At 32.9% G+C, this 235,665-nt stretch overlaps 6 protein-coding genes and 5 long non-coding RNA genes across 24 annotated transcripts; 6 read left to right on the top strand and 5 right to left on the bottom strand.

Moving 5' to 3' along the window:
• The first annotated feature begins 211 nt into the window (after positions 1-211).
• On the top strand, positions 212-34,879 carry LOC126745979 (ras-related GTP-binding protein C). The gene is made up of 8 exons (XM_050454044.1): positions 212-394; positions 468-616; positions 16,213-16,441; positions 16,498-16,675; positions 16,733-16,872; positions 16,926-17,068; positions 17,126-17,274; positions 34,393-34,879. Exons 1-8 carry the CDS (start codon positions 392-394, stop codon positions 34,566-34,568), a joined length of 1,167 nt encoding a protein of 388 aa, XP_050310001.1. The 5' UTR covers positions 212-391; the 3' UTR covers positions 34,569-34,879.
• On the bottom strand, positions 34,878-76,167 carry LOC126745967 (glycerol kinase-like). Of its 2 annotated transcripts, XM_050454025.1 has the most exons (11): positions 75,939-76,167; positions 75,602-75,860; positions 75,330-75,544; positions 70,012-70,227; positions 69,845-69,955; positions 69,690-69,789; positions 69,445-69,601; positions 55,504-55,847; positions 37,012-37,104; positions 36,895-36,933; positions 34,878-35,140 (listed from the first exon to the last, which is right to left on the bottom strand). In XM_050454025.1, exons 1-11 carry the CDS (start codon positions 76,011-76,013, stop codon positions 35,043-35,045), a joined length of 1,707 nt encoding a protein of 568 aa, XP_050309982.1. In that variant the 5' UTR covers positions 76,014-76,167; the 3' UTR covers positions 34,878-35,042. The 2 variants fall into 2 exon arrangements, with proteins under 2 accessions (XP_050309982.1, XP_050309988.1); XM_050454031.1 differs by lacking the exon at positions 36,895-36,933.
• On the top strand, positions 59,645-66,208 carry LOC126745981 (uncharacterized). 3 transcript variants are annotated; one of them, XR_007663765.1, is made up of 5 exons: positions 59,645-63,424; positions 63,493-64,248; positions 64,324-65,426; positions 65,506-65,563; positions 65,782-66,208. It is a non-coding gene; the product is annotated as an uncharacterized LOC126745981 (long non-coding RNA). The 3 variants fall into 3 exon arrangements; XR_007663764.1 differs by having other exon boundaries at positions 59,645-64,248; positions 64,324-64,472; positions 64,539-65,426; XR_007663763.1 differs by having other exon boundaries at positions 59,645-64,248.
• A 280-nt stretch (positions 76,168-76,447) lies between the features above and the next one.
• On the top strand, positions 76,448-136,628 carry LOC126750559 (small subunit processome component 20 homolog). Its single transcript, XM_050460206.1, has 15 exons — positions 76,448-76,623; positions 79,221-79,507; positions 79,561-79,894; positions 79,944-81,125; positions 82,862-83,457; positions 83,521-83,685; positions 91,380-92,061; positions 102,452-104,308; positions 113,660-113,850; positions 113,908-114,163; positions 127,001-127,603; positions 127,659-127,829; positions 134,570-134,962; positions 135,018-135,200; positions 135,459-136,628. Exons 1-15 carry the CDS (start codon positions 76,579-76,581, stop codon positions 136,554-136,556), a joined length of 8,043 nt encoding a protein of 2,680 aa, XP_050316163.1. The 5' UTR covers positions 76,448-76,578; the 3' UTR covers positions 136,557-136,628.
• LOC126750583 (uncharacterized) lies at positions 116,645-118,299 on the bottom strand. 2 transcript variants are annotated; one of them, XR_007665763.1, is made up of 5 exons: positions 118,144-118,299; positions 117,846-118,068; positions 117,637-117,777; positions 117,059-117,576; positions 116,645-116,995 (listed from the first exon to the last, which is right to left on the bottom strand). It is a non-coding gene; the product is annotated as an uncharacterized LOC126750583 (long non-coding RNA). The 2 variants fall into 2 exon arrangements; XR_007665764.1 differs by having other exon boundaries at positions 117,637-117,762.
• On the bottom strand, positions 119,619-125,556 carry LOC126750574 (uncharacterized). Of its 2 annotated transcripts, none has more exons than XR_007665761.1 (5): positions 120,939-125,556; positions 120,518-120,648; positions 120,354-120,455; positions 120,001-120,287; positions 119,619-119,934 (listed from the first exon to the last, which is right to left on the bottom strand). XR_007665761.1 is itself a non-coding variant. In XM_050460224.1 (5 exons), exons 1-4 carry the CDS (start codon positions 120,950-120,952, stop codon positions 120,052-120,054), a joined length of 711 nt encoding a protein of 236 aa, XP_050316181.1. In that variant the 5' UTR covers positions 120,953-121,104; the 3' UTR covers positions 119,619-119,934; positions 120,001-120,051. The 2 variants fall into 2 exon arrangements, 1 of the variants encoding a protein (XP_050316181.1); XM_050460224.1 differs by having other exon boundaries at positions 120,518-120,876; positions 120,939-121,104.
• Positions 136,629-137,002: 374 nt separating the features above from the next.
• On the bottom strand, positions 137,003-139,213 carry LOC126750566 (piggyBac transposable element-derived protein 3-like). The gene is made up of 2 exons (XM_050460218.1): positions 139,091-139,213; positions 137,003-138,964 (listed from the first exon to the last, which is right to left on the bottom strand). Exon 2 carries the CDS (start codon positions 138,211-138,213, stop codon positions 137,272-137,274), a length of 942 nt encoding a protein of 313 aa, XP_050316175.1. The 5' UTR covers positions 138,214-138,964; positions 139,091-139,213; the 3' UTR covers positions 137,003-137,271.
• Positions 139,214-144,648: 5,435 nt separating this feature from the next.
• LOC126738638 (uncharacterized) lies at positions 144,649-161,618 on the top strand. 5 transcript variants are annotated; one of them, XR_007661405.1, is made up of 6 exons: positions 144,658-144,770; positions 145,411-145,968; positions 151,733-151,911; positions 155,296-155,569; positions 155,629-160,170; positions 160,240-161,616. It is a non-coding gene; the product is annotated as an uncharacterized LOC126738638 (long non-coding RNA). The 5 variants fall into 5 exon arrangements; XR_007661410.1 differs by lacking the exon at positions 145,411-145,968 and having other exon boundaries at positions 144,649-144,770; positions 151,736-151,911; positions 160,240-161,618; XR_007661407.1 differs by lacking the exon at positions 145,411-145,968 and having other exon boundaries at positions 160,240-161,618.
• A 208-nt stretch (positions 161,619-161,826) lies between these two features.
• Positions 161,827-172,045, top strand: LOC126737427 (uncharacterized). The gene is made up of 2 exons (XR_007661026.1): positions 161,827-162,932; positions 163,035-172,045. It is a non-coding gene; the product is annotated as an uncharacterized LOC126737427 (long non-coding RNA).
• On the bottom strand, positions 167,325-211,223 carry LOC126737131 (glutamine--fructose-6-phosphate aminotransferase [isomerizing] 2-like). 4 transcript variants are annotated; one of them, XM_050441911.1, is made up of 15 exons: positions 211,075-211,223; positions 200,646-200,753; positions 200,232-200,321; positions 194,915-195,023; positions 194,655-194,859; positions 194,456-194,597; positions 187,980-188,003; positions 187,698-187,715; positions 187,159-187,310; positions 182,404-182,622; positions 182,074-182,296; positions 181,775-182,019; positions 173,279-173,434; positions 173,064-173,216; positions 167,325-167,969 (listed from the first exon to the last, which is right to left on the bottom strand). In XM_050441911.1, the coding sequence occupies exons 1-15, from the start codon at positions 211,079-211,081 to the stop codon at positions 167,748-167,750; spliced, it is 2,073 nt and encodes a 690-aa protein (XP_050297868.1). In that variant the 5' UTR covers positions 211,082-211,223; the 3' UTR covers positions 167,325-167,747. The 4 variants fall into 4 exon arrangements, with proteins under 4 accessions (XP_050297868.1, XP_050297929.1, XP_050298013.1 ...); XM_050441972.1 differs by lacking the exon at positions 187,698-187,715; XM_050442056.1 differs by lacking the exon at positions 187,980-188,003.
• On the top strand, positions 173,976-181,781 carry LOC126737350 (uncharacterized). Of its 2 annotated transcripts, XR_007661011.1 has the most exons (4): positions 173,976-174,981; positions 175,413-180,091; positions 180,149-180,569; positions 180,649-181,781. It is a non-coding gene; the product is annotated as an uncharacterized LOC126737350 (long non-coding RNA). The 2 variants fall into 2 exon arrangements; XR_007661008.1 differs by having other exon boundaries at positions 175,413-180,569.
• Positions 211,224-235,665: the final 24,442 nt, after the last annotated feature.

The following is a 235,665-nucleotide window of genomic DNA, read 5'->3' as shown; positions in this document are numbered from 1 at the left end:
TTATCTTTACCCACACCTAATGGATAACATTAATATATGCTGTATACTAAGAAAATTGTTGTTTAACATTGTGTTGTTTTTTAACTTATTTAACGTGTTTTTTTATATAGTGTGGACCCGGCTTTAAAGTAGTGAAAATAATGCAATTGGAGAAACTATTTTATTTATTTGGCAACAGTGCTCCAGCTGATCTCTTGGCAGACTTTGACGTTACGTCAAATAAATAGTTGAAAATAAAAAAAGTGTGACCCAAACACAATCAACGTTATTAATTGAATATAAAGCCCAAAACAATCTAGATAAGAGCCATTTTTTTCCATATTAAAAAAATACACTTTTTAATGCCAAATCCCGTATTCTTTTTGTGTGTCAAAACTATTTGGTGACAATAATGGTGTGTAGGTTAACAAAAGTTTGGTGTAACAAGCAAGGAAACAATCAATTACTAGGATATTTGTTCTTTTCAGTCCTCTTATCAGGACGACGAGGGAGACGTAACGTTCGATGGGCAGCCCGGATCATTTCCAAAAGATTTTGGTTATGGGGCTTTCGATGGCGACCAAGACCCCAACTCTGCTGACCATAAACCTAGAATATTACTTATGGGCTTACGCAGGTACTACTTTGTCTTAATTTATTTATTTACAGAATCCATTTATAAGTTACATAGCATACCTAGACAAACATACATATACAGATACAAAACTATCTATAAATCAATGAAACATGTAGATGAATTAATTAATTAAAGACCCTGAAATAATATTTTTTAGCTGCCCCTTAAAAGATGTAATTTTAGAGTCGAAAAAGGTTATCTGTCTTGACATATTATTAAGACTCTGAACCATTCCTGTAATTGGCTCATTAATACCATGATTGGTGTGGTGGAATGGGTCTGAAAATATTTCTGATTGCCTATTCAATCTGGAAGGCACCCTAACTTTAAAAAGAGACAATAACTCAGGGCAATCTATAATAGCATTTAAAACCTTATGCATAAAACATAAGTCGAGTAATGTTCTCTGTGACTCCAATGTGGGTAAGTTTAAGTTATCACTGACCCACTAAAAGCAGCCACCCTTAAAAATTTAGTTAGTTAGTGAGTTTTTTCAATCTGCCCAATGAATATGAAGGGGACTGCACAATTGAGCCATACTCGCAGATGGGCCTAACAAGAGTGCAATAAAGTAGTTTAAAAGTAAACAAAGAAATCAGTTGCCAATGCTAGATAAAACCCAGCATTTTATTGCCCTACTGGTCACCTGATTAATGTGACTTTTAAAAGACAACCTGGTCAGAAACCTCTGTTTGGACATCAATTGCTACATTGTGTATTTTATAAAGAAAAGTACTAATTGGGTTTGTTTGCTTAGAAAAAGTAATTGTATGACACTTATTGATATTAAGAGAGATTTTATTCAAGTGACACCAGTCAAAAAACAAATTAAGGACTTGGTGCAGGAGCATAGCATCCCTTTATATGTGATAAGCCTAAGCAGCTTTACATCATCAGCAAACATTAGCACATGTGACAATTTTCAAGTTTCCAAACTAAATCAATCATAAAGAGGCAAAACAAAACAGGGCCTGAGTTGTAGCCTCTGGTACCTCAGATTACAATGATTAATAATCTATTTTAAATTCCAAAAACTATATGTTAATTTGTTAACATAACATTTCTTGATATTGGACAGACTTTAAATATTTTATTCTTTAATTATTTAATATGCGTAAAATTAAAGATACTGTAAACTCAGTAGAACTTTTTTTTTCATTTCATTAGCAGATTTCGTTCCCATTTTTCTCATGCATTTTTTTTAAGCTTTTATAGTTCTCATATGTCCAGTCTCTCCTGGCATATGCACTTCAATAATATCGTCCCTACAATGTCCAAATGTTGAATGTGAAAATGCCTACTTTTCAGGAGAGCTAAAAAACATATTTAATTGTCATTTAAAAATTATTGCATAAAAAATCCTTTATTAAATCCATAAAACATATAGTTACAACAATACACATTTTTTATTACCTATGTGAGGTGTGGATTTTGTCAGTAAAAAAATTCTAACTTAATTAAGTATACAATTAAAATATTTATAAAATTTAAAGCATTCAGTCACTTATCCATTCATACATCCATTCATGTCATGATTTATCAAAAAATTAAATAACAAGAAAATATAACATTCATTCACAAATTAACTCATGCACTAATACACAATACTAGATGATAGTTTCATTTAAATTTTCAGCCATATACTCATGAAAAGAATAAAAGGCCTTTTCTTGCAGATATATTTTTAGATCTTTCTTTATCTCTTTATCTGATTTTTCTCTGAAGTTTATTGGGAGTTTATTCCAGACATCTAAAATACTATGTACCACATTTTTCTTAACAAATGTAAAATTTGGTTTACAAGTCTTGAAATTGTTTTTGAACCTAGTATTATGCGGATGTTGCCCTTTCAGATTCTCAAAAAAGATTTTATTGTCAAGGATAAACAAAACACAGTCATAGATATAAATACAATAAAATGTTAGGATGCTATGATTAATAAAATATGGTTTACAGGATTCCTGATACGGTAAATTGAATATAGTTCTCAAGCACCTTTTTTGCAAGATAAGAACTCTTTCAGAGTCCCCCGAATTCCCCCATGAATTATACCATATCTGACATGATATGCTGAAAGGGAAGCCACTGTACCCACCTCCTGTGTTATTAGTCTCAAAGCGAAGTAATATCTGGACATATTTGCTGCCACCAACTCAACATGGGCACCCCAATCCAATCTTTCATCCATCATTACCCCAAGGAAGTTAGCTGACTGCTGTGTTCTTATCTCTGTCTTTCCAATTTGCACTAGAGAGCTTTCACTAGGCCGTTGTTTAAAGTTTAATATTTGCGTTTTGTTGACATTCAGCAGAAGATTATTCATGCTAAACCAGTCTTCTAGCAATCCAACAGTTTGGGTCACTTGATTTGCACACTCCTGATCTGTATTTTTGCTGCATATAAGACTTGTGTCATCAGCAAACATAACCATATCACCATAGATATTGGTGACATCATTGGTGTAGATTATATATAGCAATGGTCCCAGAACGGACCCCTGAGGCACACCTTTTTTTATTTCTTTGTAACCAGACTTGAACTGTCTACCATCACTCATTCTGTCAACTACATACTGCTTACGGTTTGACAAATAGGACTCTAGAATTTTGAGGGCAACTCCTCTGATTCCATAGGCTTCTAGTTTTTTAAGCAGTATTGAATGGTCAACACTGTCAAAAGCCTTGGATAGGTCAAGAAAAATTGCCATTGTAGCTTTTCAATCATTCATTGATTTAATAATTTTCTGCAGTGCTTGATATATAGCCCTCTAACTGTTGATCTGCCGTTTCTAAACCGTTCTGTAATTCTGTCAGTATTTGATGTTTCTTAAGATAAGTTTCAAGCCTAGTAGCCTTTCAAGTGATGTATATAATTTTTTCAAAAACCTTGTTTATATTGGGGAGCAGTGATATTGGACGGTAGTTTTTAGGTTCAGAGGGATTGTCTTTTCTGAAGACCGGTTTAACTAGAGCAATTTTGAGAAGTGCTGGATAGGTACCCTGTTGAATTGATAAGTTTATGACATGAGCTAGTGGCCTTGCCAATTGCCCTGAAATCTGCTTTAAAAATGAAATAGGAATGTCATCATGACCTGTTGATCTCTTATTTTTTAGTTGTTTTATTGTGTTCTCTACTTAAAACAACTAAAAAATAAGAGATCAACAGGTCATGATGACATTCCTATTTCATTTTTCATTCATATGCCAACTTGTTTTTTTATATTACTGCTATGCTTTTTCATTCATTTGTGATAGTGCTAACACTTATAGTTTTTTTTCTTATTATAGGCTAAAAATCTATATTCGTCACTTTGCATCTTATTAAAAATGTGGTACAATTTACAGCTTTGTCAAAAATTTTACTTCAAAGAATTGAATGTGACATATTCGATTGTTTGTGTTATAAAAATTTAATTTTTTTGTTTTTAATAAAAGTCAAGTAATGAAACAAAAATTGACATACAAATTATTTATTATAAGCACTAAACACATTAGAAAACAAAACCAAGAACAAAATAAAAATATGGTTAAGTGGAATTAAATGATAGAAGAATCATCATTCTCACGGAAATTTAAACATGAAATTAAATTACAATTAGAAATATTTTTTAAATCTCTTTGGGCTCATCTTCATCTTCATTAGCATCTGGCTCTGGTAGACAGTCCCTTACTTCGCTTGATGTTGGTAGGGAGTAGTAGTATTGGTGGTAGGGTTTTGGAATCAAATTTTGTGAGCACATTGACAAAAGATCTCTTTTTTTTACATCGGTTATGGGAAGTCTATTATTATAAGGAGTAGGAGGAGTTGTTTGATAATATCCTCTTTTTTTGTAGCCACTAATTTCAAAAAGTCCTCGTTATAGTTTCATTTCATTAAAATGTGTTTGTTTTCATTCTTTTTATATTGAAACCGTACACCATCAATGAAAGTAAAATGATCGTCAATAACTGGTTCCATTTCATTTACTTCATTTTTTTGTTTTTCCATTTCAAATTTAATATGATTTTTATTAAACTCCAAGAAATCATCATGGAGTAGCTGAGTAACTTCAAATGGAGTTGGGTTTTTGCGCGCTAGCCTTATGATTTGAGCCCATCCTTCCAGGGTGTAAACAAGACAATTTTTGATTTAACTTCGTTCTTTGAATGTACAGAGTCACACTCCATGTGACTGTGTCCTAGCTCAAAGTATACATGATCTATTGTTTTTAAATTTGGGTGAGTGTTAACAAGATATTGACACATAGCTGAAAAAATGAAGTTTTTCTGCTGTCCACCGCAGCTGTCCGACATCATTTTAAGATGCTCAATATGTGGAAACGACATAATGTATTTATAAATACACGTAGAAATTTCGGTGCGTTCCCGTTTTCCCTCCGTTTCATCCCACAACAAACAATGTACACTTGAGTCTCCCAAGTTATATATTGTTAAATTGTAAATAGCAAGTTTTCTTACGTAAAAAAAAGGTCCTGCGGCTCCTTTAGGAGTTGATAAAACTGACTGCAAATGAAAGTTAAATGCCAATATATTTTTATTAACTTGAGCCAACTCTTTGTCTTCATTTTGTTTTGCTCTGACTGCTTCTTTTCTTTCCTGGTGCTTGGCATATGATTCAGCCTTTTTATTTTTGTCTGCCTCTGAGCATTCTTTAAATGCAATGCAGAATTTCCACAAATCTTTTTTGGGCGTATGAAATTTCAATTTATAAGATTTAAATATTTTCCTGTAGGTTTAATAACAATTTACTTTTATGCCTTGAACTTGGCATTCTGTCTTATACATCTCATACATGGATTTTATGTTTAGATTTGAATCCATATATTTATAGTCAGACTTTTTTCGTATATATATTTCCTATATATATACGAAATTCTCTTTTTCATATATATATATATATATATATATATGAAATAGAGAATATATGTTTGGAATAAATATATGCTTTGTATTAATTGCAAACCCTACATGATTTTTCGCAAATTCAACTATCGAATATGGCACATTCAATACTATGATATTCAAGACTTTGAAGATTTTTTGATATTTGCAGTGTCTAACTAACAAATGTGTCATATTCGATAGTGTGTAGATTTACAAATATAACAAGTTTTATGTAATCTCGGTACAAAAAAACGAATGTGAATATTCGATACTTTGATTCTGTAAAATATAGAAATACGTATATATTCGCTACTTCTAAAGGAGCTACGGATTCAATAATTTGCCACAAGACGTATTACGTCTAGTATAACAGCAATGTATCGAATTTGAAAAATCCTTTTTTTCACATTCGATAGTTGGACATTGTAGGGACGATTATGAGGAAGGCCTTGTAAACTATACAGGTGGGGCAACTATAGCATTAGTTTTCATCACCTGTATACAGAACAGTGCAAATAAAGGATTATACAGGGTGTTTGGAAGGTGAGTAGCCAAACGGAAATGGTGAATAGGTGAGGTTACTAACTATTTAAAATGCATAGTATTTTTTTGTTTTTCCTCAAATTTAAGGAGTAATATATTTTTTCCTTTTTTTATTAGATTTTTCCCGTTTTTTTACTTTAACCTTCAATTTTTTTTTTTAATTTTTGGCTAAAATGGCGCACAATTAATTTTATTTTAAAGACTGAATTTGTTGACTATGTTGTCTCATTCAGATTTAGGTAATAACTGAGAAAAATATTTTAAAAAAAACTAATAGTGGAGTAACAAACTTCCTCAAATCAATAGAAAAAAAATGTTATGTCAACTGTACAATGGAAAAAATAATAAAAAAATTTGTGTGGTTTTAAAATGTGTTAAAACACTTCTCTAGTTAATGGTATTTCTATTGATGTGCCACATGTCACAAAAATAATTAGGTAACTTACGAAAAACAAATAAGTTTGTCTTCAAGGACGCATGAACCAATTTCTTGAAAGCAACCTAATTGAGAGAGCGGGGTACTTCGGACGACTCCTCAAAATTCCTAAAACCGCAAACAAAATCTCGTACTGATCCCAAACACTCCAAACCTCGACCTGGGAACTGGCAAAGCGCCACCCCAGAGGGCGGAACAAAGGCAAAGTGTGGAACGTGTACGCAAACTCGAGGAGAAAATTCGAGAAAGAGATTTGCTAATAGAGAGAAATGTAAAAGAGATGCACGAGGTTAAACTTATAAACTCTGAGCTCACCGAGAGAATAAAACTATTCTAACATAAGATAAATAAGTTGATCTCAGAAAACCATTCTCTTAACAAGCTCATCTCGGACTTGAATCGTAAACTCGAGGGAGAGACGAATAATATGAAAGCCCTAACTAACCAAAACACCAACCTCAAAGAGCGCCTACGGCGCTAGGGGGGCTGGCTAGTAACAAAAATCAAAACGAACAGAAAAAGAAAAAACCCAGGGAAGACGCGGGCATGTCTCCGCCTTTACAAGACGGAGACAGTCCGGCCTCGGAACCGGTTAACCCTGAAAAAACAACAAACAGGGAGCCAATCGCCTCAACATCGTCAGCCCCAAACCGCACTCCAATCCCCACTGAAAATCCCACTCTTAAATAGGACCCACTTTACATGCCCCTAAACAACCTTTCCTTAGCGGGAAAGGGGAAGAGTGCTGATATTAACAAAGTCTCAAAGGTAGTGTTAAGAGACACGAAAAACTGGGCCACAAAATATAAACTATTTTGTGAAAATAAAATTAACATAGTGAAAGTTCAGAAAGATAGATTGGGATTAGCGTTCTTCCCCAAAACACCCAAAGATCATAGCGCACTTACAGAACTACTCAAGGAAGAGGGAATGGAATTCCATTCCTTCTTCCTTCAAGAGGACAGGAAACTGAATGTGATACTGAGAGGACTGGATCAAAACTTCAAACTGGAAGAAGTGGAGGAGGAACTTAGAATGATGGGGTTCAAGCCTGAGGAACTGGGTTGGTTTAAAACCGGCCCAGGTCGCAGAAGGCCAACGGACCTCATCAGGTTCCTCGTCCCTAAAGAGCAAGAGGCCGTGTTTGCGATTGAAGACATATTTAACATTAGGGTCTGTGTTGAGCGCTTAAGGACTCATACTATAAATAACAGGTAGCAAATTGGGCAGTGTCATCGCTGCCAAGAATACGGACACGTCATGAGCAATTGCAACGCAAAGCCGCGTTGCTACAAATGCAAGGGCGAACACGTCTATTCAGATTGTGAAAAAACAGACGAGCAACACCGGCAGAATGTTGCAATTGCGGTGGCGACCATCCGGCGAGTTATTGGCGCTGCCAAAAAAACCCGAACATAAAAAACATAAATAAACAAAAAAGCTTCGCCGAAACCTTGAGAACGACCAGCACGGACTCTAATACCAGGAGGGCGGATGGCACCTCGAAATCGCATATGAAAGGTCCCGAGTTTTTTATCAATAACACGAGCCTCTTAAATCTTCTTAGTTTGCCTGAAGGGATGTTGGAAAAAAAATCGCTATCCTGATGGCAAAACTTGAAAAATTAAACTCAAACCCGGCGTTCAAACTATTGCTAGGAGCCGAGGTCTAAGTCCCCACAGTGTTTATTCATTTCCTTCTTGGGTGCTCAAATCCTAAATCCGATCCGTACTAACCACAAAACCCCACATAAAACCCAATCCAAACGTCAAAAACCCAAACATCATCATCCAAAACACCGTAAAAGACCGATACGTTCACACCTCCGCCCGACCTTTTCTCATCAGCCAAAAGTTCCGTAGTCTGAGGGGGCGTGGTCTGCTCCGCAGGCTCGCGTCCAATAATACCACACCCAGACCTTATAAATACAAGTAACCAAACCTCATCTCGACCAGTCGGTTCCTATTCTCCGAGCGAGTCAAAAGTCCAAGCACCTAGATGCGACCCAGAATTATAAAAAAATGGCGCCTAATCTCGACGAAAGGATTATTCAAAAGACCGGCAAGAGCCATTGTAGCTAGACCGGAATATCAGTTCAAAACAACAACAGATTATAGCCAAACAGGTTTAGCTGTGTTAGAAAGAGGCATAAGTTTATACCTGCTCAATTAGGTTGCTTTCAAGAAATTGGTTATTACCTAAATCTGAATGAGACAACATTAGTCTTTAAAATAAAATTAATTGTGCGCCATTTTGGCCAAAAATTAAAAAAAAATGGAAGGTTAAAGTAAAAAAACGGGGAAAATCTAATAAAAAAAGGAAAAAATTTATTACTCGTTAAATTTGAGGAAAAACAAAACAATACTATGCGTTTCAAATAGCCAGTAACCTCACCTATTCACCATTTCCGTTTGGCTACTCACCTTCCAAACATCCTGTATAGTATCCAATTACTTGATATAATCGAAATGTTTTACAAATCATGAGTTAGGTAAATAAATAATGAGTAGCCACAAAAGTCAAATAACCCATTAAACTCAAATTAAGCAAGAAGGAGTTATATGATATTTGCGCCGCATATACAATAACGTTCTCTTGTCAGAATCATCCGTATTTTCATACCAGGCTGGTAAAATGATTATTTTCTCAGAATTTGCCTTTTGAAGGTTATTTTTGCACCAGCAGACTACCAGTCTTATAATAAACATTCCAAAGGAAAAAAAATATATGAACATCATGAAATGATGTTTGAATATATGAACATTATTTCATGATGTTCATATATTTTTTAGGAAATCTCTCTTACAAAATAACAAAAAATTAATATACATAATAAATGCATTAAAATAACCAAAAATTAAAAAAAATTTCATCACAGCAACAGATAAATTCAACTATTCTTAGTAGAATACCTTTAAAGAATCAAAACGAATTAATAAAAACATCCAAGCTCCTTTTTCTACTTAAAAAAATCCAGAACTCTGTCCATAAAAGAATCTACCATAATTTCTTTTGTGAAAACTAAGGAAAAATAAATAATTTCAAGAGCATTGAGCTTATTGCTCCATTTCTGGCAAGGGTGTGCAATTTATCTCTACACAAAGGGGAATTTCCACAAATATGGAAAACTTCTATTATCAAGCCCCTACCGAAGCAAAATAGAATTGAAAATCTTTCAGAGTTAAGACTAATTTTTCTTTTACCCATCTTTGCCAAAATGTTTGAATTAATAGTGTTGGATATGCTGCTTCAATTTGTAAATATGCATGAAATTATACCCTCAGTACAGTCTGGTTTTCGGAAAAATCATGGAACAGCTACAGTCCTGACAAAAGTAGCTTCTGAGATATCAACCAATATAGACTGTGTTTCTTGCCTGGTACTGTTAGATTTCAGTAAGGCCTTTGACCTCATAAATCATGAGATGCTGTTGGCTAAAATGAGCTTCTTCGGTTTTTCAGTGTGTGTTTGCCAATGATTCCAAAATTATCTTCAACTGAGGACACAGATTGTGGAACTGGATAGAGAAAGATCTGAACCTGTTGTCACTGGTTATGGAGTGCCCCAGGGTAGTATCCTCGGATCTTTATTATTTAGCATCTACACTAGAAATCTTCCAGAGCAGATTCGGTTTTGTTCTGTAAATCGTTATGCAGATAACACACAACTGCTATCCGGCTTTCGTCCTCATAATGCATGTCAATGTATGAAGCAAATTAATGAGGACTTGAAACTCAATATTTAAACGGTCAAGTCAGCATGGGATGATTTTTAATGCTAACAAGAGCACATACTTACTCATAGGTTCTAATACATTAAAAAACAATTTCTTCAATCTAATTTCACTACTTTGCTTCTAAATAACAGTGGCCTTCCTTGTTCAGCATCAGCAAAAAATCTTGGTGTCATTTTTGATGAGATCCTAAACTTTCAGGTACATGGTAATAAAAAATTATTGTGCATGTATGCTTTACTTAAAAGTTTGTATCAATTTAAATATTATTTGTCCAAAAATATCAAATTAATGCTTGTGGAGGCTCGTGTTTGGTCACAGCTAGATTACTGAGATGTTTTTTTTTACAATTACCTCACTGTTGAAATGAAGAACAAAATTCAGTTAGCTCAAAACGCCTCTATGAAATTTGTTTTCAACATACAAAAATTTGATCACATAACGCCACATATGTTGACAATAAAATACTAAAATTTGAAAGGAGAGCAGCTTTACATTTTGGTCAGTTTGTTTATAGAATTTACAAGTCGAGTTACCCTAAATATCTTTCAGATTATTTCACAGCAAGACAAGATTTACATAGTCACCGCCTAAGAAACATTATAAGATTTCAAATACCGGTGCATAGAACTGAAGGTTTTGAAAACTCATTTGCCTACTAGGGTGTATTTTTGTTAAACTCTGAAGTATACAACTTAATAAGATCATGCTCACTTTTCACTTTCAAGAAGAAATGAGCTCTCAAAAAGGCATTTCTGTTAGATTCACATATACCTTTATTGTAATGTTAAGTAATTTTAAGAAACGAGTTTAGTATAAAGGAGTATTCTATTGAAACTGCCCACTAATACTTTATTTTTCAGGTAGCATGGAAGAACACATTATGTGAATGTTACCTTTTATGTAATATTTTGTTGTTGCATAATAAACGTTTATTTATTATTATTTTTCACTTAAGTGTTCTCTGAGGAATTGAAAAACTTATATCAGATAGTAAGAATGAACAAGGTAGATATAATTACCATTTAAAATTTTATAAATTAATGGAATATCATATATATTCCATCTTTTATTTAGGGTAATCAAATCTAATTCAAAAGAATAATCTTGTTCTGATATGAGATTCAAATTAAACCTGTAATTAGAATACCTCAACATTTTGTTTTGTATTGTTTCAAGTAATGACTGGAAACTAAATATTATAATGTCAAGTCTAAATAATTGACCATACCAAGTTGTGATCTTGATTGTGAAAATTGACTTGACTCCTTTGACTATCTAAGGCATGTATTGTTATTATTTTTGTTCCTGTTGACATTTCAGTGTTTATGTTAACATTTTCGTTTACTGTAGAGTTTTATTAGTGTATCACATTATAATTAAGATTTAGGGAAATTCAGGTTTCAGCAGCACATTTAAATTATTACAAGTATTAGTTTTATAAGATGAATCGTAGCTTTAGGTGCTGTAAAAATAAGGATTTTTTAAATGACTGTTGCATAGCCTGCAACTCAATCTTTCACCCTAGTTGCCTCAAATGACAATCTGAGGTTATAAGGTTGGGAGGCTATAAAATGTTATGTACGGAAACATGTCAGAGAACTTTTAATGAAGAAAAAAATCAAACTAGGGCCTATGAACAGAAAATTGAGAGTATGATGGAGGAACTTAGGGAAAAGGATAGACACTTAGAGAGAATTCGTAGAAATAGTCTGGTTTTTGAGGATGAAGTGATTGAAGCAGAAAAAAGTTTTCATTGACACTTGATATTCTCAATAAAAACAATTACGAACTTAGTTACGAGATTGACAATTTTAAAACTAGGGAACATGATCTGAATTTGTTGGTAAAGTCTCTGGAACAGGAAAAAATGGATCTTTCTCTTAAAATGGACAAATTAACGGATTTAAATAAGGATCTAATTACCAGCATTCACGCTATAGAAAAGAAGAGTCTTGCATATAAACATCAAATTTCTTTGCTACAAAGAGATGTACATGAGTATTCTTCTATTAATGAAGAGATGGTGACTTCTTAAGAGTTTTAAAAGCAGAAAAAGAAAGCCACGTTGTGGAAATTTGGCTCTTGAAAACTCAGCAGGTGGTATCAACAGTCACTGACTCTAGGAATGTGCGTACTGAGATCAATAAACATGATGATTTTCGTAAATTGTTTAATATGTACGTTATTTGTATATACCGCCCGCCCATGTTTCTTGTCTTCTGTCCCAGCTCCCTATTCACTCGCGTGTTATCTTAGCTGGCGATTTTAATATTAATTATTCAGACGTTTCCTTACCGCAAATAATTTCTCTTGATGGAATCTTTAAATCATTTGCACTCACCATGCATGTTAATGCACCCACTCGTATTTCGTCCTCTTCATCGACCACTATTGATTATTTCTGCAGTAATTTGGATGGTGTTACCTGTTCAGTGCACTCAGTGTGTATATCGGATTATGAGGGTATGTATGTCCAATTTCCTGGTGACTTTAAAAACAAATCTGGCCGCCGCATTGGGAGAGTATTTATCGGGAACAATTTGAATTTGTTTTCTCAATCCATTTCGTCTGTTAACTGGAATACAATTCAGACCGCTCCACAACCATTTTCTTCTTTTTATTATACATTGCGTGATAAAATAAATATCTGCTTTCCCTTGGTTAGATTTAAATCCAAGAGACGAAAACCATGGATCACCGCGGGACTGGAAATATCTGCCCAAAATTTGCGATTCTTAGCAAGACTTCGCAAATCTATTGTCTTATTTTCAGGATTATCGGAAAATTTATAGGCGTCTGATAAAAGTCAGAAAGGAACTGTATTGCAATGAGCGTTTAGATTCGGTCAGTAACAGACAGAAGGAAAGTTGGCCAATTTTTTAACGAATGTAGGCAGTCTTCTCGTCGGCGGTTGGTTAAACCGGACTTGGGGCCCGATGATTTCAATGACAATTTTTCTAATATTGCTAAAAAGTTACTGGAAGCAGTTCCCAGTGACGGCGATCCATTGCAGTATCTTAATCCTATCAACCAATCATTCTTCTTCCACCCTGTAGATGCCACCGAGGTCCTTGACACAATTCAGTGCTTAGGTCTTTGGGTTCCGATGGTATCTCTTCACGTCTGCTGTCACTTCTGCCTGCGAGCGCTTTAGGTGCTTTGGTTTGGGCAATAAATCAGTCATTGCTTCAGGGCGAGTTCTCATCCGGTTTAAAGGAAGCTATGATTATCCCTCTTCATAAATTCAGCTTGGACCGCCCCTTCAACTTCCGTCTTATATCAATTTTGTCATTTTCAGATTCTTGGAAAGTGTCTATCTATCTATAAACTCCAAGGAGGCTGCAGTAGCAGTGTTCTGTGATATGTCCAAGGCCTTTGATTGTGTGGATCATGGAATACTGCTGTCAAAGCTTGATTTTTACGGATTTAGGGGAGTGGCTTTGAGGTGGTTGAAGTCATACCTGGTCGCACCCAGAGGGTGGTTGTATCTGGATTTTCTTCAGGGATAGCACACCTTAAATGTAGTGTACCTCAAGGGTCAGTGTTGAGTCCTATTTTATTTTTATTATACTCAAATGGACTCTCTCACAGACTTTTATATTCTACATATTAGACTATTATACTCTCTCATAGACTTAGGCTCTCTACCACTGCATGAATTAGTGGTTCAGTTTGCAGCTGATACTACAATTCTGTGGCATAACAAAGATCAAAAAGTAGTTAGATCTGTCATAGTAGAGGACCTTCACAAAATTAAAGAGTGGTGCATCTGCAATCAGCTTGTATTCAATGTTGATAAGACTTTTGTTCTGGGCTTTAAGTGTAATATGGAGGGTTTTTTGTTTGATGCGCAGATGCCACTACATGGTGGTGATTATTGTCGATTTCCCGGCCTCTTCATTGATGAGAGTTTAAGGTTTGACAACCATGTTTTGGGCTTCACTGCTAAATTTTCTTCTGGTTGTTTTGCAGTGAGGGTTGCCAGGCATGAGTTGGGGGGATTGTTTGCTCGTTCAGTTTATTTCGCTTAAATAGACACTCATATCCATTATGGGTTGCCATCATTTTTACTATTCAGAAAAAAGCATTAAGGTATCCGTGTGGTGTTGGTCTGAGAGTCTCTTAGAGTAAACTTTTTTTGTAGCTGAAAGAATTTTAACAGTTTTCTCACTCTTTATATTGGAAACTTCTACACTCATACATAAGTCCGTTACTCCACTATCCTGCACCAGTCATAATATTTGTCAAGAAATCATATATCTCTTCCAATCCCCACCTCCTCACTTACGAGAAACTCTCTTATATTTGGTTGAATAGAAGTCCATATTTTGTAGGAGAATGTGTATATAAAGATTACAAATAGGGGGAGTCTTTATCTCCAAGAAAAATGCATGTAGGTCACTTAGGTAAATGTATTATGCATTTCGGCTGTGTAAACAGCCATCATCAGATACAGAACATTACAAAAAACATATACGTTCACCAAATAAAACAAAAATTTTTCTTGGAGATAAAGACTCCCCCTATTTGTAATCTCTCTTATATTTATTAGTCGTAAAGTATTTAATCATGTTCCTTCGTCGATAGGAATAATAGAGACCTTAAAAACTTTAGAAGGGAACTAAAGAAATTAATCTTACCAAGAGCTTACTACATTAGATTTTATTATTCTTGTTTTTTGTTAGTTTTTGCCTTTTCTTTTCTTCTTTTTTAGTTTTTTCTTTGATTATATAAAATATGCTCCTATGTACAATCAAAATCGATTCTGTATCCTGTATAACCAAATAACTACTAGTATTATAAATTCTAGATTAGGAAGCTTTTAGCACAAGCCTGTAAACTTAGCAAATAAAGTATATTTTGATTTTGACTTTGATGATGCTTTATTAGCGAAACATGTAACCTTCGTGACATATAAAAAGATGTTTTGAGACCGAGACTTGGAGTTTTTTTATTTTTTCTCTATGTTCATTAAAATTTAATTGAGAATCAAAAAGTATTCCTAAATCCTTGGCTTGTTCTTTACTTTGCAGAACCTGACCATCTATATTTCTAATCTAATCTATCTTTAGAAATGCTACAATATTTCTAATCTATTTCTATAAAGGCATTGTGAAATGTAATAAAACATGACCATTTCAAAGGATTTTCTCCCCAACTTGTGAAGACCCATTGATAATATTTTGTGAACATACCTTTTTCAGGAGCATTTACCTATGATTGCAATATTTCCGATCACCTGACAAAAAGAGCTTTTAAATTTTGTGTATGAGTTAGCTAAACAAACAGATTGCAATTACCAACCATTTTATTACCAACTTAAAAAAAAAGAACTAAGTTTCTTTCATTCTTATCACAATAACTTAAAGAAAGCTAAATAACTAAAAACATCTCGGATGCAGTTCGTACAAATTCCAGTATTTTAAAAGGTGAATATGTGAATTTAGAATATAAAATAAATAGTTTACCACCTTCTCCGGGCACTGCAAAGATTATGTAGAAATAATACACGGCTAATCTACACTTTCCAGGTAATAAATTCACAATTAGGGAAATATCTATTGTTCCTAATCAAATCATTAAAAAACAAAAACAGTCGTAATTTTTATGGAATGAATACTAAGTTGATTAAATCGTATTGTAAATATCATTAGATATCCATTAGTAAAACCTCCTAATTCTTGTATAAGTGACTCTGTTTTTCTCATTCTTCTTAAATTCTCTAGAGTTACACCTATTTATAAATATATTATAAAAAAAGCCTCTGCAATAACCTAAACTTTAGACCTACAGTAATATTAAATCTTTGAAAAGTGAATCTTTATAAACCCTGGGAAGTGAGCAAATTGAGTACTTTACGCACAAAAGTAGAAAATATATATTATTGTATAGCACATTTTTTTCTAATAAAGTTTATTCTATTCTATTACTGGTCTATTTATTATAAAATATCAATGCCTTGAGTAAATAAATATTCAATTCAATCTTGTTTTCTTAGATCTGGAAAATCGTCAATCCAAAAGGTAGTTTTCCACAAAATGTCTCCGAACGAAACCCTCTTTCTAGAAAGCACCAACAAAATCGTCAAAGACGACATAAACAACTCCAGCTTTGTGCAATTTCAAATCTGGGATTTCCCTGGTCAGATAGACTTTTTCGATACTTGCTTCGATTTTGACAATATCTTTGGGGGATGTGGTGCCCTTGTATTCGTTATTGATGCTCAGGTAAATTATTTAAATAAACATAAAGTCCGTTATACAAAAATTTTAATAAATTTTAGGACGATTACTTAGAGGCACTAAACAAACTAAACCTGTTTGTCACAAAAGCTTACAAAATAAACTCAAACATAAAGTTTGAGGTATTTATTCATAAAGTTGATGGACTGGCTGATGACTCCAAAATGGAATGCCAAAGGGATATTCATCAGAGGGCTATGGACGATTTGAGTGATTCTGGTGAGCATCAATAGAGCATCATAGATCATATTCCTTATTATTATTGGATTGTTACAGGTTATGATCAAAGGATCCATCTTAGTTTCCATTTAACCTCAATATATGATCACTCAATATTCGAAGCTTTTTCAAAAGTGGTACAAAAATTGATCATGCAATTGCCTGCCCTGGAAAATCTTTTAAATATTTTAAATACAGTAAGAAAGTCTTTTCATGAGTCTTCTAATCATCTACATAGTTTTCCTTTTAGAATTCTGCAATAGAAAAATCATTTTTGTTTGATGTGGTATCGAAAATTTACATCGCAACCGATTCGACACCGGTGGACATGCAAAGCTATGAACTATGCTGTGATATGATCGATGTTGTTATTGATCTTTCGACTATTTATGGGTAAATACTTATTAAAAAAAACCTTAGTATGGATTAAGTTAATTGAATTTTTTACAGAATAAAGGAGGAGCAAGAACCGGCAGCTTTTGACGAGCAAAGTTCCAGCTTAATAAAGTTAAATAACGGTACCGTACTCTACCTTAGGGAAGTTAATAAGTTTCTAGCACTAGTCTGTATATTAAGGGAAGACAATTTTGATCATAAAGGTATAGTAAAGTGTGGTTTTGTTGGTAAATTGATCAAGTGCCAAAGGGAAAACGGTTTAAATTATCTTCAGTGTGTGTGCTCAATAAGTCTAGATAAACATGATTGACTTTTAAGAATAGTATAGTTAGTCCAAGGCTTCTTTAATTTTTTGTAGAACTTTTAATCTAAGCGCAGTTTCGTCAATCACTTGTTCGTGCTGCAATTTTTTATCTATGAAGGACTTTGAGATTTGCGAGAAGTCAGTAGTCACTACCCTTTTCAAGGTACTCCGCGATCATCCAAAATTATGGAGTCTTCTTCACTTTTTAAAAATATTTTTCAGAAAAGTAATAAAATACTCATCCTGTACAGATGCAGATGATTGAAACTTATAATCTACATCAAAAAATTGCTAATATCTAGACAAAAACTACTTTAATTCTTAAAATCATCCCCTTAATACGACTAGCATGTTTTTCTGAAACAGCCTGCATCTACATATACAGTGCTTTCATTTCAAAACGATCCACCCTTAATAACTTTCTTAAAAAAAAAAAAAAAAAAAAAAAAAAAAAAAAAAAAAAAAAAAAAAAAACGTCAAATTAGATATACAGGGGGACGTTTAATTATGCATTTACTGAAGTTCTGTCCATCACCTCCTCACTTCCAGCTAACCTCACTTTAATATGTTAAATGGGAACCCCCATCGTATAATACATCATAGTAAGCAGCGTAAAATTCTCTATTCAACGGTACCAAAAAAAAAATGAAATCGGTAAATGTGTAAGCAAACAGTTAGCGAAAATGTCTAGAAATAATGAATATTTTATTTACGCCAAACTTTGGTATGTCAAATGGCTACCCCATGGTGTAATACATTATTTTAAAGGGCATTCATTATGCTATCAATGGTTGTAAAATTGTAAAAAAAAATAAAATTGATTGACCAAGAAGCAATTAAAGTGTAAATCGGTAGGGTAGAAAAGCAAACTTAATTAGTTTAACAAATTTATTTTATTAAATGTTCAAAATGCGCGCCGTTATTAGCAAGACAATAAAAAAGCCTATTTTCAAACTCCTTACGAATATTGGCAAGGGTCTGCCCGCTAATTTCTCTGCATTCTTGAAATATTCTATTTTTTACATTCTCAATACTCTCAGGTGGGGTTTTATAAACTTTGCTTTTTAAGTAGCCCCAAAGAAAAAAGTCTAGTGGGGTTAGGTCCGGAGACCGCGCAGGCCATTCGATTGCATCACGTCTGCCAATCCACTTTTCTCGAAAATTTTCATCAAGCCACTCTCGAACTACCAAAGTGTAGTGCGCGGGGGCTCCATCCTGCTGAAAATGTATATTATTTTCATTCAATAATATAGCACCATGTTGATCTACTTGATTTTCCATAGACTGGATGATGGAAGGGTATATTGCATTTTCTAAAAGGTTTAAATAAATTTCGCCAGTCAAATTTTCTTTCAAAAAAAATGGCCCGATTATTTAATTCCCATAAATTCCTGCCCAAACATTAATTTTTTGGGGATATTGGGTATGGCCTTTCCCGAAAAACATGCGGATTTTCATTATCCCAGTATCTGCAGTTATGTCTGTTCACCAGGCCATTTAAAAAAAAGGTCGATTCGTCACTGAAGCAAATGTTCTTCAATAAATGGGGATCGTCGTCAATTCGCTGGCACATTACTTCACAAAATTGAATTCTCCTATCAAAATCATCTTCTCCGAGTTCATGAAGAATATGAACTTTATAAGGAAAGAACTTTTTTTAAGGAAAGATTTTTTTTTTAAACTTTATGTACGGAACCAGTGGAAATATTTGTTAGTTTTGCGGCCTTTGGTATAGACAAAGTTGGATCCATAGCAAATTGTCCTAGTACTTCAACTTGGCATGCTTCATCGACAACTCTATTTTCATATTTTTTCTTATTGCAAATCGATCCCGTCTCTTCAAATTTTCGTATCAATTCTAATACGTATTTATGGCTCACGTTTTTATCTTTACCTTTGTTTTTAACGATACCTTTCATTAAATGCTCTCGCGGTTCTGCGAGCACACCGATCTTGAGCTCCATAAAGGAAAAGTATTTCTATTCTTTCGGCTAGCGTATACACCATTTTATTAACTTACTGTTTTAACTAAAATTGAAAAATTGCACGCGTCAAACTGACAGTTTTAACAATAATAATAAATCGCCTGCTTTTTAAACGCCTTAAAAATGTAAGGCAATGCAGTGTTTTTTTTTGTACCTATTAGGTAGGTTTCACAAAAAATATAAGTGAAATAAATACGCATACAAAGTTATAAGACTGCAAAGATTTTTGCAAAAAATTTGAAGACACTCTTTTTTCTCGCAAATAACGGTACACATTCTTTACTTAAAAAAATAAATAATTTGCTTGAACTAAATGTACTGTTTGTTACCACACATTTTAACTTCTAAATTGCTTGTATTTTTTTTTGTGATAATCTATTATAAAAAATGTAAGAATTTTAAAATGATGTAGGTACCACACTAAAAGTATTCATTTAAAATACCAAAGTTTGGCGTAAATAAAATATTCATTATTTCTAGACATTTTCGCTAACTATTTGCTTACACATTTACCAATTTCATTTTTTTTGGTACCGTTGAATAGAGAATTTTACGCTGCTTACTATGATGTATTATACGATGGGGGTTCCCATTTGACATATTTGAGGTAAGCTGGAGGTGAGGAGGTGATTGACAGAACTTCAGTAAATGCATAATTAAACGTCCCCCTGTATATCTAATTTCACGTGTTTTTTTTTTTTTTTAAGAAAGTTATTAAGGGTGGATCGTTTTGAAATGAAAGCACTGTATATTAAAATAATATACTTTTTTATACAGTCAAGGAAAAAATCAGAAGTTGATTTAACTCACCTGGAATATGGCACTAGACTTTCCAAGAACTATTTCAGTTGTAAGAGAAATACATTTATCTAAGTGTTAAAGAATACATTTTTTCACAAACATTTCAAATGTTTGCTTCCTGAAAGAAGAGGACATTAAGAGAAATAAACTTAAGAAAACATCAGAAAATATACTCGTTTGAAGACAAATATTTATTAATTGTGTGAACAGTATAACAATATATAATTCTATTGAATTCAATTATCAGAGAATATATAATTCTATTAACAAAGTAATAACTTAAATTACAAGTCCAAAAATAAACGTCAGACAGATTGGATAACAAACAACCATAATTATTAAACTATAAATTGTGACTATAAAAAAAAAATATAAAAATTTTTAATAATATGTACATATGTTTAAAGTAGTAAAGGGTAAAAGACAAATACATAGCAGGGTGTTCATTTGAAAACTTCCCACCACGGATTTATCGAAAACCACTGTTTAAAAAAAACGCCGAAATACGTCAAAAGGTGTTTGTCAAGGGGGACAACTTACTTAACCCCCTTTCACCCATTGCCCCCCAGGGTCATCCCCTTAAAATTTTTAAATGGCAAGGGGTATTGAGTAATAGATTGTTTCAAAGGTCTTTTGGAGTCTTTTATTTTGACGTTTGATTTTTTTAAATCGGTCGATTCGTTTTCGAGAAAATTAGAAAAATCTTTGTTTATCTTAATTTGTTCGGATAGAAAACAAAAACATGAAAACATCAGTTTTTATTTTAATAAGTGGTCAAAATGTTGCCCGTTTTTGGCTAAACAATGATATAGGCGATGTTCAAATTCCTGACGGACATTTTCAAAAACATGTTGTGGGATATCATGGCTGCTGTCGATGATGCGTTGACGAAGTTCATCCAAACTTTCAGGTTGGGGAGTAAACACAATAGATTTCAAATGACCCCATAGAAAAAAGTCTAACGGCGTTATATCAGGAGATCTAGCAGGCCATTCTATAGGCTCCCTTCGCCCTATCTATTGCCATAGCCGTTGCCGAACGGGAAGAACATAGTGAGGAGGAGCGACGTCTTGCTGGAAATATATTTCAGCCTCATCAAGTATAGGGTTTCCATCATCATCGATTTGGTTTCCAATGGATTTAGTGATAAGCGGATTGATGGTATTTTCCAACATATCCAAATAAATGTCTCCATTTAAATTTCCGTTAATAAATACTGACCCAATCACTTTATTTCCTAAAATGCCTGCCCATACATTAGTTTTTTGAGGGTACTGGGTATGTCCTTCTACAAATGCATGAGGATTTTCAATGCTCCAATATATACAGTTATGCTTATTAACAAATCCATTCAGATAAAATGTGCATTCATCGCTGAAGCAGATATTCTTTACATGAATAGTATTATCATTAATCGCTTCAGTTATTTTTTCACAAAACTCAACTCGCGTATCGAAATCGTCTTTGGTTAACTCTTGCAATATTTTCATTTTGAATGGATGAAATTTGGTAACTGTGTGAACAGAGCCTAATGAAATACCAGTGGCAGCAACAATTTTGCGTAATGAAGTATTAGGATTTATTCTAAAATGACCCAAAACTTCAACTTGAGCGGCTTCATCCAAAATTCGCCGATGATCACGTTTTTTATTTGCAACAGACCCAGTTTCAGTAAACTTAGTAACAAGGTCCAAAACATACCTATGCCACAGCATAAAGAAACCAGCAGTCGCACTTCAATAAAAATACATTGGCTTGAATAAGCGAGTTCGGTGCATGTGTACTAACGCAGGCGAGGCATTTTTGCTTATAGTAGGGATGCCGCTGACACTCGCTACGGTCCACGCGCCGTTTGCCTTGGCTAGAGCCGGACTTAAACATTTTTTTAGATGTTATTATCTTGTAAAATAAAAATACCTACCTAGTACAAATATTGATTTTTTAATATAAATAATCCGTGCAGGAAGTTAATTAGGTATGTACTATAAATTTAAGAGACCATTCTTTGAGTAATTTTAAACCAAAAAGGTTATATAAATATATGTCCAGAAATTCTTCGTTCTCAATATACAGGGTGTTAAAATTTAACAACTAAAATATATGCCACTGACTTTTGTGCAATTTTTATTATGTTCTGTGGATTATACAAATAAAACTTTTCTGTCTCTTGAATTTTTTTCGTATCTTGCTTAGTTAATAATAAATTCCAAATGAAACTTTTCCCCAAATTCCTTGTGTGATCCAGGGACATGCAATTAATTTAATCATGTTAGGGGTAAATTAGCTCCTTAATGTTATAAATAACATCGCCAGAGAACTTGCGGACCTATGTTCATATGAACTTTTTGTCTTAAAATTACTCAAACAATCGCCTGTTAAATAATTTATGGTACATACTTAATTAACACCCTGTATAGTAACGCTTTTAGATTAACACCTGACTACATAGTAGTTTAAGGATAACTAATTATACAAATAAAGTAATATATCAAAACAAATAGAAACTCTTAGACCAATAAATAAAGACAAATAGTTGGCAACAATTCTAACATCTGCGAATTTTTGTTATATTATTAAGTACCAACTAAAGTAAAAGTATACAATTTTGCAACTCTTTTAAATATGGCAACACTGTTAAAATGGCAGAAATATAAATAATGTCCTTAAAAATCCAAAAAAAAAAAAAATTACATTGCTGCAACTTTAATTGATGCTTAATTATGTTATTTAAGCCATACAGCCAAATTTGCAGCTATTAAAAACTTTGGCAAAGTCAATTATTTTGCTTCATTAATAATTTTTGACATACCCCTCTTTTAATACAAAAGTTTTTATAAAAAACGCTACGCTTTGTAAAAATGCTATTAAAATAGTCACTAAGTACGGCGCTGAACTAGGCGATACACCTATGAACACAGTTCGATAAACAGTAAGCTCGGCATCCGGAGAACATGGCTGCGGCATGGCTAAGGATGCTATTAGTTCGCTTACATTTTCGAGCGGAGTGAGACTGCTGGTTTCTTTATGCTGTGCCTATGCGAAGTTATCTTCTCCGGATGTCTGGCGTTAAACGTGACGGCAGTTTGCCGAGCACATTGATTTTGGGCACCATAAATTAGAATAGTTTCCACTCTTTCGGCTAGTGTGTATTTTGGAAGTAAAATCTTCAATTCAACAAATAAATTTTCACTATTCCAAGACTGTCACAAATGTAACTAACGGCAAAATAAATTGTTTATTTGCCTTAGCAACTATAAATAACTAATAATAATAATAATAATACTTCTTTATTTGCTCATATACATCCAACAGCTTAGCATCGTCAAAAAGTATAGACTGTTAAACGCCAATAATACAGTGCATAAAGGGAGACATTAATCTATCAGAGTTTTACCTACATAACATAGCAAATAAAAAAAAATTATATTTTGTTCACAATATAAAACAAAATACAATTTTGGTTCGCATCAGAAATGCTCACAAGTATGTATGAAACATTTGTTATACAGGTATGAAAGTATAATATTCGATGCATTTTGATAGACTAGGTTAAAGACTATTGTAGAATTCGTCCAAAGAGTATGGACAGATCTCCAAAATCAGGTTTTTCGTTACTTGCTTAAATCTATTTAAATGTAGTTGTTTTGTGGTTTCGGGTATTGCATTAAAAAGTTTTATGGCATTAGTCATATAGCTCTTATGGGTCAGACTAAGCCGGTGTTGTGGAAGTAAGAGATTTCCCCCATGTCTGGTGTCATATAAGTGCCTACTATTTACTGTGCTAAATCTAAAAAAGTGTGTTCTAGCAAACATCAGACATTGGTGAATGTATATTTATTTATTTATTTATTTCAATATACGGCAGAGCCAGTTTACAAAAACAAAATAGATAATACGAAATACTAAACAATATAGCAATATAAATACAATACAAGAATTACAAAAAAAATATATATATACCAAGATAAAACCTCTGAAAAAACAGTCATCAACAGGGCTAAAAACTTAGCACTATCCAAGGAACGTAGGTTAAAGTGTAAGATTATTTATTTTTCATTTGAATGACCGTAAGCCGCCGGAAAATGGATCCAAACTATTTTCATTAAAGAAACGCAAAGTCCTAGTCAGTGGAGAAAAAAACCCATAGTTGGCCGAAGGAAAGGGTAAACGAAACATAGAAGAGTTGATCCTTCTTTGACAGGTGTTAAAAGGAATTGCTTCCAAGATGGTAGGACAATGATTAATAAACCATTTAAGATCTTATAAAACGTTAAAGCATCAGAATAATGCCGTCTGACTTCAAGATTAGGGATATTAAATTGGACACTGATAGCATTATAGTTGATATAATAATTACGAAAAATATTAACTTCAGCTCTAGCTCTATAAGCAAGGGATCTTAAGAATCTTCTTTGTACAGCCTCAAGGTGTTCAATATGAGAATCATAATAAGGGGACCAAATTACAGACGCATACTCAAGCAAGGAACGTACCAAAGAGTAATAAAGTAATTTGAAACAATAAGGTGAAAGATGTACACTATTTCTAGTGATAAAACCAAGACTACGCATACTCCTGTTAATAATATCCAAAATGTGCGGCAAAAAAGTTAGCTTGGTATCAAAAAGAACACCTAAATCTTTAACTGTATCAACTGACTTGAGTTCGTTATCGTTGATTGTGTATTGATAATTAATAATTTTATTAGAACGACCAAACGAAATACATACACACTTCTTTACATTCAGTTCCAGACTATTGCTATTACACCACTCAGCAACACTATTTAAATCCAATTGAAGTAGCTCAGCATCAAGATATGACTCAATGGCTTTATACAGTTTAAAATCATCAGCAAAAGCAAGATGTTTTGAATGAACAATGACATCACTCAAATCTCTTATGAACAAGTTAAAAAAGACCGGTCCAATATGGCTAGGCCAGTATAGGCCAGGCATTGTCATGATTTTTAAATTTTTGAATAAAGGTCTACAACTATCTATTGGTTTTTTGTTTTCTAGAATTCTGAGTGCCGATTTTTGCAATTTAAATGCTCTCTGCCAGTCAGCCGAGTTACCCCAAAATAACCGTCCATATCACAACTTTGATTGAAAAAGTCCCATATACGCCGTTCTACATACTACTGGAGGCGCCAATTGAACAATTCTGCGCAACAGAAAAGAACCGACGAGAGTTTTATTGCCAGATCTATTATATGGCTCTTCCATGATAATTTATTATCTAGATAAACACCCAGAAATTTGATCGCGTCTATTCTCTGATGTCTTTCCCTTAAAGAGAAATTAACCACCTGTGTTTTATTTAGATTCAAGCATAGATTATTGTCAGCAAACCATACTTTTAACTTGTGAAGAGTTGCACTAGTTCCATTCTGTAGGGAAATCAGATCTGAATGCCGACTGAGAAGAGTTGTGTCATCCGCATATTGTACAGATATGACCTCTGAGAAGTGGACGGGTAATTTATGCGAGACACAGTCGAACGCTTTTGAGAGGTCGCAGAAAATTGCACCAACTGTCTTGCCCCCTTCAAATGCATCAACCAGTCAGGGTAATGTTAGACTACCTACCATTACCCTGAGTGCATCAGCAGTGGATCTTCCTTTTCGAAAGCCAAACTGCGCTGGTGAAAGTAAATTATGTTTATCAAAAAAAGATATGAGACGTTGGTTTAGACAGAGCTCAATGGGCTTGGATAATATCGGTATTCTTGATATGGGTCGATGATTTCCTGGATCATCCATATTACCCTTTTTAAATATAAGAACAACTTTATACCCTTTGCCATTTAAAATTTTTAAGGGGATGACCCTGGGGGGCAGAGGGTGAAAGGGGGTGAAGTAATTTTAGGTTAGAAACTTGTCCCCCTTGACAAACACCTTTTGACGTATTTCGGCGTTTTTTTTTTAAACAGTGGTTTTCGATAAATCCGTGGTGGGAAGTTTTCAAATGAACACCCTGTATAATAGACGTTAATAATTGATCGTAAGTTAACATACAGGTGTCGATTATGTCAAGTTGACATGTGCAGTAAAATTTTTGTTTACATAATATGCCCATAATATGCCTACATAGAATTTCAAGTGCGTTAATCAAGTTAAGTTAATATACTTTGAACTGACAAGATTAAGAGTTATTAGTATCAAAAAGCTAAGGTAATGTGACACCCGCCGTGCTTTTATGCAGTGTATAGTTATATATACAGGGTGTTTGAAATTCAACCCTCAACATAGGGATCTCGGAATTTATGAGAGATTTCTAAGAGAATCTTTTATAAGAGAGTCTTTTTTTTTGTTATAAAGGTTTCACCGAAAACGATATTAAGAATGCCATTAAAAACTTACATTAAAAGTTTTTTGAAATTATATTATATGATTTGATTATACGATGAAGTAAAGTACAGTATACCCGAATATCAAGATGGGTTCTTACCAAAGAAATCAACATTAACTAACTTAATAACATTTTGTCAGTATGTACACAATGCTTTTAACAAAAGAAAACACAAGGTGATATAGTTTATACTTATATAAGAGAAAGCGTAGTCAGATAGTAAATTCTCTCTATAAAAGTAATGTGACAAATATTTTAACTAAATTACTTATCTCCCATTTAAATGATAGGTAGCAATATGTTGAAGTCAAGGGTGCTAAATCTAACGTTTATATTAGCACCACTGGGGTTCTCCAAGGCTCCAATTTGGATCCTCTGCTGTTTCTAATTGCTATAAATGCCGTGTTAAGTTCTGTAGGTAATTCAAAGACCATAATTATGTTTTGCTGATGATTTTAAAATTTACATGGCAATAAGTTCAATGGAGGATTGTCATAGTTTATTAAGAAATTTGGAAAGAGTTGTAAACTGGTGTAATTTGAATGATTTTAGTTTTAATGAAAAAAAGTGCTGCTCTGTGTTTTTAATTCTTAATAAAAATGTAATTAAATATACTTACAGTATTAATGGTGCACACTTACAGCATTGTAATAAGCACGAGAAAGACTTGGGTGTTATAGTAGACTGTAAACTGGCATTTAGAGATAACATTATTGAGTTGGTTAATAAGGTATATAAAAAATTGGATTTATTGTCAGATCACTAAGGGTTTTAGCGTTGAGTGTTGTTTAAGATTGTTTGATAGTCTGGTGTATGGTTGCATTGTATGGTCTCCACAATATGAAAAATGGGATAAAACTATAGAACGCCACATAAATTCTTGAAATATATTTTTCAAAAAGGATGGTTATTATTCGAATCAAGGCTATAGTTACTTATTATTATTGCAGGTGTTTAATAGGCTCTCTGTGGAAAATCGTCACCCCAAGATTTGTCTTTCAAATACATATGTACAGGATTTTAACCAATAAAATTAATTCTTCAGAAATACTTTCAATGCGTCCATTCTTTGTCAATACTGGTAGCACTAGACAAAGAAATGCTTTTAACTTGGACTTTCTTAAGACAAACATATTCAAGGGTTCACCAATCTATAAAATATACAACTTTTTTAACATTTATGCAAGTGAATTTAATTTCATGGATTCACAAAACTTGTAAATGACAGATTTTTTTATTTTCTTAGATGCTGGGTTTGGAACTATAGTTTGCATTCTTTATTTGTATTTTTTTGCCAGATGGTTGGGTCATTTTGGCGGTGTAGGTGTGTTTATGACTTGTATGTATATGATTTGCTTTCAATAGTATTTATTTCTACTTAATTTTTAGTATTATTAGAATTTTAATATTATTTAGTAAATTGTAACTGCAATTCCTTTTCGCTGTTAATACATTATAATTATGCGATTTAAAAAAATTCAAAATTCCTAATGGTTCCGAAGATATTCGAAAAAATACGAAATTTTGAATAACCGATTTTATTTTTTTCTGAGTTTATTTCTTATCCGATTTTAAAATAATTTGCACTTTTGCGTTGCCACTTTTTTCGTGCTACACGATGGTGTTCTTAAATACGACGTTTCGTCTTTTGCCAACTTTCCATTTGCCACATTTGGTTTTTGCATTTTTTAAATCTTGCAAAAATGCAAAATTTCCTTTTTAATAATTGTATCACAACTAATACTTTTTTATTTTTAAAAACCTGAATTTTTGAAAAAAAAACTAAATTTGCCGCAGTAGACTGTCATATATATCATAAGTTTTAAATATTTGTGTGTTTTGTTAGTATTGTAGTACAAAGTGACAGATATTTTTATTAATAATTAATAAAGTTTAGTTCCAATTTAAGTTTCTTGCAGAAGATGCGCACTACTTAAAGAAAAATATTACTAAAGACAAGATGTATCATATTCATGATCCTAAGACAGAAACTCATAATTTACTGTCAAAAACGATTGATTCATTGATAAATTCCATCCATTGGAAAAGTGCACAAGCAAAAACGGTTGAATATCCGAATGATTATTAATATAATTTTACTGAAGCCTGCTGAATTATGAAGATTTCCTGAATATGTAGGAATCAAGTCTATTCAAAGGCCAAAATCGTCTGTAAAAAAAAGAAAACTGAAGTTTAAGCACTCCTATGACTAAAAGGCGACACATAAGATCATGACAAATTAATTGGAATTTTTCCCGAAAGTTTTTAGAGGCCAAAGGAAAAGCCAATGAAGTGTCCTTGTCTCATGGATTCTATGTCCTTGAGCAAGCTGTAAAACGTAAATAGATTTTAGATAAGGATCCTAACTAATACCTGATCCTCACCCAGAGTTATCAGAGGCCAAAGACCTTGGAAATGGCACTAAGTCATCTTGATTTTACGTCTTGGAACAGGTCTAAAGAGCTTGAGCTAGTGATGGGATAATTCAGATTTAAAATCATATAATTCGATTATGAAATTATTCGGTAGCATGTGATTATGAAAAAATAATTCGATTTTATTGGATGAGTGATCGAAACATTAAAAAATGATAATCATGATCAGTCGTCATACGTCGTTCGCAATAACTCACAAGTCGGTAGTCAGCGTTTGGGTTTTCGGTTCGGATCTTTTTATTGGTCAATTGAGCTTTGTTATGAGAGTATGGACTAAAGCGGCAGAAGCAAGGTTTTTCAGCTTCATTGCCATTTCTTTTCATATTTTTAATGATTAATAGTAAAAGATTTTTATTTCAGTTTCTATAAACATTAAATGTCAAAAAATAATAAATATAATACTGGTTTAGTTTTTTGTTATTAATTACTGTAGGCTGTAGGACGGAACGTATGCGATTTTAAATACAATATAAGATTTTAATTTAACTAAAAGTAAATATGAAATAATTAATTCTTTTAGTTTCTTTTGTCTTTTTTTTTAATAGAAATAAAATATTTTATTGTGCAAATCATGTTATTATATAATCATTTATATAATGTAAAAAAGTACTTACAAAAATATCAAAAAAATAATTTTTTTAAATAAAAAAAAACAAGTAAATAAAATATAATTAAAATAACAAATATCTCTAACATACGTGTAAAGCAAAATATATTTTAATTCATAATAAAAATAGTTAAAGACATGCATTTAGAAAAGTTATGTTATCTAAATTTTTGGGTAATAGTCTATTTCTTCTTTGATTAGTTATCTGTCCGCTATAGATAAAATAAATTAAAAATAGTGGAGAAATAGTCCATACTTGCAGTGGAGTCGTAGATTAAGGCAAAATAAAAATCCCATAGTCTTATTTATTCTCACAGTCTGATTTAGAATTCCTAACATGTTTCGGATATAGCGGTGTCCATCATCAGGGGATACTAAAAGGAATTCGGCTTGGAAAAAGAAACAAAAAGACACAGAACAGACTTTAAAATTAATATAAGTCACACTTACAAAAGTTTAAGTTGCCACAAAGACTTTGAGTTTAAGTCAATAAAAATCTTTTATTTATTTTTTTATTTATATTAAAGATGAAAAAAGACGTCAAATTGGACTGAATAGTGTATTAAAGAAATTACTAAATTCAAACTTAGGTGACATCTATGTAAGTCCGAAAAGCGTCAGGGTACCTGATGGTGTTTTACAAAAATTTCTGATTAAACCAAGAGGAAAGTAGAAGGTTCACGGAGAACATAATAAATGGCGCGATTAACATAATGATTAGTGCGTTGTGAAAGAAAGCAATGAGTACCATATGAAAAGAAGTTGTAAAGGGCAAGACCGATGTATTAAACAGTATGAAGAGTTAAAACACAATGATTTAAAAATGATAGAAGAATGATGTACTTGATCAATGACACAGTAATGGTAGCTGTTTTGTGTAGCTTTATTTATTTCTAGTATTTCCAACATATCAAGTTTATTGCTTTTGTGCCAGAAATGTAAAAACTTTTGAGTCAGTAGCTGGGTTAAAACTGTGGTTGTTAGTAGAAATATCTCTCAAGTTAGATTTGATGCTTTTAGGGCAAATATTTCCGTTCTTATTCTTCTCAATACATGTAGAAAATCTTCTGCCGGTCTGTCCAATGTAATTCTTACTCGAGCACTTATCTGATAGACTCCAGAGTTTTGTTCTGAGGGGGATTTTGTCCTGTATGTAAATTATGTAAATTATAGACAAGTGGATGGAGACTGGGATTATCCTTTTACCATAAATTAAAAATATATTTTTTTTAAGAAACCGTAACAGCGTAATGATCAAGGAACAAAAAAAAATACAAAACTAATTATTTGCCACAAATTGATCAGCTGATACAAGATGTTACATGTCTTGAAGTTGCGATGTTACAATATACAGGGTGTTCCGTTGATCATGTTACAAATTTCTAGGGCAGATCGAAAACGTCAAAAGAAAAACAAAAGTTCATATAAACATGGGTCCGGAAAAGCTTCCTCAGGGAGCTAGAGCTCTTTGAAAATAACCTTTAAAAACTAGTTTTTTTTAATAGCTCCGGAACTACTTTAGCTACCGCAACCAATTTTGGGAGGTAAATTATTCTTAGTACGTTTATTCTTTTGAACCTACTAAATAAAAAAAATATTTATCAGGGGCTTCAGAATCAGGGGGGTATTTGGTAAATTTAGGCCCATTTCTTTAAGACTTTAATTTCTGCCCGTTTGGGCATTAGATTATGATGTTCCTATGCTTTTTACATAAAAAGGTGCTCTTAGTAAAAGTCGGTAAATATCACCGTTTTTGTGGAAATTGACTAAAACCAAACTAAGATACAGCACCTAAATTAATTATTTTATCTCAATATCTAAGTAATGGAAGTAATCCAAACCACGCCTGATATTTTTAACCACGTCAACATAACACGCACTTTATATGGTGCGTTTTTACAATAAATGTATCGATCGTGGCGGCCGGCATTTTGAGCAATTAATATTTTAAGTTTATTTTTGCAATACCAATCTTTAATAAAATTTGTCTACGTTTCTAAAATTGTTAATTTGTTGGTTTTTTATTACACTTAAAATCATTTAATAATTTTATGCCTCAAGGTAATTAAAGTGACAGTTAATTAATTTGAGTACCAATTTAATAAAGTGGCTACCTTAACTTTTTTTAAACATTTATTTTTTATTTAGGCCAGATTTTTTTTTAATTGTTTATTAATAATAATAGGTCATTCATTTTTGTATCTCATAACTTGCTTTTTGTCAATTTCCACAAAAACGGTGGTTTTCTATCTGCCCTAGAAGTTTGTAACATGATGAACAGAACACCCTGTATATACACACGAGGGATTTTTAATTCGAATTATAACTCGATATTTGAGATCATTCATAACTTAATAATCCAATTATCGATATAATGCGATTTTTCTCGTCTTATCCTTTCCTGAATGAAATGAAGTTTTCTTATAGAATATCCAAGCTTCTCAAAGGAAATTCTAACTGGGCATGGATGAGATCCTGAAAGGCAATCTAGGAAACTCAGGGTTCTTTCTCGAAAAACGATTGATTAATGAATGGATTCCATTGATTGGGACTATTGACAGGGGCAGAAGTCCACATAAGGGTCCACTGATGGATTTCTAAAGGCTTATTTAAAGTTGTCAGAGGCCAAATAACTTAAAATGCTAATGAGTCACCTTGGTTACCTTATAACATTATTGTCACATTTTGCACTAGGTACAAAGAGCTTGGGCTTGTTTCATACTTCTCTGAAGAAAATGAAGTATTTCCATATACAGATCGTGTTTTCGTTCGTTACTTATAGGAAACCGCATAGAGGCGAAATTTTGCAACGTCGCGCGTGTACGAGTCCCTGCGACAGAGCAACGCCCTGGCCGGCCCGAGGACGGGATTAGTAAACATCTGAGTTTCGTGGGAGCTGCGTCATTTAGCGACAAAATGTCCCAAAATATTACGCGAGAATCCAGGCATTTTTTAAATATTTATTCTAATGCGGGTTTTACAGACATGACAATGTGTAAAACCCGGATAGAATTGTAATCTTAAAATGTTTAATATGCTGTGTTTTGCATAATGAACATGAAAGCGTTATTCTAATAAAAAATAAAATAATCAACTCTGATAAAAATATAATAAAAAATCAGAAATAAAACTCTAATAAACAAACTTAACAACATATTATTTTTTAAATAAAAGGCTCAACTAAACCGCCTTCTTTCGCTAAACAAAAACTTAACCTATCGTAAAAGCTATTTCGCACCTCCAAAAAAGTTTCAGGTAAAATGGAATTGGCACCTTCAATAATTTTATTTCGCAACTCCTCTAAATTTGTTGGCCTACTAAATTCATGCTTGTAAATGGTCTGCTTAAGGTAACCCCACAGATAAAAGTCATTTGGAGGCAAATCTGGAGATCTAGGAGGCCATTTAATATCGCCAGTCCCACTTATAAGGCGGTTAGGAAAAGTATTTGTTAAAAATTCTTTTACCCTAGCTGCGTTATGAGCAGGACAGCCATCTTGCTGAAAATAAACCGATCCCAGGTCTACATCAGGTAGGATTTGAATGGCAGAAAGAACTTTGTTTTGCAGCAACTCAAGGTACTTTTGGGCGTTTAAAGTGCCACCAATAAAAAATGGCCCTATTACATTGTCGCCCAAAATACCTGCCCAAACATTCAATTTCTGAGGATACTGGGTACGAAACTGAAAACTTCTGTGCTCGTTTTCCTGAGACCAATAACGAACAATGGAAGGATTGTGTTTGCTATGTAATGGAAAAGAAGATTCATCAAAAAACAAAATATTTTTAAAAAAATATTCGTTTTCATTTGCCTTTTCCATCATGGTTTCACAAAATTCCATTCTTCGCCACTGGTCTTCAGGATATTTCCTGAGTTTTTTAATACTTGAAACATTTGTACCCATATTTTTTCCAGATACGAGCAACAGTTTTATTGCTCATTCCCAGTTCCTCTCCAACACTTCTAGTGGACCGTATTGAATCAAGTTCTAGGGTACTGCAAACCATTTCTTCCCGCCGTTCTATATCCTGGACCACTTCAACAGGTGGTTCTTGACGTTTTGTGTCGCATTTTTTACAATCTTGAATACAAGATGTCTCAAAATTTGTAACCACATCTAAAACCGTTTTTGCACAAGGAATCGGTCTATTCTCAAATGTCACTGAAAACAAATCTCTACATTGTACTGCCGAATTGCCTCCATAAAACCATTTAATTAGTTGAACTCTTTCGGAAGGGCTATAAACAGCCATAGTGAAAAAACACGAAAATAACGCTCAAAAATTATTAATGCAACGCGCAGTAACACAGCAAAGTAAGGTCTGCTGACTCCCGGTTCAAAAAATAAAAACGAAAAATTCCGCCGCCTGCAAGCCGCAACCAAGCGGTGTTGCCATTATTTTGGGTAATACGTAGCTCACGATAACACGATCTGTATAACAAGGTTTTTCGTTTTGGCGTACCATTTTTGTACCACACTGTTAAGGTTTGGATACTACAATTTCGGACACCTTGTATATTCCAATCTACGTCTATGTAGTCCACCTACAAAAAATACTTAATTATCTATGAGGGCATCTTTATGTATCATCAACTGTAAATCTGTTTTTTTTTTTGCTTCGTTTATAACTCAGTGTTAAAAAACAAAGTATATTTTGATTTGAGACTAATCAGTTGACAACTAATTTTCTACATTGTCAAATAATTTTCTCTGTCTATCAGTTTTAGAATGGTGTACATAAATCTTAAACATATTTCTAAACGTTGACTAATTTACCCACAAAACCTTCAACGCCTAATTTACAATTCTTGCTTACTAATTATTTTTTTTTACAGGTATAATAGACTATAATTTTATTTGTTTCCGAAACGCGATTCAGCAAGTGTTTGAGTTGAGGAACAAAAGCCAATCTCCAATAACAAATTCCACAGGCAGCCCAGTAACGAATGGAGGAAACATGATTGAAGATGGTGGCTATTTAAGTCCCACCGAAGAGCAGCCTTTGGGTTAACTCTCTTTTTTTATAGTTTCTGATTTCACCGAATCACAAATTCCCTTTCTCTAAATACTCGCGCCCGAGTGCCATTTTTGTAAATAATACTACGTCTTATAATTATCTTTTTTTGGTAATTAACTGTATATTTGTGAAAAAATAGTTTATAGTAGTGATTTATTATATTATACGTCAAAGTCCTCTTTATTTTTGTTAAGTACAAACTTTATAGTTTATAATATCTACTTTTAAGTTTTAATAGTGTTTTTAATTGCAATGAAATCCATTTTTCGTGTTATATAAATTATACAAATATATTTTCAATCATATGTTGCATCATTTCTTTATTGCGAAACTTTTCACTAAACAAAAGCTACAGCCGCAAAACAACGTACAATATTTATAATTTATCTTCATATTCATTCTCTATAAAAGAAGGTCAAAGCGAAACTGTTAACTGACTAATATATTAAACCCTTAACAAAAGCGTTATTAAGTCCTTCCGTTTAACACTTCAGCCAGTACCAGAATGACTGCAGTACCAAACAAAAATAGGGTGCCAGGTAAGGAACGTGAAATCATTTTTTCGGCTGTAAAAGAAAATTATAGTTATATAAATATAATGAAAATAATATTAAAGCTAGAATGACATGCTTTGTTGTGAAAATGATTTGCAAACAAATGTTAGTAGCCTACAGGATGATCTAGAAAATGATTTAAAACTTTCAGGCCGGATTTAGTGAATTTGATAAATTAAAAAAAAAAGGATGAATTCCAATTTTCATTATTTTCTCATCTCAGTCTTAACGTATCAAAACAAATTATACAATCTCTAAATTTTTCGACTTTTTCCTAAATATTTCTATTACGAGTACTATATAGTGCGAGAGTGGCTCAATGAACGTTTTCCAGGGACTTGGATTCGCAGACATTGTGCAACTGACTGGTCCGCACGGTCCCCAGATTTAACTCCATTACATTTTTTCCTTTTAAAGTATTTAAGAAGCATTAAAGTTTACAAAACCACAGCTGAGAATATAGTTGATTTAAAGATCGAATTTCTCGGGAACCCAAAGGTTTACAAGAAAACCCTTGACAATGTTCGTCAGGAATTTTTAAATAGGATAATATTGTCTCCTTAATACCAGTATACATTTTAAGCATTTAATAGAATAAACTCTTTGAACTGAATAAATTGTTTATTTGGAACATACCTTTTTACTCCCTAATTGCTTATAAATTTAATTAGCTTAAATTTTTTTCTATCGATGGCCTTTTGAAATTATTTATTACATTACAGGGTAGTTATTTGACATAATTATCAAAGTTTGAGGTCAATAAGATATCCATTATTGTAAAAATATTTTGGCTTAGTATTCAGTTGTACGTTAACCGAATTATTGGTACAGTTAAATAGACAATTTTATACTGCTTATAATAACGTGTCACACGAAGGAGGTTTCCATATCAAAGTGAGGTTACATAAAAAAGTTGGCTCAATAAAAAATTGAGTATGAATTTTACATTGCATTACAATTTTTGTTTAAGTGATTTGTCAATTCAACAAAAATTTAAAAGTAACACGTTTCAAGGAAAAAGTTTTTATAAACAATTTCACGTTTTTGTCAACTACTCGATTGTATTTGATATTTTTGCAAAATAATGATATTTTAAAGTACATTGAATTCCGGTTGATTTGACGCATTTATAATTTATATTTAATTTTATTATTTTTTTTCTTATGTACTTCATTTAAAAATATCCAGGGGCTTGTTTAAGTAATAGGCATGCCTTTGCTTTTAATGTTATAGATTAGGTTATCTTTCTAAGTATATATTAAGTTATATATAATACATAAAGAAATACAAATTTATTGTGGTAGCGGTCATAATCACCGACCGAATAAGTTTGTATTTCTTCAAATAGTACCGTCAATATCCAACTTTATTTTATTTATTATTTATTTTATTAATATAATATTATATATTAAGATTTAATATCCCATGTGTTAAAAAAGTCCCGGACTCCCTTAATTATTATTATAGACCAATAGAGCAAAATAAAAATTATACATCTGTTTCAGATCTACATTAAGAAGATAACTTTGCATATGCAAGAGCATCACAACAGTAGTAGAAACCAAAATTACTTTTTTTTTTAAACGGAATGCTTTTTTTTATGCATTTTCCGATTCTGCACAAAATTTTAACACAACTTTATATCAAATAACCTAAAGCTTTATTTCATGTAAAATTTTATACAGACAGTAATTTAGAAATGAAATGATAATCCTATGATGGCATGCAAAACATCAAGCAACAAACAAAATAAATGGCACCCAAACCTTCATAACATTCCGAATCGTCTGTTAGACAGAAACGATCTGATAAAATGAAAAAAAAGTCAAAATTAAATATGCAGTAAACTACTAAAAGCCTTATAAATTTAACTTAATACTTACAAGAATTTTTGTTGTCTTTTTTCTCATCGTCCACTGCCCAACCCAAGCTGCGTTCAATACCCATTTTCCAGCGAGTGTATTTCATATCTCTTACTAAAATACAATTTTTTAAGGCTAAATAAAAAAATCTAATCTCTCTGTATGTGTATAGGGAGACTCGAATTTTTTCTTTCAACTCATCTTACAACTGTTCAACAAATATACAGGATGCCTGCGAAGATTTTGGCATAAAACTCGATATAGGAAGGTTTTCTAGTATGAGAAACAAGAGTCCGTTATTTTTTATCACCAGTTCTAGAGGGCGCACACATGAAAATAACTTATCATAACTTTTTTGTGCTACAACAACTTCAACGTTCACACTTGTTTAGAAGTGTCTAAACTTCATAAAAACTTCATTTTCTGTATGTTTGTTTTTAAAAATTCCGATACATTATTTGTACTATGATGATAAAACATATGTATAATATAATAATCAACCTGCTTCGGATAATATCCGAGTAGTGTTGCTTTGGTTTCCAATGTTTGTCATAATTTAGGATAATAATATGGTAATGTATGGAGTATATGTTGTTGAATATTCTGATATGCACTTAATGTAGGGATTGGCAAGATGTAATATTTAAAAGGTAACCCAGTAACTCTTCCCTTGAATCAGTCGGAAAGTTTTATGATGCTATTTTGAGGAATTGTCTTTGCAAATATAAATTAAATAATTTAAATTTATTTACAAAATTTTATTATTTGAGTATATTCACAGCCAGATTGTGAGTTTATATTTAGCAACCGGTTTAATAAAATGATGACTTTAATAGGAATTAGTTTGTGTTAATTTTTTCATCCATTTTTTTGTTCTCGAGAATTTCCAGCTTATTTGTGTTGTGGTTTGGGTATAACGTGTCTACGTTTTTTTAGCAGAACTCTGTAGATTTAATAAGGTATAGAAAAACATTTTAAGACAAAAAGTCCACATGAACATATATGTACTAATCAATCAATTCTTTGTTTGCTTAAATACATTAATGATGTTTAGCATTGTCAAAACACATCTACAGAATCTTCTAACCCCTACAGAATAATAACTATATTATGCGATATTTTACATAAAATTCGTCTAAACTATAGACACAAAAAGGGAGTTTTTTCATAAAGAGTAAGAAGCAACCCTTTTATCTGATGATTTAGGTAACTGTATAGTTTTAAGCTGTTGGTTATGTATGTTTTGTGGGTTAATGATAGTCGGTGTTGGTGAATCACGAAGTTATCACCATGCCCAGTTAGGTAGTTGTGCTATTAACGGTTATTAAATCAGATTTGTATGTACCAATTGATTAGTTATTGAGCTGGCAATAATGACTTAAAATGTTTTATCTTAAATAATCACGCAAGAAAATAGTTTTGTTTTTATTTGTTAAAATAATACAAGATATTGAAACAAAGTTAATGTATGTATACAAAATGCAGTAATGTACCAGTTTTTTCTCAAATTTTATGTATTGCGACGCCACTGAAATACATATGGCAAATGTACTTTTATTAAAAAGTGTGTATTATTATTTATTATTATTATATTGTGTGTATAAACAAACAGTGGTTTCAGTTTTTAAGATGAAAAGTACCTAGAAATGGTTTTAACTTCTCGACTTAAGATCAGTTTTTCTATAACCTATTAGATTCCTGGTTCAAAAAAACTTGAACCCTCTATACTAAGTCGTCATGAATCAGCAGATCCTAAGGAATCTTAAAATCAAGTTCAAATTTCGCGGGCAATTTTTGTCAAAATGTCACTGGCGCCATTTGCGTTCGCCTTTGATGACGCTAAAAGAGGATAGATGTATGGCTAATAATACTGCTGACTTGCTCTTGTTGTTTGCCTTTATTTTTAGTCAAGTTTTGAGTAGTAAAGACGATTTGGATTTTTGGTAGTTTTGCTCCAAATATAGGCCGATATACTAGAGAACTAGGAATGTAGCTTGCGAATTATAAGTTTCCAAATGAACAGTAAAGACCATTTTTCAAGAGCAACTGTTCCATCCATATCACCTGCAAAAAGTATACAGTTTAAACTCAAATGATTACCTCGCAAGGGCAGAATTTTTTTATATGGTTTTTAAGGAAAGTTAACCATGACAATGGATTTACTTCGGTAATATTATTTTGGGACGAAACAGAATCTTAACATTCATGTAGACGAAAATCCTCTTGGAAAAAGACAAACCTGGGGCCGTATTTTTGAAACCATTCGACTTTGATTCGCATACGAAATTAGAGGATTTCGCACGAAAAATCGATATTCGTATTTTCGACCGCTTCGTATGCGAACTTTTTCGCATGCGGTGTCTCGAATGGGTATATACCATTCGAATTTCAAGTTCGTGTGCGATTCTGCCACTTGTCTTGTTTTGATTTTAAACTAGCTTTGTTTTTTTTTAAATTTGTGAGTTGGTTAAGTATTTTCGTAGTGTTTTTTTATTGTTTATTGAAAAAAAAATAGCAATAATCATAGATTAAACAATCTTGTGCAAAGAAACGTGGTCGATGCACTGGAAGAGACTAAAACTCTGGCAGATAGAAGGAATAGGATGTACTCTTCATTTCTTGACCCATTTGAAATGTATGCAGATGCTTAATTTAATAAATTATATAAATTAAGCAAGCCTATGACGATAGAATGATTAAGCATATTACGATGATGTGATCTTTATGTGCTCCTGAGACTGTGTAATCTATCCACTAGTTTTATATAAGGCTTGTGCAGTTTTAGCCGAAAAATTTTGGGTGAAATTGCCCGACTTTAATTCCGGGTGCTCTTCCATAAATGAAATTAGTTCTTTCTTTCGCTCACTCGACACAAAACCGCAATATTTTTTATTTTTTAAATTCATTAAAAAAAAAGTCAATTCGCAAAAACCCAAGAAACGCCATGAAAAAACCTCAAAATTCCTTGAAGTTTTTAAACTTAAATTTTAGGTTAGGTTAAAAAATCGTTATCGTCTTCATCCCAGTTGATACGGCCTCCAATAGCACTCGACTTTGCTACGTTGCCACTACATTTCATGTTCGCATGCGAATGAAATATCGAATGCTGTTCAAAAATGCACTTTTTAATTCGTGTGCGAATTTTGCCGCTCGACTTTGTTCGCATTCGAAGATTCTCGCATGGTTTCGAAAATACGGCCCCTGCAGTTACCTGTTATTTACCTGCATCAAGTACTGCTCATAAATTAATTTCAAAATAATAATTCGATAAGACTCGTTGGATTACTACATAGACTTAATAAGGGTATTTACAATTTCTTGAAGAACAACTGACCATTTTACTGAGAGATCTTCCATTACAACCACGCATGAACATGGTGGTTTATGCCTGACGCCGCTCCATTTCATTTTAGTTTATTAGTCAGAGAGCATCTAAATAAAGTTTATTTAGACCAGTGGATAGGCTGATCGCGACCTGTATCGTCGACGGCTAGATCACCAGATTTAAATCCCATGGATTTTTTCTTCTGGGTGATTTAAAACGACGCGTTTACCATACGCCAGTGGATACTGAAGGTGATTTTCAATAAATAGAAAATACCAAATGCTTTGGAGAGTGCAGAAAGGATTAGTTCGTCGAGCTAGAGCTACAGGCAAGATGTTGCTCAGTTTCATATTTTTTTTGTTTGTAGAAACCGCAGCAACACTACTCAGATATTTTTTTAAATTTATTTATTTACACTCCTTTAAAACACAAAATAAATTCGTAGTTACATTCAGAGTGCTTACTATATCTAATAACCATACCTATAACCTGTATATCTAATAACCATTACACCTATAACTAAAAAACTAGACTTGTTGGAGACAATGGAAATTAGTAAAGCTTTTAAAAACCCAGATCTGACTGTGTTAATGAAAGGTTTGATTTTGATGGCCACATAGTTTTTAATAACCTTAAATAGTTCTAGACTCTTAAATGATGGTTAGATTTCTAAAATGTATAAAGTGTATGATTGTTTAGTTGAGTTCTTTGTACATAGATAGTGCCACTTTATTGTAAGCTTTGTTTACTTATATGTCAGGTGTTTTGTGTATGTTATGGTAAGTTTTTGGTGAATTTTCCTTTTTTCGGGTTACATCATTTTAATTGTTGTTTAGGTCTGATGATGCTCTAGTCGAGCGAAACATGTAACCTTTGTAATTTTATTAAATGTATTTGTGATGCTGTAAATTTTGTGTTTTTACCTTTTATAAAAGTAAAACACCTATGCCTACAATTAAAATAAATTATTATTAAAAGGGAAAATAATCAATATCTAAACTAAAATAAAAGAATTAAAAAAGCAAAAGGAGGAAAGTAACAATTTACCAGTTAAGACTACACAATTAAGCAAGTAAAAATATTAAAATAAAACAACAAATGTTATTAAAAGAGTGGAAGTTTTCCTTTCCTGACCTTTCAAAATTTAATATATTTCGTTTCAAAGAGGAATTAAAAAAGCTTATATACATTATTACACTCTTCTAACATTCTGTTGATTAGCGAACAATCAGTTTTATTGGTGGAGTGTCATAGTTATTTATTCTTAAGCGTCTCTTTGTAACATGAAGTATTATATTATTTATGAAAAAGCAGTCTTTATCCTTAATGTGATTTCTAATATAATATATAAAAAAAGAGCTAAATGCTGAAACTCAAAATGACTTAACATAGTATTATAGGATATTAAATATAGATAAACTTTAAGCATCTTAACGTAAAGGAATATATTTAAAACTTTCCCTGTAAGATTAATATTGGATTCAGCTTTTGGAGCCCATAATACAGACGCATATTCTAAGTGGAGGCTTACTAATAAAATTTCTCTTTCAACTAATTGTAAAAGAATGGCATACATACCGAGTCTAAATCAGATTGCAGCTTTCGTGAATCTTGCAATGATAATACTGTTGTAATTCTACAACGGATAAAAACTGTAAAATCTAAAATTGAACACAATTTAAAATAAGTTAATCCGCGGCAACGTCGCTTTTCTACCATGCCGCTACCAGCCTTTTGATGTTCTATAAATAACCGCCACCAGCGCGGCGTCTTTGAGTCAGTCGCTCGTCACCTCGCAGCGAGTCGCATTTGAACCGTCTCGCGGTATCGTCTCCGTTTCAGTTGTAAGATGGAAGACACGCTCGCAGCAAATCAAAATTGAACTTTGTTGTTTTCTCTTGAATTAAATTAACTTTACAACAAAAAACCGCTGCAGAAATTGAAGGCGGTTGAGTGAAGCAGTAATCGGCCTCCATGGTGGAGCAGTTCTTCTTAAATCCTTAAATTTGTAAGTAAGGTCTCTCCTTACATAGGAGAGCGCTACAAGTGATTGGGGCAGTAAAAAACCTCCCCACATTTGTTGGTCCTACGAGCTCGGATATATTCATCGACTTCACTCAGTTTATGTTGTAAAGATTGCTGCTGTTTCCTGTTTAAAGTTCCTGATTCCTCCTAATGTTCTGGGTCTCTCCTAGAGTGGATTGGTAACCAAATCTCCTAGTACACAGTACTCTCTCATTTAACTTAAGTTTTCCAAGTGGACAAAAAATTGTATGGAAAATCGCAAATCGCTAGTTAATGCGTAGTGCTCGGTTAGTGCTCGCGTTCTCAAGGACTTATTGGTAAGTTCGTTCCAAACTCTTTGTAAATACTCTTTTGGATTCATAAGGATAATAACTTTGCTATAAACTATTGTGTTAAATTTGTGCATGTGCAAAAAATAAGGTTTTAATCTCAGTTTAATAAGGTGCTCTAAATAAATCTCTTAGCTAAGTATAGCTTAAAGTAGCTCTGACTCAATCTAAAACTGTAAATTGGTTTACAATAACTACTCATGTAAACAAAAACCACTCGGTTCTCATAATTTGTAAAGTTTAACTAGGTTTTAACCTAATTATATGTTTTATTTACCGTTTTATCTTATCTCAGTTCTCTATATTTAATATTAGTATATCAAATTCACAATGACAGAACCTATGGAAAGTGCAGAAGCACCAGACTTGACAGTGGGTGCAAACAAAAGACTGGCTAGTTTAAAGGCTAGAATCACTCGTACTTATAACTGGGTGCTGCAAAACCCAGACTGTGACTCGATCAGTACTCTTGAAATAAAAAAGGAGCAATTAATCTCTTATTTTAATGATTATGAACAAATTCAACAAGAACTTGAGCAATTTGACAGTACTTTAATTTCCACAGAAGTAGACGAGTGGGAGGCAAGGTATGTCACAACCCTTACTTTAATAAAAGATAAAATTTATGCACACACCTCTTCAAGATCTGGTTCTTCTACTACTATAGTGAATAATTCTAGTAGAAACACTGAAATTGGTAATTCACCAGCCTCATCAAGTGTCAAACTACCTCAACTGTCAATAAACCCATTTACTGGGAATTTTTCTGAATGGAACCTACTGTATGAATCCTACCTCAAGGGTGAACCGTTAAATCTTATTCAAAACATTGAGGTTGTTGATACTAATTTTCAAATAGCATTAGACACATTAAAGGATAGGTATGAAAATAAGTCTCGTGTTATTAGCCTTTTAATTAAACGCCTGCTGAAGGCTCCCTCTTTAGTCAAGACAAACTCTCAGACCTTAAGAGATTTTTTAACTCTGTCTAAACAAACACTGCAAGCCCTCAGAAATATGAATGTACCAGTGCAACACTGGGATTTAATTCTCATTGAAATATTTTTAGAAAAAGTTGATCATTCTACTCATAGAGCCTTCGAATATGAAATAGGTCCTAAGTCAATTCCCACTCTTGCTCAGTTTCATGAATTTCTGGAAAAAAGATGTGAAATATTAGAAAAGCTCAGCTTTAATGAATTTAAACAAGAATCTAAGCCATCTAAGGCAAGGGTTACCCTACATAATGCTGAAAACTTTAGGTCAACTGGCCCTTCGACTGGCCCATATTTAAAATGCTTGTTTTGTTCAGCGACAAATCACAAGTTATATCATTGTGATAAATTTAAACAAATTTCTCCACAGGATAGATTTAATTTCACTAAAACTCAACAGTTGTGCAGAAATTGTCTAGGCACAAAACATATGGTTGGGACCTGCAGCTCCCAGGTCTCGTGCAGCATCTGCAATGGTCGATACCATTCCCTTTTACACATAAGTTACCCAGCAACAAGAAATATTACAAGTACTCCCTCAAATGCTTCTCAGACAAATAGAAATCAGATTTCATCTCTCTCTTACAACCCCTCCAATAGCGCCCAAGTCTCTGGTCATCATTCATCGCAAAACCCTGCTAAAACAGCAAGTTTTTCGAGTCCAAGACCTCAAACATTACACATAACTACACAACAGGAGGAAGATACTCCCGTGGTTATTCCTAATTCCTCCAGTTTTTCGACACAAGATATAACAGATCCCTTAGAATGTTTTCAGCCTGAAAATCAAACCTCATGCCTCTCAGCTATTGCTCAGACAGGCCAAAAAAGTCATATACTTTTATCCACAACACTTGTTACACTGTATACTAAGGATGGAACTCCGGTAACAGCAAGGGCACTTCTAGACAATGGAAGTCAGACTTCCTTTATAACCCAAGATTTATGTAATAAATTAAAGCTTACCTCATATTCAAGAAAACTTGAAATTTCCACTCTTTCTGAGAAGTGTTCAATGTCAGATTTGATGGTGGACATAAAGATATTTCCACATAACAGCACTACCATCAATTTTGATGTCTCTTGTGCAATATTGCCAAAAATAACGTCAAAATTGCCCCAAGTAAATATAAATAGAAGCTCACTAAGCTTACCTCAGAATATTAAGCTTGCTGATCCGACATATTCTGTGCCTGGTCCAATTAATATACTTCTCAGTTGTGATGTTTACAATGAAATATTAATTGATGGACTCATTAAGTTAGGAAAGGGATTACCCACCCTACAAAATACTTACTTTGGATATATTATATCTGGATCTCTTCCTGAAAGTTCCTTGAATTATAAGAGGAACCTGAAATACAATACTCAACCTGAGGAAAATGCTTCAGATATGTCAAACTTCTCATTTTTTGTTCAGACTAGCCCAATATGTGATCCTAAACAAAATTCAATAGAATCTCTTATGCAAAAATTCTGGGAGGTTGAAGAAATAGAAAGACCTGCACTCGCTTTAGAAAATAAGGCCGAAGAGATTTTTAAGGCTACCACTACTTTCTTGCCAAATGGACGATTTCAAGTCGATTTACCTTTAAAAACTCCGAATGAATTTCAAAAGTTAGGTGACTCTTTTTATAGAGCAAAACAAAGATTTTTGAATCTTGAATCGAAACTTAGTAAAAATAAGAAGCTCTACTCTGACTATAAATCCTTTATCGAGGAATACATTTCCTTGCAGCATGCTAAAGTTATTCCTCTTACCCTTACGAATGAATTGTCTCACAAAAAGTTCTTTTTGCCACATCATTGTGTGTTACGAGAGGATAATCTCACAACTAAACTCCGGGTAGTGTTTGATGGTTCCATGAAAACCACCAGCGGAGTCTCCCTTAATGACATTATGCTTAAAGGCTATTCAATTCAGCCAGAACTCTATGATGTCCTTTTAAATTTTAGACTCTTTAAGTTTGCCTTCACTGCAGACATTCAAAAAATGTTCAGGCAGATCAGAATTAACCCTAAGCATACGTTTTTGCTGAATATACTGTGGCGTGATTCTCCTTGTGAACAATTGCAATGTCTAGAACTTCAGACAGTGACATATGGCACAAATTGTGCACCATTCTTAAGTATACGTTGTTTAGTTGAGTTGGCAAATTTAAATAAAAATAAATTTCCTCTAGGAAGTATGGCACTCCTAAAAACATGTTACGTGGATGATATTCTCTATTCAACCCATGACCTTGATACATTAAAAAAGACTTATTCTGAAGTGACTCAACTTCTTAACATGGCTGGTATTCATTTACACAAATGGTGCTCCAACTCCACTTTATTTCTCAAGGATATTTCCAACTCATCACAAGAGCAAAATTATATAATTGCTCCAGAAAATGGTTCGAACAAGGTGCTAGGACTCTATTGGGATCCAAAGGGTGACTATTTTTCAGTGTCCTTACCCAATCTCCAAATAAAGAATAGCTATACGAAGAGAGAAGTCCTCTCTATAATAGCCCAAATTTTTGATCCAATTGGTCTCATCAACCCAATCACAGTAATTGGAAAAATAATTATGCAAAAGGTATGGATCGCTAAATTAGACTGGGATGATTGTTTAAGTCCAGATATTCACAAGGAATGGTTAAAGTTTATAACAGAATTTCCCGCTCTCAAGGGTCTAAATGTACCGCGACCATTACTGACTGAAACCAATATCTTAAAACTAGAGTTTCATTCCTTTTCGGATGCCAGCATAAAGGCATATGGCTCCTGTGTTTACATGCGTGTTGTTTACTTAAATAAATGTACATCTTGCATACTTATCTCCCCAAAAAGCAGAGTGTCTCCAATAAAAAATATTACACTGCCTAGATTGGAGCTTCTGGGTGCTCTTTTGTGTAGTAAATTGACTAGAAGAGTAGTAACTATTCTACAGGAGCAAATTCCTTGTTCATTTACGGTAAACCTGTGGACAGATTCTGAGATTGTATTAGCATGGATTCGTGCTTCTCCCTCTCGATGGACTCAGTTTGTGTCTAATAAAGTAGCAAAAATACAAGAAGTTGCCTCTAATTATACCTTTAGATACGTGAAATCGAAGGATAATCCAGCGGACATTCTCTCTCGAGGAATGACACCTTCAAATTTGATAAAATCAGATCTCTGGTGGCACGGCCCACCTTTTTTGCAAGATACTAATTTTGATTTAGAAACCTATAATGTACAAATCAATGTTCCAAATCCACCCGAAGAAAGGGTATGTAGTCATCTGAGTAAAGTTTCATCGGAACACTTTTGTGATTACTTATCTAGCAGATTTTCAAATTTTACAAGGCTACAACGTAGCTTTGCGTACTGTTTAAAATTCATTAATAAATGTAGGAAATTAGCTCAGGAACAAGACACATCTCTTACACTAGAGGAGCTTAAAAACTCTGAGAACAAATTAATTGCTTTGGTTCAAAATCAATATTTTTTCTACGAAATTAAACAACTCTTGAATGAGAAACCCCTGAAAAATAAACCATTTTTAAAGTTAAACCCATTCATTGGCAAGGATGGAATGCTGCATGTTGGTGGTAGACTCAGCAACTCAGAAGTTCCTATTGAACAGAAATTTCCTTTATTATTACCTTCAAGATCTCATATTGTGCAACTTCTTTTGAGAAGGGAACACATAAGATTGTGTCATGCCGGACCCCAAAATACTCTATCCAATGTTCGACTTAGATACTGGCCTCTTGATGGGCTTAGAGAAATTAAAAGAATCATTCACTCTTGCTTAACTTGTTTTAGATTTAAGGCCCAAGCAGCTGCCCAACTTATGGCTGACTTGCCAAGAGAACGTGTGTGTATCTCTCACCCCTTTTCAAATGTAGGTATTGATTTTGGAGGCCCATTTTTTATTAAGAGCTCTAATCTTCGAAGGGCACCAATAACTAAATGTTATATGGCTGTTTTTGTATGTATGGTTACTCGTGCAGTCCATATCGAATTGGTGTCTAGCCTTTCAACTGAAGCCTTTTTACTCACCCTGAAACGTTTTGTTAGCCGACGAGGAAACCCAAAGATAATTTTTAGTGACAATGCAACAAATTTTTTAGGTTCCAGTAACCATCTTAAGGAGGTTCATGATTTTCTCTCTAAACATAGTATCTCTCAGGCTATCCAAACCTTTCTGGCAACTTCTGAGATTCAATGGAAGTTCATACCCCCTCGATCTCCACACCATGGAGGTATTTGGGAAGCCGCTGTTAAAAGCGCAAAACACCACCTCATTCGACTAGTAGGGAATACAAAATTTACATTTGAAGAACTTAGCACCGTTATGGCCCAAATTGAGGCAGTGTTAAATTCACGGCCACTCTGTGCCATATCAAATGATCCCTCAGACTTGACATTCCTTACTCCTGGACACTTCCTAATAGGTAGATCTCTTACCTCATTTGCTGAACATGATGTGACAAACGTCCCCGAAAATCGACTAGATTTATGGCAAAAAATTACTAACGTTCGGCAAATTTTTTGGAAAAGGTGGTCTGTAGATTACCTTAACAGACTTCAAAATCGCCCGAAGTGGTTATATCCTTGTCCCAACCTTAAGGTTAACGACTTAGTACTCCTAAAGGAGGATAATACCCCTGTTTTACATTGGCCTATGGCTAGAATAATTGAACTTTTACCAGGCAAGGACAAAAGAGTCAGAGTGGTTAAGGTATTAACTAGAGATGGAACCTTCACCAGGCCAATTACCAAATTATGTCCTTTGCCTAATGGCGCTAACCAAGACTGTTAAGTGTTTTAAAGAATAGATAATGTGTTAGCCTAATTTATATTGTTGTTAGCATAATTTTAAGTTCCTGAAATGTTTAGTTAAAGATGTAGAATTAAGTGTTTTAAGTTCTAAGTGACTTTAATTTGTAACCAAGTTTTGACCTAATGTTTAGAATTGATTTAATTTAAAGGCTACCTCTGTAATCTTAAATCTAGATAATATGTATCTTTCTTGTGCTTGCAAACTTAATCAGTTACTTTCTTTGTTTGAAGTAGTTACTTCAAGGGGGGGGAATATGTTGTAATTCTACAACGGATAAAAACTGTAAAATCTAAAATTGAACACAATTTAAAATAAGTTAATCCGCGGCAACGTCGCTTTTCTACCATGCCACTACCAGCCTTTTGATGTTCTATAAATAACCGCCACCAGCGCGGCGTCTTTGAGTCAGTCGCTCGTCACCTCGCAGCGAGTCGCATTTGAACCGTCTCGCGGTATCGTCTCCGTTTCAGTTGTAAGATGGAAGACACGCTCGCAGCAAATCAAAATTGAACTTTGTTGTTTTCTCTTGAATTAAATTAACTTTACAACAAAAAACCGCTGCAGAAATTGAAGGCGGTTGAGTGAAGCAGTAATCGGCCCCCATGGTGGAGCAGTTCTTCTTAAAAATACTTCTAGAATTAACTTAAAATCATCAGCATATAACAAACTTTTTGCATACTGGACACAATTAGGTAAATCATTAATAATTATAGTAAAGAGAAGAAGGCCCGAATAACCTCCTTGTTGTGCCTCTTCTGTTGATGTGAAAATTTAAGACAAACTGTTCCCGACTCTAACTTAATTTAACCTATCAAAGAGATATGATTTTAGGAACACCCGCAGTCTATCAAAATATCATCTAATCGAGTTTTGTTATTAACGGACTCTGCTGCATAGCTTGTAAAAACACATAGATTAGATATCGTAGACTTTCCAGGTAGAAATCCATGCTGCTCAGGACAGAACGAAATGCAGAACGGCATTATAAAGCACATTTGCAAAAATACAGATATTGGTCTATAATTCTCTACCTAAGCGGCATTTTCAGACTTAAACACAGGAGTAATAATTCCATATTGCAAATTATCTGGAAACATTTCCTCCTCAAGAGATAGGTTGAAAATTAGACTGAAAGGCATTGCAAGAGCTTGTGGTACCTGTAAATAATAGGACACAGTATAATGTTTTAACCTACTTAGGAATATTACTTGTTTTGTATTTGTATACCAATACCCCACGTGTTCTACTTTACATGGAGACCATCACCTACTAAAATGTTTATTGGTACCAGGCTTTGTCAGCACATTATGATATTGGTCAATTTGTTTAATTTGTTAGAGTATTAATTATACCGAAGATAAAAACCAGTTTTAATAAAGCAATGATGTAGTATTAAAACGATGAGTTAACCATAAAATTATACAGTGTGTATACAGTGAAGCATGGCGTACAATAACAAAAGTCTATAGTCTGTGACTTTGGAATCATCTTAAAATGGGTACGACCAACTCCAAGCATGCCGAAGTAATGGACACAGATGCGGAAAATTCCAATTTTATCGTGGAAGAGCAGAACATACATGTCCCAACCGATATACGTGTGTTACTTTATATAATTGTTGGGGCACTAGTAATAATAGTGTTTCTTAAACTCAGAAAGGCTTATCGTCGAGTGATGAAGAAAGACTTAACCAGAAGAATTATGCTAAAAGCTCCAATCGTCGATGTTTAATTAAGTTGAAGTTTAAGACACTTAGTAGTGTTTGCGGGCGTAGTAAACGGGAATTAGTGAGAAAAATGTAATATATGGACTGACGCATGAAGGAGCTGAAGCTATCTAACACAGGTTGCAAAATATTTATTTTAGTTGGTATGTAATTTTAACGTTATAATTCTACAGGTAGTCTGATTGTTTATTTATTTATGGTTAATTATTTATTTTTATTTGACATTTAACTATGGTATATACATATTTTTGGTTTTAAATAGTATAAAATCAACTATTTGCATCAAGCAATTTATATTAATTATATTATAATACATATATTATTTATTTTTGGTTATGAGTTTTTACAGGAATCGTATACATAATATAATATATATTAATTTAATGTTAAATTTAAATATTTATGTCGTTAAATTGGGAAGAACTTTATACCAAGTTATTAAACTTAAGGCAATTAATTTCAAATGAATCAAAACGGGTTTTAAAGAAAAAAGTCCCTAAAAGTGAGTCAGTTAAAAAACGAAGTTATAGATAATTTACTTAAATATTATAATCAATTTATTAAGTTATATTTATATAGTTATAAAAATTTAGATGAAAAACAATATCATTTAATTAAAAAACAATTTTCTGCTTTGCGAGATAGAGAACTTAGGTCATATCAAATACTTAATGTTCCATATAAAATACCTACATCGTGCACTGAACTAATAAATCCAGAAATAATAGATGAGGACATAGCAATCATTCAAGACTCTGATAATAGCTCAAACAACACAGATATTTCAGACACTGAAAAACAACAGGTTAAAATTAAAGTTGAAAAAATGGCAGTGAGTAAAATGGTTTTTTTTAAATTTTGCAAGTAAAATATTGAATTTTACAACGAATTTGATGGATCAGCGGAAAAGCTGAAATCATTTCTTGATGCTTTAAACTTAGTTCGAGAAAATTGTGTAGGCAACGAAGCAAACGCAGCGGCTCTTGTTAAAACAAAATTATCCTGGAAAGCAAGAGATCTGATTGCAGATAACGATACTTTGGAAGTTATAATTGATAAACTCGAAATAACATTAAGGGCGAGAGTTCGCAATCAGTTTCAGCGAAGTTGTTGGCCTTAAACCAAGGTCACAACGACACATCAAAATATACCACAGATATTGAAGCTCTAGCAACCAGCCTCAAAAGGGCATATATTAATGAAGGCGTACCAGCAGCCGTGGCGTAGCACATACAACTAATGTAGCGGTTAAAGCTCTAAAATCAAATTCAACTTCAGAAAAGGTAAAGTTAATTATGGAGGCAGGCACTTTCAATGCCACCCAAGAGGCACTGATCAAATTCGTAAGTGTCGACTCTGAACCTAAAACTTCTGCAGTATTTGTTGCCCAAAACAGATTCTATAATAACAGAGGAAATTTTTATCAAGGTAGGGGTAATAACCATCGGACACCATGGAGGAAAAATGGCTTCGATAGGTATCAAGAATCGACCCGTAATCAAAACGAACATTTTACATGGCCAAGTAATCAAAATAATCACTATGTTCGAGGTAATGATAGAAACAGAGGCTACAGAGGACGCTATCAAAGGAGCCGAGGAGGCTTTTCGGTACATACTTACGATACAGAGCCTTCGGGAAACGATTTAGTACCTCATCAGAGTCCAATGGGGGAACTATAAATATTTTTAATTTGGACCTGTCACTTACAAATTTTATTATCGTGAATACCCAAATGACAGGAAACAATTCTATAACCTTGATAGTAGACACTGGAGCCGATATTACTCTGATTAAGAGAACAAAAATAAATCGAAACCAACTAGTCAATAGATCAGACGCTAGTAGGATTAAGGGTGTAATAGACGGTTATATCAATTCTTTAGGTAGCACAAAAACTCAAATATTATTTGGCAATTATGCAATAGACCATAATTTTCACAAAGCCGAAGAGGATTTTCCAATTCTGGCAGATGGAATTCTCGGAAGAGTTTTTATAACGCAATACCAATGTTAATTAGATTACGCTAATTGGATTATGAACATAATACATTATAATAAACAAATCTCTACACCAATTTACGACTGCCCTGAAAAAGACTTTTAAACTATTTCTCCGAGATGAAATTATCAGAAAAAGTAAACAGCTAGAACATTTGACAGAGGACTCTGTTGTTTTAAATAACGAAATATCATCACGCATTTTTATTGCATCAACAATCGTTTCTAGGTCAAGTCCAATAGTTAAAATTCTAAATACAACATGTCGAGTCATCACAATAAAAAATCCTAATATTGCAACTGAGCCTTTAAAAAACTATTCGTGTTACCAAATGCATTGTAATAAAAATAATCGGCTAAGTCATCTATTACGGGAATTACATAAAAATATACAGGGGTGTGCAAAAAAGGAGACTACTGATTTATGCATTTTTCTTGCATCCTTTAAAAATGTATGCAGGCATATTGTCTCTACCAGCGACCTTTTTGGGCTTTAGTTTTTAATACCCTGAAAAATATCTTCAAACCCTTGTTTTTGAAAAAGAAAAATCCTCATAACAGTCATTAAGTAAATCTATTTAACTACTATTTGATTTTTGAAAAACATCGCCAAAGTATTGCGCAAATGTATTCTATTCTAAATGTATTTATTATATAAATTACAATAGCCTGACAACCGGTTATATTTTCGTTTTTATAAGATACTTCTAATGTAATGTCATTATTTACCTACCTTTAGAGATTTAATAAAAAAACAGAAATTATTTGGTTGTCTACATATTTTTTTTAAATATTTTCACTGTAAGGTCTAAATGCTTTCTTACTAACCAATTTTACCTCTTCTTATATTCATCTACAACTGCTTGCTTATGAAGATGATTTTTACGTGTGATATTTGCTATGAGCTCAGGAGTTAAGAAATTAGGATATCTCTTTGACATTCTGAATGTTTTTAGGGTATTGTATCATCAATACAGACAAATAGTTTTTCATAAAATAGCTCCTCCAAAATAGATCAGCCTAGTCCTCCAACTTATTCCAGTCAATGTTATTTACGAGTCCGTATAATAAGTAGAAATCGCCCTTTGCATAGTCATACACTACACATATAAACTTTAAATGCTGTTCTCGGTTTTATTTAAAAGCTAATTATTATGTCGTATATCCCGAAAACTACCAACCACTTTTACCACATCCACTTTTTAGAGGTGTCTAAAACCTCTAAAAAGTGGATGTTTTTTTGTTTGTTGCGGAAATACGAGAAAATCAGATTTTTTGGTCAGTTGTATACAGGCTAGCATAAAAAAATTATGGTAAATTATTCGCCACTTACAGCACCGAAATAGTGCTGTAAGTGGCGTCCTTTAGAAGTTTGGATATAAAAAGTAACAGAGCCTTGTTTCTCATCCTAGAAAACCTTCCTCATCGAGTAATCTGAGATGCTTCTGAAGCAATAAGGCAAAAATAAAAAATAAAATTGTAATTTTGTCAGCCTGTATCTCGCAAACTATCAAATTTTGGACAAAGGTATGTTTGAATCAAGTCACACTTATTTTGGTCTGTAGTACCTATCTCCAGTTTCAAGTCTTAACTTTTCGCAGACACCCATGTATACAAGGTGAGTCATTAATATTGCACGAAAATTTAAGGGCTTATTCCTTGGGTCAAGATACTGAAAAAACTTCCTATAAACCCATGTCCGAAAATGCTTCCCTGCGAAGATACAGGGGTTGGAAATTTAATTTATTTTTTTAAAATAATTTGAAGGTAAACGAGAAGTTTTTGATAATATTATGTCAAAATGATCCTCACTAATAGAGGGCGCGACGTATTCCATTTCGAATTTTTAAATGCATCCATTAAAACAGGCATTTTATTTATTCGATTTCATTCTTATAAAATCATAAAATCAAAGGTTTCTACAAAAAGGAAAAGTGATTAACATGACGTAAAACACAAACTAGGAGTAGAGGTTATAAAAATTGTTGAAAATGTTGCCCTCCAACTTCAATGCAAGCACCTACCCTACGAACCACTGATTGTCGCACTCGTTCGTTCAAAAATGCCTCCTGTGTTTAGAATCGTTGCGCAACTTGCCACTATCCTATTTTTTAACTCTTCAACATTTTCAATTGGAGTAGTATAAACTAATTGTTTTAGGTAGCCCCAGAGGAATAAGTTTAATGAGTTTAAATCGGGAGATCGCGGAGCCCACGGTTGTAGATCCCCGCGGCCTATCCAGCGTTTGGGATATTCTCTATCTAAATATTCTCGGGCAATTTAGCAAGTGCGATGGACGACCATCGTGCATAAAATACATTGGATATCTTAGATCAAGGGGGACTTCTTCTAATAATGCAGCTAGTTCATTTTCGAGAAAACGCCGATAAACATCTCCAGGTAATCGTTCTGGCAATAAAATGGATCATTCAAGGTATCTCCATGAATTCCCACCCATACATTAACCGAAAATTGTTGCCCGTGCACCAGGAACTGAGGATTTCCTCTTATTTTTGTTGTAACCATCGACAAAATGCGAGTCTTTGAAAAAAATCACCTGCTAAAAGTGCGTGCACTCCCTGTAAATGGTACGAATATAAGAGTTCTTTCTTCACTTTTCTGAAGACTGTCGAGTGTTGATCGACTAATATTTAGTATTGTAGCAATCTTTCTTGTACTTGTTGTACGAAGCAGGTCGTTCATTGCTAGCGGGCAATTCCTTGAAATTGACATTTTCACCGAGTCACTGATGGAGGCGAATAAACATTTGACTATGTGGAAATGGCCCGATTCAGGAATCTTTCTTCGTAAATATGCATATCACACATTTCTCTGTTACTGTAATTCATTTGAAATGAAAATTTAAAAAACTGTTTAGTACAGAAAAGTCACTGTGAACTTCAATACAGGTACGGGTCACTTACTAGCATTTAACAAACCAATATTTTATTTACTGTAAACGATTACAAAAAAATCAATAACAAAATCTTGAAGGTAGAGTGTGTTTAAATTTTGACCAATAGACTTTTTTTCTTGCATTCTTTGTGACGTACGAGCGATGCATAGATATGTTTTTCTTTGACAACAAAAATTCAATGAAAGTTCCCATATTTTTTTGAAGTTTACTTTTTATTTTTGTTTATTATTTTAGGCATTTTATAAGCATTGTCGGCCATAGGTTAATAGGAAAGTCTTTTCAATATTTTGACCCAAAAAATACGCCTTTAAATTTTCGTGCAATATTAATGACTCATTCTGTGTAAACATACTTTTTTTTTAAATAAGCAAAAACTAACCGTCAGGACTTAGCGAAGGCATAAACAAATCATTGGGGGTCGCTTGTATCTTAGCGGCGTTCCAAACTTCCACCCCCCGTGCACTACCGGCGGCGATTGCCGCCCCCAGTGCGGTCGTTTCCAACATAGTCGGTCTTACCACCGGGATCCCACAATAATCGGCTTGCATCTGCATCAGATAGTCGTTCACCGTCATTCCGCCATCCACCAACAGTTTTTTCAATGGAATGCCACAGTCCAGGGACATCGCTTTCAATACGTCGGTCACTTGGTAGCACACACCTTCTAGGGCCGCTTTTACTAGGTGTCCCGGTTTGGTTTCTTCAGTTAAGCCACAGATTACACTAAATAAAACAAAAAAAAAATAGAAAAATAATTAAAAATACAGGCAATTGTGCCCAACACAACATTAGGGATCAAGTTGGCATATGGGAACAGATCTGCATGCCATATAGTAACAGGTTGGTAAATACATCAATGGAGGTTGTAACAGCCTTTACCGAATATTTTGAGAGTGTATACCACTAGTTCGAAAGGAAATTAATTAAATTTTGATTTGCGGACAGGAAGCAATAGTATTATCACTCTCCCGATATTAGGCAAGGAACAAATCATTAGTGTCACTAACAGGCTAAAATCAAAAATGTCTAAATCACATATTTGCGTAAAAACTAACTTTATTATTAATAAAATTCTCAATACATTAATATCGCATATAAAAAAAGAAATAAGGTTACAGAGCAAATATTAAAATAGTTCGCTTATTCCAAGAAATAGTCCATCTTTTCTCAAAAAGACCAGCTTACATTAAATAGTAATGAAATAAACTCTAAGTCACAGGTCTGAAATTTATTAAATTAAAGTCAAAGGATTACACGTGTTTCGCCAATACTAGGCATCATCAGATCCACTTGTGCATTCACTAATAAAAAGAACGAAAAAACGAGCAGAGAACAACACTACATGATAGAAGAGTAGAAATTAAGTTAAAATAGGTAAAATCGGATGGAGACTAATTACTACATATTAAAATGATATAAACAAACAAATGAGGTTTAAACCTCATGAAACACATGTAATCCTTTGACTTTAATTTAATAAATTTGAGACCTGTGATTTAGAGTTTATTCCATTACTCTTTAGTTCCCTTATACTTATACACAGCATTCACGGTGACAGGAACATATTCATTTAGCAAGTATTCACACATACAGTGTGACCCATTTGTTTTCGGGTCACCCTGATAAAAAGTTTATTTTTGGTGCGATTTTGCTCGGATTTTTTTTTAATGTTAGGTCCAGAAAAACTGCTAAAAGTTTCTGTTGTTTAAATATTCTCCCTGAAGCCAATAGCAAAACTCTAATCTTCTTGCCTGGTCACCATTTTCTAAGGTTTGCAAAAATGTTGGCTTACATGCTTTTATGTTATTTTTTTGCAAACATCTTCTTATACTTTCTCTGGGGATGTTAAGGACCAAACTAGCCGTTCTAACACTACTTCGAGGATTGCCGTTAAAATATTCCAAAATGTAATTTTCATTTCTTCTGAGCCCACGCCGTCCATTATGTCTATTTTTAAGTAGATTTTTCGAAACAGATCCTGTTTCATTGAAAATTTTATTAACACGTTGCACAGTACTTAGACTTACTGGTCTATCAGGATGCCTAATATTAAATTCTCTGGCAGCTTCTCTTATCGAACGCGTGTTACCACCAACAAGACGAACAATTTAAATTTTATCTCTTAAATTTAAATTTTCCATGATTACTAATACTATCTAAACACGTTCTATTACCACTTTTGACAGTTAGATGTCAAATGTGACAATTCAATATTTCAATAATTTTTAGACACAATAGAGTTCAATATTTCAATAATTTTTAGAGACAATTTAGAAGTAAAGCGCATTTCTTTTTTTTTATCATAAAATTGTTACTACTTAATATTTTTTGGTGAAATTTGGTATAAGGCCGTTTTGGGGGATGCCGAATCCAGTGGTGTACACAATTTTTTGCTAAAAAAATGCCTAGCATGGTTTCTTAAAATTTGGCCCTTAAAAACTGACATTAGTAGGCCTTGGAATTTGCATGACAGAATTTTTTTTGTTATAATGATGCAGTTTTTCTGGACCTAACATTTAAAAAAAACCCGAGCAAAATCGCACCAAAAATAAACTTTTTATCAGGGTGACCCGAAAACAAATGGGTCGCACTGTATATAGTACGTATAGACACGTCGATTAGCATAGTCGCTTGCACGTTTTTTGCAATAAAAATTTTCTATACGAGGTACCTCAGGTAGAAACTATGGCATCAACATAATGTTTTGAAATGACACCCTATATGTCATGACATTTTACAATTCTACGATATACTCTGAATACTTTTTGTATAGCGTACCATATACTTAAAATATGATTAGTCCAATTTGATGTAATAGACTAACGAATTAAAAAATTATGGCATTAAAACGGCATTAAAAAATAAAAATTATACAATATTTACTGCAACTGTTCAACTTATCTATTTACTTCAATGCATTTTTTGAAGTCAGTAAGTAACTTCAAAGTTAATTGCACATTTTCAATCACCTGCGGATCGTTTAGAGTAGTTTAAATTAATTTCTTGTCGAATTCTTTGCTTTAACTCATCAACATTATTTGGTCTATTCACAAAAACTTTGGACTTCAAATAGCCCCATCAGAAAAATATAATAGGGTTATATCCGGTGACCTTAGTGGCCACTCAATCCGTGTTCTTCGTCTAATCTATCTGTTAGGAAAAGTTGCATCAAGAAATTGTCCAACGAAGATAGCAAAGAGAGGAGTACCCATCCGGTCTCCAAAACCAAACATCATGAGTATTTCAATTCGTTCTTTCTCAGATAAATGCATTATATAAAAAAAAGTGCGTGAAATGACAATTATATTCATATGTTCAAAAATTAGAAATCGTTCGAAAATACTAATGTTTAGTTACTTTCTAAGAAATTACATAAAAAATTAATGTTGGCGTCATATTTTTTACTTGAGACCCTCTGTAACCAAAATTCTGACTGCAAACGACGTATTGAATCAAATATTAAACATTAGCTGCAATAAATCTAGAATAAATTTTTATGTTTTAATTTCATATGTTTCGTTGGTCTGTTACGTCATATTTCACAAACCATTGACTTTAGGCATGTATATGGTTTGCTATACAAAAAGTATTCATATTATATCATGGAATTGTAAAACGTCATAATATACAAGGTGTCTATTTGAAAAAATAAATGTTAACGCCATAGTTTCTACTTGACGCACCCAGTACAGAATTTTTTAATTGCAAAAAATAGTAATCCATGTGTCCGAAAAATAAAAGAAGAAAAAACTCCTGAATTTTAAATTAAGTTGTTCCTTTAATCGCGAATGCACTTTATATTATGATGACTCTTGGTTCCGTTTAGGCATCGTTTCCTTTTTTTGGTTAATTTCAATTTTAAGATTTTTAACGTTTAATAAAATATGTTTTATTTTAGATCTCCACTGAACCATGGAAGAAGAAACTACACGAGTTTCCTATTTTCTTTTCCTATTCATATGACTCACATACATAACTTATATAAATCAGAGGTTACTAATCCAGTGAGCCTATCGACTTATAAAAAAATATTTTACATAAAATTTAACATTATCAGGAAAAAGGTAAAGAAGATCGATGGATATAACGAACAGAATTGGATTTTGAATATCAAGAGAAATAAAAATAGAGCCGTTTTTATAAGCTCCATAAGGATGCCAAATAAGTGTTCTGTGTTTATATGTAAGTTCAGTTAATGAGCATTTTATCGATTTTTCAAAAAAAGCTTGTTACGTATTTTCTCGTTTTTAAAAAAAGGAACCATTCTATGTTTTATGTACATTGAAAAATTAAATCAAAGAAATTCAGAAATATTGTATAGTTAAATAAGCAAGAATCAAATATTTACAGTCTTTTTATTACTAACAATAATATTTAACACTGTCCAGATGTAAAATTGATTAGTTTTTCTACAAAAACCATTGAATCCTATCAGTTATATATTTTTATCAAGAGATGTCGCCGTTATCTATAATCCACCACGTGTCTCTGTAGTGATTACTTAAAGTTTTTAGAAAAAACTGTGATAAGATTGTCTTCAGTAGGGTCTTAACTGATCCAAACTGTAGCGAATGATGAGTCTGGGATATGATCTTTTGATTATAATCCGCTTACTCTCGAGGGATCGCAACCCCTCGTTTGTAAATGTTTGACGCTATATGAAGACCATTTTTAATACAATTGAAAAATTTGATCAAAGAAGTGATCTTCAAAAGTTTCCCCGAATATTACAAGAAGCTCATTAGCCACAATGCACTTTTGCTTTCGCATACGTAGTACGTATACGAACCTAACCTCAGTTTGTCTTTTGTGTATTGCGGTTGTTTAATAATTGTTTACGTTTCGCTTATGTATATGAATTATTCGTTTTTGCAAGTATAAATAAAGTATTACGAATAACATTATTCCAAATGTTCTAATTTGCAAGGTCATGTAAAAAAAAATCATCCTGGTAAGTAGAAATGTTTCGTTAATTTTATTTCTATTTAATGTTACTTGCAAGTCAGTTTCAGGCGAGGCGGTTCATCGTTCAAATTTACTAAAGTTTATTTTATTTTTGCCTACATTCTAAGTTATTACTGATGTAAAGAAGTAACACAAATTAACATTACATTTCATAAATCGGGACTCATTTTTTAAATTCTTCACTATAAAGAAGTTGAAGAATATGAAGTTGGCGTCTTCTCTATTCGCCGTGAATGATAGCTTGCGTTATCCATAACCACCACCGAATTAGCCGGAAGAAATTTTATCATTTCACCAAAATAGTCCTCGAAAACGTCTGAGTTCATGTTTTCATGGTAATTTCCTGTGCGAGTCGACTCAAAGGTAAGTCTTTTTCCTTTTCCCGAAGGTACTTTAATACCCGTAGACAGGCCTTCTATGAAAGCTTGGCGAGCACTGGTTATATTTTTGTCTTGCCACATTTTTTGGACTATATAACCTTCGTTAATCCACGTCTCATCAAGATAAAAAACTTTCTTTTGCTCCCTGCGGTACTGCTTGATACTTCTCAAGTATTGTCGTCTCCAACAAACAATTTCGTCGCTCTCCAGTAAAAGTGCTTTGCGGTTATGCTTTTCCCAGGCAAAATCCATATTTTTTAAAGTTTTCCATAAAAGTTTTCTACTTATCAACGGAATACTGTCATCTCGGCCAAGCTCCATTAAAATTTTGTCTAGGGTGGGTATTTCCTTTTTAAAATAAAAAGAGTGAACTTTTCTTCGAATTATACATTTAGCATTTTCATCAAGGAATTTTGTAGGTCGTCCTGGCTTTTGCTTGGGAGATTCCACTTGACCTGCTACTTTTCTTTCCCGCAACAATTTGAAAATGGTGGACTTTCCAATTCCCCTTATTCGAGAACATTTTTCAACAATTTCTTGCACAGTAAAACTAGGGTAATCGTGTTTTATGCAATCATGTACATTTAAAATAATAACTTTTTCACTCAGCGATGGTGGAGAATTTTTAGTACATCTTTTCGTTGGACTGAATACCTCCATTTTTTAAATATTGGGATAATAATATTGTGATTACACTACAGCGTAGCAGTGACTACTAACGTTTGAAATATGATTTAAAAGTATTTATAGTCTGTATATATTACCTGACCCCATTTTTGCATGTTACAAAGCGTTAAAAGATAGGTACCTATACAAAAGGATTAAAAGTATTTATTTAGTATTTAATCTCTTTCAAAATAAAGGCATTTAATCCGTGAAAATTAAATTCATAAATATTATAAGTACCTGCGCCTATGAACTACCACGAAATGTAGCCAAACAGAACGGAATTCCCCAGTTTATTGCTCTATACACTTCTGAAATAGAGTATAGCAATGATTACTTTGTAGTTATTTGATTATTTTACATCACTAGTTTGGTATACAGGGTGTTTTTTAGATATTGCGACAAAATTCAGGAACGTGTTTTTTGGACAAAAATAAGAAAAAAAGTTCCTATAAACATAGGTCCTAAACAAAAAAAAAATAAATTTACATTAAATTATAGCGATCAGTCAAAGTAGAAAAATGTTTTTTAATTTTTTGTGCGAAAACCGTGCATCTAACGGACAAAGTCCAAGGGATCAAAAATGTTGCAAATAAAACGGGGAATTTAAAAATATTTTTTAATACAAGAAAAACCAGTGGCGTACCATTTTTCTTTATAAAAGTATTCAGCGAAAAACCCGCACACACGCCACTGGAGAACATAAAAATGTTAAAAGTATGTTGGTAAATGGCTCTGGATACACAGACCCTTGAATCCAAACAATGCTTGAATCTTTTGTTCAATCATTATTATCTACAGAAAGTACCATAGAATTCGGAATATATTTTAAAACATATTATATCAATAATATGGAGTCTTGGGCTTACTGTTTTCGGCTTAATGCTGGACTCAATACAAATATGCATTTGGAGCGAATGCACCGAACTATAAAATACTTATACTAGGGGCATCTCAATATTAAAATGAAACTTATTTCATTTTAGCAAATTTTTATTTTAAAAACGTTTTAAATGTTATCTATAATAAAAAAATAACCGTTTTCCTTCTGTCTAATAAATTGGCCAAAAATTTGGTTCTTATCCAAATAAGTTACTCGAACTTTGCTAATAACATTTAAAATGATTTTCTAACGAAAGTAATTTAATACATTATTAAATAAATAAAATTCTCCTCGGCAGACACACAGAATAAACTATATAAAATCAGCCTGTTCTTCTTCACGCGTGCGCAAGCAAAAGTGCATTGTGGCTCCCGAGCTTCTAGTCAAATATTGAGTGAGTTGAGAATGTTGGGATTAATTCCAAGTAAGTCTGAGATCTCAAACTGCCAAAATGCAAGTCTAAACAAGATTGCATTGCATCAGTTTGCATCCCTCAGAGAAATATTTGGGATTGGGACCTTACTTCACCTAAATTATATTTACACTTTTGAAATGAAATATTTTCTGAATAAGCGAAAAATGAGCAAAAAAAGAATGGCTCATTCAAACGATCTGCTCAAATCGTTCTAGGCGGAGTGGGAACTTGATCCCGAATGTGGATCGGGTCCGAATGAAGTTACGACATACGATACGTGCCGTGCGTTTACTGCCTTCTGTTATTTATGTTCTGTGCTTCCTAACCTCAAATTAAAATGTAAAATAAAAAAAAAAGAGAACCTAAACTTTTTATTGACTAATATTACGTTTTCTGCTGATTGTAAACCAAAATGAATCAAAATGAGTGTGTACGATGTGAAAGAACTTATAGTTCCGTATCAAATTTAAGAAAACACTTAAAAAAATTTCATTCGAAAGAAGAATCTCAAAAAAAACCTCGTTAACTCCTTTAAAGTATAATAAAAATTCTGATTTTTCCAATATAAGATGTAGTGTGTGTAAAAAAACTTTTACTCATAAAAAAAGTTTAAGGAGGCATGTCAAAATACAACATGAGCAAAAGGAGAATAACATATTACAAAAAAAAACCTAAAAGACCCAAAAAAATGTTCCTTATGCCATTATACTGTGAATGTGATTATTTCTAGTGAAAATCGAAACTGAAACAAATACAAAATATATTAAAAAGACGCAAGCAGAATCATTTCAGTCTCATACCTCTATTTGTTATGTTTGTCATCGCTCTGGAAACTATTTTCCTAAAGGAAAAGGAAAGCGAACCCTTAAGACACAAGGATCCAATAAAATAAATGCTTATTGGCCTTCACACATCCAGTTAATTATTAAAAGTGAAGGAGATGTAAAAGTAAAGTACCTTGATAGTCATGTTGGACATAAGCTTGATATATGTAGGTATAATTTGATATAGTCGGATTTATTTATTTGATATAAAAATGATTAAAAAATTACATTATAGGTACAAATTTGCCACTATCAATTAAAAAAATACTTAAATTTTTTGAAATACCTACTAATTATGTAACCTCAAAGTTTAAATTTAGACATATCTGCCTACATAAATTAAAAAAAAAATTAAGGTCACCTACAGCTAACTCAATTGGAAAGAAAAAATATTGCATCTAAGATTGCTGCAAAAATACCGTTTGATAGTATATTGGATGAAATTTGAGATTCAATTACTGACGAAAAATTAAAAAGAGTGAATCTTACAACAAAAAAGACTTATTTAACATTGAAGCAGCATTTAATTTGTCTTCTTCATCAGTTCGACATCCGAATGATGCCATTAGTGTCGAATCTTGGGTCTTGGAGATGCAGCGTACAGGAAATTCTATTTTGTTTTATAAGCCACAGGGAATAATTTTGGAAGAACTACCTCAGTTAAAAAATGAAGATTTTGTCCTTATTATAATGACACCAGCCCAGTCTGAAATATTTAAAAAAAATTGGATCTGACTGCATATGTTTAGATGGAACACATGGAATGAATGCTTACAACTTTGAATTGCACACATTACTTATAGTTGATGATCTCAGAGAAGGATTTCCTTGTGCTTTCCTCTTATCAAATCGGGCTGACATAGTTGTGACTACCTTATTCTTTAATGAGATATTAAAACGAGTTGGAATAATAACACCAAACATTTTTATGTCTGACCTAACTGACATATACCTATGCTTGGCTTCAAGTGATGGGCATTCCAAAGAAAAGGTATATCTATATTATATGTATTTTTTTATTTATCCATAATATTTGTATTAATTAAATTTTGAAACTTATTTTTAGATTATTTTGCACTTGGCACCTTGATCGTGTAAAATTACTATCGTATTTCTGAAGGGGTTGGAAATAATCAAGTTGCTTGTTACTATACGACTGACTTTTATTACGTTCAAATCAACCAAATCATATACAGCAACGTTTGCAATAATTAAGTAGGTAACAATAATGGGGTTCCTAATAGGTTCAAATAAGTTTATAGTTATATAAATAATTTAAAGGAAAGCATTTTTCACCACAATCGTGCATGAAGGAAGAATCTCTCCAAAATTAAGAATCAGGAAAAAAAAGTAAGTGAATGCACAGTGAGCCTCAAAAAATGGGATTAATGGTAGAAAAAGAGAGATTTAGCTCACAAAATTTTAATGGCCAAAAACCTCTAACCCTTTATTTTTCTAAGATAAAGTTATCTATTCCTTTCTAGTGGAAAAAAATTTCTTTAACAGCTAATTAATATTCTTTGTGGCAGGTTTTAATATACAAAGAACTAAGAACATTACTTCAGGAAAGAGATTCCGTAGCATTTGAAAGAATGTTACAAAATTATTGCAATAACATGTCTGATCCAGAAACAGTGGATTTTAAAAGCTATTTCAAAGAAAACTATCAAAATAATACCAAATACTGGGCTTAGTGCTATAGATTACATTCGGGCTTGAATACGAACATACATTTAGAAAGAATGCATAAAACCATTAAATATATTTATCTTGGAACAAAAAAAGTGAAAAGATTTGATAAAGGAATTGGAGCTCTCATGAGATTTGTAAGAGATAAACTTATTGATAGACTAACAGTTGCAAACAAAGGAAAAATTTCTAGCAAGTTAAAAACTATTCGAGACCGACATGATAAAAGTACAAAAATGGACCACAATGTGGTTGTTTCCACAGAGCATGGATGGGACATCCCATCAGAACATAGAAGGGAAATCTACTTCATTCAAGAAATTAACATCTCTTGTAAATGTCAGCTTTTATGTTCAAAATGCAATGTATGTCTTCATAGATATTATTGTAGTTGCCAAGACTCCGCAATACAGTTGAATATGTGTAAGCATATCCACCTACTTGCCACATTTAGAAGTTCCAATGAAATAGTAGATAACGGTATGTTTTTAATATGTATTTCTTTCTAAAATGCTCTTAATTTATATTTAATATTTTATAATGCCTTTTTTTCTTTCAGTACATCAGATAACTTTGATACAGACTACTGATATTTACTGTTAATTAAAATTAATATTGTAAGTTTTATATGTGTAAAGGATTAATGTTCTTTGGGTTTTGGTAAAATTTGATTATTATTTAGTGCCTGTCAATTTTGGATGATAATAAATAATTTGTTTGGGTTAATGGTTTTGGTCTCAATTTTATCTTGGTTGGTTTTGGTTATCTTTTGTCACTACAATTTTCTGACACACTGTTGACGAAATTTTTCCTAAAATAATATGTATATTTTTAGATGTACACGAATCTCCACCTAAATTATGTATTGACAACTCTGATGGAAATGAGAAATCGGATGTAATTCTTCAACAGTTATCCACGAAACCAAAACGACAAAAGTGTGTCAGTGCACGAAAGGCAACAAAAACTGGCAATGCAGTTTCAAGATATTTTAAATTCTGCTAATACTGACCAAAAGTTGGATGTTGTTGAAAGAGTTCTCAATTCTCTCCTGCCCACCCTAGAAGCTTTAGACCACAACACCATGGCTTTTCCATCAACTAAACACATTGTGCATAATGAAAAAATCACACCACAGTGAAGATTTTCGTCCACAAAGAAAAAACAAAAAAAAAAGTCTGCAATAAAGGGATCTCTTTACAGGAATCAGATACTATTGCGGTTGAATTATTATTGGATGTAAAGAAATAAAACTGTTTTTTCCTAAAGTCTGCTTTTTAGTATACTTACCTTACCTATCTCTGAATAATATTTTTTATTGCCTACCTGCTTATTTAACCGTGAGCTTTATTTTCTACTTCGACTTTGTTATGCAATTAAGTGTAATTATATCACCAATTATAAAAAACATTTTCAAAAAACATCAAATCATTAAAATTTTATTTAAAAAATAAACCTATAAATTTTGAAAATGCAACCCACTAATAACGTCAGCATAGAATACAATATAGGAGGGTGTAACTTAAGAAAAATCTGTTAAATTAAAGACCTTTTTTCTCAAAAACATTTTTGGACACTTAAATTAGACTTTTCATTTGCACTGAATTTTTTTTTAGTTATTAATTAATTAATTACAGGAGTTAGCTATAAATTTGGATAATATAATAAATGAATCGACTGGCATTTATAATAAGCTATTTCCAAAAATCTGCCCCACTTAATTATCCTTAAAATTATACCCCATACCTTTAAATCTACGGTACCTTTTTTTCTTTAAAAAAAACTCGGCCGCAAATCTAACCGACGAACGCGTACGCGAGTCTTTTTTTTTAAAGAAAAACAAAGCTATTTAATTTACTAAATTTATTCTTGAGATAAGTGATACAATAGATACAGTATTAAATTAATACCTATTGGTTTAAAATTGACATTACCCTCATATGAGAATCATCAATTTAGTAAAGTAAAAAGCATTTTAAACCTCCCTAGACGTTGGTTGTTTTTTACCCTTAATTGATCCTCAAAACCTTTAAATTATTCTGAAGAAATTATGAAAATATTTTTAGTTCCCGAGTTATACCCAAAAATGAAGAAAGAATAATGAATAAAAATATTCGTGGGTTACAAAAAACCTCAAATTCAGTTGCACTTGAACCTTACTTCATAAAATCTACTGTGACTCAAAAAGTTTTTGAGGTAGAACAATTGTTCATATATCAAATTATTGGAAAAGAAACGCCCGTTCTTTTCCCAACGCCTTTTTTAAGAATATTTTTAAAGTTCCTGGAAATATCGGTAGTCTACAAAAAGCCGTACTGTCTTTCAGAAAGTAGAAGTACTTTATTTTTCGAAAAGAAGCTAAACAATCTCGTTTTTAGTGCTTTCTCAAATATATTTGACACATTTAACATTAAACTGGTGTACAGTTTTCCAATTTTTGGTTTATCATCTTTTTCGTAAAATGGCTTAATGACAGTCATTTTAAAGCAGGAAGGACACCTCATTTAAAAGTTTTGTCGATTAGAGAAGAAATGGGTTTAGATATATAATTTACAAAAGTTTTAACACTGATTCTGACATATGGTATAAAAAATAGAATTTGATTTTTTGGAGTAAATACTTGTTACTTTTGTTGTTCAACAAACTACAGAGTAATTATGGCTGAAAATGTTTCAGATTTTTTTTCCTCCGTCCTTTATTTCCACTTATTCATTGCTTTTTACATTTTTTCTATTTGTATACTCCTCCATTGTTTCCCATTTTTTACTGTTATTTTGGCAAATTTCTATTAAAATAAATGATCGACTACCTGGACAAACCGTTTTTCTTATTTTTCCAGACATTTTACGTCATTTATTATTTCTTTTAGGCAGATTTAAAAAAGATTCTCAACAACCTGGACAAACTTAGTTTTTAAATTTTAAACCCTTTATAAGAATGACATTTCGTGAAAATATTGTCTGAAAAAAATATGAAAGTGTTTTGAGTAGTTTATAAATTATGACCAAAATTGTCTTGAATCTCGAAATTTTTGGGATACAAGAAACAAGATACATTTATATATGAAACTTTTCAGCAAGAAATTCCCTTTAAGAACATTTCAATAATTTGATTTTTATGAAATTTTTATTCACAAAACTAAAATACGAGGCATGTGCAGAAAATAAGTGTACTAAATTTTTAAAGGTTATAAATTTTTTTATTTGAACAAAAAAAATATCTGTTTACATTAGTACATATCTAAACTATTTTTCGACATAGTCACCATTCCTCTCAATGCAGGTGGTGTACCGGGGTATCAGTTTTTTGATGCCCTCCTCGAAGTAGTTTCTCGCCAATCCCTTCGTCCACTTCTCCACCTCCTCCTTCACCTCCTGGTCGGTTGAAAACTTTTTTCCACCCATGTGCAGCTTCAGGGAGGTAAAGAGGTAGTAATCTGACGGTGCTAGGTCAGAGGAATGCGCAGGATGGTCCAGGACATCCCATTTAAACGAGGCGAGCAGGTTTTTCGTGGCGTTAGCTATGTGTGGTCTGGCATTGTCGTGCAGCAGGCAGACTCCCTTTGTCAACATGCCTCTCCTCTTGTTCTGAATTGCCCTCCGTAATTTTCTTAGGGTCTGACAGTATCTTGCAGCGTTGATGGTCTCCCCTTGAGGCAAATATTCAATAAGAATTATGCCTTGACAGTCCCAAAACACGGATGCCATGATTTCCTTGGATGAAATTGTCGTTTTGAACTTTTTGGCAGAGGGTGAAGAGGTGTGACGCCATTGTTGAGACTGCCTTTTGGTTTCTGGTGTGTAGTGGGCAACCCAAGTTTCATCTCCAGTAACGATGGAGCGGAGAAATTCATCGCCATGCAGTGTGTAGCGTCTCAAAAACTCTTGCCCGGCCTCAACTCTATTCAATTTGTGTTGGTCTGTCAGCTGTTTTGGGACCCACCTCGCCGACAGTTTCCGATATCCGAGGGTTTCTGTGATGATTTCGTGTACCAGAGATCTCGAAATTTGTGGAAACATTGCAGAAAATTCATCCACGGTCAATCTGCGATCGTCACGGATCGCATTTTCGATTTTTTCCAAAATTTCTTCAGTCACAATTGAAGGCCTTCCGCTCCTCTGATCATCATGCACAGATGTACGACCATTTTTAAACTCGCGACACCACTTGAACACACTTGTACGATTCATAGCTTTATCACCATATGCAGTTTGTACCTCATTACAAACCTCAACCGGAGTTAATCCCTTCCAAACGAGATAACGGATAACGCCGCGTATTTCACACTTGGCGGGAGATTGGATTGACATTTCTCACTAAACGTGTTGCTGCGTCTATAGTTCTCAACGTACTGACCTCGAAGCGGTCTTGTTGTGGAGGGGAGAAATCACGCTATGCGGCAGTGCAGCCAACATGTGGAAAAACAATTCCCTACCGCCGTGACAGGCTCAGTACACTTACTTTCTGGACCTGCCTCGTAAGTAAAAAACGTATTTACCTTCTAGCATCTTTCCTCCAATAAGGAGCATACAGTCCCGAAAAGGCAGGAACAAAGACCACTTCTCCAGGTTCTGTAACACCGTGAGCAACATCAGCGGCTTCACTGGCACTCTTTATAATCTGCAAATTGTCCTTGAGCCACCTTAAAGATATTCCTAAAACACCCCCCATTAAATTAATATCCCTTTCTTAGCATAAATAAACACAAACTCTAAACTAAAATATACCTAATTAACAAATAACCTGCTATAGCCACAGATCCTTCCAGAGCGTAAACTGTATTGGCATGGGGCCCCAGTTTGTATCCGACAGTCGTTAAAAGACCATGGGAGGAATACACCATCTAAATATTAATAAGTCCATCAGTAATATATAAAATAATTTTTGAAATTGCTTACACCGGTTCCAGTATTGTATAAAATAAAACATCCCGTACCATAAGTGCTTTTAGCTTGGCCAACTTTAAAGCAGAGCTGACCTACTAGAGCCGCTTGTTGGTCTCCTAAAATCTTTTTTTTACCCGTAAATAATCACCCATTTAATAATTCAATAAAATGAGTTTTACCCCTGATATGGGCACCCCAGACAACTTAAGTCCATCAGCAATATAACCGTAAATTTCTGAACAAGATCTTATTTCTGGCAAAATGTTCATTGGTATACCAAATACTTTACATAACTGTGGATCCCATTGTAAAGTTTCAATACTCATAAGCATAGTTCTTGAGGCATTTGTACAGTCTGTTATATGTAGTCCTCCTTTGGTACCACCAGTTAAATTCTAAAATATGTCATTAAACAGTATTATTAAGATTCTATTCCATTGTGGTAAATGTTGTTTTGAGGACTGGAGTTTTTCCAGAAATATTAAAAACTGCCACAATAACCTCAGCGCATAAACACGGTGACAAAAAATTAACAAATAACTACAAGCTTATAGCATTGTCTAGCACCATTAAAATGATACAGAAATGCCTCAGAAAAACAAGTACACTTGTTTTTAGACTGCTGCGGGGTTTAAAATAATAGTTTTTGTGAGAAAGCTTTCGTTATTTTTGTACTAAATTTGTTGTTTTGCTTTTGATAGTTAACATTAAATTCGTGTTTTGTTCTAAATTTGTAGTTTTATTTCAATAAGTTAACATCAGAAGTGGAATAGAAACTTAGCGCCTGTTGTAAAAGTGTTATACTGAAACCAAACAATAGCAATAATGCATCGTCTATAAGTGATAGGCGGGATCGGTCGGTACCTAATGCTCGTAGCCGCTCGCGAAGTGGTTTTCGCGATGTGCATGAAAACAAACGACGGCGACATGGGATGATTGACCAAGGCAGGAGTTCCACCCCTCCTTTAGCGATTGCATCTACAAGTTCACAGAGTTCTCAGCTGGAGGGTAGTGAGTCTATTTTATCGTTAAGTCAAGCTTTACAAGATGGTATTGAGGGAATTACAAATACATCAAATAATTCGGGGGTAGTTAACAGTAACATAATAGATGAATTTAACCCTGTTAATGACGACATTGTGGAATGGTTAAATGCCGTAGATAAGTATGCGTTTATTAACAACTGGAATGACCGAATTACTTGCCATCTGGCCCTCAGTAAATTGCGCGGTTCCGCTGAGACTTGGTATCGCGGTTTGCCGACGCGCATATTTACTTGGACCGAATGGAAAGAATTGTTGAGCGAACAGTTTATATCAAAAAGAAATCTGCATGCAGACATGACTAAAATGTTAAAGTGCGTTCCAAAAGTTAATCAAGGCCTGTACGAATATTGTTTCGAAAAATTGGCTTTAATTAACAAAATGAAGTTATTTATTACTGATGAGGATAAAGTAAATCTGATAATGGGGAGAATTAAAAATCAACAAATTAAATTTTCAGTAGAAACCTCTGAAATAACTAACCCTGCTAAATTAGCGAGATACTTAAAGACCTTTGATGAAAAATCGGATATACCAGAAATAACTAATACCAACACTCTTACACCGCGAAATTCAAATATAAACAATCCAACTAAACAAACTTCGGCACAGGTTTTATTAACTTGTCATAATTGTAGGCAAAAGGGACATATCAGACGTAACTGTCCAAATAAAGGTCAGTCTAGCAAGGCGTTTGTTGCCTATCACAATTCATTATGACAAACAAACTCAGCAATCAACAAACCCATTCACAAATATATTAAAAATATATATCTCGAAAACAAACCTGTTAAATGTTTTATTGATTTTGGTAGTGAATGTTCAATAATTAACCAAGCTATCATTTTGTCTTTTAATTTAAATCGAAAACCGCTTCAAACAAATATTTTTATTAAGACCCTCTTAAACACATCTCTAAGCGTTTCTCATTATGTTCACGCCAACGTAAAAGTTTATTCCATTGAAAAACGCAAACATTTTATATAATAAATAAAGAAATCTTAGACGTGGATATCCTAATAGGCCAAAATTTCCCCGAACTTCATGATATCACATATTTAAAATGGCTCAACACTTCAATTCAGTATTCGAGTTACCAGCCTTGTCTTAGACAAAACGAACGTAAAAATTGGTATCGATGATCCAGTAGTGGAGCACTCCCTTTTAAAATTGTTAAATCGATTTAAAGAATCATTTGCACTTAATAGCTTTGATGTTGGTACTTGTACTGAAGAAATGCGCATAGATTTAACAACAAATGTTCCGATTATTCATAGGCCGCGAAGATATCCCGAAAAACAACGCGAAGTAATACGTAATATGGTTGAAGAACTTTTAAAACATAACATTATTCGGGAATCAGATTCTTCTTACGTTAGTCTGGTTTTATTGGTTAAAAAGAAAGATGGCGGTACAAGATTATGTGTGGACTATAAAATCTTTTCATGTTTTTGTTTTCTATCTAAACAAATTAAGATAAACAAAGATTTTTCTAATTTTCTCGAAAACGAATCGACCTATTTAAAAAAATCAAACGTCAAAATAAAAGACGAAGTTCGAAAGACCTTTTAAACAAGCCATTACTCGATACCCCTTGCCATTTAAAATTTTTAAGAGGATGACCCTGGGGGGCAATGAGTGAAAGGGGGCGAAGTAATTTTAGGTTAGAAAGTTGTCCCTCTTGACAAACCTTTTGATGTATTTCGGCGTTTTTTTTTAAACAGTGGTTTTCGATAAATCCGTGGTGGGAAGTTTTCAAATGAATATGAATAGCATATTATCAATTTGAAAAGAGGAGGGAGTGGTATTTTGCTTTGCTGATGACTCTAAGACTATTATATGGGGTGAAGACTGAGAAAATACCAAAAAATCAGCAGAAGCTGCACAATAGTTTATTAACATTAAATGCAGACAACACAAAATTTCTTGCATTCTCTCTTACCACAAGTTCACTACCTGATTATGATGATATGTGTCCTCTAAATAGTAGGTGTGAATGCTTTAATGCAATTGGAAGAAATTCAACATTAAAATATCTAGGAGTATACTTAGATTAAACTTTTTATTGGAAAGATCATGTAAATTATGTTATAAAGTAAGGAAATTGATTTTAAATTCTATGAGCTTAAGAATATTTTATCAATAAATTCCTTAAAAACACTATATTATTTACTGGTATTGTCAATAATAAATTATGGGATAGTGGTGTAAGAGAGTGCTGGGGTGACAGTCCCAATAAATTGAAGAATCTTCCAAGAATGAAAGTGGATTTTTAGACATTGGACAAATATAGACAGGTAGAAATTAAACAAGAAATTAGTAATTACAACAAACTCTATAAAGAAGCTATAAAAAAAGCTAAAATAAGAACAAATGATAACCTTATCCGCTCCTCTAAAAATCCACCAAAAACTATGTAGTAAATAATAAACAGGGACTGAGGTAAAAGTGATAAGTCATTAAATCATAAAAATATATCAATTACACCAAATGACTTTAATAATTTTTTCTTCATGCATCATGCGAGATATCCCAATTTCAAATAATAATCCACTTGATTATCTTACAGAGAGAGCATTACCTCCATTTTCATTTTCTGAGGTAACTTTTAATGAAGTAAGGGATGTAATTAATAACCTAAAAAATAAACCAAGCTGTGATATATATGGGTTAAACACTAAAATGTTAAAGACTATTAAAAACTGCCTAATAATTCCTTTGACTAAGCTAATAAATCTTTGTTTTAAACATAATACTTTTTCTAAAGTTCTCAAAGTAGCAATTGTGTACCAATTTTTAAAAAGGGTGACCCTTTATTGCCAGAAAATTACAGGCCAATATCACTCTTGCCTATAATATTAAAAATAGTGGAAAAGTGCATGGCCATTAAAATTGTTGGGTTTTTTTGAGATCAATCATGTCTTCTCCCGGTGCCAGTTTGGGTTTAGAGAGCATATAAATACTGTCGAGGGCATCCTACATCTTGCGTCTGATATAATAGACATAATAGAGGCGTTTCAGTACAATTCAGTCTTGCTGTGTGATCTGAGCAAGGTCTTTGACTGTGTCGATCATGGCATCCTTCTTCAAAAACTTGAATACTATAAATTCCATCATAATAGTATAAAATTCGTCGAGTCATATCTTCAATATAGATCTCAGGTGGTGGGGGTTGCGGGTGTGACGTCAGCAAGGAGGGTTATGAGCATTGGAGTGCCACAAGGATCAGTTCTGGGGCCCATCCTTTTCTTAATATATATAAATGACCTTTCTGAAGGGGAAACTCTTGCAAAATTCGCTCTCTTTGCTAATGACACAACTGCTTCTTATGCTGCAGATTCATATGAGGAATCACTACTTGGATCTATGGCGGCACAGGCGAGGGCTAAAGATTGGTTTTGCGCAAAGAGATTGCTTTTAAATAGTGATAAGACACATCAGGTTACATTCTCTATGAGAGATCTGTCAAATATAGAGAATGCATCAGAGGTGAGTTTTCTGGGAGTAGGAGTCATTTTGGACCCAAAGCTCAAAGAACAGCATATTTTGCCATTTATCATTCCCATCTTTAATATGCAATTCTTCAGTTTCAAGCTCACAGGGATGTCCATGACTACAACACACACGCAAGGAACAATTTGCTACCTGCTTATTGGCATCTGGGGAGGTGTCAGGATGGTCCAAGGTACTGGGCTATTAAGTTTTTTAATGTATTACCAAATATGACTAGGGTTTTACCAATTAAAGATTTTAAGCAAAGGGTAAAGCATTATCTAATAAAGAATGCATTCTATTCTTTTGACGAGTATCTTAATTCAGATTTCAACATGTTGTAAGTGACATTATTCTTAATCTTTTCTTTTCTTTAGTTTTTAGTCCTTTTGTTTTAGTATGTATCTTATGTGAAAAATATTGTTTGTAATTTTTTTAATGAACCCTTTTAAGTAGTTTCTTTTCAATTAATATTATTTCATTTTTTTTGACATTATGTAAACTGTATATGTGATAACATGAATAAATTATTCAGAATTAAGTATTGAACACATTGATTATCTTGGTCAAAAAATTTACAATAACCTCCAGAATAATTCTAAATGTAAAAAGCAACTAAATGAATAAATATTAAGTAAAAACTTTTATGGGTATTTTTTATACAATAGGATGGGAATATTGTTTTATTTTGCTGATTGTGGGAATATTATTTTTTTATTTCTGCTCTTTCACTAAAGAATACTGTCATGAATATTAATGCATACTGTTGCACCTACAGTACAATTGTGTACTAAAGTAATTTAGTCTATAAATGTATAAAGTGTATTTTGAAAATTTTATTTATGTTACTAATTATAAATATATGTATATATAAATATCTTTTAGTTCTTGTTATAGTTGTAGAGAAGCTGTGTATTATTTTTTGTAAAACTAATTACTGAATAAATAATATTTGCACCAACCCATATAAGCCAGCTATCAATGTTTCCAAAGCAGCATCTCCCTTCTCTCATTGCTTCTTTTACACCCTTAATATTGTCCATCATCCATTTTATTTTCAAGGCACTAAAGTAGGTACTAACTGGCAAGCCACAAGCATATTGCAAGAAATTTTTGTCCTTTTTGCCATATTGTAAGATTTCATCCACTGTGCTTGAAGTCCTCATATCCATCCACACTTAAAAAATTTATTCTTTTTATCTCAATTTTGGTTAAAGCAATTAAGAACACATACCTAAGGCATTACATAAAGGTTTCCCAGTGATTTTATCCCATAAAACAGTTGTTTCCCTTTGGTTAGTGATCCCGATAGCCACAATATCCTCATATTCTATATCAAGCTTTTTTAAATTATCACAAGTGACATCAATGGTTTGTTTAACCGCTTGAAGTATGAGCAAGGGATCTTGTTCGAACCATCCTTCTTGGGGACAAATGTGAGGAACCTCTTTTTGGTGGTATGTGAGAACTTCTGCTGTTTTTGAGGCAAAAACCTACATAAAATACTGTCTTTTAATAGACTTAGAAAGGCGGCCTTTGTATAAATAAATGAACTAAGAATTTTCTTTTACCAAGAATCTTGTACTGGAGGTCCCTTCATCAATAGACCCTATAAGGGGCCCATACTTTTCCCTTGTAGAAACCATGACTAATATGAATTACATCTGAACAAAATACATAACGAGGGTCTACTCGATCAAAGTTCGATTTTTCTGGTCCAGAATAATATTTTCGGTATTATTCCCCTATAAATTTTAAATTATACAGAAATTTTAATTTGTTTGACACTTAGACATCTGACATAACCTCACTTTTGGATTGATTGCAGTGTTGCCGGATTAACAACATTTCCCTAAAAGAATGCCCTATATTTAAAAAGTAAAGCGAATATTGACACACACGTCTACAATATTATAGTAAATGAGTATTAAAATAAGTGAAATTTCATCAATCTATTTCTCGATATCTTAAAAAAATTTCAGGCATTTTTTGAATATACTTAGGGGAACTTTAATGTGTCTAATTTGGCAATATAGACGAATTTCACACGTGCTCCTTGACATCTGTCAACTTTTAAGGTTATGTTTTGTATTTTTCGTTCCGATTAATGGGGACTCCAAAAGAGTCTTTATAAAACCTTTATATTTTATTTACCTATAAAAGTGATATTACATGTGTTCAACTAGAGTGAAAAGAAAATAAAAAAACAAAATGAAGAATAAATCTACCAGGCATAAAGATGACAACACTTTTAAGGTTTGTGCTTACTAAGTCTCTTTTTTTCCAATGTAATAATAATAATTCTTGTAAAGTTCCAAATATAATATTAAAACTAACAAAAATAGTCATTTTTTTTATACTTCTCACTTATTATACTAAGTTTAAATGTTAAAAGACTCTTACCTATTATATTATGTGTGAAGAAAACTCATCTAAGGTGTAATAATTCTTTAGCCTTTTCTTCAAAATAAATCTATTTGGAGAGTCTATAACATGACTACTTAAATCGTCAAAAATTTTACAGGCATTATAAATAAGTTTGTTTTTGATAAAAGGCTATGCAATGAGCACTTGGCTAGTGTTGTAAAATGCTCGAGAATTTATTTTTCGAGAACGTTCCTCGAGCATGAACGAGCACGAACGAGAATTTTCAGCACATATAAGCATAAATGAAAAAAATGCAAAGGAAACATATTAGGAAAATATCTGAAATTAAAAATGTTTGTTTATTTATGTTCTATTTATTAAGTTAAACTTTCAAACAACCTATTTAGGAACTCTTCTCCAAACTATCCTCTCCCTCCTCGCACTCTCTTAATTTTAAATCACTCCGAATTTCCGTTAAATCAAATTCAGACTCAGAAGAATCATCTTCAATCAATCATCAGATTTGGTAGTGAGTTTTATTTTTTTTTATTTCGGTTCCATTAACTTGGTAGAGGTGTTTGGCTGGCCGGTATTTGAGCTTATACTTTGATTCTTTAATTTTGTTACTAAATTAATATTTGAAGCAACAAATGCCAATTTTCCCGCCCTCTCAGTGGTTAATTGATTTCTTTTTTTTGTGTGCAGGAAAGAATACTTGCTGAAAGTTCTTTCAGTGGCAGCCGAAGACGGTGGCAAAGTTTGCTCAAATGTTCATTCATGCTCTTGAGAATAAATGTCACGAAAAAAGTTGTGAACGTTCGCGAACGTTCTTCGAGAATAAACGGGAACGTTCCATTGCTCACAACACTACACTTGGCAAAAGAAGTTCATATCAACATGTATATTGTATACATGCAGAGGCCTATTTGCTTGAAAAATGAAATATTTAATTTTATAAGCATGCTTAGTACTGCTTCATAAATATACACTTCAATCTTTTCTTTAAAACACTCCCTACATGAGTCTCTATGTCCAATGCATCTGGAAGCCATCACTTACACCTCAGTTGACAATACCATATTGCAACAATTAATAAAAGTTATCATAGTACAATGTTAAAAATATCTGGTTATTACAATAATGTAAAATATATTTCAAAACATAACAAGTACCTTTCAATTTGTTACATAGATTTTCAGTAGAAGACTGCCATTTCAATTCTTGATCAAAATAATGCCTAATAGTTTCAACAATAATTCATTTATTTGTTTGTTATTTGTATCAATATTGATAAAGCCACTTATTAATAGCCTTGTAAATTAAAATGTACTTAGCTAAATAATAAAAGAAATGCAAAAGAAAATAAACACATAATATAAAACCCAGCAGCTTAAACTATAATTATTTACTTTGTTTTTGACGATAAAACATGCACATCCTCCTCTTTGTTGTAAAGGATCTGCTCTATATCTAGACTTGCAGATTAGCTAGAAGCATGATTATTATTATGATTAAGTTTTTTTCAGTCTTTTCTACAATTTTTGGCATTCTATTGATATGTCTGTGACAAGATCAATTCAATTTTATTGTATAATGAATTAATTTTTTCTTGATCATTTTTTAATTTGTCTGCTTGCTCTGATTAAAAAAAATTCCAAAGAAGATAATATTGTTATATTATTGTTGATAACACATCTTTCCCGTTCTTTCATTTCATACTAATATATTTCGACATTTGGTTCTTATTACTTGTCTGCTTCGGCTTGATATTTTATTGTTTCAACTATTTCCTCTAATTTTTTTTTAATGCATCAGCATAGCTATGTTTTTCCGCAATTTTTTGATCTACTTGTTTAACTACTTTTTTTATGTTTGTAATCTCTCACTTTAATGACTCATTTTCCCTGCATCTTCTTTCTATAGATCCTCTTAAGCTATCCACCTCTTCCTTCAGTTTGGCCAATTTTTTTGCTGACTTTATTACTGGGTTTTATTTATGTGGTTTTGAATCTCTGATATCTTCTTAATTCAGTTCTTAACCCACATAGAGTTGATTCTTGATGGTCTCAAAATTATGTGTATTTCTCCTACAAGTGTTCCTCTACATTCACCATATATGATACCTTCACACAAATCACAAGGAAAACTAAATAGTTTTCCTTTTTCTTTTCTTTACACTATTATTTCATCACACTACTCTTATGTAGGTACATTTTAATCTACTATTTATTTACTTTTTAAGTGTTAAATATTTTATCTAGTAGGACACTTTGTCCAGTGACTTTATATTTTTTGATAATAAAATATGATTTTAAAACTTATTGTTCTATAGTTACTATATTCATTACTGTTATGAATAACTTTAGTCACTTTTAACTTGTCATGAAAAACTGCTCTCTCTAGTAGCTCTCAATAGTAGCATGAGATATTAATGCTACAGCATTCAATATGTACCTAATCTTAAAAGCTCTCTTATTATTTTATAGTTCCAACCATTTTCTGAACGTGTGGCAAATATTGACATCAACATATTTCATAAAGTTGGCCATGAATATGAGACCCAGACTGAGGAAGGAGAGAGTTATTTTTATCAGGCAATTCAAAAATGGAATGTTTTAAACTTAACAGAAGGATATGAGAAGTTTAAGAAGGAAATAAAGGCTGACAATTACATTACTTTGCCACAAGTCTTGTTGGGCAAGGAGCACATTATTCATGTACTGCTAAATTATTTAAATGAAAGGAACCCCTTATATCTTCAGCCTATATTGGAGTAAGTCCTTGTTTTAATTTGAGTATTAGTTGTATTAATATGTGGTGTTGTAGAATTGTTATTGCTGTTGCCCAAGATCTCCAAAAAGAATTTTACCCCTTTTACCAGCAATTTTTAGAAACCATTATTGGCCTCTTAAACACAAAGAATACAGAGCAATTGGAGTGGACCTTTACCTGTTTAGCTTATTTATTAAAAATACTATGGAGACCTATTATCAAAAATATTAATGAAGTATTCAACTCCCTTCTGCCATTATTATCAGACAGCAAACCTGAGTATATAAACTCATTTGCTGCTGAAAGTTTTGCTTTTATTGCCAGGAAAGTGAAAGATAAGCAAGCATTTTTGGGACTGCTACTTAAAGCTGTAAATAAACATAAAGACGTAAGTATTAAAAATATTAATAAAAAACAAATATTAAACCATTTTGCAGGGCATTTCAGGTTGTGGTAAGCTCCTATTTGAGGTCATTAATGGAGTCAACAACCAGTTTCACAGTTGTGCCGAACAATTTCTGCCATTTTACTTTGAGTCCTTATGGAACTCTCAGTACCCTCAAGACACCCTTTTTGAAATCCTTGAGTGTATTGTTGCCAATATTGCAGCCGATATACACCCTCAAAAAAATAAACTGGTTTGGGATGTTTTGTTTAAAAATGTTTCACATCTGGAAGAGCAACCTAAAGAAAAAGATTTCGAGCTTATTTTAAGACTGGTTGGGCAAATGGTGGAATATAAAAGTGGAAAACTTGTGCAAGAGCCATCTGCTTTGATACAGCTTTTAATAAAGTTATTTGCTAGGGAGATGTGTTCAGAAGAAATTTTGATTATTTTAGTGCAAATCTCCATATCTGTACTGCTGTCAAGGAATATTAGGTTGCCACAGGAGCAAGCTTCACAGTTAATTAGAAAAATATTGTCCTTGGATCAGAAGAACGTTTTGCTCTATTTTGTTAATAATGTTAGCAGTAGTTCCTCTTTTGAAACCCTTATTTTACCAGCATTTTTAAGAAAGTGTGGCTTATATGAGTTTGACAAGGAATGTTTGTATACTTTGACAAAGTTGGTGCTGAAAAAGACCCCACTGTGTGGCTCTGGCATCAGTTTATTACAGTGGGCTAAGTATTCCTTGGATTTTAAAGACTTTAGTACAATGATTTTCAATAAGCTTGCTGCAGCATTGGACTTACATAGTTATGAAGATATTGAGGCAAATAAGGAGAGTTACTTTTGCAGTTTAATATGTTTGCCCCATATGGAGTTGAGAGGAAATGACAAGAATGTTTTGACAAAGAAACTTATTGGGAACTTAGACTTTTTGTTGAACAGAGCCAAAGAAGTTTTAGAACCAATATTAGTAAAAACGGTGTTATTCTGGATAAATTTGGTTTTGGAAAGTTTAATTCATTTAGAAGGCAGCACTGCTATAGAAGGAAGTTTTCAAGAAATTTTAAGTGTTTTGTTAAAATTTGCCTCGAGTTTTTCATATTTGGCAGCGCTGAAGTCTCTAAGTCTTCTGTTTACCGTCTTAAAGGAGCCAAAGGCTATAAATACGGATATTTTGATGGAATTACACAAAGTTTGTGAGAACAACTTTAGCAGTCCCTATCATGAGGTAAGTTTTTGTAAATTACTTATTACATTTTTAGAGTCTAGAGTTTGACTGATATATGTCAGGCAATTGATAGTTTTTGTTATTTTCCAAGCATCTTACATCTGTCATTGATTTCTTCAGGAAGTTACAAAAATAATTATGATTCTCAAAAACAGTCTTTTTAAGTAACAGTCGAAGACTACATGACAGAGTTTTGTGTTAAAGACATTGTGGGTATTGGAAATTTTATAATAAATGATGATCATGTGGATTTTTTTTAAATAACTGTCTTATTAGAACCATAATAATTCATACAGAGGTGAAAAATAAAAATTTTAGGTGTAGAAGACTGATGCAGTCTAGCTAATAGTTACTCTACTGAACCAATCAGCACACCTTAATTGGAACCAGTCAATATAATGACAGATAATACATATGATGAAAAACAAATAGTTAGATACAGCATGTTATTAAAAAATAAATATACTTCTTTGAGCCTGCACCACGCAGAATACATTGTTCTCAGACTGAGTACTCAAATTCAAGTAAAATAAACAAAAAACGAATTAAAAATTAACCCTATTAAATTGCGACGTTAGCAGATACTTCTTAAATTTTTTAGTCATTAATTAGTAAATTTAACAGATTTACTGGTAATTTATTGTATACTCCTGAGGCATTATATAAAAAAGTTCTTTCAAATGTAGCTCTCCAATGGAGTTGCACCGTTAACCTGTGAGGAAATCTAACATTTAAATTACGCAATTATAATAAAGCAACCCTTAACTCATTGAAAGTAACCCCCTATTTTGAACCTCCAAATTGCAAAGTAGAGAAATTAAAATTTTTTAAAATAAAAAATTTTAAGAAAATGCATATCCAATCGTCAAAAGAAAACAAACGTTCCTACAATAATAATTATAATGCAAAATGGCAAAAAAATAAAAGAGCATGCTCTTAAAATAAATAAAACTGTACATACCTCCAAGTCATACAAACTAAATAACAACAAACACTAAATCTAGTACTATATTTACATTTCCCATCTAAAAACCAAAAATCAAAAGTTCTAAGATTAAGTTTTTCCTATTTTCCTAAGCAGAGAAAAAGAAAAATTCTAAAATACCGAAAAACCTATCAACTGTCTAGGATATAACAGAACTTTTGCATAAGTTTTTTAATTCTTCTAGGCAGTTGCGGCCATTTGTTTTTAATTAATGCAGGATTAATTATTGCAGGATTATCTCTAGGATCAAAATGTCAGTTAAATGGAGTTTATTAGTTCAGAGGAAGAGTTATAGGACATAACTTCTAAATCTTTAAAAGTGTTATTGTTGTTTATGAATATAACAAAAAATAAACTAATTTTTTTTTTAAGGATTATGCTTGTCCTTCTCTTCCTATTCTACCTTATTTTTGTGTACAAAAATAAAAACCTTTTAAGTTCCAATAAAATGTCAAAATTGTCATTTTGATACTTCAAAATGGGTCCTAGGTGTTTACACCGAAAAAATAGGATTTGGATCAAATGACGTCATTTGATCCAAGTTTTAAATATTTGGTACCCGCGTTGTAAATGTAGCTAGTTTGTTTTATATTCTAAAAGATAATCCTTATAATTTTTAGATAATATTTAACATTTTTCTATTTTTTTTACCTTAACTGCTTATACAAACTAATAAATAAAAAAAAAACAAAAAAATTCTCACATATATAAGACCTAAAAACTTACTATCTATCGTATCTATTAATTCTAGGTACGTCTTCTAACTGCTCACATCTACACCAATTTCGAATCCCTTCCGCAATTCAATCTAAAACACTCAAACGATCCAGAGGTACGTTCGGAACCCTTCAAAGTGTTTTCTCTCATCTACGAAGTAGAATCCATTGAACCGTTAGTGGAAACCTACCGAGACCAGTTGCAAAGACTTGAAAAATTAACTTTTGATAAACCTCAAATGATTATGTGCAATAAGACAGAATTTAAGCTGATACCTTTGAGATACCTCTGTGGGGTCCTTTATATGAATTTTAAACTACTATGGAACCCAGTTTCGAAAATCATTGAAAGCCACGCTCATGGGTTGGATTCTAACGATTTCTGGAAGGTGTTTGGTCCTCAGTTGAAAGGAGTTGTTGAAAATATCATGACTGAACCTGTAATTAGTGTGGATACATTTGAGACTGATTTAGAGGCTTTAGGGGATACATTTCAAGAGGGCCAAAGGAGTGCTTATAAGGTAGATTTTATAAATTATAGGGTTCTTTTGTGGAGGGCTTTAGCGATGTTTCCTAATGTAGCAGAGGCCAAAACCAGAGATACTTCTCAGTTATTATTGAGTTTTATAGAGTAAGTGTAAGATTTATATTGTTTAAGGCAAAAAAAGGATTTTTATTTTAAATTTAATTTTAGAAATGAATATACAAACACCAATTCAGAGATGGCTACCTTGTGTAATGTTAAAATATTTGCTGATTCTGCTGCTGAAGACAAGGAAAATTGTCCTGAAGAGGAGGAGGATGATGAGGAAGTTAGTAGTCTTGAGGTTAGGAAACTGGGCAGAAAAATTTTAACCAAGTAAGTTTCGACCCAGATTAGATTAGATTAGATTAAAAAATAAGGGTGAAGTTTCACTGCGACCTAAAAGATCTATTGTGTGCCCCTTTCTAATTACTGCTTGATGTTATTCTCAAGTCAAATTACTTCGTACAATCCTATGGCTTTAATAAAGGCTAATAGTTGTGACGGTTCCAGTAATGAGATATTTCCTTCTGGAATTTCATAATTACCGAGGTGCATGGCACGACTTTCGGCAACTGTTTCGCATGCAGTTACTAGGTGTTCTGGGGTCTCTTCCTCTTCCCCACAGAATCTGCATTCACCTGTCTGTTCTAGTTTTAGTTTCCTGCGGTGTTCTCGAAGGTGACAGTGCCCTGTTAGGAATCCTGTTACAATCCGTAGTTTAGTTTTAGTTAAACTTACTAGAGCTTTAGATTTTTTTGGGTCGAGGGTTCCAAGGAACATCTTGGAGTGTCTCAACCCTGGATGATCATCCCAGAGGCTTTCTCTGAGTTGATCCTCCATTTTTGTAAGCTCATATAGGTAAGTATTCTTTCCTATGCCGCAGAAAGGTTCCGGTCCTACAAATTGAGAACCAGATCCCTTTTTTGCCAGAATATTGGCTTCTTCGTTACCTTGCACGCCTGTATGTCCAGGTACCCACAATATTGTGACTTTGTTTCTCTTTCCTACCTCATTAAGTTTGCCCAAACAGTCTCTTACCATTTTAGAACTGATGACATGTGAACTCAGTGCTGCTATGGCTGCTTGACTGTCGGTGAAGATTGCGATGTCCTGCTTGAGGTAGTCTTTGTTCAGGATTAATTGAGCGCATCTTTCTATAGCGTGTATTTCCGCTTGAAAGACACTGGTGTATTTTCCCAGTGGCTCTGAGTATTTGGTGCCAGGCCCAAATACTCCAGCTCCTGTTCCTTTTTCGGTTTTAGAACCATCTGTGTACCATTTGATAGTATTCTGCTTAAGTGAGCGGGCGACAGATCCATTTTCCCAGTCACTTTTGCTGTCAATTTTTGTACTGAAATTCCTAACAAAGTGATATTCCCGAGTTATATCGTCCTTGGGAAGATCGAACAGGGGAATGGATCTTGTTTGAGATACCCAGGCTCTCTGATCAATGTCCCTACTGTTCGTTCTATCCCTTGCTAATCTGAACATGGCCCTTTTAGCAGCTCCCTCTACTGCCAGGTGAAGAGGTGCCAGGTCAACTATGACCTCCAGTGCTGCTGTGGGGCATGTTTTCATAGCTCCTGTAATGCATACGCATGCAAGTCTTTGAACCTTGTCAAGTTTACGCCTTACTGTACTTAACTTTGTAGTGTCATGCCACACCACTGCCCCATATGTGATTATGGGTTTAACCATCATGGTGTACATCCATTGCAGTATTTTTGGGGAGCATCCCCAGTTTTTACCCGCTAGGTTCCTACAGATCATAATGGCTTTAGTGGCCTTGTTTACTGTGAATTCTAGATGCTTGTTCCAACTAAGCTTACTATCCAGTGTCACTCCTAGATATTTTACTTCATCCGATGTATGTACAACTTGTCCGCCCAGGTGGATGTCCCTGGTGGGTTGCATTTTCCTTTTACGAGTGAATGGTACGATAGTAGTTTTCGCTGAATTTATGCTCAGCCCCACTGATGTGCACCATTCTTCCGTGATGCTTAGGCTTCTTTGTATGAGGTCGTATAAAGTGCCCTTATACCTGCCTTTGACTATAATAACGATATCATCAGCATATCCTATGCAGGTGAAACCGAGATTTGTCAATATCTCAAGTAGTTCATCGACTACTAGACTCCATAGTAAGGGTGAAGTTACCCCTCCTTGAGGCGTGCCACGAGTAGTTTTGATGCCTGTGGTCTGTTCGCCCACAGTAGTCTCAGCCGTACGCGTGGCAAGCATTTGACAAATCCATCGGATTATGGTTTTGTTCAAATTTCTTTTTTCCAGGGCATTTTTTACCGCTACATGTGACGTGTTATCAAATGCCCCAGATATATCTAGAAAGGCGCAGATGGCTGTTTATTTCTCATTCAGGCTTTTCTGGATGATTTGTGTCAGTTGATATAGTGCGGTTTCTGTGGATCTGCCCGCTCTATAAGCATGTTGACACTGATGTAGAGGTGCTCTCTCCAGAATGTCATTCCTGATATGGTTGTCTACAATTTTTTCTATTGTTTTCAGAATGAAAGACGTAAGGCTGATAGGTCTGAAAGATTTGGGGTCAGTCCCATCTTTTTTTCCTATTTTCGGTATGAAGGTGACTTTTGCCCTTCGCCAGCTACTGGGAATGTATCCCGACGCTAAGCTCGTCCTTGCTATTCTACTCAGGTGAGGAAGGATTTTCTCTTGTCCGTTTTGTAGGAGAGCAGGAAAAATTCCATCCACTCCCGGTGACTTGTACGGTCGAAAGGTGTTTATTGCCCATTTCAACCTTTCTGTCGTAAAGACGGTCCTTGCAACTTCCCAGTCCTCTTTTTTAGGATTGGTGTACTTTATTGGGACCGTTTCTATAGGTTCGCACCCTGGAAAGTGTGTTTGAAGTAATAGGATGGCTTGCTCCTCTTCTCCCTTCGTGTAGGTGCCATCTGGCTTTTTGAGGGCCATTATTGGGTATGTGCCTCCCTTAGCCATTGCTTTGTGCAGTCTAGCCGCAGTCGGAGTTTTAGCGATTTCCGCACAGAAAGTTCTGAAGTGCTGTCTTTTGGTTTTTCTTATCTCTTTGTTATAAAGAGTAAGCACTTCGGCATATACCTGCCAGTTACCGTCTCTTTTCGCTCTATTGAAAAGATGACGCACTTTTGACCTTAGTTTTGACAGGTGTGTATTCCACCACGGGGCGTCTTTAACGGGTCTCTCACTGGTCACTGGGCAACTTGAGTCGAACGCCTCATTTATTGCACGTGTGACAGCTTGTGAGTCCTGCTCTAAGTCTAGATGGTGCGGTTTCCCATTTAAGCTTAGATAATTTAAGTTGTTTTCCAGATTGGTGTTGTATAATTCCCAGTCTGTTTTTCCTGGGACCCTCCTTTCGGGTCGATTGTATTTAATGCTGTCCAGCTTGAATTCGATAATCCTGTGGTCGGACAGTGATGGTTCAGCTGATACTCTCCATTCCTTGATGTGGTCTCTGAGACTGGAGCTGACTAAAGTAATATCTAATACTTCCGATCTCGATTTAGTTACGAATGTTGGTGTAGTTCCCACATTCAGAACCTCGAGATCGGTTGTCGTTAGATATTCAAGCAGACACTCACCTCTAAAGTTAATATCTGTGCTTCCCCATGTGATATGGTGAGCATTTGCGTCGCAGCCTAGGAGGAGTGGTAGACGCAATCTGCTACAGTATTGAATCAGCTCTTGCACTTCTGCTGGTGGTGTCATAGGCCCATCTCCAGCAAAATATGCTGACGCAATTACTATGGTCCTGTTTGTGTCCCCAATGTCGAGATTTACGACAATAGGTGTTAGGTCCCGTGTCATGAGTTCTGAAATACATATGTAATTGATGTTATTTCTTATAAGAATGCAGGCTCTGGGTGATTCCTGCCTGGTATCATATATTACTTTTGACGTTTTGCTTGACAGACCCTTGATCTGCCCCCGATTGATCCAGGGTTCTTGGATCAAGACTAGTCCCAGATCTTGCTTGACAAACATCCGTGCAATCACATCGGAGGATGCTCGTTTGTGTTGCAGGTTTATTTGTGCTAATTTGCTGAATTTAAAGGCTTCCGGTTTGGCAGAGTGAAGTCCTCTTATGATTTGTCAGGGCCATCCGGTCCGTCCCCCTGATGGTCTACATTAGGTCCCAGAAGCCTATCTTCTTCTTCGCTGCTGATGACATTCTCCTCAGCGGAAGTGGCCGGGTTGACATTAAGATCGAGGTCCATGCCCTCGGTCTCTTGTGTTTCAGTCGCCGTAGAGGTGTTCTCATTGGCGACTGGCTCGGAGGAGGTAGAGGCTGAAGTGGATGGATCAAGCTCCATCTTTTCGTTCTTTGCCTTCTCCTGCTTTCTGAGGCCAGATACGGGGATTTGCCCAAACCTGTAGTGGATAGTGTATCCCTTTGCCTGGATGCTATCCGCAGATTTGGTGTCGATTCCAACAGAAAGCACTTGACCGTGGCCATTTCCTTTGGCGCTTATTACTTTCCAGGTCTCGGTGGAGATCTCTGGATTCTGTACTCCAATGAGTTTCAAGAGAGCTGTGGTGTCTTGCCCTTTGCTCCGTGGAAGAAAAAGGCTGATGGTATGCGCTTTTGGGATGTCCTCTCCTCTTTTCGCTACCAGCGCTGGCCCTTTCCATTCCTTCAACCTAGGTGCCATCTGAGCCAGCCATTCTGCTGTCTGCTCCGACTCGCAGTCCACAAGTATCATTCCCGAGCGAAAATGAATACCTGAGAACTGCAGGCCCTTTGTTGTGCTGTTGATCATTTCTGATACGATTGCTTCCTCCACATCTGTGAGTTGTTCGGAGGTTAGAGTTGCCTCAGGGTAGTCCTCCGGCAATACTCCGATTCTGATGAGCTTTGCCGCTTTTGCATAGCTGGTGGCTTGCCCTGCTATGTTTGCAGACTTGCTCGTCTTCATTACCCGGGGATCGTCACCGGTTCTTTGCTTCTTTTCCCCCTTTTTTTGTTGGGGTGAGATGAAGTCACTTCCCCTCTTACCTTGGGGGTTTTTCTTAGGCGATGCCTTGGAAGTTTGAGGAGGTTGTTCTTCCTTTCTTTTTTCCTTGTCGTCTAGGACTTTTTTCCTCGCTTCTTCGGGTGACATGCCCTCGTGAAGAAAGCGTAGGTATTTCCTGACGCCTGCACCACTAAGTCCACGCCTTAGTGGATCGTCCCTTCCCCCAGGCTTTCCCAGTTCTGGAAGAGAAAAGGAAAATCTCCTTTGAGATTTTGAAGCAGTTTCTTTTCCCGCTTGCTTTGTGGTGGAGGGTGTTGCTCCTGCCATCTGAGAGGAGGAGGTTGTTGCTCCTGCCACTTGCTTTGAGGAGGAGGATGTTTCTCCTGCCTTACTGTTATGTTCGGAGGATTGTCTCCGTTCTTTTGTTTTTTTTGTTTTCTTGCTCATGTTTTTTGCAAAGTTTCGACCCAAAAAAACGAAGATTTAGTATTATTTTGTGTCACATTTATATTCAGTGTTTTAGATGGGTTTTCATGTTAAAAATCGATGTTTTTTTATAAAGCTGCCAATGGGTACACTCCATGTTCAATTTTCTGTAATGATAAGACATTCAAGATATTTCTATTGGCTTAATTTTTTTCACACTGAGTCATTTATTTTTATTATAAGATTTATTTGTTTTTTACCAACTTGCTTTACAATAATAAATTAATAATAATAAAAATAAATGACTCAGTATTAAAAAAATTAAACCAATAGAAATATCTTTAATGTCTTATCATCACCAAAAATTTAACATGGAGTGTACTCAGGGACAGCTTTATAAAAAATATCTATTTTTAACATCTTCAGAGGCATTTAACAAATATTACCTCCTACATCCAAATTAGCTTTTTTACTTATCTTCCATTTACATCTGTTTGTTGCTTTTTTTCAAGTAGAGTATATTCGTAAGAGGTTTCTTACGGCCTTCACCTCAAAATGCCATTTTTCACTGAATCAATGCAGGTCAACAGACACAGTTATTATATGCCTGTTTTTATCTATCTCACTGGGTATGTGATTTAGTAGATGTGTGGCTCTCAAAGTGCTGTGTTTCTTTTAATATCTGTACTGATTTTTGTCAAATTTGAAGGTATTGCCTATATGAACTATATGGTGAACGACAAAAATATGGCACAAATTCAGTAAAAAAACAAATAAAAGCGTGCTCGAAAAAACGCTCGCACACGTCGGTTAATTTTTTGGTTACGCATTTTTTTTCAACAAAAATCTTGTATACTCATGTAGCCATGGTCAATACCAACTTTCTTATTTTAAATGGAATACCCTGTCTATGACTACATTTTTTCTTACTTATTCTACTAAAACTAGAAAAAAATTATATATAATGATATATAAAAAATATGATACAAATGCACTTCAAATTGTTTTAAGTATCTAATAAAAAAAACAAGTTAAGGTATATTGTCATAATAAGTAAATTGTCAAATATAACTTGTGTCACTGCGTATTTAATATAAATATGATTCTTTTAAATGAAACTCGACGAATTGAAAATTTAATTTGATACAGAGATTAACAAAGAACTCGAGAAGTTTGTAATTATAGTTTAATGCATAATATCCGGAAAGGCCCATTACAAGAAGTACAGTAAGTAAAATTTGAAGAAAATGTAGAGAAACAGGGACAGTGAAAAATCGTATATGGCCGGGTCGTCCAAAAATTTTAAAAAATACAAGATTGAATATTTTATTAGAAGTGGAAGGTAATCCCCATATTTCGCCTTCTGAAGTAGCTCCAAATAATGTTGTCAGCCAACGAACAACTTTGCGTATATTCAAGAAAGAAAGGTATCATCCATACAAACTAAGATTACTGCATGAGCTAAAAGATGATGATCTTGATCGCAGACTACAATTTTTTGAAAATTTGATGGAAATGTGTGAACTTAAACCCATTGTTCCATCGGCATATATCATTTAGTGATGAAGCCACGTTTTGTTTAAATGGTACGGTAAAGAAGCAAAATTTTATGTATTTGAGTACGAATAATTCCCATTGGATGAAAGAAAATCAAACAACATCCGCAAAAATTAAATGTCTGGGCAGATATTTTAAATAATAAAATTATTGGACCTATTTTTTCGATCTAATCCTCAGCTTAATAAATCTAAACAAATCAGCTTAATAAGCCAAATAGATCTATTCAATTTCAATAGGATGGTGTCTCCCCCCCATTTTGCCCGTCAGGTACGCGAATATTTGAATGCGGACAGTGGATTGGTAGGAGTGGTCGTACGGAATGGCCTGCAAGATCCTCAGATCTCACACCCCTGGATTTTTTTCTTTGGGGGTATTTAAAATCAAAAGTTTATAAAGAGTAACCGCGCAATTTAGTAATTTTTTTTCATTAATTTGATTCTAATTAATAAAAAAAAAATTAAATGAAAATACTCTTAGCAATGTTTTGGATGAATTTTTAAATAGACTAGCATTTTGCCAAGAAGTGAATGGTACGCAATTTGAACACTTAATAAAATAATTAAATTATTTAATTCGTTGAGTTTCATTTATAATTTTACGTACATTGATTTTTTTTGACATGTATCTTTTTTTATGTTTTCAGAAAAAAGCAATTAAAAACGATTAAGTTTTAAAGGCTTTTAAATTCATAACAGCAATTTTCAAAACCGCGTATCTTAGAAAGAGTCGAATAAAAGTGTGGCATGTGATACATCAAAATGTTTATAATTTTGTGTAGATTACAAAAATTTAATCACATACAGGGTGTTCCATTTAAAATAAGAAAGTTGGACGGCTACATGAGACACCCTTTATACAAAATTTTTGTTGGAAAAAATGCGTACCAAAAATATTAATCGATGTACTTTTTTGAACACACCCTCATTTATTTTTTTATTGAATTTGTTCCATATTTTTGCCGTTCACTGTATATAACAACCTATACTGTAAATAATTAATGATGTAACAATAAACGATACTTTAAATAACACTAGTAAATGCATCGTTATAACTAATAAACATTCCTTTCAGAACATTATTGGAAAAGTTATCGGCATTCTCGCACTTCAAAAGTCCAAAATCGATGTACCGCGAACAAGAAATCTACCGCTTATACTTTGACCTCTTAAAACACAAAAACGCCGAGGTCCAGAAAGCCGCCCTAGACTGTTTGATGACATACAAATTCAAATATATCATTCCATACAAGGACCACCTCTACAACCTGATCGACGAAAAGAACTTTAAAAACGCCATAATCAACTTTAGAGTAGACAAGGAAAGTACCGAAGTCCAACAGGAACATCGGGAAAACCTCATCCCGGTCGTGCTGCAGATCGTGTTCAGCAAAATGAGCGGGAAAACCGGCCTAAGAACCGGCGGAAAAGCTTCAGGTCAAAACCGACGGAATTTGGTGCTGAGATTCCTGGCCGGGTGTGAGGAGGACGAAATGTTACGTTTCGTGGAGAAGGCGTTTGCGATTTACGAGAAATATTTGCAAAATAACGAGGTGAAGCAGGTGGAGTCTATAGTGGCGAGTATCGATCTCGAGAAGTGTCTGGCCCCGAAAAAGTTACTGAGCACCGTTAATTTGCTGAACGTGATTCTGGACCAGTTTGGAGGCCTTATGGGGGACAAGTTGCTCACTTATTTGCTGAAAATTGTTTTTGTCGTCGGGGCTACGGTCAAAGGGATCTTTGACAGGGTTGATAAGGTAAGTAGAGGTTTATATTGGCATTTTTTTGTTGTTTTCAAGCTGATTAATGTGAAAATATTGTTTCTTTACATAGTAGTACTTACTACAAACTACTGATAATAATTTAATGAGATGGTCAACGATTTTTGAGTCTGTAATGGATTTTTGTGGCAGACAGTCCACTGCATTTCATGGCCTCCAATACAATCTGAATTGCAATAAAATGTGGTTTTCATTACATAATTTGACTATCTACAGACGATAGAAAATATTTTATTACGATTGTTAATGTCTGTTGATTATATTATAAGTGTATTCCCAATATATTGACTTGAAATTTTACAAAACTTGGAATTCTGTTTAAAATTTTTGAATCCGATGTCAAGAAATTTTTTGCTATTTTAGATATGTCAAATTTTGAAAGATGGTCAGTTTTTTCTTATGGAACGCCCTGATATTTTACTATACTGCCGTCCTAAGCCAAAAAGACGCAACTCAAGATTTTAAGTTTTTGAGTTATTGCGATTTATCGGTTTTTTATTACAGCACTCGTACTTATTTAATTTTTGAATTTTTTTTTTAGTTATTTGTAGTAATGTGTTTGAGTAATAAATAACTTTGAAGTTTTATTTGTTTAGAAAGAGATTTTTAGTTAAAAATGAGATGCGTCTATTGCGCTTAGGATTTTAGTACAAATTTTAGATACGTCAAGAAGGATATTGCATTTTGCTAATATTATTATTAAATATTTGCTAATATTACAAAAGAAATGGACAGCTTTATTACATACTTTTAAAACAAAGGTTTATTGAAAGTGAATAAGTTTAACATATCAGCTTACAAAAAAATACTAACATTTTAGTTTGAGTCATCGTCTTGGGAAACTGGAAGGTCTTTCCAAAACTAAAGCCTGTTCTTCATTATTGCATCGAGGTTTTTTATTATTAACTCTTTTATTTTTTGTAATTTTGGCAGTAAGAAAATCAAGTTCAATTTTTGAACCATCGAAGTCATCTTGGTATGTCATAATATGGGAACCCCTTTGGACAGATACTAGGACTATTTCATTTAATTAATTATACTGGTTGGTTAATTCTACTAAGTTTATATTGCGAGGTGTAATCCTCCCAAAGAAAAAAATGCTGTAACTCCATTGGCAGAACTTCAGTTTGCCGTGCGGATTGTTTTACGGCTTGAACAAAATCTGCAAAATCGTATAGTTTGTTGCATATCTTTTTTATTGACTGTTCAACTTTGTGATGAAACGAATTTGCGGCCATAAATGTATGGCCGGGCTCGAAATATTTTATAATAATTTCTCTAGCATTAATTTCATGAAAATTAACAATGTAGATCAAAAATGAAAATAATAACCAATTTTTATTTTGCGCGAAGCAATTATCAAGCCATAATTTAATTTTCACAGCGTCTCTCTTCACAAGGAAAAACTGGTAAAATGTGCTTATTAGTTCATCTTTACTGCGTTTAAACAATGCGTCATGCCAAACGGCGGCAAACGTTTTGTCATTCTTTTTTTTTGCCAATTGGTACAAAGCTCTCATTGTAAGCTGTTAGTCTGTTTGTGAAAATTGCAGTTTTAAATGTTTCCAGTCTTGGCAGCATAATAACTTTTTCAAGGTCTGCGCAGTATATAATCTTATCTGGTTTTTTTGGTTGACTACCATCATCTCTGTAATTTTCACGCGACTTTCTTGCTCTGTCTATATGTTTTTTCCAACAATTATCAAAGGTTTCGTCAAGATTATCATTTGTGTGACTTTTATCATGTAGAGAAAATTCTTCACAACTTTCACATTCTTCGTGTCCAAGATTTGCTAGCGAAGTATTCATTTTCTTAGCTACTACTTGGGATATTTAATTAGAAAATCCTGATGCATTGCCGCAAAAGTAAGGTCACTAGGAAGGTAAAGACGTTGGGGTGCATGCTCTTTCCGATAGTGTGAGATAGTTGGGTTGTAAGAATTAATATGATTACGAATCACTTTATCGTCTATTTTATTGTGAGGTTGCTTCGTGCATCTTAAGTCAGCCACAGGTACTACACAATTCGTCACTGTAAAGACATAGGGGCGTATATCAAAATTATGCATTTTGAGTTAAGCCACTTTTTATAAAAATAATATGTTGTGTGAATAATTATTAAAATAAAAAAAAATGGTTTGAGTTGAAAATGTTTGACTTATAAAAAATAGTACTAAAGTATGTAGATTCATGGTTTAAAAGGAATATTACTTGGGTTTTTCAGAAAGGGTTAAAAACCCCCTTCAAAAAAGATACGCCCCTTCTTTTACGCCCAAGTCTTTTTATAAAATTAAGTTAAAAAAAAAAGTGAGATACGCCTTGAGTTATGCCCCTAAGTTATATTTTATAGAATTAAGTTCAAAAGGAAAATATGACATACGCCCAAAATAAATACATGTTTTCTCGTTAACATCAAGTTTGTTTTATTAATAAATGACAATTTTTTTAGTAGAGTAATTTTACGCCAGAAAAAGTATAATATACATATGGGAGTTAATGGAAACAATTTTTTTTTGTTTGAGTGAATACAGATCATAGATCTAAACTGAAAAAAAGAATTCTAAAATAAAAAAAAAACAACAAATCTTACAAGTTAGTATTGACTTAAACTTTTAATAATAAATGTTTGTTAGTGTAGTAATTCCTTGTAAAATCTTACATGCTCGGGAAGTTTTATCACTGGCGTTGAGGTAGTGCACAAGCTCATTAAGTCGTTAAACTTTTCAGAGGAAATTTTGGGCCCAGAGGGATGATTTAAGCAGGGTGGAGCAAATTTAGCTTGCGTAGCAGTGCGTTTTAGTGTGATACATTGATAATCAATTTGTAGGTGATTGCTTTTAAAATAAATTTTGTCAATGGTTTCTTTTTTCAACATTATTTCGCGAATAATTTTCCAGTCGATAGGATTTCCGTCATTGTCTTTTCTTACTGAAAGAATCTTCAAATTTTTTGACAGCTCTTTAAAATTTAGAAAATCATCGGATGTAAGAGAATGCACAAGGATTTTGGCGCCTTGCTAATCGTAATATCGGTGTTATGTTTTCTGATAAGCTCACCATATGATAAGCACACCCTCTACATAGATGCTACAATGGAATTTTTGTTCTGGCCGCTACAGCCATCAGAAAACAAAGAAACATTTTTTGTGCCTTTTTGGTCAAGTTCGTTAAGGTAGATATACCAGCAAGTAGAAATTTCACTAGAACCCTGCTTACTCAAACCCTCATGCCATAAAAAACAATGACACTCTAGATTTAATATTGTACATAGTGAAGTTATAGCTAATCTACGTTTATAAAATAACTTGTCTTTTTCGGATGATGGAAAGATAATTTAAGACTTTTGAACACCTGGAGATACAGTTGATAGCTAAGGTTGTTATGACTATTCTCATTTGTAAACATGCTATACATTTTTTTAATTGTAAGATCCGGGTGAAGATATTCATGCTTGGAGTTTTTTCGGCAATAGTGCGATTCCATCTGAGGAAATCTTTTAATATGTTCTAATATAAGCTGTCGAATATATTTATCATAATTTTTTTAAAATTTGAACATCTACCTCCATGTTTGTCTTTTTCAATAATACCATTTTCTTTTAATTTGGCTAAGGTATTACGTACAAATTTATCAGTAATGCCTAAAGTATTAAGAAACATTGTTTTGCACACAGCTATTGGTATTGAGTCATTCCCCGGCAAAAAGTAATAGTTACTTTGTTCCCGTCTAGAAACATGGCCTTTTTCTGTTGTTTTCTGTTTGGTATCTCTACGCTTTACAAACCGAGCTACAAATTCCCTCTGAAGTAACTTCCAGTCCTATAAAAGTCATTTAGAATTTTGTGACGTTCTTCATCTGTTAAATTAATTATTTTTTTATTTAACATTTTTTCCCTACTTTATTACAAAAAGAACCACTACACCTGGGTCGAAGAACCTTCCTGGCAGGTATTTGCTTTTTACTATTGTAACTAAAATATGCTTCACCTAGATTTCTAAGATGGAAAGCAACTTTTTTTTATTTTCCTTCTTGTATGCAGTCAAATCTGTCTCATTTTCCTTAGAATTTCCGTCAACTGTGAAGTCCTCTGGTACTTCTGAAATCTCTTCTATTAAGCTGACTACAGGAAACTCATGCATGCGCTGACACGTACCATCCTCGGAGAAATGAGTCCAACACAATAAGCGCAGGCAATTTGGACACGCAGCAAATATTTCATCTGATTCCCTGCAATGTGGAACTTCACAGTGCTGAATGTATGTCGGATCTTTATCCGAATCATCTTGAAATTCGCACGGTTCGGAATCGGAGAACAGTTCATTGCTAATACCAAAAAGTTTCTCATTACTGAGAGGTATTGTATTTTCTTTAGGTTTTCCCTCGGTTTTTTCACTTTAACACTAGCTGCAATCTTGAGTGGAATGCTATTTGCACCAATAAGCTTCTCTCTTAACTTCTGAAGCGGAAGATCTTCTTCGCTATCGCCTAATGAGTTTTTAGACAACAAATTTAATGGAATATCATCAGAGTCGCTATCACTACTAGTGAAGCTATCTTCGATGACAATCACTGTTCCAAAATATCATTTCTTATGCGGCTTCCAATACATTTTTATTTCAGTACCCATTTTCACTACCGTATCTGATTTATTCACACTACTATATAATACTACTCTCAAAAATATAATCTTTACGAGGCTTATCTCAAAAATGGCTTTTTTTGAGATACGCCCCTGTCTTTACAGTGACGAATTATTAGCTTTACGCAATGCTGTACGGATAACTTTGTCACGTTGTTTAAAGCCGAGAGTTGTCAAAAAAAAAGACCTTGCATACATTTTCATATGTTCCTTTTTCATTTTTAAGCGTATAGTTATAAGTATTATTTCTTTGATAAGCGAGATCAGGTTTCGAAGTAGTTCTCTGTTTCACAGGTTTTGATGAAACATGATGTAAAATAAAAGATTTTCGGTCTTTATCATTTGAAATTTTCCAAAATTCATTGTTCAAAAATGTTCTTCTTTCTTCTGATATCTTCAACAGACATTTTCTTAAGCAATTTTTTTCACAACCTTCTTTGACGCTGTGCTTTTTCGCAAGTGATTCATGCTTAGCTTTTTTTCTGGAACTTACTGATAATTCGAACTTCTTTCTTTTTCGAACTGTTCCCTTTTTAGTATATTGAATGACAGATGCGGTATTATTTACTTCAGTTGCGTCGGTATCTCCAAAACCGTCAGAATCCATAACATGCTCGTCTTGAATAGGTTCATGCATCGATTGTGGCTCGGCTGCTTCCATGATTTGATCACATAATTCAGTCAATGTTTCCAACTCAACATTTTCTACTTCTGACGTAAGGGGGCATAAGTCTGCTTCTTTGAGAGCCTCAAAGTGAACTGGCACAAAGACCTAGAAATATCGAGAAGAACTGGGCTTTCCGATTGAATGTGTATGGCAGGGGCGATTTCTGTTACACAATTCCCAGAGTTTATGTCGTTAATAATATTAAGTTCTTCACTACACTTACTTGCCGTATCGCTACTATCATTTTCCGAATCAGAGTCAGTCGGATAATAATCTAAATCTTCCGAAGCCTTACGGTTTTTATTTTTTTCCTTGGGTTGGAATGCTTGTTTAGTTTCCTTGTTCAGCGCCAACATGACCATTTTTTTTTCCTCGAAATCCTTGTGTTCTGTCCATTGAATCTAAAAGGGCAGGGCAGAGTTAGTTTTAAATATTTTTAATAATAAAAACTATTTCTGGATTTTTTAAAGATGTACACCTTATTAAACGTAAATAGTAAAAAGACGAATAAACAGAGACAAAAGTGCTGCTCAGATAAAGACGGCCGCCGAAAATCCGATCTAATTGAATGAACAAAATTAAAAATGGTCGAAAGGGTCTTGTAGCCGATATGTCTTCTGTTACAACTTTATAATAGGCCCTGTATTTAGTTAGTCTCAAAGTTTATCACCCCAATAAAACAAATTGTTAAAACGATTACTACAATTCACATAAAAGTTAGGTTATAAACAGCCGATAACAGGTTGCTCGTGTGTCTTTAGCACCACTAACTCATTACAACATAGAAACTGCCATGTAAAAACATAACTAATTTGGACGCATCTAAATGCACACTGTACATTACGCGCTTAAAATTACCAAAAATCCTAAGCGAAAAAGGCGCATCTTTGAGAACCGTCATATTCGCTTGGGAAATTGAGATACGTCGAATCGGAGTAGGATTTTGTATTTTTTTTTAAAATGCGTCTAATTTTGTTACCAATTGTTAGGCACTATGGAGTTAAAATGCGTCTTTTTCGCTTAGGAAATAGGTTAAACATTGTATTTGGGGTCCTTAAGAACTATAATATAAAAATTGAAAAATTTTGAGATTTGGCTTAGGACGGCAGTATAGTTAAAAGAGGAATTTTCTGATTGCATATATATATGATTTAGCTACTTTTAATTAACCCGTTTTGGAAATATATGGCTCCAAACTTTAAGAAAATTACATATTTAAGATCTTGGTAGACGGTGCATTGTTATTGTTTATCATTTACGAGTAAACAAACAATTCTATTATAAATTATATTTACAAAAATCATAGACAATTTATAGGTAGTATTACATTACATATTTATAGTAGGTATTATTATATGGATTTAATTTAGAGTCAAACAATTATTAAAATAATGTATTTTTGTCAAAAAAAACCTAAATATCGCTTAATAAATATTAAGGTTTTATTGTTTCTACTTAATTCATTTATCTTTTCAAACGGCAAAATGATGTCTTTTAATTCTTTTTTTTCCTTATAAATGTCTAACCCGAACAATACACAGCTTACCAAGATCTTCAATATGTTATTTTTTTAAAGTTTGGAGGCCGATATTTCCAAAACGGTTTAATTAAATGTAGCTAAACTATATGTATTTGAAATTTGAATTTTTAGTCATACAGTAAGAGGTAAACCACTTTGTTTTATAGATATAAACAAGTTTTGTATCTATAAAACAAAGTTTGTGTCTACAAAAACAATTTTGTACCAACTGTACAAAAAAAAATTGAATAGTTTTTCAAAAAATTGAAAAAGATCTTGATACTAGCAAGGGCTTTATAAAAATCTAAATATTTTGAAAACTCAGGAAACGAGTTTATTGACTTTAGTTCATATAAAAGGGATGAGTTTATTTACCAAAACTGTCCTTACGAGCTTTCTTGTATCATTATCTTTAACTCCAAGACATTTAGGAAACGTCCAAGAAAGTCTTTGTTTTATAGAAAAAAAACTTTGTTTTATACATACAAACAAGTTTTTTTATCTATAAGAAAATTTGTCATGATTTTTGTGGTAGAGAAACTCATCAGCTTCTATATGAAACTAAAATCGTTATAGAAATTTTCAAAATATTTAGATTTTTGTAAAACTTTTGACAGTATCATAATTTTTTTCTATTTTTTTAAAAACTGCCTAATAATTCCAAAAGTGTTGAATCTTCAAGAATCCTTGTCTTTTGAATAAAGAAACTCAGCAGCGTTCATTTAAAATTTAAATCAATAAATTTGTTGCATAAGTTTTCAAAATATTCATTTTTCGTTAAGTTTTTGATATTCTTACAATTCTTTCAAGTCGTAGAACCACTTCAAAACTGTTGTGTTTATAGGAAACTTGCAACAAGTTTTTTGGTAAAGAAATTCATCAGCATTCAGATGAAACTGAAATAAAAAAAATTGTTACAGGAGTTTTTAATATATCTAGATTTTTGTACAACCTCTCACAGTATCAAGATTTTTTTTTTTTTTTAAAGTACTCAATAACTCTAAAATTGTTATATACAGGGTGTTTCAAAAGTCATGGTCCAAACTAAAAGGGGGGGTAGGGGAGGCTATTTGGAATCACAATAACCCCCTATGTTGTTTTCTGATTTTCGATGGTTTAGAAGTTATAGCTGTTTTTCACTTTTTTTCTATAATTTACTTCTGGCTTAAAAAACTATTTTTTTTTAATGTCTGGGGATTTATTTTCTAAATATATTTTTTTAGTATTTTATTTAAAAAATGTCAAGTCTTTTTAATAAAAGTATATCATAAAAAAAATTTGTATTATCGCTGAAGAAAATCATGTTTAATTTTTTTGTGGTTTCTTTAAAAACAAATTTTACCGTTTTAATGAGGCACCACGGTACAGAAAGGCGCTGCAAGAATTTAAACCAGTGTTTTAAAAATTCTCACAACTTATAGCCTTTCAATAGAAACGTTTAACTTAAAGGTCTTTATCTGTTTAATATAAGTTAAGTAAATTTTTAGAAAAATGGAACGTAAAAGAAATAAAAGCTAAAATAAAACTTCGAATATTTCATTGGAATTTATTTAAAAAAGATGTTCAAAATGGCCGCCGCCGGCTCTTATACACAAACGACATCGTCTTATAAAATTTCTTTTTAAGTTTCTAAATGCTCGAGCATTGCTTTGTAAACTTGTTGCTGCATCTCGCAGTTTTTGACGAAGCTGATTTTCAGTATTATTTTCCGTTTGGTATACAAGTTCTTTAAAGTATCCCCATAAAAAATAGTCAAGAGGATTAAGGTCAGGTGAGCGCGGCGGCCACGATACCACTCCTCCTCTGCCTATCCAACGATCTGGGTAAGCACCATTTAGATAGTCTCTGACTATTCGTGCACTATGCGCTGGCGCTCCGTCGTGTTGCAGCCACATTCTTGCTCGTAATTCCAGAAGCACATCTTCCAAAAGGTCATAAAGTTGATGTTCTAAAAAATCTAGGTAGCTCTCTCCATTTAATTTGACCGGTAACTGGAAAGGGCCAATCAGCCTACCATCGAGAATTCCTGCCCACAAATTTACACCAAATTGGTACTGGAAGCGATCTTGCCTTAATGTTATTTTGAATTATTCTCGGATTTTTTACAGACCAGTAGTGAAGATTGTGAATATTAAATATACCAAGTCTTTAAAATGAAGACTCATCGGACTACAAAATGCAGTCAAAGAAGTCCGACAGCGTCAACGCATTTCTCTGCAAAATGCTACTCTAGGCGCGTAGTCACGGGGTAAGAGGGTTTGAACACGTTGCACGTAGTATGGATGCTGGTTGTTCTTCCGCAACATGCGATGTATCGAAGCTATAGCTAATCCAGTAGCTCTAGAAATTCTACGAATACTTGTAGAAGGATCCGCCTCTATCAAAGCAAGCACCTCTTCATCATCCAACCGCGGTCTGCCTATTTGTTGTACATTTATTAGGTATTTCTCCCCGCAAATATGAGTTATGTACTCGTATGAAGACTCTGTGATCGGGAAAGCGTTCACGATCCGGAAAACGATCACGATACTCTCTTGCAGCAAGGCGAGCGTTCCCACCGCACAATCCATAAATGTAATGCATTTCAGCATATTCCCGTGGGGTATACCGATCCGGCATCTCGATGCAGATTAATTATTACTTTAATGGTATAATAGGTCAGAAAACAGAAAAAAAATCGATTAACACGTTAGCTAAAGACAAACAGAAAACAATACAGAAAATACCAACAATAGTCGGTTTGGCTATTTAAAATGGTCCATGTGAGAATACCATTTTTGTTTGTGGCTCTTGATAGCATTCTGAATTCCAATTTGAAGGTCAAGCGCACTTAAATAGTACCAAATTTGTGGTATGCAAGCAAAAAATGTGGTATGATTTTATTTCTTTTACGTTTCATTTTTCTAAAAATTTTCTTAACATACATTGATCAAATAATAAACACTATAAGGTAAATGTTTTTATTGAAAGACTAGAAATAGTAGGAAGTTTTTAAACATTGGTTTAAATTCCTGTAGGTCTTTGTGTACTGTGTAGTGCTTCATTAAATTGTTAAATTTATTTTTGAAGAATCCAAAATTAAACAAGATTTTCTGCAGCGAAACAAAAAAAAATTACACTACACTTTTATTAAAAAGACTCGACATTTGTTACATTTGTTACAAATATATTTAAAAAATAAAGCCCCAGACATAGAAAAAAATTATTTTTTAAGCCAGAAGTAAATTATAGAAAAAAAGTGAAAAACAGCTATAACTTCTAAACCATCAAAAATCGGATAACAATATAGGGGGTTATTGTGATTCCAAATAGCCTCCCCTACCCCCCCTTTCAGTTTGGACCATGCCTTTTGAAACGCCCTGTATACCAGAAAACTTCTTTTTTGGCAAAAAACTCATCAGCTTTCATATCACTAAAATCAATAAAATAGTTATAGGAGTTTTCAAAATATTTAGATTTTTGTAAAGCTTGTGATAGTACCAAGTTCTCCAAAGTTTTCCAATAGTAAACCTAAACCAATAATCGTATTTCTTATATTTTAGGTCCACACCGGCTACCTGGCAATCCTCAAAAACGTCCGCTCGGCCACCATAAAAATCCTCGAAAGATTCTTCGAACACTTCCCGCACTACCCGTGGAATTCGATACAAATAAACGCGATATTCGACACCTTTGTTTGGCCCCATCTGAACAAACTGACCGTGGAGGGCATCCACAGCCCCACGGCCTTACTGAGACTAATTAAACAGTGGGGCACCCACGCCACATACTTTAAACTACTCGTAAAACATCATAGGGATGACAAGAACCTGTATATACTGCCTCACGTGTTCAAATTGCTCCTGAACGAGAAAAGCAACATTCAGGTGGTGAATGTTATATACGAAATCATCGAGAGTTTATTGAAGTATGAGCTGGGGGACGAGGAAGTTGCTTTAGAAATTCAACCGGATGATTTATTGCCTGTGGACGATCGTATTTTAGAGAGGTGCAAAGTAAATGAGAAGTTAAATTATGGCAGTTGTATACTCTTGCCCCACGTGCCAAGTGTATTGGAAAAAATTAAAAGGAAACTGGAGGGGAAGCACAAGTCCCTTAGCAGGACCGAACTGTTTATTTTATGCAGAATATCGGAGCTGGTGTGGGAGAGCGAGGTAAGCGCCTCAATCCTCCACCTCCTCATGCCAATCGTCCTTAAAAAAGCCACTGCAGAAGAGGAGGTCGTGCTGCAGCTCCTCACCACTGTGCATAACTTATTAAGAAACGTGGAGGACAGCACCAAACATTTACGTAACCTCACTCCACTGTTTGCAGAAGTTTCATGTGTACCTGGCCGGAAAATTTTAGTAAAAACTTTAGAATATATGGCAGAGAATAACGATTGGTTGAAACAGGCCTCTTCACTAATAAGCGACCTAAACGCCTTTGACTCTAAATGGCTTGACCAACCAGATTTTGAGCGCAGACATGGGGCATTTAAGAAAATCCAACTGATAATCCAAGAGGGAACCATCGAACTCTCTTACGGCATCTTACTGGTGTACAATCTGTTTTTTATCATGAAAAGTGAAAAAGATTTGGCTTTAAAAGATAATGCCTCCCATGCGTTACGCTCCCTATGCCCAGCCTTAATAAAACAATGTCAAAATAACCATAAGGACTTGGAATATGTTTTAAATGACAGCATTTTCGCCTTGATTAAAGCAGGTATGCGCAACAACCAAAATAATGACCTGAGAAACGAATGTATCTCCTTACTGGGATGCCTGGCAAGGGAATGCCCGGACAGTCACTTCACCCTCAGAGACTTAAATAAGTTTACCAACAAAACCGACCTGGAGGTGGATATTTTTGAGAACTTGACTCACTTGCAAATCCACAGACACGCCAGGGCCATGCTCAAGTTCTGCCAACTGATTAAAGAAGAAACCGTATCGATTAATCCCAAAACCGTTTCTCAATTCCTCCTGCCCTTGGCCACCCATTACCTTTGCACCGACAAGTTCGCCGGTAAAAACGCGGTTATTGATGCGGCAATCGAAATGGTCGGGATGATTTGCCGTATAACTCCATGGCATCAGTACGAAAGTGTCCTAAAGTTCGCTCTTTCCAAGCTGCGATTTAAGTTGGAGTTTCAGAAGCAACTAGTGAGACTTGTTGTGGCCATTTTGGACGCTTTCCATTACGATTTGAGTAAGGGGCATGTGGAAAATGTGCCGGAGGCTGAGGTGCCAGTGGAGTTGGAGGTTATCGAGAATATTCCTGATGAAGTCGGAGAGAATGGTGATGATGATGAGAAGGAGGAGGAGGAGGTGGTTGAAGATGAAGCCGTTAAGATTGTGGAAAAAACTACGGTCTTATGTAAATCTACTGCCACGAGAGTTATAAAAACTATTCAGGTAAGATAATTTTTTTTAATTCATAGTTAAAGGAATAATGGATAACTGGTTTCGGTTTATTCTTAGTCATTTTAAGAACTCTAGTTTAGAGGTTTAATGTTCTACTAAAGCTATTGTTTTTTTGATTAATTATGAACCTTTTAATGAAATTGTTCTTTTTTTTACTTGATCTGTAAAGTAGAGTGGTTTTTTTTTACATTTTTTCATGTGACTAAAAGTCATTTCTTATAAGTTTCAGATTTTGTAACTGATTTAAAGTTTTGTTCCAGGTATTTGGAGTCATTTTAAGCTCTTTCCAGGTATTTTAAGGAGTATTTCTTTCAGGCTTTTAAAGACATTTTGTATTTTATTCTTTTCGTAAGTTAGACATAATATTTTTAGTCGTTTGAAGTAATTTTTTAAGTAAGATCCAATAATTTCACACTTATTATTGTCAGATACCAAGAACAAATAAGCCTTGTTCAATCGAGGAGCAGATGATCTCTTTCCTTGGCCGCTGTCCTGTACGACAATACATCCTGTTCGATAATACGTACACAAAAATAAGCCGCGCATAGTGGGGCTGAAAAACTTTGTTGAAACTACTAATACTGGAACATTTTTTGATTTTGAAATCTATCAAGAGTTGACAACTAAGCTACGGAGCAAAGATTTAGGATTAGGCCCTTAAGTTGTTTTATGATTGGTCGAAACACTAGAAAGAGCAATTACAGGGCAAATAGTAACCTTCAATGAATGAAGTGGCTTTTGATGTTTTAGTTGTGGCTTCTCGGAACTCTAATAACGACAGTTCTGTCTTTTTTCAAAACCATTTAGCTTCATCTGAGACCAGGACATTGTGAAGTTTCGAAAGGAATCTAACATTAAATTTGTAAAATGTAATCTTGCTACCAGGTCCGAAGCTTTAAATTCTTGAATTAGCTAAATCTTATATGGGTGTAGTTCAAGTCAAGATGTAGAGTTCGATGCAGACTCGTTCATTTACAACTCATTTGTCCGTTGAACATTTTCGACGATTCGCATAGTCCAACAACTGTTTAAATTGATTTGAGCTGGAAGTCTCATTAATGTCATGCATTCTAAAATGTCGACGGAACACGCGACGAACGACTACGTCCGTATGAGTATTCTCATAATATGTGTGAACGCAAAAAGCACACTGCTCTCCCGTGTTTTTCACATTTAAAGTGATTTTCCAATGATGGTATTTTTTATATTTTCCAAGCTTTTGGAGTCATTTTTCATATTATCCAGTCGTTTATTGTAATTTGTGTATATTGTATTTGAAAAAAAATCTTTCAGGTTTATTTTACATGGATTGATCTTTTTTTTTTAATAATTTTTTAAGCATTTAAAGTAAATTTCCCTTGATTTCAGGCACTTGACGTAGTTTAGTTTTTTCTTCCTGATGTCAAGCTGGCGAGAAATTTGGGCCTTATTTTCGATAGTTAGATAGATAGATCTAGTAGATTTATTCTTAAATTTTGATGATGAGTTTATCAGTTGTGCTGTGCTTACTTAATAAATAAAGCATACCACTTTTTGTATTCAGCATTTTAAAATTAGACAAACACCGTTGAAATATAAATCGTAATAAGTGACAAAATGGGACAAAAAATATAACACAGGATGCAACTATATAAATCAATACAATCTTAAGGTTAACTTACTTATCAAAGCAACGATACTATTTAAAAGAAAGGTACATAGCATATTTGCCTAGGGTTTCTTAAGTACTAAACGAAATGAAGCGAACCTCTACCGGTTGGATGGCAATAAAGCAAAATCTGCGTATGGTAATTCCGTGTTCAAAATAAACAAACAGTCCGATGTTCGGCGGGGCAATGAATTTTATTAACAAATGGAATAACGCACCCTGCGATTAACACCTTTTGTTGATGGTATATGAAATAACTTGTCTACGAACTATAATGTCTTTCAATCGTTTGACAAAATTTTTGGTTTTCCAGGAAATATTTTTATAATTTTTAAAGTTATTTTCCGTTTTATTTAAGTCATTTCAAATATAATTTTTGTTCCATGCTTTAATACCTGCTCTACATGTAGCCACTGCCACTGCTACTAGCTTTTCTAGAATTCCTAATATTAAGACGAATATTAGATAATTCCTAATAATGTTTTCCTTTATTTCAGACTTTTTTATGTGTCTTTGGAATCCAATTATTATAGATTGCATGCCAAACGGCAATCGCACTCCCTCCTGGAGAACTTTCACTTATACCAGATATCAGAAGGATGAAGCTCTGATGGAGTCTTTTCTATGTTATTGGACTATGTTTTTTACCTTTATTTACAAATAATACACTTAAACTAAAATTACATATACGTTTCTTAGTTGACATTATCAGCGTTTCCAATAAACTTTCTGACGACCCGAGATGTGGATAATAGCGCCGACTTCTAGCTTTTAGATGCTTTCCGTAAGGTTAAGCAGTTTTATGTTTTCGATCAGGATCTTTGGTATAACTCCTATTGTTGACACCATAATTGAGATTGTCCGCACTTCTCTCATTACCCATTGTTTTCATATCTGGTGTTCTAGATCCCTGTACTTCAACAATCTTTTCAATATTTTTTGCTCTTAGGTTGTTATTATTTGTAATAGCTACATCAATGTTGTTAGTGTTGTCTTTCTAGAAATTTTATCGATTAGTATTAGATCTATTGTTACTTACTCGTTGGTGTCTAAACGTACCGTGCGATCCCAATATAATTTGTGTGGCTCATTTTCAAGAACTGGTTTCGGCTTATAATAATAAGCCTTTATTTCCAACAGGCAACTTGCCCAATAACAGGAAACAGTTGCAAAACAATGAAAAATATAGTTAAAAAAACACACACAAGCAAACCTAAAAGAATGAAAAGAAAAAAAGTAAAGTAAAGTCACAATCTCAAAAGTTATCCAAAAAATTAGAACAAATAACTATTAATATGATATAAAAACCCAATTATAAAAGTTTAACAAGATAATCACATATTCAACAAAATTAAATTAAATTAACTGCAATATACCTACTAACTATAACTTAAACACATGGGTCTTAATCCCAAGAGTAATGATCCAATAAGATATCGACAATCACATGAACCGGAGAGAAATTTATATCGCACATGCGACAGATCCGATTAAATATAGCGCATGTTGTATATAGTGGCGATTTCAACAGGATGTTAGTATGAGGCCTTGGCAGAAAGAATGTTAGGGGATGTCTAGCATTAAGCCTAGGCACCATGAAACGTACACCAGAAAGAAGTACAGGACTATCAATGAATCTTTTTTAGAGAGGAATTTTACAGAGAAGATCATTCTTCTGAGATGTAATGGATGTAGATTGAAGCGTTCCAATAGTTGCCGATCATCAAACCCTCTTACCGGATATATGCCATCCTGCCTGAAGGCCAAAAACTTAGCAAATTTACGCTGAACAAATTCAAGGAGACCAACATGATTCTGATAGAGCGGGTTCCATATAATGCAGCCAAACTCCAGTTTTGATCTCACAAAGCAACAGAAAAGCAGTCTTAATGTAGATTCCAAAGTAAAACTCTGAGAACTTCTAATTATGAACCCAAGCCTTCTCAGGGCTGACTTGACTATGTTGTTGAAGTGTGGAACGAATGTAAATTCAGAGTCAAAGGTGTACCAAGATCAGTAATTTGCTCTAATATACTCAAAATAGTATTATTAATAAAGTAATTAAAATTTAAGGGTGTTTTTGATCTAGAGTAACTGACCACACTACATTTAGCCGCATTCAAGCCTAACCTGTTAACAGTGCACCATACCTCCAATGTATTTAGACAGTTCTGAAGAAAAACACAATCCTCCAAACCATATACATTTAAATATAGCTTCAAATCATCGGCAAAAGCCAGCCTATGACAAGTGAGTGACTCAATCATTTATAAAAAAACTAAACAGGAGCGGACCCAGGTTGGAGCTCTGCGGCACACCCGACGTTACGTTAAAAAGTTTCGATTTAAAGCCCTCATATTCAACATATTGAGATCTACCAATCAAGTAGGAATGAAATAAATTAAATAATCTCCCTGAAAAACCATACTGAGTTAATTTGTGCAGCAAAATATAGTGATCTATCCGATCAAAGGCTTTTTGGAAGTCGGTATAAATAACATCGACTTGAGTATTAATATCAAGTGATTCACAGATGTGGCTAAACAGACAGGATAAGTTAGTAACACAAGATCGCCCGCTAAAAAATCCATGCTGGTCTACAGAGATGAGTTCTTTTGCGTGACTAAATAGCGACCGATTCAGGCTAATTTCGAAAATTTTTGAGAAGTTACAGAGTAATGAGATTGGCCTGTGGTTCACGATTTGATCAGAGTCCCCAGCTTTTAAAATAGGTATTATTTTAGCAGTCTTCCAAATTTCAGGAATTTGTTCTGTTGACAGTATTAAGTTGAAAATGTAGGTCAGCGGATCAGCCAGGACACCAATGCAATCTTTAACCAAGAAGCTAGGTACACCGTCTACACCAGATGTTAACTTATTTTTGAGTTTTTTACTAGCCAAAATAATCTGGGAAGCATCAACGTTGCAAATTTCAAAGTGAGGCACATTATCAGACGTCGACGAATGGTTAATGACATTTGATTGTATAAATGCCTCACCAAAGAACAGTGCAAAAGCATCAACTATGTCTTGTGGGTCTTTAATTACCACGTCATCGGGTAGCCTCATCATACCAGGAATCCTGGTGCCAGCCTTCTTAGAACCAATAAAATGCCAAAAGCTAGATGGGTCCAAAGAAATATTCCTTTTGGTGTTTGATATATATATACAACTTATATTCATTGCGTATTTGTAGTTTGATAAGGCGTCTAAGAGAATGGAATTTATTTTGAAAGAATGGAGAATTGTACATTTTAAAGTCCTTGAAAGCCTTTTCTTTCCTATAAATGTTCTTAATCAATTCTCGAGAATAATAATTTGGAAATCCTCTTTTACGTTGCTGCGTAAGAGGAATGTGTGCGGCAAATATGCCATTCAATATATCATATAGGGCTCCACATGCATCATTAACGTTAGAGAATAAATACACAGTAGACCAGTCAGCTTCAAGGATCGAGTCATAAAGGAGATGGAAGTTGGCCTTTCTAAAGTTAAAAGATTCAGATAAGTTTTTATTAAGCTGAAAATTATGGCTTATAGTTATAATATGGTACCTTGGCTGCTGATAAGGTTTAGTTTTTCTGCGAGCTCTTGATTTAGTATCTTATAATAATAATATCTTTATTTAGCAAAAAAAAAGCTACATTCAATAAAAACATAAATGAAAAATAAAGTAAAAATATAAGTTGGCCATAACTGTATCAGGACACTTCGGTTTGTCCATGGATGGTCTCGGTAATCCAGAAAAAGCATCCCGGTTCCAGAAGTTCCTGTCAGAGGTAGACCATAAATTAAAACTAGACTTAACCTAAACATTATTTCCTTGCCCCACTTATTAAAAGCACAGTTAATTGATGTTGCCTTGTCTTATAATAATAAAAATAATGTCGACTCAGGTTGATCGAGTCGGTTCGGTTGCAAGCAGCCGATGACACACATTTGGAGCTTGGTTGACCTTGCTGACCAGAGACATTGGTCCCCCCGTGTAATACTTAGAAACGCTTCGGTAGTTCCAAGAAGCTGTAACCAGTATCCCCCATTTTGGGTTGGCCCAAAAATACCCCGTCAACAGATAAACCCCCAATCAAGATGATGATTGGAGTGGAGACAATGCATACTATAGTAAAACTTAATAAACTACATAATTAAAATAACAGAACAAACACAATATTACTTATTCATGATAAATTCTCTCAAGAGCCCTCTGAATTGATTCAATGTAATACAATTTTTGATGTTAGCAGGCAAGTTGTTAAATAGAATTAAACCTTTGTATAGAACTGAATTATGCATTTGGGTTGTGTTACATCTGTCGACCAGTATGAAGTCTATACGATTTCTCGTATTATAGTTATGTATATCTCCAAAAACTCTTATTTTATTATAAATATAGTCGGGGAGCATCTGATGTTTTAATTTAAAAATAAACAAATAGACGTTATACAAAATTCTTTGATGTGCAGACAACATATCTAGGACACCCAACATAGAGACAATAGGCGTGTAACGATTACAATTTAGAATCAGTCTCATAGCTCTATTTTGAATTCTTTCCAGTTGGTCAATTCTATACTGTGGCAAGTTAAACAATAATGTTAAACAGAACTGTAAATGAGGAAGAGCAATGGCGTTGTAAAGTTTTAATTTGGTGTACATTGACAATTTTTTTTACAATTCTTGTGATAAATCCAACTTTTTTTGAAAATTTTCTCATTACATAATCTGCATGAGCATGGAAATTCAGATTGGCATCGAAAATTGTTCCAAAATATTTAATTTCTTTGGCATATAAAATACTTTCGCCATTCACAGAAATCTGTATATTGTGCATGTCTATAGAACTTAATCTAGATCTCTTGCCAAATATACAAAACTTTGATTTACTTGCATTTAAACTTAGTTTATTTGTACAAAGCCAGATGAATAAGTTATTGAGTTCAACGTTCATGATCTGTTGCAGTTGATGAATGTCTTTACCGCAATACGATAAAAATACATACAATAAAAATAGCAAGGGGCCCAAGACCGTTCCCTGTGGCACACCATGCTTTACGTTAACACTTTCAGATGAACTATTTTTGTACATGACTCGCTGAACTCTACCACTTAGATAAGATTGAAACCACTTCAATACATTATGTTTAAGGCCTAACCGTTATAATTTCCTAATTAACATTTCTCTACTCACGGTTTCAAACGCTCTCTTGAAATCCAAAAACACAGCAAGTACTGGATTATAAAAATAAAATTGCTAAAAATAAAAATATGGCTAAAGACATAAACAGGTCAGTTATTTTACGGCAAAGCATGAGCATTATTCCATTTAATGAAAATGAAATTTTACATATTATTAAAACTAAAATTAAAAACAAAAAGTCAAGTGAATCTGATGACATTCCTTTATATATTTTTAAGAATACTGCTGGGGCTTGCCTTAAACCATTAACTGATCTTATAAATTTATCTTTTGAAAAGGAACTTTTTCCAAATTCGTTAAAGATATCTAAAGTTATACCGGTATTTAAAAAAGGGGATCGAGTTATGCCTGATAATTACAGACCCAAAGCCTTAACCTCTTGTTTTTCTAAAATTTTTGAATATGCAATGCTTGATTGGCTTATGTCTTATTTGAAAAAAAATCAAATTATTTCGAAAGGCCAGCATGGCTTTGTGTTTGGTAGGTCCACGACGTCTGCTGTTTTGGCATTTTTATCGGGGGATTGAGGCTCTTGAGGCGGGTGAGCGCCCTGTTGGGATATTTTGTGATTTGAGCAGGGCGTTTGACTGCGTAGATCACACTTTACTCTTGGATAGAATGGAATCCTATGGTGTAAGGGGAGTAGTGTTGAGCTGGTTTGCATCGTTTTTGGCAGATCGCTCACAATATGTAGCAGTGAGGGATAGCTCCGGATCTAGTATGCGGTCTGAAAACCTTAAAGTGGACATTGGGGTCCCACAAGGTTCCGTATTGGGCCCGGTGTTGTTTCTTTTATTTATTAATCCCTTGCCTCTGGCAATAACACATAGTGTCATCACCATGTATGCTGATGATGCATCTGCGCTGTTCCGAAGTCAGAACATGGAAACAATTGATGTATCTGCTGGAAAAGCCTTAAAGAAACTTAGCAATTGGTTTATTTTAAATCAACTTTACTTGAACAATAAAAAGACTAATTACATGGTTTTTCATGCATGTCATAGTCAAATAAATAGTGATATTAATTTATGTGTAACCAACGATAACGATTGTTTGAAACGCCAAAAATCAGTTAAGTTTCTTGACTTAACATTGGATGATTCACTTTCTTGGGAATCTCATTGTGCTGAGTTGTCGATGAAGCTCGGTAGCTTATGTTATGCCATTAGGAACCTTAGGGTGGTAATGGAAATTAATCAACTAATTTGTCTATACCACGCTATTATGCACTCACGAATTTTGTACGGTATTCAGCTCTGGAGCTGTACGTCGCATGCACGTCGAGTGTTTATTAGCCAAAAACAGATTCTTAGGTGTATTGCCGGAGTATCACCGATGACATCCTGTAGACCTCTTTTTAGGGAATATAGAATTTTGACCGTCCCGTGTGTGTATATATTTGAAGTTTGCTTATATGTTTTTAAGAATTTTAATTCCTTTACTGTTAATGGTAGCTTTCGTAATTACCCAACTCGTTGTAGAAATGACTTGTCCTTGCTCATAGCAGGCTACTTCTAAAAAATTTGTATTAAGAATAGGTCCAAAACTATACAACAAATTACCGAATGATATAAAGATTAGCAAAACCGTTTCGATATTTAAAAGAAAGTTAAAGAAATTCCTAGCCAATAAATGTTTTTATGATGTAAATAGCTATTTAGCTGATTAGGTAGTTGAGTATTATAACTTTTTTAACGATGTAATGTCACTTTACTTGTGACTATTTTAACTTTTTTTGTAATATATAGTATAGGTGGATATTTTTGAATTTTAGTTATCTAGGTGGTAGTAATATTTTTTTAGGCCAATATTATAACATGTAAAACTGTTACGAAATTCATACACTTTGTGTCTATTTTTTTGGATAATAAAAGTTTTGATTTGATATCAGAGTCAGGGGCCCTGAGAAAATTATCAACTATATTAATAATAACAGACTCACATGAATGATTCTCACGGAACCCCGATTGGTTAGGTACAACTATTTTATTTATATTACAATGTTCCAGTAGCTGTTCCTTAACACATACTTTAAGGAGCTTCTCATAAATAGGTACGGTGTTAATTGGACGAAATTCATTACACAATTTAGTGTTTTGCACTTTTGGAACAGGAACAACAGTAGAAAGCTTCCAGGCTTGCGTAAAAACCCCAGTACTTAAGGATGTATTGATAATATCCAAAAGACGATCACCCACAACATAAGCAACATCGCAAAGAACCTGCTTAGAAATGCCACTCTCTGAAGGAAATACTTTCTCAATGAAAGTATTTCCTTCATTTTTGTCATAGAAACTTTATTAAATTGTGTCAAGGTATTCTGGACTGTAGGTAGTTCAATGAAATATGTTTGCAACTAAATCACGTCGTATTATGAATATTATTATTATTTCTATTAATATTATTATTTAATTGATCCATTGGCTCACTATTTTTAAAGTGTATTGAAAAAACCGAGATCAAACAAACTAGGTGTTACTAAAATTGTTATTTTAAGGGAGTCCTCTTGCCACAACTTCATAAATCATTGGCAGAACTCACGCACTACGACTCCTCCCATAAAGTGAACCGAAAACGGACCGGTTTCGAACGAGAAGAAGAAGATTTGGCCAAAGTGCCGATTTCTTTAGCCGTAGTGAAACTGCTCCAGAGACTGCCAAAGGCTATATTAGACGCGAATTTGCCTCGGTAAGTATGTCCTTTTCTCCTAACTAATTATCCATTCTATCTACATATTTTTTTCAGGATTTTCTTGAAGCTTTGCACTTTCCTAAAGTCCCATTTGGAATCTGTGAGGCGGGTGGCCAGGGAAACGCTCCAGAAAATAATGTTAACCCTAGGACCGAAATATCTCGGGATGCTTTTGGGCGAGATCAATCCGCTTATGAACAGAGGTTTCCAGGTTCACGTGCTCGTGTTCACCGTCCACGGGGTGCTTAATTGTTTGAAGGGCCTCTACCAACCTGGAGATATTGATGCCGTACTTTTAACGGTCTTAAAGGTTGGTTTGAAGAAACTTTTTACAACACTTTTTTTCACACTAGGTTTAGTTATTACAAATTATATATACAGTAATTAAATTCAAATTTAAAACATTTTATTGGCTTATAAAAAATACAATTCTTATTACATTTAGTAAAAAGTATATGGATTTAAGACAAAAAGATAGATCAAATCACGATTATTAAAACCGATGCCACCTTACTCAACCACAGCACCTTTTTGCGAAAAGGTGCATGTTTTTTATTAAACAGGTTTCTTAATAAAGGTATAAAACATAGTCATCTTATTGATCTCGCATCTTAGTGTCAGGTTATATTCAGAGCTTCGGCTTCTTAAGTCTATTACGTTCTATTTTTATAATCTCTCTATGATATTGATTTTTTTTAAATTGTGTTCATTAGGTATATTGATATTTGCAAAAATTAAATTGTGGTCAGATACAGCTTCTGAAATCCGTACAGATGATTTAGACGTCACGAAATTACCTAAATTTAAAGTAAATATTACGTCAATTAAGATTGAGAATTCGCTTGGAAATTTATTTATAGTTGAATTTGTGTTAAATAAAAATCTCGACTACATTTGTAAAATTGACTGTTTAAGGCGTGTTTTGTAATATAATTATATTAAAATCATCCACAATAATCAAATTATGAAAATCAAAATTATTTAGTGCTAACAAATCTTCTAGTTTATTCATGAATTGTTAAGAATTAGATGAAAGTGGACGATAGATTCATATAAAGACATATGTTTTAGAATTAACAATAAAACTTAAGCGAATCATTTCAAAGAAACCCTGAGTATTAAAATCTGTATTTTTCATCATCAGAAAGGCACGTTTCTGTAAGGTCAATTATATCAAATTTATATTGATCCATGTAAAACAAAAATTTATCAAAAGCAGTATTGGTAGATCTTATGTTAAGGTGAGCCACCCACAGATTTTCTCATATTGTCCTTTGGCTGTAGGAATGTAGGAATTTCTAATAGATTAATACAATTAAATCTTTGGATACAACAACAATATAATAGATAAAAGGTGTGCTACTTACCATACGCCTTTGATTCAAACTTTAAAACAAAAAACAGTAAACAGTAAAAACTCCCAAGTCAGAGTCCCATTAAACATACAGTGGCGAACAAAAGTATGGAAACATTTTATTTTTATACTATTTCTTACTATCGCCTTATTTACGGCCAAAAGCGTATTCCGTGCATGTTTGTTAAATCAGCAATTTTAGTAATAAAGCATAAAAAACATTAAACTTGTATTTGCGAATTGTAATAGAATTTTGGTATTTTGTAATTCACAATTGTATGGAAACATTTTACATATTCTTCTATAGTGCAAGTATTACTACGCTGACTTTAAACAGAAAATAGTTGTATTATACCAAAAAGCTGTGGAGCAAATTGACATCTCTAAACGTCTTGACATAAGAAGGGGTACTATAAATAAAATTGTTAACTGTTATTTACAACGAGGAACTGTAGAACCTGCACTTTAAAAGTGGAAGACCGTGAAATATTGGGTCAAAAATATACCGAGCAATTTTAATAAAATCCAGAAGTTACCCAAAAAAAACTGCCGTTAATACTAATAAGGAACTTAAGGAAGAATTTCCAAAGGTTTAGCTTTCTGACGTACGGTTAATATTGTTAGGATACATTAATTTCCGCACCCATGCGGGCCAATCACGGTGCTTTGTCTGTAATTGGCTCAGATAATTAAGGCGCGTATTTCAAATCTGATTATAAGAGGAATTATGGTATTTGAGAAAAATAAACATACGGAACGTTTTACTTACGTAAAGAAATTGTTTATTTTCAGCAAATGATGGAAAATAATTTTGTTACATGATCTTATTAATTTTGCTTTTACTAAAATAGAATTTATCTCATTTCAGGCACTTAGTGGATAGCTTTGAATTAATTCTCAGACTCTAAACTCCGCTCAATTAAAATTTAGTATAAAAAATTGATAATTTTATTAAATAAAAGGACACATTTTGTTATTATTTTATGTAGTAATCCATTATATTATTTAAAATTTTCATTTTAAAATAAAAAATTTTCGAGAAGTATTATTTTATTGTGATATACCTACCTATTACACTTTCTTGTCTCGTGTGATCCATACATCAGATGCAATTGCATACTATGAAAATGAGCCATAATAATGGAAAACATATCTTGTATTCTTTTTCAACAATGAAAAAAGACCAATATTTTTCAGGATCTGAGCTTATTAAATATGAATAAAACAACCAGATTATATTTTAGTAAAGTAGGTTTATTCATAACACTGATGCAGAATATTCAAAATTTATTATATCAACTTCATCTATTAAGCAATCTACTACCTAATATATATATAACATAGTTGCAGAAAGAGTTCTATTTACAAAAGTTGAAAACAAATACCAATAAATATGAAACAAACACTAATATATTAGTAAATATAACAAAGGCAAAATTAAAATTAAAAAAATATATTTTATAAGTATCCTTCACCGTAAGCCAACGAATTACATGAATACAAATAGCCAACACTACTTAGATATAATACCAGAATAGGTCACTCACAAAAGCAATGTCATTCAGTAATGAAATAGTTATAAACATTTTATTATAAATAAATTTATTTAGGTTTTTTGTTGAGATAATACTGCTGCTTTTCTATTTTTCTTTTTTTACTCATCACCATTTCTTTTTGTTTTACTGTCTGCATAAAATTTCGAAAATCACCCATAAATTTTTCTAAATCATGTTCACCCAATCCACCACCATAATTACGAATTTCAGAGCAAAACTGTTCTAGACAAATCTACAATTTTATACCATACTATATTATAGAACTACCAAATAAAATTATTGTTAAACTAAATACCTCACGCTTTCTTTCAAAATCAATTGTCACATTCATTCTATTTTCAGTCTCGTCAAGAAAATGATTTACTTCATCCTCATAAACTGTCTTGCTTGTTGAAGGTTTATTGACATACAGATTATTATCTTCTTGCATTTCATCCATGAAACCTGAAACATATTCGCTCCTCTGCTCAAATAAAGCTACAGCATGTATATGCTTACACATGACACTTTTAACAGTATATTCTGGACAATCACAATTCCCAACAATACATTGCCCTACAGTCCTCATCACAAACCTCATTATAATTTACACAATACAATTTATGATTATCACTAAACGACCTTACCTTAAAATGTCCTAATTCAGAATATGATACATTACCGTTATTACCCACCATTTCTTCTGCTTTTTTATGTGCACTCTGACATATTTTGTGCTGATAATTATTTGCATTTGGCCTTTTCATGTTTATAATCCTTTTCCACATTCTTTCATCAACAAGTTTATCCAGTAAATCCAACAGTTTTTCAATCCTTTTAAGAGAAAATATATTTTCTACATATTTTTTTTGTAATGTGTTAAAATTTCCTTACCTAATATTCTGCTTTCCATTCATTTTGTTGTACTTCAGAACTTTATTTAAGCTTTCAATTGCCATATTTGTATTAATTCCGGCATTGATTCTATAACAATGTGCCCACATCATTATTCTCTCTTGACTTTGGAAATAGTACCTAAAATATTAAAGAATGAATTACATTTGTTTTATAATTTTTTAGTGTTGACTTTTTTAGTGAAGTACTTTTTCAGGTAATTCTGAAAATTAGTTTCCTTTTCTTCTTCTAATTGCCTAAAATAGTTCTCTTTCAGCTGTATAAATTTTTGTGGATCAGTCTCCTTTAAAATTTTCCTCATTTCATGTTTCATTATCTGTCTATTTTCCAACTTCTTGATTTTAGACCTTCCTTGTATGTTCCAATTTTTCACTATATGCCAGGAACAAAGTAATCTTCTTCGTTTATGTTCTACAAATAAGTGAAAAAATAACATAAAATAACTAATGATCTGTGATACTGTTTGATTATACAGTATACACATACCTGCATCCATAGCCATTATCCATGCATTGTAATATTTTGGATCGTCATCACTCATTATACAGGGTGTCATTGAAATGGTGTAAAAAAATTCGGGGGGTGATAGTACTCCTAAAAATTTTAAAAAAAGTTCCTATAACTATAGGGTGGAAAATGCATATTAAGGGAGTTAGGGGTACTGAAAGAGTAAATTTAAAAAACGGTTTTTTAAAATTGTAGGCTTAAAAAACGAGATAAAATTTCGAAAAAAAATCCTCTGCCATAAATTTTGACCCAAAATCAAATGGTGATACTGAAAAATAATTTGGAAAATCGGAAAGGGTAGTTTTTGCAAGGGTAGGGGGTTAATTCGTGAATAACTTTTTTTAGGTTATTTTCTTCGCAACGTGGGTTCATTTTTTAAAAACTACATACTTTTTCCTACAAAAAAGGTACTCTTGTTGCACATCGCCCAGAACGATGGTTTTCGAGAAAATTGAAGGCAAAAAGTTTGCTCTGATGGGCTGCTAACTGGTTAAACAACATAAACTTATGAAAGTTATGGGGTTTCAAAAGTAAACAAATAGTTATTAAATAATTAATTGAAAAATCTAAATTTCATGATTTTTAAAACGTCGTATTGCTTTAAAAAAACGAAATAAACGAATTACCAAAATTCCTTATTAAATGCATACCCTTTTGATTCATTAGCCTAGTTTACACCGCGAGTACCAAATATTCAATACGCGGACGATTAATACTGAAGAGCAACTACGTCAACGCATTATCGACTGTTCCAATCAAATTCGTACAACCCCAGGGATATTCCACAGGGTACGCAGATCATGGAGAAGAAGAGCAGATGTCTGCATTGAAATGAATGGTGGTCACTTTGAACATTTACTATGAATGAATTAAGAAATGCATTATTTTAATAAGGAATTTTGGTAATTGGTTTATTTCGTTTTTTAAAGCAATAAGATGTTTTAAAAATCATAAAATTTAGATTTTTCAATTAATTATTTAATAACTACGTGTTTACTTTTGAAACCCCATAACTTTCATAGGTTTATGTTGTTTAACCAGTTAGCAACCCATCAGAGCAAACTTTTTGCCTTCAATTTTCTCGAAAACCATCGTTCTGGGCGATGTGCAATAAGAGTACCTTTTTTGTAGGAAAAAGTATGTAGTTTTTAAAAAATGAACCCACGTTGCGAAAAAAATAACCTAAAAAAAGTTATTCACGAATTAACCCTCTACCCTTGCAAAAACTACCCTTTCCGATTTTCCAAATTATTTTTCAGTATCACCATTTGATTTTGGGTCAAAATTTATGGCAGAGGATTTTTTTTCGAAATTTTATCTCGTTTTTTAAGCCTACAATTTCAAAAAACCGTTTTTTTAATTTACCCTTTCAGTGCCCCTAACTCCCTTAATATGCATTTTCCGCCCTATAGTTATAGGAACTTTTTTTAAAATTTTTAGGAGTACTATCACCCCCCGAATTTTTTTACACCATTTCAATGACACCCTGTATATTCAGCTTGAACTGCTTCCCCTAATCTAGTTTTAAGTGCCCTAAACAAACTTCTTGAATTAATTGATCTGATCTGTTAATTAGTAAGAATGCCACTGGAAAACCTATATTTTGTTCATCTCTTATTAACACAATTGTCAAGTCCCAGTTTCTCCTATTTGTTCCATGAGTTCCATCTATACAGATTATTTTTGGAAAATCTCTTATTTTTTTTTCGATAATAGCATTCATATATTCAACTGCAAAATCATCTTCTTCTAATCCTGGATAAGTTTCTCCTAAAATACATTTAAACAACATTAACTTGTTAAGATAATATTAATATATAAAATTGCAATTCTAACCTATCTGTTTAAATAAACATCCATGATTTTTTCACTGACATCACTGTCCCTTTACTTGTCAATATTAAATTTTCGTATTAGGTACTGTAAATCTTCTCTTGTTATACAATTTTTCCTTTGTAGTTTATTGCCGTCTATGCTTCTGGCCTCCTGAATAATTCTCTTATTTGAAACTCCTGTTGCTAATTTATCCACAATTATCTCCTGTTCCGATTTTGTTAGCCTTTTGCTTCTTAATTCGTCAGGGTGTCCTACGTGGGTTTCAAAAAATCTTACTCTAATCACTCCTGAAAAAATGTCATATAAATGAATAAATCTTTTATTTTAATAATTATTAAGAAAAAAATACCTACCATCTACTAGAATTTTAACTATTATTCTTGATGGACAAATTCCTTGCATACCAATGCTTCCTTTAGACTTTAAATTCCGTTGCAAACATGTACTGACATATCCTAAAACATGATTAATTATTAAAGAATTACCAACCCACAAAATTATAAAATTAACTAGGTACCTTTTGAATCACTTCTATTACAATTATAGTAAATAAATTCTTCCTTATTAGCACATTTCTTTCTTCGATGAACAGCATAATCTACCTCTCTGTTTTCTGCAGACCTCCAAATTTCAAACTCTGCCAAATTCCTAAAATTTAAAACAGATTCTTTAATATGTATATTATGAATACTATAAAAGTGTCCTATTAAAGAATCATAGGATGTAAACTTCTCTTTGTCCAGGCAAAGGGGGCAAATAATGTGTTGGCTCTCTTTTTCACTCTGTTTTTTATTATGTATATCCCTCATATGCCGATACAATGTTGAAGTAGAAGAAAATGACTTTCCGCAATCTTCACATATTAATTTATTATCCCTAAAAAAATATATACTGTACAATAAAATTTCACAAAGGTACTTCATTTTAAAAGCACTTACCTGTTTATATCCATGTTCACCGAATAAAGGTGTAGTAAATTAATGTAAATATACAGTGGTGTTTTGAATTTACAAGGAAACAAGATAATGTAAGTAATAATAATTACTCTTGGTTGCACAAATTGTAAATAAACAACAAAACGTTTCAAAAACTCAAAGCTGAAAATTGAAAGTGAGGTTAGCAAACCACATCAACAGTCCCGCCGATTATTTCGACGATGCCGACTGACAAAGACAAAATCCGAAAGCGATCCGTGATTTCATAGGCCCGCGTGGGTGCGGAAATTAATGTATCCTAATATTGTTTGCTAACCTAGCTTTTGATTTGTTGTTAGTTGTAATGTGATCTGTGTAGGTGTAGGTCTAGATAAAAAGTTTTATCATATTTTATAAGCGCTCTTTTTGTAACATTTTAAAGTTATTTTCAGGTCTGATGATGTTATGCTCGATTGGAGCGAAACACAGGTAGTTTTTAAAAAATTATACAGGGTGTCCCGAAAGTAATGGAACATAGAACAACAGTTGATTACTTACTTCAAAATAATGTGATTGGGGTCAACATGCCTTATCCTAATTTTAATATTAACTGAAATTCACCTTATCACAAGCTTTCGCATAGTCTGTCATAATAATATTAAGCTGCTGTTTATCAAATTGGTAACTGTTGACAGAACGGGTAAAAATCCATGTTGTTTTTTAACAAATTTGTTGTAATTTCATTTAGCATAAAGTAGTATTTAGTAAAAGCATTGAATATAAAATATATTCTCAAAAATGTTAGCAACTGAATTAAGCATACTTATTAATCTTTAGTTTTCTAATGAGTTCTTATTACCTGATTTGAAGATTGGAGTGAGTAATAATAGTTTGTTTCAATTGATCAGAGAATGTAATCAAGAAAATAGATAACCGGATAGATAACAGCCTTTATACGGTGAGGACGCGCAAGTTAGAACAAATTCATTTAAAATTCAGAGCTGTGTTCGAAAAAAAAACGCTCAGACAAGTCGATTTTCATTTTTTTTTGCGACTTTTTTGATGATGAATTTATATATACAGGGTGAACCAAAAATAAGCAACGACCATCAACTTCAATTTTTTAAATGGAAACATCTATTTTTTATTCCATTTTTGAATTCTGCATAGAATTTTAAGTATATTTTGTATACTATGTGTTATACCTAATAATACTAACATTATTAATAAATTTGCAACTGTTTGGATCATTTGAGCATATTCAAACATGTTTTTTTATAGTTTTTTAACAGGTATATTTGCTCGTTGACACCTTGTCACCATTTAATCGCATGGAAACAGTATGTGTTACTTTACGTAAATTACAGTTGCAAAGTTTAAAAGTATGGCGCGTTTAACTGAAAAACAGAATTGAAATTTTGATGATGGTAGGATATGTTGATTTATGGTAGGGTATGTTATTAGGATGATGGTGGCGACAAGACTCGAACACAGGCCGAAGTTTGCGATCTGTTTAACAATAAGTACTCGGAGAGGCCTATTAGACGTTTGGTAGTAAGCAAAATTAAAAAAAGTTTAGAGATTTTGGTCATGTTAGAGACAAATATGACCTAGACCGTCCCACGCTTCCAGAAAACAGACAATTAGATGTTTTGCTCGATTTACAAGAAAAACCACATAAATCAACTCGACAAGTTGTTGCAGATCAGTCTGTTAGTAAATCATGTGTTCTAAAATATTTACATAGGAATAAATGGCATCCATATAAAATTCATTTAATTCAGAAGTTTATTGAAAATGATCACATCCGCAGAATAGAGTTTTGCGAAATAATGATAAATAAATATAATGCAAACCCACAGTTTTTAAGTAGGATTGTTTTTCCGACGAGGCAAGTTTTTTTTTGAATGGTTCTGTAAATAAGAAAAATTTTCGTTATTGGGCACCAGAAAATCCACACTCGAGTATGGAAAGTCACACACAATTTCCTAAGAAATTAAACGTATGGACAGGAATTGTGGGCACGTCAATTGTGGGTCCCTATTTTATTGAGGCCGCACTTACCTCTGAAAAATATTTAGAGTTGCTTCAAAATCAGATAGTACCTAGTTTAATTGCACTTTATTCAAATGGTGAAAACCCATTTATACCGGCAGATTCGATATGGTTCCAACAGAATGGCGCCCTCACACACTATTCGCGAACAGTACGAGATTACCTTACCAACATTTTCCCAAATATGTGGATTGGAAGGGGGTTTTATTGAATGTTCAGCAAGGTTGGCACATTACCCCATTGGATTTTTATAGGGGTTATATAAAATTTAAAGTTTTATTAGATTAGATACTATTTTGATACACCTGAAAGTTTAGAAGATTTAAAAAATAGAATTAGAGCCGAAATACAACAAATCCGGCCTGAAACAAGTATCAAAAAGTATTACAAGAATTTGAATATCGACTTGGTTACTGTCAGGAAGTTAATGGTCAAGAAGTTGAATATTTATTTTAATTTTTTTTGTTTTTTTTTAAACTTAATCGCTTTTTAAAAAAAATTATTGCGATTAAATTTGCTACAGTTTATTTTCTCCAGATACATAAAGAATAAGAAAATAGAATGAATCCAAAATGTTAGCGAAAGCATAGCTGGATTATAGAACTTTAAGAGGCAATTTTTAAGTTATTCTGGTGCTAAAGTTAATAAAATAAACAGTTATCATTTCAGTATTAATTCTATTTTTGATATCAATAATTTTAAACCCTTATGATAAAACTCAAATTATTAATCATAATATTAATTTTTTTTAATTGTTTTGATTTTACTAATGTCAGAAGTCATATCCTAGCCAATAAGATCCCAGCTCATTCTCCTATATCTCTACTAAAACCATTTCTGGCGCGAAAATCTTTGACCTTTAGGAGCCTTGAAGAACAAGCCTTTGAAGAAGGTTGTTTCTTGGTATTTTTGAAGGTTTTACTGCAATGAAAATTTGAAAACTCGCCTTTTGGGTATTTTAGTTTGTGGATACTAAATGCCATACTGCAATAGTGCAGGATTATAAGTGGTGTAGTTAAATCCCAACTTTTTCAAGGTTTTTTGTTTAAGTGTCCATTTTTGTGTTCCCGAGAAAAGGCCAATTCCTTTGGTAAGTCCTAATATTTTCATTTGGCATCTTGGTTTATGATACTCTACATATTACACATGTAATTTTATATAAGTAGACTCAAGCATACCGTTAAGTTTAACCATCAATGCTTATATCTACTTACTCTATTGGCGATTCCTCAATCTGGGTATTCTTCCACTTTCAGGCTTTTTTTTCTCCCCGGTATGGTTTTTATCCACTATTATAAGAGGTAGAAATCTCCACAACAACTACATTGACATTCACTGTTAAACCGATCCACCCAGGTCCTCCATCTCAATCATGCAGCCTTTTTGGAGCCAGGTTTGATCAATGTTTGTGATGTATAGTGAACCATGCAGTCAGTAAACCACCTAACCAGTAAACCTAAGTCTTATCAACATTAGCTTTACTGTAGTATATTATACTAAATACTAACCTCAAAATTACATTGTTATCACTCTCATTATTAGATTTCACTACTACACTGTTGTTTTGAATAGTTTCATAATAACTAGGTGCATATTAGTAATTTTATTGAAATAGACTGTATAGATCTCCTTGTAAACTGGATAAATAGGCTATTTCGAAAGTACTCACGCGAACTTTTAGCCCCAAACAACAGAATATGAGATTTTACCCTTGATATAGACACTATATTCAGGAAGGGCAACATAACTTGTTTTTAAAGTAATAAGTTTGATTATTAACTTTTCTTTTAATATAGATTTACTTGAATGTATCTCAGAACTAAAGCTTTTCTTTTATGTTTATTTTGATTTTTGAAAGATAACCTAACTTTCTAAGTTAGACAAGGGACTTTTGGTCTGAGCCCATGAGTTTTAAGGTGCTCTCTCAAAGCTGTAATTTAATAGCATATAATTTAATAGCCAAAGTAAAGTGTTAATATTTATTTTATTGTTAATTTATTAATTACACCATAACACTTGTACGTAATATTAAGGGTCAATTTAATTAATTGTATTTATATATCTCCCTGTCTGTTCTTCCTTGTGAGATTTTCCTTCAGGTTTATAGGTATAGTGCTTTTAGTAATTTCCTGTTTTCTTGGTCATCGGGATTTTCTTATCCATCTGGAATAAAACAGGTGGCGCTTATATTTTATTGAACACCCTTGTGGAATCCACGCCACTCTACCAAAGTGGCTTCCCTTTGAGAAGATCCTCTGAGCCGTCACCTCTATAGTCTATAGTAAGTCTCCCTCCTTCCATTGGTTCACTTGTATACCTTTACTCTCCTTTTTTCCTTCCTGTTATTACCCATCCGTCCATTCAAATTTCGTTTAATTCAGGTAAATAAGATAAAGTATTAGATAAATTATAAATTAAAGTATTATTAATTTATAATTTTTTTTATATATTTAACAAATTTAAAAAAAAAATAATCGCAAATTTCTTAATAAATATTGAGGTTAGGTATAGGACATGGTATACAAAATATACTTAAAATTTTATACAAAATTAAAAAGTGAGAGTTTCTATTAAAAAAAATTAAGTTGAGTGTCGTAGCTCATTTTTGGTCCACCCTGTATACATGAATTCATTATCAAAAAAAACATTATCACAAAAAACTAAAATTAATATGTCCGTGCGTTTTTCGAACACACCCCTGAATTTTAAATGATTTTGTTCAAATTTGCGCGTCCTCATTGTATATGTGAGAGATAATATTGCTACCAATTGATTTCTTAGGTTTGATTTTACTGATGCTAGCTTTAACCTGTTCATCAGTAAAAATAGGAAAAACAAAATACCATATGATTTGTTTAATGCTTCCTTTGCATTTGACATTTGGAAGGCAGGCATACTATATGTCGACTTTTTTTAAATGTTCTATTTGTTTGATTAAATAATTTTTTTTATGTCATACACATAAAGTAGTAGAATTGGTTTAAAAATAATACTTTTATTTTTTGTTTTTATTTTTAGGATATTTATTTTCTGTGTTGCATATTATTTTTTTTTGTTTTATACTCAGTAATTTGTATTTATAAGTAATAAATATATTAGAATTTTTCACTAAGTAGGTATACGTACTTTTTTATTTACTTTAATGAAAAAACTGCAAAATCATCAGTGCCATACTATGGAACCGACTACTATAGAACGGTCAATATCTTAAATAATTAAATGTTCTCGATCTGCTTACTTCATGAAAAAAAAATTAATACAATTAGTACGTAACAAATTTTAGTCTCATCATAGGATTAAACACACTTCAGAAAAAAAAAACGAAAAAAATGTCTCAAGTAAATTACATAACCAAGTACTTACGACTATTAATACAGGAGTCTGCTAAAAGTGCCAATAACTCCACCATTTTCCCTAGCCGTGTATCTTTTCGCTTTGTGTATATCATCATGTATGTAGAATCATTTATCAATTGTGCAAAAAATTCAAAAATGATATTAAAAGGGTTCTTTTAAAATTTTAAATGAATACATGATATTCATTCATAGTTCCCTGATATAAGTGTAAAGTTTTTCCATTTTTTTTATCTTCAAATTAATAATAATACAGGTACAATTTATATTATGTGCATTGTTGATATTTCTGTTTTATCGATAATTCTGGGTGCATTGAATTGATACATTATTCTTAAAGTAATAATATATAGTTTTTCGTGTACCTCACATTAGTTTTTCTCCTCTTCGTGCCATGCTCTTCTGTTCGTTGCCTGCCCTTGCCTTTAGCGTTCACATTGCGTTTTTATTATAATTGAAAAAAAAACAAATATTTGATAAATTTAAATTAAAATATTTTTCTAAGGGTGCATCGCGTAAAATCCTTTTATATTTAATGTGAGTTTATGGATCGGTTCTATTAAAATCTAGATGCATTCCTATTTATTAAGAAATTAACATTGTAATTTAGTGAGTAATTTTTTTTTTCTTTGGCAAATCATTTTTAATTTGAATTTATATATAATAATTATTTTCTAGCTCTGTTCAGCCGATCTCTTTGGGATCCTATCGGAAGAAAAGGAAATCGTAAAGATCACCGCCAAAGTATCCGAAGCAAAATCAACGAAAAGCAACGACACCCTGGAAATCCTCGCCCAACATATCACCGAGAAATGCCTGATGGACATCATACTCCCCATCAAACAATTGCTAGAATCAAATCATTCGTTTAAAACTGTGCAAAAGGCGCAGGAGGCCTTGAGGCACATAGCACTCGGTCTGGTAGATAACTTGTTCATAAACGAGGAGTCTTTACTCAAGTTCGCGTACGGCACCTCCGCCCAAAAAATACCCGAACTGATGCCCAAGAAAAAGAAACAAAAGCAGCAAAACGAGAAGGAGCAAGCGAGAGAGAAACGCGACTGTTTTATTATCCAGAAAGTGCCGGGCAATCGGACCGCTTATCGGGAATTAAATGTGAAAACTTCTTCGGACACCAACGCCCACTTATTGGTGGAATTCGGATTGAGGTTATGTTTCGTTATGTTAAAGAGGGAGAAAATTAAAGATCAAGAGTACCGGAAATATCTCGACCCATTTGTGAAGATTTTCCGGGACTGTTTAGGATCAAAACATGTCAAAGTAAGGAATTGCGCTCTGTATTATGTGGTGAAATATAATTTTAACTTTTTTTTAGTTGTGTGCTTTGACGCTACAATGCCTGCAATGGATACTTAAATACGACTTGCCATCACTGAAAGCAAGTATTAAGTCCATTGTGAAGGACATGTTCGGGATTTTGCATAAATATGCCGCGGCTGGACTGAGCAAGGGCGATAATTTCGATTTAGTTGTGGCAGCTTTTAAGGTAAAAAGTTAAAAATAATTCTTACTTTAAAGTTCATCATATCAGAAACTGCTTGAAGTATTCTCGTGTAATAGAAGCATAATATTCTTTGAAGTATGCTTAATAGATGTTGCTTTAGGTTCAAACTATAATTCTAAAGGTGCACTCACTTCAAAGTCCAATATCTTAAAAACTACTTGCAGTAGTCTTATGAAATGGCAAGCATAATATTTCTTGAAATATCCCTAACAAATGTTGCTGTGGGTTCAAAGCTGTTTCACTTATATTCCTAAGATATTAGAGTACTTTACCCCTTCATTGCGGCTTCAGCGATACTTACTTCCCGATTTGGATCTTTCTGCCGTCAAAACTAACGGTAGTTTTTGCGGCAAAATATGCGTCCAAGTGATTTGTTTTTGACGTTGTTTTATAAAAAAACGCTTGTAATTTTGTATTATTTTTATTAATAAAAGCGAAATAATTTTTTCAAAAAAGTAAAAATTATTAAAGGCAAGTAGTATTTATAGAAACCAAGGTTACAGGGAAAAAAATGAAAACCAAAAATGAAACACACACATCAGTGCGTTGTAACCAAATGTACTCAATTAAAAAAAAAATAGCAAAACTATAAATATTTGTTGGTGTGAAATCTCTCGAAACAAGAAACAACGCATAAAGCCACATTGCATTCACAGCACATAAAACTTGTTTCTTTTCTAATTTAATTTTTATTTTTTATGCACACAACGCACTTCTTTTATTCAGCTTTTTTTGTTCTATTTTTTGTGGGAGGAACTTTTAAAGAAAAATGTCTACAAGTAAGCCTCAATGGATTATCTTCTACTGATCTTCGCCCTGCTGTCGTGGTTTTTCCACTATGGTTTTCTTCTAATATCTGTCTAAAGTTGCATTTGAAACTTTGCCAATGGGTTTTTTTTCTTACTACTATATTATTTAGGTATTTGCATTGAAGAGAACCATATCTATAATATGGAAAAAACTTTTTTATACCATTTCGAACTTTTTCTTACGCACTCTATTGGACTCAATAGCATATCCGTCCTATCAACTGCACCTATAAAGATATTATTAATAATACACTGAAGTCTCATGATTGTTTTTCCAGTGACGCGATCCTTTTATAGCAGTTTATACAGCGTTATTACTATGCAAACTACTAATCATATATACTTCCCGTTTAGCACAATATTTCAGTGTAAACAATTTCTGATCATATCGAATAGTAAATTCTCCTCTCTGAAGCTTCTCTGCCATTTACTTAGCAAATACTTGCTATTTTTCCGCACTATTCCACAGACATTTGTAGCCCTAATATGCAGCCATGCGAATAGACTAGGACTTGTATATCAATTATCCCAATATAAAGTATGGCCCTTATCCAAATAGGGTTCCAAAAGCGTCAGTATCACATCGCCAGATTTACCCAAATTGAAATCATTTTTCTTCAAATCAGTTGTGGCTCCTGTATAAATAATAAAGTCCAGGATACACCTAGTCACTTAATCACATAAAACAAAAAACTTTACACCAAATCGATGTCTTTTTGACGGAATGTACTGTTTGAAGAATAGTGGGCCCTTGAAAAGCAAAAGACTTTCATCTATACACAATTGTTTATGCGGATTGACAGCATTTCGAAAATTATCACGTATGTGGTCTACAATTAAATCTTGACCAAACTGTCGCCCTCTTTCGGTAGATTATTGTCCACGAAATGCAACATTCGCAAAATCAGAAAATATCATCAGACGTAAGCTCGGAAAAAAGTTGGGGTAGCTAATAGTGTGTCAGTTGACCAGCATTCACTGAGTTTTATTTTTTTTACACGTGGCATCAAATAAGTAATCTTAAAAAATAACCACATTTTATTGAAATCTATATCTTTGTATTGCTTCAAACGTGATTTTTCGGCTTCTGATGTTCACAAAAGTCATTCTCAAATTTATTTGTCTGGGTAACTATTAGTAAAAAATACCTTACAAAAGTCGAAAGCTGTACTTTCAGCAGTCAGCCTATCAATGTTGCAATCAACCTGCGAAGATTCAAATATAAAACTTTTTGGTTGAAAGTCCCTTTTTTCCAGAAAAAATCGTGGTTTATATTCGAAATTTGCTCGTGACGTTCTTCGACAATATCCATTTCGTCATCCGAGTCTAAAGCTATATATTCGTCCTCACTGTCGCTTCTAATAAGAATTTCATTTAATTCCTCCTTCTAAATGTATAAAACCGATTTTTAGGTTTTGGTAGCGATCCTGAAGGCCCATGTTTCTGCTCATCCATTTTTGCAAATGCAAATTTTCTACTGTACTCAATAATACTAAACGATAGCAGACAACACAAATCATAAGTGAACAAATTACCTATCTTCCACCGAGCCTTAAAATTTGGCAGAATCGAATAAAATCCTTGTAAATAGTCACGTAGGCCATGGACTTTAATTGTCGTCGACAGCACTCTATGGTAAATCAAAAGACGTCAGAGCACGGAAATCCCGAGACGTCAGTAGCAGCGAAAAGGTTTTAAGCAGTAATTTTCAAGAATTATATTTGATTCTTAAGGTGACCACCAACTTTAAAGTTCAATATCTCCAAAACTACTTGAAGTATGCTTATGAAATAAAAAGCATGATATTTCTTTGAGTATGCTTAACAAATTTTTGTTGTGGTGTAAAGGTGTGCCAACTATAAGTCTTGAGTTATTGAACTTTTTAAGCAGTAAAGTTTAAAAATTATGCTAAACCCTAAAGAACTATCCAGTTTAAAGACCAATATCTCAAGAAGGTCTTGAAGCATTTGTATGAATTAAAAAACGTTATATTTCTTGAAATATGTTGACTTTTAAAGGTGTCGCCTACTTTATAGTCCAATATCTCTAGAAATTATTTCATAAAATAAAAATCATGATGATCGAGCATAAACATCTTGTCGAACTTGCATTGTCTTAGTAAGACAATGCAAGTTCGACAAGATGTTTTCACCACCTACTTTGAAGTACAATATCTCAAAAACTGCTTGAAACATTTGCTTGAAATACAAAGCCTAATATTCCCTCAAGTATGCTTAATATGTGTATGGTTACAAAGTTGTCTCAGCTATAATTTCTGAGGTATTAAAATTTTTAAGTAGTAATGTCCAAAAAATTATGTTCAACCCTAAAGATGTCCGCTCACCTTAAAGTCTAATATCTTAAAAACTACTTGAGCAATTCTCATAAAATAAAAAGCATGATATTCCTTAAAGTATTATGTTTAACAAATATTGTTTTTAAGTCCAACGATGTCGGTACTATAACTCCTGAGATATTAGACCTATTAAGTAGTAGCCTCCAAAAATGATATTTGATCATCAAGGTGACCACTCACTAAGTCCAATATTTAAAAATCTATTTCAAGCATGCTTATGAAGTAAATAAAAATCATGATATTTGTCAATGTATGCTTAACAACTGTTGTTTTGAGTCCAGGTGTTTGAGCTATAATTTCTGAGATACTGAACTGTTAAGCAGTAGTATTCAAAAATATGATTCGATTTTAAAGGTAAATAAAATAAAATAGAAATCATGATATTTCTTAAAGTATGCTTAAGAAATGTCGTTTTGGGTCCGATGGATCCTCGCTATGATTCCTGAGATATTGGACTTTTTAAATAGTAGCGTCCAAAAATGATGTTTGATCATCAAGGTGACAATTCATTTCAAAGTCCAATATTTTAAAAACTGCTTGAAGCATGCTTATAAAATAAAAATATGATATTCCTTGAAACTTTGCTTAACGAATATTGCTTTGGGTCTAAGGCTGTTTCAGCTATAATTCCTGAGATAAAGTTTTTTTTAGACTTAACAAGTATTGCTTTGGGTCCAAAGCTGTTTCAGTAATAATTGAGGGGGTCAGTTGGAAAGTGGTATAAGTAACAAGATAAATGCAGTCTGTAAATCCCAATTACCCAGTTCCCAAAAACCGTCAAAAATTCGCCGTGCGTCTACTTCAGAGATGTTATTATACTTGTCGACAATCGTGGACAAAGTAAGTAAAATTTTTAGCACCTTTGGCTGATTCCGATGTCCCACGTATGCTTTGCCGCTATTCCGCAACTTTTTTCGCACTTGCTTCTTATGGCCTTCTGGCCTTTTAACTCTCTTCTTTCCTTTATTTTTTATACCTTCAATAGTTGGACTATTTGTGTGGCTCAGTGCTGTCAATGGCAAATCGTCACTGTCCTCAGAACCTCCATCGCTTGAATCATTACCAGGAAAATATGTTTTGTCAGCATCAGAATCGTCAAACTCTGAAAAATATGAAAGTAAAGTTAGAAATTAATAGTTTTATTTTACGATTTTAAATTTGGATCTGTCTACTGTTACGGATAAATCCCTGGGATTCGAACCCATCGAATTTTTAGAATGCAAGTCTAACATTTTACCCAAAACACCGTTTCACTTCAAACGAGGTTGCAGGCAAACAAAGTTTTTAAACCGTATACATGCTGCTGTAAGGGCAGACACTTCCTTTAAATTTACAACTTCGAACTTTACCTTCAACACTTGGACCTTGTCGGTTTCTTATTACTGATAATGGCAAATCGTCACTGTCTTGAGTATTCCCATTGTTAGATTTTCTATCAGGAAAATTTGTTTTGGAAGTACCAGGCTCGTTAAAAATCGAAAACTCTAAAAGTAAGGTTAGAAATAAATTTCGGCAATTTAAATTTTTTACACGAACATGTGATGGTTACAAATTAATTAATAAAACAAACTTACCATTCTCCATTTTAGTAGAAAATACCAAGATTATTATTTGAAAGTCGCTTTAATCACTGGCAAAACACTAGAACGTATTCAAATATGCAAGCACTGTTTACTAATTTACTAAATAGAAAAATGGTATAAGTGCACTTGTACTACTTTTTCCCAAACGAAAAGACCGTTTAAGAGTTGAGCTTCAGCTACTAATTCATAGATGGCGCTAGAATGTTGAAATAGAACTTGTACCATTTTTCTCCTAAACAGATATACCCTTTAACTATACAGTAGTGCACTTATCTCCAATTATGGAAAAATGTTACTTATACCACTTTTCCACTGACCCCCTCAATTTTTCAAATATAGGCCTTTTTAAGCAGTAATATCCAAAAATGATTACTCTAAAGGTGTCCGTCCACTCACTTTAAAGGCCAATATCTGAAAAACAACTTGAAAAATGCTTATGAAATAAAAATTATTTTTCCTGAGTTATACTTAACAAATTTTGCTATGGATATAAAGATGTGCCAACTTTATTTCTCGAGATACTGGACTTTTTAAGTAGTAAAGTCCAAAAAATGAAGTTTAACCCTAAAGATGACTGCCCACTTTAACGCCCAATAAAAAAACTAATTAAATATTTTTATAAAATAAAAAGCATGATTCTCCTTGAAGTATGCTTAATAAAATGTTGCTTACGATTAAAAACTATTTTAGCTATAATCATTGAGATATTAGACTTCTTAAGCAATAATATGCAAAAATGATGATTTACTCTAAAGGTGACCTCCCACTTTAAAGACCAATATCTGAAAAACTACTTGAAACATGATTAGGAAATAAACAGTTTGGCTCTTAAAGTACGCTTGATTTTTGGGCTCTGCCAGCTATAATTCTTGAGGTCTTCATGCAGTAATGTCCAAAAATTATGCTCGATCCTAAAGGTGACCAAGTCCAGTATCGCAAAAATGACTTGAAGCATTCTCATGATATTCCTTGAAGTATACCTTAACAAATGTTGTTATGTGTATAAAGTTGTCCCTGGGAGATTAAAGATTTTCATCAGTAATATCCAAAAACGATGTTCGACCCTAAAAGTGATATCCACTTTAAAGCTTAAATTGAAAAAAAAACTACTTAAAGTCTTGTTATGTAATAAAAAGCATAATATTCATTGAAGTATGCTTAATAAATGTTGCTTTGGGTACAAAGCTTTTTTAGCTATATTACCTGAAATTTTAGACTTCTTATGCAGTAATGTCCAGAAACTATGTTCCATCCTAAAGGTGACCACCCACTTAAAAGTCCAATATCTAAAAACTAATTGAAGCATTTTGATGAAATAAAAGTTATGCTATTCCTTGTAATATACTTAACAAATGTTATTTCAGGTATAAAGCTGTCCTGGCTTTAATTCCTGAAAAATTTGGCTTTTTAAGCAGTATGGTCCTAAAAGCGACCAATATCTTAAAAACTACTTATTCTCGTAAACTAAGTATTCTCGTAAAATAAAAAGTATGATATTCCTTGAAATATGCTCAAAAAATATTGTTTTTGGTCCAATACTCTTCCAGCTATTGAGATTTGGGCTTTCGAAGCAGTAGTGTCAAAAAATTATGTTTGGTCTTATTTGAAGCATGCTTATGAAATAAAAATCGTGATATTCCTTGAATTATACTTAACAAATGTTGCTTTGGGTATGAAGGTGTTTCAGCTATATCTGCAACATTCTCACGAAATAAAACTTATGATGTTTCTTGAAGTGTTCTCAACAAATATTGTTATGAATCTAAAAGTATCCAAGTGATTGAGAATGAGACTTCTTAAACATTAGTGTTAAATCTATCGTCAAGGTAATCACCTACTTAAAAGTTCGATATCTCACAAACTACTTGAAGCATTCGCATGAAACAAAAGGCATGATATAATTCAAAGTATCCTAGACAAATGTTGTCTAGGCTATTAAGCTTTTTGAAAATGTTCACACTAATTCCTTTTAAGGCTATGGCAGTATTGGTCCGAGACGTCCAATACTATACAGTAAACACCAACCAACTGAAAGTACTATTAATGTACGTGGAACAAGACATGCATGACCACGACAGACAAGCCACAGCATTCAACTTATTAAAGGCAATCATATCCAGAAAACTGATTGTTCCCGAAATCCATGACGTGATGGGCAAAGTGGCCGAGTTAAGCATAACTTCCGAACTAAACCACGTTAGGACCCAAGCCAGATCAGTTTTTCATCAGTTTATTATGGAGTATCCTTTAGGGAACTCCTTGGATAAACATTTGAGCTTCTACATATCTCAGATGAGTTTTGACATGCAATATGGCCGAGAATCGGCTATAGAAATGATTCAAGCGTTGATCAATTCATTTCCATTGGTAAGTTTTGAAGTAGATGGAGTAGAAAATGGGGTTTTAATTGATATTTCTTTAGCACGTTTTGAAGAACCACAGTGGGACTTTGTTAATCACCCTAGGGGCGAGACTTGTTAACGACGAGGTACCCGAGTGTAGGAAAATGGTGGCGGAATGTTTACATTCGATGCTTAAAAGACTGAACAAGCTTGAGAGGGATTCTTTGTTTGATATTTTAACTTTATGGTTGAAGGATAAAGAGGTCAGTGATACTAGGTACATATAGGGTAATAAAACACGTATATCTGTAAGTTAAACAACACACTTTATATTTATTGATTTTGATCCTTAATCACAGCTCTACTAGTCCTTGTAAACAAACCCAACCTGCTTTATTACCATTTTTAGTTAGCTCTCAATACAAACCAGAAAATCCCATAAAAGCAAATAACAATTTTTTAGCAACCATGTAAAGGTACCTTACATTTTTATGACACTCTAACCGAATCATTATTTCCAGATAAGTCATCGTCGTTTGGCCGCCCAACTGTGCGGCATCTTCGTCACAGTCGAACAACAAGAATTCGAATCCAGACTGCCCATTTTGACGCCCTTACTACTAAAACAATTCGGCTTAACTAACGAGAACCCTGGGAAATTCGTCAAGGTTAATAAGGAGAAAAACGTTCCAGAGGAAGTTCAACGCCTGAAAGACCATCATTATTATCAAGTGCTACAGTTGATATTAAAAATATGCGCGTACTGCCCCGTTTTTTTGAAAAACCAAAGTGAAGCCATCGAAAACTTGGGTTATTACACTCAAACTTTATTGGGGTACCCGCACGAGTGGGTGCGTTTAGCTGCAGCCCAATTTTTAGGTTTCGTCCTCTCTGCTATGGACGTGGACAATCTGGCAAATCTCCTCATCAATAACGAGACTGAACCTGGATACCTAAGCCTGGACCCAGAAAATTCCCTTAAGAGCCTCACTCTGGATTTATGCGATCAATTACAGCCGGGAGACATCAAGAGCGGCATAGCCGAACAAGTCATCAAAAACCTCGTTTTTATCGCCAAAGTCCTACAAAAAATCCCGAATAACCCTAAAAGGATAAACCTGCTATGGCTCAGCAAAAGAATGAGAAAAATCATCAACTCAGAAGTGATCGACAACAATAACAGCACAACACTCAGAACGGAAGTATTTAAATGGATCGCCGGAGTAATCACCGCGATTGACTTAAACAATTTGAAACCAGTGATGAATCACTTACTGGCCCCTTTAGTTAGAGAAATGATCACCACAGAAGAGAAAAACGCTCCCTTAAGGCAAATGGCCAAAGAGGTAGCGAATATTTTAAAGAAAAAATTGGGAATGGAAGAGTACACGAGGATTCTGCAAAGTCTTCAGCAAAGTTTAACGGTGAAACGGGCGGAGAGGAAGAGGGGCAGGAGCCAACTGGCCGTTACCAATCCGGAAGTTTACGCCCAGAAGAAGATTAAGATGCACGAGAGGAAAAAGTTGGCCAAGAAGAGGAAATTGGAGGAGATCAGGGGCAAGAAGGGGTATAAGAGGAAAAAAGTGGTTGATTTAGAGGACAATTCTGAGGTTATGTAAGTTACGGTGTAAATGTTTTTGTACATATTTTAGTCTTTAAGGATGTGATAAATAGTTTTTTGTTTTAAATAATGTGGTTTTCTTTTTAATTCTTAGGCTGCATTTATTTGCCCTTGCTGAAACAAGTGTTTTTACTGCAGGAATTCTTTGTTCCAAGTGTCTCCTCGTCTCACACTTTCTTTGTTTTAGAGATATGAGCATTTTGTGGCAGGAATTTTGATTTTTTTTGTCCAAATTTGGACACGTAGGTTATCTCGGTTGTTACAAAACATATGCGGTTTTCGCATTACTGATACTTTCTTCTGAAACAAAAGATGCCGTTATTGAAAATTTAACAGCTGTCATAATTTTTAACCCATTTAATACCAAGGACGGAAATAAGAAAAAAAGATAAATTTTTGCAAAAAGTATTTATTGACGTGAATAAAAGAACACATTTTTATTAAAAACAAATTGTTTTTTTGTTAATTTTAGGAAAAAAAAAGGTAGTGCGTGAACGAACCACTGGGAACGAATAACAATTTTTTTTTTAACATTTGGCCTAACTCTAAATATTTTAAATAATAAAGTTATATTTAAATACAAATATTTATAGAGAGCTGCAAAATACTTTTAGTTTTCAAAATTTGTTTGTGTACTTTCAAAAAAACAACTTTTATTACTGGTGCGTAAACGAACCACTGGTAGGTACAATTAAGTTATTTTTGGTGATATTTCACGAAACAACCTGTATGCAAATGAACATTACACTTTGTACAGATATATATTGTATGACTATGACATATTCCTCATCTACGGCGCAGCTTCTGAGCATGAGAGACCATAAGGTGGCCTTGGTTATCGAAGCGCAATTCATCGATATTAGCACGTATAAAATAACGTTCCTTACAACTCTATTAGCGTCCGTTTTTAGAAGACGTAGGGCTATATATGACTTGAAATCTACTTGTGATTTTTTATTTACCAAGTTGTATATCTTCCATGCATTTACTACCAAACTATCCAATGCATTGCAAAATATCGGCCACCACCATTTCTTTCCCAAAATTTGGGATCGGTAGTTTGCAATGCCATTGTCGTGTAGATCTACTCCACCCATAAACTTATTATATTGAGATATTGCATAAGGCTGTTGAATGAATGTTTCTATTAGTTGTTTTTTATTATAACGCTTTACCCTGGTGAGCGGTTCTATATTATAAATATTACTTCCAACTGTAACAACTGAATTGTCGTTCCAACGAATAAAAGAAATTTTTGAATTAGCATCGTAAGCGGCATCAAATTCGTCCCGCTCAGTTTTTTCCATTTTTTTATTATCCAAAAAAGGACAACGGCTTGTTCGATTGTCACGGATGGTGCCTGTTGCAAAAAAAAAAACATTTTGTTTTGTGTGACCAAAAAGTTTGAAAGTCGAAAAAAAGTTGTCAAAAAAGATTTGATGATTTTGTGGTTTTTCTACTACAGACAGTAAACTCATAACAACACCACCATCCAAACCTAGCTCTGAGTGTTTTTTATCTTGAGCTCCAGCATACAGAAGGGAATAAAAAAGGTATCCATTAGATGAACAAAGGCACCATAATTTGAACCCAAAACGCACTGACTTTCCCTTTATAAACATTTTGCAAGGATGTCGGCCAAAATATGGCACCATTTGTTCACCTATTGAAAGCAAAAATTTCAAACTGCAAATTTTTCTTATTGAGTAAATCTAAAAAAGGCCTAACTTTGGAAAATTTATCTTTCTTGTCCAATAAAGAATTATCTGATAAGTGCAAATTTTGCTTTATTTGTTGCAATCTATTCCTGCTCATGCATTTTTTTATTAGATCAATTCCTTTATCCTCATCCGTTGATCAATAATGTTGAATTCTAGGTAAAGAATGATATCCCGAAAATAAAAGAATGCCTATGAAATTTAAAAGTTCAGGTTTTGTTAAAAAATCATGGCGATTGTTATCATGAGCATACTTTACAGAAAAATTTAACAAAAGTTCTACGACATCGTCATCAAAAAACAAATAAAATATCTCAAGGGGAGACTTTCCAAAAAGAAGGTTTTGTAAATTTTCCCTAAACTGAAATTCTGTAGATACAGGTTCATGGGTATACGTTATCTGACCTTTTTTCCACTTCGGTAAAATGGCTTTTGAACTTGCAGAAGCGAGCAACTTTCTTCTTTTTGAAGCCAATGTTCCTTCATCCGAGAGATCCCACTCTTGTTCGTTTCTCATGCGTTTGCCCTCATTTTCAGTATCATTCTCATTCAACTCTGGCTGCTCTGAAACATGTAGCTCAAAAGTCATTAGGCCTTTGACTATCTACCATGTTATTATCATCATCAATCTCCTCTTCGTCTGTCAATATATCAACATCAGGTGGAATATAAACAGCATCAATAGTGTCTAAAAGTAAAAATAATATTTTTTGTAATGCTGATGTTGTAACAATAATCGAGCTGTTATATTTTTATTATAGCAAATAAAATAATTATATAATGTACCATACATCAAAGTTCCTAACAAACTTACCATTTTCCTGATTTTCCAAGCTCAGAACCACTTCGTTCAAGGCGTCTTCTAATTCACTTTGAGTTAAAAATTTTCGGAAAGACATTTTTTTAACAAATTTATCACAAAAGATGTAAACTCTTGTACACTATAACGAATAATGATGAAACATATTTTTCATTTAGATATTGAAATTGGTCTAGGTACGCGAAATTTAATAGTTTATTACACCAATAAAACCAGTGGTGCATTGATGAACCATTGAATACATTTTCAATTTCATTCATCCAAGATTTTTATAAAAACCCATTTTTAGTGGCAACCCATTTTTGGTATTTCCATAAGTACACATTATGTTTTTATTATAAACGATATAATATTCGTAAAACACACAATAATTATTTTGAAAATGGCGATACAAAGTTATCAAAAAAATAATGATTTTTTATCAATATTTAAACATCTATATTTCTATGCTTTATCGACGTAAAACGTATTCCTCCAAATTTTTATTTCATTTTATATCGAACTACTCATACGTAACAAAAAACCTAAAAAAAAATTGGGAGAGTTTTACATAGTCCTAAAGTTAGTGGTTCACGAACGCACCACTGGTACAAAATCGATATCTACAGAGTGATTTTGGGACCATCCTTGTATCTTCGTTATTACTTAACATATTGAAAAAGTAAAAAATGGTTTTGATGAGGTTTTTCCGTAGAACACGAATATAAACTCTGATTAGAACAATTTAAGATTTTAGGTTAAATTTATTATAGACTTATGTTTTTTTGAATGAAACACCCTATATATTCTTAAATAGAAAAATCCGCTTTATTTTTCCCTTTTTAAAACTATATAATACTATCGACTTTTTTAAAAAATAACTAAATAAGAGACCATTTTCGTGAAATAATTCCCTATTATTTTAATTTTAATAGTAGACCATGGTCATGCATCATCAAGTATTTTTTATCTTAGTTTTCATATTATTTCTTGAAAATATATGGTCTATGCAAGTATTACTTCTCTCTTGTAATTTTGTTACACATAGATACAAAACCATTTGAATTAATTAAATAGCTATTTTGTAACTTTTTGATTACTTCTGCTCCCCCAAGACATAATATAGATCTGTTATGTCCCCCAAGAACAGATCTATATTAGATTTTTGACTATTTTTAATAAATAAATCAAGGTCATCAAAAAATTGAAGTATATATATTAGTTGATGGGGACCGGTAGATTATTAATTTATACTATTTACATTAACTTTCATAGTAGTCACCTCATGACAGCTTATAATTTAAAAAAAGAGGATTTAGTTGATTTTTCAGGAATATAATAACTCCATCAAATGAATTATATTCCCACCTTTTCCCTCAGATCATAAACAAATGTTTCACTGCTACTTGGCTAAATCCCACAAGTTTTAAAGTCCTCGTTTTTTTTTTGACGTAGCTGGCGTTATTAGCGCCACCCGTACTATCCCCACCATACCTACTAAAATCATTCCTGTTTCTTGTGTTGACGCGTCAACAAGTTCTTAGTTTTCGTACATAGAGAAATGAATATTAAATACATACTTTTAATTACTCTATGCGTCCCCGACGCTATCGATCAAGGATAGTTCGAGGACGACGACAATTACGATCTCTCGTTTCTTGAACAGACACTTCCCAACACGGAAATGCTGGCGACAACGAGTCAAGATGGCGGCGGGCACGGAAGTGTTAGGTTAAATAATTAGAGCACAGTAGCTCAAAAACGAATTTTCTTGACACAGTAGTCTAAAAATTCTTATTGCCTAACAGGTAATATTATTCTATATTATAGGTAGGTCTAGAATGCTCCTCATTCATGTTTGAAGAGGCCGTTTTAAGCACCGTAGCTTTAAAACGTAAAAAATAATGTTTAGGGCACCATACCTCAAACAAACAATTTTGACATTGGTCAAAAAATTGTTCCTGGTACAGGAATGGGGCACCGTAGCCCTCAAATAATATTTTCTGACATAATAGTCCGAAAAATACCCCTTGAAGCAAAGTTCAAAAATTCGCCTTTCTACGGAATACTGTCAATAACATAAGTATGTATGTCGTAGATACAATCTCAACTACGACTATAACCGATTCCAAGCGATCTATCGCTTTTAACCGCGGTTAAGCCCTTGGTTGACCTTAAACAGTTCCGTTATAACAACCAATCGTGTCCGCTTGGACGTGTTTTATTGAAGTAACTTCGTAACTTGTCAGCTGTCGCTGTCATCATTTTGTTTGTTTGTAAATAATACCCCAGACGCCAGTAATGTTATATGTAATTAGTTCTTAAACATAAATATCAAAAAAGAAAACTAGCCATAATAAATATTGTGTCATCTTTAAAAAGGAAATAATTTGTTTGTTTTTATTTTTTCCCGCACTTATTTCAATATTGTTTTTTTTTATGGTTAACACAAGCACAAGAGGAGAGTCCTATGTCACTCTTGGCGTGGTGCTTGCGCGAATATTTTTGTGGACGTTTATCTTGAATCGCTGTAGGTTGTATGCGTCGGGAAATATGTGAGGTGAAAGCCCGTTCCACAAAGAAGATGTTCTCCAGATGAATGAGTCCCAATACAGCGACGTCCTTAGGGTAGGCGGGTGGACTCGATGTTAATGAGCCGCAACTGCTAGACGCATCCTTCTTGCCGGAACAGCCCTGGGTGGAATCAGACCTGCCAGCTCAGAGGAGCACTTACCGTGATAATAATGGTAGAATAAACAGAGATCAGCCACCTTTCTCCTGTGCTCCAGACTATCCAGACTCTTTGTCAGTTCTGGTTTGTCGATAAGACGAATAGCTCTCTTCTGTATAGAATCCAGCAGGTTTAAACTATGTTTGGGTGCAGAGCTCCAGACATGCGAGTAATACTCGAGGGAAGGGCGTATTTGAGCTTTATAAAGAGTCAGCAGCTGTTCTGGTGTATACAGTTTTTTCGTTTTGAAAAGCACTCCGAGTTTTTTGGAAGCCGCCCTGGCGACCTCGGCAACGTGGTCATGCCAGGACACACTGTTGGTGACCTCGACTCCTAGAAGATGTAAAGATGATTTCATTGGCAATGTTTACCCTGCCATAACCAGCTCCGGGCCACCAAGGTTAGTCTTCATCGTAAACACTGCAGCCTGCGTTTTTTTAGCGTTAAAATTGACCAGATTGTTACCGCCCCACTCCAAGATTGCTCTAATATCGTTGTTGATTGAAGCTACTTGTTGCTGCCTAAGATTCTGAGAACTTGCGGCTGTCATTGGTTTGGCAGACTTAAATGTGGAAATAAGTGTACTATCGTCCGCAAAGCTGTAGATTGGATTGACAGTGGTTCCTAATAAATCGTTGATATATATCAAGAAAAGGGTGGGGGACAGAATGCATCCTTGAGGGACTCCAGCGTTAATGTTAAATTTGTCGGAGAGGTATCCATCGACGGCTACTTGGATTGTTCGTTGTTCAAGAAAACTTTTGATCCAATTCAATAATGAGTTTTGTATGCCGATTGAGAGCTTGGTTAGTAGTCCCTCATGCCACACTCTGTCAAATGCCTTGGAAATGTCAAGAGCGACTAAGCGGGACTCGCCGTGTTTCTCCATGGCCTCCGTCCACAAGTGTGTGACGTAAGCCAGAAGATCGCCGGTGCATCTAAGCTTTCGGAAGCCGTATTGATGATCGTTGATTAGTCCAGATATCTTAACAGTTGTTGGTTGACTGCTTTCTCCATAATCTTCGATATTACTGGAACTATTGCAATCGGGCGGTAATTGGAGGGCATCGTCTTCTTACCCTTTTTGGGCACAGCTTGCACTCGAGCAGTTTTCCAGCTTGTTGGAAATTGGTCCTATTTATACGACGCCGTGAACAGTCTACATAAGGGAGGAGTCAATTCGTCTGCACAACGTTTTAGTATTAGGGCTGGAATTCCCTCGGGTCCAGAAGCTTTGTTGGTGTCTACGCTTTTAAGATTTTTTTTTATAATTCGTTGGGGAAACGAAATTTCTCCCATCGATGAATTCACCCTTGGCAAATATGGCGGTGTTTTGCCTTGCGAGTGCAGAGTAGAATTGGACGCGAAGAGTTTACCCAGTAAGTTGGCTTTTTCCCTTGCTGTTACCGCGCTAGAACCATCATCTGCTGTTAGAGGTGGCAAGGCCGACTTAGCAAATCCTTGACTAACGGCTTTCGATACCGACCAGAAAGATCTTGTTCCATTTGGGCAGTTTAACAGTTTGTTTTTGATCCTGTTGTTGTGACTCTCTTTGCATTCATCAATAATTCGCTTGCAGCTATTTCTGGAGGCTAAAAAGTTCCTCCGATTTTCGATGGAAGGATGTTGACGCCATTTGCGATATGCTGCGTTTTTAGTGTTTACTGCCTTTTTGCAATTCAGGTTGAACCATTGCTTGTTGTTTGATCCGCATTTAGTAGAAAAAGGGATATAAGCTTCCATTCCTGCCAAGATCGTCTCCTTAATTTGGTTTGCACATTCTGAGATGTTATTGGTTCTAAAGCAGACCTCTTTCCAAGGGAATGAGCGATAAAATTCCCGAAGATGGTTCCACTCTGCTGATTTATAGTGCCATTCCTTCCGCGGCATCGGAGGATCCTGCGTTTTAACCTCCAACTGGCAAGAGACTGTTATCAATTTGTGGTCCGATGTTCCTAGGGGGGCATGTACTGATACAGTGTAAGAGTCTGAAGCCGAGACCAGATCTAGGAGACTCGCGAACTCGCCGTCTCGATCGGGGATTCTGGTAGGTTCCTCCACAAGCTGCGTAAGCTTGCATATGGTGGCAAATAGCTCAGCTTCTCGTCCTTCATCGTCGTTCTTGTTGGAGAAGCGCAGCCAGTTGATATTGTGAACGTTGAAATCACCCATGACGATGATTTCTGCGCTTGGCTAGTCAATTTGCAGTTGGTTAATGCAATCAACCAGGTTCAAAAAGAGCCGCCTATATTGGGTGTCGCTTGATGGTCTGTAGATACAGCAGATAAATTTTGTAGCTCCACTGGCTATTATTTTGAATCACATGACGTCGAAGTCCGCAGGTTCAAGCGTTTCCTCCCGCTGGCAACTCAAATCGCTCTTGACAAATACTGCCAATCCAAAGTTTAGTCGAAATCGGGTGTATAGATCGTATCCAGGATAAATGAGGTGAACATTTGTTGTTGAAGGTTTCACCTTTGTTTCTGCCAATGCCAGAACAGCGTGGCCAGATTGGGCGATTTATCGCAATTTGGGCTACTTTTTTAGAGATGTTGCGACCATTTTTTGGTTAAAATCGCAAGTCGCAAATTGGGCGATTTACAAATTCAGTTGGGCGATCAGGTAAATACAAAACTTAGATAAGCAATAATTTTTCTTAAAAACGGATCCGTTTGTAAACCGTTCGATAATAATTACTATGAGTTGTTCGTACATCCGCGACTATCTAATTTTCCGATGCGTTGCGTTTTCGCTGCTGTGGAGTGTGGACCCGCTCTTACAACTTTCTGTTGACTGACACTTTTGACAGTTTCCGCTCTTGTCAATACTGTCAATCAGTACTTGTCAATATGCGATTTCTTCGATTATTTATAAAAATAAAATTATTTATATAATATGGGGAAATGGGCGAAATATGAAAAAAAAAACACAAAAGCGAATGGGAACGAGAACCTTTATTTCAAGGTAAGCAGGTAACCAGGTATCCAACTAAAATTTAAAACAAATAAAAATGGTATAAGGGTTCTATCTGGGTGTTCTGTGTTCGGCGGTTTTATTTGTGCTCTCTTGTGGTGGTAAGGCAAATAGTAACTTTTAATTTTATTAATTATTGCTGGATTGGTGGGCAAATGTTTAGTCAACGGTTTATGGTATATGATTATTTGGGATGCTTTTGATACATAATACCATTGTTTAAATAAAGGTATCAGACAACGATGATACATTAATATATAGTGGTACCAACCACTCATATTAATGTAATGAATGTTTTTTTGCGCGCGCCCTCTATTGGTGAGGTTAAAAATGAAAATGGCGATTTTGGGCGATAAATTTCGGTATATCTGGCGACAACGCTTTGAGAATTCTGGCCACACTGTGCCAGAATGTGAGGCTGTTGACATTTGACGTTTAGAAAACAGCTCCGGACGTGGGTTAACTGGTGGGATTACTGTTCTAAATTGATGACGTATAAAGGGCTAATTGGTGACGTCACGTATCTCAACACGGTTATAACCATATATGTATAAATAAAAAAATAATGGTAATTTATACATATATGGTTATAACTATAACCGCTTGGACCTGTTTGGTTAATATCATTTAGGAACGGTAATTACCGATAGACCGCCTGGAATCCGTTTATGATGTTATTATTCTGAAGAAAAGAGGGGGGGAAGACAGCTGTTACCGCTGACGGATGAACTGTCAGTTGTCAATCTAGTAAACAAACAAAATACTGTTTAAAAAAAAATATGCGGATCTGGACTTGAGCAAATCAAAGAATTTAGGTTAATTCCTTTTTCTGTGTCAAACTGAACCAATTCGCAAAATTTACTTGGATCTATTGGTTTCAAAATTTTGGGGCAGGATTGCGATTCTAAAAAATTAGTAAGTTGCTCTTTGGGGCTAACCTCTCCAAATGTCTGGAGCAAGCAAAGACCTTGGAGAAACATAGCTCTGTTCTTGTCGAAAAGAAGAATTTAAACTTCAAGAGCCCACCTCCTCGGAAGATGGTTTCCAAACAGATCACCTCCGGCTAGAGGGTCCAGCCTCAGTGGGGTGGGCACTCAAATGCTCAACCAAAAGACAGACAGCAGAGGAGCAAGAGCTGGTCAGATCCAAAGAAAAAGCAGAGCCAGAAGGAGAACTGGAAAAAACAACGGTAAGAAAAATTGCTGGCCAACTTGCCATGTTTAAAAATAAATGGACACCTTACTGTAATGATAAACATATTTTATCCTCGTTGGAGGGGTATAAGATCCTCCTTTATCTAAAGTGGTCCAAAAATATCCTCCAAAAAGAGAGGATTTGGTATTCTTGAAAAGAAAAAACTGGTCTGAAGTGGGCCATAGATAACCTATTAAATATTTTATTTTTAAAATCATTTTCAAATTTCAAATATTTTTCTACGCCCAAAACCAGATGGTTCAAATAGATTTATTCTAAAATTAAAAATCCTAAATACACTTGGAAAAACCGAACATTTTAAGGTAGAGGATAGAAAGCTAGCAATAAATTTAATATCAAAAAATTGTTATATGTCCACTATTGACCTAAAAGAGACTTTTCCTGATACCTATTAGTAAGAGTCATCAGAAATTTTAAGATTTTATTTTGAATCAGTATGAGTTTACCTGCATGTACTTCAATTTGTGTTCAGCCTCATCTTAAAAAGCGAGGGTTTTGGTCAGTAAATTATCTTAATATTTTTTTTTTCTTGGGCAGACTAAGTAGAAAAGTGTAATAGAAATATAAAAACTGCATGTGATTTACTTACAGAACTAGGTTTCCTTATAAATTTTAAAAAAGTCTTTTGTGACCAAGTCAATACTGTAAGTCCTTAGGCTTTAACTTTGACTCTATCAATATGGGGCTTAGCTTTCCTTTAACAAAAAACTGTTGAAAAAAAAACTGCTGAAACCAAGTTTGCCTCTTGGTTTAAGGACCCAGAGGCAATTTTGGTAGACACCTTTACAGTCTTATGGGGAGATTACTTCTATGCCTTCCCACCTTTAATTTGTTACCAAAATTCTGAGAAAGATTTTGACCTAAAATGCTCGAGGCATTGTTGTGGCACCCTATTGGCCTACTCAAGCATGATTCCCTAAATTCAAGGAAATGCTGGACTCAGAAATGCTAATTCTTAAACCGAAAGAAGTTCTTCTCCTTTCTATTTAAAGATCCCCTCACTTGCAGTGGGGGCAGCTTTGATTGGTGATTGGGGTGTTATGCAAGAAGGCTACCTCTGCAGAGGAGTGCCCCCTGATGCCATAAAAATAAATTTATCTTTGATCAACCGTTAAACAATACTACTTTGCCTTAAAGTTATGGTGGCAATTCTGCGGGTATATTTGCATGTATAGTCCTTCTGTACTAGAATTGTTACAGTTTTTACTAAGTGCTTTGATTAAGGAAAAAGGTATGGTTCCTTAAATAACATTAGAGCAGCTATAAATGGTTTACTAAATCTGACTTTGTTTTTGTGTTTCTTGGTTCACTTGAATCAGTGTTCGGGCAACAATGCAGCATTGGGGATATTCATAAAAGACTTAGAAACATGGATAATACAAACCTAGTTTTAATAGGACCTTCTCTGTTTAAAAATAGGCCCATACTTAATTCATTTATAACGTCACAACATCGTGAAATCTCAAAATGCATTGAATCCCTGAATGGAACTACTCTTGTACCCATTGTTGGTGATTACATAAATAAGGAGCGCATGGTACATTATCTCATTGATTTCTGTCAATTAAATAATATTAAATTGAATTTTCACCAAGACTGTCAACATCTCAGTCCAATGTAACATTTGGGAATAGTAAACTCTCTACTGTTGACATACGAGCTAGCAACAATCATGTAAATGTAAAACACATTCAATCTATTGTTTTACCTAGCCAACTAACTCTAATGTTGTTAAATATTCAATCTCTGCGACATAAAACTAGTGAACTTTCACTTTTTTTGCATGACTTAAACTATCCTAGTATTTTATTACTTACTGAGCACTGGCTTAAACCGGGTGAGCTTATTGATCTACCAAATTATGTTATTTTGTCTAGTTTTTGTCGGATTTTGTCTTCTCATGGTGGATGTATGATATTATTATGTAAAAACTTTTTAGAACACAACTCTTTTCAACAGGTAGATAAATTTAAACATCTCCTAAAGGAAATGACTTTTGAATTTACTGTAATTTACCCCAAATCCATAAACTTATATGTAATTTGTATTTATAGATCTCCTCTAGGTGACTGCAGCGAATTCTTTTTTAAAATTAGAGGCACTTTTGTTTGAAATTCCATCGGCGGCTTGTGTAGTTCTTACAGGAGACTTTAATATCAACTTTAATGATAAAAATTCATTCAGGGGCATTTAATATACATATGCATGTAAAACATTCTACTCGTATAACACAGTCAACAAGCTCTACTATTGACTATATTTGTTCTAATTTTCCATATGACTCCGTGGAGTGTACAGTCGCAAATTCTGCTTTATCATGAGTTTATACTATGTAAAATAGCAAATATACAAAAGGAATGTATTGTATCTGCACAGCGATATGGTCGAATTTTTGGTGTTAATAACTTTAATAAGTTTCATCATATTTCAGCTCTTGAGTCCTGGAATTCTATTTTCGATTTATCTTCCTTGCACACAAAAATTGTTAAGCTCTTTGATGCTTCCTTCCCAATGATTAAAATCAAACCGAAATCCAAACCTATAAAATCTTGGTTCACGAGGGGTTTGAAAGTATCTTCAAGAAATCTGAGATCTCTTCACACACAATAAGAAAGTTCACTAACTTTCCAGTTTTTCATAACTATTTCAAATCTTACCGAGCCTTGTATCATCATCTGATAAGAATCTCTAAGCAAACTTACTACTCCAACCGTTTAAGTGGTTCATCTAACAAATATAAAGAGAGTTGGAAAATTATTAATGATATTCGTCACAATTGTGGTAAGCAGTCAAGACAATGCCCTGAAGTCTCTCCCAATGATTTTAACAATTTTTTTTCTAATATTGCTCTACAACTTCAGCAAAATTTGAACCCTTCAGTGGATCCTCTTTCCTTTATGCCAGCCATTCATCTTCCAAAATCCTTCTTCTTTATACCTACAAACCTAAACGAACTCTGTATACTGAAAAAAATAAAAATTCAACTAGAGAAGACAACCTTTCAGCTAAGATTTTTCTCAACCTTCCAGAAACGGCGCTAAAGGCACTGGTTGACGCAATTAACCTTTCTTGGAGCTTGGAGCAAGGGGATATTTCCATCTTGCCTAAAATCAGCTAAAGTTATCCCAATTCACAAGGGTGGAACTCTTGATAATCCTTCCAACTTTCGTCCCATCTCTCTCTTGTCTACGCTATCAAAGGTAATCGAAAAACTGGTTAAAAATCGAATAGTGTCCTTTTTAAAGTCCAAAAACATCCTCACCAGACTTCAATTTGGCTTCCGTGAAAATATCAGTACCAATGATGCCATGTTTAATTTTTTTCATGAGCTTTACTCCCAGATAAATGATGGAGTTTCGGCGGCAGTTTTTTGTGATTTGTCGAAGGCTTTCGATTGTGTCTGCCATAGGTTCTGCTGCGGAAGCTTCATCATTATGGATTTTGGGGAGTTTCATCTTCTTGGTTTGCTTCCTATCTGCAAGATCGGCAACAACGAGTGCTTGTAGGATCTAAGTACTCTGATTACCATCCTATCACCTTGGGAGTTCCTCAGGGTTCAGTTTTGGGACCTATACTTTTTCTCCTATACATAAATGATCTTACCAATCTTAATGTACGGGGGAAATTTACTCTATTTGCCGATGATACCACACTTCTCTGGCACAGCCCAGACACAGATACTCTGCGAACTACATTAGCAACTGATCTTCAGGCAGTAAATTTCTGGTTTGAATCAAACTTGCTGTTACTAAATCCTCATAAAACCAAATTATTGTGTTTTAAGTGTGCTCTAGACCACAAGCCTTTTTCTAATTCAGTAGTTCAGCAGTTTGATAATACACAATTTTTGGGTATATTCATTGACAGAGAACTCAGATTTGAAGAGCATATCCTCGGTACTTGCAAAAAGGTTGTTTTGCAGTCAGAGTGGCTACCCTGGAGCTTGGCATGGAGTTTGGAAGATCTGTATATTTTTCATTAATTGAATCCCACCTTAGGTATGCCATTTGCTTCTGGGGTAATGCAGTTGCCTACTTTCTACAAATGCTGCTTGTTTTACAGAAGCGTGCTGTACGTTACATCTGTGGGGCTAAACCAAGAGATTCCTGTCGCCCATTATTTGTTAGGCTGGGCATACACACTGTCTTCTCCCTCTACATTCAGGAAGTGGCCTGCTTAGTTTTTGCAAATCGCTTTAAATTTATAACCCCAAATCCAAGATACTTAACGCGTCAAGTGAACGATCTAAATCTTCCAAACCCCTTCTCCACATTAACTAAAAAATCTATTTTCTACGAGGTAATCAAAATTTTCAATCGTTTACCAGGCGGAATCAGGGAGGCAACATGTATTAACACTTTTAAACGTAAATTGAAAATACTTTTGACCGAAAAATGTTACTATTCACTGGATGAATACTACGTCGACACATTCTAATTTTCCCTAAGTGTAAGTTTACAGTATTTGAATTGTTTGTATGGTTAGAATTCTTTGCTGTCTTATACTTGAGTGGATAATTATGGAATTTAATTTACTTTTTATGTATTTTTTTTCTGCTGTTCTTATGTATTGTTTTCTGATGTTTGTTTTAGAACTCGAGTGTGTATGGGTGTAGTGGTAAGTTTAGTGGTAGTAACTTAAGGTAGCTTTGTTTAGAACAATCTTTCTTTGTTAATAACAATAAAGCATGTTTTTTTTTTAACCTAATTGTTCATCCTAATTTGATGGCAGATAATCGAATTTTCAAGAGAAAATGTAATGAAATGAAAGAGATTTTTCAAAGGTGCTTTAAATTCACAACCGTTGAAGCCCAAATACTCTTACACTTGGGATCCTGAAATTGAAATCTCTTATCTTAAGTCATTTTACCCTTTACAAAACAAAAACAAAAAAAAATTGTCTCTTATAGACATTCCCTTCAAATTAGTAACACTATTGGCTTTGAGTACAGGTCATAGAGTACAAACTCTTTCTCTTATTCATATCCATAATATAAAAATGACTCAGGGTAAATGTGAAAAAGCTACCGGACAAAAAAAAAACAATTAATAGAAATGAATATCAACCAATCTTTTACTATATAAAAGTTTTTCTATAAACACACTTCTCCCCAAAGATGCATTAGTATTCTGTTAAAACATTATTTAGAAATAAGCCAATCTCATCGGGGAATATTTCAACACTCTTTTAACTTAAAAAAAAAAACCTATAAGCCAGTTTCGCCTCAAACCTTGAGCCGTTGCATTAAAACAGTAATGAACAAGAGTGGGATTGATACTAAAAAATATAGGACAACATTTGAGAATGCTAGTTACAAATAATTCTTGATGTGTGATTTAAATGTATAAATATTAAAATTATGTTTAAAACATTATGTCATTGAATAGTGTAAAACTACGTTGTAAGAAAGTTATGTTTTGTTATTTTTATTAAAATAATATATTATTATGCATATTAAGATATAAGAATTTTAATTATAAAAACTTAAGCACATGCTGTTGCTTGCAACTAATAGGGTCTTTGAACAACTACATTTGTTTATGATCTGAGGAAAAAGGTGGGAATATAATTAACATATCAAATGAACTTACCTGTAAGTGAAGTTCGATATTAATTATATGAACCACCTCACTAACCACCTTTTTCCTCAGTTCATATCCCTCCCTTACATGCAAAACGCCCAACCCTGTATCTTAAGTCTTTAGTTGCAGACATCTACTTTAAAGAAATGATTTTAGTAGGTATGGTGGGGATGGTACGGCTGGCGCTAATAACACCACCTACGTCAAAAAAAAAAAAGGACTAGGAAACGAGGACTTTAAAACTTGTGGCCTTTAGCCAAGTAGGAGGGACTACATTTGTTTATGATCTGAGGAAAAAGGTGGTTCATATAATTAATATCGAACTTCACTCACAGGTAAGTTCGTTTGATATGTTAATTTTATTACACATAGATACAAAACCATTTGAATTAATTAAATAGGTATTTTGTAACTTTTTGATTACCTACTTCTGCTTATTAAATCTATGCTTATGTCCCCCAAGTATATTAGATTTTTGACTATTTTATACCAATCTATATTAAATTCTGACTATTTTTAATAAATAAATCAAGGTCGTCAAAAAATTGAAGTATATATATTAGTTGACGGGGACCGGTAGATTATTAATTTATACTCTTTACATTAACTTTCATAGTAGTCACCTCATGACAGCTTATAATTAAAAAAAAGAGGATTTAATTGATTTTTCTGCATTATAAAAACTCCATCAAATGAATTATAGTGTGCTTCATTGTAATATATATTATGCCTCGTAATATAAATATTGTATGTGCTTTCTGGGTAAGGACATTCTGAAAGGACTATTATATCACAATAAGAAATAATATTATATGAAGTAATAAAAACCAAGAGATTATTTAAATTTCACTTGATCCCACAATTTTTTCAAATGCATTATCTCTATATACAAAAATATTGTATAAAAAGACTTGTCCTGACTGATATCAACGTACAGCCCAAACGGTAAAACCTAGAAATATGAAATTTGGGGACAACATTCCTATGGTTATGTAGGGAACTACACTAAGAAGGGATTTTTTGAAATTCCTCCGGGAAAGGGTTGAAACCACCCCTTATGTATCATAGCTTCAAAACTATGTACTTCTTTAAAAGACGACGAAACACGTTATTTTTATTTTATATTTTTAACTAATTTCCATTTTTTTGTTTTTTTAAGGGGTTAAAACCATCCTTTAAGATTTTAACATCTTTTTTTTATCCTTAAATTAATTGATTTTCCGAAAAAAGCTGCAAAACACTTCAATTTAATTTCATTTTAATGAAAACAACAGATTCTCGAAAATTCCGCCACCCGCATTTTGTCTGCAAATCAGTTTGGATTTCAAGCCGGTAAAGGGACTCATGATGCTGTTTTTAGCTTTTTGGAGAGCGTCTATGTGTCCTTGAATTCTGGAGAGTCATCGGCGGCACTGTTTTGTGATCTATCCAAAGCATTTGACTGTGTGGATCATGGAATACTGTTATCTAAGCTCGATAAATATGGTTTTAGGGGCGTAGCGTTGCAATGGCTTGAGTCCTATCTATCAAATCGTACTCAGAAGATTACAGTGTCTGGGCGTTTGGCATCTAGATCCCCAAAATACGGCGTTCCCCAGGGTTCAGTGTTGGGACCACTGTTATTTTTAGTGTATGTGGATGACTTGAGTTAATTAAAACTGCAGGGCAAGGTGGTTCAGTTTGCTAATGATACCACCATACTATGGAGCCATAAAAATTCTGATTATATGAAGACTTGTATCCTTGAAGACCTTCAGATTTTATCAGGGTGGTGTGCTTCCAACAGGCTCGTGTTTAATGTAAGAAAGACGTCTATTATGGGGTTTAAGTGCGATGTTCAGGGTCTGATGTTTGACGAAAATTCCCTCTTGCAGAATAAAGAGTGCTGCAAGTTCCTAGGAATTACCATTGATGATCGCCTTCGGTTTGAAGATCATATTTTACATTTAACTGGGAAATTATCTTCTGGATGTTTTGCAGTAAGAATGGCAAAACAAGAGCTGGGAGGGGTGGTTGCACGTTCAGTGTACTTTTCACTTATTAAATCTCATATTCGGTATGGCTTGCCTTTTTGGGGTTTAACCAATAAGGGGCTACTTAACATTGTCTTTGTTATTAAAAAAAAAGCAGTTAGATACCTGTCTTCTGCTAAGTTAAGAGATTCTTGCAAATCCCTCTTCATTTATGAAACAATCCTAACTCTTTTTTCACTCTTTATCTTAGAAACAGCTGCTCTTATTCACAAAATTCCCAAACTACCCTCTGACACTGGTCATTTGACTCGTCGTGTAAATGATGTTCCCCTACCTATTCCTACGTCTTCCCTTACCAAAAACTCATTAATTTACATAAGTAAAAAAATTTACAATCATGTTCCTCTATGTGTTAGACATATATCTGATGTTAATAAATTTAAAAGAGAATTAAAGTCGCTTTTATTGGCTAAGGAATAATATAACCTGGATGACTTTTTTAATGATAGGTTTTAACCTTGGGCATGTTGGAAAGTTTTTTTTTCCTTTTTTCTTCTCTAGTTTTGTCAACAAGTTTACCTTTATTTAGTAATTGATGTTTTATTTAGTTATCTTTAATTCAAGTATGTTCAAAAAGTTTTGTCTTCTTGTGTTTAAATTTGTTCATTGTTTTGTCAATTTTTGAAATTGTATTTTTGTTTTGTTTTTTTAGCTTGTAGGATGCTTGTACACAAGATTATTCTTATGTAATGTAGGACATTTTCTTTCTTTCTTTCTTTTTAAACTTATAGCATTGAAAATTAATATTTTTACATATTACAAGAAGGCAAAACAAAAGTTTGTTTACAAAGAAGTCATTCGGTAGAACTTTTGTTTTCTTTTCAAATTTCACGCGAGCAACGCCGCGGGCATTCAGCTAGTATTTTTTTATCACAATTTATATGACTAGATAATTCAGTCGGTGTTACCAGCATATATTCGGGTGTGTTTTCTTCAATAATGTCAATGTCAACATTTTTAAAATCAAAATTATCCATAATTTATTTTAGATTTTGCAAGGGCCAAATGGTACTGGTAACTCGGACACTGAATTATTAGCTTCATGATTTTTGTTATAGTAGAATAGTATATTTATTTCACAATTTTTACATTTGATTATACGACTTTCGATAGTTTCTAACATTATGTTCCCCAGAACACCTACAACAAACTCGGTTGTGGGTACATAAGTGTCCCTTATGGTAAAATTGTTGACAGCTCCAAAGTCTTTATACACATAAGCCTTTCCCATCCTATATAGATCTTCTTAGTATTCATGAGGTAATGATAAACTTTTTTTTATGCTTTATTTCAGGCATTTGGGTACATTTTAGTATTTTAATGTCTGGATATTACTACGGCTTCAGTAGGTGTTTTTGAAAGCTTTGTCTTCTCTCCTTTTCCTGGAACTCTAGGACATGCATACTGTCATTTACATATATCAATATTAACTTATATTTTTTCGGACAAATATTTATGTATAAAAAAAGGAAATATATTTTACACACGCTGCATAGACAGTCATGGTGTTGTTATTTTTAATTGTTTTAATGAATGTAACCTTAAAGTAATCATTTTCAGATATAAAAATATTTTGGTTCCCAATAGTAACTTCTATTTCCCATCTATGTTCTATATCCCAATTTTTACACGAAAAGCACCAGATTGGTCTATTCTGTTGAATCAGCAGTCATCATCTTGTTTCAGGTTTCATCCATATCATTTAGTCCTGCATCAAGAATTAAGTGCATTTAAGATTTTGACCGAATGCTAGACCATTGTCACTGGCTTTTGGGTATGATTGCAGAGGATCCTCAGGTGCTTTCAAACATATTGTGGACAGATGAGGCTACATTTCACAGCAATGGAGGCGTGAATCTCCACAATATTCATTACTAGTCACCAACGAATCCGCACTGAATGCGAGAAGTCCAGCATCAAGGCCGTTGGTCTTTAAATTGTTGGGCAGGAATATTAGGAGGTAGAATTATCGGCCCATTTTTTTTTAACAACGCACTAAATGGTGCAAATTATTTGCAGTTTTTAAGGGAGGAATTGCCAATTTTATTAGAGGATGTGCCACTTGAAATTCGCCAACGAATGATGTTCCAGCACGATTGGACAGCCAGCACATTTCGCCCGAAATGTTCGGGAGTTTTTAGATGCTACCTACCTTGGTAGATGGATACGACGGGGCAGTACCTTTCCATGGCCGGCTAGATCACCAGACCTAACGTGCCTGGATTTTTATTTATGGGGTCGAATTAAAGAAATTGTTTTTGCAAAAAGACCTACGACGCGACAAAATATGATTGGCTGGATTAGGGATTGCATGCAGACTCTCTCATTTGCTGAGGTAGAGACTGCAGTTTTCTCTACCGAACAAAAGATGTTTCAGTGCATAGAAAATGATGGAATGCATTTTGAACATTTGGGGAGGCACTAAATAAATTATGTGTATAACATATTATTTATTGTACCACCTAAGATTTCTTAAAATTGTATGTAGAATTTAAATATCAAATAGCATATTATAGAGTGTTCTATTTAAAATAAGTAAGTTTTCATCTACATCCGGTGTCATCAAAATTGTTACAAGTGTCAAATTATTTTATTGTTGTATCTTTAATTAACTTTTCTATGGTATGGTATGGTGCCAAATTTTCAAAACTTTTCTATAGAACAGCTATAAACTGTATGCACAGTTTTCCCAAAATAGGCCAATTTGGTCAACTTATTTAGTTAACACCCTGTATAAATAAACGTATAACGATCAATTCTATATCTCGGATTTTCTAAAACACCACTGAGTTTGTTTCTTTTTAAAAATTCTTAGTTAATACGAGTTTATTCAGCTTGTCTAAGCAAATAGAATTTATGGCCATTTTTATCACTCTTATTTTCGAATGGACACTATTTTGTTAATAAGTTTAGTTTAACAAGTGATATCGAAGTGCCGTTTTCACCAGTTTCTTTGGTTTTCTTCCCCGCTTTTAACGACGTAAAAAAATATATATAGTTGCATTTGAGTTTTTTGAAATAATCCGTCAGAAAGGGTTAGTCACAAGTCAACGCCCTCTAGCGGATTTAAGGAAAAGTAATTTGAAATTTTTTTGTGGTTAAAAAAATAAGGCAACAATAGACTTAAAAAAAAATATGTTTAAAAAAAATCGGTCCAGTCATAGCTGATTTTCAGCTGTTTTCTTTATTCAAGCTAAAAACGCCCCCACCACTTTATTTGACAACTGACAGAAATTTTTGTAGAAACTTTTTTGTGAGGAAATCTTCCTAGAATATTAATATAATATTTTGAGGTGTACGTTGTCGGAGGTTTTTTGGCAAAAAAGCAATTTTAAGATTTAAAGAAGCTGTGGCGCCCTCTAGCGGTTGACCAATGAACTTCAAAATAATTTCCAGCATTTTTTTTTTGGCCACTTTTATTACAAAATTTTTTTCAAGGCGCTACGACTATTAGGGCCTGAGATATCGCCGACGTCCATTCTTAGTTGGCCACCCGGTATTTGCTAACAAACAAGATCTGGTATTGTTATTCTGTGGTTTTTCAAAGAGATCATATTCAAGAGAATATAAAATAATAGATTATATTTTTCATTTAGTTTTTTATCTATTGAAGTCTTAAGAGCAATAAGATCTTCTTTAGAAGGAAAATTTTCATAATTATACCTTCTGGTAGTTCCTTTCTATTTAAAATTTTAAGTCTCAGAGCATCAGGTTTAATCTTTTGTTCTAGATCCAAAAGTGTTTTTTTTGGAATCTTGTTTTTCATTTGACGACCACAGGGGAAAAAGGATGAGGGTCTAAAAAACGAAAAATTGAGATAGACACGCCAAATCGCGGAAAGAATCCAGTATTTTACGTCTATTATACCGTGCCGAGGAAAACAAATGAGATGACCATATAAAGTGCGTTTTGGTATATGCCATACAGGGGAAAAAAGATGATGGTCCACTCGATTTATACAAAACGGATGAGAGTCCAAAAATTCCCCACTCTTAAAAAATCTTGTATGCTAGTAAATTCGGGCGTCAACAGAAAGAGCAGAAGCAGTTTGCTTTTGCTTTTAAGTGCGGTAATGTGACTCGCGAGTTTTTGTCTGCTTCACGTGTTTTTCACGGAATTTTTAAGATGGCTGAGTGTGAATCTTCAAGCGTTACTAAAAAAAGGCCAAAATTAGGTCGCGTTTTTGACTCGTCAAAAAAACTAAGATTGCAAACACATGAAACTGGTAGCAGTTGTAATTGTTCAAGGTTAAAATGTTTTGAAGTAATTGGTGTTCAAGACCGTTTGGCGATTATTAAAAACTTTAATGAAATAAAATCCTATAATGAGCAGACCTTATATCACTCATTCTCCTACAAATACAAGGTAAGTTGTATTATTGTTCTAGCTCATTACTTGTTTTACAGTAGTTAATTTCTTTGAAGGTTCGAGTAATGCGAGATAATGGAGCCAAAGAGATTCCTGTTTGCAACAAGGCAATGCTGTCGTTACATGGAATATTAGCGAAGCGCATTCAAAACATCCAGCAAATGCTTGTTAAAGACGGACATGTTGGTGAAGATGGTCGTGGTCGACATTCCAATCGACCAAAGAAGTTACACCAAGAAACCACTAATGCTGTCTTTGCTCATATTCAATCATTTAAAGGTAGACAGTCACATTATAGCCTTCACAAGTCGAAAAAAACCTACCTACCAGAGGAGTTAAACGTTAAGAAAATGTTCCAAATGTTTAAGGAATTACTTTCGACTAGATCAATTTCATGAGTCATATCGTTCTATCTTTGTAAACAAATTTAATATTAGTTTCGGTTACCCGCGCAGTGACACATGCAGCAGTTGCGATGAATATAAAGCAAAAATTGCAGATCCTTCACAGGCTTCAAACCTTGCTACATTACATGTGACAAATCAACTTCACTTTAGGAAGGCAGAGGCTTTTTATCAAAGAAAACGATCCGAACGCAAAAGAGCTCAACAACATCGCCATATTGAAGCTATTGCTATGGATTATCAAAAAAACTTGCCACTGCCAAACATTAGCACTAATGACGTATACTACAAATGACAGTTATCGTTCTACTTATTTAATATTCACGTTTTAGCCAGTGGTGAGGCATTTTTTTATACGTACACAGAAACCGCCGCAAAAAAAGGAGCAGACGAAGTTGCTTTTATGCTGTTACATACTCAATGAATTGAATCCCGAAGTTCAAGAACTTGTGATTTTTTGTAATTCGTGTTGTGGACAGAATAAAAATTATACTTTGTTTCGAATGCTTCATTATGTTGTACAGGGTGGCCAAATAAGAATGCGAGGTACTGTATCTGGGAAACTATTCATCGTAGAAGCTTGCGATAAAAGAATTTATTACTAAAATAGCCAAGAGAATGACCTGGAAAATATTTTCAAGTTTCTAAAATGGCCGCTAGGGGGCGCAACTGCAATCTTGAATCTAGAAAACTGATGTTTCTGTAAATTTTGCTGAATTAACCTAACAAAAAAAATAGTTGATTATTAAAGTAGAGACTAATCCGAACCTTTTTTATTTGAATAGTTTTGCTGTATCTCTAAAAATAAAGTGGTGGGGGGTGTTCAAAAGTTGGCTTAAAACACACCCTGTATACTAAAAACGCCTTAGCCGATTTTATCAAACTTGGGCTAGTTGAAAAGAGCTATTATTAAGCTACGAATATTATTATATTTCATGTTTTTTTAGTTTTACATCTCGCCGCTAGAGGGCTTTTTTCGGCTTTCTGACACAAATGACTAATTTTCTCAAAAAACTTAAATGCGTTGATATGATTTTTTTTTCATAGAAAAAAATAGCTAAATGATGTCTAAATAATCTTGCGAAAACCGCAACTCGATATCTTGTTCCTAACCTAAAATATAGGCCAAAGAACATTTTATACCCTTAAATTTTTATTTTTTTATACTAATTATTTTGGAATTTTTTAAAATTCACTACTTTTGAAAACAAAATTTACTATTTTTGAAAATATTACCTAATATCACTAAAAGATAAGTATTAATAATGCTTATATCAAAAATCAGACCTATTTTATGTTATATATTCACTATGGATATAATACGAAAAAAATAATTATTAGAAAGCAGGCCATGGAATGCAACAAAACAAATGTCTACTCAAATTATAAACATTCCTCAAATTGTCAATGGTAAGTTGTCAAAAGTTTTACGTTACTTGAGCATTTTTTGTTTTTGCAAAATGCGTTTTACGAACGATGAAGCTGTTAATATGCTTGCGGTTTATTTTGAACGTCTTTATATTGCTGCAATAGCAAAAAGAGTTTATGCTGCTCGATATCCAAATCAAAGTTCTTGCGATATTAGATTTTTTCCCCGATTAGTGGTGAACTTACGAGCCAATGGTAGTTTTCGGCCTAGGTTTCAACGGCCAAGAATTAGAAGAAATGTGGACAATATTAACAGCGTACTGTGATATATTGAAGGAAATCCTCATGTTAGCACAAGAGCATTATCCCTTGAATTAGGCATATCAAGAACAACGATTCAAAATATTTTGAAGGACAATAGGTAAATTCTAATAGCCATGGCCATATATGGATTTATTTAAGTTCAGCTTTTTTTTAAATATATTTATAGAATGCACCCATATCATGTTAATTTACATCAGGCATTGGAAGAAGCAGACTTTGACCGTAGGTTGGACTATTGCCATTGGATATTAGGCATGATACGCGAGGACAGAGATTTTTTATTTAAAATTCTTTGGACCGATGAAGCCACATTTAATAGTGACGGTAGAGTCAACCTGCATAACATGCATTATTGGCCTGCAGAAAATTCGCATTGGTTGCGTGAAGTTCAGCACCAAGGGCGCTAGAGTTTAAATGTGTGGTATACTTGGAGGCAACGTTATTGGACCATATTTTTTTGAGCAATCTCTAAATGGCAATGTTTTTTTCGACTTTTTGGTAAATCAATTACCGTTGTTGCTGGAATATGTGCCACTGGAAGTCCGGCAAAATTTGTTTTTGCAGATGGATGGTTGTCCAGCACATTTTGCTAGGAATGTGCGAGAGCATATTAATAACATTTTTCAACAGCGGTGGATTGGAAGAGGAAGCCTGTTTCCATGGCCTCCGCGATCCCCAGACTTAACCTGTCTTGATTTCTATTTATGGGGGCGGTTAAAGGACATTGTATTTCAGACTCAGCCTACGACTAGAGAAGATATGAAAAACCGCATTCGTAATGCAATACATACCATACCGAGAGCCGAAATTGAAGCTGCAGTTCCATCTACCCATGAGAGGCTTCAGCAATGCATAGAGCGTGATGGTCAGCATTTCGAGCATTTACGGGGTCATTAAAACCCTTTCTTTTTAAAATCGGTCCTTTATAGGGCCACAACTTACATTATAAAAGAAATTCTCAGGATTTCCATAAAATTTTCTTTGGCCTAAATTTTAGGTTAGGATAAAGATATTAAGATACGGTTTTCGCAAGCATATTTAGGCGTCATTAAGCTATTTTTTTTGTATAAAAAAATTTATACCATTGCATTTAAGTTTTTTGAGAAAATTAGTTATTTGTGTCAGAAAGCCGAAAAAAGCCCCCTAGCGGCGAGATGTAAAACTAAAAAAACATGAAATATAATAATATTCGTAGCTTGATAATAGCTCTATTCAACTAGCCCAAGTTTGATAAAATCGGCTAAGGCGTTTTTAGTATACAGGGTGTGTTTTAAGCCAACTTTTGAACACCCCCCACCACTTTATTTTTAGAGATACAGCAAAACTATTCAAATAAAAAAAGTTCGGATTAGTCTCTACTTTAATAATCAACTATTTTTTTTTGTTGGGTTAATTCAGCAAAATTTACAGAAACATCAGTTTTCTAGATTCAAGATTGCAGTTGCGCCCCCTAGCGGCCATTTTAGAAACTTGAAAATAATTTCCAGGTCATTCTCTTGGCCATTTTAGTAATACATTTTTTTATCGCAAGCTTCTACGATGAATAGTTTCCCAGATACAGTACCTCGCATTCTTATTTGGCCACCCTGTACCGGGTGTCCAAATAAGAAAGGACGCCGGCTGTATCTCGGAAACTATTCATTCACAGTGCTGAAAAAAAAAATTCTTAAGAAAAGTGGCCAAAAAAAATGGCTGGAAAATATTTACAAGTTCCTAAGACTACCACAAGAGGTCGTAACTGCACAGTAATTTCAAAAAATTCAAATTTCGTCTAAAATAGCCAGTATTAGGTACCATTTTGAAAACATCAGAATAATCTTCATTAATTTTGCCTAATTTGGCTAAAGAATTTTCTTCATATCTCCAATGAGAAGGGTGGGGGAAGATCATAAATAATGCAACTTTTTAATCGCCCTGTACACAGATTCTTTATTAAAAGTAATTCAAGTGGGTACTCGTTTAAAAGGAAATTCAAAGGGCTTTCAAAATATGCACATGTTAATGTCATTTTGTTTTTAGTGAAGTCGTCAGAGGGCGTTGTTCAACAGAAACTGGGTTTTTAAAGATTTTCTCTAAAAAGTTAAATGCAATGATATGATTTTTTCACTGCGGTTTCGAAGACTTAAAACATACTAACAAACCAGTGAAAACCGCGTTTCGATATCTCTATTTGTTTTCGAGTAATTTTAAAATAACCTATTTTTCAAATTTTAAACATTATTAGCAATATTAGGGCGGTCTTTGTGACAGAATGTTATCAAAAATTACTGAAAATTATTTGAAAGCTCATAATCATATTTCCACTTGAAAATATAATTGGCAATCGAGAATCTCCGAATATGATTTATTAGAGCATTATTTATTAATTCTATTTGAATATTACTATTATATCAAGAGACCTATGGAAATATAAACAGAAACAAAGGATTGGAAAATGTCATTTAAAGTTACTTAAATTGACAGTTGTCAGTTTTAAGTTATTTCTTATGTGTAAGTGTTTTTTTACTACAAATTAATAAGTTTAAAAATGAAAATTCCAAATGAAGTAGCCTATAATATGCTAGCAGTTTATTTCGAATGCAATCATAACTCAACGGTTGCCTCTCGAATATATGCTATGCGGTATCCAGAACAGAGACATTATACGAAAAGGACATTTGCAAGATTAGCTACTCGGTTGCGAGAAAATGGCAGTATCCATTTACCTCTTAACAGAAGACGTCGCTCTGGACGATCTGAAGAAAATATTGTTAATGTGCTTGCTTTTATTGGATTATACCCTCACATAGGAATAAGGCATATTTCATTGGATTTGGGCATTACGAAATCAACTGTGCATAACATTTTAAGAGACCACAGGTTTGTTAAAAAGTTGATAATTAAATTTGACTATTACTAGAATCGAATATTAAAAAAATATATATTATTTTTATTTTTTACCTAATTTGAATGTTATTTTAGGTTGCATCCATATCATATGGTGCTGCATCAGGAATTAACAGGAACCGATTTTGATAGACCACTTGATTATTGTAACTGGTTAAGCAATATGATGGAAGAAGATCCCCAGTTTGTCTCAAAAATTCTATGGACAGACGAGGCAACTTTCACCAGTGTTGGTAGTGTAAATTTACACAATATGCACTATTGGGCTCCCACAAATCCCCACTGGATGAGAGAAGTGCAGTATCAGGGTCGGTGGTCTGTTAATGGTGTGGGATAATAGGGGGAAGAATTATTGGTCCATACATTTTTGAAGAGGTTCTCAATGGACACACCTATTTAGATTTTTTACAAGATCATTTGCCTGTACTGCTTCAAGACATCCCAATTCAAACCCGTGCAAGGATGTTTTTACAGCAAGATGCATGTCCCGTGCATTTTGCGATAAATGTAAGAGATTTTTTAAATTTATGGTTTCCTCATAGGTGGATTGGTCGAGGAAGTATATTTCCTTGGCCCCCGCGATCTCCTATGATCTGACTTGCCTAGATTTTTATTTGTGGGGCAGACTAAAGGATATCGTTTACCAAACCAGACCTACAACATGAGATGATATGATAGCCAGGATCAGAAATGCGGTAACAAGCATATCAGTTGCCGAAGTGGAGGCTGCAGTTCACGTTACTTATCGAAAAGTACGCGACTCTATTAGTAACGATGGCGGACACTTCGAACATCTTGAAAGAAATTGATTTAGTTATATGTTTTATTTTTATTTATTTTATATTTAGTATTAATTTGCGCTATTTGTTATAATTGTTTAGTCAGAAGGATTTTGAAGATTGAATAAGAGGTAAACGGATACTGCCATTTTCTGCTAACCGAGTAGTTAATCTTGCAAATGTCCTTTTCGTATAATGTCTCTGTTCTGGATATCGCATAGTATATATATTATTCTAGAGGCATCCGTTGAGTTCTGAGTGCATTTGAAATAAACTGTTATCAAGTCGGGGCAGTTTAATTTTTGTAACGTTTTTTTTTCAGGTTGATCGGCGTTGCCATTCGCCTAAAACGTCTAATAGGCCATCTACCGTGAATCACCCTGTATATTAATGCTACTCGATATATGTGAAAACGCTGAGACAAACTCTTCCACTTCTCCTTTCCGATTCCGACTTATCTAATCTGTCAATTCCTGCTAATTCTGAATCATTTGTTAAATTTATTATAGGTACTTATTTTTTACAATTTGAAAAATAGGTTATTTTAAAATTACTCGAAAACAAATGGAGATATCGAAACGCGGTTTTTACTGGTTTGTTAGTATGTTTTATGTCTTCGAAACCGCAGTGAAAAAATCATATCATTGCATTTAACTTTTTAGAGAAAATCTCTAAAAATCCAGTCTCTGTTAAACAACGCCCTCTGACGACTTCACTGAAAACAAAGTGACATTGACAGGTGCATGTTTTGAAAGCCCTTTGAATTTCCTTTTAAACGAGTACCCACTTGAATTACTTTTAATAAAGAATCTGAGTAAACAGGGCGATTAAAAAGTTGCATTATTTATGATCTTCCCCCACCCTTCTCATTGGAGATATGAAGAAAATTCTTTAGCCAAATTAAGGCAAAATTAATGAAGATTATTCTGATGTTTTCAAAATGGTACCTAATACTGGCTATTTTAGACGAAATTTGAATTTTTTGAAATTACTGTGCAGTTACGTCCTCTTGTGGTAGTCTTAGGAACTTGTAAATATTTTCCAGCCATTTTTTTTGGCCACTTTTCTTAAGAAATTTTTTTTTTCAGCGCTGTGCGATGAATAGTTTTTGAGATACAGCCGGCGTCCTTTCTTATTTGGACACCCGGTACATAAAGTAGGCCGACTTCAGTGTATAAAAATGGTTTTTCCAATTAGAGGACATAGCTGCATGGAATGTGATCGTAATATGGGCTTAATCAATTCCAAAGCTTTTGTCGAACTACCTTTCGGTTGGAATGATCACATTCGAAATGCCCGCGTTAAACCAAGTCTCTTTAAAGTAGTGAGCTGTGAAGATCAAGAAATTTTGGAAGCTGGACTGATCATTTAACAAACTATTATGTAACAAAATGTCCCTTTGAAACCCGCCCAACCAGAGGACTGCTCATAAAAAAAGAAGAGCCCAGAATGATCGATCATCGTGATTCGTACAATGGAGGCTTTATTTCAAGCGTCGTAGTGCCTACAAAAAAAAAACTGGGAACTACCAAAAAAGGAAAAGCAGCCAGAGGCAAAATTAAAAAATGCAGACAATATATAGTTGGTATATTAGATCTACCTTCAGGACAATTTGAACTTCCAAATTTCAAATATGAAAACAGGATTCCCATCAATGCTAAGAAATACCAAAACCTGCAGGATTTAAAACGTTTTTGTAGTGTCGAAGCTTAACTTTACTTTGAAAATTTAAATGTAACTGAATAAAAAATTTTTGGACCTTCATCTTTTTTTTTTCCTGATTTTATGTACATAACCATAATGAAATTTTTTTCTAGATGCTTATGTTAAAAAATTAGTAGTTTTAAACTCTTTTAGTAAAAACATATACATAAGCCTACCTTTTAAAAAAAATCTTCCAAAAAGAGTTAAGCTATAAGAAAATACAAGGTTTTTAAATTTAAAATCTGTTTTGCACAAAACTTTGGATATGTAACCCTCATCCTTTTTCGCCTGTAGTCTTCATTTGGTAATAAAATACTAGGCATACTTTGTTTCTTCCTTACTAAAACTTTTTGTCCCATAATCTGCATTTTCCCCAAACAATAGAATAGTTTTTTTTTGCACTTTATTTTTTCTATTTTGCCCTGTAGATTTTCTATAATTACTCGCATTTTCTGTTAGTTTTCCTCATATTTTGCTTTCATCATCAATAATTTTAAAGATCAATAAATAAAAGTTCTTTTTACACGATTCGTAGATATCCATGATTCGTACACATCCATATTTAGATTTTAATTCTTAAGATCTTTAATTTTTCTATATAGTTGCGCACCTGCGCTATGCCTAGACCACGATTGTCATTTACCACTCAGAACAGCTTCTGGTTACCAAGAAGTATTGTATTGTTGCAGAATATTATGCAAGGAAAGGTACGGGAAAAAAGGGGAAGAAGAAGACGCTTGTCCTGGTGAAATAACCTGAAAAAATGGTAGTTCCGTTGAGTTGTTTAGAGCTGACCGTAGCCGATCGATAGTTCTAGCCTGGACACTTATCCCCGCTTCCATCGATACCTCACAACAGAAGCCGAAATCATGCGAGGCGACGACCGCATCGCGATGGCAAAAATTCCGCGCTGGGGCACATATTTTGCGTTGATTCGAAATAATATTTTACTGCAGTTATTATTGTAGTTTATAGTAAGATTATGCATTTAAAATTTTAGTTTTAAAAAGAATAAAGATTCGGTATTTAAATTAGGTGGGTAAATTAACAATTTTATTTTTAACTTACATTTTACAATCTTAATTTTATTTAGAATAATGCCTACCTCTTGCTGCATTCCTGTTTAAGCTCAGAAAAAATTATAATGGATTTTAAATTTTTTTTTTGTTTTTTTTTTATTATCTTCGGAATCATTCAAATTTTTGATTTTTTAAATAAGCAACAAAAATTTAGCGTAGGTACCTACCTAATTCCGTTTTCGGCATTAACATTTTTACGAAAAAGTAATACAGCAATGCAAAAACTTTCCCATAGCAACCAAGATAACCCACAAAAGTGTCAAGAATAAGTTTTTGAAAATTTGTTTTTTTTTCAATAATCTTCAAAACTACATAAAATATAATATATATATTTTTTATATGGCATATTCTTTTACAAGTAAATAATGTGCAACTTTGGGGTAAATTATCCATTTTCGTATTTTGAGAATAGACGAATTTGAAACACCGTTTATGTATATTTTTCCAATAAAATAAATAATAAAAAATATTTAAAACATTTATCATATACCTAAAAATACGTAATAATAAAAAAAATCTATTATCTTGTAAAATGTAAAATATTAGGTCCCGCGGTATCTCCACTTAGTCGTTCCACTGTACGGCGTGCGCCACCAAATCTCGGCTTCAATTTTGACGCCACGAAACCAGTGTCACGGCTAGAACTCTCGATCGGCTACGAGCTGACGCATCAAAAGTAAGAATAGCTATGATAATAGCCAACCTTCACTTGAAGAAGAAGAAAGAAAAAGACTGACCTTTGTACATGTCAATAAAGACCTTTTTTATTGATTCTACTAAATCTTGGGATGCAATAAAACCAATTTATTAAATATATACATAAAATTTATTAGAAAAATCGTTGAAAATAAATTAAGAAATAAATTTTATAAAATATCAAAAATATAACAAATTTTAACCATAAAAGAATTTTTTCGTAAATATTCTAATATTGCACTTAGTGATGTATTTTCAATACAATAAAAACGTAATACTTATAATATGGATACTAATATGTAAAAAGCAGTTTAGAGACTTAAAAATCTCTATAAATATAAACTTAAAAATAGCGGAATAAATGTCTGAAATTAAAAAATAAAATCTCAAAACGAGTTAATACTATTAAGGCCGGACAATTTATCTTACAAGAGATCTAAGCGAAGTAATGAATAAAACTCCATTGTCAACCGAAACAGCACAACTTAATAAAATAATCGTGGTCCCTGTCTATCGAACACGTTTTTCCTTTATTCAACGGTAACACTTTTAGCCAAATTACGCGGGCAATCGACGTTACATCCACGTCTGACCGCGATATGGAATGACAACAATTGCATCGGAATGACAGTTAAAATTCCTTGTAAACAATCGACAGTTTTTGGCACGGCCAAGTGCTGATTGGCCAGAGACATTGTTTCGGTGTCGCCCTCCTCACAAATCAGGATTGGATTGCCATCACGGGATTTTACCTAAGAAAAATTTGTTATTAACAGTAGTCTTCATTTATTAGAAAATTACTTGTATGTAGAAAAAAAAACAATACTAAAGATATATGATCAGACAATTTTTATTATTATTGGTTTTTCATTCACTTGACTTTGCTTGGGAGAAAATAAAGATTCGTACACAATTTGAAGTACAAACAAGGTTTTCTCCATTTAAAAATTATTTTATTTCTGAAACCATAGAAGTACATGTATTGGTAAAACTGGACTACTGACGGCCGATTTTTGAAGAATTGTAAACAAATGCATGCAAAAAAAGAACAAAGATAAAAAATGTTTATGTTGATATAATAACTTTTTCTCCATTTAGAATTTCATGAGTTTTACTTCAGTAAGTTCCGATATTTGACGTGATTTTAATTTTATATATTGATTTCTTGCAAAATGAATCTGCCGCAACGAGAAAACCGCAATTTGTCAGAAGCTGACTGTCTGAGAGTTGTTGCTGTCTGAGACTGTCTGATTTCTACGAATTCATGTCTTCAGACAACGGTTTGTGACTAGCACTTCTTCACAAAATGAGTTCCTGGACCGTTACATCTTTAGATAGTCAAGAAAGTGTAGTCAAAAAATTGTCCGAATAGTAGGCAATTTTTTATGGTCTGGTTAGTTATACAGGGTGATTCAAAAGTAAGCGGCATCCTTTCAGGGGCGTAATCCTTGTATGAAAATAGGGCAAAAAGTTCATACTAATATACAAATTTAAATTTAAAATTAAATTTAATTCTAAAGGGTTTTAAAGTTATAGAGAAAAAATTGTCTTCAAGGGGTCCTATTCAAAGGGGCGTAGCTCCCTTAGGAAGCAATTTCGAACCCATATTAATATGAACTTTTTGCCTTATTTTCATACAAGGATTACGCCCCTGAAAGGATGCTGCTTACTTTTAAATCACCCTGTATAGGATAGCAAGAACATAACTATATCTACCTGTTGAGAAAGGTGGGCTTAACTTAATAATTGTTGAATATAAAGCAAAGGCTTTATTTATTAAAAATCATATAACTCATGGACTAAGAAAAATCGCGGTATTATACAGGGTGTTCCGTTGATCATGTTACGAACTTCTAGGGCAGATAGAAAACGTCAAAAGAAAAAAAAAAGTTCATATAAACATGAGTCCGGAAAAGCTTCCTCAGGGAGCTAGAGCTTTTTGAAAATAACCTTTAAAAACTAGTTTTTTTTTAATAGCTCCGGAACTACTTTAGCTACCGCAACCAATTTTGGGAGGTAAATTATTGTTAGTACGTTTATTCTTTTGAACCTACTAAAAAAATATTTACCAGGGGCTTCAGAATCAGGTAAATATTTTTTTTATTTAGTAGGTTCAAAAGAATAAATTGTTTTATAAATATAAATGTTAAAATTAAATAATTAGTCAAAATGGCTTAAAAATCAAAATTTTTAATATTATATGTTATATTTATTTATTTTTTGTAAAAAAAAAACAATTCTCGAGTTATCTCGTGGTCGGGCGTCTCCGAGCAGAAGTTTCTTGCAGCGCCCAACCACGAGATAACTCGTTAGGCGGAGAGATGGTAAACACGTGGCGGCACAACCTTTGTCGCTCGCAGAAGCAGTTAGTTTAGTATAAGCACAGACTTCAAGTGAAAGTGATCAGGATCAAATCCAGCCACCCGAAGAATCACATTTAGATCCTGAGTGGGTTGACATTGCGGACGAGCACATTGAAGACGAGCTACCAGAAGTGCCAGACTTAGACGCAGAGTGGGTTGACATTGAGGAGGAGCCACCACATTTTGATTTTTTGGTAAATGATGTTGGATTTATGTCTTAAGAACCAGTAACGATAAAATATCTTGTAAATTTATTCTTTTCTAATGAGTTTTTAAGCTATTTGGCACAACAAACAAATTTGTATGCGACCCAGGAGATCGCAAAACACCCTTTGACAAGGTCCTCCAGATTGATCAGATGGGTCGAAACCTCAAATGAACTGCAAATATTTTTCGGTCTTCTTTTACATATGGGTCCATGTAGCTTCCCATCTATTGAGATTATTGGTCTCAACATATGTACAAGATGCCCTTTTGGCGCCAGGTTATGAGCAGAAATCGGTTCCAGTTACTGTTGCGTTTTTTGCATTTCGCTGGCAATTCGGGAGTGACTGAAGATCGTTTATTTAAGATTAGACCAGTCCTTGATCATTTCAACAAAATAATGCAGGATCACTATGTTCCAGACAAAAACTTATGCATTGATGAATCAATGGTCTTATGGCGTGGCAGGCTTATTTTTAGACAATATATAAAAATAAAAAGCATAAGTACTGGGTAAAATTATATGAACTATGCTAATCCGCTGGCATGGTTCTAAAAATAAAAGTATATTGCGGGAAATCAGAAGCTATCGAGAATGATTTGGGGCATGCTGCAAGTGTGGTTCTTCACTTAATGGAAAATTATTTAGACAAGGGTTATGTACTCTATACTGATAATTTTTATAATTCAGTAGGCTTAACTAATAACATGACAGCGAAAAAAACATATATTTGTGGCACCTTACGCGGTAATCGAAAGGGAAATCCAAAGTATGTCGTTTCAGAAAAGCTAAAAAAAGGCGAATGTATATGGCAAAGACGCAAATCAGTAGTTGTTTGCAAGTGGAAGGACAAGCGAGAGGTATTGACGATTTCAAATATGCACAAAGTACAAATGATTGAAGTGCGCAACAGGAACGGAAAAGTTTCTGTGAAACCTAATATAATAAAGGACTACAATGCAGGAATGTCAGGTATCAACCAGTCCGATCAAATGCTATACTTGGGTTACCGAACAGATGAAGTGGTCACGTGATCGTTCTGCGCCGGAGGTGTGGCCTAGAGCCTCGATAGGGTTCATGACTTGGGGTTTTATTTAATTTTATTAGTCGAGCGGCTTTAGATCGTTTTGGTTGAATTTTCTGCTATTCGAATATTTGAATCTTCGCAATATTGAAAAGTTAAGATTGTGTTTATCTTTTTGTTAATTTGTTTGTTAACAAATAATGGCTGACGCGCCACGTACACCCCCATTGTCACCCCCCAAGAAAAGAGTACGAAAACATTGCTGAAAAGGAAGTGATTATGAACATATATAAAACATGTGATAATGAGCATCCAGCATACAACAAAGTGCAAAAAGTCCAGTTCACAGCAGAAGCAGCACGTAATAAATATTTTTAATATACAGTGTGTCCCAGGATGAGCGAATTTATACGTGAAAATGACAAAAAATGCTGTGGTTAAAATTTGACCGTTTGGCATCCAGCCTTGCTTGATTACAAAATAAAATTTAGTATATTATTATTATTTTTAAATCAAGCTTGCCTTGATACGAAGCAAAGCTGTACGATAAAATAATTTAAAATAAGTAGGCATAATGCTCCTCGTCTAAATCTGCCAAGGTTGCATCGATGGGCGGGCCTATATTTTGCGCACATCATTTACTCAATCTGTTCGGCAATCCGACTATAAGTTACTATAGCGCACTAAGAAAAACCATTAGATGGCCGAAAAAGATTGCATTGCATATTCTCGAAATATATATACATAACGCTTACTTGCTGTTTCGTAAATCGACCGGAAGCAGAATAAAATCTTTAAAATTTACTCTTCTCGGTAATAAAATGCCAGCAGCGTACAACAGCGGGATTTTAACTATTTGGAAGGTATACCACCAACCGAAAGAAAATAACGACCTACAAGAGATTGCCGTGTATGTGCTTCGAATAAACTTCGACGAGAAATACGTTATTTCTGTACTGTCTGTGAAGAAAAACCAGCCTTATGTGTGGAAAATTGCTTCAAGGACCACCTCAATTAAAAATGACTAAACAAGATTTTTTAGACAATTTTTTTTTGTAAACTTCATATTATTATCTTAACTATCTGTAAACACTAGCAATTAAGTTTCCCTATTTTTAAGGCACAGTTTATGTTTTCCGCTTTTTGTTAGAACTAAAAACATTTTTAATTTTTTTTTGTGTCACTGCATTTTGCTTCCTCTGTACTAAACAAGATGAAAATATAATTTAAAAATAACGCCACAATGTGTTTTACTGGTCTATTGCGAGTGCCCAGCACCACAAATTTCAACGCAAACGCCACGAGTTAACTCGTACTAGGCGCCGTAAAACAGTTAGTCAAAACCGAGATAACTCGTGGCTGGCGACTGGCTATAAATTGCCAACCACGAGTTATCTCGTGCTTGGCAGTCAACGCCAGATGCTATATCTATGAATGCGATATTCATCAAATTTACTGTTTAAAACTTTGGTATTTTAAACATAAAAAAAAAACATTTTACAGAACTGTAGCTGTTTTTGTCTCAAAATATCCTCAGAAGTATATAAAGCAAAGAACTTATCGCAACTTTTCAACTAGAACAAGGTTTGACATTCGTCTGCCTAGTTGGGCAAAGAGCATAAGAATCTATAAGTAGTTCCCACCCACCATTTTTAATTCCTTTCCTCCTATATTGCGAGAGGAATTCAATAGACCTAGTTCTAAGAAAAAAATCGTTAAAATAAAATGATATTAGGATAGGTATAGTTAGCTGATCATTATTATTACCATTATTTTTATTATTGTTACTATATATTATTTTTTTAGATCTATCAGATAAATATTCATATCAGATCATATCAGATAAATATTGCACATATGATTATTAGCTTTGTTCTTTTACAATTTTAAATAAAGTTGAAAATGGTAATACTGAAGTATTCTTATGCTTTGTTGTTCAATTTTTATTTTTGATACGACCATATCGAAGCAGTACTTATTATTTTATTTGATTAAAATTTTGTTACATTTTCTGGGAAAAATTGTCAAGTTCATTTAGAACTTAGTTGCTTTTTATATTGCTACTGATTTTACTGGTTTAATATATTTGGTAGAATACACGGTGTACTGTTCCCTACAAACAAACAATTTTAATACTGATTAAAACTAGAATTTTCAGTTGCTACCAAATAGGGATAATCAACACTCAAATAAAATAGTGTCCTACTGAATTCACATAATATAGGATGCCCAATAGATTTTGAGCAACACTTACTTGTTGGAATGCGTTCATACACTTAACATATACAGGATCCCTCATAACGATCATAATAACGGGCATATGGTTATCGATAAGTGCGAGTGGACCGTGTTTCAGTTCCCCAGCCATGATTCCTTCACTGTGCATGTACGTTAACTCTTTGACTTTCTGAATAATAAAAAAAAGAAAATGTCAGAATGCCTAAAGTCATGTTTTGTTTCATAGCATACCAAGGCACCTTCTAAGCAAGTGGCAAAGTTGAATCCCCTTCCCATAATAAGCAGCGACTTTTTATTATACAAATCCTCGGCGAGGGCTTTTACTTGATCGTCCAATTTTAATACGCATCGAATTTGTTCTTGTAAGTTACTGAGGCCTTCGATAATCTGAAATAAAGGAAAAACAAATTTATTTCATACTGGTAGTAGAAAAAAAAAAAGAAAAAGACGTCTCATTTAAAACTGGGATATTTTGTGGTGTAGGAACACATTTAACTGGATAACAAAAGCCATAATACTTATGTACAAATTTGGTATAAAGCATTTATAAAAGAATCTTATATAACTAAGTTATGTTAAGCACAATTTGTTATTTAGCTACTTTATAATTGTTTTAAAACATACCTATAAAACGGATATAAAATAATTTTATAAAGGTTTTGTAGAAAATTATATTAGATGAACGAAGACTTTATTATAAAACAAATTATTTTCAATGACTTTATAGTTATAAGAATTATGTTTATAAAAATATTTTACTACTCTCTAAAATGTTATTTATATAGTATTTATAAAAGTTTTTTAAAATAAATTGGTATTTTTATGCATAAAATTGTTGTTTAAGAAGATTGAAATTAATTTATATCTATTAGATTAGTCTGTTTTTTTTATGCCTATACTGATTTATAATATATATTTGTTTTCAAAATGTCTAGAATTTCTTGTTTGAAAAACATTAAAAATCATGAAATTTTATAAGAAAATTAAAGAAAAATATTTTAAAAACCATTGAATATCATTCATTCGAATGCAAATATTAGTGATCTAATTAGATGGCCATCTTCATCAGACAACATTTATTAACCTGAAACATTGGAAAATCATCAGAATGCTGACATATTAGATATCCACGATGATGAAGTGGAAGCTATAAATAGTACTAATAAGGTTAACGATCTTATTTATACTAACATTTCTAAAAATATAGAGACTAGTAGTGAGCTTTTAATAGAAGATTTTTAATAAAAGAATTCCAAATATTATTCCTTCAGATCTCTTAGAATAACAAAATCATCCTCAAATTCAAACCTTTCCTCTTGAATTCTACATAGGGCCATCTGTTAAGTGGTGACAGCGTTGGCGAATAAAACAATTATATTTTAAGCGGATTCTTTATAAAATAAAGATATTATTTATCACTTTTACTACAGATAAAATAATTATATTTCAGCCTTGTCTCGTGAATAAGTAGAACAGGTAGTATCTCTGATGGCATCGAGTCTCACACAAATTCAAAGCAAATAAAAAACCCCACCGGTCTTGCATACCTAAATCCATTGCATACCTTCAGTCTTCGTTTGTGTGTCGAGTCGACCATATGTACCGCTCCGCTTTTCTAAATTATCGATTTTTATTTTGTACCGTGTTGTTCATTGTTCATTAAATAAATAGGTTAATATGCCTAAGCACAGCCGTAAACGACAACATTCTCGTAGCCGATCTAGAGAACGGAAAAATCGGCGTTTAGAAAAACGATTGGCCGAAATGCAACGACAATTAGATGAAATTAATAGTCGGGAAAAAGCGTCGTTTGGAGAGCTCTAGAGGCGGTGATGCCGGAGAACCCAGTGCATATTCTTCACCGTATGATAATGATTTGTCACCTCGCCACTCTGTTCGTGAAACAGTTAGGGTGGATGTCCACCAGTTAAACAGTAAGTACCAAATAGTACGTTTTTGGTGACGTACATTTTAAATTGTATGTTTTTGGTAACATAAGTACATATATATATATATATATATATATGTATATATATATATATATATATATATATATATATATATAATATTTATATATATATATATATATATATATAATATTTATATATATATATATATATATATATATATAATATTTATATATATATATATATAAAGGACATGCCTGTACCTTTGTTTATTTTTAGTGAAAAAATAAACTTAATTTTAAAATTATGTTTTTGGCAACATATTTTTTGTACAACCTACATGTATTTGTTGTTCGAGACATGATATTATGTGTTTTTGATAACACTTTAATATGCTTATTGTTCTGATTCTGTTTTAATACAAATTAGAAATTAACATGTCTCTTTTATTGCTTCAGGTAATTCTGAATAGCAAAAAAAGAATCCTCAGCCCCCGATCGTGCAATCAGAGGAAGCAAAAGAAAAATCTTTGAGTTCTGAGGTTTTGCAGATACTTGGCGATGAGCCAATAAATAAGACCGTCTTAGGACCTTCAATTTATGAGGCAGTAGTCCCTCGCTGGAGAAATATTTTACAGAATGGTTTAAGTGAGGAGAATATTCAAGTTCTTCTCCAAAAACATATAATACCCGAAAATTTTAAGTCTCTGGAAGTACCTCAGTTAAATCCCGAGGTTAAGGCAGCCTTAACTGCTCAAATACTCCGCAGAGATGAGCGCCTGGTGCGAAAACAGCAGTTTGTGGCTGCAAGCATATCAGCAATTTCCCAAGCCTTAACTTTGATGCTAGCTGAAGAAGGGAGGGGCAACAACGTATATATGCAATACCTAAGTAATGCTGGCTGCCTATTCTGTCATCTACACCATCTTGACACCATGACACGCAAAGATCTTATTTCTATAAATTTGAATGAGGATCTAAAAGATACGCTTTCTGCTGCGCCTACTGATAATTTCTTGTTTGGTCAAGCATTGGAAGAACGAGTGAAGTTCCATTAATTCGTCTATTGAAGACCGTTTAAAAATTGGAGCTATTAGTAAAGTAACACCATGTAAAAATCAATTGTCTACCCTTTGGTTTAAACTCTGCTCCCTTAGTATTTACCAAGATCATGAAACCAATACTAGCCTATTTAAGGAGCAGAAATCACACATGTGTACTATTTGTAGACGATTTTTTGCTATTTGGTAATTCCCAAAAGGAGTGCCATAATAATATCATGTCGACTATCAAATTATTACAAAACTTGGGTTTTATAGTTAATTACAAAAAAAAAGTGTATTATGTCCCTCAACTTGTGTTCGATATTTAGGATTTTTATATAATTCTACAACAATGACTGTTTCGCTACCTAACAACGGAAAAAATTTTAAAAGTTTTAAAATTGCTAAGAAAATTTTCAAATTCTCGAAATTGTCGAATAAGGGAAATAATATTATTATTCGTACATTTTAAATTGTATGTTTTTGGCAACATACATTCTTGTTGTTTTTGGCAACATACATTCTTGTTGTTTTTGGTGACAACATAATTTAATGTTGTTACCTAGTTTGTACCGTACCTATGTTTTTGGTAACTTTAAAAAAAAAATCTGCAGGCAATTTTAATGCAAAAATGGAAATATCTTCTATACTCAAAGAAGATTTTAATTGCTGGCTAACAAATTTAGCTACAGCTAATAATGCGATTAAAAAAGAATACATGGTTTTTGGACCGAAAGAGAAAAAACTTATCATATAAATTATTTAGAGCTAAAAGCTGTTTATTTGGTTTTAAAACATTTTGCTGAAAATGCTTCAGATTGCAATATATTATTTCGAGTTGACAATACAACTGCCATGGCTTATATTAATAAGATGGGAAGTGTACAGCACCAATCCCTAAATAAATTATCTCGTATTATTTGGCAATGGTGCGAGGGTAAAAATATCTATTTATATGCCAGTTATATAAAGTCTAAAGACAATTTTGAAGCAAATGCACAATCCAGACTTAAATTATCCAAAGAAACCGAATGGGAAATAAGCAACTTGGTGTTTAAAGATATAATATCCACTTTTGGGAAACCAGAAGTTGATCTCTTTGCTTCAAAAATGAACGCTAAATGCAAAAAGCTTGTATCATGGTTGGGGAGTTCAGAATGCATAGCAGTGGACGCCTTTACGATAAAATGGAACAAGTTTTTTTTTATGCTTTTCCACCATTTTCTGTTATTCTTCGTGCTTTGCACAAAATAAAAGAGGAAAAAGCTAGAGGAATTGCCCTTCTAAACATCCCAGCCATGGTACCCACTTTTTACATCATTATTAGAATCAACACCTTTAGTTTTCGAGGCTGACGAACGTTTACTTCCTTTTAGGAACATGCCTCATCCACTTTGGCGAAAAATTTCTGGTGGCAGGAGTGTTATCCTCCAAGCCCTGAGAGCTGGTTCAGTACCTGAAGAAGCTTTAGAAATTTGCTTGGCCTCCATTACTACCTCTACAATTCAACAATATAATTCAGGTCTTAAACTGTGGTGGCAATTTAGAAAATCTCGAAACATGAATGTTTATTCAGCCTCTGTCTTTTTTCAGTACTCTTCTTTTGCCTTTCTTTAATCAAGATAAGAAAATTTGTTCAGCTAGAACCTTAATTGAGTATTTAAATAAAACCAAGAATTTAAGACAGACGTCAAAAAATCTTTTTATTACCGTTAAGAAACCTCATAGAGATGTCACTTCTCAAATAATTTCTAAATGGTTAAAGGTGATTCTAAAGAAGAGTGGGTTGGATACGAACCAATTCACAGCTCATAATACTCGCCATGCTGCGACGTCTGCATCTGCGCGAAAAAGAGTATCTTATGACTCTATTCGGCTTGCAGCTGGCTGGTCGGAGAAATCCTCTGTTTTGCCAATCATTATAACAGACCTTCTTAGTTGTTAGTATTATGATGAGAGTTTTTATCTTTAAGTTTCTTGTTTCTAATGTTAGTATAGGAAAATATTTTCCAGATTTGTTATTTGTCATATTAAGTAGGTACATTTTTATTAAGATATAAGTTACCTTGAAAAATAAATGTATAACCATATTATGTTGTTGCCATCCTTAGAATTAATGTTTTATGTACATACCAATTCTAAGGGTGTGCCTAATATTATTTTTTCTCGTTATTCGGTTCGTTATGTTGTTTAATTATTATTAATATGACATGTTTCCGATGAAAATTGTTGCAACTTGCTTTAAATAGCTACCTGTTCTACTTATTTACGAGACAAGGCTGAAATATAATTAACAGATCAAACGAACTTACCTAAGTGAAGTTCGATCTGGATTATATGAAGCCTTGTCGAAGTAAATAAGTCCCTTCCCTACCCTATTATTTATTTCCCTTGGTTGCAACAATGTAGCTTTGAAGAAGACTGAAGGTATGCAGGACCGGGGGGGGTTTTTTATTTGCTTTGAATTTGTGTAAGACTCGATGCCATAGGAGATACTACCTGTTCTACTTATTTACTTCGACAAGGCTTCATATAATCCAGATCGAACTTCACTTAGGTAAGTTCGTTTGATCTGTTAATTATGTTATATTAGTGTTTCTTATAAAATTAAATAGATTTATTCAATGATGCAATTTTTAATGACATTTATTTCCGCCATGTTGGGTTTTACGAATTAAATTGAATGCATTCGCAATTTTAAGAAAAACATACTCGATTTAGGATTTAGTTTGTGATAGTTCTAATTTATTTATGTACATAATATAAATATAAGGTAAAATTATGCGAAAAAGTTGCAATTTTTTAAATCTTGATTTTAGGAAATTCTTTTTTACTTATCCAAAATCTTTAATATTCCGAAGGGGCATCAAAATTGAGATGCGAATATGCACCTATAATATCCGTTGCGTAAGACAATATTCGCCCGGAGAACCCTAAAATAATGTTTTCCTATATAATAATTATTACAGCTAAGCCACAATGATAGGTGTATTTAATTTCGCCATCTATCTTTTTACCAAAGGTATGGAGCTTATAAACTTTCTTAATTTTATTAATCTCTAGGAGTGGAATAAAATAATCTCAGCCGAATACAAATTGTGTTGATTTAAATATTTATATTTTGAAATATGTATTTTTGTCATTAAAATAATTTTGTAAATGCTTTATTATGGACTGGAATTGATTTTAATTGGGGCATTAAGAATTATAGTGGCCTAACCCACAAAAAGTTGATATTTAGATAAACCCATAAAGCAATTCTCAAATATCCAAAGAATCGACAGAAAAGTGGCCTAACCCATTTTAAACTATGTACGTATAGATCGCCACATGTTTCACTTTAATATTCAAATTATTTTTTTATTTTTAAATATTATACTGGCCTATCGGGGGTTAGGCCACTGTTATGTTAGGACTATCATTTGTTTACTTACGTTTAGATTAAAACGTGGCTGTTCTTTTTCTCAGTAAAAGTTGTTGTTTTTTTGAAAAAAATTGGGTTGTGTTAGTATGGAGAGTGTGGGTGAGTATTTTTAATTTATTCCGTTACCTGTATTATTATTTTGTTAGGAATTTCTACTTTTACTGATAGTAGCACGGCAAAAATTGAGGTTATTCAAATTTTACTTTACTTAAATAGTTTTTAATGCCTTTTATAAAGGTTAAGTCAGTTTATAAAACTTTTACTAGTGCTTAGTAGGTAGTGCAAAGACATTTATTAATCCTGTTTGTAAATGCATTAATAAGTGCTCTGATAAAATTAAGGTCGATCAATCTAAGAAAGTCTTTGAAAATTTTTATAGTTTGGCAAATTTTGACTTGCAGTCGTCGTATATATTTGGACAAGTAAATGTTATAAAAAAAATCAGGGTATACACTGATAATGCAAATAGCAGGCGAAATATGACAAGGGTTTGTAATTTGCCAAATAATGAAAATGGAATTGATGTGAAGGTCTGTAAAGAATTTTTTAAGCAAGTTTTGCAGATTTCGGATGGCAGATTGTCAAGGGTTCTTCTCAAAAAGTCAGAAGGAATCCCTCCGATAGATAAGCGGGGAAAACATCCCTCTGCCAGGAGAACGCCTGATTCGAAGGTAAGACGTTAAGACCTTTATAGAAAGGTTTCCAGTTTTTGAGTCACATTATTCTAGAGCTAAGAGTGGACAACGAAAATATTTGGCTCCTTATTTAAATATTCAAATATTATACAATCTCTATAAAGAGCAGTACACGTCACCTGTCAGCAATCATGTTTTTAGAGATATTTTCAATACTCACTTCAACCTCCATTTTCATGCCCCAATAACAGATAGCTGTCGCAGATGCGATGAATTCAATAATAAAATTAAAATAAGTAATAACGAAAAAAAAAGAACTTAGAAATACAAGAGGAGCTACATCTTCGAAAAGCAGATCTGGCAAGAAATGAAATGAAAAAAGATGGAGAAGAAGCATTAGTAAAAGAAAACGAGACCGTTGCTATTGCATTTGACTTAATGAAAATTTTGCCCACCCCAGTATTGTCCAGAGGAATTACATATTATAAGCGTCAACTATGGACATATTGCTTGGGTAAGTTAGTTTTTTCTAATATTAATGATAAAACTAAAAATATTAGAAGTTTAGTGTTTAATATTTCTTTTCCTTTTAGGAGTCAATGATTTAGCCCATAATACCGCAGTTATGTACGTTTGGAATGAATCCGTCGCTTCAAGAGGGCCTCAGAAGATTGGCTCTTGCCTTATCCACTATTGCAAAAATTTTGTGTCAGAAAAAAAACTTATCATGTATAGCGATCAATGTGGCGGCCAGAATCGCAATATTAAGATGGCACTCATTTGCGACTATATGACAAATTCAGCGCAGTTCTCTATCACTGAAATAAATCACAAGTTTTTAGTATCAGGTCACTCATACCTTCCGTGTGATCAAGATTTTGGCGTTGTAGAAAAAGAAAAAAAAATCATAAAGATGTGTTTATACCGGAGCACTGGATGACTGTTATTAAAGCTGCACGAAAGAGAAAAAAAAATTTCCACGAAAAAAAATTTTTCCACGAAGAAACTGGAGGGCGCTATTACTAATAGAAAAAGCAGTACAGATGGCTCTAAGGTAGAGTGGCTAAAAATGCAATGGATTAAATTTTCGAATGACACAAAACACCAATTTCATTTTAAATACTCAAACTCAAGGATGGTCCCATTTAATACAGTTTCAATAGCCAAACGCAATCCTTGTGATCCAGTTGAAAATTTGGATCTGCTGTTCATCTGCTTAGGGCGTCCAATAGAAAAAAAGAAAAAATATGACCTAATGGAACTTCTTCCATATGTTCCACCAATTTTTCATGGCTTTTACCATAACTTAAAGACATCTGCCTCAGCGATTGACGAACTGGGAGAAAACAGAGATGATGTGGCTGTGTAGGGCTCCTTGAATAGACTTTCCTAATTTTTTCATGTACTATCTGTATTAAAAATATACCTTTTTGCATTATAATCTGCTTTTTCATTTAATTTTTAGAGATTTCAGAATATTTCAAGCACATTTCTACTGAATGCTGCTTAGGAACATCTTTCTCCCGTTTTCCTCTCTCCCGTGTAATAGAGGACAATAAATTTCATCAGTAAAGTCTAACGGCGTTTTAATTCCCCGAACTATTTACAATAACCTACAGTCGCATAATTTAGAAGTGGCATTTTCAATAATATACATAAAAAAATTGCTATAATTTTACCACCTCGTATTTTTACGAATACGTCAACGTTTCTACTCACTTCTTCTCTTCGTTTTTTCAAACTGAGTCGGTCCTCGCTCATAACCAGGGCGAACATAACCAAAGATATAAATTGACTGGTGTAGGCTTTAGTAGACGCGACACCGATCTCGGGTCCGGCGTTGATGTGAACTCCGCAATGCGATTCCCGACAGATGGAGCTGCCCACGGTGTTGGTTATGCCGACGATCAAAGCGCCGCGCTGTTTGCAGTAACGCAGAGCCATCAGAGTATCCGCAGTTTCTCCTAAAAGGGATCATCAATATTATACGCGAACCTGTATTTTCATTATTGACTTACCGGATTGTGAAATAAAGAAACACACGTCGTCCCTAAAAACTGGAGTAGTCCTGTCCAAAAAGTCGCTGGCCAACTCGACCATGACGGGAAGTTCAGTTAGTTCCTCCAACAGTTGCCTGGTGGCAATGGCACTGTGGTATGAAGTGCCACAGCCTATAAGCATTAGTCTCCTGCAACGTTTGATTTCTGGAATGTGTTCTTTGATACCCCCTAAGGTTACAGTCTGAAAAATGAGAGGATGTAAGAGAACATTTTACACTAAAGATTAATGTAAAAGACACACTATTTCCAGAAACAATCTGTAAATAGGCTTGGAAGTGTTATAAATACCTTTGTTTCGAAATTAACGCGACCCCTCATAGTGTTCACGACAGATTCGGGCTGCTCAAAGATCTCCTTTTGCATGTAGTAGTCGTAATTGCCCTTCATGATTTGCTGCAGTTCCATTTTTAAAGTGGTAATCTCGCGATGGTTGGGATCGTCGGCCCCTCCGCGTCTTATACGGTGGATACTTAGGATGCCGTTCCTTACGGCGGCGATATCATCGTCCTAAACAAAAATTAACCAAATTATTTCAGTATTTTAGTTCCTTAAGTTTTAATTTAAAGTTATATAAATTAATATCGAAATTCATTTTAAAAAAATTCATAGGACTTTTAAAAAAATTCAAAGTTGGATGTGAGGTCAATTAAAATCCAAGCTCTTTAAAACTTTTTTTCTTTTAATGCGAACGTTTTGGCCTATATTAGACCTTCTTCAAGGCGAACCAAAAAATTCCTTTTCGTTAGACTGTTATACAGGGTGTTTATTTGAAAACTTCCCACCACGGATTTATCAAAAACCACTGTTTAAAAAAAAAAACGCCGAAATACGTCAAAAGGTTTGTCAAGGGGGACAACTTTCTAACCTAAAAATACTTCACCCCCTTTCACCCTATGCCCCCCAGGGTCATCCCCTTAAAAATTTGAAATGGCAAGGGGTATCGAGTTTAAAAGGTCTTTCGAAGTCTTTTATTTTGACGTTTGATTTTTTTAAATCGGTCGATTCGTTTTCGCGAAAATTAAAAAAAAAATTGTTTATCTTAATTTGTTCAGATAGAAAATAAAAACATGAAAATATCAGTTTTTATTTCAATAAGTGTTCAAAATGTTGCCCGTTTTTGGCCAAACAATGATATAGGCGATGTTCAAATTCCTGATGGACAAAAATATGTTGTGGGATATCATGGCAGCTGTCGATGATGCGTTGACGAAGTTCATCCAAACTTTCAGGTTGGGGAGTAAACACAATAGATTTCAAATGACCCCATAGAAAAAAGTCTAACGGCGTTATATCAGGAGATCTAGCAGGCCATTCTATAGGCCCCCTTCGCCCTATCTCGAAAACGAATCGACCTATTTAAAAAAATCAAACGTCAAAATAAAATACACCATGTTATTCCACTTTTTACAGTCTAACGAAAAGCTTTAATTTTTCTGAAGAAGGCTAATATAGGTCGAAACATTTGCATTAAAAGAAAAAAAGTTTTGAGCAGCTTGGTTTTTAATTGACCCCACATCCAACTTAACCCTTAAAAGTTAACACAATGGAACTGGTTTACTAAAACAACACATTAAATCGCTAAATTAATTTTATAAAAAATATTAATAAAATGAATGTATTAATATATGAAAATTACTCTATATTATGTCAATTCTCTGATTTTTTCCAATTATTTTTAGCAAATATATTGCCATATCTAGTAAAAACGTTTTTCCCGCAAGCTTTTCTTAAGCCTCTTTAAATAATGCAAGTCTACTTTTGATAAGATCCTCTATAATAATGCCTATTTTTGTCCCTCTAAGTTTACTTACATTTTTGAGAATGTTCCGTTTCATGTGGTATTATTCGAGTTTAACGTTAATAGGCCGTGGTTTATTGTTATGCCTGTTATTCCTATTGTCATTAACACTATCGATTATAATTTTGAGCTGATTGGTAAAAAACTCCTCGTCGGCAAATAATTCCTGTATTGCTTCCTGTATGACACTACATCACTGGATAATTTAAGACCCATTTCCTTTTGTGTTTTTTGAAATTATAAGGTTTTGTAGTTTAAGATGATATAAAACTTAAGACAAAATAAGCACTTTAAACTTGTTAAATTATACAATTTTATAGAGCGCGATGTGGACATAATTCTCAACTCGATATTTTAAATAACTATTAAAATTAATTGATATTTTTACAATACTCTCGATTTTGCTATTGAAATGTTTGTTGCAATTAAACGTTTTAAATCATTTGAGTTTCCTACTTCGTAAAAAGTGCAATCTTGATTTTAATTCTATTAACAGATCTCTAACTGATGTTTTCAATGCGATTAACGACCTTAAAACTAAATATTCTGAAGCAGCTGATGGCATACCATCAGTCTTATTGAAAAATTATGTATGTACCCTAATCAAGCTCCTCCATTACCTATTTTATTTCTCTCATGGTATAGTCGGATCATAAACATCAGCAACACGGCTTTTCTGAGGGTAAATCTACCGTAACCAATTTGGTTACATATCAACAATACTTGTTAAACATGTTTGAGAACCTTAGTCTGGTGAACAGTATTTACACTTCTCGAGACATCGAGTTCTCGAAGACATCTCACATCTCCTTTAGAAGTCCGTTAGAGAGTCTTTTAAAGTGGACTGATGGATTTTTGTCAAATCGTATTAAATTGGTGCGTATAAATAACATAATTTCTAAACAAATTCAGATATTTTTCGGTGTACTGTACCTCAGAACTCCCACATAGAGCTTATTTTATCTATTAATGTTGTTTGTTGTGTTATTTGCAGACGATCTAAAATTGTACAAGGTGATAAAATAATTACTGCTTTGGAGCTTAATATTAAAGAATGCTTAAGCATTTCATTTGGTCGTTCTCTCAGATTAGCTGTAAATCATCGGAATGACATAAGTCGCACACCACATGACGTCTCGAAGGTTGGCGTGAATTTTCCGGAACACCGTTCTGCAGAGTATATAAGGAGCCGCATCGCCGAATGAAGTCAATTCAGTGAAGTAAAGTTCGGAATATTGGCGCGACATTTAAATCAGACAAATCGTTATAAATAAACATAAAATAAGTGATCGTGTTCTTAATGGAACTGTCTAAATAAATTAGTTTTAATTTTTACCTAACGAATGGGGAAAAACACTATAATATATGTTAGGTTTAGTATAAGAGTTCCCGCTCTCGATGATGATGTCATCCGTAAATCGTTGTCTCGGCAATCCATTAAAGCCAAGATTATGTTTAATTTGCATTTAATTTAATTTTTGATTTGGTTAGATTTTGCGAAGTCAGTAGTCGTCGCGCTCTTGACTTGATAAAATCGGGTAATAAAAGCAATTTGAGGCAATTTGTTGAGTTTTATTTAAAATAGAAGAATTAATTAACTTAAAATCTATATATTTTTTTAATTTAATTTTTCTTTACAAAAATGTTTCTTCTGTCCCCATTAGTTGAAAATGAACAGTACCAACAACAATGTTTGTAATGAGAGGATGGGTAGCAATGACTTTTCTACTAAAGTAAAAATGTAAAAAAAAAATTACGGAAAGCATAACAGCCCGTCTTAGAGATTTCGAATCCAGTAAGACTTTAATAATATCAACTTCTTTATATCCCAGATTTAAAAATATTGGTTTTAGTAAGCCTGCGGTCTCAGATAAGGCCAAGAAATGTATTATTGATTTGGTAGATCAAAATATAAAAGCCAAATACTCAACAAATAAAGCAGCGACCTTAGAGGTAATGCAACTTCGGAAAAGCTAGAATTTGAATTGTGGAAGCAATTAAATAAGTCAGTTTAATTTTAGCCCAGATTTAATTAAAGTGCGCCAGCATGTCCATAGGGGAAGTTAGCCTTTATCTAGAAGAAGAAATTAGGAACAAGGATCCAGTTTCTACACCTGTTGGATGCAAACGTGTTTTTTCCAAAACAGCAATCCTTATTTCAGAACGACATTCTTTTGTCGTAGTTATATACACGATAATTAACCCGGTCTAAAAGGAACATGAGACACATTCGGTGACTTCGGTATGATGGATCAGGCGGAAGTTGCAACCCATGATTTAAGGGTTAATATTGAATCAAAAGGGAAAACATTAGTATTCATAATCCTATAAGACAACGGATCTAGTGGAAAAAAAATCTAACAAAATTATCTGGCCCTCCAAGTTGGGGGTTGAGGCGTCAGGTCAGTTCCCTGTCACCTGTAAGACTTTAACTTACTAAAAAGAAAGAAAATAAACTTGGAATATATAATACAAGAGCTACTTACTTAGGTATGGAAATGGTGGGTTCAACAGAGATGATACATAAAGTTATTGGTACAGAAATTATTAACAGCTATGCACTAGAGTTCCGAAACATAAAAAAGACAAAAAGACGTGTCTCGATCATGATACACAAGGATAAATTAACAGACTTCGACGAACATTTTATTCGTGTTAATATTACCATAAATTAGAAACCAGTGACAATCCTTGGACTATACGCAATATCTGATGACCAACCACTAGCAAAAAAGGAAGAATTTTTTGAACAGGTCAGTGATGAACTTATGCAAATCGGCAAGTCAAGATTGTAGTACTTGGTTATCTAAATAGTAGAGTTGATTAATACAAACGACAAGTGAGAGACTGATTGAAATGTGCCAATAATGTCTATTAATACACACGGATACAACACACAAGAAACCTTAAATCAATTATGGATTATGTAAATGGAGCGGATATGATATAAACACGCTTCCAAAGAATATTACAATTAGCAGGGGAGTAGACAAATAATTGTTATTGTAATTCAAAATATTAAAAGTATAAATTACTAAAAAATTCTTGGGATCATGATGTATAGAATTTTCAGTATTTGTTATATAAACCTTATACGCTGCATCAATATAGGACTTTATAAATGCTCGCAAGACTCTTGTCAATTAATAATTTAGTTCTTTTCCACCTTATATGAAACCTAGACTTTTTTTTTAAGAAATGCCACACTTCTGGGCAGTATACCAGCTGGATATATTTATACGTACCTCAAAATAAATGACGCGATTGGTGTGTTCTATGACGGCCGATGCGTCTGATGCAAAGAAATATTCGACCTGTTTGTCTTCCAATGGTTCGAATTCGGTGGATCCGGTCCTGGGAATAGCGGGGAAGTCGCCACGTCCATGCGGTCTATGGTCTAAAAACAAATTATGGAATATTTAAATTTTTTTTGAACGTATGTAATTGTTTAGCACCGTCACCTTGCAAAGAATCTAAAAGAATCAAGATATGGCTTAAATTTAAGTTAATATTCAGGCAATAATTTATTAATTAGATTTTTTTTATACTATTAACTGAAATTCTGAACACTGAGGTCATCATCATTTTACTGCTTTGCCTACTTTTTTTAAAAACCAACAACCAAGATTGACTTCCAACTTAGTACAACTATATTGGCATAAATATATTAAAGGTACTTACCGTAAACGATCTAACTTACTAATTTTGTATATCCACCACCATAAACATAAAGGTTAAAGCAAAATTAATACGTAAAAGCATAATAAATACATAAATAAACTACCTGGATCATTTTCTGCATCTGCTCGCAACAAGGTCCCCCAGGAAAAAATAAAAAGGAAAAAACAACAAAAGATTAATACAAGACGCTAGACTAAAAAAATACAAACATCATAAACAAATAAAAATCAGCTTTTGCGATTTTTATTTGTTTATTAGTTGTCAATAATTAAGCTAAAACAATTATTATCATGCGCTGGAAACACGTATATCACAAACACAAATCGCGATTCTGAATCATAATTAAATAAAACTAAAAATAATATTAGTAAAAGGGTATATGTACCTTTGGGTGAGGGCGGAGGTTCGTCTATTTGGCATAACAGTCCAGAGAAGGAGACAAAAAGTACCATAACAAACATAAAGTGGTTAATAAAGTAAAATATACAACTAAAACATATAGACAACATTCATATTATGTTAAAAAAAATATATACAGGTTAAATAATTAGTAAAATACAATTATAGTGAGATGCCTATTTCATTTAGACACATTTTTGCTTACAGCTCAATCTTGTCACATTCAATTATTTGTGTCTAAATAATATAGGAGCATCTTATATACATGAAATATTAGTTTTCTCAATGAAAGTGTGAAAAGATGAGTTAATAAAAATATAAACACTATGAAATGATCATATTTTAATTAAATGGTTTAGTAACATTGGCATTACTGTTATACAGAGTGGGCACTCTAGCTGAAATAAATTTGTTACTCTTTTAAAAAAAAATTATTCAGGAAAATACAAAAACAAGTTACGTTAGTTAACAAATCTATTATAAAAAAAATACTTACAACCCCTTCCAAAAGGTAAAACCTAACCACATTTAATAATTAAATGGGATGATAAGCATGATATGAAATTAAAAAAAAGGCCTTTGCATTTACAAAAATAAAGTATTATAAAAAAAATTCTTTGTGCAGTCCTAGTTTTCAAAAATAAAAAAAATCGTTGCATATTCGGAAATAAAAGATATTTAAAAAAAATTGAATCCTTTTATATCTTTTAAAATAAATTCTATGAAAATATAAAATTTTACTAATACATCCAGTAGATAGTAACCTACTTTTGTCAATAAGAGTTATCATATATTTTGCTTATTTTATCCTAAAATCCTGCAATTTCATTTAAAATTAATTGAATTATAAGCAAATCTTTAAATAAAAATTATTTCTGTAAGTAAATGCGCTTCGTAGCCATTTAAGTTATGCATACTTTTTCTTATTTAAATCCTGAGCTTCTAGTTCGAAATAATTTAAGAAATAAAATAAATAAGTTATATTTTTTAGCTTTAATTCATTTATAGGAAGTCATCTTTTGTCATCGCATTTTAATTAAAAAACGACCATTTTTCTCAGTAATTTTCCAAGGGAAAGAATTTTCTCTATTATATAGTTATTACCTATTTTTTTTATTGAAAAATTCTACCCTTTTAAACCCCAAAAAGTGCCTGGTGTCCATTTAAATTATGCACAGCTTTAATTAATTTTTGAAGGGTTACTGTAAAACATCTTACGCTTCATAAAACTTGGCAAAGTTGTGATAAAATTACAAAAAGTAGAAATTTTTTAGAAATATTCAGTATAAAACAATGTAAATAGAGAAATATAAAGAGAACGAAGTGCACTTTTTTTTTAACAAATAAATATTTTTGTTAGGCCTTTTAAGCCTAGATAATTACCACTTAATAATTGAGTGTTGTTTTATGTAAAATCCAAAGAAATGGAAGATTTTTTTTTTACCCAATATATATACAGTAGTGGAAAAATGTAGAGCAACATTTAATAAGTTGCTAAAATAAAATATTAGATGATGACTTTCAGCATAAAATTTCTGTAGATAAAAACATATGGTACTTATAAATGGTTTGCCAATAAAAACTGTTAATTCTTATCTCGTTTTACCAAGGGACACAAAAAAGAATACTTCAGAGTGGAAAAAAGTAAATCAACATTTTTGAAATATTTCTCAAATCATGCAAAATATTTTACTTAGTGTTAATTTAAACTGATAAGTTGACGCTATTTGGCTGCTTAAGATGCCTCGCGGTAAACATTTATCTGTCGATATTAAAAATAGAATTATTGATTGATACAAAAGTGGTCAAAAGCAGATTGTTATCGCAAAGACATTTAAGTTACATAGATCTATCGTGTCTCGTACAATTAAGCAGTTTCATATAAATAGCGATTAATCTGTTAAGAAAAAGTCATGGAGACGTAGAAAAACCACTCCATATACCGATAAACAAATTATCAAAATTGCTAAAAATGAGCCTTTTCTGGGATCCAATAAGATAAAGCACCGCATATCCGAAGAGCTTGGAGTAAACGTGACTTCGAGGACGGTGAGAAATAAACTATTAGAGGCCAAGTTATTTGCCAGAAGACCTGCCAAAAAACCACTGCTGTCAAAAAATAATAGACGTTCCCGTTTAAGTTTTGCCAAAACGCATCTACATTATATAGAGCATGATTGGAAAAAGGTAATCTGGAGCGATGAATCCAAGTTTTGTTTGTTCAAAAGTGATGGAATTGTGTATGTTAGACGCCCTGTCAATGACAGACTAACCCCAAGTATACCTGTCCAACAGTGAAACATGGTGGTGGAGCAGTAATGGTTTGGGGATTCTTTTCGGGCTATGGTATGGGCTCCCTGTATAAAATAGACCAGTTTCAATATAAGGACATATTAGAGAGCCAAATGATTCCATATGCTGATGATACTATGCCTTTAAGACATTTATTTCAACAGGACAACGATCCCGAGCATTCTTCTCGGTTCGTAAAAGCTTGGTTCAGAAAGGTAAACATTAATGTAATGGAATGGCCTTCACAATCCCCTGATCTCAATCCAATTGAGAATCTGTGGGACATTTTAGATTCCAAAATCAGAGGAAAATCTTATAAAAATCAGCAATTGTTTGAAGCATTGAAGGAAGCATGGGTGAATATGGATCCAGGGATTATTTCTAAGCTAATAAGATCTATGCCAAAACGTTGTGAAGATGTAATTAAGAATAACGGGTACTTTATAAAATATTAACTTATGTTTTTTTTTGATTTATTAGAAATGAAATAAAAACGAATATTAAAAAATTTTGCTTTACTTTTTTCCACCTAAAAAATAATTTTTTAATACAAAAATACTAAGGACAAGGAAACGTTTCTTAATATTAAATTGCTTGTGTAATAATAAATTACTGGAATTAATTTTACTTCTGATTTACATTCACTGCTTAAAAAAATTAAGTATTTTCAAATGTTGCTCTACTTTTTTCCACTACTGTATCTATTTTTTTTAATTATTAGTAGGAGAAATATAAAGGGAACTTGAATCAATATACAGTATTAGCTATAACTATATATTTTACTTTAACCATCGTACTAAAATGATAATAGTTGAAAAATATCTAACTATGCTTATTTATTGTTGATCGAGTAAGGAATTTATTGCCGCAAAAAAGTGCGATACGCCAAAATTTTTATCTATAAACATTTCTTGACCTGGACAAAATTATAGCAAGATTTACAGTGAGGAACAAAAGTATTGGCACATATTGATTTTTATTAAAATTCGGTTCAGTTTTTTTACATTCTTTAACAGAATATTTATATAAAGTAAAATATTTCTTTAGGTTTAGTGCTTATTTTAAGTGCATACATTGCAAATATGGGTCGCAAAGGCCAAGAAACGACGGAATCCGAGCGAAAAATAATTGTACAGCAGCGAAAAGAGGGTAACTCGTATTCAGCGATTGCCCAAATTGTGAAGTAGGTTTACTGTGCGTAGTGTCTTAAAAAGGTTTGAAACTGCAGAAAATTTCAAAAATAAGCCTAGAATTGGACGTCCGCCAAAGTTAACGGCAAGAAAGAAAAATTGTGAATAAAATTAAGCAAAATCCTCGAACTAGCGCTTCTGAAATTGCGGCTATATTGACAGAAGAAGATAGCATCAACGTGAGCTCAAAAACAGTACGACGAACTCTTCATAGGGCTGGATATAGTGCCAGAGTAGCTCGGAATAAACCATTTATTAATAAGGTTAACCAAAAAAAGCGTCTTGACTTTGCGAATGCACACTTTTATCAAGATAATATATTTTGGGACAAAGTAATATTCTCTGATGAAAGTAAATTGAACATTTTTCATTCAGATGGGAAAGTGACTGTGTGGAGGAAGCCCAATTGTGAATTAGATGCACAAAATTTGCATAAGACTGTGAAACATGGTGGTGGTAGTGTACTAGTGTGGGGCTGTATGTCATCGGGAGGGGTCGGAAATCTGGTTTTTATAGATAGTATTATGGACAAAAATGTATATTTAACTATTCTAAAAAAAACTTAAGGAAAATCTGTTTTATTTTTCATTATTATTATTGTACTAAATGTTTTAAATGTTTTTAGTTAGATAGTTATTATTGGGTTACATAAATATAGTAAACATTAATAAATTACTTTATAAAATTATGGTGTGGCAATACTTTTGTCCCTCACTGTAAAACGACTTATTTTGGTATTTATTTACAAAATATTAACGTTGTTGTATACAGTAAACTTTAAAATGACTCGTAATAAAACCGTGTCAGTTGAAATCCGTAATCAAGTAATTGAATTTTATAAGCAGGCTTTCAAACAATGTGTAATTGCAAAAAGTTACTTCTTACTGAGTTCGCTACACCGTATACGAGACAAAATAGATAGATTTATGTATACGGACGTTTTGAAAAATGTGATGCCTCTAAAATTCATGTTTCGACACGACAATGCTCCCAAACACTAAGCTTATAAAAGATTGGCTGAAGAACGAAAAAATCAAAATTCCCAAAAAGCCCACCCAAAGCCCGGACCTCAATCCAATTGAAAACTTATAGGAGATAAAACAAATTTTAACATGGAATATCAGAAATGCAGATTTTCAAAGCATTGTTTGAGGTATGCAACAACATTGATAGGAATATTATTAATAACTTAATTAGGTAAGTCAACATTTAAAAGATGTGCTGATAAGGCTAAAGGCTACTATGGCAAATATTGATAATGCACATTATTATGAATCTCAGTTTATGTTATTATACAAAATAAATTTCTTGCAGTAATTTTGTCCAGTATGTTTTTTATTTTTCTTAAATTTTGGATCACATATTTACATAATAATAGGAGTTTTTGATATTCAAGACCAACTGACTTATTACTTTACAAAATATTTACAAAATACTCATACATACTAAAAGTAGCCTAATCAAAAGAAAGAAAGTAATATTTCAAAAAATATTTCAATAAATATGGCCAATACTGTACAAAAATAATGGGCTTAAAAATAAAGCAATATTAATCTCATACCAAGTAAACATTAATTTAAACAACTTATCATTTAAAATAATAATTATTATATATTACCTAAATTTTGAATGAAAATATGGCGAAAATTTCCGGCTGGCGCTCAACTATAAGTTCTTTCAAAAGCTATTTTTTGCTAACTTAACTATTTTCAAAATGACAAAATAAAATATGTTGACTGAACGGAGGGGGACAATCGAATATCCAGCAAAATCAATTTACTCCATTAGATTTTACCTTGAGGTTACCTTAAAGGTAAAGTCTATGCTATTACAGCCAGAAATATTAAAAAAATTAAGCAGAGGATCAGAAATAAAATTCAACAAATTACGACGAAAGTTTTAAGTTTAGAAAAAAAAAATCATCTTCGTTTAGGACTTTGTCAAGAAGTAAATGGTTTTCATTTTAGATAGATAAGTCATAAATCGTTTTTTTCTAAACAATTTATATACCACTTTTCACCATCTTTTAAAATTCAAACAGTAACATTACCAAAAATGTTTCAATTTAATTTAAAAAATTAAAAAGAAATTTAATTTTTTTATATAAATTTAGTATAATATAATATCAAATTTGTGGGGTAATGGACCTTTTATGGGCTGACTCAGGTCATTTTTTAGCGATTAATCATTTCCTCAAAATAAAGAAAATACGCATTTAACTTCGCAATATATTGTTTTTAAATTCCATATCTTTATTTATTTTTCAATTTAAAGTCAAATATTAATTTGTTTTAGAAAGAAAAGTACACCGTCAATTTCCTTTTTAAAAGGGCTTTCCAGCAAGTGGCGTGATCCCGCTTTAAAAAAATTAAGTCCGGTTAGATTTTACCCTTTCAGGCGTTAAATAAATTTTTAATACATTGTCACAGGCCACAAAAAGTCTTAGCAGACGTTTTTCTGAAACACTTTTTTTCAAATTTATTCAAATTAGTTCCCAATCTGTATATACAAGAGAGTATATGGATTAAGATTTCCATACAGAGTGCTTCATAACTCCATAGTCCAATCTATTATCTGATAAAGAAAGCAATTTTTATAAGACATCCTGCATAGAGAATAATTCTCCAAAATATTACGGGTTTTAATCCCAAATAAACCCATGAAAAAACCACATCTTATTAGTCGTTAGTAAAGTGCATAAAAACCCCAATTTTAGTAAAAGAAAAACGAAAATTAATATAAGGCTGTCTAGGAAAGCTGGAAATTAAAACTACAAATAAGTTAGTAACTACTATCATGCAAAAAAATAAACTGTAAGCATGCTGATTATGAAAAAACACCAAAGTGTAGTACTTAGTTACCTTTTCACAGTCCATCCCACTACCTTAAATCTAAATAAAACTACTCGTTTTAACGAAAATCTGAATATTTAAAAGACATTCTTCTATAATAAATGAACGATTCAACAACAATGGATTACCTTTGCCATATAAAATGGGGATGTGGTCGCTTGCCAAACGGGTTTTGGTCTTAATACCGACCAATAGTGGAGAACCACGTCTGGTGGCCACGCATTCCCCAGGGAAGTTAGAGGATTTAAAACATAAAGCAAACGCTCCCTCCTAAAGATCAACAATTATCAATAATTTATAACAGCAAACCCGAATTTATCCACTCACCAACTGCTGAACCACATTTTCCACCAACTCCCTAAAAGAAAAAGTGGGATGTTGCTTGAAAAAGTGATAAACCAACTTGGCAATGATCTCCGTGTCGGTTTCACTTTCGAATCTATAGCCCTTTTGTTCCAAAAAATATTTCACTTCCTTGTAGTTGGTGATAATACCGTTGTGTACCACCACGAAGGTATTCGACTCGTCAGACCTAGATATAATTAATTTAATATTATAATTTTGGGAGTAGAAATAAATGTTTTTACCTGTGGGGATGGCAATTGACTTCACTGGGAACACCGTGGGTGGCCCAACGGGTATGGGCGATACCGCAGTGAGTTTCTACGCAACGGTTTATTTCCAATTTATCACTCACTAAAATTAAATAATAATTGAGGGATGCTAACGGGGTACAAGTGACAACATTTCAAAAAATTAGCTAAGTTCGTAAAATAAATCTTAATAGTACTTAAAGCTTTGTGGCAAACGGATACAAGTGCATTTGTACTCCTTTGCCGGTAAGGTATTAGCCATTGTTTTGAGTGATTCGTTTAGTATCTTCGCAAGTCGAGCTCTTAAAATAGATGTTAAAATGAGTGAGATTAGTGAAAATAGTGACACGAATTGCAAGTAAGTATTTCTGTATATTTTTAAGGTATATAAAGTATAAGGTTAATTATTTTTATCTTAGTCTTAGGAGATTTTTAAATAAGGTTGGTTGCAATAAAAAAAAGGAAAGGCTAATATTTTTGCAGAGTTAATATTTCATATTTTTATTGAGGTAGGGGCTAATAGAAGTGTTAGTTATAGATTTTACTTTTAGTTCAATAGTTTAACTTGTAAACAATGGTTTTATAGGATTTTGCATGTGAAATTTTGATCCTATATTAATTTTCGCTCTAGAACAAACTATTGATAGTGATAGCTGAAAATGGAGATACATGCTATGTTAACAAGTTAATATAAGATCAACATTTTCCCATGGTATAAAAAAATACTGTATACATTTTTTAATCTAGAAAAATAATAACTACTTTGTTTTTTTTTTTTTAATATTTTTTTGTGATCAAGAACAGGATAATTCGGATCGCGACAAGAATTTTATGCCACGTAGCTCTGATGAGGATCAAACAACTTCAAATAGTTCTTACGACGGTACTGAGGAGATTTTAGACCATTCAACCATTTCCGAGCAAACCAGAAAACCTAGAGAAAGAGAAGAATGAAAAGGTTTTCAAGCTAAGAAAAGAAGAATTAGTGGCCTAGAGTATGTGGTATGTATGGCGTCACATTGGTAAGCAAGTGCAACCTTATACCCATTCCTGTTGTTAAAAATGAGTTTACCGAAAATGACAAGTTGCTATTTTTACAAACTGTTGGGAATTTCAAAACTGCTATCTTCACTTATATCTAGACTTCTTTTTTATATTCATGCATTGGAGTAAGTCTTCCTCGTCGCAGAAGCCATAAATAAAAGTCCAAGAAGCTATAAATCATAAAACATATCAATAAACGATTTACTAACATTATGAAAAAATGTCCGACTCTCCTATTAGTGTACCACCTACTGACAAGAGGCAAACATACACCTTTTAACAAGTTTGATAGTTCTGTAACAAATTTTGTAAAAAAACATATCAACTCATTTCCCAGCTTTAGAATCCAAATCGACAAGTTTTGTAATCAACACAATAAACAGGCTGTAAAAATCGGCTAGTATCGCCATATCTTTAATACCTACTTTAATCTCAGCTTCCATAAACCTTTAACTATAAAAATTCCAGATCACAAGAATTAAAATGCCAAATAGGCACTATCCAACGATCGAAATGTTGATCTGAGGCATTTAGCTTTGTACAATAAATACTCCTGTTTTGTCAAAAGTTTGAAATTATAGAACCAAAAAACAGAATATTATTATAGTGATTATTAATCGAATAAGTCTAGTCGTAGTTTACTTAATATAGCACTCTTAATATAAAGATTAATATTCTTAGGATTTCAAGAATTTGCACATATTGTGCAGGCAAATGACAGTAGAAAGAGCAATGAGCTCCAGAAAGTTGGTCGGGTATTCTTTTCATTTTTGTGATTGCTATACAGGGTGTCTCATAAATTCTAAAGAAAATTATAATAATAAGGAAAATGTTACTTAAACTCATTTATTTTTTAAAAGTAATCTGATGTTAAAATGTTACCATTACAATTATTTACCATTATCTATGGGACACCCTGCATAAATGTATGAGGTTTAAATTATAAAATGTAATCGATGGTTTGGGAAATATGAATAACTACTAGCTATAAGCTATTTTTTGTTGTAATAACATCATACTAAATTGCGTACAAGCTCTCGAAAAATATTTGCCAGAAATAGGTACCTACTACCTTTATGTAATTATATTTCTGTGATTGGAGATATCAACATTAATACGCTTAACCCCTTATTTAGTTTGTTTGAATCCTGTGATTTTTCTTAAGTTATTGAGGAACCTACTCCTATTAAGCATGATTTCCGATCTGTATTTTTGTGATTGATCTAAACATGGTTTCCTTAAGTATAATTCCTTAAGTGTAATTCATCATAATGCTGATGATGAATTACTTCAACAAACTCAATTAAAATTAAAGTGATTTTTCCTTCTTTTATTTTCTAGGCACATCGATTATTAGTAGGTATTGTCACTTGTGCGTTTTTTAAATAAAAACTTTTGAAATAAAAAAGATCGAACATCAATTGAAACAAATATTGTATAAATTTTTATTTTTTAATGTCGTATATTTCATTAGTCTATTACGTCAAATTTGACTAATCGCTGACTTTTGGCAGATGGTATGCTATACAAAAAGTATTCAGGATATATCTTAAAATTGCAAAATATCATGATGTACAGGTATAGAAAATTTGTATTACAAAAAACGTGCAAGTGACAATGCTAATCGACGTGTCCAAAAAATAAAACAAGAAAAAACACTTGAATTTTCAATGAATTTATTCCTTTCATCGTGAATGCATTCTATAATAGTGTTTCAGATTCTCATGTGCAATCATACGCTGACGATATACAAACGTTGCATTACTTTAACCCTTATGAGTCTGATACTGCTGCAACATCTTCGAATCTTTTTTTTAGAGTCTGTGTTATATTATTCTGAAAAACTGAAGTATTATTATTTATTTCTCTAAGACTTTTGTCAGATTTTGACATTCTTAAACTGAACAAAAAACCTTCAGTTATAGTTGGATACAAATCTAAAATTTAGGGAGCATATAAAAAAACTTCTGCAAAAAATTTACATAAAAATGAAAACACTTTTACGTTAATTGTAATATAAGACAGAGATTTTTTGACTAAGCGTCATTAAAGACTTCCTCCTTTTCAAAGAAGTTTCACTTATAACGAGGTAACCAGTTATAATCCCTTAGGCCAAAATTTAAAAACATCTAGCATTAGTTCTCTCCACATCAGACTGAAAAACCAACTCTTCTCATCCCAATAGATTGTGCTATATGTATATTATCTAAGTTAAATTTATTGTTATTGTTGAGTCATATAGATTCAATTTTTTCTGAGTTATTGATGTTTAGTATTAAGATAATGACTAAGAGATTAGTACAAGCAGTGGGTAAGTGGAAGAGTAACTATAAGTTAAACCTTATCATTGCTCCAATAGGTTTCTAGGGTAGCAAAATACATACCATATATCTTAAATAAAGACCATTGAGGGGCTTAGAAGCTATGGGGATAAGCGCCAAAATGTTTTTGAGAAAAACAAGGTAAAAATGTCCATCATTTCAATCACTTATAACACTATTTTAGATTATTTACGCACATCTTATTTATTTCAAGGTAATTTTTTTCTCAAATTTGGTTTTTTTTTTCATAATTTTTTTTTATTTTGAAAAATATTTGCACTTGTGTCCCTCTGCATCAAATTATGTACTTTTACCCTTTGTCTTTCAAGTATTTTGGCAATTAAAAAATAAAATAAAGCAATAAAAAGATAACTCAGACACATATTTAAAAAAAAATTATTAATTGTCTGACACCAGATTTTGATCGGTATTTTCTTCATCTTCTGATGAAACATTCACTTCAACTTTCAGGCAATTTCCTTGATATTGTAGAATAATAATGCGTTTGCGATTTGAAACTTTGTCATGACTTAGGTTACGGTAAAAATCATGGTGTATAGGAGGTATAAAGGTAAAAGACCCAGTAGATTTTTAGAGTTTTATTTTCACCGGCCCTTGGCGGAGAGATGAAAGTACAATGTACAAGGCATCTCATTTTCACAATGAAGACATTGCATTTTTCGTAATCCCTTTACATTATCATTCATTAAATTGTCTAAGGGAGCAATACTTCCAAAGTCATTCGTATCCAGTTTGTTAAACAAAAACTTTTGCTGCAACAACCATCCAGACAACAGGAACAAAAGAAATGTTTATTTCTTTGCTTTTTCAAAGTCTTAGTCGCATTCCATGAATGAATTACCTGATACCAAAAATTTGTGATCTATAGTTTCAATTTGGTTATTTAAAATAATATAGTTCCAAAATTTAATAATATGTTTGTTTTTATCATTACATGTGTTTGACAATGCCCCTTTTGATTCCTCTCCTTCACGCCGCATGAACATATGTGCTTAACCCTTAGAAAGGTTATGGATACCAAAATTATAGGTCTACAACTGCCTGAGGTAACATACTTTGCTATTGGCCAGTAAAAATGTCGGTAGGGTCTTTTGCAGATCAAAGCAAATATCTATTCGATCAGTCGAGCTCACAGCTTCAACTTTTGTTTAATTTTTAGCTTGTCGTCTGTTGTTTCTCTGCTTTCTTAAGATGCACTTCTTTATTAATCTTTGCAACCGCAGCGTCTTCTGGTCGTCCGGTTTTTATTGTGTTACTAAACTGATCACATAATGTACATGTATAATTTTGACGATTTACTTTGCCGAACGTATGTTTAAAACATTGCAAAAACCTTGTAGTACACTTATACGATTATAAGAAGTGATTATTTAGGCTGCCGTAGCGTAAGCTCTGTAGAGTAATTACTTCCAAGAGTACCTGTTCATAACATTTGCCGAAACTTTATTCTGGCAGTTATTCACAGCGTCTTTCAAGTTTTTCATGTCCTTATAACTTCAGAACAAGAATCACAATAAAACCAAGAATATGCTTTTGTAATGGCATACATATTATTTCCTCCGAGGATAATAACTCGGCACATTGACTGCGTAACTCCATTCATAACATCCAAACTAGCACTAAAAACAAAGCAGCATGGAACAGAACAAAATTTCACAATAAACAGAGGCTACTTTTATTTACTACTCCTTCTGCACATTAAATTCACACAAAACACAACAAAATTCCCAATAAACATTATAGGGCAACAAGTGTTATTTTTACTTACTTCATCTCCAAAATTAAAATACAATACCAGAAATTTGATGTTCCTAATAAAAACCTTGTAAGGATTTATTTTAATCGTTTGGAGTATATGATTATATTCGAGGAATGTCTGTTTACGTTATCTGCTTACGCAATGGAATTTTATTATTAACACTCACCTTGTTTAATGGCCTCTTCTAAAAGAGCTACTTTTCCAGTTTTTTTAATAAGGGTAATGTCTTGTTCATTCGCGGCGTCAACTGCCACACCTGAAATCATTAAAAAAAATTATATAAATAATGGCTTTAGTGGCAAAAAGAAAACAATTTCAAGTTAAATATACGAAAAAAAGGCGATGATGCATACATAAATCAGAAATTCTTCATTCATGCTGCATTAACTGCAATCATTGGTGAAAGCTTCTTTTGATTCTTCAACAGCACTTCTGAATCATTGTATAAAAAGGTTCAGGTAAATGACCCTTACAAAGGCAATATTGAATATAAAGCCATTTATTGTAATGATAAATAAAATTAAAACTTTGTGGTTAATATATTTTTTAGGAGAAAGATTAGTATTAATTTGTTGCTTACCTGCTGAGTCATATCCACGATATTCCAACCGTTTGAGACCATTGACCAGCAGTTCCAAAATCTCTGACCTCTTCTTTGGGGTGAGATAATTCAGGTATGCAAAAATTCCTGAAAGACAGAAAGGCCTATTTACAATTTATAGCACGAAATAATAGTAGTAAAGACACATGGAAAACATTAGATGATATTAATATTTACAAGAACAATATACCAATATCAAATCATTTAAGAAATCCCGAAGATAAAAACAATTTTTCCATAGACTCTATTGATGCTTTAGCGATAGTTATTACTGACGATTGTATAAATAAATATATACAGGTGCATTCGTTATCAGTTTTCAGTTTGCACCTTGTTTGGCATTTATTGATGTTATAAAGGCAATATTTACTATTCAATTAAATGTCTGCGGGTCTGATCGCATAACGATCCAAATAATTATACTCTATTGCCCAGTTATAATCCCTTTTCTTACACATCTTTTTAATAAATGCATTCTGTATGGCCCATTCTTTAATCAATGAAAGTCGTCTGTGGTTCTTCCTTTAAATAATAATAAACTAGTGCATTTCTCTACGATTCTTCCGTCTGCTCATTCTTGAAAGTTATCTATTAGGCAGAACACAGTACTAATAGCAGAATCTTCTTTAAAATCTGATTTGCCTAAAGGCAAAGGTGACAGGGATCAATTTGGAACCCTTGCTCTTTGTTACTTATACGTGTGATATAGATTCTATTATCAATGACACCTACACCAGTTTTTCTAAGGAAATACTATCGAAGCTGATCTTCAATTGACTGAGTCACTAGCTCAATATTCTATTTATTTTTCACCCGATTGCCATTGACGGCGACTATAGGTATGCTCCAATTCTACGTACTTTTTTATGTAATACCTATTTTATTTTAAGTCATATTACTCATAGGATGAATTCTTGATTAGAAATTGGATATTTTCCAGACATATGGAAATGTGCTTTAATAAGACCTCTGTCCAAAGTTAGTAAACCTGAAAAATTTGTAGAGCTTAGACCTATTTCAATTATTCAAACTTTATCAATAATTTTGAAAAAATATTTACATCGATAGTTACTTCATAAAAAACAAAACAATTCCAATTGGCAATGTGAGTTTTCCCAACAATAATATTACTACTTCTAATTAAATTATAATTTGGCTTTGTCTACAACTTCTTTGTTTACATTGACAACAAAGCATTTTTTAGTTCAAATTTGATTTAAGTTTCATATTTCTTTAGTTCTTAAAAAAGCATATTGCGAATTAAGACCTCATTATATTAATTTAAGCATGATAAATATTAAGCTCAGAAAAATACTTTGTGAATCCGTATTGCCTATTCTTGAATATTGTAACGTCGCAAGCTTCTAGATTGCAAATATTTCTGTGCAAAAAAAAACTGTTGCAAATGTATATTTAAACTAACAAAATATGATAATCATATAAATTTAAGGAGTTGGATTGGTTTCATATAGAAAATTTATTTCAGTGTTTTGTCCACACAGTTCATCTTATTTATAATATTAAATCTCTATTTATTTAACAAATTGGTATAGAGTACATAACATCAACAAAAGATCTTTAGACAGAAAATACAAAAATTAATAATAAACAATAATGAAGATAATGAAACTATAGTTGAAGTTATTATTATTATTTAACTATTAAACTACAAAATAAAATATAAAAGAAAAACTTGAGATGTTCCTTTTAATGGATATAGTCAATTTTGTTTAAATGAAAAATACTTAACAAACTTCCGTTGTATTTATTCCACAGAATTGATATAGGTTTGAAAAATTGGGTGCCAAACAATTATACAGTATTGCAACTTTGATCTTACAAAAGACATAAATAAAATTTTTAAAACCTATAAATTTTCGAATGCATACTATGCACTCAAATGCAGTTTCTTAATATGCATCCAAGTGACCTTACAGCTAAAAGCGTAACTAATTCAAAACGTATGTATAATGTAATACCGAGATCTCTAATAATGCCTCTTATCAGTTGGTATGGATTATATCAACCCAACCCAGGCACATCATTGTTACTTTTTCTAATATCTTCATTAAAAATTTCATGTATAACAAAAAAAGGTTACAGATAGTGAAAAACTGTATCGGAAACGTATGGCTTTAAAAATTTATGGACATTTAATGAAATTGTGTTTGCAAAAACTGATAACGGGCTGGAGAAAATTCTCAATAAGTGTATTACTCTACTTATTTTAATGTGTTAGTGACTTGTAACAAAATTTAATGATTTAACGGATTATTTACGTCTTAAACAATTGAATATTTTGGATTATCTGAAACATGGCCTCATGGTAACACTCAAAAAAAAATATTAAAGATTGATGGTCATCCAAAAATTGATTTGATGGTTATTCAAAAATTGAAAGGTTGATTAAATTTGCAATAATAGATGCAAGTGATTTCGAAAATTTACTTCTAAAAATAACATGTAACAGTTTTTCTTTTGTTTTTGGTGTTCTGTTACTAACTCCAACTTTTCATACCATGACTGTGTAGAGTGTAAAATTAGGTGTGACAAGTCCAAATTTGAGCCTTATATGCAACCTTATGTATAAAATTTCTGAAATAATACCAAATTAATGAAAAAATTAAAATGTTTAACGATATCATAACTAGTCTCTTCAATAAACATGCACTACTGAAAACTGCTAGACTAACCAAGAAGAAGGTCCTTGGTTGACTCAAGAAATTAATAACATAATGAAATTAGAAGGGACAAAGCTAAAGCGAAATTTAAAAATCATGAACTTCAGAGAATTGGGAACACGTTTAACAAAAAGTACCAACCATACGATCACACAACATAAAAGAAACTATGTTAATTTTATTTCTAGAAACAAAAGCAGTAAGGACTTATGAAAAGAATTGAAAACTTTAGATATTCATAGGAAAATTTATCTGATGAGCATTATTTAACATTAAACTCTAAAAAATCTGTAGTAATGCACTTTGCTAATAAAATAAATTGCGAGCTAATGGAAGGGAATATTTAGCTAACTGTTAATGATGAACAAATCAAAAAGACTCACAATGCAAGGAATTTAGGTTTAGTTTTAGATTAGAAGATGCGATTTCGAGAACATGTTACATTAAACATACAGAGCATTAAAAATGTTATATCCTTATCGAAATTGCTTGACTGTTCCTATTAAAAAAATGTTTTGTGACACTTTCATCCTGTCTCAGTTCAGTTATTGTGCACCTGTTTGCGGGCCTTGTCTTGATGCAGCGACTAAAAACAGAATTCAAAGAGTACAAAATTCTTGTGTCAGATTTGTTTATGAAATATGGAAATTAGGAATCAATGTGTGTATGCTCTCTGTTTTTATCGCAAAATAGTGTTGTCTAATGCTTCTATATGACAAGTTGTGACTTCGGACAGAAAAGATATCTTAACACCTTCTATGCATAGAACTGCTTTTTTTGAAAGAAGTTTTTAATATAAAATACATAATCTGTACAATCCTTTACCAAATTATATTAAAGCTTTCAAGTATTTTCCATTTAAGAAAGAAAGTAGATCTTTGAATAATATTAGAATAATATTATTTAACCCACAGGATGATATGTTTGTTATACATGTTGTTATACATTGTGAATAAATTCAGGAAATAAAGTCGTTTAATATTATAAATATTTCATTTTGGTTTACTTGTTTGGCACCATTCATTCAGTAAGTGTAACTGAACCTGTAGTTTGTAGTAACTGACCGAATTTGAGCCTTAAAGAACCCCACATTTAACAACACACTTTGTCGATTTAGATCCCTCTACTTCAATAAATTGATGTCTTTTCAGTAAGTAACCTCTAAGAACTGTAACTCTAAGAGAGGTTGAAAACAAAACATAAAGGTGTTATAATAAATAGTCTGAAGGCTCAGGATCTGGTATATATTAGATTAGATTAACTTCCTCAATTTTATGAATATGAATAGGTTTGATTTGACTCGATTTTAAGATCTAGTGGGTATACAGGACCAAATTCAAAAAAAAAAACTATAAAATGCATTGGCAATTTCTTGAGATATTGAGTACTCTGTCCGACCATTTTTTAAAACACCCGGAATACCAGAAAATCCTTTTTTTTGCCTGTAAAAAAGACCAAAACTTGGTGCTGTCTTTATATGTTATGTTGTCTACATAATATGTTAAATTATGTTGATTGAATATAATTTTTACATGACCTATTGATTAAATTCTTTAAGTTTTTTTTAATGTCATTAAGAATTTCTAAAAAATTATCTGTTCTAGGTTTACAGTAAATTTTGTGTGCTATTTCTTTATTTTTATTAGAGTTATAATTTATCTATTTCTGAGCAACTTTATAGATCCCAGACCAGACGCCACTAAGTATTCGACTTACAATAAAGGAAAATTGGCTTTCCGAATGTCTTTTTTTTTGCACACTTCATGTTGCCCAGACTGCTTAGTACTAAACTTAATTGTCACGCCTAAAAGCGGCCTAAAAGACTTGGTAGTTATCATCAACGTGTTAAAAGTATCCAATATTATTACTTTATTATCTTGAATAAAAGCTTACGAAGAAAAAACTGGTCATATTATGTTGATGAAATTGATATTGATAACATATATACAGTATCGGACAAAATTAGAAAGACTTCTCTATTTGCCAACTCCAATTTTTTGTACTTGAAATAATATTAATATTTGTTAAGCAGTGTATACCGGAGTTGACAAGAATTCTATTATCAACAATTCATTTTTGTAGCTCATGTTTACATTTATTTAAAGAATGTTTTTAACATTGATAAAAAATTACTGCGACAGAGTTAAAGAGACTCATTTTGTATTTAGTTTCGCTGAAGTCGCGATTAGTTTAATTTCTGTTTATTAGTTTGAGAATATCATTAGCAATGCCTCGTGGTAAACATTATTCCATAGACCTAAAAGAAAAAATTATAGAAGCCTATAACTCAGGTCGCTCACAAAAATTAATAAAAGAGCAATTCAACGTCAGTAAACAAATGGTTTCCAGAACAATAACAAATTATCAGCTCCGTGGAAGAGTGACAAACCTTAAAAGAGGTGGCCGCAAGAGAAAAACCTCAGTACTGCTGGACAGGAGAATTAAACGACTAAGTCAGAATAATCCGCGTCTATCTTCAACACAGATTTTGGCTGAATTGGAGGCGCCTGGGGTTTCATCCAGGACTGTGCAGCGGCGATTAGTGGAGGCGGGGCTTCCTGGAAGGAGACCAGCAAAAAAAACCCCATCTATCAAAAAAAAAATGTAGCTGCTAGAATGTTATCTGCAACACGTCACCGTTACTGGACAGCTAAGGACTGGAATAAGGTTTTGTTTAGTGACGAGTCTAAATATAATATTTTTGGAAGTGATGGAGCGCAGTTCGTACATCGCCCAGCAAACAAAAGGCTTGATCCAAAATATGTTTCTGGTACTGTGAAGCACGGAGGTGGCAATTTAATGGTTTGGGGTTGTTTTTCGGGTTATGGAATGGGTCCTATCCACAAAATTGAGCACTATGGATAGATTTATGTATCGGACTATACTGGAAGATGTAATGTTGCCTTACGCCGAATGGAAAATGCCGCTAAGATTCACGTTCCAACACGATAACGACCCCAAACATACGGCCAAACTTGTGAAGGAATGGTTTTTGGCTAACAAAATTCAAGTTTTAAAATGGCCACCGCAATAGCCGGACTTGAACCCAATTGAAAATCTTTGGGAGATTATAGAGAAAAAGATTCGCACTAAAAACATCGGGAATCGTGCTCAATTATTTGAAGAAATCGAGAATGCCTGGAAATCAATGGATCCGGCTGTAATTTCGAATCTCATTGGATCGATGCTGAATAGATGTGAAAAAGTTATCCAGAATAAAGGGTACTGGACAAAGTATTAGGTTAGTTTCATTAGTATAGGGTACAAATGTACTTTAAGGATAAGTCTCTCTAATTTTGTCGCACAGAATTTTTTGCATTTTTTTATTTTTCCTAATAAATCTTGAGAAATGTTTTTTTTTTTAATTTATTTTAGTGCCTTTTTAAACTACTTCAAAACATAACATCCTTCAGCACAAAAAGAGGAATTTAATCATTTTTATCTTACATAAAAGACGTAAGTAGTCGAGTCTCTCTAATTTTGTCCGATACTGTATATATATATACTTGGAAGCCAAACTGAACCCTACTAGCATGACATTTAAAGTTTTAATAAAAAATATTAAGCGAGTCTTCACCAGTCTTCCCAATTTTGAAAGGGTTGAAAGCAAACATCATCACTTATGGATAGGAATGACTTTTGCCAAGAAGTTTTAACTGATACATACAGCTAATATATTCAAAATAGTGTCAAACGCAACAAGATCCCACACAATAAGTCATCCTCACCACAGAAATTTTTGTTTTTAATAATAGTTGATAGTGCTTTTTTACCCTCATCTTTGTTGATACAAGTGAGGGTTCAACTCATCAGGAAGAATTGGATCAGATTGATGATTTGATCCAATTGTTGATGTTGAAAGATCTTGACAATATTGCAAAAAATTGTATTTTGGCCATTAAGAGAGATTTCTGAATTCAAAAGGTAGGTATTATTTTGCCGAATGTTATTGACAATTCTCCAACATTCCCTCTCCCTATTGGAAGAATCTCATGCATCTGCTGTAATATACCTCATCAGTTGACAAAATTGAACTTATGTGGTAATACAAACAAAATTTTTACGTAATAAAACTTTTCTAAATACTATATTTGGAGTTATAATTCTATATAAAAACCCCTCTATTGTTCTATAACATTTGCACTGGCAAAGGCAAAAAATAAAAAAAAATCCAAAACAAATATACGACGTCTAGTAGATACCGCTTAAATGTTTAAAAAGCTATTTTTAAAAAAAATATTTGCATATTTAAGGTGCTTAAGCTTACACTGATAAGGACTGGTTAATACTGTAAGTATTGGACGTTTTTAAAAAAAAAAACCTTTTCTAGGATAGTCTAGGGGCTTGTTCAACCTTGAGCCACCATGACAACCACGAAAAACTTGCGTAATTGCAGCTTTTATTCGCAACTTTAATTTAAAAAAAAAGCGTCTTCTCGTCTCTTATAGATCCACTGTATAGTAAACTTTCGCTTTTAGCACCAGTTGAACTATTGAAAATGGTTATTTAATCGTTGGCCTTGGCATTCTGTAAGAACTGGCGTTACTTCTTGGTTCTTATGTCCGACTGGTAGCGCCAACTACCACTTTATTGTTGTATAATGGTTAATATTTACATCTTTTTATGACAGTTATTAGAGTGACATTTTGTTTAAGGAGATTACATTTTGCAAAATCATTAACATTTCTAACTAATTACAAAGCAATAATAGATTTTATTAGTAATGTCTTTAAGTTATTATAATTTCACTTGGATATGCAAGACCTTCCAAAATTAGAAAGTGGTACTTCTGTGAAAAGATGTTCAACCAGAATTTGGCCTTCCCAAACTTAAGGTCACAAATTGCAAGGAACAACAGTTAATTGTTTATGTACTGCGCCTCCCTATATAATAGAAAGTCACTCAAAATTTAGACATATAAATGGCCCTGAATTATTATTTTATATATGGGCCCGCATGTGAGCAGGCATATAACAAATTCTAGTTTACCCTGAGAAAGTAAAAGAAGGAAATTGCTTGCATGGTGTCCGCCTAAAGTATTTATGAGGTCTTGAAGGGTGTGTCTGACGGGAAGCAAGTATAGTAACTGGTTATAGTTTGCAGGCATGTGAATCCTTATTAAATGATTGACATGCATACCTATCTTACTTATCAAGGTTGTTCAAAAAATATATTGATTAACGGATTAGTTTTAAAGTGGACAAGTAATCCATTTTAAAAAGTTACAATAGAGATCTTTTCATGATAATTCAATTGATATAGTATAATTCCAATAATATTGTGACTGACAGTTTTATCTAGAGATAATAGCAGTTCATTTTATTGGCAAATTTTTATGGAAAAAAATGGTATTTCCCCATAATATATGCAGGTGTAATAGGGTTGAAACTGAAATGCATATAAGAAAAATAGCAACAGTAGTGTAAAGAAAGATGAATGTATTTTGTTGGGTCATTCTAATAAAATTATCAATACAAAATCAACAATAATGAACTTAGGTCAGTGTTACAGTTAAAGATTTAGGTGCCAACCTAACTTTTTTATCATACATTTTGGATTTTATTAACAGGAGTCTTAGATTTATCACTAGAAATAGTGTACATCTTTCCTTACTTTTATTTACTTAATAAGTATTTAGGATACAAACAGATAAAATCCAAAAATAGTATCCTGATATTACAATAATTATTTAACCAATAAGCAAAAACAATCTTGAAGTAATATCTAACTAAAACTTTAATCAAATTTAATTTTACAGCATTGTCAAAATTTGAGATATGTCTTCTCTTAACTTCTGGAATGTTAAAATGATTTTCTCTAGTATGTTTTGTATCTAGGGTTTCATATTACTGATTCAAATTGTAGCTTACTAAATACATAGGAATAATAAAGTATTATCATTGTTTCAGAACATAAAAGTTTGCACATTCTCTTTTTATAAAACCTAAGATTCTATTACAATCATTAACTCACTTGTCAATGTGTAGAGAAATTACTTTATTGCTCTTTGGTTCTTGTAGAGTATACACCTGTAATATGGTTTTTATATAATGATTATCATCAAGTCTACTTGTTTATTAGTCTATACTATTGACAGTTTATCATGCACTCTTTCAAGCTCATTGTGATTATGCAATTTTGGCTCAAGTTATGAGAATTTTTTTACTACAGAGGAAGGTAATTTGTATGATCCAAGGTCTAGACTACAGGCCTGATGTAACAAGATCTTTTGTTGAACTCAAAATTTTAACTCTTCCTTCATTATACATATTGCAGTGTCTGGTTTATACTAAATGATCCTAATTAATATAAAATGCAGTCACTGTCATGATCACAGTACTAGACTAAGACTTAAGGGTTAGGGTTACCAACTATTTTGGACCTAATTGGATTTTTTAATACATTGCATAGACATATTAGGCGAATGAATAAAAAACAATTTCACAGCTGTGTGAAAAAATATTTGTTGCCTAATGGATTCTACAGCTTAAATAAATTTTTAGATCTTAGCCAGTCAAATATTTTACTAGATTTTACATAACTATAATATTGTAACTATAAGACTAATATATTTTATTTAGTATAGTTGTTTTATGTAGGATTTTGTTTTAATGTTAACTGTTACTATAGGTTAAGTTCATGATGTTATTTTGTAGCTTTAGATATATATTTTTGATTTATTTATTATTATTTTTTAATAAAAATAGTTCTAGCAGCCTATGGTTATTCAGATAAAAAATAATCAATTTTGCTTTTTACCCTACATTCCTCTTATAGTGTTAAATTGTTTTTGTGTGAAATTTTTAGCTTTGTTAATGATTATTTATTCTGATTTAAGCAGTTTTATCTTGATTAAGTTTTTTGTAATTCTAGTACTAAGTCTGTTACTAATTCTGCTGTATATTGGAAAGAATAAAAATATAGTAAATACCAATAGAATACAGTGAGGAATTCAGAAGTAGGTATCTTTTGATATATTAAGTTTTTTTATCAAAGTTTTAACTTGCACTGACTCACGATAGACAGCAGTAAATAGTACATCAGAAATAATTTTTACAATAATTCACACTATTTTCTTACCTAAAAAACATTACCTTTAACAGAAAAATAATAATACAATAGAACTTTGTATACATCAGAATTAAAAAAACCAGGTCGAAAATCAATATGCTCCTACTTATAACTAGAACAATTTTGTTTATTTTTTTAACAAACAGAATAACTTTCACTTCTACAAGCCTGGGGCAAGATTTTGAATATCTGGTGTATTATTACATTATAGACTTGCAGAAATTGCATAACCGAATTAATAAATCAGTGAGTAGGTATAGGCTTTGAACAATTATTCCTTACATTGTTACAATATGTACTATTTCATTATTTCAAATAATTTAGTTAAATTAAAAAAAAAATTAGTATTAGTTTTGAGTGGTAAAATGCTTTACAGTTTGGAAACTATAAGGTACCATCCACCTTGGCAAGTTTAGGTCCAAAATTGCCATGTCAACAAAAAACTTATCATCAGAAAAACTATAACAATGTATCATTTTATCACACTAAATCCAAGTACAACAAAAGTTTTATTTATTTAAATGAATTTATTGTCATAAAATTACAAAACATGTAGGCTCTGTTTACAAAATCCGGCCCTTATGTGTCAGACAAAAAAAAAGTGAGGTTAATGCCAACAATATTAACTTTATTTCCTATAATAAATGGCTACTTACCACACATATTAAATAAAATATAAACAAATTAATCAACAGCACATCAACACACGGACAAATATCTACGGACTGAAAAGATTATTTAAATTTTGTGCTTTTTATATCAAACGTCAACCTCAGTCAACGTAGTAGAGTGCGAAATGATTATCCGGGCGACGTTGCCGGATCGATAATTTTTTCGTTGATTTATGGGACAAATTTTATGGAATAAGCTGATTAAAATGATGTTAATCCTTAAGAGCAATCATCAGCACGTGACTTTGCCTGAAATGGATTTAACCCGCTTTATCGGGAAGGTGAGCATTTGGCAACAACGCATCGCTAAAGCAAAGCAGAACACTGTTCGTTTCGCAGCAGACGGCACCGGTATGAAGGTTGAATCTGGCGGGGCGGAATAGTCTGCCACCCAAGATGGCCGACTGATTCTGATTGTCTAATTTTTGACGTACATCAAATATGACAATAGTGACATTTTAACTGTCGTATTTGATGATTGTCTTTTTTAAGTTTTCTTTGGGTGGAAAACAAGCCAAGCCTCATGATTTTCTTCCAATTTAAAGTTTTGAAGTAATTTTATAGCTTTTTGTAGTTTTTTTGAGTTCTGGGTTGATACATTATTTTACAAACGTGCCAACATCGAATCATCGTGCAACTACATAGAGCAGGAGACAGGTAAATTTCAATTATGACATACCTAAGTGTTTTCTAATAATGTTTAGGTGTATCTTGTATGTATTATCATTTTCCAGGATATAATTATAGATTTAATCCTATTTTAGACATATCTATGTCACTGTTCTCAATTTAACTTTTTTTTTACAATTCAGTTTTAATTCTTGAACCTTCACTGGGAAAATATGAAGTATTTCCTTTTCCTTGTCTTCATCTAGATTAAGATATTCATACAAATATTCTTTATTTACTAGTTTATATATGAGGAGCCCAGACAGTCACAGAAATCATAAATTTTTTTAATTGCCATTGAATCCATCCTTACAAAAATCTTGTCTGTCATGTAAGTCCGACTAAAAATGTTTGCTCCAAATACTTTTCTGGTTCTTAAGTAGAAATGATATTCACATGAAGTATAAACACAATACCTATTTGTTCAATTTAACGAAAACAGATTGACATATACTTCTCAAAAACTGATTTCCCTAATCGACTTAATCCACCTTAAGTTATACACATTTATGGATGGATAGCCATGGTCATTTAGTCAATTTAGAGAAAAAGTTTTGGTTGGTTTATAAATATTTAAAATATAAAATCAAAAGCCAACTTCAAAACCACAACAACAATCTTTAAGTGTTGGTCATTCTAAAAAACAGAAAAATATTTGACAATCTAAAATGCCTTTAAAAAAACCAAAATCCTGAATATCCTCATTTAATACTCATGATCTTACACCTACACAGTCAGAATAATTTTGTTTTTTAACTTTTTAGCTAAGATTTTAGTATGTAATATCTTATTTTTTAAAATACCTAAATTACCTGAGACATTTTGATAATAAATGCTATGCTTTTTACAGTCCTATTTTATTTTTACTGACCCATAATTAAATTCATATTATTGGCTTAAAGTAAAATTATGGACTAATATCAAATCCTTTACGGTATTATTTAGAACCTTAATTATTGTAATCATAACTAATGTGATAATCAATACTTACTAATAATCAAAACTTATGTATTTTGGATCATTAGGATGAAATACTTTTAGGAGATTTAATTTTAACCTGATAGAATATATAATATTGTATACACAATACACTGTCTTAATCTGTTTTCTTATGTTTCATGTTGCATACTTACTGGAGACAACCCCACTGACTTGTGACATCTTTACCTGATTGTGACTAATCAAAAGTCATATTTTGTTTTTATTTGCTTATACTAAAAAAATAAAATGGAAAAAAAACATGCATATTAACTTGTACATATGTATTTGTGTTATATCTAGTCATTATTAATTAACTTATTTACAATGAAAAGCCAGATTTATTTCAAGAGATAGGTTCAGTTTCTGTCTTTATAAGTTTTCCATAATTTGTGGATATATATTATTTTATTGCAATTATTGTATAGATGGTTAAAAAATATATATGTTTAATTTTTTATTTAGGTATGTTTGTTACATATTTCTTATCATGTTTTATACACTTGGAATGGAAACAAAAAAAGGAAGTAATTTTTTTCTGAAACTCCAGAAATTAGGATTTTCAGTTAAAATATGCTTTATACCTGCAACAATTCTATTTTTTACATAAAAGGTGTTATTAATACCATACTTACAGTTTGCAGTATTTCATTTAGAATATATTGTAACTTTTTTATGCCCTTTTTAAAACCCTTTGTTAAATTTATTTTAATTCATCTTAAAATAAAACATTTAAAAGACAATTTAGCTTTGTTTTTTTTAATTTAAAATTTAGTCCCATATCTATCGGGCCAATTTATAATTCTTGGTAAGTATCTATAGCTAAATATCTTAAATAAGCAATGTCTTGAGAACCAAATTTAAATTAAATAATATTTTAGTTGATGTGTTAATTCTTGATTAAAGTGATGAGGGATGTCTGAGATGCAATATTTTTATTTTTTCTCAACATTTAAAATTAACAATTTTAATTAAATGTGGGTATTTCTAAAATGAAAGTATATTGTTTTTTTTTAAATAAAATAAAATTCTATTTAAATATATCTCATCACTCGCCAGTTAACGCATCAACTTTGTAATGCAACTGCAAATTACTTGAAATTTAAATACCAGGTAATAGATCAAGCTTAAATTTCCCGCCACACGCCACCCAAGATGGATGCCCCCGTCTTTGTCAACAACGTCAATAAAGCTGTCAACAGAATTTCTGTCTGTTCATTAGGCAACACACATTTCTCTATATTTGTGTTCTGTGGCAGACGGGTCAATGTTACCAGAGAGGTTCATCGGGTGGAACCGATTCGTGCATTTTTTAGTTTGCATGGGGTTGGACTTTTTTGCGTTTACTAACAAATAAGTCGCACGCGTATTTTGGTATTTCACGACGTTTGTCTCAGTAAAGAAAATAACATTGTTGTATAAGTTCAATTAAAATATCCTCATGTTCCTCTAGTAATGCAGTTTATTCACTATTCAAATGAACGGATTTAATTTATTCATAAAAAATGCTTTTATATAGGAGGGTATTAGTATCACAAATTTAGGGAGAGAAGGAATGAGATATAAAAATGTTTATAATTTTGTCTCACTTATAATGTATGTAATGTAAATATACAGGGTGTCTCACGACGAATAGACGCGATCGATATCTCGGAAACTAATTTTTCAAAAATTTTGAAAATTTGGCAACATGGCACAGTCGATGGGGGCTACACAACTAAAATATTTTGACAGTTGTGACGTTTCCGGTTATACCGGAAGTAGGTGTCAACTTCGTTATTTTAAATGGAACACCCTGTATATTTTTACATTTTTGACTTTTACGTGAAGTTCTAAGTATATTTTGTGTATAACGTCCTATACCTAAGTGTAACCGTTTTTGACATATTTTTAATTTCATGTCAAAAACTATGTTTATATGCCCTAACATAATTACCGATTACTCCCTTTTAGTAGCCTTCATTTATTGGTTAGTTTTGGTTTTATTTTAGAGGAAGGACCACTTTAAAAGACTAATATAATATTTGGCTAAAAAAAAGATACAGGGGGGTCAAAAACTAGCATTAAAAATTAAAATGAAAAAATCATTAAAAGTCAATTTTTTTAAATGGAAACCCCCTATTTTTATAATTTTTTCATAAAGATAATTAAAAATAAGGTTAACTTTGTATAAGGTTATCTAGTCCAAAAATTGATAGTTTCCGAAATATTGGCAGTTTAAATTTGGCCTAATATTAAAAGCCGTATAGTAACAAGGCTCAAGGATTGTTGATTAGTTGGGCATGACGGTTGTCATAGTAACCGCTAGAAGCGGCAGTAAGACAATGGATTATATGCATTAAATTTTTAAGTTACTTGCTATTTAAGTTTTCTTCGTCAAAGTGTAATTTAATTAAAAAGTGTACATTTCTGTTATAATCCATTATCTTACTGCCGCTTCTAGCAGTTATTATGACAACCGTCATGCCCAACTAATCAACAATCCTTGAGCCGTGTTACTATACGGCTTTTAATATTAGGCCAAATTTAAACTGCCAATATTTCGGAAACTATCAATTTTTGGACTAGATAACCTTATACAAAGTTAACCTTATTTTTAATTATCTTTATGAAAAAATTATAAAAATAGGGGGTTTCCATTTAAAAAAATTGACTTTTAATGATTTTTTCATTTTAATTTTTAATGCTAGTTTTTGACCCCCCTGTATCTTTTTTTTAGCCAAATATTATATTAGTCTTTTAAAGTGGTCCTTCCTCTAAAATAAAACCAAAACTAACCAATAAATGAAGGCTACTAAAAGGGAGTAATCGGTAATTATGTTAGGGCATATAAACATAGTTTTTGACATGAAATTAAAAATATGTCAAAAACGGTTACACTTAGGTATAGGACATTATACACAAAATATACTTAGAATTTCACGTAAAAGTCAAAAATGTAAAAATATACAGGGTGTTCCATTTAAAATAACGAAGTTGACACCTACTTCCGGTATAACCGGAAACGTCACAACTGTCAAAATATTTTAGTTGTGTAGCCCCCATCGACTGTGCCATGTTGCCAAATTTTCAAAATTTTTGGAAAATTAGTTTCCGAGATATCGATCGCGTCTATTCGTCGTGAGACACCCTGTATGTACCTAAAACAGGTTTTAGTAATTAAGATATAAATAATAAATTAGAGACTTCCGTCAAAAAAGGGTAGAAGCAACCCTATAGATCGAAAAAAAAAATTATCTCATTTCCAAATATGCCTAACACTATTATATATATACAGTGCATCCCAAAAGTTATGTCCAAATTCATTTAAAATTCAGGGGTGTGACCCGTCGATTTTTATTTTAAGCTGCGCATTTTTGTACGTGAAGTTTGTATATATAGGGTTGCTTAAAAATTAATTACGACCATCAACTTCATTTTTTTAAACAAAAGCACCTTTTTTTAATTTCATCTGTGAATTTCGCGTGGAATTCTACGTATGTTTCATGCATGATGTCCTATACCTAAAGTCAACAGTTATCAAAAAAAAAGACGATTCCTGTAACAAATAAAAAGAACAAAAATTAAGTTAAATGTTCAAAATGGTTGCCATTCACGGCTTGACAATATACAAGGCGATCAATAAAGTCTCGTTGCACATTTTCAATCATTTCCGGAGTTATGGCACCCACTTCTCTGCGAATTATCTCTTTCAAGTCGTCTAGATTATTTAGCCTATTAAAAAATACCTTCGACTTGAGGTATCCCCACAAAAAAAGTTCATTGGTGTTAGGTCAGGCGACCTAGCAGGCCATTCGATGGGTCCTCTCCTTCCTATCCACCGATTGGGAAAGGTTTCATCCAAAAATGTACGCACAGTGGCATCATAGTGCGGAGGAGCGCCATCTTGCTGGAAAATTAGTTCTTTGTCAGGATAGTCTAGGTTCAATGGATTGGGCAATAAAGCTAGTAATGCTGGAACTAATTCAAATTGGAGAAAATCGAGATACACTTGTCCCGTTAAAGTTTGTTCAAAGAAAAAGGGACCCAGCTAACAATAAAAAAACACGAATGAATAAAATTTTGCTCTGTATAAAAAATCTCAGAGATAAGGTGACTCGTAAGGTGAACTTCAATAATAATGTTTGGTCGTTTTTTTTTTGATAACTGTTGACTTTAGGTATAGGACATGATGCATGAAACATGCGTAAAATTCCACGCGAAATTCAAAAATAAAATAAAAAAAGGTGAATAAAAAAAAGGCTTTCATTTGAAAAAATTAAGTTGATGGTCGTAATTTATTTTTAAGCAACCCTCTATATACAAACTTCACGTACAAAAATGCGCAACTTGAAACAAAAATCGACGGGTCCGAGCGTTTTCGAACACACCCCTGAATTTTAAATGAATTTAGACATAAATTTTGGGATACACTGTATATATTACAGGGGGGCTAACCGAAACGGCGGCCATGTCGAGCTCAACAAACGCTCGGACACGTCAATTTAGATTACCAGGAGGAAACATTTTCAGAGTATAATACCACTCCCATCTGTCATTCCTTAGCTAGGGTGGAACTATCCTCAAAAATGTATTACTATCCTTTAAATTTGTTATAAATGGAATGGTGGGTCGAGTTATAGCTTCTTTTGAAAGGTCTTTTGATTCTCATAGTCGTTTCGTTTACGTTTACCCACCCTGTATATACAGCTCTCGTCAAAGAGAAATAAAAAAATAAATAAATATTAATTTCTTTTAATGTTAATCACCTTTAAATATGCCGTCTTAAACAGTTCTTAGCAATCAGAATACAAAAAATAAATTATGACATACGCGTGAGCTTCATCAAAGGGGCATAAAATAAACCCCAAGTTCAATTAATTTTAAAAAAATGTGTGTCTCAGTTTTGAACTCGTTACATTAGATTACATTCATTTTTTTTGTGTTTATGGATGTTGTGTGTACTTATAATGACGTAGGTACATGTTTTAAAACGAGCTGTATAAAATATAAGACAATATTAAACAGTTATATAAGTAAGTATACAAAAATGAAAATTATAATACAACAAAGTGGTATATTCTAATGAAAATAGAAAAACCAAACAAATGTAATACAAAAATTGTCATTTACAGCTTAAGTTCTAGATGGGTTTCGAATTTCCATGCCTCTATTATGCCTAGGATCTATGATTCTACAGGCAGTAGACATTTAAAATAAAAAATCTTTATTTTTCTATCATTTTTTCTTTCCAAAATTAATAATTTATTTTCATTTATATATAAATAGTAAAAGCAATGTGGCATTCTTATTCCATATTTGCAGCCATTCTAGGCCTAAACTGATCCTTTTTTGGCTTCCTACTTTTTCGTTTAGAATAATAAACTTTTGACTTTCCTTCTTTTCTTTTTCCCATTTCTTAAAAATAAACATAAAAAACCTAATAGTATAAAGAACAACGTGCAGAAAATTGGAACACCTTCGCAATAAAATACTTCTAAGTGAAATGCCAATCAACATTTCAATTTTGCATAATATTGAATTATTGCTGTTGAACAGTAGCCGATACCGTCGCTTGCACAGATCGGGCCGAACAAGCGTCGCGCGTTTCTTGATTTGATTCACGGTAGCCCGGCCGTGCGTTGTTGTCATATGATACTAAACTTATCGGCGGTTCAAGAAATTATAAGAAAAATGCCTGAATTTTGTATTTCCATTCTCAAAGGTTTATTATTATTTTTTTTGAAATGATTTTTTAATATAATGTTTCTAAAATCGATGTATCTAGAGACGTATGGAAAGGTTTTTTTATTTATCTTTTTGGTTTTTAAATAAAAAATCAAAATTTTAGAAATTTGAAAAACTGGCACCTATCAACTCTTGACAAAAATATGTACATTTCATTAGTGAAAACCGCATTAAAAAATATTGTAAAATAAAAAAGTTATCCAGGAAACAGAAATTTATGGGTGAATAATCCTCTTAAAGTTTTCGGTTGATAAAAGTATGAATTTCATAAACTATAATAATAAAATACGAATTAATTATCTAAAGTGCAATAAAATAACAAAACTGATTATCGAGGAACTGATATTAAGGACAAATCAGGTAAGTGGTATGGCAACCGCGCGAATTCTGTCATTAAATTGATTATGTGGAAGTTTTAGTTATAGGGGTGAGTCGATAAGTATTTAATAATTATTGCTGAAGAAAAATCACCACTAAGGATTTTTTAATTTTGTATCTATATTAATTGTGGTTTATAAATTATACATTCTTTACAGACGATATTTTTCACAGATCATGCAGGGGTAATCTACTCCTGAATACTATTAGCAAAGTTGTACCTCATTGTGACGAAGTAGCTGTTTTAGGGGACTTAAATTTATATTTGAAATAAATAATTTGTTGAAAATCTTACACGATTCGACCATAAAACGGGATCACTTGATTTTACAATATAATATTATCGCGTGATAAATTGTTAAAAGGGTAAGTTAATGACTAAAATTTACATGAGACTTTTGACCATCAATTAATACATTGCTGCATACACTATAGACGTGCACCTCGTGTTATTCCCAAACTAATCGAATATAGAAATTTTAAAGCATCTTTTTTGCACAACCTTAACTATAAACAGTCAAAAAATATTCTTGATTAAGAGGAGTAAAAAATAATAATATAATAAAATTCTGTTATAAATGTAATTGGAAACACGATGAACTTGCAAGCTCAGCTGTGTGTATTTCCATTTCTTTCATTGTATTTCCACACAAAAAATATGCATATATCTTGTTCGGACAAAATAAAATCTAAGTTTTTCAACAGTTACAATTCAATTACAAGCTAATGATAAATAGTACCTTAAATGATCTAATTATATGAACATAAAATCATAAGGAAGCAAAGAAAAGCGAAAGGAGAATTACAAGTGTTTAATTTAGGAAAAAAAATGCTCAAGACATGTTAAGAGGATCCAAGACTTAATTTTATACTTAATTTTCAAATAGGACGTGGACGTTCTTCTAAATTTAAGAGGCACCATTAATTAAAAAAATTAAAATAGGTGAATTTTTTTATACAATAAAATTGTGAAAAATATAAATTCGGCTAGAGATTATTTGGATATTGTTTAGTTTAATGTGATTGGTCAGTGTTTGGTTTTGATGCACTTAAGTAGGATTAACGTTTACTACACTACAGTGGTTTTAGATTATTTTTTTCTCCTAGGAGGCTTTCCTTTGTTTTAATATTATATATCCCATCCGATACTTTTCTTACCACCCCCTTATAACTTATATTATAATTTGTTGATTTTATGATGTGTGCTCATGTTAATGTCAGATCACTTCTTAATAACTTTGATATTCTTAAGAATCATGTGGCGGGCCAGGACTACGTGTTATTGGCATAACGGAGAGCTGGTTGTTTCAGGGCATTGACGATCAGGCTACAAGTACTACTACTATGCTACTACTTGTACTTTTATTGTTAAATCTAATATGTATGTATGTACTGTATGTAATATACTTTTATTGAAAACTACAACTTTGAAAGCATAGAGTAATTAAAAGTATGAATATTATGTATATATAGTATGAATATATTTAATATTAATTTCTCTATGTTTGAAAGGCAAGATCGACACACTAGAGGTGGTGGGGTTGGTTTATATATCCACAACACATTAAATTACTCAATTATATACCGCGAGTGTGCTGATGCAATCGAGCATTTATGGGTTAAAGTAAAGATTGAGAATGAAATAATTATAGTTAGAGTTATTTATAGGCCGCCAAGGGGAAATTATAGTGAATTTTTGTCAATGTTTGAAAACACTTTAATAAATCTTAACACATTATGTGATAAAATTTTATGTTTTGGGGACTTTAACGTAGACATGCTTAAGTTGGAGTCGAGTAGGGTTGATGACTTAAATGGGATTCTTGATACTTTTGATTTAAAACAATATATTTCTGAACCAACGAGACTCTCTAAAGGTTCGTTAACTCTCCTCGATCTAATATGCTATAATTCGGATAATTTATAGTTGACTCTGGTATTATAAATATACATATATCGGATAATTTTTTAACATACTGTAATCTAAAACTAAATAAATTAAAGAAAAACAATACGTTTTCTTACAGACCTTTGACACGAATTAACTTTGATAATTTTCAGATTGATCTAGAAGGTGCACCCTGGCATCAAATATATGATACTGACGATATTTAAGTGTCTATCCTTACTAATCATATGCTTAATATACTAGATATTCACGCACCTTTTACTGTTAAAACTTGTAAAAATAGACCTTACTGTCCATGGATTACTGATAATATAAAAATAATGAAGCAACACAGAAATTGGGGTTTAATGCGCTTTCGAAAAACAAAAAAATTGGAACATTGGAACTATTATAAGCAGATAAGAAATTTTACCACCACCGCCGTACGTAATGAAAAAAAAGGTTTATTTAAATAACAAATTTCAAAACTGCACTACTCGAGACAAATGGAATCTAATTAAATAAACTGAATATAATAAATTACAAATCTAGACAAATTCCCGAACATCTAAAAAAAGTCGATGAACTTAACGACTGGTTCAGTCATTTAACTTCTAATATTACCGACAAACGAAACCTTCAATTTCTATAAATCTAATCAGAAGTTTCCACCATTATTTTTTTTTACACCAGTGGATGAAAATTTAGTATCAAATTTAATTATTAAACTTAAATCTAAGGCGTTTCGGCCTGATAATTTAAACTTTTTTGTCCATTTATAATACCATTTATTACCCATATTATAAATAGTTGTTTGTTAAACTCGTACTTTCCAAAATCTTGGAAGTCTGCTTTTATTTTGCCACTTCCTAAACAAAATAATCCCTTAAATTATGGCGAACTTAGATCAATTTCAATTTTACCAGCCCTTTCAAAAATCTTGGAAAAAGTAATGGAAAAACAAATTACCGCCTATGTTACTGATAAGAATATTATATTACAAAAACAGTCGGGATTTCGAAAGCGATTTAGCTGTGTTACCGCTCTTACTGACGTCACTGATGAGGTTGTCGCCAGTTTGGACAAGGGTGATGCAATGATTTTAATACTGCTTGATTACTCTATAGCGTTTGATATGCTGAATCACGAACTTTTGATTAATATTTTACATTATATCAGTTTTAATACTACAGCTACTAAATTAATTTTATCTTTTTTAAGTGATAGAATACAACGAGTTTTAATTGGAGAAGATAAGTTTAGGGTGGCAATAGTAAGGTCTGGCATCCCACAGGGTAGCATTCTGGATCCTTTGTTGTATAGCATTTTTACGTCGGCTTTTATGGATAAATTGCAATTCTGTAAATACCACCCCTATGCCGACGACACACAATTATATTTGTCATTTAATACTAGTAATATTGAAAGCTAATTTTTGTTTGAATGCTGACCTTGCTCTAGTAAATAGAGTCTCGACAGATCATTCTCTTAAATTGAATCCAGCCAAGAGCGTGGCAATGTTATTTTGTGGTGATAATAGCAGAAGGGTTTTGGATCTTGTCCAGCTAATTCTTAATGGAGAACTTATCCCTTTTCATGTCTCAACTAAAACTCTAGGCCTAATCATAGACGTCAAGCTAAAGTTCACAGATCACATTAGAAGTTGTCTTAAAAAAGGATTTTCAATACTAAAAAAACATTACAAGCATAGATCTTATTTGTCAAAAGAAACAAAAAAAATGTTATGCTACTCATTAATTCTATCCCATTTTAATTATGCAGATACAGTATATGGACCATTTTTAGACTGCGCTAACTCTGCAAGAATTCAAAAAGTACAGAACTCGTGCATAAGGTTTATTTGTAGAATTAGACGTAGGGAAAGGGTATCACATAAATAAGTTGATCTTAAATGGCCTTATATGTTAATCTCCGAGAGTTGCACTCCATATGTGTTTTTTTATAAAATAATGAAATTTAAAGCACCACCATATCTCTATAATAAGCTGAGATATCGTACTGACGTTCACAATATAAATATTCGCAGACATGACCTTTTGTCTATACCTTTACATAAGAAAGAAATTTTTAAAAAGTCATTTTCTTACAATATTGTGTCCAAAATTAATAAATACAAAATTTGGGATTTTTCTAAATCTACATCAGCTTTTAAAAATCAATAAAAATGGTTCTTTCATCTAAACAAAATAATTTTAATGCATTGAAATAATTTATGTTATTTTTTGTTAATACTGACATCTTTGGTAAATCAGTCGCCCTGGTTCTGCTCTCTTTTGTGTCGGGATTTCGTGTTTAGATCTGGCGCGCGTTTGAAAATATAAATTTTTATATGTATATTTTTCTCTACTATGAGAGTCTACAACAGAAATATAGTTAATATACCTGTACCCCTCGTTCCTCCTTTCCTGCCTTCTATTAGTAAATAATAAGTAAGCTAGGATAATTTAGATTTCTTTTCTTTTCGGTTAGTTATGGATGTAGGGTATGCATGCTATTCGTACCGTTTATAATGCGGTTTGCGATTTTTTTTTAAGTTATAAGTGTAATATTCAAGGTCCTAACAGCTCCTTCTTTTGAGGGTAGCTGAAACATGACCTTTATTTCCTCTTTACAGTTACATGCTGAATTAATACACACTGATGGATTTCTTTTTCTTTGTATTTATATTGTAAACTTATTTATATCTATGAGTGAGCATATGTAATATCTTATGAGGAAATATAAACTGTCTAATATAAACAATCTAAATTATGTTAATATATCGAAGTGAAACCTGGCAGGCTAGATCTACTCATGACATAAACTTTGATTTACCAGATTAAAAGACTCGGAAGTAATTCAAACTAACTCTTTCATTAAACTCAGCTTTATTTTTGACCAGTTGTTATCTCTTATAATTAGGCAAGTATAATTAGCAAAACAACCTACATTATCCCTTGGAATAACCGAAAACAAACTATTAATATACAATATAAATTAAAAAAAGCCCAACAGTAATATATAGTACCATTCTCCATTGCACGTCCAGAGCTGGTTATATCATTTACTTTTATCTGCTGTTTTCTATTTTCTAGAAATGCTAGAATTTCATGCTTTCATTTAAACCAAATGCAATACAGTTGTTTAGGTTTGTTGTTTAATAGATATTAAATTACACTTATTTATAAATTGAGTAAGGCGAAATTTTAAGCACTTTTTAATTTATTTACTATTAGGACTAGTCAAGACAATTGGTGTGTAGTTAGATGGTGTCTCTTTACTACCAGACTTAGATAATTGTCTTTTTAACTATCTCAGGATAAATTCCTGAGGAGAACATTAGGTTAATTAAATAACAAATGGAGTTTAATAGGGCTTTATAATTACATTTAATTATTTTATTTAAGTTAGACATTTTATTTTTTAACGAGTTAATAATTTTTGTAAGATCATTTTTAGGTAACTTAGAAGCCACAGAGATAAAAAATCATTAAATTCCTCAACAATTAGAATGTCAGTACTAAGGGATTCAAATTCTTCCTGGGTCTATCAGGTATTTTCATTGCTACATTTTTTAATAGTCTGCCACACTGCCAGATCAAAAATTACAAAGCCCTTGCAATATTTAATAATTTAGTAACTATTTTGCGATATTGGAATAAAGTGAAATGCTTTTGGGAAAGGTCAAATATCTCTTGAAATGATTAAGCTTTGCGAATCAGTAATAACACCTTTCTTCGCTCATATATTTAATTTTTCCACTTTAAAATCGGAATTTCCATCACAATGGAAAAAGGATATTGTTAAAGCAAATATGTTTCTGATCTGTGACCTTTATCCACAATGGGTAAAACTTAAGAAACTCTTATTTACCAGCAAGTATTAGAGTTCTTGGTTCCTGTTTGTCCATCAATTTAACATTTGAAAGATCTACAGTAGAAATACAGCCCTAATCAAGATTTTAGATGGCATTGTAAAAGAGTACGATAATGGCAAAAATACAGCTTTAGTGCTGCTAGATTTCAGTGATGCATCTGATACGATTGACTAATTAATTAGGTGCAAAGCTCTCCTATTTATTTTCAGATGCTTCTACGCGTTTTTTTTATGTTTACCTAGACAAATCGATCTCAAATGGTTAAAATTTAATTACATAACGATTAATTGATGATCGCCTTTCTTGTCGCTAAGCAAAGGAATTCTGTAGGGCTCTATTCTTGTACCGCTGTCCATTCATTTATTCTATAAATGATATTGTGCAAATAATTAAAATATCACTCAAATCAATAATAGTTTTGCAGAAACGGGAAATTTCTGGATCGGTGGAAAAACTAAACTATATACACTTATATGTTAGAAATTGTATAAAAAATATAAACCTTTAAATAATACGTGCCTTCCCTCAATATTCCGTTAACGTAGCCAAATTTTTAGAAAATGCTAACATATAATACTAATAATAATAATAATATTTAATATTAATAATATTTATTTGTCATAATATTGCTATAAAGGGCATTAAAAGACCTTTCAATGTTCTAAGATAAAAGTATAATAAAATGTAAAAGTATAAAAATATAATCAAACTGTAGACATGCACTCAATAAAATAGATTTAAGACTTTTAGACTTGAGAGTAAAGTATTGAGTTCCGAATTTGACTAGTGCCACATCTATTAAGTATAAAACCTATTTTATTACAGATGTAGCTTAGCAACAAACGTTTTTTTAATTAAAAAATAAACACATACACATTACACATAAAAAGTATAACAAAGTTAAAGAGTATAACGATTAAATTTAAGGATAACTCTCACTGTATAATTCTCTATTATTGTTTCCTAATTATGCAGTGCATATTTACAGGCTTGAATCAGTTTCAACGAAAATTCTACAAGTATATTAGTTTTAGGTCAGGTGGTGTATACCCTGAAAGAGCACTCAGTCAGCGGTTATTGCTTTCAAGATTTGATACACTGTTTCTTCAGCATTGTGGGAATTTGGTGTTTTTATTTAAAATATTTAACAATCAAATTGTCATTGATGCTTCAGATCTCTTACCAGCTTTGAATTTTGCTGTTTCCTGCATCCATATGTAGGTATTTTGTACATACATACAAGTAATTTTGTACATACATACATACCACATACATACATTTGTACATACATACAAGAACACACAATTTATTTTATCTTAATACTTATGGCACCAATTTGGTTAAAGTTAAAAAAGTATATATATAGAGCATGCAACTGGATCAATAATGTTCAGTTACGGATTTATGTTAATCCGTTTGGCATAACCTTGAATAATTTCAAATCTGTTATTTCAAATAGAATTAAATTGTTAGTTGTTTAAGTATTTAATATATTACCTAGTTTGATATTGTTATATGTTACGTTACCGAATTTATTGTAGTATCTATAAATAATTGCTTTATTATTAGGATTTCTTTTTTGTTGAACAACAATATTTTAAATATGAATAGAGTGTATGTCAAGTCTGTCAATTAATAATAATAATAATAATAATAATAATAATAATAATAATGTCTTTATTAAAATTTACAATTGGTAAATTCTAAATGGCGAAGTTGAAGCTTACTTCCTAGCTTAACCATACAAATCAGCTTGAGGTTAGATATTACAATGAAATTCGAAATGTATCTTAAATAATTGCATAGTTAAAATATTAAGTTCTAACTGCCTATATGCACAACCGATTAACATTACAACGTTTGATAACCACACAGACTTATGAAATTTACAATAAGTTAAAGAATAGATATTTAACAACACTCTAGGCTAACAGAGATCAGTAATATAACTGCTTATTTTTCATTTAAATATAGAAGGTGAAATATATTTAACTCAGGAGGAATTTTATAATTTTATTATATTGCAGATGAATACAGTAACTAAAGCTCCTCTCAAATAAAACAGTTTTATGAAGAGGAGGTGTAATAAAATGCTTATTTCTTAAGTCCAAAACATGAGCGTTATATCTAAACTTAATTTTCTGATAAAGGTAATTAGGACATTTTTTAAAGACAATTTTATTAAAGAGAACAAGACTATGTAGTAACCTCCTTTCACTCATATTTAGCCATCTTATCAAGCGTAACTCACTACTCACACCTCTATCAAATTTTCTCATTCCATTAATTAGCCTTACACAACAATTTTGAATGTACTGTATTCTTTTTATATCACTTATCAAAAGGCAGGGGCTATACAAAACATCACAGTAAGTGAAATGGGACAATACAAGACTGTCACATAAAACTTTTTTTAGTTTCTTATTAAGGAGCTTAAGGTTAATACAAGCTTTTTTAATACATTGATCAATGTGCTCAGTGAACCTCAACTTAACATCTAATAAAACTCTAAGATTCCTAGCCACATTACTACAATTTATTAGTTGACCATTCAATTTAATCTGAACAAATTTCTCATATGTGTCTCTGGAATGCAACCTACCAAAAAGAAGAAACTTACATTTACTTGAGTTTAAACTCAAACAATGATTTTCCGATGCCTTTGCTAGCATGTTAAGGTCGTAAGATACCTTATCATTAGCTTCTAAGATTTTGTTAGGAGGAAAAGAGAAATAAACCTGTGTATCGTCGGCATATATAAATGGACTTTTGAATATTTGAGACTCTTACACAATTGAGACGTATACAGGGTAAAGAATAGAGGACCAAGAATAGACCCTTGTGGTACTCCGCAAGAGAGATCCATAGCCGAGGATTGCTTCCCATTGAGCTTCACTATCTGAGTTCGACCGGTCAAATATTGCCGAACTAGAGAGCGAGCACTCTCCCCAAAACCTAAGAGTTTTTGGTATAGCCAGTAATAGTAGGTGATTTAACTTATCAAAGGCCTTGGAGTAATCAAGTAGAGTCAAGATTGTTAACTCATTACAATCAGCTGACTGTATAATATCGTCAGTTACTTTTAGAAGAGCAGTAGAGCAGCTGAAGTCTTTTCGAAACCCGGACTGAATAACCAGCAAGATATCAAATCTGTTTCCGTATGTTCTGATTTGGCTTTCCAATACCCTCTCTAAAACTTTTGAGATTACAAGGAGAATGCTAATAGGCCTAAGGTCGGATAATTCAGTTGGAGAAGGGACTTTTGGAATAGGGATAAGGTATGAGGACTTCCAAGAATCGGGAAAAGTTGAAGATTCAATACAACAATTAACACGATGCACTAGAAATGGAAGAATATATGAACAGCAGTGGAGCAGCATCGACAAGCCTATACCATCTGTCCCAATGGCCTCAGATTTCATTGAGCATAAAGTAGATTTAACTTCTTCAAGCGTTGCTAGCTGAAACTCGAAGTTTCCTACCCCTTCCTTAACATTTAGTAGATAATAAGATAACGTTTCTGGATTAGGCGCGTTGGAAGATGCAGCATTTATAAAAAAGGTATTTATGATTTCAGGGTCACCCAAGTGGTCAGGAATGGTGTTTTGAGGCTTGCAATGTATGTTCAGCTGACGTAGTACCTTCCAGTTATTTTTGGAGTCACCCTTTTGTAAGGTGTTATTGAGATAGCACTTCTTCTCTATTTCAACAGCCGCTGTCACTTGGTTCCGAAGTTGGCGATAGTGTTCCCAATTTAATTCAGTTTTTTGTCTTTTGTACTTGGACAAGGCCCCATTTCTAAGATAAATAAGATGTTTGATATTATCTGTGATCCAAGGACTCCTTCCTTGGATCACAGATAATATCAATTCCGAAATCACGTCTTTCCCAAATATTACGATTTGCAGACATTTAAGACCTTACTATTCACAAATACTTTGGTAGCAATGGCTCTACTCGTGATACACGAATAGCATAGGGTTTGCTCTTTTGTGTTAGCGTATTTCATAAAAAAAAGTTGAATTTAAATATGAATAAAAAGTAGTAAGTATATAAATAAAGAACTTGCTGATATAATATTAATAATATTGCTTTAGTAGAGATATAAGTATAGAGACCAGACTACAGCCAAAGAAGTTTACTAGACAATATGAAAATAAAACTTACTTTAACAGATTCTCATCTGTATCTTCCTCGTTTTTTCCTTTCAAGAAAGAAATTATATATCTTTAGAATAGAATATCTTAATTATTTCTGTATATAAGTAAAGTTACATTTTTTCTGTTTTTAGGTTTAACTTATTTCTAGTATTATACATTCCAGTTATTGTTAATAACCTTAAGTATTATGTGCAACTATATTTTTTCAGCTTGCCCTCTGAAGCAATCAAATTCTTTTTATATCACTTAAAGTTCGTCAAAAAATAAGGCCATATCTTATTCGTGATGTAATGTAAGCATGATAGACAATTAGTGCTGCATCTATCTATATGATCTACACACCTACATTTTCCGACACAATTTTCAGAGCAAAACTAATACTTACAATACTCAGAGCCACACTATCCACATGTGTTCTCCAACATTAGATTAAAATTATTTTTTTTGTCGATTTGAAAATTGAACTATTTGAGTCTTGGCAATATTCAGGGCAAGATTATTCTTTAGAAAGAATTTCTGCAGTTAATCAAATTTGGTAACTGCTTTTGCAAGTAGAAGCTGTTGATTTTGTTCAGAAAAGATGTGGTATCATGCGTATAGAACCATATATTCAGGAGGTACCTAGGGGGGCTCACTCGCATAGGCTACATATAGAAAGGGTCCCAAAACTGGCCCGTAAGGTACCCCCATCCTTGTTACCGTCTTGTTTAATTTTTTAAATATTACGACATTCATCTCTCTCTATGACCTGCTGAGTCCTAAGAACATAGTATCGTTTCTATGATTTTTTCTATATCTATGGTTTTTATGCATGAAAATTGTATATTAAAAATAGCTCATTCAGCTTTTCGATTTATTAATAGTAGGTAGTGATTTAATAGATATTATAAGATTGAATTAAAGAAAAAAACAATATTATCTAAAAAGATATATAGATATATTGTATGTCCGTGATAAATCCCTAATATAATATTTAAAATTTGAAGTGTTTGTCATATATTTGCAAAACACTTATTTACTACATGATATGTGGACGTTTTAGACATTTTATTCAAGCATTCGGAAGTAATTAATCAAATTGTAGATAAAAGTTTCCAAAAGTTGATATTTTTAATCCCTCTTTCCGACTTTCCGAATTCCGTCTGATTCAGGTACATTCGCATAAAAATCCAGTAAATAATACTTTTTGAATAGCCCTTGTTTATAATAAATCGCTCAAGTACGAGGGTTACATCTATGTATGAGAATCGAAAGTTATATACTAACATTTTACAGGACACTGTAGGAAAAAGTCGACGCCTGTCGCGCCATCTTTAGTACATATTTATAATTTTGTAGAGAGCGGCAGGGATCTTGCGATAAACGACTGCGTATCCTAAATGTATTTTTTATATATTTATTAGATATTTATAAATGAATTTTTCGTTTTAAAAATGGAATGGATGGTAGAGGATCTAGAAAATCGACAATATTTGTCAAAGAATAAGATTATTAGGGTGAATTAACGACATAATATGTATTCTTACGTTTAACGACAAAGTTTTTATTAAAAATGATTGTGCTAATTTAATACAACTTTGATTTTTTAATTATACTGTTGTACAAAAAGGAATGACGTCAGACTGGAGCATTTTTCCCAAAAAATAAAATAAAAAAAAATCGTTCCGGATTTCAAATCTGGGTAAAGATTGACGCTCGTGTTCCGTATCCATGGCGACCAGCGTATCCCTGCGAGATAACGCGCGTCCGAATCCAGTCGTCCAATCACGGTACACCGAAGATAAGGACGGCAATATCACCAAAAATTGATTAAACATATAACAGCCCTGAAATAAATAAATAATCAGATTAAAATCTGATTTGTTCAAAAGCCAGGATCGAGTGTCGTCTCGCCTCGCCATCAAATTATTATTATTGTTAATAATATGAAATTCCTGCAGCGGTTTTTTAGTGTGTCGATATCGGTGTTTCTGCGTGCTTGTAAACAATATTAGACGAAAATAAATACGGCAATGATGGTGGGTAGAGGTGCGACGTTGACAAGTTTTTAAGACGCCTTCTGTAAGAGTTCTTTCAAAAAATTGTTATATTTTTGTGTTAAAAAAAAAACACAAAAATATGTGTTTAAACGAATTTTCTGAAGAATATATTTAGATGAATTAATCAGTTTTGAATTTGCTTAATTTTTTTTGTTGGATATACGTAAAAAAACTACTTCAGCTGATCGATATATTTGGGTCGATGTTCTGATCTCTATGAGATCATTCTCAGGACTATTAACGATATACAAAACCACAAATTAAATCATACATCCTGGCATAGTTACAAATATGAAATTTTTACGCACAATAAAAGTAAGAATTAATGCTTATTGAGTTTTCTTCAGTCTAATTTAAGTATTCGGCATAAAATTAATTATTTTGAAAAATTGATAATTAAGGTGTAAATCACAAAAAAAAAACAAAGAATCAGCATTTAATACATTTTCTATATTTTTTAAATTTAAAAGTCAGAAGGTTACAACAGATAATATGGGAATAATTGTATCGAAACGACTATATCGTAAATCGTAATAATTGTAATATGATTTTCGTGGCCTAGAGTTTTTTTAATTTTTTTTTAAACCATCTAACTTGGGAGATGAATTTGGAGAATAATTGTGAGAAAATCGTCTTTCAAGCAGCTAATATGCTTATCAATTGTTTATAAAGGAAAAAACCCATTAATAAGCTGTATGTCGTTATAAATTATTAAAATAAATATATCTGGGGACTCATCACATAGTGGACGATTTTTTTAATACATTTCTTCAATTATTTTATAAATTAAACCTGTTAATCCTTAAAAAAGTATATGTACGAAGGATAGACAGGGTAACAATTTAAAAACTTAAAATGGCCATATATTAAGAACGAAAAACTGCGAATTTAGTACTTTCTGAAAACCTAGTTTCTATATAACACGAAGAATGACCAAAGACAAATATAGTCGCTTAGTTCCTATAATTTTGGTCCGTGGGGACCAGTTTGGGACGTCTAGATCTTTGAAGTCAAATATCATCAAATCACCATAATGTATTTATAAAGTCCGTTGTATTTCAATGTTATGTGTCAACTATCTGTCAAAATTTATTAATCGGACCAATAGCAAAAAAGTTACGCTAGTCACGAGTAATCACGAAACTCAAATGTCGAATATCTGCCAAAATTTTTAAATTGTTTCCCAAATATAACAAATTTCAACCCAATCGGACCAATAGCATCAGAATTATGATTGTCACGTGACCTTAATTTTCAAAATTAATTAATTCCAACATAAACAAATCGCAAATCCAAAATTGCATAATTTTATAATTTTTTTTCAAGATCCTAAAACTCAATGAATACCAATGAAAATCCTTAATTTAAATTAAATAGATCAATACGATCCACCGTGTATAAGTCCGAATATTTTTAAATGAATGAAACTTAAGCCAATTTGAGCCACCCGGTTGGACCTTGTTTTGGTTGAAAAAAATTGCATTTTCTTAAAACGTCAAAACTTTGCCGAATTGTCCTGGTCGCAATTCACAATATTTCTCGAATGAATATGCACATATTCGGAAAGCCCAGAATTTTTCTGGTATTACGGTGCTTAACAGCTTCCGGATAATTTTCATTGAAATTTTAACAAAACTGTGACACCCTTCCAATAAAAAGCATGTCGAGGTACCTACTGTTGGCGGCTATATCGGATTTGTTCACCCTTGTGGTGACGTTTAACGAAAAAACGGACCTTTTTGAGTATTACGTACTGGAATGCTGAAATTTTAATGTGTTGTCAAACAGAATTCGGGATCTCATAGATGAGGTTTAATTTTCTAATAATGTACAGGGATGCCGTAAATGAATAAAACGCGGAAATTCAAATATCTCAGAAACTATTCATTCTAAATTGAAGAATTCTAATTTCATTTAAATAATTGGCTTATTATAGTATTTAACACCAGAAAATATAAATCGTCTAGGTGGTGCCACTAGGAAGTTATGAAATAAAATGATTTTTGGGTCAGACCTTTCATGGGAGAAGTTAATTATTGCTCGCCCTGTACGGTTCACAAAAATTTCGTTTTTTGATGGCATTTGAAAAAGAAATAATAAAGTCCTTTTTTATATTTTTTTTAGTTTCTACTAGTTTCTATTTAGATTTTTTACAGTTCAGCAAAAATTCCGAAAAACTGAAAATGCCAGAACTTGTTCAAATTAAGAAAAAAAAGTTCTAAATATGTCATTTTTCCTATAAAACTAATCATTTTTTCCGAAGCACTTTTTTATTTAAATTATAGTTTAGGCTCTGAAGCAGTTTGAATTTTTTATTACTCACTTTTATTCCCTTATAATTACTCACCTTGTATAAGAACCTGGCCCAAAAAGTACATAGACATGACGCCCCCAAGAACTCTTATGTCCTGAAAATTTCAGGTCGATTAATGGCTTTAAATTTGAGATCTCGTCAGAAACTGGAATTTTACCCATTTTTTATGAATTTTTGACTTTAAGGCGGTCTTCCTTTGAGGGTAGCGGCAAAAGAATTTGTTCACGGTTCCATTATTCCCAATGTAATAAGTGACGATATGCCAAATTTCATCGCTTCGCTATCCATACAGCCAAGGATATGAATTTTTATATGTCAAAAAACATGAAAAGTAGGGTCGGACCGCGCGCATACAGATGTCAATTTTAAAAGGTACCACCCTCTGTATTTCTACTCCTGTATAAAATTTAAAAATTTCCAAAAACACATCAAATTTATTTTTGAGGAGGACATTTTTTAGGTTAGTTTACAATCAAATTGCAGCAGCCCTCTGGCGGGGGCGGACATAGCCCCTGAAATCTTAAATGGAAAGGGGCGTCGAGTGATACTTTTTCAAAGATATCACTTTATTCATCTTTTTGTTAATACTTTATATGAAACAAATTAAAACCGTAAAGATATTTATTTTTTTAAAGTAATAACTATTGTAATGAAATAGGACATAAAAAAGTAATAAAAGGTAACTTAATTTATAAAATTTTCAAAATGTTGTCCATTCTTTTTCAAACAGTAATAAAGTCTGCTCTCAAACTCTTTTCTAACATATTTTTGAAGAACTTCTGCCTGGATTTCTCTACACGCAGCTGTGATTCTTTTTCTAAAATCATCCAAATTACTAGATTGTGTTTTAAATGCTCCCATAAAAAAATCTAAGGGTGATAAATCGGTTGTTCGTGGTGGCCATTCAATTGCTTCCCGTCGACTATCCATCTGCCAGAAAATTTATGATTTAACCACCTCTAACCAGAAGAAAATAGTGTGGTGGAGCTCCATTTTGTTGCTATAAGTGTATTTAATTTTCTTGCAAAATCATATTACCCGCTGCATCAGTTAGGATTTTCTAAGCAAGATGTTATTAAGGGGTCTCTTGTGTCTTCCAGCAGATTAAGGTAGAGTTCACCGGTTAGATTTTCTTCAATAAATAAGGGTTCTATAATAGAATTTCGAAGAATACCTTCTCTGGAAACTGCGCGTATGACCTTCTCTGAAAATTCGCGGATTTTCATTACTCCAATAGCGACAATTTTGTTTGTTGACATTTCCATGTAAAAAAAACACTAATCAGTAAAGCAAATATTCTGTAAAATATTTTGGTTTTCGTTTCTAAAATTAGTCATTAATTCACAAAACTCAATTCCTTCATCAAAATCGTCATCAAAAAGCTGTTGAAGAATTTGCTTTTTATACGGGTGAAATTGATGTAACTTTAGTGCTTTCCTTACTGTTTCGTGAGACATTCCTACCTGGCTTGACTTACAGCGAACTGATGTAGGTGCCTCTGCATTAAAGGTGCCTAAAACCTCCATTTGTGCAGCTTCAGTGATATCTTTCGTGCTACACAATGCTCCCGTTCTTTTTGCACATCTTTGACTTTCCCCGTTAATAAGAATAATTTCCGTTCTTTTCTCAAGATTAAACACCATTTTTTAAAAAATACTTAAGAGCACACAACGCTTGACTCTTTTGAGTTTTTTTGAGAACTTTTTTAATAAATTTGTCAATCGTTACTAAAGTAATTACCACGCGGGTACTAGTTGAGGAAATCATGTTTGTTTGATTTTTCTCAAACTTCTCAATCAAAAGGTCGAGTATTTGGTATTTTTGAAAAGGTAATTAAAAGACCTTTAAACTGAGGTATCACTCGACTCCCCGTTCCATTTAAGATTTAGAGGTTATGATCGCCCTCGCCAGAGCAATTTGATTAAAAAAAAGCCTATAAAATGCCCCCCTCAAAAATAAATTTGATTTTTGAGGGGAATTTGGATTTTTTTAAATTTTATATAGGGACAGAAATATAGAGGATGCTACCTTTTCAAATTGACACCATGTATAAACAAGCAGATTATCTCACCCTTATCTGCAACTCCTTGGACAAGGTGATACACCCTTAAAATATTAAATAGAAAGGTGTCGAGTGCTACATCATTTTCAAGCTTTTGAAAAATATTTTTCAATGATACCATAAAACGCCACAAATAACTGGTAGTCCTTTGGTTGGAACCTTTAGTGGGACACTCAAATTACGAGACAGTTTTACCACTAACCCTAACTCTCTATTTTACTTTCGACACGTGTTTCGCTAACAATGTTAACATCTTCGAGAGAAGTATTTTCAAAAAACAAATTTGGGATAATAAAATAGCAAAGTCTATACAGTTGAAATATATAGACTTTGGTAGTGGATATTTGGCCTCCACTAAAAAAATATCCCTGAGGCACATTTTTGATCTAATTTTCTGAAGAACATTTTGAGTGTTCGCTGGTTTTTAAGTTATGAGAGTTCTTTCGATTTAAAAAAAAAACGTTTTCCGATAATTCTTTTTTCC

Source organism: Anthonomus grandis, chromosome 1 (assembly GCF_022605725.1).
Source record: "Anthonomus grandis grandis chromosome 1, icAntGran1.3, whole genome shotgun sequence".
Lineage (NCBI taxonomy): Eukaryota > Metazoa > Arthropoda > Insecta > Coleoptera > Curculionidae > Anthonomus > Anthonomus grandis.
This window is presented reverse-complemented; position numbering and strand designations above follow the sequence as displayed.

What these genes read in the sequence shown, in the direction of transcription:
- LOC126750559 (XM_050460206.1), top strand. Translation starts at nt 76,579, where the DNA reads ATGAAGAATAAATCTACCAGGCATAAAGATGACAACACTTTTAAG. An exon ending in TACTTTTAACGGTCTTAAAG is followed by an intron (nt 114,164 to 127,000) that starts GTTGGTTTGAAG and finishes ATTATTTTCTAG; the next exon opens with CTCTGTTCAGCCGATCTCTT. An exon ending in TATGGTTGAAGGATAAAGAG is followed by an intron (nt 135,201 to 135,458) that starts GTCAGTGATACT and finishes CATTATTTCCAG; the next exon opens with ATAAGTCATCGTCGTTTGGC.
- LOC126750566 (XM_050460218.1), bottom strand. Translation starts at nt 138,213, where the DNA reads ATGGTGCCATATTTTGGCCGACATCCTTGCAAAATGTTTATAAAGGGA.
- LOC126750574 (XM_050460224.1), bottom strand. An exon ending in TAATAGAAGTGATTCAAAAG is followed by an intron (nt 120,456 to 120,517) that starts GTACCTAGTTAA and finishes ATCATGTTTTAG; the next exon opens with GATATGTCAGTACATGTTTG. An exon ending in AGTTAAAATTCTAGTAGATG is followed by an intron (nt 120,288 to 120,353) that starts GTAGGTATTTTT and finishes ACATTTTTTCAG; the next exon opens with GAGTGATTAGAGTAAGATTT.
- LOC126737131 (XM_050441911.1), bottom strand. An exon ending in TCGTGGATATGACTCAGCAG is followed by an intron (nt 200,322 to 200,645) that starts GTAAGCAACAAA and finishes TAATGATTTCAG; the next exon opens with GTGTGGCAGTTGACGCCGCG. An exon ending in AAAATGTGGTTCAGCAGTTG is followed by an intron (nt 194,598 to 194,654) that starts GTGAGTGGATAA and finishes GTTGATCTTTAG; the next exon opens with GAGGGAGCGTTTGCTTTATG.
- LOC126745979 (XM_050454044.1), top strand. An exon ending in GGACGATTTGAGTGATTCTG is followed by an intron (nt 16,676 to 16,732) that starts GTGAGCATCAAT and finishes GGATTGTTACAG; the next exon opens with GTTATGATCAAAGGATCCAT. An exon ending in TTTTAAATATTTTAAATACA is followed by an intron (nt 16,873 to 16,925) that starts GTAAGAAAGTCT and finishes TTTTCCTTTTAG; the next exon opens with AATTCTGCAATAGAAAAATC.
- LOC126745967 (XM_050454025.1), bottom strand. Translation starts at nt 76,013, where the DNA reads ATGGTTTCTACAAGGGAAAAGTATGGGCCCCTTATAGGGTCTATTGAT. An exon ending in TATACAATACTGGAACCGGT is followed by an intron (nt 69,790 to 69,844) that starts GTAAGCAATTTC and finishes ATTAATATTTAG; the next exon opens with ATGGTGTATTCCTCCCATGG. An exon ending in AAAAGACAACAAAAATTCTT is followed by an intron (nt 36,934 to 37,011) that starts GTAAGTATTAAG and finishes TCATTTTATCAG; the next exon opens with ATCGTTTCTGTCTAACAGAC.